This window comes from Lutjanus erythropterus, chromosome 2, assembly GCF_056507025.1.
Source record: "Lutjanus erythropterus isolate fLutEry1 chromosome 2, fLutEry1.hap2, whole genome shotgun sequence".
Lineage (NCBI taxonomy): Eukaryota > Metazoa > Chordata > Actinopteri > Lutjaniformes > Lutjanidae > Lutjanus > Lutjanus erythropterus.
This window is the reverse complement of record NC_139318.1, coordinates 31,105,899-31,323,896: the sequence shown is the minus strand read 5'-3', so window position 1 is coordinate 31,323,896 and position 217,998 is coordinate 31,105,899. Positions and strand designations below refer to the sequence as shown.

Genomic DNA, 217,998 nt, shown 5'->3' with positions numbered 1-217,998 from the left:
ATGTCTTCAAAGAGTGAAACACTGGGACAACATACCAGCGATGTTTAAAGTAATTTCCTGGGGAACACTGTAATTTCACTTGGTAGGTTGCAGCAACATCACATTACAAAAATTTTATTGCAACTACATTCCTGCAAAAACTTGTGTTAGTAGTGTGACAGTCACAGCTGTTCCTGTTGGAGTGACTCTGTACACTGACTCTCATAATGGTTTGCACTGTGTTCATTGTGAAAAGCAACACTGACTTAAGCGTGTAGACACACAGCACATTTTCATTGTTTTCTTCAAAATGTAAAAAGGAACAGTCTCAGGGGACTTTTAGCTCTCAAGCAAGGCATGCTGGGAAGTCTGCTATGATGATCACGTTTCTTTAGAAACTTTAATGTTGGTTGAACTCTGTACAGTACATTCATTAAACTTATCATTTCAAGTCAAAAGACTTCAAGTTAGAATATCTCATGTTTATAAGTTTAATTAACTTGAAAAATAAAACTTCTATATTTAAGTTAATTTAAATTCACTAAATTCCTGCACGATTTTTTTACAGTGTAAACACGACCAGTGAGGAGAGGAGAGGAGGGAGGGAGGCAGTGTTGGTGTCCTCCTATCAGCGGAGAAATGCACTGTGACGAGCTCAGTCCGGTGAGACACATGGGACAACCGCAGGTAAATGGGTTTGAGTGAGGAGGAGGAGGGTGAGGAGGAAGAGCTGGGGGGGTCAGCTGGTATGTGAGGTGATCAAAATGATGTCATCCCTAAAGCATGCAGCATTTGACTGGACAGCGCCGTGTAAATCCCTTCAAACCCCGTTAATGCCCTCTGTATCGAGTCTAATTGGTGCATAATCTGTGAGCGCTACCCGTCTGCCACAGAGGGGACATGATGAAGGAAGGACGGCAGGTCGTTTTTTATTATTATCATCATCTCCAATCTCTACTGACCCATTTCTCTCAGAGAGGCAGAGAGAGTGGGACATCACGGCACAGCACAGGACCTAAATGGGACTTTCCCCAGGCGTGATTTGTTTCCCTCAGCGACTTCAATTAACCTGAATGAAATAAAATATCACGCCAAATTAAACAACTGTCATCTTTCAACACAAATCTCATTGTGTGTGTTTTGATCCTGATATATGCAGATCCTCTTCTTCGAGGGTTCCTGTTTAAATATAGTTATTATTCAAGGTGTCGTTTCCAAGGCACTACCATCATACAAGAATGAATAAAGTTTTTTATTATGGTGTCATGTACAAAACTCATTCACACAAAGGCCTGCAGGACAACACAAAGTCATATAAACTTGGTGTGTATACAGGGGTGTAAACACAGACAGTACAGGTCTATAAATGTGGTTGCAGAGGCGGCCCATGGAGAGCGTGAGCCCTTCAACAATGTGTTGGGCTGAAATGGGCCTTTATGAATGATTCAGATTACCACCTCAGAAATATGTCTGTGTTCAACTCACATTAAATTAAGAATGCTGCCATTTGCATCTCCATCATGTTTAAGTTTTTTGTTGTTTTTGCCAAAATAGTTAGTAGTGTTAAAGAAATGTATGTGTATTCTGCATGAACTCTGTAACTGTCTGAGAGACATGTTACCAAAAAAATTGAGTTGCTGTTTATTTTACATTTTTTTAAGAAAACATAATTTCATTAATGTTTCTATTCAAAATCGTTAAAATGGATTTAAAATGTATTGTTCTTTATGTACGTTTATTTTGTTAAGAGTAATGGTTGCGTAATAGAGGTCAGAGGTCGCGCCCATGGCATTATGGGTTGGGGAATGCCTTATGGCTGCAGAGCAGAGCGCCAACATGGCTGCAGAGCAGAGACAGGAAAGCTGAGGGAAGAGTACACGCGGCCCAAAAAATTACATTCTGCATGGTCCAAGAGGCGCACACGGTATTTATTGTTACATTTATTTGTTTTGTATGTTTTTAACGTGTGTGACCTTTAATGAACAACCTTTCTGTTGTTGTGCTAGCTTGTGGGGACCTGTTTATAATGTGATTTTGAGACTTTCAGAGACTTTCAATTATAATTATTTGTTTTTCAAATGCTGTTTTTATGTATTTTATTTTCTAGTTTTCACGGTGTCTGCGGAAGATGGAGATTAAAACTTAAAAAGACATCTGTATGATTCGTGGCCATTATTCCTTGGACCGGTGTAGTTACAAACTCTAAAAACTATAAATAATATAAACCATTAAAAACTATTAAATAACAGTTTTCTTTGATATTTTTGTCACATACAGACCAATATCAAGTCTCTATTTATCCATGTGATGACTCTCAGAGTGCTATCCATGGTTCTGGTAGCTTTGTCTTTATTCCCAATACACTTGCCTAAGTAACTTATTCGACTATAAAATCCAGCATATTGTTGGTCAAATATGCTGCATGTGCACCTGTTGTGTGTGTGTGTGTGTGTTTGTGCTTCATAACTAACAAGCTTGCACTGGAGAATTCAGAATAAATACTAATTAAATACACAAAGTTTCAATCTTTTCAAGGCTTTTAAAGCAGCCAGAAAGAACTTTCCTATTGTGTTGATTTTGGAGGCTCCTGCGGACAAATGTTTTGTGTTTCCAGGAACAACTTTCTTCTGAAACCAAACCCACAAATCCTATCACTCCGCAGAGGGAGGTGTGCATCTACTCATGGTCGAGAGGCTTGTTCTTGTCACAGTGTGGGATGTAAACATTAATGTCACGCCTCTTGGCTGAGTTGTAACCTCTCCTCCATGAGTAGATGCACACTTCCTTATGTGCGGCAATAAAGTGGGCAGGTGTTGTTCAGAAGACAGAAAATAGTTCCTGCATCACACTGGGAATAACAAGGTCTGCGGATTATTTTGAGCAATCACATCATGATTTCTGGAAAGAGATGTTGTTTAGGGTTTTTTAGCACCACAAGGTCAGTTCCATTATTTTTAAGAGAAGGCAGACATCTCTACGGCCAATATCTCTAAAACTCAGAAATTTACACCCAAACAATCTAGACGGATAGGTAAGAGGTAAAATATGCATTTTTAAATTTTATAATGAACTGTCCCTTTAAGATGAAGTTTGCACACTTAACACAACAAAAAATTGAGCACCCACTTAAGTTTTTTTTTTATATTTCAAGATTTTGTTGAACCGTTAAACATAAAATGAACACTAAATCATCATGGTAAGCCTTAGATATGTACAACATGAAAGAAAATGGGACTCATTTCCTCACTCACTCCCAAATCACATCAGGGAAGTCCTGCATTAAAAAATGATGTCAGTCAGTGCATCTCTGCAGGCTGGGGGGGGGTGGGGGGTTGTAAACACTGGAGAATCTTCCAAGAGTCAAACTATTTGGCTGACACAGAGGAAGATATGAGTTTGTGGAACAGCTCGGGATCCCATGTCTGAGCTGTGTATTTACTTGACAGCCTAAATGGTACGTGACCCTTTTTGAGTGCTAAATCCAAATCCAGCCCTTATCTCCCAGATTAAGCTCGTGTTGGGCTTAAACCCTAAACGATGACCTCATCCGTGCCGATTATAGACGGCGGGGGAAACCCCAACTAGTGCGCAGAGCGACCACGTGAGACTGACAAACCTGCACAAGGTTTCAAAGCCTCCCCCTCCTCTTCTTCTTCTCTGCAGAGCTTTATGAAATTCTGACGAAAATGAGATCATTGCTTTGGCTGTTTGATACCTCTTGATTGCTTGTGTTTACATTTCTTTTGAGTCATTCTCTGCCTTCTGCTTCCTCAAGAAGCCTTGCCAATTGAAAATAAGAATTATTTTCTTTTGTCTTTTTATTGTGTTTCTCTCTGTGGTGGAGTGACAGAAAAGCACCATAACAAGAGGTTTTTTATTATTCTAAATTTTCTGAGGCACCAAGAGGGAGAGAGGTAGAAAAATAACATTGGACCCATTTTATGCATGTAATTAAATGTTTAATTACATTTTGCAATATATTCTAATAACCATTTGAGCTGTTGCATTTCCAAAATTGTTTTTGACAGACATGAATGCTCAAGTTTTAATTTTCTGATCTAATGGAACATTAACTTTGAGCATCCAAATTAATATTCAGGAAACCTTAGCCAAAAAAAGGTTTATGAATGTTTAATTTTGGTTTTAATACCACATGAAATAGATGTAGTGGGCAAAAATCAGCAGCTTTAATCATTCTCGCTGTTTTATGCCATCCATGGCTGTAATTCCTCTCCCTCTTAAGGCAGTCTGAATGAAGCAGTACATCCTCTGTTCTATTTCTATCTTTTTCTTTAAAACTTTCTTCATGATTTATTTATTAGTGTCTGTATAGTTGCAGGATGGCGGCTCCTCGTCAGGGATGTTCAGTCCTCTAAGGGTCTGTGCAGCTGCCTCTGATGTCCACCAACACAGCTTCTACTTCTGTTGTGGTTACTCCAGCAGAAACAAGCACAGAATGAACACCGCGGGGTATCACTCCTTATCAGAAAAAAAACTCCAAATCTACAAAGCGACAGCTTTCTTGAAAAATAGATGCGGTGGGACTCCCATTGATTTTTACAGATTGCACAGTAGATTCAGAATGAGCTCCTGTCGTGTTACATACCCACTGCACACCTTGTACTTCAAAGGTCCAGTGTGTAAGATTTACAGAGAGTTATTGTTAGTTTGTGGCAGAAATGGAAAATTATATTCATAATAAGATTGGGCCAAGCATTGTCTATCGCTGATGGCTGACAGTCATCGACCAGAGTTTCCTTGAGGAAGGTGTTTCGTTATGTTTCTGACTTGTGGGAGAGGGAAAAAACAAGCTGTTGCTGATCATTGCACTATTGTTACATCCTGATGCCCTGTTAATTATTTTCTTATTAAACCTGCCGGGTTAGGTGAACCCAAGATGCTCAGTTACATTGGTGGCAACAGTGTTTCTTTTTTGCGGGTCACTTGTAATGTCCCTTTCAATCATGCCACTTTTGTTTTCATAGTTTAGCTTCATCAGTATAGCTAGGCAGCTAGCGTTGAGTTAATCCGCCTGCTCACTTCACTGGAAGGTTACCAGAGCTGAGTGAGATAGTTGGAGGTTGCCATCAGAGTGACAGTGAGAAACGGCGGCAGCTACTGTGTTGAACTGGTGAGCGAGTCGGCTTCTCTGCTATGGGACAGCTGCACCCCCACCCTCCCAACAAACAACAATCGAATTGTCCATTGGTGAAGTTTCACTGTGCACATTGTCATATGGCAATTTGGCAGCCATTGCCCAATCCTAAATCACAAGTATGCTTTCATTACAGTATAAGAATATAAGAACTGTTGTTTTGTTACTTTAGAATGACCTACAGAAACACATATTAATGTTAGCTAGTATACTAACTAATATCACAGCAACTGCCTTTTTTTGTAATTACTGGTCATATATTGTACAGTTGTTAAAATGTTCTGTTTATCATTGGTTTTAGATGGATGACGTTGATAAATAAGCCTGTTGGAAAGCTTTAATTGCACTTACAGTGACGTTAACATGAGAGAAACTAGCACGACCAATAACAGCAAAATGTAGTGAAGACTCAGTATGAGCTCAAAGAAAAAGAGCGCACGTAAATTATTGGAAGGGGAGAGTGAGATGAGGTGTTTGCAATCTGCAAGCTCACTGCTAGGTGCCACTAGATCTTACACACTGCTCCATCAAGAGAAAATAAATAAAATGTGCACAATTAGAACAACAAGGCTTTAAACTGACTACTAAAGGAAGGAGTGCTCAACACTCTCTGGTATCCAGCACAGTCTGATGTAAAATGCTGCATTGTTTGGCAACATGCCTCGTAATCTGTAGGAGGGAATTAACACAAGCCTGCAGTGAAGGATGTCGAGAGGAATGTCATGTGTGTGTATGTAATGTGTGTACACATGCCTTTGACTATGAGTGGACAGTGTGTTGCGGAAGGCCTGGTGCCAAGTGGACACAGATTGTCCGAATCCGGTTAAGGGGGAAGGGAGTAGAGTAGAGGTGTGTGTGTGTGTGTGTGTGTGTGTGTGTGTGTGTGTGTGTGTGTGTGTGTGTGTGTGTGTGTGTTTGTGTGCGTGTGTGGGGGGCAGGCTGTAGGGAATGAGGGGGAGGGCAGCTCCTGGCTCTTTTGAGAGCCTATTTATGGATCCTCGTCAAGAGCCCCTTGTGTTACTCATTGTCACTTTCACTCACACACTGCTGAATAGGTGGCCAATCATCAGATCCACTCAACTCTGTTCCTGAAGGGAACGTGAACAAAAGAAGCAAAGATAATTGGCACTCTGATTCAACATCATATTGACTGAAAACCAACAACAGTAGAGACATTCTTTTAGACTGAAAAGATGAAAGATGATCGGTCAGTGTGTGTTTGTATGTCTGTGTTGATACACGTGATGGAGAGATCCCTTCCTGTCTGTCAGAGGAAGATGATATTGGACAGCATTGTAATCAATTATGTTGCCACTACTGTTTTGCCCGCTGATGGGATTCATTAAGATTGGCGCCAACCAGCATTGGTGGTGCATGTGAGGGGGTTGGTGGGTGGGGGATTCTCCATTTCAACAAGATGATCTCACCTCCTGTGTGCAGCTCAGGAAGAAGAGTTTTCATTCATAAAGTTCATCCATTCACACATGCGTGTGTTCAGGCGCGTGCACACACATACACACACACGACCAACATCATCCCCCAGCGGGACGCTGAGGAAACAGTTGAGCCAGTGAGGCAATATTCAGGTGAGATCACTGCCGGACGCCAAGGTTCCTCTTTCCATTTAAAAACTCTATAAAAGATGAGTGTTTGATGCCTTTCATCATTCAACCTTGCCCGCATTACAGCACCACATACTCAAGAGCGGAAAGAAGACGTCATTATAGAAAACTGACCGAAAACTTGTTGGATAAAAGGTAAGCAAATTTGCACATCTTTAGTCATACACTGTATGTGCAGACTGACAATATCAACATTAACTGGTTTTCTGGCCATTTTGGGGCAGCATAAACAAGCTGTGAACACAAAACTAATTTGTTTTTAGCTATTAAGTTGATAATGGTAAATGTGTTAACAAACAGTTATTAGTTAGTTATAATTTAGGCCACCTGATTAATTAAGTCAAATATTCACTCTCTTTTTTAGCTTTGTTTTTGTCTTCACAAACTTCTGAGGGAAATATCTGACTCTTTTAGCAGCTAAATGCTCTACTGTGTTTACCAGCTACTTGCTAAAGGCCATTTCACACTGGACAAAAAACTCCCTAACAACCACTAACTGGCTTTCTTCATTAATGGGAAACGGCGGTGCAATCGGCATGAACTCCCAGATCAAATGACTGTTCAGTGCTGATTTCCGGCGCGATGGCATGAAGCCTTGTTGCCTCTGTTTGTAACTTTTTTGGCTCTTTGTTATCTCAGCCACAAATTTAATCTTTCTCAGTTCAAACAGCACACTGATACAGGTCTAAATTAGTCGCATGTGGGTTTCAAAGAGAGTGAATTAAAGATGCAAAAAAGTAACACTGTCACAGGCCTTCATGCTCATTAGCTTTGGATATTGTTTGGATTTTAACTACTCTGATTCTGCTTATCCATTTCGGTTCTTAATAGATCTTTGGATGTTCTCCTGCATTCCATTCTTCACAGTAGAATTGTGTGAAATGCTAATTACCAAAGATGAATGATACCTGCGGAAACACTGAGCTAAGCTAATGTAAGCCAGACAACTATGATCTCTTTCTGGGTCCTTAACATTTTGGGGTTTACTGAGACTACTTAACTGTAATTATAGAGCTCTTGTAGAGCATTTTGTACCACAGCCATTGCTAAATTGAGCTAACTGTTACATGACTCATAATTTGTGCTATTCACCCACTAGTCAAGCAACCTAGCAATGGCTGAGTAGGTTAATTGAGAATAATGCTAGACTCACGATGTAACGAGACAAATGCATTAGGAGATAAAAAGACATGCATGCATTCAACTCGCAAGATGGACAGCCACGTTATTGTACTGTACAGTGGGTGTTTGCAGCACAGTTTAATTGAAACTAGCCAACTAATAATTTGTTATCCATGCCCAACCCTAATGCTCATGCTGCTTTCTATTGTTTACATTTGAGACTTTGACCATGACATGTCAGGAAAAAAAACAACAAAAAACAGAAAGGCAACTCCTCTACAGACAAAGGAAAGAAGTTATCTGTCTGTATAACAGTATAATGGTTACAGTGGTATAAACTCATTGTACACTACCTGCCCAGGTAATGTACAATGAGTTTATGGAACTTTTTCGCAGCAGCTGAAAATGACATTGTCAAGGGCAGTGAGGATAAACCAAAACTGGTAAATTTGTGGGCCAGACAACCAAAACAATGAGCTGAAAGTAGTTATAAATCTCTGTAGAGCTGCAGGGAACTACAGGGATGGATTGTAGAGTTTATCACTATGAGCAAAAACTTTTCTCATACAAGTAATCATGTGATCCATCATTAATGTGAAAATATTGACTATTGCCTTTTTAAACTTTATATACCATTCTCTCCTTGACAAGAAGGGTCTCTAACAACCGCATTGACTCATTCTGGCGTGTTTTAAAATATGCAAATCCGACATTTAGATCAAGCACTGCTTTGATCTTCCAGAGAGATTAGAGATGCGTCTGATTTCCCTTTGAAACCTCCAAGAGGCGAGAAGCCAGCCAGGCAGCCTGCTGTGGAGAGCCTCTGGCAGCGCTCCGGTCAGGAGAGGGTTAATAACAATAAAGGGGAGGTTGGAGAAGCCTTCCTGAAAGTCACATGGTCTGTGCCGGGAAGGAGGAGGAGGGAGGGAGAGGAGGGAGGGGGGGGGGGGCGGAGTCTGGAGCGTGTTGCCGTAGAAACAGAATCCTCAGTTGGCCGGTGTGAAGTCAGAGGCGTAATATTAGGCGGTGACTGCAGTTAGATGCTGCTGGTGGTGTGAGGTGGGTGGATGGAGCGAGGGAGGAGGAGGAGGAGAAGGGTGGGTGACTCACAGTGGAGGACGCACTCTGCATTCTAATGGCTGGACACACATGTGGACACAGACACACATACAGTAGTCTCTCTCTACACCTTCACTGCCTGCATCACCTAAATCTGTCGATCCACTGTCCCTTTATCGTGTTAGAATCTCCCATTTCTCTCCACTTTATCTACAGCATGTCTCAGCACCATCCTGCACCACTGTGCTTCACAACATATAATTAATTCATTATGTCAATGGAAGATCCATTAGTGTATGTCGTGGTAGCTTCACTTGCACGCGTTGACAAAGGGCATCTATTAGAGGGAACCAAATGCTTAGACAGGGTAGTAAACTATAGCCATGTAATTGGTGACGGTATAATTGCAGAGCACACGCAGCAATTAAAGCGATAATATGTGTAAACCATGCTCAAGATTATCATTGGATTAACTACACTTCCCAAATGCCCCTGAGTGTGGAGGCTCACCAGCTGTTACAGGGGAAGTGTTGATAATTATGCGAGACGAATTTTTAGGGCTGTTGTTTTGAGGGTGTTTTTCTTTTAGCTGCAGGGGGATCGGTTTGTATCTCATTAGATATGTTCATGTTAATGGACTTTTTCTCTCAGGGTGCGGGACAAGAGAGGCATAAGCAGCAACACTAAACAGATATTTTCTCAAATGCACAAATTTGAGTCCTTACATTAAAAAAAATATGAGGTTTGCCTCAGGGTTGATGAAGACAGTTCATTACAACAGCCAACACAGTGAAGGGTGAGAATAAGACATCTAAGATGTGTAAAAATCTCAGTATTTTTGTGGATTCTCTCAAAGCAGTAGTTCAGATTACCTGAAGTGAGGTTGTTGACTTATCAATAGTCAGTTTATTACCAGTGTATTAGATGCTGGTCAACATGCCCCCAAGTTTGGAGAAGCAGAGAGGAGTACAAGCACTAAAACTAAGCAATATACTGCTGAGGACAGGATCAGCAACAAAAGGGAGTCAGAAAGCCTTTTTGACAGTAAACCACTGTCGTCAAATATTCTCCAAACCAACTCCACTGGCGAAATCAGTAATTTTACCTCGCAGGACACGGGAGTCTCTTGTCTACTGCTGCCATTAGTTATCTCATTTAGTTTCTTTCTTTTCTATCATTTTTTAAAAATGAATTTATTTATTTCTTTACTTTTATTTTGAAAGGTAATCTCATTTTCAAGAGAGACCAGATCTAAACAACAGCAGCAGTACAACTTAGAGTTACAGACAGGACACTCAATACAGAGACAAATAAACCACAAAACATAGACCGATATTATATACAACCACAAATCCCAAAAATCTGAACTATCCCTTTAATGCATGTAATGAATACACAATATTTTCTCTAATACCCTGATTCAACATACAGCTCCAATGAAAATGGAACAGAGGCTGGAATAATTCTGTTCATTTCATGGTCATGAATTATTAATGTCATAATGTAAAGGTCAAAGCATACAAATGCATCATCATATGTCTGTCTATATTTGTTTTTACATTCAGGGGAGACTTGGTTATGTCAACTGATCAAACGTTAATAACAATAAAGAGATACAATTTCTCTAATTTGTGTAATCAATATCCAATGAAGGCACTACTTGATTACATGTAATATAAAGCATTATACATTATTTCAATACATAATATTCCTTTTGTGTATACAAATGTTTCCACACAAAACTATTAGTCCTATTTTTGTTTTCCATTTCACTATCTGACATCCACATCCAAGACAACACACTCTGCCGTTCAAAGCAGCCACTGCAGTGTTATAACCCAGGGGAATGTGACGTACACTTGCCCTGTAGCAAATAATTGACTTTTTGATTGAGCGTGGCCTTGCCGCTTCCTTTTAAGGAGAGCTGGGGCAGGTTCACTTCCCATCACTGCTGCGTGTAAAACTGGAAGCAGCAAGGAACATCACAGGTGCTGTGACGTTTTCTCGGTCGCCACCCACAACTGGATCTCATGGTTCAGAGGGAGCCAATGGAGGGACCGGCTGTCTATCTCATACAGGGCTGGCTGGTCAGTGGTGTAGGAGGCTGAACATTATCATGGGGCTTGTTTATTTCAGTTTGCCTGTGACCATGACTCATTGGATTTTTGGGAAGAAAGGGGGCAGCTACAGTGCCCCTCAAGGAATAAACAAAGAAACCGGATATCTCCTGATTCTTCTTGTTTCAGATTTTCTCTCTAACTGTCCATCGGTTTAAACCAGAGGTGCTACTAGTGGCAACTCACCATCCCTCATCATACGAGTGGACATGAATTATGACCAGTTCAATCACCACTCAGATTATTTGAAGATTATTTCTACAACCACAACACTTAAGATATAATAGAAATGACTATATTTCACAAGGAAATAAAAACAAAAACTAGAGAAAAGTCTGAAAAAAATGACAGAATTTTGTATAACAGAACAGAAAAGTACTTGCCAAAACTATTTGTAAATTAGGTGTCTTCTGAAGAATATTGTACCCTTGTTTAAGTAATTTATGTTGTACCTCATTCCTAGTAGGCGTCATTGTTCTGTTGTGATTTCATTGTATATTTTGTTTATACTTCATACCATGCAATCATGGTCTTGAGTAGAGCTGATAGAAAATTAGTTTTCAACTCTTCTGATAATCAATTAATTCCAATCACTTTTCAAGCAAAAAATGTCAAACATTTGTTGGTTCCAGCTCCAAAAAGGAATAGTTTGGATTATTCGTGGTGGGGTTACGTGAAGCAAGTTTGGAGAAGCAGAAAGAGGCATCAGCATGGAAGCGAATCAATGGACTGCTGTGGACAGGATCAGCAACAAAACTTATTTTAGCTACGTAAAAAATTGTCCACCTAAAAAAAATCGACTTAAGTGAGGAAGAGTATTTTCATCCATCTACTTTGCCATCAGACAGAGTTTCGTGACAGGAAACCACCATTTTATGAGCCAAATGTTGCTCTCTCCAAGAATCACAAAACAAACACAACAACACAAACAAACAAAAAAATTGATGCAGCGGTAGTTCAGCTTACCTTGTTTGGCAAAGTAAAATTACAGATTGGATTTGGAGTATGGTTGGTTTGGAGGGAGCAATCCTTGGCTTATAAAAGAGTATTTGTCTTAAAAGGCTGTCTGATTGTATAGGTGGTGAAAATATTCCAAATATAGTGTACACTTAAACTAATATTTATTTTTTTAGGTGGACATTTGTTAAGTGTCTAAAATACAGATTGTTGCTGAACCTTTCCAGAGCAATCCATTACTAATCTTCTATGCTGCTGCCCCTCTCTGCTTCTTCAAACTGAGGAGTGTGCTGACCAGCATCTACTGTAAATAAGTACATTACACAACCCCACATCAAATAATCTGAACTATCCCTTTAAGCTATTTAGTTTGTACCTCATTCTTGCAGGATACTGTTGTTCTGTTGTGATTCTATTGTATATTTTGTTTGTTCTTTATACCATGCAATCATGGTCTTAAGTCAGTAAATCTGAATCTTTTGTTCTTCCGTCTTTGCACGTGTCTGTTCTATTATGCAGCTGTTCATGTCCACTAACGTTCTGTCAACACACTTAATAACTTGTTAAGGATGAGATGATCTTTTTTTCATTTGCATAATATATTCTGAATAATAAGAGGTATTATAAATTTGTATTCTGGAGGAATACCAGCCACCAATTATACAGAGTTATGCTAATTACCCACTTGACTGGATCACACATTGCCTGTATTAAGAAGTAAAGAGGCCAATTATCATTTGTTACAAAACTGTGATGGAAGTGAGGGTGCATTTAGAATAAGAGGATATGAATGACAAGTGAGTAAGAAGCAGTCAGTATAAAAGAATCATCCACTGTTTGCACACAATGTTTGATACTGGTTTGATTATATTTTATATACTGTACACACTTATTATTCTGACTTCTACTGAACATACTGATTTTTTGAAAATATTCTTTATCACCTTGTCTACACCAAGTGTCTTGTTCTTCTTTCTTTTCTTTTCTTCTTTTCTTTCTTTCTTTTTTAAAATGAAGTTGAGTTTCTAGTATATTTTTATATATGTAAATAAAATAACTGACAGCACCAGGTAGAGAGACATAGCAAACTAAGATTTTCATTGCACTGACAACTTCGTTATGTCTGCATTTGATAATAACAAGCTTTAAATCTTTTGAATTGTGCAACAGCTTCACCAACAGGCGAGTTCAGCCTGTTGTTTCAGTGCGGTCGCTGTCCATGGTGCTGATCAATGCTGTGAGGCCCTAAAGGCAAATGCACAACTACAAAATGTGTTCATTTAACCTGCGACTATGAATGAGAATAAGATGTTTAAAATGGTGGGAAGTAAAGTTCGACTTGAATTGTTGTAATAGCTTGTTTTTTTTATTGTAAAACTTAATTATTCTAAAATTAATTGAAAACAAACTTTTTTTCACCTAAATAAATATTTTTAGAACTAGGGCTGCAAAAGCTCTCAGCTATTGAATTAATTGCCAGTTATTTTGTTTTTTAAGAAAAAAAACCCAAATTCTTTGATTTCAGTTTCTCAAATGTGAATATTGACTGGTTTCTTCAGTACTCTGACAGAATATGTTTGAGTTGTGGACAAAACCAGATATTCGACCATGTCACCTTGAGCTTTGGGAAACAATGATCAATATTTAATTTTCTAAATATTTATGGTGCAAACAACAAATTTAGTCAGCAGTGAAGTGACTGACAGGTTAGTCCATAATGAAAAAAACCCCAGACCTATTTAGAACCAATTTTGCAATAAAATGACATCATCTTGATAGAGTTATCTCATGACTGAAACACTAATTTATAGATGCTGTGTTTTTTAGCAAGTGAAACTGTAAATAAAACAACTTTTCTCTCTTTATCGGCAAATTTGGCAAAATGCTAAAGACAACTTTTCCAGGACACTGAGGCCCTCTGACATATTTTTTTAAACTTCAAATTTTTAAAATCACATAAAGTTGAAGCAAATCAGAGGCAACATGTTGAGTTTTTATTACAACATGTGGATGGATACCACGGGCGTGTTTGTCCAGAGAAACCGAACACCCTGCCCTCTCAGGAACACATCCCTTCAAATCAATCTTTATCGATTTAATTAGGCTAAAATAAAGAGTTGTCAACGTGCCTGGTCGAGGTGGTGATATGTGACCGAGCAGCTCAGCAGAATGATTGACCTACAGCGCCACCTGGCGGTCGTACATGCAACCTGCATGCTGTAGAACCAAAGGTTCTCCGTCTCTGTTGGGCTACTGATTTATCTTGAGGGTTTGAAAGACTCCATTGTCCCTAAATTGCATTTGCAGAAATTTTTGCATTTATCTGTGTGTTAATGCGAAAGCACAATGTCAGACTACTGAATTCACACTGAACAGGACTGGCAGCATCTTAGGGATGAATCATGCCCTGCAGGAAACAGATTCTGCAATCATTTTTAATCATAATTCTTATGTAAAAACCTACCTTCTGCAGGCTCTGTGTTGTTGAATGCGGTGACACCCCTGACTATTTGGTTTCCACCGGTGTCTCGGTTTGTAAATGAAGAAAGAAAAGATTTCCGCATGAGAAACCCCTGAAAAAGCGGTGGTGCCTCCGTCCGGCCTGACTACTTACAGGGGTCCCATCTGGCTAATTAACTTGTCAATACATCTTGAAGGTGATACCGCGAGAATGTGAGTTGGGGGTGAGATCTGAGTCTGACAGCGTTGTAGCTAATATTTGCCTGTATAATTGCACTGGTTTATATGTTAAATAAAGACAAAGAATAATGAGAAAGCTAGTTAAGGATAGACACAGGAAACTCTAAATCCTGCACTGAACTAACCTCATCCCAGACAGGCTTGAGGAATAACATTTACTTTTACAGTTATGCATTACATGTAATGGGATTCAGTAATTAACTTCAGTCAAGCCAGCCACCACTTCGAAAAATACGGTAAATCTAGCCCCACTTGTTTTGTGGTGCGCACATGTACTAGGCATTATGGTGAGGGAACATTAAGGGCCGATTTCAAAATAAAAGTAACCTTTTGGGCACTCAGTGTGTTTATGAACCAATGAATAAAAACTAATAAAAGTATTTCCAGTGTTTCCATCTACATTCAGATTGATATGAAAAGGAAACTGCCTGTTTTCACAGACCAATTTTGATGCAGAATGATAGTACACCTCAGGGTCACTCACACAATATCAAGGAAGTCTGATGTAGACTTTCAAAATTAAAGCCCTGAGAAAAGTCCAATATTTACAATGATTTACCTCTCAATTCAGATTGATATGAAAAGGAAAGTACCTGTTTCCACAGACAAATTTCAGTGCCGATTGATAGTACACCACCTCACAGTGTCACTCACACAATATCAGGGAAGTCTGATATAGATTTTCAAAATTAAAGCCCTCCAAAATGTTTTTTTTTTTCCTGTTTTTGTTGTCAAATTGGACTGATATTCTAGTTTTAGTCTCAATTCAGCAATTTTTACTCCCAGTTTTAGCCACATAAGCATCTGCCCCTGTACTGCGAGATCATGTTCTTGCTTTACAGTGTTTTATTTCATTATTAGGTGTTTACTTTTTTGTAATACGCATGAAATAATGGAACTCTAGATGACTGGTATTTGTTTAGAAATCAGCATTAAATACTGATTACATTAAACACTGTGCTCTCTCAATATCAGCATCAGCATCGGCCATTTAAAAATCCATATTGTTTGACCACTTGTTTGTAGGATACAATTTCTCACTAAACTCAAAATGAATTCCTGTTGGGTTTGGGTGACCAAGATACGTTTTGGATTATATGTATCTAATTTCTCGGTATAACCCCTCTGGTGGGCTCAATATAAATCCTTTGGAACATCAGTGGGTTCTCGGTAGAACCCCTTGCCTGCGTTCTAGATAAAACCTTTGGAATATAAAAGGTTTATGGTAGAACCCTCTGAATGGTTTCATGTTCCATGTAAAACCTCTCAAGGGCTTTTGGTGGAAACCTTTTCAATGTAGAACCCTTTAATAAAATTTATTTCTAGAAGTGTAACACAGAAAACAGATAGAAAACAGTACAAAGCATCATTTAAAAGCTGCTTTATTCTCCTCCTCCTCCATCAGACAGTAGGTTGTCTGTACAGTTACATGACAGATACATTATGTCTCTGTCAGCATATCCCCTTCTGCAGTTTGTAGGAGTAACAATATACTGTTTTTGTCCTCAGTGACCCCGTCTGTTGCAGTCCCTTGTTGCTCGTCCCTGCATCCTCCTCCTCCTCCACACCCTTCCTCACTCCATCCCCATTCTCCTTTGGCTGAAGCTGGCTGGCTGGCACCATTATCAGTTCCTTCTGTCAGCATGCCTGCAAAAAACAGCTGATGTCATAGTCATTACTGGCTCTATAAAAGCCGGGGTGATGCAGATTCACAGTGCAGTCGGCTCAGCTGCGTTCACTGACGTGGAGTGGCCTGTCTCCGCAGTCATGACTTCCACCAGCTTTGACCCTTACTTCCTTTCTAACTATGAGAGGAGAGTGGTTGTGCATAATGCAAAATATGGAGCAAGTGCAGGAATAGGATCCAGGTCTGCCCACTTTAGTCACTCTCCCACTATAACTTCCTATGTATCCTCACACAGAAGTTACCCAATGCACACCCGAGCTGTCTCCAGTTACTCCTCCTCCATGCTCACTGCTGTGGCCACTGCCGAGCTCTGCCTCAACCAGGCTGCCCAGGTCAGCGCTGAGTTCAAAACCATCAGGACGCAGGAGAAGGCCTGCGAGCATGAGATCCGTCAGCTACATGCAGCTATGCATGAGGCCTGCCATGAGAAGCAGGCAGCCAAGGACCACTGGGATGAGCTGGAAGATGTGCTGAGGAACATGCAGAAGCATTATGAGGATGAAGTGCTGGGATGAGCAGAGGCAGAAGGCCGGATGATGGATGCCAGGAAGGAAGCAGATGATGCATTTACTCCCAGGATGTGTATGCTGCTCCATCCTTTGGGAGAACTCAGTCCTCCCTTCAGTCTGCAGCTCCATACCTGCTGAGCTCCCGCCTGTACACGTCAACACTCACCACAGAGAAGACAATTATTGGCAATATCTGACTCTGGAGCAATGGAAAAAAAATTGAAAATAGAGTACTGGTACATTTCTCTTTATAAGATCGTGTTGCATGAATTGAATTTTTATGGTTTATGGTTTATGTGGACAAATTTTGTTCTGCATTCCTCAAACCTGCCCCATCTTTGGTGAAAGTGCTTTTTTGCAGCCTCATTTTGGTGTGAGCTGAAGAGCCACCTTAAACTAGATCATTTTAATTTACCATTTGCATAAAGGACTACTACTAAGCACGCAGATTTTACGTGCAGGGCAAGGAATCAAGCCTTAAGCTAGTAGACACGCACCATGACATCCAGCCAGTCCTCCTCAAACAGGTCTTACTGGGATGAATCCAAGGCCAGCAGTAACAAGCAGGGTGCTTGTTACTTGTAAGTGCTATCCAGGGAATTCTGAGTCAGCTGCATCACTGTCAGGACCAGCACTGGAATGATGGGGTGGACAAGCCTAAATTCAGGAAATCAAGACAGAATAAACCGATTATAATAACAGAATAAACAGATTCAACAATGTTTTGGTCCATATTGACATGATAGTTGCTGCAGATTTGTCAGCTGCACCTCCACGATGCAAATCTCCCATTACACCACGTCCCAAAGGTTCTCTACTGGATTGACTAGGGAGGCCACTGGAGTTCAGTGAACTCACTCTCATGTTCAAGAAACCAGTTTGAGATGATCTGAGCTTTGTGACCTGCTGTGTTATCCTGATGGAAGTAGCCATCAGAAGACACTGCGGTCATAAAGGGATGGACATGGTCAGCAACAACACTCAGGTAGGCTGTGGTGTTTAAACGATGCTCAGTTGGTACTAAGAGGCTCAAAGTGTGCCAAGAATATTCCCCCACGCCATTACACCACCAGCAGCAGCCTGAACTGTTGATACAAGGCAGGATAGATCTGTGCTTTCGTGTTGTTTACACCAAATTCTCACCCTACCATCTGAACGTCGCAGCAGAAATTGAGACTCATCAGACTAGGCAACGTTTTTCTAGTCTTCTACTGTCCAATATTGGTGAGCCTGTGTGAATTGTAGCCTCAGTTTTCTGTTCTTAGCTGACAGGAATGGCACCCGGTGCGGTCTTCTGCTGCATCTGCTTCAAGGTTGGACGTGATGTGTGTTCAGAGATGGTCTGTGGAAGCACTATACATATAAACAACATCAAAATAGCTGACATAACAAAGTAATTTAGTGGATTTAAACAATAATACAAAATACAATGCAACAAATAAATGAAAAAGTAAGTAAAGGAAGAATAAGGCCTTTAAGGAATCTGGAAGATAAATGAAGATGTAATATAACAAGCAGACACAACACAGGCATACAAGAGTCCCAGGATCTGCACTGAGAGACCACGAACATAAGACACTTAAATAAATAAATAAATAAATAAATAACCAACAACACACAGAACAATCCAATTCAACCCCTGTGCAATATCTGATCAATAACTACATGCAATATTCAGCAAACACATACACACTTACCTCACTTACACACTCAGACCCACACATAAGTGCAATATAAGCTTAGTTGTATAGTATATTTTATTTAACAAATACACATCCTATCTAACATTGTGTTTTACTTTTTTTACTTTTTAAAAATTATTTTTTGATTTCTAGTTCTGTGTTTTATTACTTACTTGTGTTTCTGTTAATAACTGTTATTTTTATATAGGCACAATAGAGCATATAGAAGCCAAACTTTTTCACATGATTATACTTGTAAAACCAGTGTAATACTAAACATATTGAATCTTGAATCTAACACCTGCATTTAATCTATTACTGCGTGTTAAAATGGCTGCTGTGAAAAGGGTCTATTCTGAATTTTCAAACCTGTGAAAATTGTGTCAAGACATACAATTAATTAATATATAATCCCATTTTCTTTATGCAGTTGAACGGGAAATGTTTAGGTCTGAAACTGGACATTTCAACCATTGATCCACTAATTCTGACTAACACTTTCAACCATTTATCATTTATTTCTAATTACTTGACAATCCACTACATTAAGCTTTGTCACCATCTATATCAGTGTACTGTTTAAACAGTGTACTGTCTTACACATGGCATTTGTAATGTGTAACCTACATGCTGAACAGATGACCACCAGAGGGCAAACTTTTATTTTATAATTGTTTAAAACATTTCTCTTTACCACCTCTGAGTGTCACTCACACGGTATCTGGGAAATCTGATGCACTTTCAAAATTAAAGCCCTGACAAATGTCCAATATTCTCAGTATTACCATCTCAATTCAGATTGATATTAAAAGGAAACTACCTGTTTCCACAGACCAGTTATGATTGAGAATGATATAGACTTTCAAAATTAAAGCCCTCTAAAGTGTCAAGTATTTTTTAGTATTTCCACCTAAATTCAGATTGATATTAAAAAGAAACTACCTGTTTCCACTTATAAATTTCAATGCAGAATGATAGTACACCACCTCAGACTGTCACTCATGCAATGTCAGGGAAGTCTGATGTAGACTTTCAAAATTAAAGCCCTGAGAAAAGTCCAATATTTTCAATCATTTACCTCTAAATTCAGATTGATATTAAAAGGAAAGTACCTGTTTCCACGGACACATTTCAATGCAGATTGATATTACACCACCTCAGAGTGTCACTCACACAATATCAGGAAAGTTATTTTCTTTAACCTTTTATCTGGTATGACCAGATATCAGTGGCATGTCACTGCTGCTTATGCTGACCACTTGTTTCTTATCTTATAAGCCCTCAAACACCCAAATGTTCAAAACACAGCTGTTTCATTGCCTTCAGCGCCCTCTGCTGTCACAAAAGTTTAGTTTTTTTTTTTTTTTTTTTAAATACATTATGATCTGTGAAATCTTTTTCATGGGTAACAATTCCCGCACCAGTTCTTTTCCGTTCTGTTAGTATTAGCACGATGACTGGTTTAAAAAATAATAATAAAATAATAATCACTTATCCGTTCCCCGGGTTTCTCCGGTTCACTTAAACAGATGCACCATATCCGGTCCGGTTGCTAAATCTGTCCGCCACCGGCGCGTCTCGTGTGAAGTCGCGGTTGGATGTTGTGTGTACGTACGGCTGCACTTAATTTAACAAAAATCACGTCTCAAATAAACGTAGTCAAAAAACCAAGCGTTTTAAGGCTGTTAAATTCTCAATCTAACCGCTGCTCTTCACTCTCTGTGGGCTTTACTGTCTTAGAAGCACGATACATGTCAAGTGAAGCTAAGAGACTGTGCACTGAAAGCATGAGCGTTAAAAAGATTGGAACTCATAACGGAACCTTTCACTGCGATGAAGTTCTGGCCTGTTTCTTCCTCCGCCAGCTACCTGAGTACAAGGTAGGTTCAAATATTATCTGTGGCTTCACCACGTTGCTATATGGGTTTATTATGGCGGGATGATGTGGTACCTGTAATGTTCCATTAACTGCTGTTGTTAAAGTACAGTCTGTGTTGCTAACACCGCGGTTTAAAGGTGTTTCTTCAGGTTGCATAAGCTGATGTTTTTTTAAGAGAAGTTTTTAATTTTATTCTTCTGTAATGGCTCTTATGTCATCTTATAACACTCCAAATGGGGGTGCTGCTGTGCAGATAAATGGAACAGCATAGGTGACACATACATCTTTTATAACTCTAGTACTGTACTCATAAATTTTACATTTTAGGACAAATGCCATGGCAGAAAGTAAGTCCAATAAGCAACACCTTATAACCAATATTAATGTTTATCTACATTCCCCTTAAGGGGCATGTAGGGCCGTTTTAATATGACTTATTTTCTGAACAGTTAGACATCAAAGTGGGACTCATTTGAACAGTAGTTAAGAAATTAAACCATTTAGCGTGATTATGATATTTCCAGTATTTATCTCTCTAATGACACATTCTCTGTTCTGAATGTAAACAAAACTGTTGCCCCAACACCAAACTCAAGACGGGATGGATGGATGATAAAATCCTCTGTCATGGGATCTAGAATTTCACATAATGATATAAATAAACTCTCTTGATATTTTACAATGAATTGAGACATATAAGTTGGGAAAATGGAGCAAATTAAACGCCTGACAAATGAAGACACTTTAAAGGAATAGCAAGCACAGTAACTGTAGAAGAATCACTGACTGTGGACAAATTTATGTTATATTGCAATTAGGGATGGGTATCAAGAACTGGTTCCAAACCAGTACCAGTTCATGCACCAGTCAATACAGAAATATCAATAAGCTCCTGGACAAACGATACTGCTATCAGTATTTAGGAAGTGTTACATAAACAGCTGATAGGACAAAGCATTTAAAAGTGTGGGCTCAAATGTTATAATTGAGGAAAGACTTCAAAGGCCAACTATTCTGCACTAGATTTTCACAAAAACAATCCATAGACTCATAAAAATAATCTTTATCAGCCATCACCCACAGCCCATCAGAAGAGTGTGGTAGTGTCTACCCTACTTTTCTGCCCATACGGTATTGTTATCACATATTTTGTTGTGCCTGGGACGCTTTGCCAACTCAAAACATTGGTGTGTGACATCCTGGGAATGAGACTCAACAATCAACTATATTTCTGGTGCTTTGACAAACACCAACAAATCCTGACGAATCCTCCTTTTTCTGGCTTTAACTTATTTCTGCAAAAGTAATAATAAAATAACTGTTGAATCTTTTCACATCTATTTATGCCATGTTTTTATTTTGTACACCAAATTATGGCGAGTAGTATCAGTACCAATAATTATCAGCAAGTAGTATCAGTCTCAATATCTGTATCAATAAAATCCTAAGGATACCCACCCCTCTGCAATATATATCATCCTACTGGCCAACCCTGCACAACTAGATAACTCATGTCAAGCAGTGAACAACTACTATAGTTTTCCTATAAATTGTAATAATTTTGAGAAGCTGACATGATGCTTATTGCTCATCAAAAAAACACTTCATTACATTTGTGCATTTACACGCAGTGTGTGTCGTCAAAAACTATGAATTGTGATCTTTAGAACTCAAAACTTGCTGCAGTGCTGCCTCCAGTGAGTGCAATTAGTGCCACACTTACGTTATAATTAATAGTCTTGGTAGAATTGGTTTAAACGCACTTGGCTCTCGGATTGAAGGAGGTCTATACATATAATCAAAATATCACGTCTTTCCTGAAGATCTGTGTGATGCTTGATGACAGATGATTACAGCTCTACAAAACTTTCTATTGAATGCACAGGATGCCGAGATTATTCGGACCAGAGACCCGACACAGCTGGCAGAGTGTGACATTGTTGTAGACGTGGGAGGAGAGTTTGACCCAAAGAGGCATCGATACGACCATCATCAGAGGTACAACTTCGGCAGCAAGCAGCTATGGAGAGATTGAGTTTATTAAGTTTTTGATCTGTATAGATGGTTGGAAATGAGACTGGGGAATATAATACTTATTGTGTATCACCTGTCATGGTAATCATATTGTGGGTGTATTGTAATACGGCCACTCATCACAAAGTGTTTTTATAATCAATACTAAATGCATACAACAAAGAAATGACTGAGCTGCATTTCTCACAGAGTACATCTGCTGAATGTGACAGTTTGACTTTAAATTACCATGTAGTCCAGTCCAATAAACTTGTTGGTTACTTTATTCTTTACATAAACTGATATTTTAACATACCATATTACTGTATTTATTTCTCATATTACTCGACATTCACATTAATGAAAAAGAAATGCACATCATGTCTTTTTAGTGACGGACAGTGCAATAAAATAGCACAATAGACTTTATCCATGTTGAACATGTCACAGCTGCAAAGCCACAGGGGTAACTAATATTATTAATGGTGGCTCAGCCCCTTTAGATACGCCAGTAAGCTGTGTCATTGAGCCAGCAACCATAATTAATCTAATGAATTGCACCTGGACTTCTCCTGCTGTAACCTGTCACAGTGTCTGTTGTGGAAAAAGACCACTTGTCTTATTTTCCATTAGAGATGTTACTGGCCACACTTACCTTAGTACAGAAATAAATGCATCAGCTGGAAATGATACAATAAGTCTTTTAATAGGTTAGTCAATCAATAGAAGTTTTCACAAATTTCTTACATTTTATATACAAAGATTTTCAAGCTTTTGTGCCTCCAAATATTAGAAACTTATGACCTGGAACTTCTTTTTGTAAGGTGTCTTTAAAAACCTATTGACAGTATAACAGCAAAAAGAAAACACCCTCTGAATGTATTTGTTTACTTAAAAAATAATACATGTATTTTATAAATTATATTTTAGAATAATACACATGAGAATGATAACACTTTGGTTTTATTTGATCATTCCTTTAAACCAGTTTTCCTTTATCTTGCCTCCAGTTTGCAGAGGCCTCCACTTTGAAAATCATGGTCACAGACAAACAGTCAAGAAAATAATCATCTGACTAATTGATGTCATGGGAAAAAGTTAGTTTCAACCCTGTGAAAATGTCACCTTGGGCTATGGGAATTTTTAAAAGCATTTTAGACCAATCAGTTAGTGGATCAATAGAGGAAATGACATCAAATGAATGAATATAATCTTAAGTTTCAACCCTGTAATTTACATGTATGAAGGTGCAGAAATATTAATCAATTTGAGATTAACTAGTAGAATCTATTAATCCATAAAAGTTTGTTGTGAGGCCTGTGTTCATTCTAAACGAGTGGTTCTCAAACTTTTTCTGGCAGGCCCCATTTCAGAAGCCAGGAAGAATTTCACTCTATATTTTCCCTCTGGTCCCAAATCCACACCCACCCCACACTTTAAGTAAAGATCTCACTGTTCTAACATAAAGAGGTATTGATACACAGGTTAGCCTTTAAGACCTGGATTTAAGTTCACGTCTTCTACTTTCTGCCCATCATGGCTTCTTAACTAACTAATTAAGACCAGCTGGAATTCAGACCTGTTGCTCTTTTTTTGTTGTCCAGACAACAAAGTCTAAAAAAAAATATTTTCAATATCTGGGATCTGAGAAAGCACATTTTTTTCTGGCTTCTGTTCTGACATCATTAAAGTACCCTAATTGCATGAATCATGAAGGATCAGACTCTGTGTTTTCTGCTAAATTTCCTGCCAAAGTTCCTTCCAAATGATTGCATTCACTCCAAGTCTCATCACAAGTAATCATCCTATTCCAGATGTCTTGTCAGCTTAATGTCCTGATGATAATCAGCGATAGCTTTTATGACCATGGTGATAAAGATATGCCAGGGCTCTCTTCCTGGCAGGTGGTTAGTGATAATTAGCGCTCCTTCAATTGAACGCCCCCCTGCTGCTGGTTCACGAGGCACAGAGGCTGCCACGACACTGTCAGGGGCCACAGGAGAATGTGGCTGTCACTCTCACGCGCGGATGGGGGCAAGATGGTTGTGATGGCAGGGATGGATGTAAGTGGGCTGGGGTGGAGAAGGAGCTGACAAGGACAATTAGTCCTCATCTCCATAGCACTTTTTTTTCAAAAGTGTGACAGTGCACAGATGAAGTTGACAGCAGTACCAATACATTACAGATGGAATTAGGGATTTTTTTTCAGCCAGTACGTTAACTGATAATTACCTGCTTCTCATGGCCAATACAGGTAAAACAATATAAAATAATTTCATGTTTGTGTATTTCAAAAAGAAGTTCATATAATAGTTTATGTAGTTTATGCACAGCTGAGCAAATATGGATTTCATAGCTCTGACTGAACCAAATCTAACTGACATCACTGTTACAACAAAAACACAGATTCTGATTGATATGTCAAGTTCTGACTCTTCAAATGTTCAGTTACTTTTTCTAGTAAAGTTCTTCAAAAAACCTCACAGATATCATTCAGTTTAAAGGCTTTGACATAATCTGTCAAATCAGCCTGAATGTTAAATACAAAAATAAGCCTTTTATAGAACCAAAAGCCTGTGGCTGCTTAGTCTGCAGATAAAAGTTTTATCTGCAGACTAACTTGCCTTCTTCTCTGTGTTAATTGGTGGGTCGCAAATCACGTTAAAAGTTTATACTGCCACTGTCAGAGCGTATACAAGGGGTGTAACCAGACATCGATCTGTAGTTCAGCGATCCAACATGATTGATGCAAATTGAAAATATCGATCTATGTTGTCATCTTTAAGATACACCTTTATGTTGAAATTCCCATGGCGTGTCTTTTCTTGTTTTTCATCCAAACTTCAGAGGTGGAGCTGCACAATTAATCGAAATATTATGAAAAATTCCATATGGTCAAGTGCCACACCCAAATGGTAAAAGCTGCAAGTTTTTGAGAAAGGTATAATGTGTGACAAAACAGGATTATAATGAGGTACTATAGAGCTGCACAGATGCACTGACCTACAAATCTTGTTCTCCAGATGTAAGAAAACATGTTTGTTTGGTACAGTCCCCAACAAATGACACATCATCATGATTTTTTTTTTCAGTGAAAATGATAATGCAAGTGTTCATTCAAGCTTGTCACCATGTCTATATCTAAATAAACACATTACCATTTCTTTACCATATTGTGCAGCCCTACTTAGAAGCAATATGGACTGTATGATTACATTTTATTTCCACATAAACTGAAGCCTAATGACAAAAATGACATTAATGGATCAGTTTTTTACTTTAAGACAACCTCTAATGTGAGACACTGCTGCAGATATGGACAACCTTTATCTCTGAAGTTTCTTAAGCGGGGAAGGAAATGGCTGTAAGAGGCATGAGAAATGCGCTCTAAACATGGACTGAAGGTTAATAAAGCACAACAGATTAGATCTGGCAGGGATTACGTTTGTGGTTGTTCATGCTAGAAGTGCACTTGCTGCCTCCGCTTAGCAAAGAAACAAAAGTTAGCAAATATATCTTTGCAGCAGTGAAGCAGTGATGAGTGTGGTCTGCATTTCACAGAGAAATCTTAGTAGAAAAGCCGGTTTCATGCAGCTTTGTATTGTGACGTAGTGACGTAGATCCTGTGATGCAAAATGTTAAATTCCATCCCTGATCCTACAGCACTGAATGCCAAGTATTGAACTGTAGGAAGTAGAAAGGAAGGAGTTAAACCAGCAATGACCCAGAGACCATTACAGTTTCTATAAGACAATTTAGTCTCCTCTACAAGACTGAAGGTCACAGTGAGACCTAAATAAATTAAAAAGGAACATTTCACATCTGCTTCTGAAAGGAGGATGTAAGTAACCAGATTGGATTTTCTCAATCCAGTTTGAAGACTTTCTTTAGCAATTCAATATATTTGTTAGATTGAACATTTTCCTCTAAAAGCACAGAAAAAAATGTAGTTTAGCGATGGTTCGATCAAGAACTGTTGAATGGTTGAATGATTCAACTCTAGTAAAAAATGTCAACACAAAGCCCACACAGTACTCTAATAGTGTCTCCACAAACCAAATTTCCCATCATTTTACGGGACAATGGGCCTGAGAATGATGGGAAATTACTGGCCAGTATATTCTTTTGTTAAAGTGCTTCAAAGTGTTTCTTGAGTCTGTGAGTTTCTTGTGATGACTTGAGTACGGGAAAGATTCATGAAGGATAATTTTGCACACACAATAAACTGTATGCAATAAAGCCATTCTTTCTAATTATATACTGAAGAGTGATCAGCAAAAGTAAGTGGTGCAGCTGGTGCAGTATGGGAATCAGTGCATTATATGTTACGTACAACCCTGATTCCAAAAGAGCTGGGATGCTGTGTAAAACACAAATAAAAAAAATCCTTTTCAACTTCTGTGCAGCTGAAAATAGTACAAAGACATTTACAAATGTCACATGCTGTCATCCAGACAAAGACAGAGACATCCCTGCACATTATGAAGCCCAAAATATGAAAATTGGTACCCTGGACTGTTGAGCACCTGAAGTTGTATATCAAGCAAGAATGGAAAAGAATTTTATTTTGAAAACTTAAGCAGTTCGTTTCCTCAGGTCCCAATATTCTTAATTCTTAAAAGGTGATTTAACACGGTGATAAACATGCTCCTGTTTTTTTGGACCGCGTTGCAGACATCCAGTTCAGTCTGAATGACTATCTTGTATCTTTTATCTTTTATTTAAGTTTTATGCAGCGTCCCAACTTTTGAGGTTGTATGTTAATGCTCTGTGACACCTCCTTCTTGCTAAAGTATTTTCCTGGTTTTATATTCTACATTACTTACTTACCTTAATTTAGTTCTGTGAGGTAAATGCTAGTTTGCCAGCAGATGTATCCATCTTTAATTTCACACAAACAGTTTGATGACTTCTCTTTCGGTAAGCATATCTTTTTCAGCCGTTCTCGATTCGACTCAGTCATTTTCCTCTCACTCATTCACTCCCATCTCCCGATAATCAGCATAGAAATGCCTCAGCTTGGCCAATTAGTCCTTTTAATGGCTGTGATTACCCCCTGCTTCCCTAGCATGTCACTCATTCATTTGACGGTCTGTTTTCCGCTGTGCTGCAGCCCAAGCATCCTAATTAAGCCTGAATTAAATGACCAGCAGTGGCTGGGTGCTGGAGCCCACCCATATCAGCACGTGGCTAAGGAGAGACCTCCGGTGGCTTTTATTTATGTGCTCATGCTTACAAACGCGCCGGAGCAGGCTTTCTCTCTGTGGTCAATGCAAACTGGCTCTCTGAAGCTGAAGAGAATATTTATGGATACAAGTCCCTTTTATTGATATCTGATACTCAGCCAGTAATGCACAGCATACATCTGGATGCAGCAGACGTTTTATTGAAGAGGACAGTTATTGGAAAAAATGTGAATAGTCTTCTTATGAGCAGAGCACTAATGTTTAATCTCCCTGGCCTTTGATTTAGTATTGAGAGTTGATGGATATCATCTGCATGTAGATCATGAATTGATTTTAAGCTATGATATAAGCTGATTTCCATTTCCTTGATACATTATATGGCTTTTGTTGCAGTACAAGAATACTGTTCTCACACATGTCAGGAAACAAGTCGATTACTTTGGCTCATAATTGAATCATGAACACCAGCGCAGGGCCGTTTTAGATTGAAAAATAGATAATTATATGTAGCATATGTAGCAAGAATATGGCTGTATGCAGAATGTATACAGGTATAAGGAACCCTAAATTTTGTATTTATAAAGTAGGCCTACTTTATTAATAAAAAAACAAACTGTATTTATACTGTGGCTCAGCAAAGTGTCAGCTGAACAATACATGTGACCATGCTGCTTTGAAAAAGCACTGCAGTGAGGAGGCTGTTTGTTTTGTTTTCATACCATCATCAAAATCTTTTGGACTAATTTGGCAATCATTTGACAGCAGACCTATTGTACCGCATATGCTATTTTTAGACCAACCGAGGAACAAGCATTGAAATGTTTGAAAGATAGGCAAGTGTTTGGTCTAGAAAAAGTGAAAAAATAGGGAAGAAAATCCATCAGTGTCCTGAAGCCTAACATGCCATTTTGAAAATACTTGTTTTGTCTGACTGACAGTCCAAAACTCAGAAATATTCAGTTTACAGTAATATAGATCAGATCCTCACAATTACAAGGCTGGAACTCAGGAATTATTGCATTTTTTAAATTTTAATCAATTTTAAGAGACAGTTTTTATATGGATATTTTTTTCACCCAGAGTGTTTCTGTTGCAGTCAGCTAACAGAATTCCCTCCCTCTTTTCAGGACCTTTACAGAGACCTTCCACAGCCTGTGTCCAGACAAGCCGTGGGCGACCAAGCTCAGCTCGGCCGGCCTGGTCTACCTGCACTTCGGACGTCAGCTGCTGGCCAAGCTGACGCAGCTGAAGGAGGACGACAAGCAGCTGGAGGTGCTCTATGACAAGGTGAGAGGGGAAAGACGACGGATTTGTAGCAGGCAGTGGATCAGCAACCATTGTGTTTTACTGACAACACAAACACCCCGTTGGAAACGGATGTTTTTCCATTACCTCCCTTGTATCAAAGACATCGTCTCGGCCAGTGAACTGAACCCAAAATCAATCATCAATTTTGATTTAAACTAATTTTGTGAAACCAAAACTTTAGAAATTAAGAGAGAAGGGGATCATAGAACGACAACGACTAAGAGTGGAGGACTTTTATACATATTTATAGTTGAGGGATTATTTTAAATGGAGTGTGGGACAAAATTCAGGACAATGTCAGTGCTATACCTGACTGTAAAGCTTCCTTTACTATATGCATATTAAAGCTAAATGGAAGCGGGAACTAAACATTAAATTACAGTGGAAGACTGGCTCAACATGTGCGAAACACACCACGCCACTGCAAGTTCAAGGACATGGAGGGAGTTCAGATGGAAAACCTGCTACTTCATTGCACTAAAAATAAAGAGCAAACAAACTGAGTCAGAACAATCAAGACAGCTGACATGTGGGAATGAGTGAACCACACATACATTTTTATCATAAATTACACTCATTTTGGTAAAATGGGTGTGATATAATTAAAGGTGTTCTGGTAAATGCAAAGTGATGTACATTGAATATATATAGGATTGTGCCATTAATAATGATTGGTATTTAGGCGATATATTATAGATCACAAGAAAGAAGGCAATAACAAGAAATTGATTTAATACTGACCCCCCTACTATAGAACAACGGTTAGAAAGTAAGAGATTTATACCATGGAAAACATGACCTGCTCAGAGTGAGTAATCAGAGAAAAATACAGTGTACCTGTTCCTTTCACAGTGCTGCTTACATCCGAGAAATGTTTTTGTTAGTAAATTGAAGAAATGGATGATTTATGGCACAATGGAAAATGTTTATTGACCAGTTGAAATATAAAATGGACACCTGGACGCTTGTTTCTCATTTATTCTCTAGTTTTTGTTCTGTTTTTCTAAATGTTTGGCTGTTAAAAAATCTTAAGATAATATCCACAGTACTTACAGTTGTACATCCAAACAAAAAAACAATACATCATAAAGTTTTAAAAAAAAGCCACTGTCAATTTCATCGTGAAGTTGGAAGACTGAGAACAGAAAATTGTTACGATGTGAAGAGGAAAGCTAGCCTTCCAGTTCCCTCTGTAAAATGAATTATAGTGGAATTAAAGGACACTTATCTCCATGTTGGTTGTTTTAAAAACAGAAACCATGCACTCGCTGTCAAATACCGAATGTTTATTGTTCAGTTTGTGGCATTTTGCCTCAATTAGACAGTTGGCAGTAGAGTGTGATCAGAAATAAAAGGAGAGAGACGGGGATGTGGCAAAGTGTCTCTGCCAGATTCAAAGCGGGGACACTGCAGTTATATTTAAAGTATTACAGACAGCAGGGCCAGCAGGAGTCCTTGGCACACAAAGCAGTTTTGATGTCCAGGCACATTAAGGCAGCCAAATCTGAGGTCACCATAAATATTAGCACTATTAACTCATATTATCATTGGCCTTTTGATGTGTCAGTGCGTTAAAGCCCCGAGTAATCCTTTTACTCACGGCTGCGGCTTTATTTATTTTCGGATGTTGCATGTGTCTCGTCTGCCAGACGGTTCAGGCAAACTGAAGCTCTATTTTTGCCCCAAAACTTAGTTCCACTTGTAAGCCACTTGTAAAATGCCAACCCTTGGTGATTGACCTTCCAATGTACTGTGTTGACTTTTCAGCACTAAATACGTCTCTGCTTCTCTGCTCCTCTTCCACTTCTTCTTGAAGGTTTGCTAGTGAACTGTAAAATAGCAGCGATTCGTCTTTTCCTTTCGGTTTAATGACCTCGCCGTGCACTTAAGTCTTGACTAACTGCCCATACACTGTGACCAAATGGACTTCAATCAGGATAATGTAATCCCAGTGCATTTCTCCCTCCTGAAAGTCTTGTCTTATCCTCTCTAGCTTGAAAAAGGGAGGGTTTACTGGCAATTATTCCCTTTCAATATAAGCATAAACAGAAAACGGCTGATTCCCGTGTGTCATTACGGGTCCATAACCTCTCCTGTCACATGTCGCTTTCAATTCCCCACAGCTGTACGAGAACTTCGTGGAGGAGGTGGATGCTGTAGACAATGGCATTTCACAGTATGACGGGGAGGCCCGCTACACCGTCTCCACCACGCTGAGCGCACGTGTCAGCCACCTGAATCCGTGCTGGAACAGCAAGAGTCAGGACACTGAGGTGAGGGATGCACGAGTATGAATGTATTCCCACAATCAGCAGCACAGATGCAGGTCTGATACAGCACGTTTATTATGTGTGTGGGTCTGAACCTGTGGTATAAGATATTAAAATGCAACATATTTTTTTATGTCTTGTAGTTATATTTTAAAGAACAAATGATTTCACAAGGAGTAAACCTCACAACCTCATTACTGGAACAGTTGAAGTTCCAGTTGAATGCAGCAGTTTTTTGCCAAACAGTCAGTTTTGGTCACCCACATAATATAAGCTTGTAAGAACTAGTTTTTCATCAGTTGACTTTGTTAATGAAGTGGTTGAAGAGGGTTGTTTTAATTGTTTGTATGTTTATGACAGATCGGCATTTGATCCAAAATGTTGTTCTAGTAGACTATCAGACTTGAAATCCTAAAAGTCTTAGATATTTTAATTCCCAAAATGTAAAAATCAGTTCATCACCTACCTTGACTTTCACAATACACATGTCATTGATGAGCTGAACCTGAGCTTCTCTCACCATCCACCTGCCATCTGGTGGTAGGTTTCCACACCGGTAGTTCGCTATGTCAGAATAGGAAGTAGAAGGCAAAATGATTGGTTGGTCGTGGTTATTCCAAGACAGAGTAGTTAGCTCATATAGATCTTCACCACCTGTTAACTTTTAATTTCTCAAAATGTCAGGGCCTTCCCTGTTGACCAAGTCCTTCTCTGTAAGTTTTAGCAGCTTCGACACGTTTTACTTCTCAGTGGTTTAGACATCCTGAAGTCTGCTTAGACTGAATATTGAGCGTGTAATCCATTCTGTTGTTTACATCCCAGTATCTCCATAATGGCTGCGCCTCCAGGCTATTGACCAAACTGTGACAACACTCCATGGATTACTACCATGACGCGTGAACACTCGGGGTATTATGGTGTGTACTTTATTTCATATATTGAGGGGAAAGCTGAAGATGTACCCATTGATCGTCTGGTGACTGGAATTGGATGGTTGGTCAAATTTACTGTAGATGGTTGACGTCATGTGCACAGCAAAAATGCAGAGTCTACACAGACGGTTTTTCTGCTGTGGCACTGCTTCCCCCCAGCCGTGTCTTCTTACATTTAGTTTGTGGAGAGAAGGAAAGAATCATAATCAGCGGTCAGTGATTTTTGTTTAAGCTCATTAACAGACATAAAGAAGAAGAGAGAGCACAATGGAAAAATACTGCCTTTCACCCCATTTTTTCATGTCTTTGACATATTGTACATATATAGACATTGAAACTGTAGAGAAAGGTCTCCCGTTGCTGGTGTGATATTGATACGATGATCAACAGATCATTTTCACTGTCTATTTTTGCTGAGAACTGAGCACGTCATGCAGAAAGAACAGGCAAGATGCCGCTCTGAATAGATGAAGGATCGCTGCAGCCACACGTAAGCGGCACTGCCAATAACAGGATGAAGAGAAGAGTTGTGGAAAGAAGAGAGGGAGAAACAGAGGAGAGGACATGAGTGGAGAGGACAAGAAAGTGTGAGGGAAGACAGGAGGAGAGGAGACGGGAGAGGAAAGGTTTGAAAAGGCAAAGGTGAGTAAGAGAGAGAACAGGAAAGGAGGACAAGACCTGGCAGTAACCTGGAGCACTTTTGGAGAAAATGTTAAGTTATTTAATGATCAATATTTTATCATGAACATGCAGTTTATTTTTTCATTAAAGAAAAGTTACAACAATGTTTTTTAATGCTGTCAATTATAGTTCTTAGAAAGAAAATCAGAATTGGCCAAAAATAATTGCAATCAGAACATTTCTGGGGAAAATACACAAGACACGCTACATAACAGTGCCATACAAACAGGTTTTAAAGTGACATTAATGGTCTTTCATAGCAACAAAATTATTCCCAGCACATAAACAGTCATCATGTCTTTTCTGTTTTTCTCTACTCAGATCAGAATAGGATTTTTCTTTAGCTTTTACTTGATAGGACAGCTTTCAACAGACAGGAAAAGGGTGAGAGAGACGGGGGAGGGCGTGCAGCAAAGGGACACATGCTGGAATCAGACCCATCGCTGCTGCTGAGGACTCTCAGCTTCTGCACATGAGGCGTGTGCTCTGCTAACTGAGCTTCCAGGGCACCCAGATCACAATATAAATTTAACATCCATGGGGGGCGATTTTGAAAATGTTGATGAATTTGTGGAGCTGCAAGACAACTCTAAAGTACATTTACTCAAGTACTGTACCTATGTGCAAGTTTTAGATGCCTGTACTTTACTTGAGTATTTTCATTGAATGCCTATATACTTCTACTCCACTACATTTTTGAAGCCAATATTGTACTTTTTACTTCACTTTTTCCTTTATTTGATACCTTTAGTTACTAGTTACTTTGCACATTTTGAGTATGTAAATACAAAATGATGCATCACTAATTATAATCCAGTAATATACCACATATTATTCTGAATTGAGCCATTATGCACAATGAGTACTTTTGTTTTTGGTACTTTTAAGTATTCTTTTACTTAAGATGAAGACAATTTTGAATGTAGGACTTTTACTTGTAACAGAGTATTTTTACACTGTGGTACTGTTGCTTTTATTTTGGTAAAAGATATGAGTACTTCTGGTTAATATGCATATATTTCCCCAAGTGTCTATGAAATGTCACAAAAAATGAAAAATGCCTGTTGCAATTTCCTAAAGCCTAAGCTGACATCTTCACGTTGCCTTCAAGTCCAAAGATATTGAGTTACTGTAAAAGATGGAGAGGAGCAACAAAATCCTTGAATTAAATTAAATTGGAAAGGTTGGACTGACAATAACAAAAACATGAACTTTAAAGACAAAAACCTTAAATGCATCAGTACAAACCAATCCCAAATTTAATATCCATATCAAAATGCAGCAATAAAACAATTAGAGCTACATGATCAATTATTAAATTAATCACCAACTATTTTGATAATCGAAATATCATTTTGAGTATTTTTTTTTTTTACAAGAAAAAAAGTCAAAGTCTCTGATTCTAGCTTCTTAAGTGTAATTTTTTTCTTGTTTCTGATGATGTTGTTTCTAAAAATGATTTTAGAAATGGACTTTGGGAATTTTTTATTAATGTTATAGACCGAACAACTAATCGAGCAACTGAGGAAAAAAATTGATAGATTAATCAACGATGAAAATAATTGCTTGTCCAAAAAAGCAATATCTAGTTGACGACTCTTTAATTTGTCACCTTGCACCATGGATGGGTCCTGCTTCTCCACTGTGGTTTCCTCATATAAAAAAGGTTTTTTGGTTGTTGTAAACACAACAGATGCATTCAGAAATTGCCTAGTGTGACTTTTCCATCTCTCATTAGTAGGAAGGGAATAACTACCTGCAGGGAATCAGACCTGTTTTCTCCACGCTCTCATGAGATACCTGCAGCCAGGCACTGCATATATGTTGACAATGCCGATAATTTTCTTTTCCATCGTTGGTCTCAGTGGAGGAGCTGCTGTCCTACTTGTTTTTTTTTTTTTTTCCCCACATTTCAGTTCACATGATTGTAATTCTTGTCGCTGCACTTTCCTTCCATTTGCTCTCTAACTCACATTGCGAGGTGAGACAGCTCAGGGAGATCAGGAAGTGTGAAAGATTTGTATTGAAAAATGTTTGGCAGACATCTTGATGGTAGACTGACCCGCTGAACTCTCAACTGTGGCTGTTTGTGATAATTGAAAAACCTAATGGATTTTCAGCTCCCCCATCCACAAGAGTTAAAATTCAGGAACGTCGCAGCCCCCTCCTCACTCACATGTATGCAGATCAGACTTTTGCATGACAAACCGGGGGTGCAAGTGTTTGTGATAGCATGTCTCTGTGCCTATAATTGTGTCTCATGCTCTCTTGAGTTTTCTGCTCATGAGACAATGACAGAGTGAGGTCAGACTGGGGTTTGTGCAGCGCATGACAAGAAGCTGATGAAGCACAGCTGCGAGGATTAGTGTGGTGTTGTACGAGCCTGTATCACCAACATTTCATGCACCACAGAGGTTCACTTGTAATGTATTTGATATCAAACTGTACTGGGATTCAGAGGTGGTGTGCTGACATGAATGATCTTGAGTGAGTTTGGTTTTAATTAAAAATGACATCTAAAGTATAGTCAGTTGTCAAAGAACTAAATGTCTTGATATGATTCAGCGTTACTCTCAGATTCTCACACTGTATGCGCATTTACACGTGTTTTTACCAGGACGGTTTCAGAAAGGCAATGAAGATGGTTGGGGAGGAGTTCCTGGACCGTCTGAACTTCTACCGGTCCGCCTGGCTGCCGGCTCGTGTCGTGGTGGAGGAAGCTATTAAGGCGAGACATCAGGTACAAAACTAACCAATCACATTTTTGTTCCATAGTCCTCTGTATAATCATTGTAACTTGTTTTAACAACATAAACATTGGCACTTTATTCCTGAAAAAAGAAATTTCTTGCAGAAATCCTTAATTACACAGAAAGAGGAAGTTGTTGCTGAAGGTCTCCACTCTTTGTGTTTTTTTTATCTTGCACATTATTAACACACAATTTTCTGGTTCTTCCTCTTGGTTCCAGGTGGATCCCAGTGGGGAGGTGTTGCTGTTCTCCCAGGGCGGTTGTCCCTGGAAGGAGCATCTGTTTGCCCTGGAGAAGGAGCTGCAGGTGAAGACGCCCATCAAGTTCGTCCTTTACCCCGACCAGAATGGACACTGGAGGGTCCAGTGCGTCCCCGCCGGGCTCAACACCTTCCAGAACAGGTGCGACTTCGCCCAAAGTCTATTTTTAGTCAGATTTGTATGAAAGGTTATCTAAATGCCTTTTCTGCTTCATGAGGTACAGCTTGTGATCTCATGTGTGGAGGGAGCACCTTGCATGAGTTACCTCAGCAGAAATGAAACATGCTGAACTCACTCAGGGATGTTGTGACTCTGACTCACACACACAAAACTCTCCCAGGCTGGTTTTTTTTTTTAAATGCTGGTGGAAAACACAGTGACAGGCACAGATCTGGAGTCTCCCAGACGTGTTGAATTGAGTTGTGCTCTGGTGACGGAGACGAATCATGGCGTAAAATTTAACTTTCATGCTCATCGGACCATTTGACAACTACTCTAAGTTTGACGTGTCATCCGGCGAGAGGCAGACTCCTGCTTGGATAGAAATACTTGTTTGCAGGATGAGGATGATCATTTAGTGAAGGCGCACGCTGCTCTCTGAGGAGTTGAAAGGATGTAAACACTCCCAACACTTCAACAGAGACACCTGAGCCCTTTCCTTCTCCAGGCTCGGCCCTCTTACTCACTCAGGTGTTTCTTTTTTGTTTTCCTCGTGTTAATTACACCCTCTGCTCCAAAAACTGCAAGCTGGCAGATTCACAGTATATGCTGGTTTAGCAGTTTGACAGATGTTTTTATTTCCAGCTGTCTATTTAAACATATCCGAGGATTTCTATGAGAGTGAATTTTAATGATTGGTCTATTGAATGCACACCATTGTTAACTCACAAACCTCTTGTAAAATTAATATGATTTAGTCCACTCAGAAGCTGCAAATCCGCATCACTGAGTGTTTACGGTCACAAAAGGTCAGATATCAGTGTGCATCTTGACTCTTTTTTTCTGACCACTTAAGACCAAATCAGCAGCGTTTGTGCAGTTATGGAGTCTGACCGGCAAAAAGTTTTCTTATTGTAACAAGAATAATGCTTTGTTCGGACTGCAGGCAAATCAGGTTTGTTTATCAAATCAGATTTTTAAGACAAGACTGTGCTGTAATCTGCAAGTGATGAGATCAGATTTGTGTGTCCATTTGTCACCAACCTATCTGTATGGGTTGCTGTGCTGATGACATCAGTAACTCTGTCAGTGGTGACGCAGTTTTTCCACCCTGGAAGCATGAGAAATGGAGACAGCCTGTTTAGAAGCCTACCCCCAACGTGCAGACTTTGCAAAATTCATATGGATATGCCGAAATAATGGATTTGCGCTGGCAGTCGGAACAAGGCCTAAAAGTCTACAGCCGTCTAGCGGCTCTGTGAGGCTCTCAGATGCTTTGAGCTAAATGTTATCATGAGTATGTTAACGTGCTCGCGATGACAATGCTCACATGCTGATATTTTTTCAACATCTTAGCATGCTAACATTTGCTAATTAGCACAAAACAGAGCACATGGGAATAGCATTATTTTTGCAGATATTTCTAAAAATAATGAACTTTATTTCTATGGCAGCTTTCATACAAGAAATACCCAAAGTGCTTTACAACAAAGAAATCACAAGCTACAAGTGCTTCAAATAAAAGTAGACATAAAATGAACATAAAGCAGGAATAGAATGCCATAAGCTAATGTAAAATAAACCAGTGTTAGAAAGAACTTTTGATGAGCTCAATAAAAAGTTAATTGATCACCAGAATTATTACAATTTACTCTGAGGAGAACATTTAAGCAGTTTCACTAAAGACAGAGCAAATGTCAGCCTCATGGTGGCACTAAATGAAAAGTCAGAACATCACCAAAGTCAGTAGGACTTGTCCTCGGATGACCACGAATGTTTCTATAAACAACAATGACAGTGCGTCTAATATTTTGATGAGATATTTCAGTCTAGACCAAAAACTGGGGTTGTAATGTCAGTCACAAACAGACTTGACATTACCATCCCTATAGCAACTCTACCACTGCAAAAAAGCCTGTCTCCATGTTTATTTTGGGTGCTCTGTTTTGTACTTGACAGCTGCGGCTCATTCAGAACGCTGCTGGTTCTCAGATCACTGCACTGCCCACCTGTGTGTTGACATACAGTCCTTTAGATACTATAACTTGTTTTCGTAAACACTAAATAAGTTATGGACAAAATAGATGTTATCTGCTTCTGTATCACAATTCTTCACAAGTCTCAGTTTGTCTTAGGCTGATCTGCTTATAAAAAATGGCGGCTCAGCATTGAGTTTCTTTGCATCAGATATGTGAAACAAACTTCCTGAATATCTGAGTTCTGTACCAACTCTATATGTTAGTAAATTAATGCTATAAATTTTTGTGTTTAACAAAAGTTTGGGGTTATTTATTTTAGAAACTGTCCTACTTTTATTCTTCATATTTTCCTTCATTTTACTATATGCTAATGTATTTTTTCCTTCTCAACGTTTTAGTGCGTTTTATGTCTTCTATATTGTAAGTCTTAATGGATAGTGTTTGTGCTATACATATAAATGTCCAGCCCCTCCTTGCCTTGTGAACCATTATGCACGCTGCTGTTGTTGTGAAGCTTTTCTGCATCTTTTAACAATAATGAGGTCCCTCAAACCCTCAGGCCCCGCACTTAAGCACAAGATGCCTCATCCATGCTCATTAAATCACGTTGGTATTCTTGTCTTGTCACTCCGTACATAAATGACAGTGACGACAAGACAAAGAGCCTCTGTGTGAATGTGCGTGTGAATTTGTCAGATGATTAACACCTCTCAAGTTTGTGTTTGTTACCCCTGGAGGGAAATTGTTTACCTGAGGAGCCTCTCGGTCTCCGACCCACAATGCTGCTCTAATAACGTCATCAGCATCCCCACCGGAGTCCTGGAGTCAGTGTGTTGTTTAACTGCTGCCCAAAATCCCAGCGTACAGCACACATGATCAATGTAAGCGTAAGGAAACGGGCTCCAGGTTTATCAAAACACGTTTTCAGTTTAATTTTTCACCGGCCACTAACTGAACATTAGCCCACTCTACATTCGGTAGAGAAAATCTGTCCAGCAGCTGTGTTACGTCCTTGATTTAGTTCTCGTGCTGAAGGGTTTGGTACCTCGTGCTTGTCTGATATTGATCCCCGACTCTTCAGCATGTGCACTTAAGCACCGGCAACTGAAGTGGAAGATTATTAGCAGTAATTAGTGCTTTTCAGAGCTGTAGAGACAAACGGCAACACCTAGAGATACACACACACACACACACACACACAAACACACAGATATATATAGATATATGTATATATCGCAAATCATATTGCAGTTGCTGTCTCAGTCAAAATAATCACAATTAAAGTGACGGCCCACATTTTCCATCATGCCTCGATTGCAATTGTAATTTTTCTGCTGGTACATATGTATAACCAATAGTGATGTTGCCATTACATTTTTTGACACCAGCTGTTTTTTGCTACTGTGTACAAAGTTCTTGTTCCCTCTCCTGAATGTAATTGAAGGGCTGCCATTGTCCTGTTTCTCATTTCACACTGCCTATCACTGTTTAAAGAAACGCGGTGTGCATTTTACTCACCCATTAAAAACAGCTCTTGATGAAGGTTGGAAAACGATGTTGGAGGAATCCACTGCTAATAGTTATTAGTGTTGTCTGTGGATGAACTAATGAAGTTGGTCAGACTCAGTTGTGTGTGTGTGTGTGTTCATGTCCTAGTGGTGCGAATCACACAATGAACCAAAACTATTTAATTTTACCTCCACAGACGTCACACTGTCCTCTCACTCCAGTTACTCATATACATGATTAAACAAGAAGAATCTGAAACTCTTGCACATACTATGTACAGCAGTAGGTCAGGGTCAGTCAGCTCTGTAGCAAATGATAAATTGGCATTTACACAAAATAAAATTAAATACCACCTTATTGTCTGACATTTTCACTCTTTTCACTTATTTCCCCTGGAGCGCAAATCATGCAGCTTTCAATTATATTTTTTCCTGGGTGAGTAATTATTACTATGGCATCTATTTTATCTATTTATCCAAACCCCCCATCTGGATAATTTGAGGGAGCAATTTTCCGTCATGTTGAATGCGGATTCATCCCTAGGGAAAGTTTAATAGAAAATTCAATGGTTCATATAAAAGAAAGCTTCTTTAATAAGTGTCACAGAGAAATAATTTGTTTACAGCAGTGACAAGCTGTGACATTTTCTATATGATTTCCACTCAGAGATTTCAAGGCGTTTTCTGTTTGTAGGGATGACTGATCCATTATGTAAGCCTGACTCTTTTTTTTTTATTCCTTGAAATTAGCCTGACCTGACCTTATCATATTAAATTTTTACTCAGTATTATACTTTGTGTACTGACCTCAGTGACAAATGCATTTCCTATGACAGCTTCAAAATAAAAGCCACGCCATGTTTTGCCAGTTGAATGCTTTTTGAGACCCAGCAAAAGTAGGAAATGTTTGATTTGCATTAGCAATTACACACAACACTGGGAGAGTGACATTGACAGCGATATCAATTTGATAAAATTAACAGTAATGCTCCCCTCTTCTCTGCTCTTTCTCCCTCAACCCAGCCAGTTGAGGCAGATGGCTTGTTGAGCAGGGCTCAACACTAACCATGGCCTGTGGTCACAAAAAGCTACCTGTGGCCACCAAGTTTTATCCCCATACTGTGAGCCTTCACTAATACATTACACCTCCACAAGCATCCCAATTCCTTTTTGCCTTTTTCAGTAGCAAACAGTTCTCATTGATGGCTACCTACAGATATGTCGGGGCTACTGAAGTGTGGGTTTATGAAGTCTGCTCCAACAACTAACACAGTCCTTACAAAAGAACCACAAACACAAAAGTCGGACTATGAATAAACAAAATGGCAACAAAAATCGAGGAGTGAATGGAAGCAGGAGTTTAAGAGTGTTGTCACATCTAGCTTGTTTGGTCTGGACGTTTGGACTTTTAAATTTGATCCTGACCAAAATTACAGGTGTGAAAACTTCCCCAGACCTCGGTCCAGACTAAACAGCCAGACCACAACAAAATGAGCTGCGTGAGCAGATGGGGACAGGAGGAGACCAGACGTTTAATTGAAGTCCAGTCTGACAATTTTATGAAGAGTCAACTGTTAAAAAAAAACAAACTCAGACACTTTTCAGTTGTTATTTCACTGTGGTACTACTGGTTGTAGTGTCATGATAATAATATAAAATGATATAATAATAATATGACAACAACAATGTAAATCTGTTCATTCATCTCGCTCCATAAACAGCTGCTGATTCAGGCTACCTGCTGAATTGTAAACATGCTGACATCACATGTACACTCAGCTACAAACCAGTCATGTCAAATACAGACCAAATGCAAACAGTGTCTCAAAAAATGAACCTTGGTTCAGACTTTGGTCTGAACTATTTGGTGTGAAGGCACCCCAAGTGTCAAGTATATGACACATCTAAGGATGTAGTGCACTGCAGTGTGTGCTGACAGTTTCCTCAACTAGCTGAGAAGTCAAACTTTTTTTTTTTTTTTTTTATAGGAAACAATACCTTCAATAAACACTGCCTCACAATTCATGGAAAAAATGGACGACACGAGTGTCACAGTTAAGGAGGGCTGTGTTAAATTGTGTTAAATTACCTTTTCTGTGTTTTCTTCATGGGTTCACAGTTTTGGCCACAAAATTCTCTGTTAATCACACTGTAAAAAGAATGTTTAAGGATTATGCTTTAGACCTGCTCTATATTAAAAGCGCCCCGAGAAAACGTCTGCATTACATTCATGTTTCTTATCGTTTTCTGTGGCGGACTACGCCACCAAATTTGAAAACTGCTGTGTAGAAAGGTAAATACAAGAATGGCTTTTGCTGAAAAAAAAAAAAAATCCATGTACCAAAAAATGTTAGGATTATAACTCTTACATGGTCATCCTGGTTTTCCACATGGTACTGCTGTCACTGCTGCTTTGTACACGTGGTTATGCATCTATTGAGTATCTTTGTGTGGGAAATCAAGTCCCCCCTTTGTTGCTCCTCCTTTAATTGTTTGAAAGTATTTTTTTTATAGAATTTACTTTGACCTATAGGTTTTTTTAAGAACTGATAGTGATACCAACTGGCAAACAGGGACACTGATAACCGATATTTGGAACCAATATAGATATGCAGTAAACCAGAAAATCTCAGTGTCAAGATGTTGAATAATAGTTTTCTACTATTTTATACTTCCACTGCACTAGATTTTGGAGGCAACTGTTGTACCGTTTAACTCTGCAAGGCTACATTTCTTTGCTAATTTTAATTACTTTCTAAATCAACTATTATGAAAAATCATGATTTATTATTATTACAGAATAATCTACCCTGCAGTACATAAAGTAGCCAGGGCACAAAATTAGCACCAGCCAAATGCTGGTAAAATGACCAAGTGGTGAGTAGTTTCACTCACCAGTCAAAAAAAATAAATAAATCAGTGGTAATCTAATGAGTGGCTATTAAAATTTAAACATACACTAGCCTTTTGGCTGGTGGACAAATAAATAGTCAATTTTACACCCTGAAAATAGCCTGATTAACAATCAGATATTGCTGTAAACTGGACACTGAGCAAGACTACAGAGTGAACAGAGCTCTTGTACAGACAGAGAAAGGCAGTCAACTTGTTTTATTGACAATCAGTTTTTTAATAAAATATTGATTCTGATAATTGTAAAAATGTTGAATATTGGAGCTGGTTATAGGTCGACCCCTAGAATTTTTTCTTATTTCAAATCCAGGCTCTAAAGGTCGAAGTTGTCATATATTGTAGAGATTGTAAAGTCAGTCTGAAATAAGCTTGTGATTTTGTTTGATACAAATCAAATTGGCTTTACAAATGTGACACAGTCTCATACCGGTGTTGAGACCTTACAATCATTGCAGATGGTTTGTAAGCCACTAGTCCATCTGAGCACCGTGCTCTTTAAATGTCTTGTTACCTCTGACAGTATGTGCCCTCATGCTTTTATCCTGGGTTTGACTTGTCTCATTATTGATACGCTGTGGGTTGCCCAAAGACCTAGGAAGAGGGTGGAATAGTTTTATGATTCAATCCTGATGTGACCAGTGGCTGCTCTGTTTTCACCTCTTTCGGTTTCCCATTAGTGTTTCTTTCCTGCCCCTCCGTCTCTCTCTATGTCTCATTCTCTCTCTTATGTACAGTATTTCTGGCACTGTCCTATAATCATCCTCTTCCATTTCATCACCTTTTTCCCTATCTGTCTTGCTGTCTTCCCATTAATCCTATTTCTCCCCCCCTTCACCCCCCCTCCCCTATCTCGTTGTCTCACCTTTCACACCTTCTGCTGCCCCTCCCTCGCCTCATCCCTCCGCAAGACTTTTTTTTCCACTCCGCTGCAGAATCTCATCAGGCGGCCGCGCTTTCAACTAAAAAGCCGGGCACCTGCTTGTGGTGGCGAAGCACTTCAAAGATTTAATTTAATGCAAACATGGCGGTTGGTGTGGAGCTACATGAGAACAATGGCTCGTATGGTGGATAAAAAACATAGCTCCAGATGGCTCTTTCTCTGGGTGGCCTGCTTCCTCCCAGTGGGCATGTGCCGGCTCCACGAAAGGGGTGTTGTTATCACCTGTGTCCCTGCCACTGCACCTGGGGGGGAAAAGGTCTATTTTTATCAGCATCACACGGCCAAGGAAATGTGAGCCGGGAGAAGGAAGAGAGGAGTGGAAGCAGTCCTTCCTCAGAGATGTACTGTATAGGATAATACTGTAGTCTGACAGCAATATGAGCCGAACCAGAACATACAGCTCTATTTCTAGAAACACACACTGGCTGCTGTCACAGCTATCTGCTGTGCCTTTGTATCAGAGCTGCAAGTAATTATTATTTCATTTATTTATTTTTTAATTATTATTTGGCCAATGAAATATCAGAAAATAGTGAAAATGGCTCAGCACAGTTTCAAATTCAAACTGTCCAAGACCTAAAGATATTTAATTAACTATCACAAGGGAAGGAAAAGCAGCAAATCTTCACTTCATGAGACGCTGGACCCTGCGAATGTTTGACTTAAAAAAAAAAAAAAGAACGTAGTTAAGAACACAAATATAATGAGAACGATTCAGGTCCATAGATAATTAACATAGCCAGACAATTGTGCAGACACACAAACACATACAGTCAGAGAGATGCAGAGAGACAAGCTAAAAATATAGTGAAGTGCACGTGTGTGTAAAGAGGACGGACATAGATAATACATGGCTAACCAGAGTACACAGCGGAATAACAGCAATGGGCCTCATTCAAACGATTTAAACCCACTTGCACACTTTTCATGAAGATTCTGGCAGCATTCACCGGTGTTTTCTTATTTGAAATTTGTTCTTAGGTACGAACAGAATCTACACACACTCACTAACACACTTACACATTTGAGTGCTGACGTGTTTGTGCGAAATAATTGGTTATTGGGTTATATTCTTCAATACAGTCATGTAAAATTAATTACCTTGCTATTTAAATTACAATAATATTTTCATCTAGTGTTTTTAATAATTATTTTCAGTATTTTACAAAGCAGTATAGTCCTGTAAAATTAATATTATTTTTCATATTTACAGTGTGATTAAATATCACTTACAATTAATCTTAAGAAAGAGACACATCACTAAATAAATCAAACAGGTGTCAGCGCATATCTTTTTTTATTTGTATTAATTTCTTTAATTGTCTTGGTGATTGTGGCCCGTGTTGAGGCTACCTGTGACAGCGTTCACCAGTGGTGGAACAAATATTCAAATCCTTTCCTTCAGTAAGAGTACTTCTGTAATACCACACTGATACTCCACTATAAGTAAAAGTACTTATCAAAAGTAGTAGTATTTTTTATGTTTTTGGATTAATATTATTTCTGCATGAACTACTTTATATTAGGTTCAAATTCAAATTTGAAATCACCAAATTTATACATAGCTTTCACTGGACAGGAAGCGTTTGGAAAATTGTAATCTAAGCTTTTTAGATACCACTGATGCTACTAAATAAAACAGCTCCTTTACTATTTACTCCTTGTAGCAGAACTTTCATTTTAGAACTACAGAAGTCTGTCTTACGTTTGAAGTCTGGAGATCCACCCACTTTAGATATTCGTTTTGGAATGTTTGACTTCTCTTTTCGACTTTTCTTTTCAATTCTGTGTGTGGTTTCAGTGTTTGCACATGGCCCTGTAGTCTCATGCCCTTACATGGGGATTGGTGGAGCGTTTGCCTACACTAATTAAGAATAACTGGCACTTATGAGGATGGTAAAATTGAATATTATAAGAACACAGGTGGAAACCATTCTGCAGAACACGTTCATGAATCTTACAGTTTTCTTTGGACCATCTCAAGAACAAATTTGAGAATTTTTTTGGAAGATATTGGTGATTGAGGCCAAATGACAGTATTTCTAATGATGATAGTGCTGTAGTAGATTAAAATAAATAAAAGAAATCCAAATAAGTCTTTTGAATGTAAACCATAAGAATTAGCTTAAGAAACGGTCTTCATCAGTCAAGCTTTGTAGGAATCCCGGGTCTTAGAGAAAATGTTAGATTTACCTGAGGGTGAACATCTGATTTTCTCTAACCCAGTGTCTGAATGGTGGAGTGTTGGGCAAGTTCCAGTTTAAAAGAACAACTCATCTTGTACAAAGTGCAGCCAGGTCCCCCACCCCACACTGAAATCCAGACAGAAGCAGATTTACTGGTAAAACCCCAAACGACGCACAGAGAGCGTTGAATATTTGTGTGGTGTATGTCAGAGAGAGATATTAAAATATCCTGTTCCAGAATTTTGCCACCAAAGGACTAAAATTGGTGATATAAAGTGTCAAGTTCAACCCTAAACCTAATACAGGTAGGATCAAAATTGTGTGCAATATGACTTATCTTGGCTCTGGAACCCGATAGAGTATTTTGAAATATATTAAATGATGTCTGGCATTAAAGCAGGATGAGAATATCTGACCCAGCGCCGCATCGCAGGCATGATGATCTAATTAGTTGCCCCTCCCAATTGCAACATCACAGGGGTCCAAAAAGGTTGCTGTTGTATGGGGTATGTATTATTGGGTAGTATTGGGAGTATTAATTAAAATCAAAATTTTGACTTGGAGCTATCAAAAGTGATTTTTAGCTGGAGGGTGATATTAACCTTGTACAACCTCGATTTTGAAAAAGTTGTGATGCTGCATAAAACAAATAAGCAAATAAAAACAGAATTCAATGAATTGCAAATCCTTTTGCATCACCAAAAAAAGTTAGAATAGGAGGATGTTTACCACTGTGATATATCACATTATGTTTTATTTTTTTAACAACACTCCCTTGTTGTATTTTTTGCTTCTTAATGCACCACACATTTTCAATGGGAGACAGGTCTGGACTGCCGGATGAAAAAGATGTTGTCTGGGTGGCATCATATGTTGCTACAAAACCCACCAGTACACTCCAATACCATCACAGATGCTGGCTTTTGAACGTTCTGCTGGTAGGATGTCACAACATCATCTCAGATGAACTCAGACCCAGAGAAATCTGCAGTTTTCTGGATATTGTGGAAATATTGTTTTTGCTTTGCATGGTAGAGTCTTAACTTGCATTTGTAGACGCAGCAATGAACTGTGTTTCCCGACAACAGTTTTCAGAAGTCTTCTCAAGCCCATGTAGTATCCTTTATACATTCATGTCAATTTTCCATGCAGTGCTGCCTGAGAGGTCAAAGGTCACAGACATTCAGAGTTGGTTTTCAGCCTTGCCCGTTATGTGCAGATATTTCTCTGGGTTCTCTGAATCTTTGAATGATATTTATGGATGATTAATGGTGAAACCCTTAAATTCCTTGCTCTTGTGTGTGGAGAAATGTTATTCTTAGTTTTTCACAAAGTGGTAAACCTCACCTCAACAGGTGTTTTTTGATCATTCCACAACTTTCCCAGTTTTTTGTTGCCCATGTCTCGACTTGTTTGAAACATCAAATTCATGAGTGTACATTTACAAAACAGTAAAGTTTATCGGTTTAAACATTAAATGTCTTGTTTTGTATTCAATTGTATATAGGTCAAAAAGGACTTGCAAATCATTGCATTTTGTTTTGATTTTATTTTGATTTTTATGTTTTACACAACATCTCAACTATTTTGGAATCAGTCTTGAAGCTGTGCAGATGAGGCGAACAGATTATTATACAGCTGTGATTGCGAGCCCAGAGTATGCCAGGCAGAAAATGCACTCATCATGTAAAGAGGAGAGGAATAAAACATTATGGTGCATTGGCCCAAGCAGGGAGAGGTTTTTAAGCCTGTGTGCCCGGTGGAACTGAAAAGTTATAGTGAGGAGCTGATGAAACTGAAATAACTCCATGTAATTTCCCTTCAAAAGGAGCAAAATTATGGAGGGTCTTTTCCTTCCGTTCCCTTCTGGTGATATCAATCGGCTAAATTACTGGTGTGGTCCATGTTGAAAGTGAAAAAATGTCAAATATATGAAATCTCTAGCGCAGAAATGGATAAATTATGAGTCGTCAAGCTACAGAGGGACTCAACACCTCTGCATATATACAAGCGTCCCTTGTCGTCATGTTGGAGAGGAAGACTGAGCAGCAGGTCGAAGCCCTGTGCAGTATGGTTGATATTTTACAATTTAATGACCCGTTATCTCCGGTATATCTAATTTTTTTTGCTAATGAAGCACATGCTCCCAGTCTCTTTCTCGTTATGGTATAGTAAAGGTCTTGGGGGCGTGCGAGAAGTTAATTTGCTAATTGTGGGCTTATTTTTAGACAGGTCATCTCAACAATCAGAGCTTCCTGGCCTGTCATAACAACAATTCATCCCCCTCCTACTCCTTCCCTCATTACCAGCCCTGTTGACCTTTCTTATTGAGCTTGTTTCCCAGCCATACTGTGGAGCTATCGATTGCTTGATTCATTTAACAGGGATTATGGGGTTTGCCATGCTTTCCTCCCCATGTTGTCCTATGACAGACTTAATAAGGATTAGATTGTGTAGACTTGAGATAATAGCATGGAGAGCAGACTTGGTGAAGAATTACGAGTTTCAGTGCACATGTTCTTGTAAAGCTCCTCATTCTCTAACTATATTACATTTTTTGAGGATGTTTTACAGAATGGCATTAAATATTCAAAGGGAAGCAGATTGCCTGGGAAATAAACCCTTCAACATGGAGAACAAGAGAAAACACTTAACTCATTTCAGACTGTGGCTGTGTTTGACAACCGTCCCACTTTATTTCTGACAAGTTAGACTGTACAGCTTCATAATTCATCAAGCATGTGACAGAGAGGAAGAGGAGCCCGAGGTTAGTGTGACATTTTTTTTTATGAAGAATGATGCTTTTAGCAGAATTAGCCAGTTTTTAAGGTACTTATAGTCTGTCTCAGAAGCAGAGGACGGGCGCAAGGTGAGCGATGAAGTGATAATCAGAAATCAGAATGAAACGCCGCTAAATATATCAATACTTTGAGAAGAAGAGTCGTCTGAAATAATGGAGATAATAACCCCTTCAAGGCAGGAATGTCACATATGCACACACACTACATAGAGCTTGTAATGTGTTTTGAATGACATGCCAGCGTGTAGACAGAGGTGTACCCTACATGCAGCAGGTGGTAAATGAGCTGCTCTACATTTTTATGAATTTTCAGCCCCCGAATGTTGCACCCAGACGCGCTTTGTCGAGGTCAGCTCATAAACCCTCGCAGAGACAGTTTTTTCCTCTACATTGTAAGATTGCTTGTTGACTCCGAAACCATCACATAGCCTTCCAGCCACTGTGCCAGTCTCTGATTTTCCACATTACTGGAGAAGAATAAAGCTGACGTTTATTGGTCTATTTGCGGCGGCTGATTGTAGTGGTCCTGTGTGTGAGGGTTACTGCCATTTACCTCCTCATGCCAGGAGTGTTTCCAGACATGAAATCTGAAAAGACCAGAATATTCATGAGTTTCCCAGCAAATACATACTAAAATCAATAAATAAAACATTATGTTCACATCTTAAAATGTATTTTAAAATGTTGTTTTTGATGCATTAGCTATTAGTGCTGCAACTAATCCTTTTCATTATTGATTAGTTTGCTGTTTATTTTCCAAATCAGTTAATATAAAAAAATGCCTTATGGCTCATAAATAGACAGTAACTCATTCAGCAAACATTTGGCATTAATTTGAACTCTGATAAATGTGAAACAGACAAGCAAATGAAGATGTTCAGGACCAGAATGGAAATTAAAAAGGAGAACCTGCTGACTGTAGTGTTGTTGCCAGAGAAGCCGGCATTTCAACTTGTTGCATGTTTCCTTCATCTCTGATGGCATATCATGGTCATGTTATGATTTAGTACGGTTCATATATCACAGATTTTTTCCCTTGAAATAGTTAAACTTGCTGTGAATGTAAAGGTAAGTTGCTGTAAGTGGAAACACTGCAAAGATTGCAAAAATTACAGGAGGTAGATCAGTAGTTACAAACTACTAGGTGGAAACATATGTAAACAAAACTGCTGTAAATATAAACCAAAAAAACAGTCATTGCAGTATGTTCAAGGGGAGTAGAGTGGTGTTTAAAATCCTACAGATATTCAGTTTACTATCATATAAGACAACTAAAAGAGATCTTCACATTTGAGAAGCTGCAAACAGCTAATTCTTCTGTCAGTTGTCTCATTTTTGCAGCTTTATTCAGCTGTAATCTGCTCTTTCATTGATATTTTGTCAGCGCTAGTCATCAGTCCAGAGCTGGTTTTAAGTCTACGGTTTTGGTGCAGATATGTTCAGCACAGTGCGTTTCTGCAAAAGCAATGTATCAACAGGAAATGAGCGGCTGACCACACAGTGTCCATCTGTAAGCCAGCTTGCCCTTCTGTCTTCCTGTCCCAGGCTGTCCCTGCTAGAGGAGTGGCGCGGTGTTCGGGACGATGCCCTGTCGGAGCTCAGTGGGATTAAGGACTGCATCTTCGTCCACGCTGGAGGCTTTATTGGCGGGAACAAGAACCAGGAAGGAGCCCTGGAGATGGCCCGGAGGACCCTGCAGGCTGCCGCCCGGTCCTCTGCAAATGGAAGCAGCTGAAGGGCCGCAGAGGAGAGGACAGCCAAAAGCACAGTTTATTCTCGGGGGTCAGTCTTTAGAGAGGATAGCATGGATTAAAATGTTGGTTTGCTAGCTTGCAGCTTGTTTATCCCAGCCAGGGCTAATGTTGTTTTGTTCTGCTCTGCCAGGATGGGAGCGTTATGGAAATGGCAGCCAAATAACCTTGGACCAGTTCCCTACATACCGATATTCACCACAGACTCACTCTGAATAGTAATGTTCACTCATGTTATTATTCTTTCTACCTGCTCCTCTAAATGTAGGAGTCTGATTTGTTGTTCATTTGCAAAAAAAGACTTGTTAACATTTCCATATTTGGTTAAATCTGACAATAAAATGATCGTTTTTCCAGTTCTCCTCCTATCTCTTTTTCCTCACTGTGAAGGGAATAGGACAGTGTCACTGAGCGACACCTTCAAAGCCTGCGAATACCACGGTCTTACCTTTCAAGGGTCGATTTATACAGACACCTGGACAGTGGTTCAGCCTTTCATTTCCAGCATGCTGACATTAAATGTAGCACTACAAAGCGAGGCAGAGGCTACTTCCGCCTGCCTCAGAGATCAAAGCGTCAATAATGAGGCCTGATTAATTCCGAGAAATTAAATTTTCAAACGCCACAAAGAGTTGCTCCTTATGGCAGCCGGTGTCGTGACAAGGTTACCGGCAGTGGGACGAGCCGCACAGTCAATTTCCCTGTAATAAAGTCTGGGGGATGTGCCTTGAATTTTCTCATTAATGCTCCAGATTTTCTTCCCCTGTATGTCTACCTGATACTCCTCCCTTATTGCATTCTCCACGAGGCTGCCCTTCTGCTGCCCGTTACGTAACAAATTGCTCTACAGTCTCATTGCTGTGCATTTAATTTTCATCAGTGCCACTGTCATTGTGCTACGGAAGCCCATTTCTGCCAGTGTGATGGGAAAAAAGGTCCTGCAAGTCATTATAATGAGAAACTGTCTCAAAATAATGACCTAATATCTCAAAATTATGACTTAATATCTCAAAATAATGATGTAATTACTCAAAATAATAACTTAATATTTCAAAATGAGATATTTTTTTGGAAATTTTCTTTTTGACATACTAAGTCGTTATTTTCAGAAGGTTTCTCAACATTTTAGATACCTTTTGAGAAGTCTTAAATTTATATTTGATACTAACTCGCTATTTTGAGATACTAAGTCATTACTTGAGAAAAATTTCTAATTTTTCGATACACTAAATCATATTTTGTGAAAGTTTGTCATTATTTTGAAATACTAACTCATTACGTTGAGACACTAACTTGTTATTTTGATATTATGTTGAGAAAGTTTCTTATTATTTTGAGATGCTTACTCACTATTTTAATATATGAAGTCTATTTTTATATGATAACTCATTATTTTGTGAAGGTTTCTCATTATTTTGATACATTAAATCATAACTTTTAGAAAGTTTCTCATTATTTTGAGAGACTTCCTCATTATAATGACCCACAGGATCTTTTTATTTCTTCATCACATTTGTGGAAAATGGGCTTCCATGTTGTATAAATGTCACACCAGTGAATGAATACTTAATGTGTTGTTACTTGCAGTTGTTAATGCTTCTTTTCATTTTTCCTCATTTGTTGTGTTCAGCGGTACGGGCTGTTCATCCATCAGTGACGAGGCCCTTTTACCGTCTTTCTTTGTCTCTCTTAATTGAAACAGAGATGCCTTTTAGAAGCTCTTGGTGGATCCTCCTCAGAAGTACAAACATTTGATAACTTTATGATACATAGTTGTAATGATACAGCTCTTAGTGTATCATTATTATCATCTAATCTATATTTAGTCTCAAGTTACAACTGCTGAGATATTGTTTCCCGTTTAGCTGAGAGTGCACCGGCTATTTTTAATAGCCTCCTCTTGCAACTTATTTTCCACACTACCTTTATCTCAAACACCCACACACACACACACACACACACACACACACACACACACATTTTAGTGTTATTACTCTGCTCTCTATTGTGCTGGACTTGAGCCAAGGTCTCAATCCAATCTATACACATTTGTGACAGCCTTTTACAGTCACATGGTTCATATTGTAATCTCTGCCAACCTGTGCTCTGTTGTTTTGGGAGCCACAGAAGATGACCCTATTTCCCCCTCGCTGAAAGAAGCAGGAGACGGCAAAAGGTGTATTCACCACAGCTGCGTAATTGCAGACACTTTGAGCGAAACATCAAACTGAAAGGGAGGGAAAAAACTGACTTGTAGCCTTAATATGTATCGATCAGACTTTCCAGGCACCACTTCTCCCTTGCACGCACAATTTCAGCCTTATTCATGATCAAGTGCACTTGTCTGATTGCTGTGCACAGGAAACAACAAGCTCTGACTGTATTTTAAAATCCAAAGCATCCTCTTTTCTGACTTCTTGTCTGTTTCTGTGTTTTTTTAGCCTATGTTCTGTTTTTTTCTCCTGCAGAAGCTGAAAAAACTCGTCAGCACTAAGTCCTGTCCTGTCACCCAAATTACCTACAAAGCAACATTTTTTTAATACTTTGTTTTGTCAGCAGGGATGAATTTTCCGTGCACGTTGTGGTTTCTAACGACACAGCAACAGACCAAGCCTTTGTGCTGGTCCTGGGTTCGTAAGCATTTTCAGACGGCTCCAGCCCTGGCAAGTCCCAGTTGGCCACGCTGTGGAAAAATGGCTACTGAGAGCCTCAGCAGAACACCTGCCCCCAGCCTGACCTGTTGTTAGTGGATTCAATCCCAAGAGAATGACAGGCTAGTTACAAGAAATGCTCTGCTGCTTTTATATCTCTCTCGCACACTCCATCAGGCGGGGTCGACATGCAGCCGGGACATGTATTTTGTGGGTTTTGTCCTCCTTTTTTCTTTTCACGACATAGATAATAGACAAAATCATGACCATGCGTACGCTCTCTGTCTTTAGAGGAGTAGATTTCTGCCACTGGCTGTAAGATGTTTTCCTCTGTCTCTATCAGTTTACAAATTCATGTATGGTTCAGTAAGTTTTTCCCCTCGGAGGACACCTACCAAACCAAACAGATGATGCCAAACTGCCTCCCTTCACTGATGCCAGGTTTTCCAGTAGAGTTCACATTGTCAACATCGAAACTTTCTCAAAATAATGACTTCATATCTCAAAATAATGAGAAGCTTTCTATAAATAATTGCTTGGTGTCTCAATATAATGACTTAATATTTCATTATAATGCCTTAGTATTTCAAAATAATGAGAAACTTTACCAAAAATTGACTTTGTATCTCAAAATAACGAGAAGCTGTTTACAAATAATTACTTGGTGTCTTAATATCATGCCTTAGTATCCCAGAATAAATAGAAACTTTCTAAAAAATAATGACTTACTACCACAAAATAAGGAGAAACTTTATTAAAATAATCACTTAGTTTCTCAATAATGAGAAATTTTATCAAAATAGCATCTTAGTGAGAAAAATGGGAAAATGAGAACGGTGAGATGATGATGATAATGTTTTTTTTGTCCCTCTTAGAGGAGTAGATTTCTGCCACTGGCTGTCAGATGTTTTCCTCTGTTTCTATCATTTTACAAATTTATGTATGGTTCAGTCAGTTTTCCCCCTCGGAGGACGACAACCAAATCCAACAGATGATGCCAAACTGCTTCACTTCACCTGATGGCAGGTTTTCCAGTAGAGTTCACATTGTCAGCATTGTCATCAACAAACTGCTCGTAGGCATGTACATCTTTCAGAGCAGCTTCCTCTGAGTACATCCCAGATAGACAACTCATTTTTTTTTTCTCACTTTGTATTTTTCCTGCTGCAAATTGAGCTTCTCAACCATCATGATGCCATTCAGTCTCGGCTCTGGGACCTAAGAAACAGACAATGTGTAATACTTTATTTGGAGTTGGAATTTTTCTTTCAGCGATCATGTTTTTTCTCATTATGTGCCCCCTTTTGTCCCATTTTGTATCTGAAAAAAACACAAAACTCAGCTTTTCTGTGGCTGCCACGGAGACAATCACCCGTCAAGGGCAAAACATTCACAAAAATGCAGCTGTAAAGCGGGACAAAAATGCATTGCATTTGCAGCATTCTGTATTATATTTGTGTCAGGAGTGGAATGTCAGAGTTTTTTTAGCAGGTTGATAGGAGCAGGACAGGCCGAGGTGGCAGAGGAGGGATACGAGGTGCCATCGTGGCTGTCAAACCCGTCCTTTTCCCCCCTGAGGGCTCGTCTGTAGATCGGCAGATATTCTGGCTGCTTTGGTGGAAAAGCAAAGAGAGCAGGGCACTCATCCTACGAGTGAACCTCCATGAATAACATTTCCACCTACAGGATGTGTCATTTGTGTCCCTGTGTCTGCTTGTGTTTGTATACGCTATATTATTTATATGGAAATTTATGACCCTGGTAAGTGTGCGAGTCTTAAGGTTGCCTTGTGTCCAACCTCTTGTCTGTTTAACGTATGTATTTATTTGTATGCATGTAGAGACATTATTTACTGTTTGTCCGCATTCAAAAAAATCTTTTTAGAGACTTTAGAGCTGCAACTATTAGTCGATTAATCGATCAAAAGAAAATTAGTTGCCAGCTATTTTGATAATCGATTAATTATTTCAGTTATTTTTCAAGCAAAAATATCAAATATTTCCTGCTTTACAGCTTTGGCTTCTTAATTGTTGAGATTTGTTGCTTTTCTTTGACTTGTGTCTGTCTATTCACTTCTCTTTTTATAAGCACTCTCTTTGATACCATGACACTTTATGGAACGGCTGACCAATTAATCAAGAAGATAACTGTCAAATTAATTAATACTGAAAATAATTAGTTGCAACCCAACAATGTAATGTAACAATAAAAATGAAGCAAGGCAGGCAGTTCTCACAGTTGAAAGGAGAGATAATATTTTGGCTTCTTTGCTTGATAAAAGATTAATGGATGACCAAAAATCTTGTCAAGTGTCAACTAATTGTTTCAGCATGTGTGCGAATGCATCACAGTGAGGTTGAGCTGCAACTATTAGTCATGTAATTGATCAGTCAATCAAAAGAGAATTAGTTGCCAACTGCTTGATTTATCATTTCAGTTATTCTTCGAGCAAAAATGGGAAACATTTGCTGATACCAGCTTCTTAAATGTAAGGATTTGCTGCTTTTCTTTGTCATTTATAAAAATTAATGAAGAGACTTTGAGAGTGTTGGTTGTACAAAAACAGCAGTTTTAAGACGTCACTTTGGGCTCTGGGAAATTGCAATGAGAATTTTTCATGATAATTATTTTTGTTAGCAGTTAGTTTCACAAATAAATAATGAAATAATTGTTTTTATTTTATTTAATATTTTATTTGTGAATTTATTTCCTTTTTCGAAACACAGAGAACAAACTGGAACAAGTAGATTGCCAGCTCAAAGAAATAGTACATATATACATGTAAATTAATATGAAATGTCCATAAGTGGACTTGGAGTCAGAAATCTTAGTGCCTATGCCAAACACAGTCGAAGAAGGTTCAGAATACCAGAAAAAATGAAACCTGGCTGATCGAAGCACGATGCAATACAGTACAATACAATTAATTTCCTGGTTGACACCTCTCCCTCCTAGTGTGTTCAATAAAGGGTCCCCAGATCTTGATTCTGTATTTTTAATACCTCCTCCACCTATAGGTTCACAGAATAGTATAGCTCCAAGAGAAAAAAGTGACAGATGATTGGAACTAATGGTATGTTCACACTACCGGCGCCAAAGCACCAGGCGACAAGTCATTTTCAATGGAAGCCAGCGACATGGAGCTAAAAACTGATGCGTGTTGCCTTTGAGGCACTATAAATCAAAGCAGAGCTGGCCTCAACTTTTTTCAGTGCTCAAATGATGTGACATGTCAACCATGCACCTTGAATGGCATTTTTTTGTAAACTGGCCTAAAGGTGCCTAGTTGAGAATTTTTTTTGAGAAAAGAGTGGTTGTACCATGTTCCTGTATTAGATTCTTGGTGTCAGTATTATAAGAAAAAGTGGGTTTATTTGTCTTTGTATGTTGTCTGGTTCAGGAGTAATGAAAATCTGCAAGATGGCCCCATCATCATTATCATTAGAGTCAAAAAAAAAGTTACAAAAAAATGCCATTCGGATGCATGGGAACCCATTTCTCATACCAGACTACACCTTTTCTTCTTACCAGGATCAATGAAGAAAAAAAAAAGATCAATGTTCACTGTACACATGTTCACTAATGTCAATGAGCGCTTAAGCAACCCTTCACTGGAGATTTGGCAACAATGTAGCTGATGAAGCTTGACTGTTTAGTGGCTATGTTGCTGATGTTGTAAACAAATGGCAAGAGCAAAAGCTGCAAATACACATCTGTCAGATATTCAGCACCATGGACAGAGCAATGGATTTATCAATACACAGCACAGTTAGACTACTGATATTTCAGAGCCATGGTCGGGGCCACACATTCTAACTTGCACAAACCTCAGTCAGATAAAAGATCAATGAGTCAGGCAGACTGGACCAACACATTCAGCTAAACAACCCCTCTGCTAGTAGGGGATGGACTGGATGGGCATTTTGCTAACAAGGTGGACAGCATCCCTGCTCACATCGCCTACTGGTTGCAGCCCTGCGGTGTATGTATGCATGCTGTAGGCTGAGGTCTCTTTCCACTTGACCTCCTGTACGAAGCCTGGAAAAACAGACATGAGTGATTGAGGGAGGCGCATCTTCCCTTTAATGTTATTGTGTCTCGGCTCCATCAGTCAGTGGTCCTGTTTGTCTTCCTTTGTCAGCCGCAAACGGAAAGTAATATTTTTCTAAGCAGTCTGACACCCATTGCAAGCACACAGCTTTGCAGGTGACTTTTCATATTTGATGAATAAAATCTGCGGTTATTTACAGCGTTTTTATATATATATATATATATATATATATATATATATATATATATATATATATATATATATATATATATATATATATTCTAAAAATGTCTGCTCTTCACCTGTGTACCTACCTGCCTGGGATTCAATCAAATCGAGCAGGAAGGGACGACTGTAAGAATCTAATTACACCTATAATTAAGTTAATATCTCATATAGAGGCAACCAGTTTTTTCTCAGAAACCCGACACTGATGCCATCTACAGTGGGGACAAGAAGAAGGACTCAGGAAGGCACACCTCCCTGCGCGCACACACACACACACACACTCACACACACACGCACAGAGAGAGAGAGAGGGAGGCAGGGAGAGAGAATTTGCCCCACATCTTTGTTGCTATAACTACCCTCTGTTACACGGCAGGCGGAGATGATGAAGCCGTCTGCAGGCGACAAACCTCTCCTGATCCATTACTGATGGTGCTCCTCACAGAGTTTCCTCCTCAAATTTATTTCCACTGAAGAAGAAGATGATGATGATGATGGTGTTCAGTCTGCTGTCTGGCAAAATCCGAAGACAAACTGCAAACGGATTTTAGAAAATATCCTCCTGGATCTCAAACTTCGCAAGGAACAATTTCACAGGTAAGTCCGCGGATAAAAACTACTAGATTCTTATTTGAATGTGTCTAAGGGACTAATTAGTTACCAGATTTATCTTTTTTATATGCATAAACTTTCTTTAAACCTGTCACAAACTTATTTTTTATGACTCAAAAGTTGCAAAAACGATGCACAAAACAGCCACGTTTGTTTGCTTGTATTGAGCTAAAAATCTGCCTGTGTTTTCTTACCTCTGGATCGTTCAGTTGACCTGTTTCACCCAGATTAATATGATTTAAAGTCTAAATGCAATTTTCTCAGGAAATGTTCTGACTTCAGTGCAGGTTAATCAGATAAAAATCAAGGTATATGATACTGGAGATGAGTTCAGACTCAGAAAGCAGGCGGGCTCATTTAAGTTCTGTCCTTTACTTTAAGAAACAGGGAGGAATATTAAACGTATCTAATTGGAAAAACTGCAGCAGTCATCAGCTGTGACCACAGAGCCATCTGGATTTGCTTTGGGAGTGTCTTTCTCCATCCCTGTTTTTCAACCTTTCCTAATTCCCATTCATAATTATGCAGCAGATGATTATTTTTGTTAATTGGGGATTTGCATGCATCTATTCAGTATGTTAATATCAGGACTATTAATGGGCGGTAAACTGAATCCTCATCTCTGCTCATGAAGCATCACAGGACCACTTTTGATTGATTTTTTGATTATATCTATGGATTATCAGGCACAGGGACAACAAATTCAAAGGATAACATACTAAAGTAAAGACATTTATTTTCATTATTTTATGTCAGGAAACAAAACAAAACAAAAAAAAAAACAAGTGAAGCATACTGAAGCATATGGTATTCACTTGAGAAAAAAAAATATAATTAATTCATAAAAACAACAGAATTTTTGTTTTATGTGTAGAATTATCTTATTAGATCAGAAAAATAGAACTGAAATTTTTCATTACACAAAACATTATCTCCTCAGAATGGAGGTGAATGCAATACGTTACTGGAGAAGCACAAGACACTGAACATAAAACTAAAACAACACGTCTTTGATGGCCATCACAGTCATATCACTGTCAGTCACCTTTAGGCTCCTCAGCCAAATCTAGGCCACTGTCTGTGGTGTTTGCTGAGAATAGAGACACATGACAGTTTTGATTCTGTTATAAAGACGGGCAGAAAGCAGAAAGTGCTTGACATTTAAGAGGATGGTGTTCTAATCAAATTCAAGGAGTGTATGTTGTGATTTCTGTCTGGGAACAAGTGCATCATCATGTCCAAAAAATGCTCTGAAAAACTGCTGATTAGATTGTTGGAACAAACTGAAACAACACCATTAACAGACCCGAACAGACAGAAAGTCAGGCTGATGAGACTCTAAAACAACTTTTAACATTACACACGTAATATAATTTCCAGTGTTTTTGCCCGTGGGAAGCAGAGTCCAGCCAGATTTCTCCTCTTTATTTAACTTTTGCCTCCTGACTGCAGGAGTGCTGAGCACATGCTAACACCCAGACAACTGGCTTGTTTTTTCCAGCTCTGTCACTTATTGACACTGTGGGACACAGGCAGGATTGATGCTCTTGCCGTTAATAGTCCAGCAGGCAATACTTGGGCTATCGATCCCACCTCCATCCCTACAATGCATCCCCCCTCTCAGCTTCCTCCACCCATGGATTATGATTAAGGGGCGATGGCTCACGGGAAAATAAATAGAAGGATAAACGAGATGAACATGTATTGATGAGTGTAATGTGATGCTTTTCTTCTGGTCCTGAATTTGAGCCACCGCAGGAAGGACACAGCCGGGTAAAAAGGAGGGAGGACTTCAGATAATCATGTGTAATGATTGATGTGCTTTTAATGCAGAAATACAAGAGTTGTTTAAACCTTTATTAGCTCACTTAAGGGTACAGTGTGTAAGATTCACATTTGAGCCAATACTTTCAATAAAAATTTTAAAGTCTTAAATAAGTGCAACAGTAAATGATTGTAAAGGTCCAGTGTATTTACAGGGAGCTCTTGGCAGAAAACTGCAGAAAAGGGATACTTAATTCACGAGTACGTTTTCATTAGTGTATAGAATGTATACTGTTGTGCTTTTATTACCTTAGAATGAGCAATTCACAACCACCATGTTACACCTTCATGTTTCCACAGTAGCCCAGGTTGGACAAACCAAACACTGGCTCTAAATGTGGCCTGTCACGTTTTTTACTTTTTTTTTTTTTTTTTTGGCTACTGTAGGTTCTCCAACATTCTTGGAAATAAAATTGCTAAAAAGAACCATAAAGGGTTCTTCAGCTTGTCTCTAACGGAGAACTCATTCTGGCTCCTGGTAGAAAATTTTCCACTTTGGAGCCCTCTAGAGAGTTCTACTTAGAACCCAACTTTAAGGCTTATACTTTGAACCATCTGTGACCATCTTCAGAGAACCCTTCCATGGTGTGATGTACCCACCTGAAACACTCTCTGGGGGTTCTGTCCAGAACCTTTCCATTTGTGGGTGCTAACTGGAACCCACTCAGGGGATTCCACCAAGTGTTCTATCTAGAACCTACCCAAGGAGTTGTACAGAGAACCCTTTTTGTATTATGGTACAAAGAATCATTGTCAAACCCTTGACAAAATCTTTCTTCCAAAAAGGGTTCTTTCGATGAAAATGGTTCTCACTGGAATCCTTAGTCTTACAAGATTCACAAGCAGTTCTTCAGAAGCAAGTGGTTCTGGGTAATGCTCCAGCCCTTCAGGAAGAACCCTTATGGAACCCTTATTTTCAAGAATGTTCATGCTTGACAGGAAGGCGAGACCATAGACATATGTACGTAGATGCAGAATGGAGCACTGCAATGCATCGTCATTGTCGCCGCCATATCGGTCCAGTCAAGACTAGTAGGGGAGCTGTGGTTTTTCTGGATGATAATAGATAAAAAGCAAATAAACATTACATTTCTCAGCTGATTTTAAAGCTATAATATGTAAAATTTTTGTATTAAAATGTCTAGACATATGTTATACATTTTGTTAAGTTGTGTAATGACATTATTCCAAATGATTCCAACAATGGCCAAATCTAGTGAAATCAATAATTTATTCAAGGTGTTTCCTTGCTAGCTGCTAGTTGCATGAAAAAAAAGAGAGTGAGGAAGGAAGTCAGCAAACGTGACTAAACGTAACATGAATAAAACCCGATTGACTGATGCCACTCACCTTCAGATGTCATCAAACTATTTCTTTTGTCATTGTTTTAATGTGAGAGAGACCCACAGAGGCAGAATTTAACATATGGTATATTTAATAAGTCATGTTATGTCATGTCAAAGGTTTATGATCTACTTTACTAAAGTTGTTTTTTCCTAACTTACTGCACATAGATCATGAACCCTTGAATTTAAAATTAACTCACTGAAATTGGTTGAGAAATGTAACATTATAGGGATTTTATACGGAAAAACCGCAGCTCCCCCATTTATTTGTGTTTTTAATCACAGGCCAGTCTTGATATATGTCTATGGGAGAGATGAGGTGTTTGCAATCTCAAAGCTCACCTGTAGATGCCACACTTGTCCTAACTATTGTTACTGCTGTCAATGCCAAGGGATGTTTTTCTTGCACAGAAATGGTTGTCCTCTTACTTGTTTTAGCTTTTTTTTTTTTTTTTTTTTGCAGCAGTGTGTCTCTGTCTAGCATTTATCAGATAAACCGACTTAATCTCATTTTATTGTCGATCTCTTTACCCACTGACCCTTTTCCTCCTCCTCCTAAACATCATAATCTCCCCTGTCAGTGTTCATTTTGATTGCATGTGCTTGTAAAAAAAGAGGGACAGACAGAGACAGAGGGAGACTCATCTTTCCCAGACTGACCCCCTTTTTTTTCCCTCAATCTGCCAGATCCTTTGGCTGCGACCGTGTGTGGTATCAGATTGGGACCTGGTGTGTGTCAGGAGGCTATGGTGAGGCGATGTGCACAGGCTGGTGTGAGGAGAGATGTACCAGCAGCAGAAGTGGAGGAAGACAGAGAGGAAAAGGAGTGGATCTTCCTTCATGGCTGTGTGTCTCCATCTTGATCTCAGCCCTGTGGGGCCAAGCGTCCCCTCAGTGCCCAGACAGCTGCCACTGCGCCTGGGACACGGCCACGGTACTATGCTCAGATGCCGGGTTGCGGGAGATCCCAGAAGGGATCCCACCGGAAACTGTGTCCCTCCACCTGGAACGCAACTATATCCGGAACATCCCAGAGAGTGCCTTCAGTGACCTGGTCCACCTGCGGGACCTGTACCTGTCCCACAACCGCATCGACTCGCTTGCCTCGGGGGCCCTGCGCCATCTGGGCCCTGAGGTGCGCCTGCTGGACCTCTCACACAACCAGCTGAGACAGGCCAGCAGAGACGAGTTCGGCTCCACTCGTGCAAAGACACGCCTCTACCACAACCCCTGGCACTGTGACTGCGCCCTGCAGGAGCTGATGGAGACTCTGAACCTAGAGCCTGAGACGGTGAACGGGATCATATGTGAGAGCTCCGTGCGGGGGGTGGGTGAGGGGAGCAGGTGGGAGGACCCGGGGTCGCAGGGCGAGCACGCAGGTCAGCCGCTGGTCAAACTGCTGGATTCTGGGGTGAATTTCTGCAGCCTGCAGAGAAAAACCACAGATGTGGCCATGCTGGTGACCATGTTTGTGTGGTTCTTCATGGTCATTGTGTACGTGGTGTACTATGTGAGGCAGAACCAAGCTGAGGCCCGGAGGCATCTGGAGTACCTGAAGAGTTTGCCCAGCCCACGCAAGACCCCCACAGAGACAGACACTCTGAGCACCGGTTTTTGAACTCTGTAATTAAAATGGAATAATAATATAATCCCAATTTTATGGAGAGCGACTGATAAACTTCAAAACACTGACTGTGGAAGATGCTGATAAAGAGGAAACAAACTTTTTACAGCTGTGTTTTATGGACAAAACATTTCTTTATATTTGTTACTACTGAGCCCCCCTCCTCATGTTTTTCTTGATATTTGTTTCCTTTTGCACTTTTCTCTATTTAAAGGTGAAATATGTAACACCTTAGCATTTAAAAATGGGCACTGTAGTCCAAAGTCCTTCCCCCGACCCCTTCCTCTCCAGACTCATAGCTCAGGCAGGTTACCTGCTGGTTGCAGGGACACTGACCTCCACTGGACTCCAGAAAGTAAATAGAACTGTCTCTGGTGTCCAAAGCTGTCCATGTATGCATCCATTTGGAAGCATAATCAAGCCCTGAACCTACACAAGCGCATTATACTTTAACAAGTGACAATGAGTTCTATACCAGGGCTTCTCAAACTTTTTCATGCCAAGGACCCCATAATAAAATTAGCATATGGTCAGGGCTCCCCTTTACCTTTAACAAGATTTCTTTAAAAACCCAAAGTTGACTGTTTTTTCAGTCTCTGTGGGATGCTTAATTTTTCAAGTGACACTGAAGTTTAGATGGTTTTAAACACTCATTTGGAGAGCTCATAGCTTTATGTAGGGTGCAAAGCATCATACTCTGAAAGCCCACCTGAATGAAAAACGTATGATTGCAACCAAGGGCTTATTTTAGCACCCTGTGTCTAACAGAGAGGAAAAGGTATATTACAAACATAGTATTCACTGTATCTCAGTGTCCTGTGTGTTTTTCTGGGAGGAATGATCAAAAAACGAGATCAAAACTTTCATTTCCTTTCATTTACAGCTTGTCTTGACAAATTAACAGCTGTGACTTCAGCATAACGTTACTGAGTGTCAGGATCAGGATCATAGTTGTCACATTCATCTTGCTGATGTCTCACGTCTGTATCCAATTTTGTCTTCTTAAAGGTTTAGTTTTTCTATTCAGCAGCTTCTCAAAACTTAATTCTGGTTTCTTTACCCTGTTAGTAGTACATCCCACCACACAGCATCTTTTAGGCATTTTTCCGTTATTTGCTGGCAGACAGAAAATGACAAGAGTCACCTTCACACATTTGCAGTACAAAGTCAATGGAGAGCAATAAATTGTTTTCCATTTCGGTATGGGCGTGACTTAAATGTGCTCTGTCTCTATGGTTATTTTAAGATTTAGTACAGTAAATATGCTACATATTTCTCCTTTGATGAAAAGGGAAGTGCACTGAGAGAAGAGGGTGGAAACCAAAAAGCAAAATTGGCACCAGAAGATGAAAGGATGGAATAAGAAAAGAAAAAAAAATTCTTTGAACTTTACAACCTTCTGTCTCCCTCTGCAATCCTTCTTTCTTTTCTTTTTCTTCTCCCACCACGCCTCATGCTGTGGTCTTTTATCTCTCATTAAGCTTTCTAATTAGGAGTCTTTGACCAACTGACCCTTAATGAAGACTTGAAAGGCACTAATCAGCTGGAGTGTGTTTATAAGGTCAAAAAGGAGAACGTGCAAACTCAAATGTGTGTCCTCATCTAATTGCTTTTCATTTAGTGTGTTTGTGCGTGTGCATGTGGTGTTTTTGTGAACTGTTAGGCCCATTCTTTACTTTGATAACACTGATTTTGCACGGATGCTATTTAAGCCTTTCCCAATACACGGTCACTAAGCCACTTGTTTCGGTGCCAGTGGAGAAGTGCTGATCTAAATTTACTCTCAGGAAGCCATTAGAGCTGGAGGTGAACTATTTTGTCTCCAAGCTGCAGCAATCAGCTCTAAAATATCTGGACAGCTTAGTGTGCATAGGGCTGTCACTGATTGGAGCAGAGAAATTTCAGAATCCATATTTAGAAGTGGATCACTGTTATGAATTAGATTAGTATAACCATTTATTCTGCGGGAAGCTGTTAGTTTAGCTTTAATTAATCTCTCGAGTCTAGCTTTTCAGTGCTCTCTGTGCTGATTGCTGTGTACAAATTGTTCTTTCTCCCATTTTCCACATAGGCTGTACTATAATCAATTTTTTTCAAGCCACTGTAAAATTAAGGAAATAATTGATAATAAATGGAGTAGTTTTATCAGTTAGTGCATTTAATGCCTGCAATGTTAAGATTAATGGCATTCCTGCTGTGTATACTGTAGGTGTACTGAATATCCAGCTCAGCGTGCTGCGGAAATGCAACAAAACCTGAGTGGATTAACAGCCACGTTTTTAATGTCATTGAGTTCATTGTAATCATATTTACTGTGGCAGTAGCTATGGAGCAGTTTTCTCTGAGGGGAGGGTGTATCGTGTGTTAAAGTGTAAGTGTTTCTCATTTTTTACTGTTACAAACTGTTAATAGTCAGCAACATTTAATGTATGTTTAGGTCAGTGGTTCCCAACCTAAGGGTCAGGACCCCTACAAGAGTTTACAAATTCAATCCAAGGGGTTATGAGATTATAGGATATTAAAGGTTTACTATGCAGGTTTTTCCTAAAGAAAAAAAAAGAAAGAAAAACAAATCAGTGTATAGACTCATATAAAAAATAATCCCTCTCAATCATCTTTTATGACCCACTAGAAGTGTGTGGATGTGTCTGTATCTGCAGAGACTCCAACGTCTGCCTATATTGCCTATTTTGTCATTATTTCGCTGTTTTGGGGATGTTTCTAGGTGTCAGAATTTGGGCACTGGCTGTCTATGTATCATGCGTGACAGTGTGTCCTGTTTCTACCATATACTATTTTACACATATATAAAAAAAACACGATAGGAACTCTTCACCACCTCCTTCTTCAACTTTTTCTTTGTTTTTTTGTTTTTTGCACAAATCACCAAACAAAATTGAAATGACCCCACATTCATCCATCTCTCCACTGCCTTTTCTTTAAATCTGAGGTGTTTCTCCCCCTAGTAATATACTATATAACCACAGTGGAAGCAGGGCACAGTGAAATGTTCATGTGTGACTTTTCTTTTTGTCTTTTTTATTTCTTTGTGGATGAATTGAAGCCATTGCCCTGCATATTTCAACATGGGGGAGAACAAAACATTATATAAATAAAAAGCAGCCTCAGCCTGTTACTTGGTTTTGTCTTTTATTTCCAATTTAATTTAATTCTGCCTATATTTTGTTATTTTGACATTATTTTTGCTGTTTTTGGGATGTTTTTAGGGGTCAAAATTTGGGTGCTGGCTGCGTAGGCTCCAATAACAGCACAAGAGCAGAGCATACTGAGGACACACACACACACACATAGGAAGAGCAGACTGAGGAGGTCTGAGGTGTGTTTCCAAACAGCAACCAACAAATCCTGCATAGTATACCTTTAAAGCAGACAAAATGTATTTACGCTACACAAAATTAGCTTATCTTTTTCAGACATTTTCTTTAATGTTTTTGGTTTTCACCAATTTTTGGGTAACATTAGGTATTTCTAGCCTTTACAAATTAATCAAACAAAATTATGAAAATCAATTTTGGCTATGTAATGTAACAGATTATAGGGAGGTCAGAAGAAGCTATTGCTTTGTTTTAACCCTGTATGGTACACATTATGATGCCAGTGAGGGAAAAAATGTTTGGAGTGTTTTTATGTCTCAAAATAGACTAAATAAACATAATCTGAAGAAATGTTCCTTTTCCAATTTGAACATTGTTTATTTCATAAACATATGCAAAAATATTCAATAACATCAAGAAGTCACAATTCATTTTAAATTTTAAATTAAAAAGAATTATGAAAAGAATTTAAATATGTATGTATGTATGTATGTATGTATGTATGTATGTATGGTCATATATATGTATGTATGTATGTATGTATGTATGTATGGTCATATGTATGTATGTATGTATGGTCATATGTATGTATGTATGGTCATATGTATGTATGCATGGTCATATGTATGTATGTATTCTCATATGTATGTATGCATGGTCATATGTATGTATGTATGTATGGTCATATGTATGTATGTATGTATATATGCTCATATGTATGTATGGTCATATGTATGTATGTATGTATGCATGTATGCTCATATGTATGTATGTATGCATGTATGGTCATATGTATGTATGCATGGTCATATGTATGTATGTATTCTCATATGTATGTATGCATGGTCATATGTATGTATGTATGTATGGTCATATGTATGTATGTATGTATATATGCTCATATGTATGTATGGTCATATGTATGTATGTATGTATGCATGTATGCTCATATGTATGTATGTATGTATGTATGTATGTATGTATGTATGCATGGTCATATGTATGACCATATGTATGTATGTATGTGTGTATGTATGTATGGTTATATGAATGTATGCATGGTCATATGTATGTATGGTCATATGTATGTATGTATGTATGTATGTATGTATGGTCATAAGTATGTATATATGTATGTATGTATGTATGTATGTATATATGTATGGTCATATGTATGTATGTATGCATGGTCATATGTATGTATGGTCATATGTATGTATGGTCATATGTATGTATGTTTGTATGCATGGTCATATGTTTGGCCATATGTATGAATGTATACTCATATGTATGTATGCTCATATGTATGTACGTATGTATGTATGTATGTATGTATGTATGCTCATATGTATGTATGTATGTATGCTCATATGTATGTATGTATGTATGCTCATATGTATGTATGTTTGTATGTATGTATGTATGCTCATATGTATGTATGTATGTATGTATACATGCATGTATGGTCATATGTATGTATGTATGTATGCTCATATGTATGTATGCTCATATGTATGTATGTATGAATGCTCATATCTATGTATGTATGTATGTATGGTCACATGTATCTATGTATGCATGGTCATATGTATGTATGTATGCTCATATGTATGTATGTATGTATGTATGTATGTATGTATGTATGGTCACATGTATCTATGTATGCATGGTCATATGTATGTATGCATGTATGCTCATATGTATGTATGTATGTATGTATGTATGTATGTATGCATGGTCATATGTATGACCATATGTATGTATGTATGTATGTATGTATGTATGTATGTATGTATGTATGTATGTATGGTCATATGTATGCATGTATGGTCATAAGTATGTATGTATGTATGGTCATATGTATGTATGTATGCATGGTCATATGTATGTATGGTCATATGTATGTATGTATGCATGTATGCTCATGTGTATGTATGTATGTATGTATGTATGTATGTATGTATGTATGCTCATATGTATGTATGTATGTATGTATGTATGTGTATGTATGTATGTACGGTCATATGTATGTATGTATGTATGTATGTATGTATGTATGTATGTATGTATGGTCATATCCCTCTATGGTACACATTATGATGCCAGTGAGGGAAATGTGTTTTTATGTCTCAAAATAGACTAAATAAACATAATCTGAAGAAATTTTATTTTATTTTTATTTTTGGAAGTTTTTGGGTTTGTTGCCTGTAGGCAACATTGTACCATAATGGTGCATAAGTGAAAAAGAACGTTCCTTTTCCAATTTGAACATTGTTTATTTCATAAACATATGCAAAAATATTCAATAACATCAAGAAGTCACAATTCATTTTAAATTTTAAATTAAAAAGAATTATAAAAAGAATTTATATATATATGTATGTATGTATGTATGTATGGTCACATGTATCTATGTATGCATGGTCATATGTATGTATGCATGTATGCTCATATGTATGTATGTATGTATGTATGTATGTATGTATGTATGCATGGTCATATGTATGTATGTATGTATGTATGTATGTATGTATGTATGGTCATATGTATGCATGTATGGTCATAAATATGTATGTATGTATGGTCATATGTATGTATGTATGCATGGTCATATGTATGTATGTATGTATGTATGTATGCTCATGTGTATGTATGTATGTATGTATGTATGTATGTATGTATGCTCATATGTATGTATGTATGTATGTATGTGTATGTATGTATGTACGGTCCTATGTATGTATGTATGTATGTATGTATGTATGGTCATATCCCTCTATGGTACACATTATGATGCCAGTGAGGGAAATGTGTTTTTATGTCTCAAAATAGACTAAATAAACATAATCTGAAGAAATTTTATTTTTATTTTTTTTTTTGGAAGTTTTTGGGGTTCGTTGCCTGTAGGCAACATTGTACCATAATGGTGCATAAGTGAAAAAGAACGTTCCTTTTCCAATTTGAACATTGTTTATTTCATAAACATATGCAAAAATATTCAATAACATCAAGAAGTCACAATTCATTTTAAATTTTAAATTAAAAAGAATTATAAAAAGAATTTATATACATATGTATGTATGTATGTATGTATGGTCACATGTATCTATGTATGCATGGTCATATGTATGTATGCATGTATGCTCATATGTATGTATGTATGTATGTATGTATGTATGCATGGTCATATGTATGTATGTATGTATGTATGTATGTATGTATGTATGTATGTATGGTCATATGTATGCATGTATGGTCATAAATATGTATGTATGTATGGTCATATGTATGTATGTATGCATGGTCATATGTATGTATGTATGTATGTATGCTCATGTGTATGTATGTATGTATGTATGTATGTATGTATGTATGTATGTATGCTCATATGTATGTATGTATGTATGTATGTGTATGTATGTATGTACGGTCATATGTATGTATGTATGTATGTATGTATGTATGTATGTATGTATGTATGTATGTATGGTCATATCCCTCTATGGTACACATTATGATGCCAGTGAGGGAAATGTGTTTTTATGTCTCAAAGTAGACTAAATAAACATAATCTGAAGAAATTTTATTTTTATTTTTTTTTTTGGAAGTTTTTGGGGTTCGTTGCCTGTAGGCAACATTGTACCATAATGGTGCATAAGTGAAAAAGAACGTTCCTTTTCCAATTTGAACATTGTTTATTTCATAAACATATGCAAAAATATTCAATAACATCAAGAAGTCACAATTCATTTTAAATTTTAAATTAAAAGAATTATAAAAAGAATTTATATATATATGTATGTATGTATGTATGTATGTATGGTCATATGAATGTATGTATGCTCATATGTATGTATGCATGGTCATATGTATGTATGTATGGTCATATGTATGTACGCATGGTCATATGTATGTATGTATTCTCATATGTATGTATGTATGTATGGTCATATGTATGTATGTATATATGCTCATATGTATGTATGCTCATATGTATGTATGTATGTATGGTCACATGTATGTATGTATGCATGGTCATATGTATTTATGCATGTATGCTCATATGTATGTATGTATGTATGTATGTATGCATGGTCATATGTATGACCATATGTATGTATGTATGTGTGTATGTATGTATGGTCATATGAATGTATGCATGGTCATATGTATGTATGGTCATATGTATGTATGTATGTATGTATGTATGGTCATATGTATACATGTATGGTCATAAGTATGTATGTATGTATGTATGTATGTATGTATGTACGTATGTATGTATGTATGGTCATATGTATGTATGGTCATATGTATGTATGTATGTATGTATGTATGTATGTATGTATGCTCATATGTATGTATGTATGTATGTATGTATGTATGTATGTATGGTCATATGTATGTATGTATGTATGTATGTATGTATGTATGTATGTATGCTCATATGTATGTATGTATGCATGGTCACATGTATGTATGCATGTATGGTCATATGTATGTATGTATGTATGTATGTATGTATGGTCAAATGTATGTATGTATGTATGTATGGTCATATGTATGTATGTATGCTCATATGTATGTATGCATGGTCATATGTATGTATGTATGCTCATATGTATGTATGCATGGTCATATGTATGTATGTATTCTCATATGCATGTACGTATGTATGTATGTATGGTCATATGTATGTATGTATGTATTTATGCTCATATGTATGTATGCTCATATGTATGTATGTATGTATGTATGGTCACATGTATGTATGTATGCATGGTCATATGTATGTATGTATGTATGCATGTACGCTCATATGTATGTATGTATGTATGTATGTATGCATGGTCATATGTATGACCATATGTATGTATGTATGTGTATATGTATGTATGGTCATATGAATGTATGCATGGTCATATGTATGTATGGTCATATGTATGCATGTATGATCATAAGTATGTATGTATGTATGCATGTATGTATGGTCATATGTATGTATGTATGCATGGTCATATGTATATATGGTCATATGTATGTATGTATGTATGGTCATATGTATGTATGTTTGTATGCATGGTCATATGTTTGGCCATATGTATGAATGTATGCTCATATGTATGTATGCTCATTTCAATCAGGAGAGACTAAGAGTAAAAGAGAAATGGTTTATTGGCACATGCATGATATATGAAACATGAACAGTCTTTGGTGGTTAGACCCCAATAAGGCGAAACAATATGTATATATAAATGGGGGTGATGAAGCTGTAGTGAAGAGAACCCCCCCGGGGTCTAGACACTGGTGGTGGTGGTGATGATGAGGTGCAAAGCAGAGACTGGTGAGGTGAAGTGGCTCTGGACTCCTGCTGCCTGGACCTGAAGGCTGGAGGAGAGGGCGTCAGGGAGGATCGAGGTGAACATCTTCTGCTACCTGGGTCCAGTGACTGGAGGAGAGAGGGGTGGAGGGGGGTCGCGCGATTGACTGAATGATAACTGATGGAGCAAAGACAGAGGTGATTTAAAGATTTGGCAGCAGCAAATTGACTGGCTATCGCGACCGTGGCAAAATCTGAATGGATGGTAAAGACAAAGGTGAACGCCCACAAACAGCTGATTACAGGGAATAGGAGGAGAGAGGCTGAGTAAAGGAAAGTTGTGAATGAAGGCAGCGTAATAGAAGGTCTTCCTGATTGAACTTACGCTGAGCTACATATGTATGTACGTATGTATGTATGTATGCTCATATGTATGTATGTATGTATGCTCATATGTATGTATGTATGTATTTATGCTCATATGTATGTATGTATGTATGTATGCTCATATGTATGTATGTATGTATGTATGTATGTATGCATGTATGGTCATATGTATGTATGTATGTATGCTCGTATGTATGTATGTATGTATGTATGTGTATGTATGTATGTACGGTCATATGTATGCATGTATGTATGTATGTATGTATGGTCATATCCCTCTATGGTACACATTATGATGCCAGTGAGGGAAATGTGTTTTTATGTCTCAAAATAGACTAAATAAACATAATCTGAAGAAATTTTATTTTTATTTTTATTTTTGGAAGTTTTTGGGGTTCGTTGCCTGTAGGCAACATTGTACCATAATGGTGCATAAGTGAAAAAGAACGTTCCTTTTCCAATTTGAACATTGTTAATTTCATAAACATATGCAAAAATATTCAATAACATCAAGAAGTCACAATTCATTTTAAATTTTAAATTAAAAAGAATTATAAAAAGAATTTATATATATATATATATGTATGTATGTATGTATGTATGTATGTATGTATGTATGGTCATATGTATGTATGTATGGTCATATGTATGTATGCATGGTCATATTTATGTATGTATGCTCATATGTATGTATGCATGGTCATATGTATGTATGTATTCTCATATGTATGTATGTATGTATGTATGTATGTATGGTCATATGTATGTATGTATATATGCTCATATGTATGTAGAAATTTTATTTTTATTTTTATTTTTGGAAGTTTTTGGGGTTCGTTGCCTGTAGGCAACATTGTACCATAATGGTGCATAAGTGAAAAAGAACATTCCTTTTCCAATTTGAACATTGTTTATTTCATAAACATATGCAAAAATATTCAATAACATCAAGAAGTCACAATTCATTTAAAATTTTAAATTAAAAAGAATTATAAAAAGAATTTATATATATGTATGTATGTATGTATGTATGTATGTATGTATGTATGTATGGTCATATATATGTATGTATGTATGTATGTATGTATGGTCATATGTATGTATGTATGTATGTATGTATGTATGGTCATATGTATGTATGTATGGTCATATGTATGTATGCATGGTCATATGTATGTATGTATGCTCATATGTATGTATGCATGGTCATATGTATGTATGTATTCTCATATGTATGTACGTATGTATATATGGTCATATGTATGTATGTATATATGCTCAAATGTATGTATGCTCATATGTATGTATGTATGTATGCATGTATGCTCATATGTATGTATGTATGTATGTATGTATGTATGGTCATATGTATGGTCATATGAACGTATGCATGGTCATATGTATGTATGGTCATATGTATGTATGTATGTATGTATGTATGTATGTATGTATGTATGGTCATATGTATGACCATATGTATGTATGTATGTGTGTATGTATGTATGGTCATATGAATGTATGCATGGTCATATGTATGTATGTATGTATGTATGTATGTATGTATGGTCATATTTATGCATGTATGGTCATAAGTATGTATGTATGTATGTATGTATGGTCATATGTATGTATGTATGCATGTATGGTCATATCCCTCTATGGTACACATTATGATGCCAGTGAGGGAAATGTGTTTTTATGTCTCAAAATAGACTAAATAAACATAATATGAAGAAATTTTATTTTTATTTTTATTTTTGGAAGTTTTTGGGGTTCGTTGCCTGTAGGCAACATTGTACCATAATGGTGCGTAAGTGAAAAAGAACCTTCCTTTTCCAATTTGAACATTGTTAATTTCATAAACATATGCAAAAATATTCAATAACATCAAGAAGTCACAATTCATTTTAAATTTTAAATTAAAAAGAATTATAAAAATAATTTATATATATATGTATGTATGTATGTATGGTCATATATATGTATGTATGTATGTATGTATGGTCATATGTATGTATGTATGTATGTATGGCCATATGTATGTATGTATGCTCATATGTATGTATGCATGGTCATATGTATGTATGTATGCTCATATGTATGTATATATGCTCATATGTATGTATGTTCATATGTATGTATGTATGTATGTATGTATGGTCACATTTATGTATGTATGCATGGTCATATGTATGTATGTATGTATGTATGCATGTATGCTCATATGTATGTATGTATGCATGTATGTATGCATGGTCATATGTATGACCATATGTATGTATGTGTGTATGTATGTATGGTCATATGAATGTATGCATGTATGTATGTATGTATGTATGGTCATATGTATGTATGTATGTATGTATGTATGTATGTATGTATGTATGTATGTATGCATGTATGGTCATAAGTATGTATGTATGTATGTATGTATGTATGTATGTATGTATGTGTGAATGGTCATATGTATGTATGTATGTATGTATGGTCATATCCCTCTATGGTACACATTATGATGCCAGTGAGGGAAATGTGTTTTTATGTCTCAAAATAGACTAAATAAACATAATCTGAAGAAATTTTATTTTTATTTTTATTTTTGGAAGTTTTTGGGGTTCGTTGCCTGTAGGCAACATTGTACCATAATGGTGCGTAAGTGAAAAAGAACCTTCCTTTTCCAATTTGAACATTGTTTCTTTCATAAACATATGCAAAAATATTCAATAACATCAAGAAGTCACAATTCATTTTAAAATTTAAATTAAAAAGAATTATAAAAAGAATGTATATATATATATATATATATGTATGTATGTATGTATGTATGTATGGTCATATGTATGTATGTATGTATGGTCATATGTATGTATGTATGTATGTATAGTCATATGTATGTATGTATTCTCATATGTATGTATGTATGTATTTGTATATGTATGTATGTATGTATGTATGGTCATATGTATGTATGCCTATATGCTCATATGTATGTATGCTCATATGTATGTATGTATGAATGTATGTATGTATGGTTACATGTATCTATGTATGCATGGTCATATGTATGTATGTATGTATGCATGTATGCTGATATGTATGTATGTATGTATACGTGGTCATATGTATGACCATATGTATGTATGTGTGTGTATGTATGTATGGTCATATGAATGTATGCATGGTCATATGTATGAATGGTCCTATGTATGTATGTATGTATGTATGTATGTATGGTCATATGTATGCATGTATGGTCATAAGTATGTATATATGTATGTATGTATGTATGTATGTATGTATGGTCATATGTATGTATGTATGCATGGTCATATGTATGTATGGTCATATGTATGTATGTATATATGCTCATATGTATGTATGTATGTATGTATATATGTATGTATGTATGCTCATATGTATGTATGTATGCATGGTCACATGTATGTATGTATGTATGCATGTATGGTCATATGTATGTATGTATGTATGGTCATATCCCTCTATGGTACACATTATGATGCCAGTGAGGGAAATGTGTTTTTATGTCTCAAAATAGACTAAATAAACATAATCTGAAGAAATTTTATTTTTATTTTTATTTTTGGAAGTTTTTGGGGTTTGTTGCCTGTAGGCAACATTGTATCATAATGGTGCGTAAGTGAAAAAGAACGTTACTTTTCCAATTTGAACATTGTTTATTTCATAAACAAATGCAAAAATATTCAATAACATCAAGAAGTCACTATTCATTTTAAATTTTAAATTAAAAAGAATTATTAAAATAATTTATATATATATATATATGTATGTATGTATGTATGTATGTATGTATGGTCATATATATGTATGTATGTATGTATGGTCATATGTATGTATGTATGTATGTATGGTCATATGTATGTATGTATGCTCATATGTATGTATGTATGGTCATATGTATGCATGTATGGTCATAAGTATGTATGTATGTATGTATGTATGTATGTATGGTCATATGTATGTATGTATGCATGGTCATATGTATGTATGGTCATATGTATGTATGTATGTATGTATGTATGCTCATATGTATGTATGTATGTATGTATGTATATATGTATGTATGTATGCTCATATGTATGTATGTATGCATGGTCACATGGTTGTATGTATGCATGGTCATATGTATGTATGCTCATATGTATGTATGTATGTATGTATGTATGTATGCTCATATGTATGTATGTATGTTTGTATATATGTATGTATGTATGCTCATATGTATGTATGTATGTATGTATGTATGTATGCTCATATGTATGTATGTATGTATGTATATATGTATGTATGTATGCTCATATGTATGTATGCATGTATGGTCATATGTATGTATGTATGTATGGTCATATCCCTCTATGGTACACATTATGATGCCAGTGAGGGAAATGTGTTTTTATGTCTCAAAATAGACTAAGTAAACATAATCTGAAGAAATTTTATTTTTATTTTTATTTTTGGAAGTTTTTGGGGTTCGTTGCCTGTAGGCAACATTGTACCATAATGGTGCGTAAGTGAAAAAGAACGTTACTTTTCCAATTTGAACATTGTTTATTTCATAAACATATGCAAAAATATTCAATAACATCAAGAAGTCACAATTCATTTTAAATTTTAAATTAAAAAGAATTATTAAAATAATTTATATATATATATATATATATATATATATATATATATATATATATATATATATATATATATATATATATATATATGTACGTATAACACTATTAAATTAGTAAATAAGTTGCATGAAACTATCAAAACCTAAAGTTTACTCACCTATTAGTGTGAAGGCATTTTTTTCCAGGTGGAAAAGGGACAAAAAATAACTTTTTGAGAGTCTTTTTTTTGCAGCAAGATAGCAGAGCTGTCTCCTTAGAAAAAGCCCACCAAGAAGGGTTTCAAAATCGCTTCCTGGAGGTCATGTGACAACTTAAAGCATTGTTAATGGTTCCCTATGGTTTTACCTCTTTTTTAAAGTATCGCATCATTTAAAGGGATGCATTGTGGAGATGTGACAGGGCAAAAATGGGTTTGTTGCCTGAGGGCAACATGGTACCATAGAGGGTTAAGGGGTCACAACTAAACAGTTTGGGAACCACTGATTTAACAGGATGTTTTTAGCCATTGTAGCAGTGTGCCGCTATGGAAATGTTGGTCTGTCAGTCTGCTGGTCAACAACTACTGGATGGATTATGATGTAATTCAGTGCATACATTAATGTTCCCCTGAATGTATTGTGACTTGTCAGTTTGGTGATCCTGTAATTTGTATTCATCCATTATTTTGGACTGAAACTAAAGAAGCTACTTGCAAAACTAATGACATTCCCATTAGCCTCATATGTGCTTTGTATTTAGTGCTAATTAGCATGCTAATACACTAAACTAAATTGGTTAATGGTCATGTTACACCTGGCAAACTTCACCATGCTAGCACCTGTCATTATGAGCATGTTAGCATGCTGACGTCATCATTTAACTCCAAGCACCACCGTGCCTGAGTATAGCCTTACAGAGCTGCTAGCATAGCTAGCATAGCTGTAGACTCTGTGATAGAATACAATGTATAGCTACAACCCTCTAAGTGTTCAAAAATGTAATAAAACCTGACTATACCCCTCTTTATCTGACACTTGGGCTGGAAAAGTGATAAGAGCCGAGGAAAACCTAGAATAGGACAACTGTCTGTGTACTGTAATGTGCTAAATGTGGTTTGTGCGCTAACTTGTAATTTTCAGACTGGTTTTTGTTGTTCAGGAGGAAGACATACTGTGAATTAGAACTACTGTAGACTCAGTTCGACTTTGAGTGGAACCATATTTATATTAGTATGATAACTGGTCCATGTAAAAACCTGGTCATGGTTGGTAGACCACAGGCTAAAATAATAATAAGATGGTTATTAAGTGTGACTTTTAAAAGAAAACTGTCTGTGGATAAACTTGTAAAGCACCAGTAGTGTAAATTTACAAACTCAGAATATTTCCTGAATGTTACCTGTCTGTCAAATCATCTATTAATGTTTATGTCCCAGAGTTCAGCTTCCCAATCTATCTCCACCTTTAAAACAATCTGTAACCCCCATCTGGCCTATCATTAAGGTACAATGATAATTCAAAACTCAAGAACCAAGCATGTCCTCCTTGTGTAGTTTTTTTTCTGAAGGTATTTTTTTTATTTATTGCTGATGTATTTCTGTCCCAGTTATTTGTTTTCTCTCCCGCTTGTATGCCAATAATTATTCAAACAAGAATGAAGTCAGAGATTGGAAACCATTACATCAAGTAATATATGACCTACCAAAAAGTGATTTTAGGAAATAAAACAACAACAAATATATAAAAAATAAAAGAAACATTGCTCTACTTTGTTCATAGAAATGCTTCTACCATTTATTGCTACTGTAGGTTGAAAAAGGCAAGAAGATGAAGAGAAGTAATAGAAGTACAATTCACAGAATGAGCTGATCATGCTTGGCAGTGTCTCCTATTTCTACTCTACCATGCGTTAAAACTAAAGGAAATAATTGAAAAACTATTTTACATATATATATATATATAAAGAACATGATAGGAACTCTTCACCACCTCCTTCTTCAACTTTTTCTTTGTTTTTTTTTTTTTTTTTTGCACAAATCACCAAACAAAATTGAAATGACCCCACATTCATCCATCTCTCCACTGCCTTTTCTTCAAATCTGAGGTGTTTCTCCCCCTGGAAATATACTATATAACCACAAAAACACACAGTGGAAGCAGGGCATAGTGAAATGTTCAGGTGTGACTTTTCTTTTTGTAAGGAATTTCCTCTGGGGACGAGTTGAAACCATTGCCCCGGATATTTCAACATGGGGGAGAACAAAACAGGATATAAATAAAAAGCAACTTCAGCCTGTTACTTGGTTTTGTCTTTTATTTCCAATTTACATTAATTAAAACGTAACAAAAACAAGTCATGATCATAATAATATAATAATGCTATTATTATTAATAATAATACTATTATTAATAATAAAAAATATACACAACCTCACACAAATGAGCCCTCTGCGCTGGCTGTAGAGAACTGGAGCAACAAAGTCAAACACACCCTGAATCTCTTCAACTGTGTGTGAGTGAGTGTGTGTAAGTGAGTGTGCAGGCCGAGGCAGAGGGCACGTCCTGTGTGAGGGGACTGATGGGAGGAAGTAGAGAGGGATGGGGGGTCAAGGGTCACAGCAAATGGGAGGGCAGCAGACTGGGCTTTCATGACCAAACATACTGGTCATTTACGGTAGATATTCACCTAAAATATGGGACAGAATTGGGGGGAAAAGGCCTTAGTTTGATTTGTGAAGTGTTTTTAGTGTGAGGTAGCTTTAAAATATCAAAATAAAACTAAAAAGAAAATTAAATTTAGCATCAATGCCGAATTGATTGTAAAAACTCATCGTGGGCACTTTATTTTACATTATTGGGGTTGAAGCAGGAGGGTGGGGTGAGGCAGGGATGTCAATGTCCCAGGGCGAAATGCTCTCTCTGAGAATCTGTATATATATGTATACACACATATACATATATATACATATATACAAGTCACTACATATGAGTATCTGGTTGTTTTAAAAAATACAGACTGTTTTACAACAATAGCACCATTGACTTTTATTATAATACACAGTAACGTTTCGATACACACTGTGGTGGTAGAAATAGGAACACCTGCACTTTCTACGTCGCTAGATTTTTGGTTTCAAAGAGATATGTATCATTTAGTGGATATGGTACAGGAGTGATGGGGTGATTAGAAAAGAGGAGGAAGTATAAGGGTTTTTAAATATGTGTAAGTGGGCTTTTTATTACTTAGCAACAAACTCAGTCCTACCACACCCGGGACCAAAACCTAAACAATAAATAAATAACACCGACACATTTTTTTCTCTCTCTAGTTCCCTGGTATGTTCCTGTACTCTCCTCATACTTCCTCCATCTTGTTCATGGAGTGGGGTTAGATGGGGGGATGGGGGTGGGACCGCTTTTGGGGAACGCCGAGTGTCCATAGGGGGGCGGGGTGGGCGAGTTGACTTGGGAGGCGATGCTGGATGAATCACAGATGACAGTTGCTGGTGCCATTCAGTGCAGATATCCTACGGAGTTCGACTTGGAAAAAGCACTTTTTTACTTAGAAAAAAAGTCCCATTTTAAAAAAAGTGTCTTGATTTTTCTTTTTCACTCTTTTCTCTCCTCCTTTATCTGAAGTGTGCTCCTCTTCTTTCATTTTATTTTTCTCAAATTTCCACTTCTTTCTTTCTCTTCTTTTTTTTCGATCCCTCGTTCTTTACAAGAAGCAGACTGCCCCGACTTCCACTCCGAACTCCTGGTCTGCTCCACCAATATCCATGGGGGCAATGTCCACGATGGGCAGACGAGAGGTCTTCTGCGATCTGTACTCGATCACTGTCTTGCCCCACTGTCCCGTGTGTTTCTGTGCAGAGGGGAAAAGACACAACGGCTGTTAAATGACCTATGACTTTCTCTGAGATAGCAGAGAAAGAGATCGGCTTGGTGAGTGAACACCAGAGAGAAAAAGATGAAAACAGAAAAGTGAATCATGTACCAATCTTAATATCCTTTTGAGTTAAATTATATTATGTTCTTATATACTCCTGTTTTGGTACATGCATGTATATTTACATGACATATTAAACGACAAACGATGTAATAGATGTAAAGGAGGGACACTGGAAATTGAAAAGCCCCGCCCCTTTTTGCCTCATGCTTCAATAACAGTTGACGAACTCAGTTCTTTCCTGTTTCCTGTGTTTAGATACGCTATATGCTAGGCTCAAATATGTTGAAAAGAAAAACTAATTTTGAAGACGGTTAAAAGATCTTGCTTTGGGATCTTAAATTAACTAATGTTATTAAACGCTAGCTAACAAGTGACGCAGACAGGCTAGCTAGAGTTTTGCTAACATTAGCTGTCAGATGTAACTAGCTGGCTAACAATTAATGTGGATTAGTGGGCTAGTTGGCTAGTGTTTTGCTAACATTACAGCAACGTAACATTCTTTTTTATTTGGTGTAAAGCGACACATTTTTACAACTGGGGAATCCGAGAATTTTGTTAGGTCTACAGCAATGATCAATACAATAATAAAAGAAAATATTGTGCATACTGTACACTGTACAGTTGAATGTGTCCAGTCTTACCGTGCAGCCGTCCTCCATCACGCTGTAAGTGAAGCGGCTGTTGCCCTCGGCTCTGATCTCCACGTCGTTGGAGCCCTGCAGCAGCAAGGCCTTCTTCAGGTTGCCCGTTGAGGCGTCCATGTAGGCCACGCTGTTCTTACAGTGGTAGGTGATGTTCTGAGAAGCCTCGGTGGACAGCAGTCTCAGGAAAGTCATCTGGATGGCAGCGGTGTTGGGCGCCAGGCTGTCATCACCATAGTTGAACTGCATGGCCCACAGGTAAGACAGAGGAAGTGAGAATCACAGTTAATATCGCTGATATTATGGCTGTTGCATGTTATTTGATTATTGGGCTCGTTACGGGTCATCATTTTGGTTTCAACACGTTTTTGGAAGATACTACTATTTCTTAAAAGTCCATATGTGTATAATTTTAATGATTAAGATTTTATTATGATTGCAGAGGTTTTTGTTTGTTTGAGACAGTTTTAGAAAGGTGGGATGAGCAGTGAGTGCCTCTCATTTTTCTGTATATCTTTGGAAACTACCAGTAAAAGTCGCCACCCAAAGTGCCTGGAACTTTTAGTCCCAGGAATTACTTCTGAAGGAACTAAAAGCCTGTTGTTGTCTGTGTTTCCACCGCTTTCTAAACACCTGCAAAGATTTGGCAATTAATCAGATGATGTATGAAAAAGAGATGGCTGTTTTTATGCATCATTTTTCCTCACAACTATACAACGATGATGATTCCTTTTAAATTGGTGGACAGTCATTGATTCCCACTGGATTTCGCCCTCAGCATGAAACACACAGCTATGGGAGCTTTAAAACGTCCAGATGGGTTTTATCCAATTTTAACCCACATTTCCTGAAAATCTTATCTATAATTTACAGTAAAATCGAATCTACAGTTTACAGTAAGGAAGATCTTTTCGCTTTTGCTACACTACCAATTGTCCTTCTGGGAATGAGCCCAGGTTATCAAATACTGATGTTTGTGTTTTAAAAAGTTACTAACCGTAGCTTACTTACTCTTTTTATATTTGTGCTGAAAACTGTATTTTATGTATCAGACTTTCCACCAGATTTTTATTTTATTTATTATTAATAATCCAGATTTGTAGTTTAAATAGTCAGTTTTAATAGTCAAAGACCATCCGTTATCTCGATCCACTTTACATATGCACGGCCACAGGGGCTAGAACCAATCCCAGCGCACACTGAGTTAGAGGCCAGTAAAGAAAATCAATAACACAATAAGCCCTAGATTTGAGCCATAAGTGCTAATGTTCAAGAGTCAGTCTGTGTATAGTACAGCAGTAATAGTAGAAGTATGTTTTGGCTCAACTGATCGCTCAAAAAGGTGAAAACCGGGGTGCCACTTACGTGGAATCCTCCATTCATTGTCTCTCCGAACCAGATATGTTTGCGGTCCTTGCTCTTGCTGGACCACCAGTTCTTGCGAGGGATGCTGGAAGGTTTGGGGTGGACGCAGGACTCTCCTGTCTCCATGTTGCAGAAGACCTTGATTGCATCGATGGTGCAGCCCTGATTGGGATCAATCCAGTACTCTCCTGCAGGAAAAAAAAAACACATCAGCTTCAGAGTGAGACTTTTTTCTCTCCTTTTTTCATCTTATACTCACTCTGTGGCTGCATGAAAAGCTGATACTCACTGGAAATGTATAATGTATAATGTTATGAAACACTGTGCAATTCTTATATCTTAAAAACACACTCAGACTACACAAATGATATTTAACCTAAACCTCAAGCTGCCAATGGGACTTAAACTTGTCTACTTCATCATCTCACCCCAATTTGCCCAATTCCTGCCTGTGTCACTCACCGCTCTTCCAGTCGGGATGGCAGAGCTTCAGGTCTCTGCAGGTGCGAGCCGGGTTCTTCTTGGATCCCTCGGGGCTGCGGATGTTCTCGATCTGGTTGTTGAGAGACTTGAGTGTGGCGTCTACCTCGGCATCATGCTGACGCAGGTTTCCAGAAGCCTGGTCGGCCCTCATGTACCTGAGAGGATCAGGGCCCTTCTCAGTCTGACCCAGACCGGCGAAGGCGGACATGTCGATGCCGGGGCCGGGGGGACCGGGAGGACCGGGGGGTCCGGGGTTTCCGGGGGGACCCTGAGAAGAAAAGATGGAATGGTTATATTTGGTGCCACACAATATTTAGACATTGATTTTTCTGTCTAGTCATAGATGCACAAATGGTGGATTATTCTTTTCTCTCCCTCCTCGTCTCCCACAATAGGTGCAGGATATGCTGCCATCTGCTCTGCAATCTGTTCGCTTGTCTGATTTCAATTTTCTTCGCTCTTAGTTTCAACAATGCACGTGTTGCAAACAAGCTCAAGTGATGCCAGCTGGAGTCCATCTGATTTAGTTGTTTTAAAACCTTTTCTTAAATTTCAACTTAAGTGAAGTCTTTGTTTCCCAACTGTTTTTGTGTCCATTTAAAGTCACTGCTGTATTTATTTAATAACTGTATCTACTTGTATCTAGTCTTTCTATCATAATTGCCAAGTTTAGAATCAAAGAATGATTCACAAAAGCATAATGAATGATCTTAAACACATAATGAACATCTGAGCACTGCTGTCGAAATGTTGTAGCTTGCAAGAACATGACAACAAAGATATTGTTGTGATTCTTGAGATTTGAGAGTTTGAATGTAAACTGACTAATTATTTTCAGCCTTTGTAAATGTAGTGCCAGTGTGCACAAGGAGCTGATGGCTGCTGGGGTCTCGTTCAATACTGGACCAGCTTCAAAAATTGAAGTATACAGAATGACTTGCACCTGGTGCTCATGATGTTATCATGTAGTGTGAATTTTGCGTAGTCAGGGTTGTGGTATTCCAAGGACCCTTCCTGAATACATAATTGGTCATGTGCATGTAACATATGTGCAACATATTGCGCATACTGTCACATTATTTGAGTCACGTTTGGTGAATCAAATTTATTTTTAGCCTGTTCTAATTTTCAGACGAAGATCATCCTAACAGACAGTTGTCATGGGTACTCACAGATGGACCAGTCTCTCCACTGCGACCACGAGGTCCAGGGGGTCCGATGGGTCCTGGCAGACCATTTCCGCCATCCTTTCCAGCGGGGCCAACGGGTCCAGGTGGTCCCTACGTGCACAGACGGAAGAAAACACTTGATGTTCAGCACCAAAAACACTACATGTGAAGAAACTGATTTTAATAGTCTTTGAATTCAAAATTCTACTAATTCTATTAGAACAAAGTGTTTTTGGAGCATTAACACTCACTCTTTGTCCAGCAGGTCCAGCAGGTCCAGTAGCACCCTGGTCTCCAGCTTGACCCTAAACAGATGAAGATTATATTCATACATCAGGGTTTCTGCAGAATTCATCAAGTTAAAAAGACTTTTAAGACCTTTTTAATAACACACAGAATGCAATTTAATAGCTGTTTCAGTGTCATACTGTCCAAGCTATGAAAGTTTGACAGCAAATCAGCTGGGAATATATGGACTGTAATTATTAATTATTCATTTTTAAATCATTTTTTCAGTACCTCCCGACAAAAACAATAATTTCTAATGATTTAATTAATTAATTGAATGTCACCAAGATCTGGTGGCATAACATATGTTACATATTGGAGAGGAAGTGAATATCATTTTTTCAGTACCTCCCGACAAAAACAATAATTTCTAATGATTTAATTAATTAATTGAATGTCACCGAGATCTGGTGGCATAACACATGTTACATATTGGAGAGGAAGTGAATATCAGAGGGATGACAGGCTGACATGTATAAGCAAGTTAAATTTAAGACTTTTTAATGCCACCTTTTAACTAAATTTATGGACAATTTTGCAAAAAAAATGAAAACATGAAATGTTAAAATATAGCCGTATAATTCTGAGTAAATCCATAAGGCAAGACAGGAAAAAAGACATCAGCTGGTTGAGTTAAAAAAAAAAAATGTTCAAATATGTTATTAGCAAAAACTTAACAGCATTCAATTAAAAAAATTAAATAAAGTAAAATAATAATAATAAAAAATAAGACCCTCCCAAACAGAATTAAGGCATTTTAAGACTTTCTACAGATCTGTAGCCATGCTGGATGATGATAAGAAATTCATTTCACGAGTGTAACTCGAAGGTCTGGACGCACACAGATATAGGTTCAGTCTGGACTCTTACCGGAGGTCCGGGCAGACCCTGCAGACCAGTGAATCCTCTGTGTCCCTTCTGTCCTCTCTCACCGGACTCTCCAGCCTCACCCTTGTCTCCGCGGGGTCCTTGAGGTCCCTAAGAACATGTAGACAACAGCCCAATTAGGTAAACTCACTAGAATTTTACTAATATTTGTCTTTCTGTTTGAAGCTATATTGCATTGAATATAGAAATCACAAAATCACAAAATTTAAATATAATTCAAAACTGAGCGTGAGTGTGAGTGTGTGTTTCTGAGAGACACATACAGGCATTCCTCTGGCTCCAGCAGGTCCTGGAGGTCCAGCAGGTCCTTGTGCACCCTGAGGGAGAAAAACAAAAGAAGGTGGTGACGTTGCAGTAGAAACATTAATTACTGGAGCACAAATCCTATCTATTGTCATATTATCTGTTAAGGGGAGACACTAAAGGATTTCAACCAATATATGTCAACATAAATCCTCCCCAATTAATTATTTTACATTTAGACAGTTTTTTCTTATATTACAAGTTTTCTGGAATTTGATGTTTAAATATGCTAATGATGTATTATCTAAATAAATATGAACCAATTTGCATGTAACTAATAAATAGATATCACGAGGAAACCTCACCAGCTGATTACATCCATTAATACATTTTTAAATATGCAAATGATGCATTATCTAATGCTAACTTTTGTTGAATTCAAGAGAAATCTACTAGTCTTCAAATAGACAAAGTGTATGAAATTAACATTGAAATTGAAATTTGAAATTAATATAAAATTAATTAAGTAAATGTTTGTTGACTGTAACATTTCCTTTTTATACTGGCTGTTAACATGATGTATATCTTGCAAACATCTACCTCTGTCACTTAAGCAGTAACTTTAACTTCAGAGCAGAGTGCATCTTTCCAAAAAGGCATTCTGATAGTAACCCTTAAGGTCAAATATATCTTCTGGAATCAGACAATTTTGCTATAATGTGAATGTAAAGACCAAATAATGTTAAAATAGTGGAAAATCTCTCCTGAAATACACTGAATAAACTTTATGTAAATGAGAAAAGCAAACATTTTTCACTTCAACCACCGGTCAGTCAGTCAGGGATAAAACACTTCAGACATCCTCCTCTGTACTTGCTCATGATAATTTCCAGCGGGTGAAAAATACACTTTTTATAAATGACGCCTGCTCTTCTTTAAGGGCGAGACACATACTTCACCTCTGAAAACATCCTGTGTTGGATAGAAACAACTTCTCTGTTTCACTTGTGTTGCAGTTAATACTCACAGACTCTCCTCTGTCTCCCTGTTTGCCGGTGGGACCAACTGGGCCAGAAGCACCAGGAGCGCCTGGAGCACCAGGAGCACCAGCAGGACCGGTGTTACCACGATCACCCTGTGGAGCACAACAGGAGAACAGTCAGAAAAAATACAAGATAAGCTACAATATTATAATTGCTGTCAATCTTTAATCTGCTCTGTATTTAGAAATGATGAGATAATTAAATGCCATACAATTGATCAATCAATGTTTTAGAAAATGGCATACAGAACTTTTCAGCAGGCACAAGGATATGACATCTCTATGAGCTACATGGTGCTCATTCTGTGCAACTGTAATTTTACTGAGAAAAATGTATGAATAAGGGACAGATATCGGGTCAAAATATTGTTAATAGCAGGCATAAATGCCATCACGAGGAAATGGGATAAAGTGCACCTGCCTACCAACGAGCCATGGATAGAGACAGCAGAGGAAATCAATATAATGGAAAAACTGACAAGTCGTTTAAGACTGCGAGGAACACAGCTGGAAGAAAAATGGGAGTAATGGACATTAATCAGGACCCAAAACAGAGACGAAGACTATAAATAAGGCAACTGATTGAAGTTGATGAAACTGAGAGAATGGACTTCGAAAAATGTACTTCCCAAACAAAGTGTTCATTTTTTTTTATATTACTTTTATTTTAGGTTTGTTTGTTTAGCATGGAGTAACGGGGGCATCATAAAAAAGAATAAATCTGTACAAGAATAAGAAGATAAATGTGGAATGGAATGTGGACATAAAAATGCAGAAATATACAAGACTAATTATAAGCATTTTCATTTATATATTTCTGTGTATATTTTTTAAATGTGTACTTATTTAACTTTTGCTCATAACTTTGTGTATTGTTTCCTGTATATTTTATATCTGTTTTTTATTTATTAAGTTTTATGTATTGTTATTTATTTATCTTTTCCCTTTTTCCTTATTTTTTCCCTGTTACTTTAGCTTGAGTGCAGGAATTGACCACTCAGCCAGCTGACTGACGGCCGGGCCCTTCAATTTTATTGACTTTTATTTTATTTCCACACTGAAAAAAATACTCAATTATTTATTTATTGCCCTTCTTTTCTGTTTTCTCATGCTTTTGCAGAATGTTGAAATCATCAATCAGAACTAAAGTGGAAAAACAAGAAATGTTGAGATAAGACACCAAAGGGCCCCTATTGTGGAAAATGTTAATTTCCTCTGTATAATGAACATGAAACTTCACTTGGGCATTTAATTAAAAAATGTCACTGCAATACAAAGTAACAGATTTTACAGGCGGGTTCTGATAAACTCAGTGTTGGGGTCTTGATTAGACTTGCCATACACTAATAACTAATATTCATCCCATTTTTGATTAATTAGAAATAATATATTGAATTTAAACCCTCCATACAGTTGGCTAATGTGATTTTAATTAGAGGTGTTGTCAGCCTATCACGGTACAGGGGGTTAAATTTATTCATGTCACCAATGCAATTCACATTTTAATGAATGAATTTGCAACATATCAAGAAGAATAAGAGCAGTAGCATGTTTGAAGGGGTTCTTGACCGAGTGCATCTTATCTTGTGATTGTGTTTTGCTCACCTTGATTCCAGTAGCACCATCTCTTCCAGGAGGTCCATCAGATCCAGGGTTGCCCTGTCAAGTGACAGCACAATATTAGGTGTCAACAGCTTCCACCTCCACTAAGCCAGATGTCCTATTGAATACTGATCAGCTGCATAATGAACCCTGCTCCAACAAAGCGCATTAACAATACAGTGTAAACACAATGCTAATGTATACGTGACGCACACAGCAGTGCATTTTAATCAACTTGGCCTCCAGACCGAGATTCTGCCGTTTCAGTCACGGACTAATGCAATGTGGCAGATGCGGATCCAGACACACACACACATGCTGTGTGTTGCCCACTCTCTGACCTCTCTGCCAGGCTCTCCTGCAGGTCCAGTGAGTCCAGGTGGTCCGACAGGTCCAGGGGGTCCACGGTCTCCACTGCCACCAGGACCTCCCTGCTTTCCAGGCTCACCCTGAGAGGAGAGGAGAGAAAAGGAGTCATTACTACACTGAACATAAATTTGTTACGTTAAAGGGCATCATGATTTACGCACAAACTACAATTCAACCACTGGTACATTCACGCACTCTTCTGTAATTACACTCTTATTTTATTGTATTTGTACTCTCTATATTAGCTTTCTCTGCTCAGTGTCAAACTCTTTCTATGTCCACACAATAAACTGGCCAATAAAGCTGATCTGTCTCACATCCCAGTGAATCACTGGTTTTGGAAATACCACCTGAACAGTCAGGGTTAGATCACCTGACACACTGGCTGATATATCAGCCTGATAATGGACTCTAAGTCAAATGAAATGTGCAGATAAGTTGTCAGATAGAAAAGAGGACAAGCTTTTAATAAACGATTATGATTTGCTGCATTCTGTAAAATCAATATATATATAATAAAACAATGACTACTGTCTAAAAGGACAGCTTGAAAATGTGTTGGTCTACATCCATTTCAGAGCTTTTTTTCCCCACAATGACAACAATGACATTTACGTCAAAACACATCATTGTTGCACAGCCAGTCCGCATCTTAAAATGTCAGCTTTTGCTTGAAAACAGCTTGAAAACAGCCACTCAGATATTGATTCAGACCAGTCAGATCAATCAGCAAAGTTTTAGATGGCAACATAATTGCCTCCTCCCTAGTCATCCAAACCTTGTTAACAACTACTCGGCTATACTTCAGCTATCACCAGGCACTGCAGATGTAAAATGTTGCATCTTTTTGCCACTGCCTGGCCTATTAATCTCCTCAGATTTATTTAGAAACTGGCTATGGTGAATGCTTTTGGCAAAGTTTCCAGAACATTGATGAAAAGAGCAGCAGCTGCACACTGACTGACTCTAAACCACACAACTATTTAAATGAAGACCATTTTGATCCTAGTTGGATGTTCATCTGGGATTTTTTTAATGGACACTCCATCTGTGTATAGCAACGGGCCAGGGATCTGCAACCTACGGCTCCAGAGTCGCATGCAGCTCTTTTCCTCTTCTCTATTTTCTTTTAACATTTTACTTTACCTTTTGAGAAACTGATCTATGATTATATAAAATGCATGCACAGGCTGCAAAATATGCCTGTGCAATTTGAATTTATTGTTGGGTTTGAACAAAAGGACACTGATGAAAAGAGCAGCAGCTGCACACTGACACAAGTCCCATAATTTTGATATCCCACATCTATATATACAAATGATCGGGAAATGACATTAATCACAGTAACATTTACACAGAGTACCTTTTAACTGATTTAATATACTGGTATATTTTAAGTGGAGTAAAATGTCTTTAAAATAACAGTAATTTTATTTGAGTATTATATTCTAGTACTCTTTCCATGCCTGCATATAATGCTGTATAAAATGCAGCATACTTGGCCCATTAATCTCCTCAGTTTTATATTTAGAAACTGGTTTTGGCTGCCATGTTTTTCTCAGTTAGAAAAGTGGAAGCAAAGATCAATCACAGCCCTGGGAATATGTTAATTATCTTTTATTCGCTGACTTGAATGTTAATTTACTTACAACCAAGCTAAATGACATTGAGTTACCTGAAACTGATTAGAAACTGCTTTATCTTCATACTTTTTGAAAAACATTTTTTTAATGTCTTTGAATGAAAATGATCAAATTTAAGGATAAAACCACTGATAAGGAACGGCTCAGTCCAGATTCTCAGTAGTACTGATTCAAACTCTGAGCAGCTGCTGCCTTCAAAGGGACCAAACTTGGAGAAAACCACAGACGGTCAGATGAATCGTATCTGCAGTTCAAACTTCACTCGTGATATTAAAGGCATATTCTCTGCTTGAAACATTCCTGGGTGACTTTGGCATCACCGCGTCTTTCTTGGCCTTCATTTCATCTGTACTGGTGAATAATTAATGGTAAGGACATGCCCACTGAGACGCCGTAAGAAGGGGACATGGCTCATGTCACATATCAAATGGTGTGAGATGTAAGCAGGGGGGCCTTCTTGTCACACGCCGTACTGAACATCAAATGGAGTCAGTTCACCGGGGGAAAAGTCTTTGACTGTGATCCAATTAGGCCACAGCAGAATGACAGTCCAGAGGATGCCTGTGGGTCGTCTACAGGACTTTCTCTTGTACCCAGAGATGAAACATTAGGCTTCATGCTCTTAGAGTCATGAATGTGTATTTAGATAACAGCCTCTTTTGATAATCTGAGGTTAAAAGACATAACTCTGTAGTGACCGTTCAATGTTTAGTGATTCTCTGTCCAACCAACAAGCATGCATTAAGAGTCACAGGCCTATTTTGAAGCATTTGCACACATGCTGAAACAATTAGCTGATAGACACTTAACTGACAACAGTTTTGATCACTGATTAAACTCATCAATTCATCAAGCAAAAACCACAGCCAATATATTCTCTATCCCCTCAACTGTGAGAACTGATTATTTTGAGTATCAAGTAATCTGCCAATTATTTTTTGATTAGAAGTGCCAAAGAGGCTGAGAGTGCAATGCACGGCAGCTTATGAAAAGACAAACAGACACTCATATGTCTTCTTCTCTAAGTTGACTAAGCGATTAACTGATTGTCAAAATAACTGCGAGTTAAAATTCTGCTGATCAGTTCGATGGATAAAGGCTGTTGGGCCAATATTCTATTGATTAATCAATGAACTGTTTCAGAGCTATTATTGTGTTTTGAATATGTTATAAATTATTTCATTATTTAATCTAATCTCTGATATTTATAGACTAAATAATTAATTAATAGAAGAAAAAAAACAGATTCATCAGTAACGAAAATAACTGTTCTTTGCAGCCGTAATTTGTACAGTGAATTTTAAATTATTTGAAAAAAATGAGCAGCATGTTACTTACAGAGGGTCCAGGCAGACCAGGGAAACCTCTCTCACCACGTTGTCCAGGCAGACCGACGATACCGCGCTGACCAGCCAAACCCTGAGGACCTGAAGGACCAGGAGGACCCTGAGAGGAGAAGACAGAGGTCAAATCACAACAGTCTAAAAATGTGGCATTATTTATTATAAGCGGCAACAGACAACTTTTAAACTCTCCCTCTTGCGTTTCCAACAACACCTGCACACTTCACAAGATTGCTTTCAATTTCCAACAATCAACACTGCTTAGGAAATAAGAGAAGACAGAAGCATGTTCACTTAAAACATATTTTCAAAACTATTGTAATGATGTGCATTATATGTATTTTGGCTTTCTTGCTACCGTCGCTGCCTCTCTTTATTCACTCTCTAGCTTGCTAGACCTCCGCTGCTTGCTAGACCTCCGCTGCGCTTTCAAATAAATTAACAAAAAACCAAACAAAGCTTCTTAGTATCACTATTTTGCAGCACAAACTGCAAGCCAGACACAGATGTTGAATCTGGGTAAAATAAATAAACCAGGCGAGGACACAACTAAGTGATTATCATCAACACCTGTTTTCAGCAATATGACAGGCATACTGTGGATCAGTCTGATGATCAGCTTATGTGATTGGTCACCAAAGTTTTGACATGGTGTTGCGTTAACTTTTTGTTGCATGCTGCTGAGTTTTTTATAGCAACCCCTATGGTCTCGTCTATCGCAGCTTGAACACACTGCCCCCGTTCAAATGAGTGAGATGGCCGGCGTTATCGCTGCAACACCTGATTCGGTCTGAATGCAGCCTTCAAGCCACAAGCTTGTGCTTCTTTTGTGTTCTATTCTTTAATTTCTGTTTCTTCATTTGATTTATATCTTATGTCATTTTCTCCAGCTGGGATTTTACAACTCCCATCTGCTGCAACACAGATCAACATCGATCTCTCCATCATCTCTCTGGTCTACTTCATCCACCACAGTCCACTCCACCACGTGTCCTCCAGCGTGGCGATGAAAGCTCCTTTAACCCATGCTCACAAAAAAACACCTGCCTCTAAGTGACACCTGAGACACGCCATCCACGCTTTGATGAGTTGATACATGGTTCATGATTTAATATATGTAATCTATAGGTGGGAAGGGTCTCGACACCGCAGTTATCTTCATGTTTGAGCATGCAATCATCTGTGATGTGTCATTATCTTGACAGGTCATGTGTATAATGTGTGTGTGTGTGTGTGTGTGTGTGTGTGTGTGTAGTGCTGAGTACAGAGAAGGTAAAAGCCCGGGGTCCTGTCATTAGCCTGTCACTGAGCCTGCACTGCCCTGTGCTGTCATGTGTCCTGCTCTGCTATTACAGTCAGTGATGGACACTGACAGCTCTGTGTATTAATGGAGAATGTGCTCGGCGGCTGTCCATTACCGATGAAATTGGCTCCTTGGGCTGACAGAGCTATGTAAAAGTTGACAGAAATGTAGAAAACAAACACATTTAATAATTTCCTTCTCTCTATAACGGGCACCTGTGTTCACCTTGATGCTGCTCAAGGAGATGTGCAGTCTCGGGAGAATGACAGAGTGGCTAAACATGTGGGTGCTGGAGGGACTGGAGTGGTATTTCAAGCGTCACGAGGTCAATAATATTATGCAAAAGCTCAGAAGAGTCTTGAGTGTTGAATTCCGACAGGCGGTAGACAGACACCTTGTGGACGGCACAGAAAAAAACGGCAAGGCAGCATGACGATACAGTATGTTGCTATGGTGAAGTTGCATTGTTTATAAAGGATGGAATAAAATATACTGCATAAAATTATTTCATATCCATTATTTTATATAAATATTCTTGTAATTAGTAGTAAATTAGTACTTGCACAAAGATAGTCATTGCTAGTTTCATTTTCACGTTAGTGCTAGTTAAATGTCTTCCATCAGAGCTGTCTAAAAAGAGTTATTTCCTCAGTTTCCTCTGGAAAATTTTGTCTGTCCCGTGTTTTATTCAGTAATTTACTTTAATGATTACAGAAGCTGCTTTCATGAAGCTTAAACATCTATGCTGCTGTGCCTCACGAGTAAATGCGCACAGTGTCACTCTCAATGGGGGGATGCTTCACCCTATTTCACCCACCTGCAACCTATTAGATGGATTAACTGTAGTGATGCAGTTCTAACTGCAGTGTCTGCATCACTACAAGTGAGTCAACCTGTCTCCAACCTGCCAAATCCGCCATTTGAATTGCAATGTGCTGCACATGCAGGTGCACCTGACTTTTAAGAGGGAATGGGAGATGACACTAATTGGTTTAATTCATATTTAGCAAAACACAAATAGGTAATAAATAGGATAAATAGAAGCCCCTTGCGCCCTACTTTGTGCCCAAATCATGTAGTGTTTAATTAGCAAAAGTGGAGTTGGACACACTCTAAATACACTGGTGCCATGCATGTCAGAACATGCACTATGGATTATTTAAATAGAGCCCAGAGTATTTTAACTTTGGACGGCAAAGACATCTATTGTTAACTTTGCTGTGTTTTCTCTGCCAGCCTCATTTAATTTTATTGTCCCACTCTTGTCCACTGACATTCAGTTTGCCGTCTGCCTGAACCCAAGTGAATGCAGTACAAAGTATGACAAACTCACAGGGGGGCCATCCTCTCCAGCATCTCCCTTCTCTCCAGAAGCCCCAGCAGGACCACGGAGTCCAGCATCACCCTGTCTGCCTGGGGGGCCACCGTCTCCCCTCACACCCTTGGGTCCATCTTTACCAGGAGGGCCGGCGGGACCAGCAGGTCCAGGGTTACCCTACAGGTGGATGAAATAACAGAAAATGAAATTGCAATACATTTTAATTCTACAGTGTAGAAGCACCCACAAACATGCACACATCATGTTTACAGAGCCTGTGGGATTACAGTTTCTATTACTGCAATGAGCCCCTGGGCTTCTGTGCATCTTTAAATAACTTTTAATAACACATATCTCATATTCACAGTCTCACAGGATCAGACTTGTTTTTCACAATGTGTTGCACTTTGTTTTAGCAAGTGTGTAAAAATATCCTAAACAAACTACAACAACTCCCACTCTGTCAGACACCCTGGTTTGGTCTAGAGTGGGTGCTGAAACAGAGAAAATGTTCTACAGGTGCAAATTAAAACGGATTCATAGGTGACATTAAATCAGGTGGCATTTAGAAAACATTATTGTATCTGTTCTGCTACAACTGGTGCTTACTTGTAAAAGATAAAGCCCATTTTCCTTCTTCTTTCCAATAACCAATTTCACATTTGGTGACTGAAGTTTGAATTTAGTTTATTTATTCTAGAAATATGGTAGACTGCAAAAATAGCAGTTAAACAGTTCAAAAACATATAACAAAATCAGTGTCCTATACCTAATTATTTTAATATGTGGGTATGGACTCGACCACGGGTGTGTTTGTGAGCTTACATTGGGGCCAGGAGGTCCAACTCGGCCAGCAGCACCAGGGAAACCAGTGGCACCCTGAAAGTGAAAGACAAAGTTAGACAAAGACAAAAATAATCTAACTAAATGCTAGTTTCTACATGTGGTACTATTGGACAAAAAAAAAAGTCACTTACAGGAGGTCCCTGAGCACCACGAGCGCCTTTAGGCCCAGAAACACCAGTAGGACCCTGCAACAGAAGACATACTGTACATCACTGTCTGACATTTATTTAATGATTCATAAATGGTAATACAAACTCATCTAAAACATGTTCAGTTACTTTGAAATGTTCGAATCTGTTTGGTTCAGTAGCCTCAGCTAGTTTTTATTCTGCCTGGTCCAGCGTAATCAGTGACAAGGACAGCTATCATTCTGACGCCACCACAAATGTTGAAAAGTTTGAAAAAAAGTGGAATTTTCCACTGATTTCTGCTCATGAAAACAACTGTCAATCAGTGTTTGTTGTATAATGTTTTTGATTATTAGAGAAAACCTCACAAGGCTGTAAACATCTAAGGGTTTGGTAGAAGCCCTTATTATTTAGGGCTTAGGCAGAGCCAGAACAAAAACACTGTTTGCTACAGTGACCATGTAAAAACAGTCAAGAGCGAGGCACTCACTGCAGGTCCAGGGGCACCAGAGGGTCCTTGGGGTCCAGGGGCACCAGCATCACCCTTCTGTCCAGACTCTCCCTGCTCTCCCTTGATTCCAGGCTGACCATCAGCACCCTGAGAGAAAAAGATAGAAACAGTTGAATGAATTAAACATGACAGCCATTAAAACAAAAGATGTAAATCTGTGAGTGAGCAGTTTGTTTAAATCAAGGACGATGCTTCTTGATTCTCTGAAATAAATTTGAGGGCACTTCACTGAGTTTTTACATATAAAGATCAGTTAACTAGTTACGGTTGGTACTACTCAGCCTGTGAAAACATTAACGTTATGTGTGAGCATTTACTGGGCAGACAGAATATAATGCAAAACTGCTTGTGAGTTGCATCATGGAATATGCAGGATGCAGCGATTCTGGGGCCTGATCTAAATTAAGGACTAAAAGCAAGGATATCCTATCCTCTTTTTATGTGTCTCTTGTGAATGTCCCAACTTTGGAAGTGCAATACCTAATTGCTAGGAGCAGCCCTTCAAGTGGAGAATGCATATCAAGAAAAATATTCAAATCCTAATCAAACAGCACCTAATTAGAAGCCAAGACACATTACAGCCTCTAAACCTTAAGGACCAGTGCGTAGGATTAAGTGGCATTTAGTGGTGAGCTTGATTCTCACTCTCCCTTTCCAACCTACAGTGGCCACAAAACCCACAAAAAACACAAAAGGCCCTATGTAGAGCCAGTTGGTTTGTCTGTTTTGGTTTACTGTAGAAACATGGCGACCTCAATGGAAGAAGACCCACACCCTCTGTAGATATAAATGGCTTATTCTAAGGTAACGAAAATGTGTATTATGGTCCATTTCTGCCAATAGATCATCCTCAGTCCTATAATATTTATGGGCATCTACTGTGTCAATCTACAAGCTAACCACTAGATGCCACTAAATCTTACACACTGGTCCTTTAACCTGCACTGAAGATTTGAACTATCACATATAAACAAATAATGAGGGTTAAGATTAATAGACATGCCGTGGCTATGGCCAGAATGAGAAATATAATGCTGTGTTTTTTCTCTACGAACATGAAAGCATGTAAATCTATTCTAAATAAAAAAAACAGTTTGAGCTTGAAAATAAGCATAACATAGCCTCTTTAAATCCTGCAGCAGATGATGGGTTTTCTTCCACTTTCTTTCACACAAAACATGATTGAGATTGCGCCTGCTTAAACAGCAACTAAAAGTGTAGAGGTGTGAACTCGGATTTCAAAACATTTAATAAGAGCCGCTGATGTTTTATGTATCATCCATGTCTATTTTCAGTCTGTGGTGATAAGCTGTGATGTTACAGTCTGCGAGCTGTGAACCAAAAATGATTTAGACACCTTGTAGTGTTATTCATCCTGACATAAATTCAATAATTAATCATAGTGCAACCTAGAGGAAAAAAGTATGATAAATTGTGGTGTCACGAAATTATTGACGAAAATCCTTTTGGAAGGATGCAGCTTATTAAAAACATTTACTTGATGTCTGCCTGGAGTTTTTGGGAGGAACTAAACGGATGAGTGATAGAAAAACTTCTGATTGTCTACACACAAATTTCTTTCCGAGGAGGCAAGACATACGTCAGGATAAAAAATGATTCGCAGAGGCCTAAAAAAAGTAAAGACAATAATATATCCAAGTGTTTCCAAATAGCAGTAATAGAAAGGTTTGAAAGAAGAAAAGCTGTATCAGGTTGGTGTCTGTCATCTCTCAGCTCATGACTCTTTTTGATGAAAGAAAGAAAAAAAAAAAACTCTATTAAAGCCGAAGTCTTATTTTACAGGTCACAAAAGGTGGTTATGTACCTGTTTTTTGTAATTCAGAGGATAAAATCACCACAATTTGACCAAAACTTGATTATTATCAAGGTGTTGAAATTATCTCTTATTTATCTTCTGTGCTTTAATCCAATGATTAAATATTAGATCTTTTTTATTTTCAATACTGGAGAAATTAACTAATATAACTTTGTCTGTGGCTCGATTTTAACTGTTTTTTAGCCATACTTAAATTTATATTACTGGACGATAATTATTGATGAAATAATGTTCTGCTGAAGCTAATAAGATGGCTAATCATTACTGCTTTATATATTTTATCTGCTGGGGTGCCTTGTGAGTCCCTTTCCATGAAGATATCATTTCCATGAAAAAGTTTAAGCTTGATCTATAACATTACATCATCATTTATTTTTTGGTTATATTTGGTAATATTAATCTGAATCTGCAAGTAACTTAAAATATCAAATTAATGCAATCGAGTCTATTTGCCTATGGACTGGAAGTGTGAAGTAGCAGGAAATGGGAGTAGTACACTACTTAAGTAAACTTGAGTAACTTTCTAGCATTGCGAAAGGCAAATAGGTTAATGGATTTAATTTAATTTTTGGCTAATTTACCTCTGAAATTATCACATTATCACTAACTTTCTTAAATGTGCTACAAGGAGTTTTTGACTGGTTATGAAACGGTCTCAATTTAATACTGATGTCTGAAACTGCAGAAGATTGCCTATTTCTATATAGTTGTTCTTAGATTTAAGAGTGTTTATTACATGGCTTTGTTAAATACTTGATTCTGATTGGTCAATTGCAGTATTCTAAGGACTGTTCCAGTTCCATCATAGACTCTGGAGAAGCAATAAAATCATTTTAAAATCAACAAAATCTTTTTTAAAATCAATATTTTGTGTGAATTAATTGATTTATTTTGGTAAGTAACTATGTAATAAGAGGGATAATGGACAGTGTGCAGGTCATTATTGTGAAATAACAACAGGGTGCAACAGGGTCTTGCATCATCTCATCTGGGTTTATTTTACAATAATGACCTGCTGACTGTACATTATCCCTTACAGGGCATGCAGACCAGAAGAGATTATATTTGCAGTGTCCAAGGCAAAGTTACAATGCCAACGGCATGATTTTTCTTTAGATAACTTTATTTTTATATTTTGTGGTTATGGTTATCCACTTTTGTCCAGAGTGGACATAGCTGTGGAGTGAACATAAACACAATATGAAAGTCTCTTGCAGCCACTCGCAAGTCTAGACCTCGAACATGACTCCAGGGCCATAGACTACATGTCCTGACATTTAATCTCTGACCCTGAAGTCATGTTCTTCAGACTTCTGAGGAGCTGAGAGCTTCTCAGTGTTGTTATTGTTACTTACAGGGGGTCCAGCGAATCCAGCAGGCCCAGGAGGTCCAGTCTCACCCCTGTCACCCTGAAAGAAGAAGGAAGAGAGAGAACAAACACTCAGAGATGAGTTCAGGCTGAACTAGCAGATTGAAAGTGAGAGAAATTAGTGATCTGATAAAAACTGAGGAGCTTCCAAACTCCAACTTCAACACAGACAGGTACTATTTCATACCATATATCACCTTCAATCTTTCAAAATTGTTGGCTCAAAAGCAAAAAATACTATTGAATAATGTGTGACAGGGTACTGTGAGTGCACTCAATTCATTTTTTTTTTTTACATAGAAAATGATACTGGTTAAAGTGTGACACTTACAGGAGCACCGCGGGTACCAGGAGCTCCAGAAGGACCAGCGGGACCAGATTCACCCTGTAAGAAAACAGAGTCACATCACCGACACACACTGAGCTCAGGGGCAGAAATCTGATATCAACTTTGGAGATGACAATTACATGACATGATGACAGTTCTCGAGGAGGGACACCAAAAGTAGAGCTGTAACTCTGATAAGTTAACTAACATAAAGAGTGAACTTGTAATTCGGTGCAGTGAAAATGAAAACTAGTAACGTTTATCAGTGTTTTATTGGTGGGAGGCATTGTGAGGCAAAACACAGGGGACAGAAGCTTTTGAAACTTGAGAATGAGCTAGTATGTACCTGTAGTCAACATAAGTGCTTTGATTTCATTATTGATATTATTGAAATTACATAGTTGCATTCACAGTGTCATACTGGTGGGGACAAATAATATTTTTCCCAAGATAGGGGGTTGTTTCCCCCTGTTACCCCAGGAAATTCTGCCCATGAAAGAGCTATGAACAGTCGTAGATTCAGACAGATGTGCAGATAAATACAACTGGACATGCTCTAATTATCAAAACAAAAAAAAAAAACCCAAACCCCCCCCACAAACTCAACAACAATAAACGAATAAACAATGAAACCTATAGAAGTAAATATATTAATACCTTTCCAATAACTATATACATGATAATTAAATGATATTAACAATGATGGAAACACTCACCTTCTCGCCGTTGGGACCACCGGGACCAGGAGGACCAATGGGACCAGTGAGACCCTGCAACACGAGACAGCAAAGGAGTGTTAAGAAAAGTCTGAATGGGCAAAAGAGTACTGGGCCAGATACATAAAAAAATATTGATTTTTTAAAATTTTATCTTTTGAGAACTAGTTATTAATAGTTATTGATTAGCTATAGATGAATGTTTATCCCTAAAACAAACATTTCTTTATTAATTCTCACCAATTCTATTCTATATTCTATATGAATTCTCTTAATTTATTTAATTAAATCACAGCTGATTCTATTTAACTTATCTATTTATTACTTATTTTATTTTATAAATGATTCCTATATATATATCATTATTCTTTATTTCATTCTTTAGTTGTCTTTAATATTGTAATTGTGCTATGGCAGCACATACAAATGTCATGTCAGTTAAGCCTACTGGGTTTGAAAAACTGAATAAAGTCAAGAGTTGACAAAGTTGAAATATCATTTTGACTTTATTTTCAACATTTCTACTTTATTCTCAAAATGCAAAATTAAAATACGTTTTCATTTTTTCCTTCTTATGACTGGCTTTAACTTTTCTAAGATTTAAAGGACTGAGAATCTGTGATTTAATGCATGTGTGGAACTTCTGCCATATTCAACACTGACTATTAGCATTCATGTAGAACAAAATGGATGTCATTCACTCACTCGTGCACCGTCTTTGCCAGAAGCACCTTCAGGTCCTTTCTCTCCGATGTCACCCTATAGGGATTTTTAAAAATACATGTCAGTCACCTGACAGGTGTGTAGGCATAAAACTAGAGACAATTCTGCGTATTGAATGTATAAATATTCAACACTTTGTTCTCATCATGGCTTACTCTGTCTCCTTTGGGTCCAGGAATGCCAGCAGATCCTCTCTCTCCAGGCATACCCTGCAGGCCAGGGGGTCCCTGAGCTCCAGAGGTACCAGCAGGTCCGATGGCTCCCTGTCATGGAGCAGAAACAAATGAAGAGGTTGTTATGCAGAGACAGCAACAGACACAGACACAGCAGGTACTTCAGGGTCATCGCATACTGAACAACTGTGTGTAAACACCAGCTGCAGGTATGTGAAGCAGTTCTGATCCACAGCCAGCCAGGACTTTTGTGAGCATGTTCTCTTGTCATATTTTGGACTGCTTTTGCAAAACTTTGTGTTTATTTTTACTGCACAAGTGTCAGAAACACAATAGCGGTGCTGTCACAGAGCAAGAAGGCGTCTACTAATTAAACAAAAGAGACAGATGCTCGTGTTTTCCTTGGCCTGCTCTGTTCAAGGGTAAAAACAGATCATGGGCTGGACTGAATGTCATTGTTTTACATTTGAAGCATCTATTGAGGTTTTTGAATGAAGCTTTGAATGCCTGTCATATTTTATAACATCAGCACCCTAAAAAAAATCCTCGAACAAAATCCTAAATTTGAATAAAGTGATTCATTAGATTTAAATGAGTCAGTTTTTTTTTAAATAATTGCACAGATGTAGTTTGATGACACTGTGAAGTAGCATGGGATCATGGGAGTTGTTTACATTGCCGATGAAACATGATGATTACTTGATGTGACTGACAAATCATGTTCATGGATGAATTCTATTGAAGATTTATTCATGTGACATTTAGTCGCGTTTACTAATGTATATCATCTGGTGTTTCCTGTGTTTCCCAGGGAGTTATGGCAAATAGTAGCAAGTAGGAAATGCTAGTTATTTATCTTCTGGGTTTGAACATTGTTGGAAACATTTGGGTCAATGGAAGAACAAAACACAACAAAATATGTCAGATAGGTATTTTTTATTTTTTTTTAATGTGGAACTGTTCCCTATATATTATACCTTTACATCAACTTTCTTTAACGAAAACAGTTTTGTCAGCATAAATGTAGTTTAGCAGAATATTTTGTTAGATAAAAACATGTTGTGAATTTTGGAAATGATTACATCTATCTTTTATTTTTTTTTAATAAATTTTGACTTTTTGACTTTACAAGGCTCTGGAAGTTTTGGAAATGTTTGGAATCCCGGTCTCAAGTGTGTCTTTTTTGGGGGGTCCCAAAGGGACCTTAAAAAAAAAATACATACCCTTAGAGAAACATATAAATATTCATTTTCTGTGGTATTGTTTCCACAACATGGGACCAAGCAGGGCTAAACGTTGCAGTCCCGTTGTGTTTTCCATCTAATACATCACAGTTATAGGTCATCTGCAGGTATATTTTCACAAACAAATATTTAAGGGGAAATTAGAACCACCTAATTCGGTGTGTTCGAACTTCTATTAGTCAATGCCAGTAGCACTTACAGTGATTCTGACTGCTGGGAAAAAGTGTTACCTTTGAAAAGAGATCAGGACCACGCATGTACCCTAAATGGTACATCTTCATACATCATACAGCTTCAGTTTTCTTTGGTTATGCCTTGGATAGGTGCTTTATGCTAATTCTGCCTAATTCCACAGAAGTGGTAAAAGAACAGAATGAACAGACATGTAAAAAGAAAGAAAAAAAGCTGCATAGCGTTCAAATGTTGAATCAGGATTTGCAACATGGCAACAGGAGCAACATGGCAAAATGTAGCGTTAGGTGACGAAAACACTCATGGAGCTCGCCTTCTGGCTACTCAGAGGCAGAGGCTAGAAATCCAAGCTGAAACAGCTCAGCTTTCTCAGTCAACATAGCATGTACTGAGGAACTTATTCACCATCATCATTCGCAGGACATCCACAAGAACAGTGCCCCTTTAAATATTATTCCCCTGACATAGGTCGCTCACTTGCTGGATTAAAATGAACTTTTGCCAACTTTATTGACCAAAGTGGAGAAAAACAGTCAATCTGTGTTAGACATAAAAAAAATATCAAATATCCCACGTCTTCCTTTTGACTGTGGGTCTTTAATTCTGTATTTTAAGCAGAAATGGGAGTTTTATCGTGCCAAAATTTCTCTTCCACATATCAAAGCTGAGATAATGGAGGGAAGTGCAGACTTTGATTTTCTTTAAGTGGCTCCACCAGGCCCACTCCTGGTCAAAAGTTGTCAGGCTTATCAGCAATGCTTTCTACTGCAGCCTCAGACGGGGAGATCAGACGCACAAACACCGTCTGCTGCTGCCTATCTGCAGTCATTAAGCTGTAACCACGGGGCTCACGCAGCCTCCACGTCGGCTCTGAATACATTAAGACTGTGTTCTTACTGAAGGGGGCAGATGTAGAATTTATTCCTTCCGACAAATCATTCTGCATCTTGCTCAGAATCGAGCTTCACCCTCAACAAACTGTCTGTTCATCCCTCCTCCATCACCACCACCGCCGCTGCCACCATCACACTCATGTCAGCTCTCTAATCCTCATCCTCTCTATCCTCTCTCCTGTCTGACCTTAAGGGTAAAAAAAACCAAAAAAAAAACAGTTATGAACTGGGATTAAAATCTGACCAGATAACAAACCAAAAGTGAGAATTGAAGCTGCTTTCAGCTCTTCCACCACTCACAGTGCAGCGGTGACAAATGACTGCAGGTGGCTGGATTTTGTTGATGGCTGATAAGCAAGTGACTGTCTGCCTACTGTATCCTGACTGGAAAATACACTCAACTACCAGTTTAGTTTAGGAAAACAGAAAAGATCTGATACGTGTTTAAAATACTGACATTTCACAAATTCATTACACGTAGTATGTGAGTACAGTGCAGATCATTGTTATGGTAATAATGCAGTTTTATTTCCCATAGAGATTTATAAGGAAGATGAACAACCATGCCTGAAATAAAGACTGTATCCACCTCTTTATAAAAAATTAACACATTTTAAAATAAATAATCAGAAAAAAATGAATTCTGTTTTTGTTGGTCTCATTTATATGTAAACTATATATCATATTGTGCTATAATGTTTAGATCCAGATGTGTGTGGATACTATATATGCTTGTATGTCACAACGTGTCTCCACCTCCTCCTAATGTGCAAATATATCCCTGATACAAGCGCTACCTTTTTGCTCTAGTGACGTCATTTGGAGGCAGAACCTGTGCAGTACAGATACTGGTTGGAGCCGCACTTTCGAGTTCCTGCCCACACAACCGGCTCAGCTGTCAATCATGGTGAGTAACCTCTGTTTCATATCATCAAATAACTAATTAAAACTAAACTTATCAGAAGAATGAACACTTGAACAAACATCAGCGTGACAAGAATGACAGAAAATGACAGAAACTTTTGGAAACAACTTTGTTGGTCCATGTGGTCGCTGCTTACACGGAGGGTGTGGAGTTTATGACCTATACTGCAGCCAGCCACCAGGGGGCAACTGAGATGGTTTTGCTTCACGTTTAGGGAGTTATCATGTCTTCCATCTTTATATATGTCAATGAGCTCAACATAAGAGTGGTTCTTGCTTAATTTGAATATTTCTTGTGTTCTGAAAAAGCAACACCGTCCAATAATTCACAAGAAAAAAAAGGAAACATTAGAGGTATATTTGAAAAAATATGCATAACTTTATGTAGCAAGAATATTTTTTTCTGATTTCCACTTCTATTAATCATCTTGTGGCTCCTCACATTAATCCTGGGGACCCTTGTGGGGATCGTGGAACCAGAGAAATGCAGCCTTAAGCTACCAAGGCATCCCACAATTAAAAACTTTTATAAAATATGACCTTAACCTTCAGCGGAATGAGAAATGCCATACAGATTGCCATTAGACTGCTGTCTACTTTTTAAATTGATCATAAGATGATATGATAGACAGTATGCCAGGATCTGAGTGGCTTACCACCTCCAGAAACATTTATGGGAGAAAACACTGAATGTAGTCAACAGAGCTCAGCTCACAAACACATTATTATTTATTCACATGCTCACATCATCTGTTGCTGCTGCTGTATGTGATAAGAATGATTCAGAAAAACTGGCCGTAGTACCATATTTGCCAGTGGTGCGAGTCCGTCTCAGGGAATAGTAATTTTTTTAAATTTTCCAATCTGTCTCTTCTTGGTTTTGGATTAGATATTGGACTCACCTTGGGTCCGTCAGTTCCAGGAGTTCCAGGAAGACCTCGGGGTCCCTGCAGACCCTGAGGACCAGCAGCTCCTCTCTCTCCGGGGAAACCACGCTCTCCCTGCACGGCGACACAGGGACAATCAGCGGCGAGTCTGATAATCAGTAAGTCACATGAGTACTGAAGGTCACTACAGACAGTCAACTCACTCTGGGTCCAGTAGCACCAGCAGCTCCAGCCTCTCCAGGAACACCCTGAACGGAGAAAAGGAGGAGTTAAAAGAAAAGAACTACTATCACTGCTACTTCTTTATTTTGCTTTTCCATTCATGGTGATGAAGAAATGACCTGAATGGTAAGATGAGTGTGGATATAAATAACGACTATTTAATAGCAAGATGTTTGTAGTGTTCGAAACATCATGAGTTCACTGTTTAACCTCTTCAACTCCACGGGGACGTCCATGCCTGCTGCCGACATTACTGTCTGTCAGAGGCTGTTGCAGGCTCAATTTTAAAGTGAGAGTGAAGACATTAGAGTCAATTGGCTTCACTGTAGTGAGACAATGTTTTCAAACTTGACCTCGCTGTATAAAATTACCTACTGTGATCTCTAATCATAATCACAGCTTCATGAAACTCACCAGCCTTAAACTAAAGACCTGGGGCATTCAGAAGGTATATGGCTTTCCTGTGGAGTTTCCAAGGAATTCCCAGAACATAAGTGTGCCTTGCCAGCCAAGCTATATTTCAACCAAAGAAGTGCACTCACCTGGTCTCCAGGCTTGCCTCCCTCACCAGGGGGGCCAGGAGGTCCGGGCAAACCCTGAGCACAGGAGAAAAACAACACTGAGTCAAAACCGAAAAAACAAAAACCACATCAAATTCATGTACGTCATTAAATCAGCACGTTGTTTAGACTGTTTTTTTAGCAAGAAAAAATAGTGACATACATAACAGTCATATTACAGGAATTTCCAATCAGGTGCATCTTTAGAGATAAGAGAGATAAACTGTTTGACTGACAACGTTTTTTTGTAAGTCTTACGTTCCAACAACAGCAATAAAATAACTGTAAAACTTACACCCCATTTAAGTGTATCTCAATATGTTATCTGGATGACAAATGATCAGATTAATGCATTCTCATTGTCCTCACTGAGATCAGATCTCTCCCTGAGGTTGTGTCAAATTTACCAGGGACTCCTTAAATAAGGAGAAACTTTATAAACTTTGTGAAATCCTTTCTCAGACAAATTCTTCAATATTTGTCCCCTCTTGTAAATTCTCCAAAATGTTATTCCTTTCTTTGTTTAAAAAATTGTGTGTTGCAATACCAGTGTGTAGGCTACTCTGTCAATGTAAATAAAGATAAACTGCCTTATTAACAGCAAATTAGCTGCCCAGATGAATGCAGCACGCTCCATCGGACTCAGTTATTTCTTGCTGTACATCAGTCATTCCCAGCGACTGGTTTGTGACCCACAGGTGGGTCCCAGGAAATTTTATTTGGGTCGCCAAATAAATAAAAGGCCATGGAAGAAATTCTGCAAATTTAAGATTTACTTCTGCAGCACACCTTTCATAAAGAATTTAAGATATGTATAGTGTTTTACTGAAAAGAAGAAAAAACAAGTCTGTTAATTCTGCCTAAACGCACTTAGTTTGTCTCATTTATGAAGTAGGCTAAAATGTCCTACATTGTTTTCCTGATGAGAGGAAATAAAAACAATGAGACGACATGTTAACTCGGCCTAAATCAATTTATTTCTCCTTCATAAATTATTTAATGTGTATGTTTTCAAAAACATGCGTCAAGATATAGTGTGATGGGGAAATGGCAGTACAAATTGTAAGGAAAGTTCATTCATGCACAAATTAACTATTCCCAAGATGTGATTTATTTATAAGGTACATGGTGAACTGGGTCACAATGGTTTGATTTTAAAAAAGACACTGCTGTATATCATTAATTTCCCACCTGTATTGCTTTTATTTTTCAAACACAGAATAGACATATAATCTCTCAAAATTTTATTTTAGCTAAAAAGAAATGTCTGTATTAGTGTAATATGGTGTACAGATGTGAGCACAGTGTATAGATTGCATTTACGCCTCCCTAAGATCTGAACAGAGTGAAAGCCAGACTAACTCCAGATGTGGTCGGACAAATCTGATCATGTTCCTGTCATACACATTTACACCTTGCTAATCCAGATAATGTACACAGATACAGATTGCATTTTAACATCAGGTGTAAATAGAGACAAGAGAGACTCACCTGGAAACCTGAGGGACCAGGCTGTCCTTGCTCTCCTCTCTCTCCAGCGGGGCCCTAAACAGATAATTCATCATCAAAATCACAACTTCTATCATGAACTAAATGTCATGACTTTGGGAATAAACATTTAGCAAAATTTCTATCCATTTATGTGTCTTTAACATAAGTAAACAACATAGGGATAGTTTCAGGTTAAACAGCGCACTCAAACACAAACTTCAAAACAATCTAAGGGTCTATGAGTCTGTGATGCCGTCTTACAACGTCCAGACATTTATGTCAAGGACTTATTTTTTCACACACAGTGCTATCATTGAGGCAGTCTGGGAAATGGAGATACTGAAGGTTGCTTCTGAGTGCAGACTGAAAAAAAGGGGAAGATAATATCAGTGTTTAAGCTATATGGAGTGGGCCGGGGGAGACAGATACGTACGGCGGGGCCGGGGGGTCCTGCAGGGCCGGTTTCTCCGTCTTTACCAGGCAGACCCTGAGGAGAAGAAGAAAGAGAGGGGGGAAGCAGATAGCAACAGTTAAGCCAAAGGTGATGCTATTAACGAGATAGACATCTGATAGCTATAATTGAGCTTTTCAACTACAGAAATAACAGCAGATCAATGGAGAGTCACAGAAGACAGAGATTACAACAACAGCTACCTGCTGAATAAAGGGTTGGTAGCACTTTATAATAACCATCATTAATAAATGGTACATCAACTGTTAATTAACCTTTAGTTAATAGTTATTTTACTGTTAACAAACAATGAAATTATAATAAATTATGTTTACTAATAAATTAGTAATGCTATCATAGCTGATAAGAGATGATCACTAATTAAATTAGAAAATTAACAGTTTACTGTGTACTCTTATTATAACTAGGGATGCACGATATGGATTTTTTTCAGTAAAGTTCATCAAAAACTTGGCAAACATGCCATGACTTTTATAGAGCACTTTGCCAAAAAATTCAAATTAAGTGTTTTGATATCATTTGTCAAATCAGATACTATTATAGACAGATATAGATAGATATTAGTTGATAATTTATCACCCATGATATATATTATCCATCACTAATTATAACAATTTATATATACTATGTTGTGTTTTTGTTGATGATTATCAAAGATGAACCAGATATTTAAAACACTTTGTTAATGGTTAATAATTAGTTTATAAATCATCTATAAACACTATTTGGCTGACTATTATAAATATGTAACTGATGATTATAATACCTTATGAAAGCAGCCTTGACACATTATTTTATGGTGTGTTACATTATTTTCAACCCACATCTGATCTTTTCCTAAACCTACCCAAGTAGTTTTTGTGCCTTTATTTTGAAAGTTTACTTGGACCAAGCATTTCATTTTTACTAATGACTGCGGAGCTCTGCACGTGCAAAAACAGACGTTAGAGGGGTACCGACAGCTTCACAGTTTGAAGTGTGAGGCCACTGATCAACCTGCTGTATTTGACGAGTTGGGAATGAGAGGATGTTGTCTACAAACATCTGGATGGTTATTGTAAAGTTGCAACTGATGTTTGGAAAACTTTGTAAATGGTTAATAAATACAATGTAGTGGAAGACCAATGTAAAATTGCAATTAATTTTTTTGAAACTTTACAATTGCATGATGAATGGTTTATAAAGGATATATAAACATGATTCTATGTTTATTAACAGTAAAATAACTTAATTAAAGCTTAATTTCCCTTTAAATTTACCACTTATTAATGAAGATTACTGAGGTGTTACCAAAGGATTAAATATAATCTGTTATATTATAATATTCATGAGCACCGTCCACACTACTTCAACAGCTACTTGTATTTTTCTAGTGTTTTCTTCCTATTATATATCCCAAAACAGCCATTTCTAATGTTACATATCCTGATTTATATAAATATGCAGATTTCAAAATCTATGTATCAATAAGATCCATCAAGTCAATTAAAGGATGGTTGACTTTAAAATGTCCTAAAATGGAAACATGGTGATATCAGCTAAACAATTTCTGTATTTTTAAAATCAAAATACCTGCATGATCCAGTTGAATGACTCCAGTGTTAATTCTGATAGCAAATTTGAATTTAGTTTTACTCATATTTAGAAACTTAGTTGACTAAAAACTAACTAACTAATTAACTAACAAGTTTAGTTGAAGTGTAATGTACAATTCATATGTGTAACAATAAGAACAGTGACTCCAGTAGGTTATTTGATGCAGAAAAGGGTGAAGTAACTCACTCTCAGACCAGGAGCTCCACCCAGTCCTTTCTCACCAGACTTGCCAGGCTCACCCTAATCACAACAAAAACAAAATGCAGCGGTTAGTCACAGGACCGTGGCTGATTGGCTCAGTCCTGCATCTATTTCAGGAGGAGAGAGGGAGCATGAGGTGGTGAAAAATCAAATGGCATGAAATTGCTCAGCAGTATTTCAGTTGTTGTTGAACGTGTATAGTTTCTATTCTTGATTCAGGGACTTATTTTTAGAAAGAACAAAAAAAAACAAAAAAAACAAAAACAAAAAAACAAAGACAACAGAAGAAGATCTACTGGCCCAAAATATATTATAATGAAACACTGGCCCTACATAAATAAGTCTTTTAGCATGATTATGCATTATGCATGATTAATTGTTTTTGTTTTGTTTTTTGTTTTGATTTTTTTTTAATAGAATTACTCACAGTGGCTCCCTTGGGTCCGGGGAAACCCATGACACCAGGCTGTCCACGGGCCCCCTGTGGGCCGGGGGGTCCTGGGCGACCGTCCTCACCAGGAGCTCCCTGGTCAAGAAAAATCAAACAAGGATCCAGTTAGATAACAATAAGCAAAGCTAAAAAAAAAAAACTTATTCTGTGGTTATGGAAGACTCTGGCGGAAAGAGCCGAGTGAGATCTTCCATCTGGAGAAGCTCATATTCAAGATTGTAAGAAAGAGGAGAGCATTTGATAAAGAATGGGGGCAATTTTATTCATTCACTTTTACTTTCACTTTCAATTGTTTCGTCTCTCATCATTAAATGTACTGTATTTTGAGTATAATGTTTTTCTGTTATATTTGCACCTATATTGTATGATACTTTATTTTGTCAGGCAACTTGTCAGTCTGGTTTTGAAAGGCGTAATAGAAATAAAGATTATTATTATTACTATTATTGTTACGGAGTCTGAGGGAGGGCGAAGGTGTGGGATGAATGATTGACATAATTCATCCTGTAAAAGTGGTCGCTGTATATATGTTTAATTATTTGTTTATGCTTTTTTCTTTCCTTGCTTTTCTGTCTTTTCATGTACACATTGATGTGTATTAAATCTACCTAATAATTATAATTGTATTTTCTTTTTTCTTGTCATAACTATGTACTATTTATCTTGATATAAAGAAAGAAATAGATAGAAATTTTTCACATTATAACAAGATAAATACTATATTTGTAAAACAAGGGAAGTCTCTTGTTTTCAAATGATGAGTTTATGTGTCATATTTATGTGAAAATATCTTGTTATATCTTGGTATAATAAATGTCTCATGCTATAACATGTTACTGATCTGTTTTTCTTTTTGTGGCAGTAATACATTTCCATAATGCCACTATTACGTTGCTCTTGAAAGAGAATTGAAAAAATATATGTACCGTGGAGGATTGTATCCATCATTAACCTGCAATGAAAATCTTTTCAATAAAAGATAATCTAATTATAGAACTGGATTTACAAGTTCAGTATGTGTTCTGTCAATATGAAATGTTCTTTACTCAGAGCTTTCTGCACTTTATTGGTTTTATTGTTTATTGCTTGTTGCTTCAGGTTCCCAGATGGCACAGTGCCAGTCACGTGTTTGTGTTCTCTGGTGTTCGTACATGAGAAGCATTTCTAAGACTGATGCACAATTTCATGTGTTGGCTGGATGACTCAGAGAAGAGCCTCATAGAGGCTTTAACCAGCAGGAAGAGCTGCTCTCGTTACTCATCCAGGCTCAAAAAACACGAGCAAAAAGCCTGTGAATCAATTTTTTTTAAACTGAATGATGGCTTATTGCTGTTTTATCTTGTATGTCTTAATTTTATTTTATTTTTCATTGATACAGATGCTGTTGTGAGTTTGAAATAATATTTGAACTGAAATGAATATAAACAAGAGTGAAAAGCAGTCGTGAAACTGAGACCACAGTGAATGTTATTGACTTCAGTTTTTTTCGTAAAGGTAAAATGTGTGATAAAATAGCATTATAATGAAGTACTGTACTGCTGCAGAGATGCCTTGGCTGCCTACAAATCTTGTCCTCCAGATGTAATAAAACATGTTTGTGTCACATCATCATGATCTTAACAGCATTTTTTCAATGTAAATGAAAACTGTGATGCAAAAATGATAATTTCCTCTAACTGTGAATCTTATTTTCCCATATTGTACAGTCCAAATACCCATCCCCACAGAGAAAACAGGTCTGATAGTGAGGAATAAACTGTTTCAACAATGGAAAATGTTACATCACGCTTAGATTTAGATTGGAAACATGTAATGGGAAGGAGCGATTACTCTGAGACTCTGGTCAGAATTAGGTTTGGAGGTTTGGAGTGGGATCTAGTAGAGAAATGAGCACCATGCCCCAAGGATATGCAAGAGTTACTTAATTTGTTGAAATTTTCATTGCTCCTAAGTAAATAAATCCCTCTGGGGTAAACTAGGAAAGCCAGGCAGCAAAGAAGTAACAGATGAAATGTGCATCAATCATTATCAGTCTGACCGTATGCCAGTCCTTCAGTTAGTCAGTCAACACATCAAATAGCTATTTCATTTGTCAATAAACCATAATGTTTTAAGAAACACAGTCCCTGAACACCAAACATGACAACATAATGCTCATATAACTCACATAAAAACTTTAAAATCATTGGGCAGCACTTTTATTATAAAAGTGTTTCAAGTTTACCAAAAAATGTGGGGTTGCACTATATGATATATGAACGCCAACAGCTAAACAGTCTGCAAGAGGAGCGAATCTGTTAAAAATAGATCAGTTTCAGTCAACAGTTTTGGTAAAAAAAAAAAAAAAACACTTTTATGGGACTTTCCACTTAGTTAAGAAGTGGATTAGACCAAAAACAGCAAATTAAAAGTTATTACGAACAATCAGAGCCAGTCTGGCAAACTCAGGCCCAAGTGAAGCTGAAAAAATGCCAGAACTGCGTGTGAGACTTTGTCAGTCTAAAAAAAAAAAAAAGACAGCAGAGCCTGTTTGAAACACAAACACCACTGTGGGGATGAGAGCGGTGGATAATGGGTGGATAAATATCCCGCAATTCAATTTGATGAAACCACTTATGAGTCATTACGTGATGAGAGCACATTTGGTAAAATGACACGTCTCTCCTTGCTTGCTCCACATGTGATATTAAAAAAAAAACACAGCAACACACAGTCACTCACGCTGGGTAAGATACATAAGGTACTGCGTGATTATTTTTACTGATATACAGAGACAGAAACACAAAAAAATGCTGCATTACAACAGGAAAAAGTACACTTACAGAAGGTCCAACTTTGCCTTGAGGACCAGCGTCACCAGGGCGTCCAGTCAGGCCCTGTTAGACGGAAAAAAAGACGAAATCCAGATGAGTCATCTACATGCAGACGTGCGCTTAAGACAGGTGGGAACATATGGCACTGTGGGAAACTGAATTTACACCTCTGATTGGCCCCGTGTGTAACAAGCAACAATTCAACACCTCCTGATGGAAATGCCAAAAATATGAATGAGAGCTCACTTCAGCTGCTGATGTGAATGGACTCACTACAGGTGTTTTTTAATACTTCCTCTGTAGTGATCGTTCAGAAATATTAACTAACACTTGTGTTGCTTTTGGGAAATGAAATTTATCCAGACGGAAGTAAAACACTTTCCAGGGAAAACCATGTATCTGTAAATTGGTGACAGAATTTGAGGGATTAAAGGGTAACTCCACTGATTTTACACATAACGTTAAGTTTATTCCTCATGGAAGGTGAACTACACACTTTGTAACAACCGTTTTATCATGTTTTCTGTGGCTCTGGAGGAGCTTTGTCAAGTCTCAGGGTTATCTCTGCTCAAGTTTAGAGATTTCAGTATCTAAGTCTGTTTACAAGTCTTGGGGAATACTGCTGTATGTATGGGGAAAATAAAACGTTCTGTGGCTCCAGAAGCAGCTTGTAAAGTCTGATAAGTTGACTCGTGTCATTTACGTCAACATCAGTTGGAGCTGAAAAAAGACTACAAATTTTAAAATAATAAAAAAAATAAATCTAGCCCGCTCATCCGAATCTTCAACCATTTAAATAGGGGAGAACACCTCTCACTGCAATTTCTGTCTTTTCTGTTGGTTGTATATTAAACCAAACCAAACTAAATTAAACCAAACCAAACCAAACCAAACTAAACTAAACTAAACTAAACATGATTTGCCGCAATATAAATACATTTGACTTGACTAAACTGGTGGAAGCCATTGTTGCAAACTGGAACCTGAAAGATGAAGATGTTCATCAAGCAGGTCAAATTTACTGGAGAAATGCAGTTGTTAAGTGCTCCTTTATGAGATGAGACAATTTTCTGACTTACTGAGCTAAATTAAGCATTTAAAAACTAATTGGAGTACCAAAAAATGCATTATCACAACTTATGAAACAGATGGGGCTGTTTTTTCTTGAAACAGCCTCAAACTCATGAAAAACTGACTGTTTGGAGATACATGTTTTTCACAGGACAGCATTAATGTCATCAGCTGAGAATTAAGTAAGTAATCAAGTTAGGACTGTCCCAGACACTGAGCTAGATAATAATTTTGTAAATACTACCACAAATTTGTTATCTTTAATTGGAGAGTGAAATCCTCCGATTCAAAGGATGACATCTGACATACTGTATGTACTGTATCGACACTGACCCACAGAATAATTACACAATGAGGTAACAGAGCCAAATTTTGTGTTCAAAATGTAAAGATACATTGGCATCCATCTAAAATGATTGATGACTCTGTCCTTATTTCTGCACATTTAACAGCAGATTTCTGCAGGTCACCAACATCCAGATCTGGGGTATCATAGAAAAGGGAAGTTCTTACTCTGGCACCAGGCAGACCAGACTCTCCAGGACGGCCGGGGTCACCGTTGGCACCCTTGGGACCGCTGGCACCAGCGGGTCCACGCTCACCAGGGGCTCCCTGTGTTAGGAGAGGGGATAAAACAGGTTGGTCACTCGGTCGATCACTAAAGAGCCGACGCTTCAATTCTAAAGCTCAGAGGAAATAAGTTTCCCTTTTAACAGTGTGAAGGAAATTCATTGACCCGCTGGAGATGAGAAGATTAAACTCTGACAGATTCATTTTAGGATAAATGAAATTGTGCAGGGGAGATAATGTTAAATGAGATGCTCTGGCTTTGAGACATGTAGGTCACTAGTGCTTGACGGGTTTCTGAGCAGTGCTGCCATCTAGTGGCCGAGTCATGGAGTTACACGTATCACTGCTTCCTGTACATGAGCCTCGGATTAAGTGATGTCTTCACTGGAAATATAAACGATCACGTCCTTCATTAACTTGACAGTAAAGAGTGAGTTTAGTGTGAACCTTCACTGATTACTCGCCTCGTCGAACGCATTATTTCAAAACTGTACACCGCTTTGTGCAATTTAACTTGATTTAAGAATTATTAGGAGTTAATGAGGTGAAAAATCATCCTTCAGAGACAACTGAGTCAATAAAATGCTCAGTGAAATCTTTTGCCAAAATTAAATTAATCATTAAGGGCTTTATCCACATTTTGTTTGTTCTTAACCACAATGTGGTCAGATGTGACTAATGCGTTTTAGTATTTGAGAAATATACTTGAAGCTGTAGTACATTTTAATCATGCTGAAGACCAACATGTACAGTATGCTGCAAAACAGAAGACAAGAATCATGATTTGAGACCGTGGACATTTGTATTGCAGTTTTGGTCTCGCCTTGAGAATCATTACAACCTTAAAAATGTGTTTTATAAACATCTACAATTTTGTATATATTTAAGTCTTTCATTGTCAAAGAATGCTGTAGTTTACACAGCTGTAAGTGACACAAATAATCATTTCTAGATTTCTAGCTCTTTGAGAAATGCTTGCATAAAAGTGAAATATGTCTTAAAATCCTTAATGGACACTATTTCACAAGGTTTTGTTAATTTATTGTCACACCAGGTAATTCATCTATATATATTTGCATGCAGAATACAAATATATACCAGATATGAATGTCTCTTACATTTTATGTTATTATCACTGCTGCTTGCACTTTAATATCAAGATAAAGCACCTCCACTGAAATATATTTTCCAGTAGGTTGTAATGATGCATTAAAGCAGCTTGAAGTGGGTCCTCAGAGTGCTGATATCTTCACTGCTAAATTACAGTGAAATTGAAAGCTGTCAGGGTAAGCGGCATAACCCATGCAAGAAAATCTGTTTACAAACCAAATACTCTTCGTAGGACAAGGCCAAGAAGACCTTAAGAAACTGTAATACATCTTATCAATCCAATCAATCAATCGATCGATCAATCAAAGAAGGAACTACATCTAAATCACATTATAGAACCGTGTTGTAAATGATAAATCAATCTTCTTGTATCTTTGTATCAGTATAAACTTTTTTATATGATCTTCATGAGATAAAACAGCATCTGCATTAAACCTAACAAATAAGATAAGACCACCCAACACTAGATTCAATAATCCAGATAAGACAACTGAAAAGATTTGGTTTCAAAATAATATAATCAGCAACAAGTGTTTTTTTTTATGTCACATTATGTGCTGTCATGTCACATATGGCTGTTGATGTTCTTTGATATTCTTTTATCCTCCGCAAAAGGCACTTAAGGTTACACAGATCATAAAGATATTTTATTCTTAAGATGGTAAGTGAGGAGTCAGAATAAAGGTGGAAAAATTTTAATTTTACGTACATTTTTCCCAGTTTGTGTTAAATTGGTGAGTCGGTCACATGTACAGATTCAACTTCAGCCGACAAAAGAAAAGTCCCACAATATTCTGCTGAGGCACTCATCCATATAAGGTGCCATGGCAATGCTCCGATGGCCCATTATTCCAAAACCCTAATAGTCCGAAAGCCTGTTATCCTGAAAACAAAAGCCCACTGCTCTGACGTCCTGTGTGCTCAGGCCTAAATTTACATAACTAAGACACCTACTTTAAACAAAACCATGATCTTTTCCTAAACCTAACCAAGCAGTTTTGCTGCCTGCACCTAACCAAAGTGAAACTGAAACTATTAGTTACAATGACAACAAAGCTCAGCTGACTACTGTTGCCATGACGACAAAGGTCGCCTGACAAAGTCACCTGATATTTGCATGCCCGAATACAGATAAATATAAATTAAGAATACAGATAAAAAACAAATAAAGATATTAAGGGCAAAAACTCCAGAGTCAGAGTGTATTTTCAGAAAAAACGGGTCTTTAGAGTAGTGGGCTTTTGTTTAAGGGACAACAGGTTGTCAGACAAATGGGTTTTCAGTTCAATGGGACATTTTTCAGACTATCAGAGTTTCAGAATAATGGACCATGAAAACAATGGGCATTCCCCCCATAGGGCCTTAAAGTTGTGTGCAGGTGGATTTATTTTGTGCCAGAGCGAGAACCTGTACAGGCCAGGTTGAAGCCCACAGAGTGCTGACTGTCTGCTCTCTAAAAAGTGTGACAGCAGAATAACGTCAATTCTCAAATTCTGCAGAGACAGACAATGTTAGGCAGGTTTGTGAGTTCTGATGACACTACAGTAAAATACAGTGCTGGAATAGTGAGAGCCAAATCTCTTCCATGGCTGATTTAAAGGTTACTGAGTCAAATTGAGTTAAATTGAATTAGAATTTGTGGTGAGGTCATTTGTAAGCCGACAGCATGTGACTATATTGTGATTATGCGATTTAGAAATGTTATTTTCTCTGTGCAGCAGTCAAAAACACATAGAAACCAAATGGGAATACTGGATTCATTGGTAACAGCAGTTTCCAAATGCAATATGCAGCAGATGGAATATGTTAATTGTCAGTTTCACAGATTTACAGCCGTGACTACTTCTTTATCTCTTCCTTCCTCTGCCAGATCTGTGTCCTCCATGTTCATTTTCTCTTTCAGGGCAGGTTTTCTGGTCCTACAGCAATAATGAAGCCATTTCTCAGGAGCAAATGTAACTGTTGACTGGTGATACTCACCTTGGGACCAGCCAGACCATCTTGACCAGGGAAACCACGATTACCAGGGGCTCCCTACACAGAAAACACATTACCAGAGTCATGATTATTATTATAACAATGTCTAAGTCACTGAGTCTCATAGCGGTCCTTAAGCAGGTTCACAGGTGTGCCAAACAAAATTAGGAACAGTTTAATTGGATTAAAATTTAATTGGATTGAAATTATCCTCATTAAAACTGTAGAAACACTCTAATTAAATGTACAGTATACACACAGATGCAATTATCACTGATTTAACAGCAATAAAAACTGTCACGTACATATTTTGTGGGACAAACCCTTACCAAATGTGTATATTAAAGCTACTACATGGATTTTTTTAACTGGTTATGAAGCAGATTCAATTTTCCACTGATGCCTCTATGTATGTAGTCAAGTGTTGCCAAACAACAAACATTTCCTTAGATGCTACTCACTCTCTCTCCAGGAGGTCCGAGTGGTCCAGCAGCACCAGGCTCACCCCGGGGTCCTCTCTTTCCTTCTTCTCCCTGTGGGCCAGGAGGTCCCTGAAGACCAGCTGGTCCCTGAAGAACACATCCATAACACACCAGGTTAATACAGGAAGAAAGAAAGACGTAAAAACTATATATAAAATAAATATAAACTGATGCAAAAATGCAAAAATTAATGTGATGAAACCTGTTCCAGCACCAGGAAAGAAAACTCAATACTTCTCGCTCCGCATGAGAAACCTTCAGAAGTACTGCGTTCTCTGAGATAATTTCTATCTAGTATCTAAAATCTGCTGACTTCAAATGTAATTAATAAGTGATTGTCATCCACACTCATTATTTGGCTGGATACTGTGTTTACAGCAGATATCGATGTTTGGATTTACCTGAACAGGTGAACAATCAGGGAATACAGGGACAAGTAAAAGAAAATAAAGCAAAACTCACAATTTCTCCTTTGGGTCCAGCCTCTCCCTTGAATCCTGGAATACCTGGGTCTCCCTAAAGAGACAGCAGACAGAAAGCAGCAGTTGTTATCATCTTTTCCCGTGCCATTTTATTATTTTGAACATGAAATGAATGATTTATTAAAGTGCCAGTGTGTAGGATTTAGTGGCATATAGGCAGGTGGAGATGGGAAAAAAAAAGCACGACAATAACTCTAATGTACACTAAAGAAAACATACTAATGAATATTATATTCAGTTTCTGGCACTTGTTGCCAATAGATCCCAGTAAATCTTACACACTGGACCTTTAATGAATGATTTAGTGAGTACATACAGATGTTCCTTTGGGCCCGAGAGGTCCAGTTGCTCCCTGAGGCCCGGGAGGTCCACGGGGTCCAGGGAAACCAGGAGCACCAGCAATACCAGGAGCACCCTACGGAGAGACATGCCATCAGTCAGTGGGTTGAACACTCAAACACCCATCTGAACGGATGTTGTCCACAGTAAGTTACCAATGAATTCTCCTTTGCTCAGTGTAAATAAGAAAATTCTGGTCTATCGTCGGTAAACTGGTGTAAAATCTGCACTGCAACTACACTCCAACTGTAATGTTTAACTTAAGCTATAAATGTTGTGAAGAAACATCCCATCTCAAGTTTTCAAGATTAAAGAAGAGCATCTGTGCTGTTTATGGAGTCCACTTTTTCATATTTTAGGGGTTGGCCAGAATGTGTAGCTTTTGGATCTGACATATATTGCAACTTCATTCCTGATGCAGTAATATTCTTTCTATTCAAGTATTTTAATGAAGTATACTAGATCAGTTTTAAAACTGACTTGAATGATAAAATACACAGCATTTTAGTGGAAGGCAGTTTGAAATACAGACAAATAGTAGTTTTATACTTACAGCTGATCCTTTGGATCCAGGGATACCATCAGTTCCAGGGTTTCCCTGAAGAGAAAAACAGATGAAGCAAGTGAGTGCACTGCAGTAATCATAACTGACACTGATTATATTACTGTTTTGAAAGTGATTGGTCTAATCTACTCGTTCTGTCATTAACAGCCTCTCTACAGCTCAGCTGTCTCAGTGCATTAAACAAACCTCTGTGGGGTTGGAAATTTTGAGAACAGTTATTACAAACAAAAATAGTGTTTTTCTTTTAAGTAATACTTTTCTATAGTTAAAATACTACATTTTTCCTTTTGTACACGTGTTTATAGCATCACTTACAGAAGCACCAGAAGGTCCAGGTGATCCAGGAGTGCCAGACTCTCCACGGGGTCCCTGAGCACCCTCAGGTCCACGGGCACCAGTAGGACCAGCTTCTCCCTAGTTAGCAACACAGAAGAAAGAAGAGAGGCAACATTAACTCTAAAATGTATGTAAAAAATCACAAGATGTTTAAGTAAATATCATAATTAGCGATCATATAGATTAAAGGGTGATGTAACTATTCTGTCACAAGGTGGATTATGGACACCTTCAGGAAAACAATCTAGCTGATGTTAAAAAAAGTGGATTAATCATTGTTGGATGTGTTACAGACACACCTGAAGGTGGCATTGAAAATAACTGAGCTGGATGGTTACTGAGAGCTAATCGAAGAGTTCCAGTAAAGGGTGATGCTGATGGAAGACCACACATGGGCAACGCAGGCTTTTAAATTAATGAATGACAGAGAGTTGTTGACGGTCATAGAGGAGTGATGGAGAAAGGTGTGAAATACAGTCTGCTATGTTGGATTTTGAATCAGAAATCCAGCCTGACAAAGTATTCTTGGAGCATGTCAGTTACCCAGACACGCTATTTTGTTCCCAAAAGACATCGTTGGAAATTTGGACACACATCACTTGTGTGTAGACATGTTTTGGTCTATGTGGTAAATGTGGAGATGAGTTGTGCAGCGATGTGCGGCAGCCCAAGTGTAATCAGTGTTCGGGGGAGTCAAGGAGCATGGCAGACAGAATGTCCAAAGAGACAGAAAGAGATAGAAGTCAAAGAGGAAACAGCAAGGAAAGAGAAGATTCAAGAAGTGAAAAGGAGAACAAATCAGGTAAGAAGCATGATGAATATCGTTTATGTTTTTAGCGTTTTTGGCCATGGTGATTCACTGTTTGTCTGAGAGAATAGAAAAAGTTGTTGATGCTGTGAGAAAGTTTTTGGATATCGTGGGAGCAGCATTGAGAGAGGCGTTCAGGCCCTCTCAGCCTCTCAGAGCACACATTGAGTGGGCTTGTTTTATTAGAGAACAGGATGTCAGGTGAGGAACAACTTTTTTTTTCTTTTTAATTTAGATTAGATAGGAAAATTGAGCTTTATTTTCAATCCAGTAAAATGTGGTAATGCAAGCATGTTGGATGCGTACCGCCTCTAAAATCCAACAAAGAAGAAACCAGCCTAGTCCGACAAGACCATTATCAGTTTGGCTGAGGGGAAATAATCGTGCTTCCTGCTGTGACCATGACTTCATTCACCACTCTTAGATGTGCTATCTGCCTAAAATGCCACAAGGAGGAGGGTAAAGTTAAGGTAAGGTAAGGTTAGGTTAGGGTAAGGAGGGACATGCTAGTTTTGTGACATATTTCCTCCTTGATGCTGTTACTTAGACATCACGACACATCACACAGCAGCTTGAGAGGAAACTACGTTTTTTTCACACATAAGATAATAAATTGTCACATTAACATTTTTACAAACATAACAGATATTTTTCTACACTAATTACATCTCATTATGCTGTTCTGTAGTTTATAATGCTGCTGCTGCACTCATTGCCAACCCTAAAGGTGTTATGAACAGCCTCCAGGACCGATAGAGTTCAGTTTGACGACAGGGAATACAGTACTGAGGTGAATTACAGCAGCTCCGACCAGTACTCTGATTACAGTGACGATGAAGACACTATGTGTTTAGGTGGGGACAGGAAAGGAGCGAGAGGGAAGGCGTGAGACATCGGTCGGTGCCCACCTCCAGAGGCCTGAGTGGAGGTTATGGCAGGGTCAACCCCAGGGCGCCAGGAGCCAAACCCAGCAAGAAATCCACCTCAGTGCTGCTGGACTGAGGGCAGACTGGACACTATAGTTACTCGCTCTCGCCTTTTGAGGCATAAAGTGGTATTATGAAGTGGATGGGTCGGGGCTAGCTGGTTAGCATGCTAGTGTCAGTAGATATCTCTGTAACACAATACATAGACGTCTTTGACATAATGACAAAACTGTCATTTCTTCGCATTCTGTTGATAATTTTAGTGACTTTTTAAAGGGTTTAAATTAAATTTCCTACATACTGTACCTTTAAGCTTATAATTATTATCATCTGATGCATTTCATAATCAGAGATTACTTGGTATTTGATCATTTTATCATGTTAATTGCATATTATCTGGATTAACTTGAGAAAAAACACAAACACACCATTGCACATAAAAACATTCTTTAGGCACACCGCAGAAATTAGAGAGGAATGTTCATAAAATAGTAGCATTTAAAAGAACAAAATAATCTTGGCTGTTGTTACAAAATGTGGTATCCAAAGCCAGGTGCATAATGTTTTGCAGACCATCTGGCTCTGCATAAAAATAGGACTTGGGGAGGAATGATGGACACTAGCCAGAGATTTTACCACACTGGCGGTATGCAGCTTTTTCAGACTGTTGGTGAATGGAATTCCTTTGCTATTTCTGCAGCTCTGTAGACTTTGCAGACTCACTAGTATGACATAATAGAGTTCGTAAGTGTTTGTGAAAATGGTGATGTAGTGAATCTTTCTTTTCCCGAAGGCGACTGTCAAAGCCAATCTTTTACAGGCTCTGAAACTAAGGTGAAAACTGGGACAGAAGGAGGAACAGCTGTTAGATTTTTAAAGGTATGGAAAAAAAATTCTCAACATTTTATGGCCGATAGTTTGGCTGTTACTAAAAAACACAATGCCGAGACTCGATTAGAGCTGGGTAAAAGATCTTTTTAGTTCGGGAGCACGGTTTATTCAGCTGAGGTTCAGATAATTGTGTTGTTTCGGTCTCGCTAGCTTTTTATTGTGTTAGTCTTGGGACCTTTTTAACTGCAAAGCTTTGCTCATAAGGCTCAGAGAGGAAAAGAATAAAACGAGGCTGCACTTCATGAGCTCTCAAGCAGGCACAAAAACGTAATATGAGATTTTTAACATTCCCCACCATGGGACTCTTCCTAGAATATTATAATGGGGCACAAAAACACATAGACGCACAGGTTCACAGACTCTCCTGCACACAAACATAAAGTGTTTGTAGATGTAAGTTGATATGATACATAAACACACAGACGCACATTTTCACATCTTGAGCCGGGTTTGTCTTGATTACTTCAAGGGAAACTCCTGGATTTCGTAAACAGATACTCCACTTGTAATTCCTAAAAGATTTCCAAAGCTATCAAGGGGGCTCGAAGAAGAAAGTAAAAACCACCAGCGCTGGGCCCTCAAGCACAGAGCTGAGCCCGTCTGCCATGCAGGAGGAATAAATCAGACACACAGCAGAGAGAGACGCGAAGAAAAAGACAGTAAGGGAGTGCAAGAGGGAGAATAACACTTTTAAAACCCCCTCCTCCCTAATTTTCCACACAGATGGAGGCTTAAAGCACTTTTCAATGCAGAGCAGCCTTCTCCGATTTCACTAAAGCATTTCAACTGGTCCCCACAAAATCCTCCCTGAGCTGTGTGCCGCCATTTTCTTACATATTAACTTTTTTATTAGATTCAAGAAAGTCCTATTCTTGCAACAAAGAATACACAAAACCAACATTTTTTGCACCTGTTATACCCACAACTTTACTTCCTGTTAGAGAAAAAGTCCAAAGAAAGATGGGCGGAAGTTAAATTATGCTGTTAGTTTTCCTCACAGAAAGGAAGAGACAGACAGAAGACGAAGTCATTTGCTCATATTCAGAGAACAAAAACAACAAAGTTGAAAATGAAAGGGAAGTTTTGGGTACTATTTAAGTAACTTACCTTAGCACCAGGAGAGCCAGGGAAGCCTGGAGCTCCAGAAGGACCAACAGGGCCCTACAGAGAAGAAAAGACAGCTGTTAATCATCCAGGTGTACAGATCATACAGCAGACAGGATTGTATGTGGAGATGGATTTCATCTAAGGTATTTTTCTGACTCAAACCAAATGACGAAAATAAAATTAAAATGATAAAAACGAATTAAATGAGACTAAAAATGATACTTACAGGGGGACCAGCAGGACCGGGCAAGCCATCGTTTCCACGTGCGCCCTGAATAAACAAAACATTATCAGCACATGGCATCCAAACCTTTGGTCCTCATGCTTCTATTAATAACTGGACATAACGATATTTACACAAAGTATTCAAATCAGGAAACAGTGTAGTTATTAGCAAGTGCCAATTAAATAATTTTTAGTGTTACTGGGCAAAAGTTCCTTAATAACATTTAAGCACAAAATTAAAGTGGTTTGAGAGAAAATTAGATTTCTTCTCCTCCTCTTTGCTCCATTTTCAAGCTTAAGAAGATGTAGCCTGTGACGGGAGACTCTGGCCAATCACAGGTCGGTAAGATAGTTGATTGCTGAGTCTCATTCTGAAAACCACCACTATTTGACAACCTGGTAATGAAACTCAGCTATCTTTCTTCAGAATTGCTTGTTCCCCCTTTAACAAGTGCTTCTTTTTGGTTCATTAAAGTGACACCTTTGAATGACAGTATTCTCTAAGAATATGCTCCCTAACGCTGTATTAGACACTAATAAAGCATCTTGAAGCATCTAATCCATCTGCTGTGAATCAGAAGTTAAGTTTTCAGACAGAAAGATGAAACTCACAGCAGCTCCACTGGGTCCAGAACGGCCTCTCTCACCAGGCAGACCACGAGGTCCCTGTGCAGGTGAGGGAGAGGAGAACACCGTTATACATGAGACTGAATTTGTAAATCCTTTTTTTCTTTTTTTGGTTTCATGCATTGTGTTGTGTTACACACCATTGGTCCGGGAGCACCATTCTCTCCGGGAGCACCAGCCTCACCCTACAGCGAGGAGAAGACATGTAGCTGTTAGTTCAGCAAGACAAACCTTACAATGAAAAAGATACCCTGGCAAATAACTACTCCTCCTGATGGAGTCTGTATACAGTCTATGTTCACTAATCGACTATCACTGAATAGTCATCAAACACCAATTGTTACTGAAATCACAATAAGGCCAAGTGCAATATCCAAACTGCAGAAGCTGCAATCTTTTATTAAAGGAAAAATATTTGACATAACAGCTACATAATGAAGCGCTGCACTGCTGCAGAGATGCCCTGGCCTGCATATCTTGTTCTTCAGACTTAAGACAGCCTGTTTGTTTTGGTACAGACTCCAACAAATGTCACATCATCAGGCTTTTAATAATTTTTTCAGTGAAAGTTTTCATGCAAAAATGATCATTTGCACAAATCATGAATTGCATTGCGATTGTAATACATGTCAAAATAATTGCAATATGATTTATTTTCTCTCATATCGTGCAGGTCTAAATGACAGCAACACGTATCTCAGCTGTTCATCTGGCTGAGGCCCTGTGAAAAAACATTTGGGTACTGCGCTTAAGTCTTATAATAGTAGGAGGGAAAACCCTGCAGTTTACTCTTTGGCTAAAACGTTGGTAGCCTTCTTATGTGAACAAACACACATTTACACACAACCGGCAATATCATATGATGAATGGACATGACCTCGATCATTTTTTCTGACCTTGACAAGCCAATAACATAATTATTGTGACAGGCCTAGTCCTTTTCCTACTCCTCCTTAAACACGGAGATATATATATGAACGGTGAAGTGGGGCCTTAATTAACTGGAAAACAAGCTACACACAAAATAAAATCCTACCTTGGCGCCAACAGCTCCAGTCTCTCCCTTTGCACCATCAAGACCTGGATAACCCTATAAAGAAAGAGCAGAGAGATGGTCCACGGTTAGGAAAACAATTACAAGAACACAACCAATAACCTAATTCTACCGAAAATCAGCCAACACACTCACTCTGTGTCCCTTGATGCCGGGCAGGCCAGGAGTTCCTGGGAATCCACGAGCTCCCTGTGAAGCAACAGGAGAGATAATGCAGGAGATTAAAATACAGCAGAGGGAGAGAAGATGAAGCTAAAATTGTAAAATAATATTCCCAGCCAGCGGGACGGATTACACGAGTCTCACCAAACATTAGGAGGTTTAAAACAAATTTGAAGCAGTTATTTCCATTACGTTGTAATCATCTATTGAAATGAAAAGCTAAGTCCAGTTTTGGCTCCAACATTTTGGCTTCAGATGATAAATGACTCCACCTGAAACTAATGAAGTAATTACCATGAAAGTTATTTACAGAGTTGAACTCTAAACGCTGAATCGATGCAGTCATCCATCATTACCGTCAATTATGAGAGCTGCTCTATTGTTTAATCAATGTCAAGTAAAATGAAAAATACACTTCAGCTGATTGTGTAATTTTGAAGTGACAGCACAACTATTACTGTATGTGAAGTACGTTATATAAAAGTTCAGACGAAGATCGTGCGAATCACATTACTTATAGCCAAAGAAGTTATATTAACAAACTTCTCAGATATTATTACCAGTTTGGTTGCTAACATCCACAGCAATAAACAACATGTAACTGAAAATCTAACTAGAAAGACTTCCCTTTAACAAACCGCTCAGTTAAACAGAATGAATGCATCAACAGAAATCTCACCTGAGGTCCAGCAGGTCCACGCTCACCAGATTTACCAGGTTTGCCAGCCTCACCCTACAATAGAAGCAGGGAGGAAGAGTTGTGTCAATATTTTATTACAAATATGTAAACTTTCCTGTAAGCACTCCTTTCAAAATGTAAAATACTTTATTGTTTATTTACAGTAGTTGATGTGAGAGTGAGCACTCCTAGTGGACACAGTGTGACATGACATGTCTGCTGCCATCATGTGGCCACAAGTAGGAATTACATTTTCATGTCTGATCCCAGTGTCAGATAAATGAGCCAAAAGCTATTTCACAGATTAAAACGAGAAATCAAAGTAACTCACATGATGTTAATGATCCATTTGTTAGTGCATCACAAGTGCTGTGTGTGTTCACAATAACCACTTATAAGAGACAGTGCATGACAGTACTCATACAGTATCTGTATCATCTGCAAATGGATTTCATCTGCACATGATATTTAACTGGTTTTTAAGTTTGTTTGGTTTTTTTTCTTAAACTTTTGTACATATTGTGTTAGTTGTATTACTCCAGGATGCCTAATAACATCATGCAAAAGGAGCACCAATGAAAACAAGCCTTTAGCGAACATGGCTGCAGTCTGACAACATATAATTCAATGAATATGCTAAAAGCCGAATGGCATACATATTATGTCTCATATTGTAGTATTGTCATAGTTGTTAGGTGCTATGAAAACTGGCTTTTATCACCATATACATTTGCTCATATACAGTATTTAATTAAACCATATTAGTATATTTAAAAAAAAATACAGGACATCATTTAGTGAAACTGTCATAAAGCGTTGAACCCTTTTGTTTTCATTTACGGGTCCATAATAATAATAATAACAATAATGTATAATTATACAGTCATCATTAGCATCTGATGATGGCTTAGAGCTGAAACTACTTATTGGTGAGTGCCAGTATTCTGTATGCCTTTGATCCCACTTTGACCATGCATCCAACACTTTAATCAAGATCTGGAGTTGTGCATGCTGCAATTTTTTATCAGCTGATAATAATAATAATAACTGTGTGATACTTTATAGCACAGTATTGTGACACTGTGATGTTTTCCAAGAAACAAACAGCGACCCATAAAATCAATTTCTAATGGATTAAACTGAAATTTCTAATAATATCCTTAGTAGAAATTTATAAAAATAAAGGTAAAAATTTACTTCTCTGTCTGGTGGTTTTAAGTCAAATGTTCTGCAGAGGTGTTTTTATTTTACACAACACACAGAATAGGTGATATGAGGCCAGCAGCTATCAGCCTTGTCAGAGTTCCTACTTGTTGGAAATGTATTTACAGTTTTATGAAGTTATGAAAGACACACTTACATCATCTCCAGGTTTTCCAGATGGTCCAGGGGGGCCACGGGGACCCATGGGGCCCTATAAGTGAGGAGAAAACAAGTAAAGGTGTGAGATGGTTTCTATTCATGACCAACAGAGGGCGATGTTAAACGCTTTAGGCTGCAGCTTTGATTATCATTTCAAGTATAGATAAGTTAGTGTTACATTAATCTGTATCCAAAGTCCTTAGTACACATTCATACGCTTCCATCTTTTTTTCTTTCTGTCTGCCAGTTTCTTTCTCATGGTTCTCGCTGCATGTGTTTGTTGGTTCTGTCACTAGTTTCAATCTAAAATATCCCTTTCACTCTTTTTCTTTGTGTTAATGTGTCTTGACTAAATGGAGAAAAGACACAAAAAACTTATTATGAGAAGTGCTAATGTTAAATAAAACACTGACCTCCAACTAGGGTTGCAAAGTTTGTGCATGTTTTCCCCCTCTTTTTTATTTTCTCATTTTCATCTTTCTCTTTTTCTCTTTCCCCATTTTTTCCTTATTCAACAAGTAGCTCCTCCAGATGAAACAGTGTCAAATGTGGTATAATTACTGCCATAACTGATTAATAATTAATCTGTAAAATTTTTGATGGCGATTAATCGATTAATAATTAATCATTAACTACCTGCAACAATGTAAGGGATGTTATATTAAGAATACCAACATTTTGTCTCTATCTTATCAGCTAATTAAAGGAATTTTGTTGGTAATTTTATGCTCTGATGGAAAACACCGTCTTTGACTTTGTGATTTCAAAAGCTAAAATGATCTCCGGTTTTGGCCAACACTGTGACCCTGCTACATCTGTCAAGTTATTTTCTGGAAGGAGACTTGATTTTAATTGCACATAATGATGTACTGGAACAGTTTTAAAAGAGAGGGCACCTCCAAGGCTGCATATCTGACCTCCACAGGAGCAGATTAACACAGCAGAGGGGAGACCCGGCACCGTCTACCTGCTGAGGAAGCAGGATGGATGGGGGAGAGCGGGTTTAGCCTGATTTCTGGAAGCTTCCTCAGAGGTAAGTCAGGGAGGAACGTACGGTCAAGGCTAGAGACGGGGTAAAGCTGGGACAGCAAGGAGGGAGAAACTAACTTTAATTTTAACTAAAACTTTAAGTAAAACTTTGTCTGGTCTGGAGAAATATAACTTAGCAGGAGACACACAACAAACAGCGGAAGCTGTCAGTAACTGTGTTTCCATCCAAATTCATCCAGGGTTTTTACACATTCTCCAAACTCAAATTAAGCACTTTTCAAGCATTTTCAAAGTGCATTTCAAGCTTTTCCAGCACCTTAAAGCTATGGAAAATTATGCATTTATATAATCATTGTACACAGACTGAAAGTGATTATTTTCATCTTACTCACATAAGATCAGATGTTGCTGTGCTTAAAACAACTAAGATGATGTTTTGTGATAGTACTCTATAGAAGGATGACAAATTAACGCTACTACAAGGAGTTTTTAAGTGGTTATGAAAAAGCCTCAGTTTAATACTGATGCCTCCATATGACATACATAAGCAAACAAGACCATCAGAACTGTGAGTGAATCGGCTAAAGAAAATGTGAATGATTGCTTGTTTCCATCCACTACAGTTATGCAATTATTAGGAGCTGTTTCATCTAGATGAGCAGCAGGTGGCGCCAGTTCTCTATTTCAAAAACAATTACACCATTACAGAGGAAGAGGGCGCAACAAAATAACACAGTACAAAGACTGCACTTCACACGGTGAAAAACAATGTAGAAAACATGATGTAAATATGACATTTATGTTTGTTTCTTGTATTAATGTGGGCAAAGTTAAATCCTTGTGGAGCAGTCATGTATGTATTATGGAGCCATGGGAGTGAAGAGGAGACAGAAACAGGTGTTTCCATGTCCCATTAAGTGCATTAAACACAAGTTCTGGTGCTGGGGGTCTCTCTCACATTTAAACAATAACAAATGCAGTTTGATGACTTTGTGAAGTAGTGCAGGAAATCTTCACTTTCAAACCTTTAAACAGCTGAAGGAAATCTGTCTGTCTTGACATGAAAGTTTTATTTCCGTCCTCACTGTCTGACCTGTCACACATATCCTGTGTTTTCCCAGAAGCTAGAGCAACTAGTTAGCAGAGGCCAGCAGGAAATGAACCTTCAACTTGAATAAATTAGGAATTCCTTTCTGCTTAAATACTTTTGGAAACATCTGGGATAATATAAGTACAAGAAAATTATGAGAAACCTGCAAATCTGCCCCCAACAACCTAAAACAGACATGGTTCTGTACCCTGGGTTTAAGACACTGTATGCATTGACTGAAGAGGTTGTAAATGTTGAAACTGAAGGAGCTGGCCGGTCAAATAGACAAAGATACAGAAGTTACTACAGCGGTGAGCAGTGAAAGGTGAGAATGTGTTAGAAAACTTTATGGGGGTACAGTTACAGCGAGGCAGCAGAGGCTGAAGTTTCCATAGAGTTGACAAAGAAAAGAAGATAAAGAAAAGGAGAAGAGCTTCATAGACTACAGAGCGAGTATTTAGGTCTCTGTGGGGGACTTACAGATTGTCCGGGCTCTCCAGCCTCTCCTGGGTTGCCTTGGAAACCTTGTGGACCCTGTGATGTACATAAAAGAGAGAAGCGATTAGCGGTGAGAGTGCCTGACAGGAGGTTAAATTTAATAATAATAATAAAAAACAGTTACAGTGAACAGGAAATGTACTGCCAATTATTTAAATGACCATTTTCAGTATTTTTTAAAGCAAAAATGCAAAACAATTGACTGGTTAAGCTACTTCAATTAGATGTTTTTGCTGGTTTTAATCACCATCTATGATAGTAAAGGGAATACCTTTGAGTTTTGTACTGCTGGCCTTTTTTTTTTACTATTTCCAACTTTTAATATCCGAATACTACACATTATTCCAGCCATATCAACAAACATGAAAACATTTCAGCATAGTGAAATGTTTCAGAGCACTGGACTGAAATGTTGACAAGTTCATTGAGAAGTCTGAATAAATTGATGAAACTGAGATTAGTCAACTCTGTCCTGAAGATCTGTGTGTGTGTGTGTGTGTTACCTTTTTATTCATGGGTACTTAACATTGGAAATGTGTGACTTTTTGTACAAACAGAAATATAAACAAAACACAGGGAGGGTGCAGGGAGGGTGCAATTTTTTTTAAAACTATTTTCTGATATTTTATGGAGCAAACAATCAATAAATCAATTAATAATCAATAATTCTGAACAGCTGAAAATAAATCATTAGTTGTAGCCATACATCTTATTTAGAAAGGCAACCGTCATTATGTGGCAACAGTTATACACATATTATGAATTGGTTATGTAGTAAATCTAAATCTATTTAGTTTATAATGAAGAGTTAATTGAATACATACAACCAGCCAAATTTTGGACACATACCTGCAGTAGTACTGAGTAAAACTACATAGATTATAGCACACCGTATCTCTGGTCTGTCTACATATAATCTGCAGCTACTTATTAGTATTTTATTGTTTGTTTTTAACTTTCTTGTCTTTACATAGTTAAATTGTGCTTGTTTTAGTGTAATCATTTCAGTATTTTTATATGCACTTAGATATATTTTGCACTTTTATCAGTTTTAAATTCAAGAGTTTGTTCTTTTATTGCCATTTTATCCACCTTATATCAGATCATCTCTTATTTTTGCATCTTGTTTGCTTATATCTTCTTAGTTTCAGTTTCATTTATACATATAAACTCTTTTCTAATACTACACTTACACTTTCATCTGTTCATGTACAGCTCAGTGCTACTTCATTATGTACTCTAATTCATGGGTTCCCAAACTTTTTCCTATCAAAGACCCCCATAAGAGACGGACATTAGACTACAGACCCCCAGTTTGAAAGGATTTTGTCTTTAGGAGTTTTTTTTTAGTTTTGAAGATCAAGTCTTTGCAGATGCGTCTCTGATTTGAATTATTGTTCTGTAAATCCTAAATCTTAACACTTTGTGCTTAAGCTTGAAAAGTGTGATATTAAAAAGGAACACAATATAATTATGATAATTATGACTCAAAATGACACTACTTCCCTAAAAGTGTCATCTTGCTTGAGGAAGTCCATCCTGTTTGTTTGAATTCTATCTAAAAGCAGTCAAAGGTGTCCAAGGGGAAAATCCATCTCTCCTAATGTGGGTTCAGGCTGAGTAAAACCATCAAGTTGAGGCACGTCAGCTGGCATCGCCTACAACTTAATAGCTTTACTCAGGAGGCTTGGAGGGCTCAAAGGGCTACAGGGGGAGCTTGGTTGCGGGCAGGCGCATAAAAAGGCGGGGTGTTGTTCATGAGGGTGTCAGCCCATAGGCTCTGTGAAGACGGTAAACTGACAGGTGTTCTGCAGTTTTTTGGGGCTGTGGCATCGGAAAAAGCCCCGGAGGCTGCAGCTGTGAGACCAAAGTATTCTCTTTTTGACGCAGCAGACGCTCGCAGTTAAATCAGGTCTGTGTGTAAACACCTATCTATGTCGGCCTGTGATATGTCCACCTCATTTTTGGGGTCATAATTGTTATTAGCCCTTTAACAGGCATTGTAACTGCACAGTTGACCTTTTCGTGACCAAATTACTATAATAAAAACTTATTATTTAATGGAATGTCTGATGCAGATTATAACCACTGGGTGGAAATGTTGTAAAAATATATCGTTGTCAGAGAACTGAGAAAATAACAGAAGTTAACTGATGTGAAGCTAATCTTCAGTTATGACTTCAAGTGAAACTTAAAGTTGATGCAAGTAAAAAATTGATTAGATTTCATGTTTGACTGTATTTTTGCTGAATGGCAGAAACGTGACACTAATATTTATCTATTCATTTATCTATTTATCTATAAAAACATGTGTATGACTGCCTGGCTGAGTTGCAGAATCAGAACAAGGATCAGAAATACTCTATTAATTATGTTACAGCTGCTCACATTCAAAAATAGAAGTACATAAAAGCATACAGAAATGCTAAAAAAAAATTGAAACAGTAAGTATGTAAAAATATGTTTAAAAATAGGTGCATTATACTACTATATACAACAGTATATAGAAGAAATTTGTTGCCTGTAAAAAAGTGTTTGACTGCCTGGTTGAGTTACCCGTTTAGAGTAAACTGCACCCTAGAGTTTTTTATTTCTATTACACTGACTATCGCACCTGTTACAATGCATTTATTAAGTGATTTTGTAATAAATTCATTGAATATTGTTTCCTTTGAAATCACAGTAATTACATCATGCACATCTATTGTTTCTGTAAAGTCACTATTGTTTTGTTTTGTGCCAATAAACAGTAAAAGAAAATAGTAACAATAATATAACATGAAGAATGTTGAAAATTGTTGTTTTTATATGAAAAAAAATGGACTGGCTTGAACGCCAAGAAAAAAACGTGGAGCCACAATTTTACCAATAAATATGTTTTTGTAAATGTATTTCTTGGTGTGTTTGTTAAAGATTTAAATATCCCCAGGTGAAGTAGATAATATATCTACATATTTCATCAACCAACAATTATGAGATTTAGCCTCGAGCATCCTGTCTGTGATCGAACACAGGATCTCGTCTACAGGTGCACCCGGTGTTGTGTGATGTCTGGGGCCCATAGGATGTACTTACAGGTGATCCAGTGGGGCCAGGTGGTCCTCTGGGACCCATAGGGCCCTGAGGGGAAGAGACAAGAGACACAACATCAGGCAAAGGACAAATAATCACATCATTCACCAATATACCACAACATGTACCATTTAAACTACACAAACACTTAAAGCAGACTGTAAAACATGATTATTCTTCAACATTTCGCAGTTCTGAGTGTAGATTTCACGGGGAAAGCACGCGTTTTTGTCCACTTGAATTATGTCAGAAGCTTTAAAAAGAAAATATCACCTGCTTTGCCTTGAAGCTACACAAAACTCAACAGCTCCACTTGTCAAATCCATAAATCGTTTGAAATTCCTCAGTGGCATTTAGACTTTCTCTATCCTTCTCTGTTCACTGTCAGCCCCCCCCTTTTTTTCTTCTTCTTCTTCTTCCCACCCGCTGTGTGCTTCTCCACTGCAAAGGTCACCAGAGGCAGTGCTGTACTCCCAAGAGTTTGAACTCTGCATGACTTTTTGCACCTTGACATGGAATGAAAAACAACACGAACTGTTTGGTTTTAAGGGAAACGTTTCATCCTTTAAGTGTTTCAGTCGTCAGGACAGGAGGTGACATTTCTTTCTTCGACTGAATTCTCCCTGACTGAACCTTTAATCTGCACTGTGAGAGCTTCTGGTTGGAGTCACACGCCAAAGTAATTTCTACTTCGTCTTCATGCATCGCTGCTCGAGAGGAGAAAATCACATTCTGCAGAGGTGATGAGCCAAATCCCCGCTGCTTTTTCTCCACTGTCTGCTTTTCTATCTCACACACACACATGCACCAAGAAAATCAGCTGTGCAAGGAGCGATGCAACTGTAATAAGAGTCGGTGTCAGTGAAGTTCTTCAGTTCTTGATTCACATTACTTGTGACAGCTTTCCTCATGGATAAAAACATATTCCTTTCAGTAAACCTGCTTTTATAAACCCACATTTTAGCATCGTGGTTGTGCTTTAAAAAAAATCAGGGATGGCAGCCAAAGAAAACGTCACAGCACGACACAGTGGTCCTCAGAAGCGAATGAAAGTCCCCTTTCAGTGGGAGTGGGAAGCCTCCACCACAGCGGGGAGAGGCGCATCAATGGGGCTCTATATCTGTAGGACTTTTCAATGTGCGTTTGAGGGACGTGCATATGTGCTTATTTGAGTAAGAGAGCTGTGTTTGCGAGTGTTGGGTACATAGGTGTATGGATATAAGGAGGTGTATGAGGGGTTATAAGCGTTTCTTCTGATTTGACATCAGTCCGCAGTTCTTTGACTGCTCTCTCCCCCAGCAGGCTGCTAAACGCCAAAGTAAACGTGGGTTGGCTTCAAAAAGGAACCAGTATTGTGGCGAGCTCTCAGACAGACATGTGGAAGGACAGTCAGTAGGAGTGAAGCCACACAGACGGCTGCTAACTGTGGGGATCTGATCGACTCCAACCACCCGACAACCCCCTCCTCCTGGTGTCTCAAACCTCCGCTGGGCTGCCAAGCTGCTGCTCCGCAGCCCTCTAAACCAAAATAGCTCCCAGAGTGCTCCTCACTCCATCTCAGGCTGGTTGCCATGCCAGCAGCAGTGGTTTTTCATGGGATTGAAATATAATAATGATCAATGGCTGTTTCCTCACTTTATAAAAATTACCCCTCTTTACTCCATGTGAGGTGTTTATTTTCCATCAGGACCCAGAACTTTGGAGTTTCTCTTCTTGAACACAGGAGGGATTTACTTGTTATCTCACAAAACCAAAGTAGGCAAACTATATGGGTGATGCTAAATATCGCTGGGATTATGGACCCATTTGCCAAGATGGGAAGTAATTCTTCCTACTCTGGCTTTTAAGTCTCATACTGGGTTGCACCAACAAAGATTAATTCAATCTAAGATTAGATCAGAGTTCAGTAAAACTAGGTTTAAAATGAGTAAACCAGATTTGAAATCAGCTAAACCTCTGTTGCACTATATAATAATGAAAACCAAAAAGGGGATGCTTGCTTACTCAAATTAAAATAAATAAATATTAAAAATTTAATTTGAATGCTGTCAGAACTTAAGTAATATATAAAATATTGTATCACTTGATAGTTAGCTAACATGTTAACAAAATGTTAGTTACATTGTTTGATAGCTACCTAAAAAAGTTAAGAAAACATCAGCTAGTATGAGTTAAGAAAACATCAGCTAGTATGAGCTACACTGTTTTCTAGATAGCTAAAAAAAAAGTTAACAAATTGGAGGCCAGCCTACATTTTTGTTAGCTGGCTAAAAAGTTAGTGAGCCTAACTACTCATGATGACTCAGCAGAGAACCACTAATTTAACTTTTTATGAGGAACTTGTTATGATTTTCTCAATCCATCTCAAAAAGGCAGACATATACAAGTTAAACCTCCACAAGTCTAAGTTTAAAGTTAACACTGAATCACTGTTTAAATTGGAGTACTGCAACAGAAATATCTCAATCTGGGTTGAGAGACAAAAGTAAACTGAGGTTTAAATTTAATATTTCTTCATTTTAAACTGGTTTAAAAGTTTGGTACAATATAATTTAAAATCAAACCAGATTTAATCTGGTTTAAAAATTAATCCTTATTGGTGTAACCCAGCTTTAATGTGGAAACAACATGGACACTACAAAGGGAAGGGTAGGGTTGCTGTATGTCTGAGTTGGCTGAGACTTGCGTTCCACTGAAGATTCACGTCACTATCCAAGTATGCTGGAACGCTTTGAGGTGACTTTGTCCCAGACTTGTTGCTGCACCAGAACATTCCCTAAAACCACTAAAATGTTGCTTTACCTGACTCAAGTGTTAGTGCCAGTACACAACTTTTTTTTAAACTAATCCAGGTCACTCTACATGGACAGACACTAACTGTTACCACATAACGCCATATTACAAATAACATGTGAGTAAAAAATTGATGCAATACATGAATTAATAAAAAGTTATCAGTTCAGCATTTACTTTCGTCTGCCATGTTTCTGCATATGTGATGTCAACAACTCTGCAAGTCATGTGCCAAAATTTTTTGCCAACTTGAGGGGGCGTTCGTGTGAATTTTCCAAGTCGGGAACTCATTTTTCCAATTATTCCAACACAACATGCCTGCAGGAATAGTCTTGAATAAGTAATCTTCCTTGTTTCCTCCAATCTTTGATTATTTTTAAATCCCACATGGTTGTCTCCTCTCCTGATGAACAGTGATGATGAAGATGAAGATGATGATGATGATGTGTCCATTTTGGAGTTTTCATATTTGATAACCATGTGATGATTTTCTGGTCCCTGTAAGGAAGTTGTTTGTGCCGCTCCAGGAAGTTTAAAGTGCAGGATCAGCCACGCACAAAAAAAAAAAAACAGCACGAGAGCTGGAGGGGATTCAGTTTTGTTCAAAGACACTTGAGATGGGGCGATCTGATAATTTCTTCTTTTCCTGACCCATCCATGACTGTAGCATCCACAAAGATTCATAAGCAGCCGACTGTAAAATAAAAACACGGAAGTGGCAGCGGGTCTCGTCATCGCTCGCTCACCATTGGTCCTTGCATCACACCCATCTGTGCGCCGCCAGCCTTCTCATCGAAACCACCGGCCATCTGAGCAGCAAAGTTCTGGAGGAGGCAAAAGAAAAGAAAGGACCATCATTTGAAAAGTCACATCATCAAAGCTGCACATTTCGCTGTCTCCAAATGTGTCCAGTCAGCAGGTCTATCCAGTGCAACGCCTCTGGCTCACAAAACCCAGATCAAGCTGTCAAACTAGGCAGTGCTGATCAAACACGGATCAAGATGATCTTACTATATTGCCTATTTCTCACCTAGAATGTTTTCAGGAACATATTTTAGTGCACTTTTTAGGTGTAATACAAAAAAAACACAACCAGGTAAACACCATGTAGTGCTCTACTTTGAGACAGACCAAACACTGCTACATCACATGTTTCATTGCTCTGATTGGTTGTGAGTCTATCCAATTGCATCCAGAGATGTTTTGGTCTGTGCATGCTGTTAATGCCCCTTTGAAATCAAAACTGCACCGAGATTACTGCTGAATTGAAAAGGAACAATATCACATTGACTGCAGGATAAAGAATCTGGTTTGAGTAGACTAAAAAGGAAGTTGAAAGGCCAATGAAAATGTATAAGAAATGCTTCCAATTTCACCAATTTTAAAAGTGAGCTTTCGCTATGTTTTTGGTGTAAAATTAAAGTGTGTATCTTGGAGGCCAGATGTGCTGTCAGTAATTTGCTTGTTTGGAGGATGTTGTGTCATCTTGGCAGGAGAGAGGATCAGCTTTTAATAGATTGTCAGCAGCAGAGCTTATTATGTGAATCCTGATGCAGACAGAGGAGAGACAGAGGGCATGTGAACACTTTTCATCTCTCTCGCCTTCACAAAGACTCCTCTTGTCTGCCCCCCCCAAAAAAGCTCTTGCCCTTCCCCTCCCCAAGTCTAACATAGTACCTCCTGCCCTTCCACCTCCCCTCTCCCCTCAGCCCACCTCCTCCCTCCTTTTCTCCTGCAAAGAATGAGAGGCATTCGATCTATTCTCTCTCTCTGCATCTACTCGCTGTTGTCTTTCTGCCTCCTCCCAACGCCGGCGATTTCCCACATCTTTTGTGCTCTGGGATTCTTTCCTTGCTCCATTTTCTCCCTGTTTATTCCACCCAGTCAAAGTGAAGCCATTCTGGGCCTGGCATCAGTGTTCAACCTGTCAGCCACTCTGTCTGCAGTGAATGCTAACTAACCAGCTTCTCGTCATGGGATACTTACTCCACCAAGGCCAGGGGGTCCATTAGGTCCTGGAGGTCCAGGGGGGCCGGGATTTCCGGGGGTGCCAGGCTCACCATCTCTGCCGCGGGGACCAGGGCTTCCCTGAAATAGATACATAATAGTAAAATTAATAAAATATTCTATTAAATCCATTAAAAGGACAAGAATATGACCCACAGTTAGGTCATAGAGATTACTTGTTGCAATGACTCATACCAAGTTGTCAAATTTATTCTCAAAGTTTTTGCCTATCAAAAATTTTTTTTTGCCTCACCACTGTTGCCGTGGTGCTTGCTCATGGTGGGAACTGTTGGGTGTATGTCTAATGTTTTTATAAATAAATAAAGAAATAAATTTTCAAATGACACATTCTTTTAACAATAACTCAATTCTGTATATTATTTGGTCCATAAAATAGTAAATAGTAAAAAAAAAAAGAATCCCAAAGATTGAAGCCCATTGCAGTTTTCCAAAGGCCAAGATGACATATTGAAATGTCATGTTTTGTGTGAACAACAGGCTGCTGTTGATCAACTTATCAACTAATCCACAAATTACTTTTGCTTCACTCAAAACATGCAGCCTATATTTACATTTCTTCTATCTGCAACTAAGGCAGCCAGTTTGATATGAATGCAAATGCACTGCACAGACTCAAAATCTTACAAAGTAAATTTTTAAAATATCTCATTACACTTAATATATGACACAATCACCTAACAAGTGACATTTAAACTTATTTTGTAATTACATATCCTTGAGTTAAAAATCATCCTGTTTTTTGTTGTGATCTTATAATTAAATTAACTTTAAGCACATCAAGTCAAATATCCTAGACTTTCTAAGCACGTACGAGCTCATTAAAGTGTTAAATAATAATCGTTGCAAGTCACCATTGATTAACTCCAGGCCGTTGTGCCAATATCTGAGCTTGGCTGTACTTTGGATAAATCATTACACGGCAGCTGGCAGACGATGCGCCACTGGACTACATTTGTCAGATACTGTTGACAGAAGCCTAATGCTCAGCTGAACCCTCTCCAAACTGCACCGACGCTCTACATGAGTGGACTCAACCACAGCTGACCAGCGAAGGACTGAAGTTCGTCTGTCTCAACTGAACCAAACCGGACATTTAAACACAGAGCTGTAATACTTACCCCATGTCCAAGTATTTAATTCAAAACAAAAGACAGACTTTTTTTTCTTTGCACTTGTAGAGCTGATGATTTATCAGAGCACATCAGACTACCTGGCATACCTCTGTGCATGTAGTGACAAACTACCCTGTGAGGGGATCCTGAAACTGAACCAAAGAATGTGCTGCACACCTAACAGGCTGCTTAACCTCTGCTCGCCAAAATCCACCTCGTGCTTCAATCTGCATAAACAAGGCAACTACACGACATAAACTCCTGCCTGCAGCCATTATCACATCCAAGTGTTGTTACATTAATGCAGCGATCAAAGCCGGAGCGAGTGCGGCGACGCGTGATTTCCCACACTGCCTGACTGAGGCCTCGCTGAGAGCAGCAGAGGTTTTACGTTATGATCCTCCGACAGTCCCACATCTGTTAAACAACCCAGACCACACAGCCTAATGGAAATGACACATGACTAGTTAGACTGAGCTGCTCAATGAAAGGCGACCATTCTGCAAACCTGTGAGCTACAGCAGATCCACCCTCCCACCCCCGCCGCCCCCACAGACCTAAAGCTATCAGGTTCAATAGGACACACTGTACTTCTTAAAGGAGCGGAGTGTGGGGCTAGTTTTTGGTGTGAAATGACAAGACAGAGGAGTCATTTTTAAACTATGTTTTCATACTGACCTTCTCTCCCTTGTCTCCTCTTGCTCCGCGGGGTCCTTGTTCTCCTGGTGGGCCCTGGTGAACAGGAGACAGTGAAGGAGTCAGTGACTTCAGGTGTTTTCTCAGGAGAAACAGCTGCAGCTTGTGAACTCTGCTACTGTTATGTCAGATCAGTTTCCATTTCTAGTCACTGCAACTGGCACTTAAAGACCTATATGATTAGTCTTATTTCTAAATGCTCTTGTCTGGCTTCTATTTTGTATTCTTTTCTTTTTTTTTTTAGTTAAATACACCTCTATTATTTATTTATGTTACGTTCTACACTCATCTGTGCTTCTTCATCTGTATTCTTGTCAGTACAGTCAGATTTGTCAATGAACACTTCTAGTTGTGGCCTGTTAGCTATAAATCATGTCTCAAATGTCTTTTTATAATGTCTTTCATTCTTTCGTTGTGTACTGTGAATGTACTGTCTATATTGTTTGTTGTCTGTATGAGTGGGTTTGGTGGCAGATTTGTTTCTCCACTGCGGCTAAATAAAACTGTGTCATCTAATCATAGAAAATAACGCTGTGTAATCTAATCCAACTTGTCTTGCCTTGTCTTATCTTATCTTATCTTATCTTATCTTATCTTATCTTATCTTATCTTATCTTATCTTATCTTATCTTGTCTTGTCTTGTCTTGTCTTGTCTTATCTTAATCGTGTCTATTGTATTATTGTATTATTGTCGATTTGATCGTATTGTATCGTACCGTATCATACCGTATTGTATCGTATCATAATTGTATGTCATTGTAATCTTAATTTATTGTATTGTAAATTACTGTATTCTATCACAATCCTATCTAATCTTACTTTATCATATTGAAATCTTATCTAATCTCATTTGTATTTTATCGCAATCTTATCTAATTGTTTTGAATGATAAAGTATTATGATCTTATCATTCCTTATCTTAAGGAATCGAATCTTATCGTAATCTTTCCATATCGTAATCTTAACAAACCGTATCGTAACCATATCTAGTCGTATCGTATCAGACCATATCGTATCGTATCCTATCCTATCTTATCTTATATTAGGTGCAGTCTCTTTTTATCTTAAATTTTCTGTACACAAAGATTGAAAAACTTTTCAAACAGCAGAAATTAAGGAAAAGTGTTTAAATGCAGAAATTGGTTCATACCATTGGGCCAGCTGGTCCTCTTGGTCCTACAACCTGAGCAAGTAAAGGAAAGAAAAAAGAGTAAAGAAAAGATGTCAGTTATCTTTTATGAAATATCTTTTGAGTCATGTATATGTACTGTATGATCGCAGGTTGGAGTTCACAAACTAACCCACTGCTAAAACTTGCATTCACCAGATGTATTTGCACACGTGACGTTATGGTCTCCTTGCACTCAGAGGGTGGAAACATTATCTTCCTCCCATCAGAGCAGGCTTGTTAATTGCTAATCTCTTCGGGCACAGCATTATAAGAAACATACAATAAACAATGCCTTCTTATTTCCTGCCGTGAACTTGTATTCCCTCAGTGGGGTAAAGCATTTCCAGGTGCAGCTCTGCAGCAGCAGCAGCAGGGAGTTTACTCTCCCTCTTTCTCCTTCTTCACGGGCCTATAAGGATCTTTATGGAGGATTGTATGGAGGCCTTATTGTGCTTGGCTGTCCTCCTGACGAGTGGGCTAACAGACCTGCTTCCTCTCTCTCTGACTCACTCATTTCTTTCTTTCTTTGACTGGTGGTTTTAATACTAAATTATTCTAGTTAGTTCTATTATTACTAACAACTATTCTTACCCATGTCTACAGCCAAGGATAATCTGCTAAAAACAGGGGTGGAATGTAAATAAGTACATTTACTCAAGAAAAGTACTTCACTGGGAATTTAAAGTTCTTGTACTTAATGTGAATACTTTCACTTCATGCTACTTGATACTTCTACTCCTGTACATTTATTTGACAGCTTTTGGTCAGCTACTTTGCGGATTTTTTCGATTTTACATACAGAACATATGATGATCTTATACGATGTGATGCACCGGTATAGATTAAACTGTCCAACAGTATTTAAAATGCTTAGAATTAACAACAAAATGCTAATTACACATGAATGCATCAGTAATAATAACCCAGTAACATAATATCTAATTTATGAACACTCCATTTTTGTGATTAGTACTTTTACCACCGATACTTAAAGGACATTTTACTAACAATAGTATAATAGTACCCATCGACCAAGCATGATATCGTGAATCATGATAATTTTATGTCAGTGACACAGGTCCAAATGAGCACACAGGATACTAACAGACAATACCCTACCCAGCCACAGCCTTTCACCCTGCTGCCATCTGGCAAGAGATACAGAGGTATCCACTACCGTACCACCAGACTACAGAGTAGCTTCTTCCCTCAGGCTAATTCTGCTTAATTCATCCCTACCACAACGTAAAATAGTTAGTTTTTTGTTTTTTTTCTATAAGTAGCAAACCTGTTTATACAATCCTGTTGTATAAAGATAAATACACTGATCTCTTGTAATACTTTCATACTTTCACTTTTCAGTGCAGTTTTTATATTGCAGTATTTCTACTTTTTACTTAAGTAAAGCATCTGATTGCTTCGTCCACCGCTGGCTACCAATAAGGGGTTGTAAGTTGGGATGTTAGACTCTAAAATGGTTTATAAAGGAAAAGAATGGTAAATTGTGTTTTTAGTGTTGTGGGGTGTTGACTTACATCAGTAATGTCTCCGGGTTCGCCTTTCTGACCCTGATGTTGAAAAGATAAAGCACGAAAAAACACCAATTAGGTTTGGAACAACAAGATTTTCATACATTTTTACAGTTATCTGCCTTCTCTCACACATATTGTGTCACCATGCCCCTAAGAAACAATAAGAGAAGCACAACCGATGGAAAATTAGCAATTTGGAGGAAAATGGTCAGCAGCAAAATGTTGAGATTAAGTTTCCCAGACAGTATGATTAAACATAAATATAACACGCAGTGTCAAAGAGGAAATAATAATCATCCATCTGGCGAAGCTCTTTCATGTCAAAGTCTCATCTAAATCCATAAACTACAGGTCCTGCAGCACTGATATTAAATTGATAAAGGTTTAATTGCAGGTGCTGGAGAGCTTCATGTCACACACACACATGCAGCATTCTGATCACACACACACACATACACCATCTTAACATGCTCCAGTGTCTCACCTTAGCTCCAGGTACTCCTGTTATGTGGTCAAGTGGGTTGGAGGGGAGAAATAGACCACAGTTAGTGAATGGCTTACATACAAACAGTCCATGAGGGTTACACAGCATTTCCCAGAAAGTCTGCATGTCCTGAAAGGCCAATTGTACATTCCTAATTTAAACTATACTATGAAGACCACCACCAAATCGTGTTTGTGGCACCCAAAGAGCCCATCAGGATTGAAAAAGTGTTGGTTGAATCACCATCTTAAAAGCTCAAAGTAGAAGCAAAGCAGCTGCAGATAACAGGTGATAACAGAAAGCAAAAGGAATAGCCTGCGTAAAGTCCATCTTTTCAGATAATAACATCTGATGGAGGCCATTTTAATATTTCAAAGCATTACAATAACCTTTGTTTAGTAGCTATGTTGATAAATGATGAGTTTTAGGTAGGGCTGGGTATCGATGAGGAATTACTGTCTAGATACCAAATAGGTACAAGGCAGTACAAAGCCTGTGCCTGCCTAAAGTAGTCTAAAATTTGCCAAAGTTAGATTTAAATCAGGAACTATCCAATCTAAAAGTAAGTAAACAAGATTATGAATCTTCAGTGCCAACTTTAAGTATCCAACAGTCTTCAGTAGTTGGTAATCTGGGCACATTTCACTGAGGTTCGACAGCCAGCCCTACTGTATTTGTATGAGGTTGCTAACATAAAATGATGCTGCACATGTTGCATATTTCTTATCAAGCGCTTAATTTAGCCTTAAATGGAAGATAAGTCTATTGTAAAGCATTTTAATCCACAAGCATGCATGGCAAACAGCAGTGACACCTCTGATTTCACTCATGCTCCTCAGCTGACTTTACTGACGTTTCCAAAGCTGACTAACCAGCTCCTTGTTTATCGGGAGGCGATGGCAGTTTCAAATGTGGTGAATAGCTCCTTCAGAAAGCCTCAGATCTGCAGAAATCCACAGAGAGGATATAGAGTCGAAATGCGAGGCCCTGTCTGCTTGACTGAGGTATTTCCTTAATGGCTCCCACATGTTTTCATGATACTCTGGGAAGGAGAGAGTATTCAAACAAGATGGGGCCAAGGTGAGCCAGCTATGGAAAAATGACGTTGAGGTAGCATTTCACTGAAATCTGCTCAGATGTGTCACTGTTGTCCTTTATTTCTCATCATTTGTTTACTTTGGGGACAGAAAACCGTATTCAAATCAAAGGCTGACATATAAGAAAGGACTGATTTAACAAATTAAAGTAAAAGAGGTGGCCAACCTTTGATTAATACCAAACTGTCATTTTCTCCCCAAAATAAACATGATCTCGTAGTAGAGTAATTTATTTATGAAAGGTGTGAGATAAATAAATTACGACCAATGGGTGGAGCCTGGTCAGCAGCACAGATGGGGCAACACTCTCCGAATGGGATTTCAGGTTTGGAGCAGTCTTTTAGCTCCTCGCAGACAATTTCATCACACAGGACGGTTCCAGTGTCACACACACAGATGCGACAAGGCTCTGGTTTCCATACGTCCTTGTCGCTATAGCGCTGTCCATCTTGTATACAGCTAAAAACATCCTCCTCTGTGTGTCAGGTCATAGCAAGGGACATACAGGTAGAGGCCCAGGCAGGTAGAGGAAAGGTTGGGAGGAAAAAGGAGATTATGCATCAGGTATGAAAATGACAACAACTACTGTCTTTACTGTAAGTCACGATTGTGTTCAAAAGCTTTTTCATGTCACCCCCCCCCCCCCAAGTAGATGCAAATTAGACCACAAATCCCCACATTGGAGGGGATTTTGTCTCAAGGAACCCTTTCTGACTACATTTTCTTCATATTTAGGTTTGAAAATAAAGTCTTCAAAGATTACAATCAATCAACCATATTTCTTCCCTTGCTGTCCCACCTTCCAAAAAATGTGATAAAAGTTAAAATATTCTACACCTCCTTTTGCTTGGGACCCCTAGAACCCACTCAAGTACAATAAATAAAAGATAATCCCTAAACATAACATTTTCGTTAATAAGAATTTAATGTGGCAATTTATTGAGCTGGTTAGGATCAACTGTCTTGCTCAGGGGCACTTCAGCGGGGCACATGGCAACAAAGGGAGAAAAATGTGTTCACATATCTCAGGGCTTCAATTAATGGAAATTTTAATGATCAATTATTCTGCCAATTGTGTTCTTGATTAATCAATTAATCATTTTGACTGGAAAATGCTAGAAAATAGAGAGAAATGCCCATTAAACTAAACTTTTGCTGGTTCAAATCCAGCTGATGCACCTTTGTTGCATGTCACCCCTGTCTCTTTCTCAACATTCAGGGTGCAAGATAACTTTTTTGTCCACTTGCCAAATTGCTAGTGAATGTGAATGTAGTGACTGTGGTTTTTGGCCGGCGAGTGAAGCAAATCTCGCAGCCACTTGCATATTTTACCAGCATTTAGCTGATGACTGATGATAATTTTGTTCCATGTACACACCATATCAAATAAAGGCTAAAATGTCTGAAAAGTATCATCAAAAAAATCTTGTTCCATTACTCTATTTAGCAACCAAACACTGAGTCCAGTTATTAAATTAATTCAAAAACATGCAACCTGTCCAGTAGCCACAGGGTGGCAGTGTAACACCACAGCACCACAGTGAAGCTGCAGTAACACCTGCAGGAAACCTCCAATAACTTCACAGGAGCTGGAGACCATGTGCCTAAATTCCTCGACAAGTTAAATATAGGGCGAGTTTACATTGCGGGAGACTCCCTAATTTACTGCACAGGAGACAGACTTTGCATTCAGTCTGTGAAAAATGTTTGCATTTTTTTTCTCAGACCACAGCTGAACGTGATGGAGGAGGGGTTATGTTTCAATACAGGTACTGTACTTGGTCTAAATTACACCACTCAAGCAAAAGTAACAATGAACTTAGTAATTAACCGTATTCCTGTTCATTTTCCAGTCTGGCAGCTGAGTAAAAAGTCAACAGAAGGGAAAAAAGGTTGCTCAAAGAAACACTCTGATTAGAGCCACTGAACCTGGACCGAGGGGTGAAAGTGGCACCGAAAGAAAGGCCTCAGGGTCCACACTGCCGAGAGAGTGTGAGGGGAAAGGGCGCAAGTACAGTAGCTATATTTACCTTTGAGCGCTGCTTAAGTCTAGGTAACCTAACGGACCCCGGCAGCAATGAATGAGGTCTTTCTGGAAGGGGACAGAGTGGGCAATTCACAAACTATCGCCTTGTATAAACATGGGGCACATTTTTAAACCCCCATCTGGAAGCCATAGCTGTGTCAGATGCCAACTCAAACACATCAGAGAAAAGAAAATGGTCCGCTTTCGTGCTCATACCTTGCATTTTTTTTTACATTTAGTTTTACAGGCCTGGATGTACACCTGTCCTTTCACTGGTTCAGATATGAAAGTTTCTCCTGATATGAGATACTCTGGGACAAGGGCTCCTCTGTGATAGAAAGCTGGCTTTTCGTCACTGAGGATAATTTGCAAGTCTCCTCTCCCATATGTTGGCAGCCATACTGTTTTCCAGAGGAGTAAAATGAACAATGAAAATCGTAAAGTGAACCCAGGTGGAGGACAGTCGAGTCAACTCTTTAGCAACTTTTAGACCTTAGCCCCTCTTCTACCTCTTTCTAATTAGATTTATGGCCTCTGCATGAGTGGTCAGTCACTGGCCTCAAAACTGAGAGTTAAAGCAGTGACCCCTCTGAGTGACTCGGGGCCACTGAGCCTGCTGTGCTGAGGTCACAATCAGACCTCTTTGCCACTTCAGCGTCTCCCAGAAAAATGCTGAAAGAAGGGCTTGCATTATATCCAGGGGCCTATTTCTCTCAAAAGGTAACCTGAGACTTGCAATTGCTTTGGCCTGCATATTCCCCCCTTTTTTCTCTTTCTTCATGGAAAATACACCTTTTCCTTGCCTTAAAAGCTTGGTTTAAAAGCTTGACTTTTTGTATACTGAGAAGACTCTCTGAATTCCAATAATAAATTCCTCCGTCTTATATTTTTCCAATCACCTCTCTCTTGCACCTTGGCTCTGTGTCTCTCTCTGGGCTGACTGTCACAGCGTATGGGTAATCTTTTAAGCAGATGGAAACCCTGAAATCATATGGAACATTATTTCTGGCCCCAATCTGCTGGCGTACCTTCACTCTCAAATGTCTCTTGTGGATACTAAAATCAATAGTGATGATGAATAATCCCATTCCAGTTTTATTCAGAGACAGTAGAAAGTCTGCAGGTATGAAGGATAATATGAGGACCATTTGATTCGCAATGGAGTGAATATTAAAATAATCACTTAAAAAAACCCTTTTTGTGGAAATTTTGGGTATTAGCGCACCTTTCCGCCTCAACAAGCCAGGATTCGCCTGGATGCCCTCTGACAGCAATGGAATGTGAACACTTTTCACCAAAGGCCCTTGAGCCTGACCACCTTTCACTTTTTTTGCCCATCCCCTCCCCCCTCTCCCCCACTATATTAAGTGAATCTGCAGTTTAAAGGAGAGCCTGTCAAGGCCCCTAAAGCACCCACAGGTGTCCTGCAGCTTAACTTGGGAAAGGAGGGGGGAGGCAGGGTAAAGTATTGGGCTTCCAATAAAGGGGATCAAAATCTGAACCTGAATGTATGATTCTTCTAAACTATATCTGGCCAGGATTTCTGCAGGCTTCAACAAGTTAGATCTAAGACTTTTTGAGACCTTTATGCAATTTAAGACCTATTTCACCCTATTTCATTGCATTAGTGGTTAATGGGTTAACGTTGGGTTAATGCGCCTTCGTAGAAGTAATGTTAAATTCATAATTCAACCAAATTTTAAGACCTGTCAAAGTCGTATTTGCCTGCAGAAACCCTTTACCACAACGTAAACTTCATACGAATTAATAAACTAGAAATAAAATGAATTTAAATAACCAGTAACTCCTCAGGGGCAAGAAAACAAACAGTTCCTGCTCTTGTGCGCCTAATTTTGCGTAAACTTGCCACATCTCTCCATCCATTGCACATCTTTTACGCGCGTTCACAACTCTGATATGTCAAGTTTTATCACACCTTCCAGGTACAGTAAGACGAGCACTCTAGGAAGACTGAAAGTCCCCCACTATCACCAATCACATTACTTTTTACGCAACAGAGAATCCAAACAATCCTTAAGTTTCTGTGCGTAAAAGGTGCAAATCACTCCAAGCACTAAATCAAGCTCTAAACTCTTCAAAGTTCGGGCTCTTTGCGTAAAGATGAGTTTATTTCAGAGGAACACCTGCTCTCTTTATGCACCTAATGATAACTTTATCTTTTCTTCATTAGAGCTCTTTGAGAGGAATAAAACTGTCACTTACGGTCGTCCTCCTGACATCTCACCACGGCTAATAGACAGACTTGGGTTGCTACAAGTAGCAGTACAGTCCTGGAATCCATAAAGCTCAACATGTCTAAATATTAGACATGCAGGGCCCTCACGGGAGAAAGAAGGGTGCGAAGGGAGCGGAGGCTTCTCTCAGGATTTGGTGTGTGTGTCCCGGGTTTACAAAAGCCGAACCATTCGAAATTCACCCTTCCCAAAAAAACCGATGGAGGGAATCCAGCGGCAGGACCCGGACCTGCAGCAGAAACTCAGCACCGACCGCTTCAGGCCAGACGCTGTAGTTTTATGTCCCCGTTGCCTTCAATGAATCTTCGTATATTCCCAAATATCAGTCCGGCCCCTTACCCCCCGTCAGGCTGAAATCTGAGCCCCGTTTCCCTCCCATTCTGTCTCCCTGGTTCCATTATTCCAGTCCCAGACCACTCCTTTCCACACGTGCTGCTACTGAACCCAAAAAAACTTTTTCTCCCCCGTCTAAGTTTGGTGCCCTCCCCCTCCATCCTCCCACCGTGTTCATCGAAAGCAGCACAGCGATGTCACGATCACTTCATTACGCTAATTGAAGGAACTTCTTCATTTTGTCATGTCTGAAATGTCCTGTTGCAAAGGTGAGCGTTATATTCTAACAAGTTCTGTGAGTTCACCCGAAAAATACCAAAGTGGTGCCCGTGAATATAATATATTGTTCTTAGGTTGTGAAAATACAATAAAATACAATAATGATAACGCTGAGAATCATAAGAGCACTAGGATGGGTACAAGGATAAGTCCTGAGGAAAAACATACAAAACGCATCCTGAACTCAAATCAAACCCTTTAAATCCATCCAGTATCCAGCATTCCTATAATGTTAAAATATTGAGGGGAGACTGGGGACAGTTGCAACACTTTGTTTCAGTTACTCAGAGACTATGTTAACTAAGCCAACCAAGCCTTTATATTTCATCGCTGTCAGCAGGAACTTCACATCTCCATATTTCAATGGTTTTTTCATGAATCAACATTATTGGTCAGGGTATTAAAAAGAGCCCCCAACAATGCAGTGTTAATTTAAAACAAACAAACAAACAAACAAAACAGGCTTTTTTCATTTCCTGTTTGGACATACAAAGTTTCCACCTGACAGTGATATTGAACTAACATCTGACTGCTGATTACACACACCATTTAAAGATGATTACATATAACATATCGTTCACAATATTTATTTGAATGAAAAAATCATGTATTGCAACTGACCCCAATGATGGGGACAGTTGCAACATAATCAGGGGATGGTTGCAACATGGTAAAAATACCTTAAATTTCACAAAGCACCAATGGCAGGCACTTTTCAGAAAACATTCAGCTGAGAACGCAGGAAGGTACTTTGGAGGTGCACTGATATTTCAGCTGAAACGCTGTGGTTGCTATGATACAGAATATAATTTATGTTTTGCAAGTACCGAATTTCCTACATATTTTTTGTTATCAACAAATAATGAATGTAAAATTGTTGGCACAAGGTAGAGTAGCGCACTTGCTCTGGTCCTTCCTCTGGATGAAGGGAAGGCTGAAGCACGTGGTGAAAGAGGACGGATCATCAAGTCCGTGTGGGTTCAAGAGAGTTTGTTGGCAAGGAAACATCGCTGTGAGTACCATCGTTTGGTTCAAGATCTGAAGCTGGACAGTGCCCGGTTCAAGGATTATGTACAGGGCACAGTTGTGCTAGTCTTTTTGTCCTGCCCCTCCTCCACTGTGATTAGACAGCTTGATAAAAAATGACAGTGACAAGCCCAGCGTTATATCCAAAGTGGAACATTTTTCAGCTCTCAGCGACCACAAAAAATGTCAAATGGTCAGCACAGAATAGACGGTCAGCGCCTTGTCATGCTGCGGCATTTGTAGCACAGAGTAAATACATGGTTCTCCCATTGGAAATGATTCATAAAATACTCTGGAAAAAACTTTTGTGGGCACAGCCCTGAAATAAGCATAGTATTCTAAAAATATGCATTATTTTTGCAATACTGTTATACTATTATTTATTTGTACAATGCTGTTACAGATTTGTTTCATTATTTAGTAATATTGTTGAATTTTGTCTGTTTATTACAATAATCCAAAATGTGTTTCGAAATAGCCCAGTGTGAATACAGACTGAAGGTATTATTGATTAATGCATAAATGATATATTTATTACCATGTGTGTCAAGCTGTAAAATAACCGTTTTCATTGGCTTTAAAGCTGAGGATGCCCAGAGTGATTTATGCCAAAGAAGGCAGGGCCAGCTGTCTCACCTGGTTTGTCCCTTGTGTTGTTTCTCCCCTGGATGTAATAATAAACTGACCTGTGTGTACGAAGCTCAGACTCGAGTGGAGGGCATAAACTTGGTCTAATGGTGGGTACAGTGACATTCCTGAGAGGACTGTGGGAAAACAAAGAATGACCCTGGCTGAGTTTGAGGACCTGCAGCATGCAGACTGTCACACCGTGCTGAGCAGATTCATTTTTTTTTCCTACAGGGTGAGATGAACATATGGACAGCTGCAGTAATGTTAAGAGGACAGCTGAACTGGGTACCTAGCGGGGCAACGATAATCAGTTTTCTCTTAGTATCATCTCTGTTTCCAGACAGAAAACTTTGCATGTGATTGTCTGTTTTTTTTCCCGTTCCTATGGCAACCGGGTTCTGTTACGGTTCTGGTGTCAGACCGGATATGCCAATTAGAATTGAAAGTTACTCAAACTGTCTGCAGTTTGCTTACTTGCCCACTTTCAAACAGACAAATGATCCAACAGTGATGTTTAAGTTGCTTATTGTGCCTACGTCCTACATTTCTGTATCTCAGTGGATGGTAATGGGCGACAAAGAATATGTAAAAAATGGATTAAAAAAAATAAATGGACATAGACAATAGACATAAGATGATTAATGAACTATTGTCTGGCTTCAGTTGAAATTCATGTCTCCATTGCATGATGTGCTCCAGTCACCGAGGTCAAACGAGCACGAAAAGAGTTTATTATCAGTTTATTATTGTTGGGTGTGTTTATTAATCCAGTGTGATACACTCTTTGGAATAATAGACAGTGAGCACCAATGTTTCATTGCTACTGTGTAAAATTAGAGGGAGGGATTTTTATTAGAAGAACTTTCTTTGATTAAATTCACAGTTTTGCGGTAAATTCACATCCTGCCATGTGTATTTGAAAGGACTACGTCTGTAGACCAGCAGAATACAGTTCATAGCTTTGACAGGCAAGTAAGCTTTAAATGACAAAACGTTCTATTTGGAATTGACAGTGGTTATTAAATCAATGTGTATTTGCATCACAAACAGTAGTACGTAGTGTTATAACATTTCATGAAGCTGGTGAAGCAAAACTAAATATTCTATAGGCTGCTCGTTGCTGGTCCAAATACTGGCTGAATAACTTTGGCTCTAACTGGCATGTGCAGCAGCCTATCACAAAATAGGTCACCTTTGGAGTGGGTTTGCATACTCACCACAAAACATGACGTGCTTCGAGAGTGTTTAATGCACAGTGGTCAGACCTGCTGCAGTTTCAGAGGAACTAATTTAGACTAGGAGATCCTAACATGCTTTGACCGTAGTTAACTGTTTTACGTTGTAAAGTGGGGTTGTAACTTCAGGCACTTCATTCACAATATAATGTTAATATTTCAGCCTTAACCAAGGCAGTGCTATCCCTAACCCTGTGTGAATTAAGTGATGAACCTCCAGAAAAATTATGATCTGAACCTGCAGCTACCCTTGAATTTGGAGTTTCAATTCATTGTTTAGCTGTCAGGCTGCAAGTTAACAAGTTTTAGTTCACTCTCACTGCTGACAGAGCGTCGTTCTCTGTGGCAGGCAGCTGTTTTCTGTGGAAAAGCTGTAAAAAACCCACTGAACACTACCTGCTCAGCACCAAATGGCAGACAGACAGTTAGCAACTAGCTAGTGGTCCATTAGCAGCAAAAAAGCCAGATATTTCCCTCAGGAGTGTTTTAGACCAAAACAGAGCTAAAAGAGAGTGTCTGCTGATTTATATTCATCACTAGAAACACCACATCAAATAAGGATGATAATATTGCTCCTCAACTGGTGTGTGTGTGTGTGTGTGTGTGTGTGTGTGTGTGTGTGTGTGTGTGTGTGTGTGTGTGTGTGTGTAAACAAGCAGCTCTTTGCTAACAGGTTCTCAAGGCAATTGAGGTGATGGGACGTCAGTGTTCTGTGCAGTTATTGCAGCTTCAAGTACACTACTTGAGTAAATTCATGGTACTTGCCGGTACTGATCATTTTACCTTGCAAGGCAGCTTGATTCAGGAGATCACAAGGTCTCGTGATCATGCAAGAATCTATCTGGCCAGGCTCAGGGCTTGTAGCGAGGCACGTGCACAAATAGACCCCAGGTGGTGCTCAAACACCTGCACCTTTGGCTCCTGACTAAGCAAATGCCGTTTTTGCAAGCCTCTTTTTTTTTTTTTTTTTTTTTTTACAATTTCTTTTTCGAATTTTATATTTTCATGATAAAATTTAATAATAATTCTCAATTAAAAGCGTGTTAAAATGCCTGGCAACTGCATCTGAATCCTAATTCTGCAAGACAGCACAAACTCCTACCCCTCCCTCTTGGAGGTCACCATATGCAAATCCAGCGCCCAGCAGAGTATTAAACATCTGCACGATTGTTGGTATTGAAATAAACAAATATGTAAATAAGTAAAAGATGTGGTACTATGTGTAACTACTTTTTGCAAATAATCATGAGCGGAAATGTCTGTGCATATCCCTGCTTGTGGCAGAAGCGCAGTGTTTTGGACCGATCAGCATCCTATGTGGAACTACTCACAGACAACAGTGAGAGAAGCAATAAAAAACAATACTGGTGGCTCCTACAGAGGTTAGTGTAGATGTTGGTATAACATCAGTTTGCAGAGCTGGAGAGTATTTCTTCATTCAAAGAAGAGCAAAGAGCAGCACTGAAGGTTTTTCTCGATGGAAACGATGTTTTCCTTTTTCTCCCAACCAGCTTCTGCAAGTTTGATTTACCAGCTGGCTCCGCTGCGAGCACTCTCCTACTATGTCATAGGGTTAGCTGATCTGATTGGTTGAACTTAGCCAGTGATAGACGGTGACAGACAGACGGTTCATCCAATCACCTGACAACTTTTGAAAGTCCCTGCCCTTTTCCAAACAGTTTCCAAGGACAACTTCTCAATGCGGTTCTGTGTAACAAACCATCTGGCACATCGGGTTACTGCTCATTTTTCTCCTTTTTAAAACAGCGTGTCCTCTAAATTTAAAATGTGATGACCGCAGCAGCAGCAGAAGCAACACCCTTCTCTATATTCTCTTTAATATGATAATCTCCAGGACCACTCCTGTTCACAGAAGGAGCACATGGCCAAACCAAACAGCCTTGATCTTCCCATCAGACCTCTGCACAGAGCCCATAGTTTGTGCAGGAATGACACTCCCATCCCTGTTCTAACCCCGGCTGTCACATGTAGCTGAGGTCACAAATCACAGCGGCTAACTGAGTGCTCACCGAGATGCCACTTGTACTCTGTAGCTACAGCTCTGGCTATATATAAATGGCCAGGGACAGTTTGGTTGCATCCTTTACGCAGGGTCCTCACCCTTCTGCAGGTTGTGACCTGTGAGCTTTGACCTTTGACCTCCCCGACACTTTATTGGAAACAGGAGCAGCTGGTGCGTCCTGAGTGTGCAGCATTAGAGCTATTCTCTACCGCTCGGCCGTCTAAGGAGAGCTGTGGTTGTCCAGCGGGTCACAGTATCGTACTACAGTACATGTTAGTTTGTTTGTGAGGGTCATTTATTGAGTCCAGGTTCAAGTGGACTTAGGATCGATTACTGATCAGTAGAATACCGTGGTGTAAACACCTGCAAACATGATACTCACTATAACATATGCAGACTAGGCTGTAACTAACCATTATTTCCACTGTTGGTTAATCTGTTGACCATTTTCTTGACTAATTGATTAGATTTTTGGTCTATAAAATGATGAAAAATGTCTGTCAAACAGTGTTTCCCAAAATCCTCAAATGTCTAGTTCTGTCCAGAACCCAAAGATATTTAGTTTACTGTCATAGAGGAGTAAAAAAAAACAGAAAATGTTTACGAAGCTGGGATTAACAAAAGACTCAAAACTGATTATTCAACTATTAAAATAATTGGAGATGTATTTAACAGTTGACAAATAACTGATTAATCATGGCAGATCTAATGCAGACATCTGCAAGTTTCAACTTAATATCATAAGTGGTGGAATTCAACCTAAAGTTTCTACAAAGAACTTTAATATTGTGTTGGTTTTGAAGCCCAATCAGTATCAGGCAGTTAAAAACTTGTTGTAGTACATTTAAATGAACTAGTTCAACTCTATGGGTGCTCTGTGGTCAAAAGTGAACCTGAGTCATGTTAAATTTTGGTATTTTACTTTCCATTTACTTATAAAAACCTTGTAAATGTGTTTATTTAACATAATTGTCCCGGAAACATTCGTTTTTCATGTACTCTCTACTCCACAGGCTTACATGAAAATTGTGCAACTTGTAATTTTGCACAGTTTCAGATGTTTTCTGCGCGTAAAGTGTATGTCTGACTATGTATAGCAATGTTCCAAGCAAATTATAATTGTTTTCCTTTTGTGATCTTGTGGCTCGCCCATAAAGCCTGCACAAACCCAGGGATCAAAGACTCTGGATCACCTAACCAATAATTATCTATTCATAGTCTGGAGACCTAAAATCAGCCGTTTCTTATGTTCTTATTGCTGCTAGTAACTGGCAGTCTGGCTGCAACATTGCTTTGTGGACTGAAAATTTGTCAAGAGTTGTGAAACCAATAAAATGGTGTTTCATTTGCTGCTGCAGGGTAAATGAAGATATTGTGAGGTGTGTGTTAAGCAGAGGTGTTGTACTGTGAGTGTGTATAATCTCTTTCAGCAAGTAGCCCACAAATGCCTTTGAAGAAAGACTCTTTGAAGAGGAAATGACACCCTGTGTCTGCGCAGAGTTTCGATATTTTGTGCCTCTCATCTCCGTGTCTGTGAGAGTGCAAGAATGGTTTCAGTATTAAGGTTCGCTGTCACTGAGTCAAGACAAGACTTTGCTTTGTTTCAAACCTGCAAACCTCTGGAAAAGAGATGGGCTGCAGCGTCCCGTGGCTGGATTATGATTACTGCTTCAAAGCCTCTCTGTGCTGAGCTGACAGACGTGTCCCCCTCCAACAGGGTGAGGGGTGAAGGGTGACTGAGTCCCCGATGCTTCAGAGAGGATGAGATAATAAACACTGGCACTTGAGATATCAAATGTGTGTCATGCAGACACCCGAAGCCAAGAGATCAGGAATTACTCCTCCCAACATGAGGACGGGGAAAATCATCAGCAACTTACCCGTATGTTTTAAAGGGATATTTTGCGTTTTTCAGGTGGGATTATATATTGTATGAGGTATTTTGTCGGTGTATTACCTACAGTAGACATAGTTTGGCATGTCCCAGTTTGGAGAAACAGCTGGAATACTGTTGTTGGAAGCTAAGTGATGTCAGCTGCAAAAGGGTCAGCAGCAAAATGTGCCACTTAAAAAAAAAAAAAAAAAAAAAAACTCACCTAAAAAGAAATCAGCATTCTGTGACTTTGGTGTTTTTAAAGGGTTAGTTTGGATTCACTTAAGTCACACAGTAACGCAAATAAACCAACAGATTGAGGCAGCTGTACACCAGCAGCTCGGGTGTGTTCTGAGGTAAAATTACTGTTTTTGTCAGTCGAGTCTGGTGGCTTTGGAGAGAGCGATATTTGGCTTACAGCATGGGGGTTTCCTGACAGAAAATGCTCAGGGGACAAGACAATGCAGTGAAAATATTCTAAATATAGTGCTCACATAAATGTAATTTTTTTTTTTAGGTGGGTCTTTTTAAGGACTAACATTGATGATGGTTCGTGCACAAAGTCAAAGCTGATGAACACTTTCCCAGATGATGAACATTTTATGAAAATGTCAGCCATATTATCATCACAATCATGTTGCTGCTGTTTATATTCAACCTGACAAGAAAAATACTTTACATAATAATTTCCTGGTTGTATATGTGCATATGTATATATGTGAATAACTATTTTATTTTTATATAAATATTTTATCCTATCCCATTCTTCTTCCATTACTTTGATTCCTTCCATGATTCTTTTATTTTCAGGTGGCTCAAATTAGTCTTGATGCTGACCCTGTCCACACCAGTACATTGCTTAGTGTCCTACACCAGCACTTGTGCCGCTTCTCCAAACTTGACAAGCATCCACTGCAGTTAATACACTGACTATGGATAAGTTCCTCATTTAACCCCGCTTTAAAAAACCTGAACTATGCCTTTAAATTTAAAAACTTAGGAAGTTAAAACAAAAAACACTGAACGTCTTTCAATAATTTGCAGTTGCTGGTGAGTGAAGAGGTTTTTTGACAATTTATGATGTGGTGACAAATTACAGCTGCAGGAAGTTCAATCCGGTGCGGCTCTTACGATTCACACTGAAGACCTGCGCTTTAAAGAGGCAGCAAATTATGGGAAGAGGCTGTGAATATAGGTCTGAAGCTGTTTAGGAATGAAGTCTGTCTGGAAAGATAATCAGAGAGTATGGGAAAAAAAAGAAGTGGGGTGGGGGGGGCAGACAGAGAAGGCAGTTGCAGAAAAAGTATGAGGCAGAGAGTGAGAGGTAAGGTGGGTGGGAAAGATGGAATGCAGGAGTGAGGGAGGGGACAGATGAAAGAGGAGGAGAGGGTGGGACACTGAGTGGGAGGGAGATTGATGATGAAGAGAGAGAGAGAGAGAGAGAGAGAGAGAGAGAGAGAGAGAGAGAGAGAGAGAGAGAGAGAGAGAGAGATGAGGGCATGTGAGATTGTCACTGAAATAACAAAAGCCATGACATCACCAGCTGGGCTGGATGTGAAAGAGCGCACTGTCAGACTACCTATAGCCACAATAACATTACTTCCAATAGCCTGGTTTCTACTATAGGGCCAAATGAGGATAGCCAGAATTTACAGCCGACACACCTCTCACACAGTGTTTAGTTCTCTCACAAGCACAAGCCTCTCATCTATGAGTAGATGCACACTTCCAACTGCACAGTGATTTGGTCGGCAGATATTAAAAAGAAAATAGTTCAAACATGAAACTGCTCACAACAAGGTCTGTGGGTCATTTTGAGTAACCGATTCATGTTTTCTGGAAATAGACACTGCTATTGAGTTTTGCAGAGTTGTTACTTTTTTGTGCTTTGACAAACTAAAGCCAAGCCATCTAGTTCCATTAAATTTGAAAGAGGCAGAAATCTCTAGAGCCCATATTCCAAAACTCTGCAACTCACAACGCGAAAACAATCTAGATGGATAAACAGCACTACAAGTAAGAGGAAAATTATGTATTTTTGATTTTGGGGTGAACTGTCACTTTAATATGGTAGTTTAATTGATAACCAAAGTACTTGTTTCAGCTGCTGTGCTCTAGTGTGTATTTACAGGAGCTGGATGGTGCATCTGGGTTTGACTCAAATTAAACTGCAGTGCTCTTGTTCATCATAATGAAGGATGTCACACTGCGCGGCCGTGTGGCTCACTGATGTGTTTTTATTAGTTTTGAACAACAATGGAGCTCTGTGGCGCAGTGAAATAAGCTGTATTACTGCCTTGCAGTAAACAATCCCGTTATGAGGATCAGTTCATACATGTTTTGGTCTTTTTATGGGATTTGTGGTTAATAAGAAAAATGTCACAACACTTACTCACTCTGCGCTTTAACTGATTTTGGACTTTAACTGACCTCTGGTGACCTTTTGGTTTTTATACCACTAATTACATCATGTCTAAATCAGCCAGCAGGCCTTAATTAGTGGCAGTAAAATCTGCAGTCTTGTCATATGAACTTAGATGTTTGTTGATGGAGCATGAAAAAGGCTGGGAACTAGCAGTCTGACGGTTTTCCAGCTTGGCTAAATAAACTATATCCACTAAACAAACTGCGGTTTATTGATTTCACCATGAGAGTTATGTACTTAAAAGCAAATGGGTTAATTATGTTTGTAAGCAGCAGCGCTTGGCCTCTGTGTTCTTAGTGTTTTTCCTGTTTTGCACAGGATGTTCAACGGATAGTTCAGATTTTTTACAGTGGAGTTTTATGAGGTTCTTATCAATAGTCAGTTTAGTACCTACAGCAGATGGTGGTTGACGTGTCCCCAGTTTGGAGAAGCGGCAGAAGTACTGGGGAAGGAAGCTAAGCAATGTACTGCTGGTGACAGGGTCAACAGCAAAATGTATTTTAACCACCTAAAAAAAGGCTCACCTAAAAAATCAATATCAGTTTATTTGGTTTATATAACTTAATTGTCCTAAAGGCTGTCTGATGGCCGAGGTAAAGGGGTGAAAATATTCACGTGAGCTGATATTGATGTTTTAGATGCCGTCCATAACAGTACATTGCTTAGCTTTTATGCTGGTGCGCTTGCTGCTTCTCTAAACTGGGGGCGTGTCAACCACCATCTAATGCAGATAACATACTGACAACCCCACTTCAAAAATTCCAAACTGTCCCTTGACCCTGTCACGTCCCCATACTTCTTCTACATTACCCCTGCACTGGTCATGTGCATATCGCATCTTGCGGACATGTAGCGTTTATTTCTGAGGATGTGCAGCCACCATCTGTACCTGAATCTGCAGTTACAGGGGCAGTAAGTGATTCTGGAGAAAGACAGTTGATTGTTGAGTCTCACTCCCAAGTCGTCAAATGCCTGTGTTTTGGGACGGTGGTTTGTACCCAAAACGCTGTTATCTGACAACCTGGAAATGAGACTCAGTAATAAACTATCTTACCAACTTGCAATTGGCCAAAGAGTACCGTCACATTTTTTTTAAAGCCTGAAAACTGAACCAAGAGGAGGAGCAGAAGTCTCGTTTTCTCTCAGACCACTTGAACTACATTATGCTGAAAGGTGATTATGCAATTATTTCCCAGTAATGTAGAAAATAAACCGTCCACCACAGCTTTAAAAGCAACTCCGACTGAAAGTGTGGCAGTGTTGACCACTGGAGTGATGAGCGGCAGGAAGTTACACTTTCATTGCTGTTTCATCGTATTATTTCTGTGTGTGCGTGTCTAATTGAGCATGAATGCAGACGTGCGTGTGTGTTTGTGTGACCACCTCTGTGTACCGATGATTCAGACTGAGAGACACCCCTCTGTCTGGCTCAGAACACATCAGTCAACAACACAGCCCAATTTATGTTTGCATAAGTCAATGAGCGTCTCGCACAAAGCCCTCAGTATTTGAATTAGCAGCAGTTGGCACCAAAGTGTGAGCCCGACTTTAAAAAATAATGAAGAAATGAGAAGAATGGAGAGAGAAAGCCCTCCGTGTAAGCTCTGATAAGACACGACGGTGAGAAGAGATATATTTACAAAAAAGAAGGGACAGATTTCAGGTACTGACCACATGATTAGCGTGGATGAGTTAGAAAGTCAGAAAATGAGAGGAAAATAGAGGAAAGCAGTAGAATGTGGCAGCTTCTGTGGAAATCTCTTCAAGGAGTCGGGGGTGGGGAGCTCTCTGAAATAGTCCAAATCTCTGGAAGAGCTTGGTTTCAGCGGTCCGGGCATGTGTTTTTGAGAGAGAGGGGAGGGAGAGGGAGAGGAGCGATGATGATGAGAGAGAAGGGTGGGTGGGGGGAAGAAGTGGAAACTTCAGGAGCATTTGTGAATGCTGACGTACACATTATTGAACTGCTTGACATATTTCTAAAAGAGAGTATTTTTTTGAAGTTTTAAAGAGTCGGATATCCTGTCAGATAATGACTCCATGAGAAATGATGAGCGTTCAGATAAAGACAAGCACCTGTAGTGTTTCTTTTGTCTGGATTTAGACAACAAAGGCTTGACAGATGTTGGAAACACCTCAGGTATGAGCAAAAATACAGTTTCAACAGAGAGAGAAACATGAAGCTTTGATAAATATTTTTTTCTCTGAGTGTATTTCTCTTCAGTTCCAGTTCATTTTTCTTTCCCTTTGCTCTCTTTCTCCCTTTCTCTGAATGTGTCTGGTTTGTCTATCAGTGTGATCAGTGTTCCCACCTCTCTAACGGGCCCAGCTTTGGGATTTGGGAAGGTTTTTCTTTCTGCGGGGCTGTCAGGTTTCCTGCGAGCTGTTTTCAATACTTCAAACACATCCAAAAAGTCCACTATTTTTCATCGGCAAGCTCTCTGAACATTGTATCCTGTCGCAACAGTGATGCCACGGGCCAAAGATAACTGACGTGCTAAAGAAATTAAAAACTAGGTTAAATTCTTGTATTTTAATGAGAATTTTACACTTAAGTGATCCCTAATGGTTTATTTTCTATACTGCACTGAAAATAATGAAGGCTTAAGTAAAGGAATGCGCTGTCATAAAGTTCAACTGTTTTTTCAATTGCTACAACTTTCTTTTGAGGTGTGCTATATGTAGAAACCATTGTGCTTAATGTCATGCCTGCCAAGTTATAGTTAAAAATGGGGGTGCAAGAGTAGTACCAGGCAAGAGGAGGTATGGCAGGACATTTTTTTTCTGAGAAAAGGCATCATATGTCAACAGTCTTCTTGTTGATTTGGTATCAATATAATCCACAAAGGTCTGAACTGTGTTTCTGTGCAAATTTTACATTTTGTCGCCCAAATTCATAACCAGCCTCTGATGGTTAGTGAGTGAAGACAGCGGCAATGAGGGACAAACGGTTTAAGAATCAATATTTCTCACTGATATAGGTGCTGATTGGTGGATCAGATAAACCCTGAATTAAACACGACTCATAACACTGTTAATTCGCCGTCTACCGTGTGTGTGATTGCAGTTGAGGAGTTTTGTCGGCTGCTGAAAACAACAAAGTTGATCAAAAGTATATGACATGATCAAAAAGTGGGGATGCAAAAGCACATTTTCACCCCTAAATCTGATTGTGCAGCTGCTCCATCTGCTTCATTATTCAGGCACCTATGCTTAATGGTATTAAAGTTACGTGCTGAAAGACTACTCGACAGTTAAAGTGTCCATGAAGACCCAGGGCCTCACACGTGCACCAACCTCTCACATCTGCTCTCCACGGCCTCTTGAGATTTCCAACAGCATCAATCTGACGAGCTGGCATTCGGCTGAACTGTAAACTATCTGCTGCCAACCACCTCTCTCCTCCTGTTTGTCTTTTGTCCTGGATCAAAAACAGTTTATCAAAAGTTTTAAAAGTAATTGTCTAAAAGTCTGTGCACATCTGCATATTTTCAGTTTGTGCGTTAAAAAACCTTGAGTAGAAACGACAGAAATTCAATAAAAAGTTAAAATATAACTGTTTTTCCACTTGGCTGAGGTGGAAAAGTTTGTGTATCAATAAAAAAGCAAAATGGAAACAGACATAGTGAATAAATCATGATGTACATGAAATGTGACTTCAGTCATCACCGACACTGAAATTAGCAGCAGATGCAAACCTCAGATTTATGTGGAGCAATGAGGAGAGAGTAACTTTCCCAAAATTACCACAGAAAAAAAGCCATGTTTCCACCATGTCTTTCATATCTTATTAATTAATTGTCTGAAGTCGTCAAAACTCTTTAAAGCACATCATCTTGTTGTGCCCTCTTCTTCTGCTGTTTATTGGATCCCGACTGGTGAACTGGCACCAACATCTGTTTGTCTTAATGTGCCCAACTCTTAATATTTGCATAACAATGATGGATAAAGGAAAAGTATGTTAACTTGCATTTTCTTTTGCCAATCATCTGGAAATCTGGGCTGCATTTGGATGGAAACTTGCTCTGAGATATGAAAGTAGAGCTGGTTTAGAGAGTCAAAATGTAAACACCTTATGGACTAGGACTTAAACTATGAATTAATATAGTCACAGTTATAAACACTGCAAACGCTGGTCATGTTAGGTCAAATTCTAAGACTGTAAATAAATCATAAAGGAATTTAATGGAATCTACTAATCCTTTCTCGTTAATTTAATGAAAATATGCAAGTTTTATTTGTTACATAAACTTCAATTTCTAGAATTTATTTTCAGAAAACTTTAGAACAGTCAACTCATTAAATATTACATATACATATTACATATTATTATTAGACTTCCCAGCATGCATTGTTCAAGAGTTAAAACTCTACTGAGACCCTTCCTTTTTAAAGTTTGAATAAAACTTGCTGTGTGTCTCTAACAAACTTTAAGGTAAGTCATGGTTGTTTGTTTTCACAGTAATGAAAACACTGTAAACCGTGATGAAGATCAGTATTAAATTCAGTCACTGCCCCTCTACACTTAAAATCTAATACATTCACTGGGAGCAGTTTCACAAATTGTCTTTGTGCCAAAGCTGGAACAAAGTAGCTCCAACAGAAGCAGCTGCAGCTCGTGGTTCTTTGTGTGAAATGAAGAACTGATTCTTCAAACTGAGAAAAGGTGAAAGGAAATCAAATTTGTTTGTAACGTTTATCAGTGTGCCTGAATAGTTGTTGTTCAACTTAACATCTTAAGCCTACTGAACATGTTTTCTCAAGCACAAAAGTTCACTTGACCAGAAAAGTTCATTTGTTTCGAATCATTACAAAAGTCTTAGCAAATTAAAATTTAAGGTGGTCTGCACACTAACTTTTTAAGCTAAAACAAAAACATTTTTATGGGTCATACTGGTGACCAAATCTCAGGTGTGACTGTAAAAAATAGATGAATAAGAAAGCATGCAACCCTCAACTAACATAATCCTCCTGTGAACTATTGTTTGCAAAGTGTTCTTTCAAAGTGTTGACTTCATTCACCCCTTGTAGAGTAACCACCTTCAAGGAACTAAACCTGAAAAAAGTTACAAATTACCCTAATGTATAAAACTTTGTTGAAACTTCCAGTGTTCCTGGAAATGTCTCCTCTCACTGGAGATCTTAGGACAGGCTCACTGACTGTACCATGATCATACTGTATTTGTAGAGGCTAATCAATGACAGCTGTGGTAAGATGTGTAACTCCCATTATAAAAAGCCAAACAAACAATCAGAGCACAGACAGCGAGGAGGAGCGAGCGACAAACTGCCTTGTGAACTATGTCGATCCATCTGGGAGTGATTCACTTGCTCTGATTTAAAGAGATGCTGGCAGAGTATTTATCGTCCTCATGGATGTTTTTTTCTTTGGGGAACTAATTTTTTTCACCCGTCAGTGAGACAGACCTGAGTGACTGCCAACAAATACTGCGACTCTGTCGTTGAAAGATTTAAGAAAAGATGCAAACTTCCCTTAAATTCTGTCCAAACAACACAGGTTTTGTTACCGTACAGCACCAAGAATCAAACGCAATCGTGCTTGTTGTTCTCTGAGAAACCCACTAACTGAATGAATGAATTCCACAAGTGTTGCCTTACTACCAGTGAGAATTTAATTATAAAATGATATTAAAGTAATGTAAATAATAAAAAAGAGCCTTACTATGCATTCACCCTGACAGTCCAACAAGAAACACAGTTAAGGACATCAGAAACACGTCCTGGCTGATATGCATCTCATAATTGATGGTTGTGACACAGTCAAAACACTGGAGGCCATATTTGTGAAGGGGTACTGTATTGTGGGGTCTCTGCGCGCTGTACGTATGGAGCTCATTTCCTGCAGTGGATCAGTTGAGGTTAGCACATGAATGGGCCTATTTATGGGAGCTGAGTGGCCCTGTGGATGAAACCAGGTGGTGAAATCTTGAAGGTGGCGAGAAGAGAGATTTGAGAAGAAGCAATTTGTGTTGTTCATTGTGAGGACCATTGATTTTAAAGGGTAATGTAACACTCTGGGAGTGGATTTTGATTATCATGTCAAGAGAAAATAAAGAATGTAAAACCCCTGTTTGTAGGAGCTGAACACAGCAAAGCACAGTGAATATCACATATAATAGATTCCATAAAGGAAATGCTGCAGATAGTGAAAAACAAAACAAAACTGAGAGATCATAACTGCTTTAACACAGTCAAATAAAAAAAGAATAATTTTCCAGGCTCTAAATCTGTGCCCCTGTTTTAGTTATTATGTTATGGTGTATGCCAAATACAGGTTAAAAAACATTTTTCGGTGTTTTTATATCAAATTAATCCCGCTTCTCTTCTGGAAAAACATTTTTCATGTCGAGATCAGGGGCATACACAGAAAATTATCCAAGCAAATGCGACTTGAGGTGAATAGTTAACGCCTGACACTGATGGAATGGACCGATTGCTTGGCTCCCGGAAATGCTGCTTGCAGTGTTGTTGAGACTCACTTCATTGGGTCCTCAGCAATACAGCCACCAAGTGTGACGTTAATCAGATCAATGGTTCTCGAGATACGTGAAGGACTAGTTATAGCAATATTGAAGTCATTGCACGTCTAAATTTCAAAAATTTCGACACTGCACGTCCTTGAGTTCCCGGCAATACACCCGCTAAATGTGAAGGAGATTGGATGAGATACGCAAAGGACATGCACACACAGACAGACAGAGATTCTTTTGAAACCGATTCGGGCACTTGGCTCTTAGCTGCTTGCAAAACGATATTATGGATTAGAGGGGTGTGTGTTTGGATCTAAATAGCAAAACTTTGTTTACATTTCCAAAAGAGTGTGGTTGTGCTTAATTTATTACTTTCTCCCTCTCCCTCGGTCTGTTGATCTAACAATATGGATAAGGCGTTGTGGGTGGAGGCCAACAGCTCTGTGTCATGCTACATTTGATATTTTGATCAATCCAATCAAATCTGAAGCATCTGATTTAAATCCCTCATGTAATTATAAAACACCACATTCGTTTCACTCTGGAATATAACAAACGGTAAAAAGTTATAACGTCTAGCTGAAATGAAAAAGGCATTTTCGATCACATCCCATGTCATATTGTGCACCTATTTTTTTTTTTTCTCTCTCGTGCTCATGTAGACTTGGACCAACAAATTTCAACCAGTCATGAACTGACATCTGCCTCTCAATCAATCTTCAACTTCTAGCAGCACAAAGCTAAGATTAATTTGTTAGCTAGCTAGTAACAGCCCGCTTTTCAATGTTCAAATCAAATTCCTCCCAGTGTTATCTCCTGCCTGTTTTATTCAGAACCAGGATAAACATGATATGGAAGCTAGATACCCTCAACATGCCTCCTTATCTGGACTTTAACTTGAATTGCAGAGAGGGAAGTAGTTCTGTGTGGAACCTGCAAATGGAGACCTTTGAAGAAAAGCTCAGATCTGGCCTACTTTCACATGTCAGCACACCTGGCCAAATGGAAAAAGTTGTTGGACACAGCAACTCTCCATTCTGTTGTTATAAAAGGGCGGTTTCATCATGGGGCCCTTGTTGTTGTTGTTGTCTGAAGTTCAGTGTCCAGAGAGAAACAGAAAAGACAGCAGCTGGAGTCTTGTGCTGAACTCAGCACTGCGATCGAACTCCCTCCCTTTTTTCTCGTCCACATTCTTGCCCTCAGGAACCCCCGGAGAAACCAGGTCTGATCCGTGTCCTCCTTTTCAGAGCAACAGCTGCATGAGCAGACCTGGGCAGGCTGGTCTCCCCTGACCGATGGTGGACCTCCACACCTCTGACAGGTTCGGTGATAAACTTTTGACAGGGTCACTCAAAGAAGCTCAGGATCAAGGCAACGCATAAACTGTCAGTAAAGGGAAGCAAACACTGGAATGGCGTACCATTTGCAATAAAGGAGTGTCCTATGTATCCCACTCAGCTGATGGCTTAAGGCAAACCAGCACTATGATTGCTTTTTGGCTGACATGTTGTACAAGCGCAACACTTTTGTTTTTGCTCCCATCCCAATAATGCTGTTTAATCAGCATCTCTATATGCCACACATGTCAGGTGGATCACTAACAGATTTTAACGAATTCATGAGCAAACTTCTGTGTGCGTAGAAGAAGTCTTTTATTTAGCTACACTCATGACAAATGGGAGCAAAATCAAAAGTGCTGCATTTAAATTTTGGTTGAGTGTATTTTGTCTTTACCTTTGCACTGCATAGACCCTTTTTAGACTGACATGATGATTATGTCACGGTGTTAGCTGGAGTCAAAACAAAAGAAAAACAGGCAAAGACAGAGTAGAAGGCCACATAACAAAGTGTCATCTTTGTGTGTTGTTGGGAGTCAGAATCAAAATCAAAAAACCCAGAAAACAACTGTGATTAAATACAATGTCACAAAAGCAGGGGAATGTGTGTAAGCCACGACAAAAAAACACAAAAAATGAAATGAACTCACAAAATATCAAGGAAGGAAATAGTCTCACACATATTTTCCTCATTGAACAGAAAAATACAACCGAATTCAAGTTTCTCTCTTACAGAATTAAGACAAGCTTTAACTGCCTTGTTATTGCTGTAAAATGCTTAAATCACCTTGTTAGACATGAAAATAGTCTGGTTCTACAGGCTGGCTTCCTCTCACTCGACCTTCACCCAGCTCAGCTCACTGCACCAACCTCCAGCCAACAGCAACGTCCTGAGCCTGAGCAGCGCCTGTCATTCTGCAGAAAATTAAATTAACAAAATAAAATCACCTCCCACAACAAACAACCAGCAGCGGACTCAGACAATTGCCCAACCCTATACTATTTGTAAAAAGATGGTCCATCCATTGATTGAGCGTGTACGAGTCGGCCAGTCTGGTCCCGCTGGATGGTGAGTGACTGCACATGTTCTGAAAAACTCAATATTCAGTTTTTCTTCAGCTATTGTTAAAAAAAAAAACAAGCCAACACAACTTGCTAGCTAGTGTTTAGTGAATTTTTCTGCCTCCATCTAAGCTCCTCCAACAGCAAAAACATCATAATGTTTACCAACATGAAAGGGGTCTATATTTGTGTCTGTATATTGTCACTAGAAATAGTCAAATCAAACTAAAAAAAAAGCAGACAGTGGAGCCGTCTGATGGAAGATGTCTCCATGTCCTCACAGCGTACCTCCTATTGATTCTCCTTCTGCATCATATTTCACCCCCAGACGACAAATCTGCTGTGGCTCTTTCTGAAACTATTAATTATGGTGATGAAAAAGAAAAATATCAAAGTGAGTCCACCACCTCTCCAACCATAAAATTACCCATCAAATGACAGGAAGTCACAGCGGGCCGGGCTTTAACTCACCACACCTACATTTGGTAATAATTATAAGGCCGTCAGTCAGATTAATTGGAATCAAGTTGCAGGGAACATACAAGCATGCACACCGATTCAGATAGTCCTCCCACCATGTGTCTGCATCTGTCTCTGTCTCTGTCTCACACACACTCACTGAGATGCAAGCTCATGTATACATTTCTTCTGTATACATGTAAATACTTCTTTTCAGTGTTCACCAAACTTTATTTGAACAGGGAGACCTATAAAAAGCTGCATGGTCACTGGTACACCAGCCAATGAATGGGACAAGTATTCTTGTATATTTTGATAATAGGGTCATGCGGCAGAGCCTACAGTAGGCCGGGTAATCCACCAATCACAGAGTCTCCTTTTTAGTGGAGTAATAGTGGGGTTAAAGCATGCCAGCCCTTCAGATGACAGACATTTGACCAAAAACATGCCATTAAGTCAAACAGCGGCTGTTTTTAATCCTTCCAAGTTACATTTCAGGGGGTGTGTACTCAGTCGATGCCAGTCATTCAGTGCCCTGTTAAATGGGACGGTGGTGGTGGATCTGGCTGGTGGTGCAGTCATGTACATGCTAATTTTACATGAAAAACTAAGTTTTGGCAAGAAGAAGAATTCCAAAATAATTGAGTGAAGAAGAAGCTAAAATAGTTTGACATTTTGGGTGCACACTTACTCACTTTAGAGTTAGATGAGAGGACTGCAACACTCACATGCTTGTATGATAAATACAGAGTTACCACTGGCAATAGCCAGTTAGCTTAGCTTAGCACAAAGATTTAAAATGCAGGAAACAGTGAGCCTGGCCCGGGCCAAAGGTTAAAAAAAGCAACGTATCTCACAAGACCTATCACGCTCGCAAATTACCAGATTATCAAACATATACATAAACTAAAAGTTTTGGTTTTGGCATCAGCATAATGAGCAGAAAAAGCAAAGGTTAACTTCAAAAAGTATTTAATTTACTACTTTTCTATACAATATAGCAAGGATGCTGCTGAAACAAAGCTCAGACATACTGACTGACATTTGCGTGTGAATGCGTAGTTTTTTCATTTTATTATCACTGGAGAGAGCAAGATTTGTAGAATTATTTTTAGATTTATGCTAAGCTACGTTAACCAGCTACTGGCTATAACTTCATATGTATCATACAGACATGAAAGTGACATCAATCATCTAACTCTAACTTTGTATTTCCCCAAACTACCTACTAACTATTCTGTAAAATGTGGCATATTAAAAAACTTTCTGTAAATAAAAGAATAGGTTTCTAGCATAATATCACATTATATATTATATAGCATTATATATTCTTTGTCACAGTATATATTTATAAGGAATATTGATTATTTTAACCATCAGCTGTGTTGTGGAGTACAATAAAGTTGCATAATCACAGGGTAAATAGTGTCTGCTGCTGTGTGTGGAATGTTCCACATATAACTGCACTGTGCAGCTCCTGGCCAAACACTGAATGACGGGTTGACATACATCCAAGAGGAAAGAGAGGGAGAGAAAAAGGACAGAAGTGGGACGAAAGAAAGACAGAAAGGTGGGGGGGAGGGGGGGATAAATAGTAGAAATTTCTCCTCCCTGTTTAAGGTGTTGTGGAAATTAGATGAACTCCTGGCACGGTTTCATTCTCAACAGCTTTGATAGGGAGTTTGTCCAAAAGAAACAGACCCCCATTTCCAGAAAAAGAGGACAGTTCTCCTCTGGAAAACAAAGACACATTGAGCAGTGCGCCTGTGTGCTGGAAAGATGAACTGATTCCCGGTGCCTCAAGCTGGACTGTGTTAGAGAGAGAAAAAAGGTAACCTCGAGTGTTAATGAAAAACATAAGGTTTTGTGGGTTCTCTCTGTCCTTTGTGGGACATCTTCACTGTCACTGCACAGAATTGGCTGAAAGGGGTTTTGGGATAAGTAAACAAAGGTTTATTCCCCGGGGACTTTTTTTTCCTTTCAGTCTTTGTCTCTGCTTGTTTTTTCTATTTGTTTATCTTCTTCTTTCTGTTTTTTGCACACTTTCTATACACCCACCCACACTGACTGGGCAGCAGAGCTTCACGTCTCTCCAAGTCTGAGCTGTCATGCCCCTTCGTGGAGCTGTGAAGGATCTCACCACCTCAGCTCATCCTGGCTTCCATCTGGAATCACTCTTTGAAAACCCTCCGGCTCAGGCCTCGCTGTTGTCAGCACAGCTGTTGTGCCTCTGCAGGTCTGAAGAGAAACGTCGAAATGACAAAGAAAAATTAGAAAAGAGCAGAAAAAAATGGCAATAACTTCCTCAAGCGACAGCAGTTTGCAAATAAGTCCTGGCCTGACCCCAAACAACTCTTCAAGTAAACTGACTTTCAGTTCAAAAGGTTGGGGGTTAAGTGGTAAGGGGTTGACTGTTTATATTTTCCAGTATTTTCCGTCAACCTCTGGACAATACTCACCTGTTAAGAAACTGGATTCCTTGTGATTTTGTCTTTATATACTAGATTGAAAAATGTTGTGCCAATATTTGGTAGCTTTTTTTTCCAGCACAACGACACCTATATGACCTGACAACTCTTTTTTCACTTTGACACGCTGTATCAGCATATTGGACTCAAACAACACACACACCAAACAACAAACAAACAAACAAACACAAAAACAAAGCAAACAAACATAAAACACAATCACACTTCTATGATCATATCTTAATTTTTCCTTGGTCTATCAACATCAAACAAGAATGGAGTTTCAAGCCTGCATTTTCATGAGAAGTTGATGGCAATGACGTCATTTTTATACTGTGACGTCATGAAGCGCTCAATAGCATGACTGAAGACTTTCGAGGGTTTTGGTTACATACCTGTGTAGACAAGTTGATGTCCAAGAGCCAGAATTTTTCTATGCAGACTCTGTGTGGGATTGACTTTGAATAATAACCATAGTATTAGTAATAGTCCAGCTATTTTTTTTAAACTTTCTTACAAGATTAATTAATGCTATGTTTATTAGCCTGTATCTGTGTTTACAGATTCATACAAAACATGGAAAATCCATAGTTAACATGAAAGTGCTGTTAGAGCTCCAGCACTTCACTGAGGAGTGATGGTTCAAGTTTGTAATTGCAGAAGCTTAATTACAGAATTCAGTCCTGATTGGCAATAAATGTTAACCAGCTTTAACTGTTTTTGACGCTATTCTGCAGTTGCACGATTATTGGTAACAGCAAATGTGGTTTAAACGGGTCACAGTATACTGGAGAAGCAAAACAAAGTATTGGGGTTTTAGTAAAGAAATCGGGCAATATTTGGCCTTTTCCCATCATTCTTCTGGCAACCATGATGTGATTTTACGCTGTACATGGGAAGACTCTATGAACAGTGAAAGTGGCAGGGGTTGATTCATGTGCAGCCTGTTGCCTGCAGCTCCTCATCTAACAGCTCACTGCGGCTGCTCCTTCATTACTCTCTGCAATATTTCAAACTGATCTGCTGTCAACAAATACCAAAATGACTGTCCCATTTTGTAGACACAATTTTGATGAAGGATAGCAGTAAGTGCTAAGTTCACTGACAAACACACTGCATTTCCTGTGACTATTTCAAAATAAAAGTCAAGTGTTTTGCCACTTGAATGCCTATAACATAAAGCTGCAGCAGTGGGATTATGTTCGGTTTGCATTAACAGTAAATTACCTTGTTTGAAATACTGAAAGAAGTATATCTTTTATGTTAGTTTTTGAGGGTTTTAGATTTAGTTCGGTTTCAATTAGAGTTTTATTCTGTTCTTCCCATCGGGATTCATAAAGTACTGTATTCATCAGTCAATCTCACTTGATTGCGACCTCTAGGACTGAAAATGCTGTCATCATCTTGCTGTGGTTCGCTATTTCAAGCCGGTTCTCCCACAGAGGGTGTTCACAGGACAGTCTCGCAGTAAATCTTGTGGTGGAAGTCTTTTGGACGCTGTTGCCTGTTGCAGTTCTGACATTTGCAACTCTCCCGCCCCAGCTGAATCAATAGAAGCCGGCACTGTCACAATGGTGCACTACTGACCCCCACCCACTCACACGCATCCATGTGCACGTTCACACACACATACACACACACACACACACACGCACACACAACATACGCTTAGTCATACAGGAAGGCAGTGGCACAACAGACAAAGACACACTCACACATACAAGACACCAGACCTTTCCCAAATATGTACATTCCTCACACCAGAATGAGATCCTCGACTCTTTCCTCGGCTTCATGCCCTCTCGGACAGGGACTCTTGTTACGTGAGTCCAACTGTGCAGTTTTCTTATTCACTCCATGTTTCTGCGGGGAAGTGCTGACATCATGTTGTTGACATTAAACCCTTTGGATGGATGCTTGAGTCCAAAACCTTCCCATTTTAGTGATACCTAGCACCAAAAACTGGATTTCTAACTTTTTTTTTTTCTTTTTAAAAATCTTCTTCTTCTTCTTCTTAAATTGTATGTCTCAAAAGGATTTTTCCGTCAGGTATTTAAGTAGATATATTTAAGATTTTATAAACACGCAAGAGGATAGTGAACATCAAACCAGAGGTGAAAACTTTTTGAATCTGTCCAGCTGTGGTGTCAGTCTCAGTCTGTGCTGCTCTGTCCTTTTTCCAACACAGATCGTAGAATACGAAAAAAAGTTTCCCATCTCTTTCAATATAACACATATTTTGAAAGGGATAATTAAAATATTTGCCGGATTCCCAGACCTTAAACCAATAATGATCCTCATTTAGGCTGTTGTATTACTCGTTGTATCACGTTGTCCTTGGTTACTAATTGCCCGCAGTGACAAGAGACCAACAGTCATCACTCACACCCCGACAGAGGAGGGGGCTGTAAAAATAGTCTCACCACGGGGTCGGATGTTAAACTCCCTGCAGTGACACTGACAAAAATGTAAATATAAATGCAGAGACAGATACTTGTACATAGAAAAGGTCATGGTCCAACATATATGCACACAGTTTCTGCTGCTAAAGGGTTTATATGTTTTATTATGTGTCAAGTAGAGCAAACTAACATAAAGACATTCAACTCTGGCATCAGTCGCAGGGTTATTGTTACTTTGTCCTTCTGCCATTCAAGAGTTTTAAAATGAAATCATCCCTAATTTATGGAAACATTAGTCTTTCCTGCCCGGTGCAAGAGGCAGTAAGCCATAAAAATATTTCATGCATTTTCTCTTCATCCAGACAGTATATCCAGATATAGACTGTATGTTCAATCCAGATGTAAGTGTGATCTATTTAATATATACTGCATGCAACTTGGAACTGTTATTTGCTTACACAGATCAAATTAAGGTGGTATAATTTGATATTGAAAACAATGGTTAAAATTACTGTAATTAAAACATAACTGATGTTTTCACAAAAATTTCATGTCTTCCAAATAAATAACATAGTAATAATAACAGTATATTAATGCAGATTCAGCTTCTCAGGGCTGCAGGACGCCCTCATTCACAACTCAACAAATTTGGTGCACAAAAATGACTACGTTTAGGCAACAAAACTGGCTACGTTTAGAAAAAAGATCCTGTCTAGGATTAAAATAAGTACCTTAGCTAAGTTACATTACACGTGAAATTATGTATGTTAAGTAACAAAAAGAAATCAATGGTGGGACACAAACCCTGGTCTCCTGGGTGAAAGTCCAGTGTTTTTTGCCCCGTTGATCCACCCCACCTCCTTTCTATGTGGACTCTCTCGCTTTTTACACCGCGTCACCTGACTTCTACATCAATACATAATGCTAGTTGGTTCTCTACAGCGTACGTAACCATAGTTATGCTTCATAGTTTGAAGCACAGGGGCATTGACCAAACTGCACAAAACTGTACAGCCCTTTAGTGTGTAACATATTGCACATATTTTCTATATATCTTGTAATAATTTTCAATATCTTGTCAATTTTCAATTTTCTATTTGTGTTTCTTGACTTGAATTACTTGGTCTTTATCTTTCTTCATATTTTTCCACTTGCTACGTCTGTTGTCGTGCACCAAAATCGACAAGGCAAATTCCTAGATCTGTGTAAACCTACTTGGCAATAATCCTGATTCTTCTGTTTTATTTGACGTGTTGGGAGTAAGACTGGGCTGTCCAAGGACAAAGCTGCCATGTGTGGTCATAGAAGCAACCACCATGGTTGAGTGACAGAGCCAAGGCAGAAGCACATTACAGTAATGTGTAGTTCATCTGATGGTCGCTCTAAGAAAAGCCTGATGAAGTCATCGGACAGCTTCTCTCTTTAGCATCTCAACAGCTTATTTCACTTCTTCTAACATGTTTTGGTGGCTGTTTTGTTCCACAAAGAAAGTTCAAGAGGAGTCATTTTTGCAGCCTGTTTCCTTGATTTATACCTGTGTTAGTATTATGGTTACCACTTATTAATCTCACCCCAGTTTCACCCAATTTTCTTCCTCTTTAATGAGCAGCAAATCAAAAATCCAAGCTTTAGATCCTCCTCCTACAAACCTCTTGGTAAAGTCACGTTTTTCTAAAGTTTATGGCCTTGCTCTTCTATTCAGTTAGCCAGCTACAGAGAAATGAAATGTTTTATTTCTGATTTATGTTACATTAAAGAAAACTCACCCCTTGGTACGCAGAATTAATGGCGCAATTATTGCAATAAGTGTCTGAGCACAAGAACACCCAGATCAAAACAGATATCAGTAAAGTGTGTAAAAACTTAAATGACAATATTTCAAACTTGGATTAAAAACTAAACTAATTACCAGTACCTTTTAGGTGCTTTTCTATTAAGTACACAAGACCCTAAATCACATAGTTAGAAGGCTATAGAGGATTTGGATTTCTAATGGATTTAACTTCAGGGCCAAAGAAAAAGAATGTTAGAAACATGAAGCTTAAGAGAAGTGGTAATTAACAGCTGATGATTGTTTTGGACAAGAAGATACTCGGACATGAGCCTAAAACAAGATACCAAGCAAGTTTAGAAAGCTTTCAAAACTAAACTTAAATAAAGAAATTATTATAATGTCCTTGTATTTGTTTGGATATTTGGTAATGCTGCTAATTCATCTTCCAGTAGAAACCAATACATCTCTCCCTCTATCTCAATCTACAGTGAGCGTTACACCGCAGATGTAAATGATCATAACACCCTTCTGTAACAGCACACACTAATCTGACTGTTTTGAAAAGTGATACTCGTGTGTCTCTCTCTCTCTCTCTGCCGTATCCTTCCAGTCCTCAGGTCACGGTGAGTGCTCTGGCCGACTCTCTAATCTGGCTGAAAGCGGGCCACATGGCTCTCTATCTCGTGAGGAGATCCCTCTGTGTGGCTGCTCATTCTTTTCAGCCGGCATCTAAGCCCCTCAGGAATGCTGAACTCTCAGACTCGGACTGAGTGTGCAGAGTGTGCATGTGTGTGTGCGCAGTTAGACGCTGTGCCTCGGCTTGTGTGTGTGCCAGTGGCATTTGTCTGTGTGTATGAGATGTTCATGGGCCATTCATTATGATTTCATACAGTAGATTGAAGATTACAGCCCTTTGTCACCGAATTGGAGACTGAGATAGCACAGTAATACAGGCCTAACTCTATTCTCTTCTTTTAATCTACACAGAAACAAGCAGCTAACATATAAAGCTTTTTTTCACAGCAAGAAAACAACATTGTTGTTCAGACTGCTGGCCCTTCTGGACCCTCAGAGTCTTACAGAATTATGTTTCTGACTCACACGTGATAATCTCTCAAATGGGTCCAATTGAACTCATTAACCTGCGGCTGGTGAAATGGGTCAATTCTTGCACCACAAAAAGTTTGCACAGACTTCCCCTTGTAGTCACCATGGAGGGATTTCAATGTGCCTGATATTCTGTAAATAAAATAATAAAAGGAGAAGAAATTAATGATTCAACAAAAAATCCGCTTTATATTGTACATTTGATTATAATTTACCTTTGTGATTCCATTCTTCTTTAGCAGTTTTATAAAATATATTCCATGTTATTTATCACTAAACCACAGTTCAAAATTGAATAGTTCTAGCCATGCAAACTTAATAAAATATAGTTCTGTTCCCATTTATTGTCCATGAGGGACATTTGATTTACAGTAGTGGGTAAAAAAACAAACACAACATACAAGAGGACATGGGACATTAATCATTTACAGCAAAAAGACAAAATAATAAAGATGTATTTGTTTGTTAAAAGTATCAAACCATTGTTATGGTAGCCGTAATAAATGTCAACTTCTTCATACTATGATCACTACAATCTTCGTCTTTGTGTTTGAATATGGAGGATCCAGACAGGATATGTGACAGCAGTAATCATGAAATTTAGTGAAGCTGCTCATCAGTTATTTTTGCACTTCGTCTCGTAAAAAGTGACTTTCAGAAGCACCCAGATGTTTTTCAGTCCAAGTTTACGAGGTGTCAGGTTAGGATTGGGTGTGCTGTTTTGAGGGGACACAGATTATTAGTGAGAGAGAGTGAACTACATTAGTTGCACTGTACTTAAAGGATCAGTGTGTAGAGTTTAGTGGCAACTTGCGGTGACCTTGCAGGTTGCAAACACTTCACCCCATGCTCACTCTCACTAGAAGAACCTACAGTGGCTGCGCAAGTCAGGCAGTCAAGTATTTACAGTTCCTTCTGACCAAAAGATCACTTTAAGCAGATTTATACGTTCCATAAATGAAATGTAGCATCATTAATCAAAAAAATTCATGGTAAATCTGCTCTTCACCATCAGTTTGACAACTGTTCACGTCAGTCTGTACAAAGTGACTTTAAGAGGTCTACAAATGTCGTTTAGACCCAATTAAACTATGTCAGAAGTAGCGATTATATGTTTTATTTGAAAGGTGTAAATGACAGTAGAGCCTCTGATATTTTCACATAAAAGTTACTGAATGAAAACCTTGTTGATTAGTTCCACTTCAGTGTTGTTCTTTACAATACAGCCTTTAACTGGATCAACCTCCTTCACATGGTTATTTTCACTTCTGTGCTGTTTAAAGAACCACCAACCCAGGACAGGGTGGAGGTCTCCACTCTGGGACCTCAGGTATTTTATACAGGAGAACATGGCCCCTCAAATTATACCTGCCCTTCATCCCCTCCTTCCTTCCATCCCTCCTCCTCCTCAGGGTCTGCTTGCTCTCTTGCTTTGAAACCTCAGAGTCTCATCAATAGCCTTTTTGAGCCGCCCTGTTTAGCTATAAACAGTTGGTTTAGAAAAGCAGGCTGAAGCCTGTTGATGGTGGCTGATGTCCAAAAGCAGTGGAAGTGTGAGCGGAAGAAGAGGGAACGAATGGTGGAATCGGAGATGGAGGAGAGTGATGGAACGAGGGAGGAAACAGAGACCAAAGGTGTGTGTGTGTGTCTGTGTGTGTGTGTGTGTGTGTGAAAAGGCTGTACAGTAGTTTATGGTCTCCTAAGGTGAGTCCAGCGGCAGCACATGGTGAGAGGTTGGACTGCGTGCTCCCTCCCTAACCCACTGACACAATGGGACTCTGTGTGGCAGACCTGAGGAATGCTGAGAGATGGCAGCGCTTTGGAGACGAGAGGGGAAGAGGGGGTTTTGGGGAGAGAGGGAGGAAGGGAGGGAGACAGGGAGGAGGGAAGTTTGGGTAATGGATAGAGAATATAGAGACATGACAATGAAGAAGAGGAACATAATGTGCCACTGCATTAACCCTCTGTGTGTTTATGTTTATTTTATTTGATTTAAGAAGAGACAAAGCACGTTAATTATCATGAGCACTTGGGTCATAGTGTAAATGTACCAGATTTAGCCACTTTTCTCTTTCTTCTAAAATATAACTGTTTCTCTTTGTTTTTAATCTCTAAACTGTCATATTTTGTATTTTAAGACATTTTTTATGTGTGAATGAACTGTTTGTGTTTGCAAATCTGGCATAACTCAAATGGAGGAACAAATACAGTATTCAATGAACTGAAGAATAAGAGGAGAGATACAGGATGATGACAATATATTTACGGCCTCCTTCAACCTCTAAACCCCTCTGATGCCAACTAAAATCCACAAAACTTTATTTCAAATTCTAGTGGTGACGCCTATACTGTATTTCTAAAATATCTGAATGAAATTTAGGGGAATTTTGGGCGCCCCTATAGCTCAGTCAGTAGGGTGTGCGCACCATGTATTGAGGCTGTTAGTCCTCTGCAGCGGCTGCCGGTTCGAATCCTGCCTGTGGCTCATTTGCTGCGTGTCATCCCCTCTATCTTCACCCCCCTTTCCTGTCATACCTTCAGCTTTCACTATCAATAAAGGCAAAAAGCCCAAAAAATATCTTTATAAAAAAAAAAAAAAAAAAGAAATTTAGGGGAATTTTGTATAAAATGACACACAAAACACTAACAATATTTCCATTAAATGGAATGGAGGAGTCATAGTTTGATAAAATAATTCATATCTTCGTCCACTGACCAGCCTATTCTGCAGCTTTCAACTGCAGCTCACAATTTTCATCAGCAAACTGAACCAAATCTTTGGAAAAACCAAGTCAGTGCATCTTGAGATAAATTATTTTGTCCAAAATTCGAGAATACATTTTCATTACTGGCATTTTTAATACTTGACTCGGTGTAAACATCATATTGAAAAGCTGGAACAACATAATACAGAATATACAGTATATATATATACTAGTGAATACAATACTGTTGTTAAAGCTACTAAAAGGGAAATTAAACTGGATGTTAAAGTCTTTAATGGCAGCTGTTTCTGTGAGCTTTTCCATAGGACCATCCAGGACTTTTCATGGCCATGACTGATGATAGCTGCTACTCTTCTATTTACTGGAATAAATAAAATAAGCAAATATTCAAACTGTTCCGCCATATTTTTCTCATTTGATATATTCTTTGCCTTATTTTCAATTTAGTATTGAGATTATTTAAACCATAAGATACATAGGCTGAACTGTTTACAATGTTAAAACATAAATAACCATCAACATGAGGAACAGATGGAGATTGGTTTGGGTTAAGGCAGGAAGCATATTAAGGCAGACCTGCAGCCTGAGGTCCAAAGTAAAGAAGAAATAGGATAGAAAGAGAGACAGAAAGTGGAGAGTGTGGTATGAGATCCTGGATAGATAAGAAGACGAGGGCTGGAGAGGAGCAGGGGGGTTGAGAAAAGAAGTGAAGATAGGGAAAGTCAGGGATGAGGTTGGTCAAACGGGGTGGTGAAGCAGAGGGTCAGAAATCAGAGGTATGGGGGGTGAAAAGAGACAGAAAGAAGAGGAAAAGAGCTAACAAGAAACATAACTAAGTACACTTACTTACTGTTTGTAAGTAGAGTTTTAGGCACTTGCACATTACTATATTTGGACATTACTCCAGTGCATTTATTTGGAAGCTAATGGTTAGATGGATGGATAGATTCATTTACCCAACTTTATATAAAAGAGATAGTATTCTGTCCATTTAAAGCTACATTATCAAAAAGCTTTGGTTCAATATGTAATGCATCATCATTTAAAACTAGCTGGGTTTCCATCCACCTGTTTTATGCACATTTTCAATGACATGCATTACAAAAAACAAATGGAAAAACCACATATTCAAAGAAGTCACAAATACTGCAAAAGTGTTTTAACGCTGGGCTGCAGTGGAAAAGTTGGCATATTGTTAAAAGCAAAATGCAACAATGGAAACAGACTTAGTGAATAAATCATGATGTACATTATGTGACTTAAACATCCACTGAAGCTTTGGCTCCACTGAAGAGACTATCAACAGACTTTGCATGGATGGATCACACAAACACAGGACTTTCACCCAGGAGATGGAGGTTCATGTCACATGTGAAAGTGTTATTACAAGTTATAAGGTACATAACATTACATGCATCACATGGCTTCTGTCCTGCGAGTTGCTTTAGTGACTTATGTCATGTAACATAGTTCTTATAACTACATCTAGGCTTCACTATGAGATGCCGAGGGGTGGCAACAAAATGTCCGTATGTGACGAGTCGGATGAGAACAGGTTTCTTCTACTGCAATGTTTTAATGGCACCCATCTGGAAAATAAGTACCGCCAGCGATTTATCTTGATGAACCAACTCTGAATAATCACATAATAGAAGTGGATGAAAACTAAGCTTGAGTGAATACACCATTATCTGTATCTGTACCTGTTCAACCAACTAAATTATCTGTATCCGTACTCAGAATGGGCAGGTCTTAAACCAGACAGGGGCAGGACTAACCGGAAGTGGTTAATTTACAGAGGAAGAGACAGGATAGGATGGAGAAATAGAGGAGTGAAGGTAGAAATCACAGTAAGAAACTGAGGGTGGATGTGGAACTAGATGTAGGAGTTAACTGTAGCGTGTGATGTCTGGGGTGACATTAGAGAAGGAGGAGCTCGATTACTACAGGGTGATAAGTCAGAGAAGAAATATAAAAGTGGGGCAATTAATGGGTGAGTTAAGGATGAGGAAAAAAAGAGGAAAAAGAAGATCAGGTAAGTGATGGTGGAGAGAGAGAGACACACATACAGAGAGAGAGAGAGAGAGAGAGAGAGAGAGAGGGAGAGGTGATGGCAGATTTGTTTACAGACTCCCCCACACTGAGCAGGCTCCAGGGGTCTAAAAGGAGACTAGGACTCTGCTGCTGGCTGACCCGCTCAGGGCAGTTTGAAGGTGTTTTCTGATGCTTCAGATAGAGAAACGTTTTGACTGACTGAGTCCACTCTGACTGTGGGGCAAGTTTAGGTCTTTGAAAAATAACCACCGGCCAAAAATGTGACTTAAATCTCAAGTCAGGGACAGGCCAGAAAAAAAACTATAGCTACAGTAAATATAATTCAAGTCATTTTTGGGTTTAGATGTTATCTAGTTTACACAAGGATATACTGGGCTACTTAATAAACACATGAAGTTAGTCACATCACTGTCATACATATCAAATGTCATTAAGGTCAGCACTGGTTTGTTTGAAATGATTTCCATTTCTGTGTAATCCAGATTCCCAATTAAGCATTGGACCATGCAGAAAAATCATATGAGAGTAAAATAATTAAGATCCAGGAAGGTTAAGGATATAGATGCTTACCGTTTTGCAGAAGTAATAAAAGAAGATGGAATCCTTCACTCCATAGATGAATCTAATATTAACCCGATTTATAATAACACTCATTCCTGTTTTCTTAATTCTTAATTTTCATTAGATGACTGCTTGGTCCTGACTGGATTTATTGTCCAGCTCACATTTGACATCAGTTCAGATTAGAGACTTCAGTTTCTCCACATGTTCACCCGACAACAAAACGCTGCTGCACTACTGCAAGAGCTCTACTTTTTTGCATGTGACACATGCGTAAGTGGACTGATGGTTTCATTTATTGATCAAATGTAAAGTAATTGGAGCAGGGCAAACTCGAGACTGAAACCAGTGAAAGTATGAGTGAATTTGATTTCAGGCTGTGGCGTTTGTCACATTTGGATTTGTGTCATAGAGCATTTTCTTCTCTGCATATCTCAGAAGACAGACAAGCAGGAACAGGCCACAATATGTTTTCAATCATGTAATGATGAGTCTTGCTTTCATTAAAATAGATCCAATAAGCTTGATATGAGGGTGGTGGAGGTTGTCACTCCTGTAACCACACTTATGTTGCTTCTCAGAAAACCTCTTAATAAACTAATTAAAAACAGTTATTCTCATGGCATTTTTTTGCTCTACTAACACAGCTTTGTTTTCAGGGAACAAAAGGACTGTAGCACACTGATTAATTTACAGCCTTTACTTGCGCAAACAGACTAATGCGTCAACACTACTGTGCCTCTTTATCAGAGTCAGAGCTTTGTTTCTATTTGGTCTGTATTTATTAAACTCTATCTGATAAAGGATAGACAGATACAAGAAAAGAATAGGTAGACATTCTTGCAAGTGACCATCAAGCAATAATTTACATGTTATTAAATCAAAAGTGAAAAGTTTGCTTACTGTAAGGAGTTCTGTGGCTCTATGCGGCTGGCCTAAAACAACAGAAAGCCAAACTAAATGAGTAGAGCATGTAGAAACCATCAGGCATCTAGCAAGCTTAAGAGCAGGTGTATTTTTTAAGAGCTCATTGGATGAAATCAGAGCAATATGGAGGGTGATTATTGGACTTTAATCAGGTAATCAGAAAAAAGACGCTCTTGTGATGCTCTTGTTGATCTATGTCCTTCTACTCCTAGTGGTTGAAAATCATGCCATGCAGCTGTAAGAACTTAAAGCTCTGCCTCTCTCTCTCTCTCTGCTGCCTGAATCACTCTGCAAAGCCCCTCTGAAGAAACTCACAAGTTTGAACGGCAGCTGAAAGATACAGGTGCCCCGTCTCCATGGTGTGGAGTCACCAAGACCCCAGCCCCTCTTGCCATGACTCATTTTCTCAGTGATGCTCCTCTGGTGCTTGGTGGTCTTAGGGCAGAGTGCCCCAGACTTTAGGCGACAGCAGGATGAGAGACTAGAACACCACATTTGCACTCACAACTACCCCCTCAAAAGTTATTCCCCACTGTTTGTCATCATACCTCTTTGCCTCTAGTTGATACACATGGAACATGATGAGCCAAAAGTTCTGTGTTTTGCACTGTACACCGAAGTAGGCAAAGGAGTTTGAAATTTATCACAAGTTGCAGGATTTCTGGCAATGAATTGTGCTTCCACAAACTGAAGGGACATGTGCATGTATTTGCATTTGTAGAACAGCCAATTGAACGCTCTCTCTTAATAAAATGATTGGCCAAAGTCTCCCGGCTAGATTTAAGGGTGAAAATGGAACCAAGATGGTGTGCAGATGTCTATCTTTCTCTCAAACCACTTGAATTACAATATTCTGTCCAGTTATTTTGGAATTTCTGCCCCATGATGCAAAAATAAAAAAACTGCCGACCACAGCCTTAAAGGTGCTCTGTGGACTTTTCTTGGAAACAAGCAAACTTATGTTCAGTGTTTCTCCCAGAAAAACTTTGTGTGCGTCCTTGAGGTGTAACAGCTGTGCTGAACGTCCTTCCACATCAAAAATTTGCAAAGTTGATTTTTTAAAATGTAAATTTTGCATTGTGTACATCCATGTTTGCTAGCTGGTAGTCTACGAGTTACTGCCACCAACAGCCAATCACCACAACAGCATGAAACCTGCAAATGTGATGCTTGCACATATGCACCAGATCAGAAAACGAGATTACTTTTCTAATCAAATGTTAAATTTAAAGAATGCACAATACTAACAAAACAGGGTCTGACTTGTGAAGACACTGCTCCCTAATGCTAGTAGTGCTCAAAAACTGCAGAGGGTATGTGCACATAGAATATACCACTTTCTCATTTACTTTTGCCCATCTTATGATGTGTCTCATTCTCTCGCTTACAGACTGATTTAGTCCATATTTCTAACAGTAAGTATGTGTTACTCCTGCTACAAGAAAGGGTTAAGAGCCACCTTCATGGAGCTCTGCAGGTATCTGTAATCCAGTCCACCTCCAGCTGAGGGGAGAAACAGTTTGGGCCATGATCAGGGCTGCTGGGGAAGGCAGGAAGCAGGTCACTGGGCCAACAGAGAGGGACGACCTGCATGGGCGGACAAAAGCACAGTGTTCTGGACGGGTCAGAGTTAATATGCTGTACATATGGTGGCGATAACTCTTAAATAGATAAAAGGAAAAGCAAACAAATCTGAGCATATTTGTCTTGTGGTGGGAGTTATTTCGTGATGTGTATCCATGAATATGAATCTTTTACACAGAGAGGTGTGTGTGAGGGGTTGGAAATAGTGAGACTATATTTTGGTATACTCTAGGGAATGATTATACTGTGTGTGTGTGTGTGTGTGCGTGTGTGTGCGTGTGTGTGAGAGTGCAATTCATAGCCTCTTAAGGGTGACCAGGGAACATGCATGCAGTTATAAACAGGAGCAATATTCAGTGTACTGTACAGTGTAACATTGCAAAGCCTCAGATTAAAAGGCCCCCTTGTGGAAGAAATGCATGTCAGCGTTTCCAGCAAAAGAGCAGCAATCCTCTAAGCTGATTATAGTGCGCCATTAAACAAAATGAATCAGGAATTAAACATTCTTGCCAAACAACTCAGAGGTATCTAGAATGGCAGTGCTGGCATTATTATCTGTTTTTAATGGGCTTATTCCAGAATAATGGACTTGGTCACACAAAGAAGGATTTAGGTCTTGATAGAGAGATCTGCTGTTTATAGTTCCTTCATTTTTGCTCTGGTGAACTGAGGTAATGTTTCTAATGGACAGAACCATTATATGAAAGTACAGCTGTGGTCAACATAAGAATAATGCAGGCTAACACATGTCATTTTCATCCGTACCAACACATTTATTTTTTTAATCAGTCTTTTGCACAGCGAGAGAAACACTTAATGTAGCTGTCAATCTATGTCATTCCCCACGATTTGATCCAACCACTTCTGTTTAGCACCTTACTGTGTGTGTTTCAGAGCTCCAGCGTGGACCCCCCTCAGTGGATTAACTGGGCAGGCCGGCAAGCTCTAATCGGCCAGTGGCAGAGGTCCAGTAAATAACTTCAGAAATGAGTTGAATGGCTGCTCTGTTCACCTGTGGCCAGTCAGGTGGGGTCGTTTTCCTGGAACTCACATGAAAACAGGTCGGAGAGATCAGAGAGAAGAGCATCGAGTGATTAGAGAGGACAGCAGGGGAGTTTTGACACCAGAGTTAAAGAAATCAAGAGGCTGGTCCATCAAATAGGCAGAAGAAATAAACCACACCAGATATGTTCACTGTCATTTACACAAAACCGTGTTACTTAAAAATATTACCAAATACTCAAAAGACATTGCTGAATAAGCCAATCTGTGTATTTAAACAAGTAAGTGGTCTGAAGTTAATTTATATAATGCCTTTCTAGATTTAATGAAATAAAGTGTTTCTCAATAAAAACAAAACTCATTTAACAAGTCAGTTGTGTGAGCTGATAGTTTAGACTAATCTCTCTTGCAGAAAGTATGCTGTTATAATAAACCTGCCGTTGGCCGACTATTTCAGACAACTTCTCCTCCCCTTCTGATATCTGCATGTTAACATTTTCAAAGTCTCCGTCACTAAGTGAAACAACAACCTCCATGCCAGCAACCTAGCGCCACCCAAAACGATTGTGATTGGTTTAAAGAAATACAAACAAGTCATAGCGTTGTTTTCCCTAATTCCAGAGTGATGATGACTTTTCTCCAGCACTCACACAGCGCTAAAACAAAGTGTGGGGATAGGTCTTACAATGTGAGATAGATTTAGAAAGATACTCATAGTCTAGAACAATCTATTAAAGATTTTTGGTGATGCCCGATTCATACAATTATTGAATACTTAGCAAATATGTGCAGCTTTGTTGCCACTGTGCTGCTAACTTCTTCCAAGATCTAAATTACTTAGGCTGTATTGAGAAAAGAACAGACCCTTTTTTCCCTTTTTCATTGATGGAGAAAATGCCAAAACGGGCACTGCTTCCTGGAAATGTTGCTTTTCACACTTGCTTCACAGACTGCCTACTTCACTAAGTGAAGCCGAGTCAATCACAGTTTGACTTTGGTTGATTGCAGCACTGATTCCGCAGCTGGGAGTCTGGTCAAGTGGTTGATTTTGTGCAGAACAAATTAGTTCTATTTTTCTGTCAGGTAGAATTATGAGTGGCTGAGTAACAGATTAATGAAGATATCTGGTGTTGTTGACATGTATGGTTATTAGGGGTGGGAATCTTTGGGCACCTGCCGATTCGATTACGATTACGATTCAGGGGCTACGATTCGATTATAAAACGATTATTGATGCATCTTTATGTATATTGATGCACTTTTTCACAAACACATTTCTTTTTGTCTCACTGAATAAGCATTCGTCACTTGCAATTTTTAAAAACAGCGCATTTGTAATAAGAATTCATTTCGATTATATTTTATTAAACTATTGGAAATATGTGCAAACTGGAAAGTACCAACAGTAGCCACTAGTAGCCGCAGCAACAGCAGCCTGCCGTCTCCCCGACTCCTCCGTCGGGTGGAATCGAGTTACGGCTTCTCATGTTTGTTGTGTTGCCAAAGTATTTTATTTTAGCTCGACACAACTTACATATAACGTGGCTCTTGTCCAGTTCGCTTCCGCCGTCGACGTTGTAGAAGCCGAAGTGTTTCCACACGGCTGCTTTTAAATTAGAAGGAGCTGTTCGGACCTCATGGTGAGGTGGCTGCCGGTCGGCCATGTTTGTTTTCCGCTGTGCGCGTGTCGCTCCAGGTGCGCGTCCCAAAGTGTCCCGGCGATGACGCGTACCGCGCTTCTTAGTTCCACATTATTTAGAAGCTTCTGTATCACTTTAATTAACAGATTTAAATAATCGAAATTTGGACGTTTGTGAATCGATTCAGATTCGTCCACGTCCGAATCGCGATGCATCTAAGAATCGGAAATTTCCCCCACCCCTAATGGTTATATCCATTAAAGATGGATATCTGAGCTTTTCCACATTTCCCAAAGGCTTTTTTCACTGAAATGTCATTATCATGTGTCCTCAGATGGAGGAGGAGGTGGGATTGTGAATGTTTGAGCGAAGGGATGACATACATATCCTCTCCATGTTTTGGTTCCAAACAATGAGCGAAAGTAAAGAAGCTGATGAAGTTTGTTAGGGTGCCAGTTGTGATGATTCTACCCCCCAGACTGGAAACTCGATCCAGCTGCAGGTTTATTGTGAGAGTAGAAAGTCAAAATCCCGCTCTCTGTTTTCTTTGAGCGGTCCAGGATTTTTGGGGATGTAAAAAGTCCCTCTGTTTATGATGTTTCCACAGGTAAACTCAGCTCTGGAGCAGAGGTATTTTCTGACACTGCACAAACCCTGATGGCTGGGATGAAATGCTGGTATGCCCTAGATGCTCTGTTTGCTCCTCCAAACAGATGAGTTCAGTACAGCAAATGTTTGACGAGAGCCTCAGCTCCAGCCAGGGAAATAAACCATCCTTGGCTGCAGACATAATACTGCTTTCTCTCACATAAATGTACAACATTTTCATGAGATTCGCTCCATTAGCAAGACCACTACACCCTGTTTATTTTACTTGACATTTGAATTAACAGGCAGCCCTATAAGTCTGTTAAAGCAAAGGCCTGAAACAGAAATACTGCATTTGCTAAGTAGCAATATGTACAGCTGCCAAAATTATTGTGACATCAAGAATATACTATATCTTCTGTTTGGAAATTACTCAACTGACATTAATTCTCATTTCTAGCTTACAACCATAGTTTTTTGTCAGCTGGAATTATAACTATCTGTAGTATATTTTATCATATAAAAATCAGCTAGCTGGCTCACTGAGCTAACATTAGCTCCATGCAGGGCTGTGATGGTATGGATGTTTTCTCACCGCGGTGAAAGAGCAACATTTTCCCGTGGAATGGCGGTTTACTGCGACTGCCCAACTAGTTCTGTTTTATCGGACTAATTAAGTAAGCGTAGCATAGCTTCGTTAAGGAACAGGGCAGTGATGGTTCTGCTAGCGGAGCAGATGAAAACATTAGCAATAATGGTGTGTACCATTTCAGCTGGAAAGCTGGAATTTCCAAGTTCCCAGTTTCCCATTTTCAACTGGAACACCACCTGAAGTTGGAGTCAAATATGAAACCTAGTGAAGTAAAGCTGTTTATTGGCACTTGTGTCTCATTAAATCAATTGTGCACACAGTACTATCTATGGACACATTGTTATACTGATTGTATGTGCAAAATACTGTGGAATACCTCTGACCTCTGAGCTAAATGGAATGCACCATTAGTTGTCAATCTGACAGTAAATGTACAGTTCAGGTTACAGTGTGTTAGTTCATAAACACTAAAGCTTCTCAAGGCCAAAAAAGGTCTGATCTGTTTTTTCTCAACTGCTGGAAAAATGAAGGGGGTTAACCTCTGCAAGGCTGACAAAAGCAGCACATTTGTGGCTACAGTGTCATCTATGGTGTGTGATCATATCCCTTTCTGAAGCTTCATAATCTATCCTTGAACTGCAGTGTCTTTTTGGAGACTCTGTAAAAATACATCCATAATAATACATCCACCACATGTCTTCTGTTATTATTTATCCTTTCTTTTAGCATGGTGTTAGTCGTCCATCGTCAGTCCCAGGGTGGGATGGGTTGGGTCTGTCATCCAATTAGAGGCTGTTCCTGACTTGTCAACCAATCAGAGACTGTGTTCCTGACTTGTTTGTGACAGCACTGATCTCAAACACATTGCACAGTGAAATAACATGAAACTGACCCTACAAAATAATTTTTTTTGTGGCGATGAGGGTAATGAACTCAACCCCAAGGTAAAGCATCACATGACCGTGGTGTTGCGGTGGTTATCGTCACACCCCCAGTTCTATGAATTTTTGAAAATTCCATCCCCAGCTGACTCATTTTTTAAAAAAGCAACAAATAAAGGGGCTTTAAATATGCATTTGATGGCTACATGGTGTGCTAAAAGACTGGGGCTAGCTTCAGCATCCTCAGCAGTTGATAATCATGATGAAGACATGTAACTACAGAAACAACACTGTTCTCATGTTGTGGTGCAGAGCTACATGTAATGATGATGCTAATGATATGCTAACTCTTTGACTTAAAAGTAATGCTGGGTTGTACGCTAGTTAGTTTGACAAGCTAATGTTTGCAGCTTACCATTTTATACATTTCTTACACATTTTGCTTGTGATTTTGGTTTGGAAAGGCTAAAAAGGTACCATCCTCTGTACAGTCCCATACATGCTGCTTCAACATAACATTTTCCACATTTTTCTTGCTTGATTCTGTCTCATACTCATTTTGTTTCAGTGTCTGTACTACTTTTATCTCATACACTGTTTAAGTATTATATTCAGGTCCCTGACTTCACACTTTGGTCTTATTATTTAAGGTGTGGTGAAACAGTCCACACAGGAAATCTACACAGATTACAGACACAGTTGCACTTAAACAAAGTGTGCAATATGCAGCTTGAGGAGCAACATCTTAATTATACAATCAATGTGACTGCCAGGCAGTCACAAAAATACATCAATTAGTTTTGTGGTCTGCTCAGAATGAGAACAGTATTATTTCTCCGAGTGAGTCTCGGCCTGGCAGAGGGCTGTTACACCAATTAGACTTTGGCTCTCTGTGCTCCTCTGTACTCTCCACGTCTGGACAATTATTTTCTGCTGTCTAGATTGCTGGGTTTCATAATGAAACAAATTTAAAGGGAGCTCAGCCCAAAAAGTTTGACAATAGAAGCACTGATCGAGAAGCTCTAGTCACGTGTTAAGGTCAGCAATCAGCTCTCTTATTCTTTAATTTTAGAAGAACACTTAAAGGGATAGTTCAGATATTTTGAAGTAGGGTTGTGTGAGGTACTTGTCCACTGTCAGTAGATTACCTACTCCCATGTTCTGTAAGGTAAAAGTAACATTTTTGCCAAAAGAGTCTTTGGATTTGGATTTATTTTCATTGTCGATTAAGCTGTCAATTATTTTCTCTATTAATGTTTAGTTATTTGGTCTATAGTGTCAGTGTCCACAAATGTCCTGTTCAGCCCACAACTCAAAGATATTCAGTTTACTATCATAACTGAGTAAAGAAACCAAAAAATATTTACATTTAGGAAGCAGGAATCAGAGAATTTTGACTTTTTTCCCCAAAATATGACTCAAACTGATGAATCGAAGGTCAAAATAGTCAGTGATTAATGGATCAATTGATTGATTGTTGTAGCTCTAGTTGATAAAACTATTTTTCTTCTGTTTAGTCTGGTAGTTCTGGATTTCAAAATAAAGGATTTGAAGGTAAACTACAGGGAAAATGAAATGAAACAATTAAAAATCCACAACAAACATCAGGAGGGGTTCTGAGGAGACTGGAGGGATGTGTATCAGAGAAGTGGTGGGACACACAAACCCACAAACACACAAAAATAAAAATTGCTTTCCAGTGATATTAGTAGGAAACTGATGTTTTTAAGCGGGACGTTTTTTAGTTGGCTAAAATATGTTGTCTTGCTGACCCCGTCCACAGCAGTATGTCACTCAGCTTCCTCTTGCTTCTCGTATGCACTCAGGAAATCCAAAGTATCCATTTGATGAACAGGCTAAATTCACAGCGTTTTCACAGTGACATTTTTACCTGTGTTTCTGAATATTTAATCTTTGTACTCAGCTTATAAACCTTTCTATATCTTCCCCAAACGGGTTTGGCTTAGCCAGTGTTTAATATAAATTCTTCGTTATGAAAACAACTCTTCAACCTCGTGCACATTTTTCTGCCGCTCTCTACAGAGAGCCCTCTATACGTCCCGCTCGTGGATTCCTTTGGTCATGGAGGTTGAACTACGCAGTGCCCAGGTAGGTAAAAGTCTGGATTGTGAAGTGTTCACCTCATACAGACAGTGAAAGCTTTTCAAGCAGCGGAGAACAGGCCTGTGTCAATACTGGGCAAGACAAGGTCCTGATTTATCCAAGGGTCTGACGCACTAGAATTAGTCTGAAATGCCCGCTTTTCCAAGAATGACTTACAGTGAAAGAGAAGCCAGTGACTGAACAAAATTTCCTGAGGTGTTATACGCGAGCAGGAATGAGAGGGTTACAGCTCAGAGCGCAGGTATAATAAATAGTAAGCGTCTATGTTTCTCACGGGGCTCCCTTTATGATAACTGCAACATCAATCAGGCCCAAGTATGCAGAGCAATGACTCTCTGTTTTTATTTTCCAGTGCCGGGGAGAGTCGCTTTGAACAGTTCCCAGAGGAAATGGCGAGGCAGAGATCCCTGCCTGTGCTGTATACTGTAGTGAGTGACTCTTTGTGCTGCCACCACGGCATAACAATACAACATTCATCCACAAATCTCTCCACACATTCACTGGAATGATTAAATGAATTTGCTTGTTTAATTCCAAACCTTGTTTTCTGTTTTCATCCCCCCAGTTCTTGGCTCGTCATTTTAATTATCAGCCTGCCAAAGAATAACCCCAGATTGGCTGGACTTTGAAGCGCTGAAAGATTTAGGAGAAATTCAATTATAAGCAAGAGCCAGAAATCACTCGGTTTACCCTCCAGTGTTTCCCTCCAAACTGTTGTGTGATTGAAGGCCAGTGTTTTGGGGCCCATCTGTAGATTGTTTGAGAGTGGCATGGATCAAGTTTCCTGGCAGACATTGACAATTCATCCCATGTGCGAACTCTCACAGTCCAGAACAGTAGCAACTGGTCCTGTTTCTCTAATATCGTACAAATAGTCCAGTTGTAGTAAATACCTGTAAAGTGTTACTGCAACAGAAAAGCAGCATATGTCCAAGTAGTTAAGCTCTTGGGTAAAAGAGCTGAAATGCCAAAATAAAGTTAATTTTGATGCAGATTAAAGGGATAGTTTTTTTTTTTTTTTTTAAATGGGGTTGTATGAGGTACTTATGCATAGTCAGTGTACAACCTACAATAGATGGTGGTCGACCCCAGTTTCAGGTTCATCAATATCAGTTTAGGTGTATTTAAGTCAAGTACTTAGAATAAATTCACCATTTTACTTTACTGTCAGACAGCCTTTTCTGAGGGGAAACTGCCTCTACATAAACCAAATATCTCTCTCTTACTCAACCAGACTCCTTTTACAAAATCAGCCACTTTGCCACACCGAACTCAAGAGTTGCTGGTTTACCGCTGCCTCGATCTGTTAGTTAGTTTGTATTATTGTGTGACTTTGGTGAATCGGAACGAACTTAAAAGCACTTAAGTCACATAATAACACAAATTAACAGATAAAGGCAGTGACAAATGAACAACTCCTGTCTGACAGCAATGTAAAGTGATGAAAATATCCTAAATAAAAAGTACATTCAAACTGATATTGATGTTTTTGGATGGCTAAGATAGGTTTTGCTGCCGACCCTGTCAACAGCAGTCAGCCGCCATCTACTGCAGGTAAGACACCATCGATAAGTATCTCCCACCCCACTTCAGATACACTGAACTATCCCTTTAAGAACCAAGATATTTTTTGTTCTATGTTCTCGTCCAACTCCGTCCCTTTGCATGGAACTTAAAGCCCTCAGTTAAATGATAACTATCTCACCCTCATTTTCTTTGATTTCTAGTTTCATCCTTTTGTGATCTCTTCTTTTATAAATGAAACAATATGTTAAATCCTTTTTCATTTGACACATGCTTTTCAAGGTACATTTGCGAGAAGAACTATTAGTGCAGCTGGAAACTATTGTAGTGTTCTTACTTTTAGACTCTTTTCAGAGGCGATTAAGGTAGAGATGAAATGAAAAATGTCTTTTTAACCCTTTCAGATCACTCCACGGGTCATATTGTTCACCTATATATTAAAAAAAAACAAAAAACAGTTTCCTTGTATTCTAATGTTAAAATCCAAACTGCTTTCTTCCTTTGAAACAAAATATGATATGTGCTTATGTAGGCTGGACCCAACCAAAAATAATATCATGACATCCATTAGATCCTCTCAACGTTATGTCATTTGATCTGGAAATATATGTATAACAGTATGACAGCTTTCAAAATGCTGTTTCTTACAGACTCAAACTGCAGGCTCAGAAAATCATAATACATTTTGGACAAATTTGTTAGTTAGTGTTTTATTAATAGTAGGTGGATAAGTGCTAACTTTGTATGCGGTATTAAATGGGAAAATGAAGACCATATGTTGCAGGTATATAATATAACAGACAGAAATGAACAGAGTTGATATAGTATAGAAGAAGTATGCACATATGTTTTGATCCAGGCTTAGGCTTTCACATTTTTTGTCTCCTGTTTGATTTAGATGGTAAACTGGCAGGTTATACGGTATATTTTTGCTCCTTAGAATAGAAAGGTCATGGAGGATACTGCTGAATTCTGTTTTTCACATAATGTACCAAAGAAAATTGTAGAATCACATGACGCCCACCCTGCATGTATTCTAAAGGGTGAGGGAGTAATTAAACCTTTACATTGCCGACTGCAGTTGTAATCAGCACACGGAAACGTACATGTACGCAAACATTTGAATAGAGAGGAAAAAACAGCGCCTACTCTCACGTGCAAGAGATCTCTGAACAGCGAGGCAAGTAAAGCTTCGAGGATATTCACTTTATCTGTTTTTCTGAAACATTTTTCTGTTAAGAAGGGTGGTGTTGCTAAGAAGTAGCCCAGTTTATTGCCTCATTATTATGGAGAAATATTATAAAGTCTACCTGTGCAATACTGACTTGAAATTATTTATGCAGTAACTCACCTGTGCAATACATACAGTGTTGTTATATCTATTTCTTCTTATATTTTTCTATATATTGTTGTTTTTATATTAATATATTGCTGTTATATTACAGAGGAAGGCACATTTTTTAATACATCTTTTAATTTTGTTATATTATTGTTATATTATCTCTGCTATATATTGTAGTAGAATGTACATATTTTAAATTCGTATTATTTTCTATTTTCTTATTTCCCCCACATCAATTAAGTGTTTCTGATTCTTATTCTGATGTTAGTCTCAGAATTGGTGATAAATATGTGTTTTGTAATCCACAAACAAAAACAAGATTTCCAAATGTGATAGAAGATAATTTGTCAGTAATTTATGGTGTTACAAATGCCTCCAATCCACAAACAAATACCAACTTACAATTCACACATGTGTAAATCCCGCTTTTATTTGTAGACCATGAAACACGTATTTGTCACCAATGTTGAGCCTGATTTCTGTCCATACCCGCCCTCTGCTGTATTGTTCTTCTGAGAAACTTGAGAATGCCTTAATCATGTCTGTTTGAGTTTGTGTGACGCTGTGTGGCCTGTGATTAGAAGCCTTTACAATGTCTTTACATATGATGTGTTTTATTTAGAGAAAACTTTCACCCAACACCCACAATGTCTTGGACCATCTCCAAAAATTAATCAAGCGTCCTGTGAAAGGAATACCGACATGCTCTACAGCGCAACAGAAGCTCAGCCAAAACAAAACACTCTTGTTTCTCTTTGGAGGAAAAATAAAAGACATGGAGCTTGAGAGAGGAAACAAATTCTCCTTTATCTGCCGCCGCTCTGCATAAACTGAGCACGCTCTCCGTGTTGATTTTGGATGCACAGCAGAAAAGTTCTTACACAGGAAACCAGACATATCCCATGATGCTGAAACGGGGACACAGTCTACAGAGAGCGAATATAATCATATTTTCTCCTACCCAATATTACAATATCAGTCAGTCCACAAATCCGTGGTTCATATTTCTTATGATGCAAACAGCAGAATTTAGGACTGCTTTAAGTACTTTCACAGTGTTGTATTTGTTTTTATTAGCCACACTGCCAGCATGGCTCCGTGCATGGCAATGCCAGTCAGTCTGTTTTGGTCTGTCCGCTGTCCAGATTGAAATCTCTCCACAACCATTGGATGGATTGTCTTGAAATTTATTTTCATGCCCCCCCCACAGGATTAATTGCAATAACTTTAGTGATCCCCTAACATTTCATCTAGACCCTGAATCTTCAACAGGGGATCTGTGACCCCGAGGAGCCCTTAGAGTTACTTGAGTTTTTTTTTAATTAACATGTATGAAAATACACATTAAGATGAATCCAACATATCATTAGATAAATCAGCCTATTCATAAAAAACACCCAAACATTTAATTTACACAACAATGACAAAAGACCACCCATGAGTCCTCATACAATCATGTGAACTTGATAACCTACTAAATCAAAATCATTGTGTAGCACCTATCCATAACAGTAAACTAGTAAACTACATATCATTGAAACATACCGACCAATAAGATGTCAGATACCCTTGTGAGCCACACTGGATACGTACTTCATGATCAAGAGACTCTGAAATTCCCTCCACCTCAGAAAACCACCAGTGTGTGCAGCAGGTGGGGCTAACGGAGCTAGCATTAGCCATGGGTAAGCATAAACAAGAGAAGACCTAAATATAATATGTAGTAGGAGATCTCTGTTTCATGTCTCTATCAGCAAATGGGGTCCGTGGTCTGAAAAACATGGAATATTTGTGATCTAGAGCTGTAAGCAAAACATAAAAGACCTTGAAACGCTGTTTACAGCCAATCCACCTCAACTGTAATGTGTTTGTGTTTAATGCTAATTAGCAAAAGTTAGCATGCTAACTAAGATGGTGAACATGGTAAACATTATACCTGCTAAACGTGAGCATGTTAGTGTTATCAGTGTGAGCCTGTTTGTATGTTGATGCTTGATAGCATTTAGTCCAAACACTGCTGTGCTAATGAGGACTGATGGTGTTTCACTATAGTTTCAGTGAGCTGTCCTCTTCACATCAACATACAGACTACTATCTTTTTACATTCATTAGCATGCTAATATGAGCATCTACAGTAGATTTTATTCTTTCATTTGCTTTGCACCGAATCCGTTGATGACTTTGAAACCTTGGAGCGTTTTCCCCTTGGTTTGCTTTCCAAATCCAAGTGAACAAAAATACAGCACTGCAAACCATGTCAAAATGTTCACTCCTGTCTGGGGTGGGAGTGTGAGAATGCAGGATACATTTCAAGGAACCGTCTTGGCCTACTGCTTCACAGATCAAGGTTGGATCAAGTTCGGGCCAAGACGACCTCTGCTTAAGGGTTTCAGTGGGATTGTTATGGTCTACACATGAGTGCGAATACTGTGTTCACACCTGAACTTGTGATAGAGCAGTGTTGTTTCAACTGAACATCACAACTATATTATGTCTCATGTCCACTGCATGGTACCGCTCAGCTCAACACACTTTTGGTACCAGACACTTCTCTTGATTTTGTTTTCCTCCACACAAAGTACCCCCTTAATGCAGCTGGAAGTCTTAGCTGATTGTCATAGTGATGCCACATGACACTGCTGGTGCATCATCTTCAATGGCTCTGGTTTCCCATGTCTTTCTAGTAACGATTCTCTCTGACCAATGAGCAGTCTGCAATGTTTTCACCCTACCTACCTACGGGACGAACGTGAAGTTTACTGTGAATACTTTTTACACTATCAGTGGTTGGAGGGAGACAAACAGAGCCCTGGTTTCTATTCATCATTCACATTTGCATCATGTTTACTTCTAAACTACGCTGCTTCTTGAGTTTTGGTGAAGATGACTGAATGTGAGCAGCTGCAGATAAATACAATCTGACCGGCACAACTGAGACTTAAAAGCTGAAATCTTTAAGGCATCAAGCTGCAATCGTAGCCCTCTGATTCAGAATCACATTGAAACCTGAGGTACCCAGAGCCTAATGAGGTGATAACAGAAAAAGAGTTGAGTCGACTCAAGCCAAGCCATAACATGCAATGGAAGTCAGGCGTCTGACTACATTAATTTTAGCTAGATGAACATATTAAACTGGCAACTGAGTGTGATTCTGTATTCACACAGTATTCAAGTGCATTCCTCATACTGCAGGCTTTATCATCAAGCTCTCATCTTCTGACTGAAGTTTCATAACTAAACTAAGAGTTACAGCAGTAACAAATTCAAGATGCTGTAAAACGGTAAAAGTATTGACAGACATCATCCCAAGAAAATCAAAACTCAAAGTGTAGAGCAGGGTCAGCAAATCAAGAGGATTTGTCTGCTTTCACTTTATGGTGTATCAGCAAATCTCCCACTCTGGGAAAACTCATAGAGTAGCTCGATAAAGTCCAGTGGACTCAAAGTAAACTTAACCCTGTATAAATTTCTCTTGCCTCCTTTTGAGGGGCTTGGGAGAATAAAGCACAATAAACAGAAGCCCCCCTCTAAAGGTCCACAACAAAAGCAAATAGCCCCAGCCTGGCTATAGCTTTATTAGTGGTCAGCTGGTTCCCATTAGAAAGGCTTTGTGAACTGCTATCTCCTCTCAAGAATCCCAAACAAACTGACCCTCGTCTCTGTTTGTCTCTCTCTAACCTCTCTCTGCATCCGTCGTGCTTCTTCAAGAAATATCCCTGGATACCAGCAGCCCTCCCACAAACAGAGGTCGGCCTGAGTGACCTCTCTGACCGCTGATGTCGATACAAAGCCACTTAGGTGTAGCTGGTGCTGAATGATTTGTTGGACATATGTTTATTTTTTTTTTGTCCTGTTGCATCAGAGCAATGGCTGCTTGAAATCAGTCTTTTTCTTTACTCCAAGCTAAGTCCTCAAATATTCCTTTTTTTTCAGAGGAACTGAATCATCTTTAGTGAAGGAACAGTTAAACATTTTGGGAAACAAGTTAAGCTGGCATATTTTCTGGAAGTTTGGTGAGAAGATTGATGCCACTGTCAAGTGTACAGGGTAAATATGAAGCCATAAAGCCAGCAGCTGGTTAGCTTAGCTTAACATAAAACCTGCAAACAGAGGATTATGGCTAGCCTGACAAAATGAGAAAAATCTCCCAACCGGCTTCTCTAACACTTAACTGATAAACAGGCTAGTATATCACATTTGGTTGATCAGTATAAATACCAAAGCATCAAAACAACAAATGGTTTTACGCAAAGTTATGAGGTTATTTCAGATTTCTATAACTTTCCAAAGTCTCCACTGGTTACCTGACATTGATATGAGGAGTCCTGAGTTAGTAATATGTTGTGATGGTAAATAATAAATAAAACACAGCTCCATTGCCCTGCTAGCAGGTCTGTGGGACTTGATAATGTTAACTAACATGCTCATAATGAAGATGCTAACATAATGATGTTAAGCAGGAATAATGTTGCCCATGTTTTGTATAAAGTAATAAGAGGGAGAATGAACACAATATATACTAGTATACAATATAGACAATAATAAGTAGATATAGTTGTAGTATATTGAGTTGATATAATATAGAAAAAGAACAGTAATATTCACATATGCTTTTTGCAGACCTGGTAGGTTATATCGTATATTCTTCCACTCTATAATAGAAATTGGCTGAATTCTGTGTTTTTCACATAGGAGCTGTGAAAAACAGAAAATGCTAAATTGCAGGGTGGGAAATTAGCACCAGCCTCCAGCCAAGAGCTGGTTACATATGACTGTGACTGATTGGTTTCTGACACAAAATAATGAGTTGCTGTTCAGTGGCTGATGAATCTGAACATTTCACTGTCAGTGGCTGGCAGATGTTCACATTTTAAAAAGTTAATTTCCCACCCTGGCCTTTTGTAAAGTAATTAGGTCATTGTATGGAGACATTTTTAGGGTGGAGGGTTTGATTAAACATTACTGTACATGAGTGACTTGTAATCAGCAGAGGGAAATGAATATGTTTGCAAACAGTTAAATGGGGAGGAACAAACAGCTCCTATGCTCACATGCAAGAAATCTCAAGGCTTTTCACTCACTTAAAAAAAGTGGAATACATTTCCATACACTCACCTTTCATCAGTTTCTCTCAAACATTTTTCTGTTGTGAAAGGTGGTGTTGCAAAGAAAGAATATTCCCTTTACGTCTGCTCCCTCAAAGCCAAATGAAACAGTATGCAGTGCAATTTATTTTCAGTTCCTGCTGTCAAAACAGTCACAGGTCAGTTAAGTTAAATCTGTTTAGATTTAATATTATTAACCCAATTTGTTGTCTCACCATCAGTAATTAGTTAATTTATATTCATACACTATGATGTCATCGTCAAAACTTCATCATTAGTTATTTGATTATAAACCAAAGCAGACAATATGGAATTTGTTGTGATGATGGTAAAAATGTAAACGCATGAATGTCCATACAAAATCTGGCAATCCATCAAATAGTTGTTCAGATATTTGGTCTTGACCAAAGTGATAAAGTGGCTAAAAAGTAGTCAAGGCACATTTAATTAATACCAAAGCTTTTTACATACGTTTGGGATCATTTTAGAGATTGTTTATATGCTCTGCATTCACATTTAATCCTTGTGAAAATGTGATTAGATATTACTTTGAGCTGTGTGAAATCAAGTGGGAGTTTCCTGGTAAAGAATGTGCTGAAGTTGAAATATGGCAGATGAAAACAGAGACTCTTTCCTTCTCCTCTTTAAATAAAGTTGGTCAAACCCTGCAGCACTGAGCATCCTTTGTTGAGCCTCGGCTCCGGGGTCTTACTCATGCTCTCAGACGGCCCCATCTGGATCAAAGCTCCACCAGTCCTGCCCTGTATACTTCTGACTTCCTGTGATCAAAAAAAGACAGACGGACAGAAAGAGGTGGGTAGAAAGAAGGAGAAATAGATCTAAATCTTTAAACCAGTAATGTATTAAAAGAACAAATTGAAGAGAGGGACATAGTGGTAGTAGGTTTTGGGTGTATGCAGTGGTGGTGGTCATGAGGGGGGTGGGACTCTTAGACCTGACCAAACCAACATGAAGACCAACCAACAAAGCTACCATTCATGTTCCTTCCCCAGGAATGGAAAACGTTTCCCCCCTGACGCTGAAAACAGAGCAAGGGGCAAATCTGCAAAGACAACAGACAGGGAGAGGTCCCCGCCGCTGTGGATTAGGATCTGCTCCCTGTGAGCCACGTTCACATCTCCACACAGGAGAAAGGAACCAGGCATCTGCACCACAGAGAGCAGAGCAGGGAGGAAATGAAAGGCCCAAACTTATTCCTCCGTGGGTAGAGGGATCATATGGCCTTGGAGGCCAGGGGGACCTGCTCTGGATCCTGGGCCTGCTGCTGGGTATAACTGAATAACTGCTTTACTTCACCAACCTTTAAATTTAGTTTATTTAATCCTTAAGACTTAAGTAGTTTCTGATTATTGACTATTTATCATTTGCAAGCAGTAAACATTTCATATACGGTGTATAACACACTACAGGTGGCCAGGTAGCTCAGTTGGTAGAGCGTTTGCCCCATGTCCTGAGGCTGTGAGTCCTCTGCAGTGGCCGGAGGTTTGAATCCTGCCTATGGCCCTTTGCTGCATGTCATTCCCCCACTTTCTCTCCCCCTTTCCTGTCATATCTTGAGCTGTCCTATAATTAAAGCCATAAAAAAGCCTACAAAATATTTAAAAAAACACACTATAATGTAGTGGTGAGCAGATGTAAGTGTTAAGTGTTTATTATTGTACCGTACTTCCTGTGAACACCCATAAATCAAGGGGAGAGGGGGTGTCAGAAAAGGGGGAGGGTTATGTATTTTTTTTCTTTTTACGTAAGGAAGGGTAGTCACATTTTGTTTGTGTGTAAAAGAATCAGTTAACCTACAATAATGAACATTGACTATATGTATGTATATATATATAGCATATATATATATATATAGCATATACATATATACATATATACATATATATACATACATATACATACATATACATATATATACATACACACACACACACACACACACACATACATATATATATATATATATATATATATATATATATATATATATATATATATATATATATATATATATATATATACATACATATATATATATATATATATATATATATATATATATATATATATATATATATATATATATACACATATACATATATACATATACATATATACATATATACATATATATATACATATATATATATACATATACATACATACATACATACATACATACATACATACATACATACATACATACATACATATATACATACATATACATATATATACATATACATATAGAGGGTGGTCTATTTTTTGTTTTGGTTCAAGGAAGAACTCAGAAGAACTCAGTGGTGTGTAAAAGATATAATTCAATTTACTGCCAATAATCAACACAGATATTAAAAGTGCAATAAATGCTTCTGGAGACAAATGGGTCATTGTTGAGTCTCATTCCCAGGTGGTCAAATGCTGACACTTTGGGTCAAGACACCAACCCAGAGTTGACAACTGGGAAAGAGACTGATCAATCAATTATCTTGACCTGTGATTGGCTTAAGTCTCCTGTTGCATGCTAGATTTTCTAAAATCAAGAGGATAAGCAGGAGTTGAATTTTCTGTCAGACCACTTGAATTACATGATTCTCAAAGTTTATTATGGAATTTTTGCCAAAAACTTGCCTACACCAGCTTTAAAGCTGGACAAGTGAGAGTCAGAAATCTGATCTCATTCATATCTATGCAACAAACTTCCAGAAAACTTCAACTCCAACCAGTAAACTTGCCTTGTCTTGCCTATAATATCACCTCATCTAATTCATGTTTTGGTATAATTTAATTGTATTTGAGGTGGGGCAAAAATATTGCCCTCAAGTATATCAACATCCACAGATACAGTTTGTAGCGTGTGCCTGGTTCACTCATTTAGTAGCTTTTTTTCCAAAACAGAGTGGCTGTATTTTCATCATTTTATAATGATTGTTATTCTAGAATTATCACTCTGGTTCCCTCCTTAAAGAGACAATGTTTTTTTTTTTAATTGGATTTTTGATTAGTGCAGAAAATAAACTCTGTGACAAACAACAGTTTATGATACTTACACATTTTGTTCAGCAAGATAACTGTCACAAATAAACACCACTTTAATAGTTTTTGAAGTGAATGCAATCTGCAAAAAGTGAAATAAAAAAATAAATCAACTGTTAGGCTATAAACGAACTACACGACAGTCGCATAACTTCATACACAACCAGCAAGTGACTACATTTCATGTCCCTGATGACCTCTGTAGTCTCATTTAGCAACTGTCATTTTAAAGACATAAAAGCTTCCAAGTTCACAAGTTCAATATTTAATGACATATTTTATATTCTTAAACACAACTTGGTGTGTTAACCACTGATCTTATGTCAGACATCTAACCATAAACCCACTGAAAAAACCCATTTACCTCAAAATAAGGGAACTGGAAATACTACAATGTTAACTCATTTTAGGGTTTTAGAACTTATTCCTGCAGCATTCGATGTACGTCCTTCACCACAACTGGAGGATACTGATTCCACTTCCCTGCCTCATTAGTGCATACAGTATAAAGAAAGATGAACACCAGCAAGAACGAAGGACGAGCCAAGTCTGATCACCAGACTGATTGCAGGATGTTTAAAATTTACATATTATTTCCTATCAAAGCACAATCCCTCTCTTCATCTTATGAATGAGTTTGCAGAAAGCCTGTTTAACTTGGAAGCCACTCTGCTTCTGAAAAGATATAAAAATGCAGATGAAGGGATGATCAAAAGGTTGAAACAGTTTTGGGTGGCCCCTGAGCTTCCGATTGCCCCATATTGTGTTTTGGAAACACTTTATTTTGTTTAGGGATCTGAGTCTGCTGAGGGCACTCGTACTAGAGTTGGGACATCCTGTTTCCTGAGGGGAAGATGTTTCTCTCTTCCCTCGTCTGTCCTGGGGTGCTGCCTACAGCGCTGGAGAAACTTGAAGGCCATGGCTGTTGATGTTTTCATAAAAAAAAAAAAAAGTGTGTGTTGTAATTGGATGTGAGATCAAAGTGCCCAGAGGAACTAATTAGGTCAATATATCTCAGAGTCGCTGTCAGTGTGTGAAATCCTGGGGTTATAAAGATGATGAGATAATTCATTTGAACTTTCTTTCCTTCGCTATGACAGTACTGTACTTTATATCAGGCCTTGGCAACATATCGATATCATGATATGAGATTGGTAAAACACCAAGTGACACCTTGACAGGAAACGACCCTCCCACTCATTAGTGTTATACAGCAAGTTACACCTGACTGACCTTGTTGAAGACCTGTTAGTCAATTTATTTGTAACTCTTTTTGCCATGTAAAATAAAGGTATTTTAATTGCATAAAGACCGTGTGCCTTGGAGTGCTTCTGGACGAGACTTGCATTTTGCAATGAGCCCTTCACATGAAGAATAACCACAGAATACCTGAGGTGACCAACAGAAAGACCCAGCAACACTTCCACACTATTGTCTTCATACTTTGGAAGAACCACTGCAAAAAGGTTTTTAGGCGTATATCTATATTATGTATATTCTGTCATTTATAAAACATAATGGCTGATATGTCAGTATTAGAATTATTTTACTCCCTGATATCAGTATTGGCATCGGACCCAAAAATCTCTTATCGGTTGGGCCCTAGTCTTCACACAGTCCACTAGCTGTCTGTTCTGTGAGTAATCTGAGAAAAAACAACAACAACTGTTGTTTCTTCAAACCCCTGGCTCTGTGAAAAGGCAACAAAAAGCATCTCTAACTGAGCCACACGTCACTATTCTAGTCGATCAGCAACAGGTCACGTTGGTGCTTATGCACAGGACAAGGGGAAGGGGAGAGGGAGGGGAGACGGGAGAGAGCGAGAGGGACAGTAAATCTTCTGAAGGAGCACTGAAGGGAGGGGTGTATTAGTTTAGTTGGTGAGTTCAAATATGAAAATAAAGTAAAGAAAGGCATACCCCACCTTTAAAAAGAAATAAAATGGATATGTATAATGTGAAACGGTTTGCTTGTAGCGATGAATCCACAGAGAATTATCACACAAAACCAAGTTTGTTTTGGTTTTATAGCCTGCAACTTTACTGTTTCCTTCCACTGCTCTCAACAACGTCGTTTCCAGCTGCAGCAGGCATTAAACCCAATGTTACACTACCTGTCCAGACAGATAGAGTTAGCGACAAGCTGGTGGATATAATGGAGCCTGTAGCAGCTGAAGAGACAGAGTTCCCTCAGGAGTTGGTGAAGACCAGAACAGAACTATAAAGAGAGTGAATATCTGACTCACTTATCACGACACAAACACAACTGCAAATACATAATAATGTTATTCTGTCTTCTGGATGTGTAAATAAGCCACTGTTTGCTATCATGACCATTATAACAACCAACTGTAAACCCTCAGTGACGTCACCCACTGTTTTGTGATCACCATCTTGGTTTTTTGAAGGCAGAAATGACCATATTTGGATGAAACATTTGAGTTAGGGACGAAATGCATTGCTATATTATGTTTGGATCTGACTGAGAATCCAACTGTACTCTAAATAGGACCATAATTTACTAAATGAACATCGTGCTGAATTAAAAAAGACTCAAAACTAGCAATCAAGACCATATACTCATCAGGAAACTGTTAACTGAGGTAACATATCAAGTGAGAAAAAGGCTAATTTTCTCATAAACTTACATACAGTCGGACTTCTTTTTGCAAACAGTGGTGTTGGTTCCTGCTGGCCATTAGAAGGAATGCAGGGTTTAAGGTACTTCCACATTGGTTTCACTTTTCTGACAGGGAAGTTCAGTCTATGATAAAAATCTTAAAGGAGAATAAAAAGTCAACATTTTGATTAGAGTTGTTGCGCTGCCCCAAGTGGTCAGAAAATATAGGCAGGTTTTACTTTGTAAGTACAATGACATTAGTACTGATGGGGATACAGCCAAAATAAGATATAACATGTGAAAAAACTCCTTTAAACAACAAAAAGTTCAGGACTCATCATAGTATTAACTGCTTAAAACAAAGAAAAGCTTACGGGAGCACGCTGACCAACACAAGAATCAACCAGATTGTATTATCTTGACAGAAAGGAGGACAATGTATGGCAGTTATAAATATACAAAGCAGTGTGTACTCTTAAGCTTTGTCTTCAGCACAGTGATGTGACCTGCTGAACCAATTTAGCGCCAGTTCTTTAGAGTCCGTTGCAGCTTTGAACTGCACTGAAACCTCCTCTAAAACACTCTGTCTCTGTCCTCTGTGCAGGTATTTTCTGTGCTCAGTGTCTCCTCAGGCATCCTTTTTCTTCACTTTTAGACTCTAAAGAGCAGGTTAGGGTGAAAGGAATGTGGTAATTTGAGTTGGTGGTGGCGGTGATGGAGGGGGAAAGTGCAGCTGGGCTGGGTCTCAGGAATTACCTGAGGAATGACAGAACATAGTTGTACACTCCTGTGCTGACAGAGGTCATTCTACAGACTGTTAGAGGAGCAACAGTCCATGTTTTAGTGCTTTTAGGGAAACCTCTGAATGAATTTCCACAATGGGAAAATATCTGCTTCAGGTTAAGTATATATATACTGTACAAAAGAAAGATATTATCCAAAAATTTTTTACCAAATATACCAGAATTTATGTATATATATTACTAATTTGTTTTTCATGGGGTCTTTTAAAGGAAACTATATAAATACGTTCACTTTCACCTTCATCATGATCTTTGAGTCCCTAAACATAGCACTAAAAACATGAGCTCTGCTGTAGTTTCTGTAAGCAGATATTATAGGAAAGCGATTGAAATAGATTAAATTAGATGAGATAAAATTAGTAATATACTGTATAAATGTGATTTCTAGCATACTAGGCTGGAAAATCTATGATGACTACTGTATAATGCAGTGGTTCCCAAACTTTTTCTGGTACCCCCCCCCCCCCCCCCCCTTCAGAAGCCAAAAAAATGTTTAGTATAAATTTTGTTCATTTCAGAAGTTTTCCTCCTGAATAAAACATGTCTCCTACTTCATTGTTAAGTCCATTCTCAGTGTATGTGCCCTGGCAGCTTCAAGTTTCTAAATCAGAGCTGCATAAGTTGCAAACTGGACCAGGATTGACTTCAAGACTAGTTGTGATGTCACAAATCATGCCTGTAGGCCCGCCCCTTTAAATCAGATTGAGCTCAGAGAAACTTTCCACTTTCAGCAGATTAATGTGAAAACATGCTTCTAGTGACAAACTGCACATAAATCACTCTGCACAGTGAAGCTCAAACATCCAGGAACAAGAAGAAAAACATTTTTGATTGAAGGGGAACTTTAAACATTGAAATCCTGACTCGTGCTTCAAGTCAGAGATAACTTTTTTTTTATTATTTACCAAGATTCATGACCTGTCTGTAACCTTAACCAACCATAAAACCATGAGTTATGCTGTAGCTGCTACAAGCAGATATCAGAGGACAATAAATGAAACCAGTATATTTTGGCAGATATATTCAGTATTTAGAATTTGCTGTTCATCAAAAACATTTTCCATTTATGTTGATTAAAAGAAATATGTCTTTAAATTTCTTTCACAAGATATCTACTGCTCCAAATTATCAGTATACCGTATAAATGTGATTTCTAGCAGACGAGGCTGGGAAATCTGTGAGAGGAAATTTCATACTGTACCTGTAATTGTCCTGTAATTAAAAAAAGAAGAAGTGATTTTTAAACATTTAAAGCTTACCTGAGCCCTAGACTTTTACTTGAAGGAAGCATGAAAAGAACCTGAGGGTAGGTATGCACAATAATATCAGCAGTCCAACTTGAGGAACACGATATTTTTTTGTACCAGACTGAAAAGTGACCCCCCCCCCCTCTGCAGAAAACATACACTTATCTCACAAAGAAGTTCTTTAAATGTCACAGCTTTCATTTTCAGCTAATTATACATTGCATGGAGCGGTTCCTATTTGGATAATTGCCCGCTTAATGTTCATCACTGGGCGTTACAGGAGAGGAGTAGATCTCCCGGTCTGACAGACACAATTACCTCGTCGGTCATCACCTCCCTTCCGCAGCAGCCTCATCAGCTGCCATCCTCGTGTGATGACAGCTTAATACACACCTGGCCTGACCTTCAGCTCACTAGCTGCCCCGTCGAATGTCAGGGGAGTGAGTTGCCATGGAAACAGATGGATACCGATGTCCGCTGTTCATAATACACAGGCAGAAACCAAATACTTTATGTTATCATTGTGTGAGATTAAAGGAGGTATTTCCAGCTGGATTATGGACGACGTCTTCACTCATCTGTGCTATGTGAGTTGAAATACTTGGATAATCTTCTTTGAAAGGTTATTTAACATTATTTACAGTGTCACAATCTAACAGGTGACGTGGGCACACACTGCAGGCCAGTAAGTGGCAGTAAATCACAGGGGGAGTTGAGGGATGATGACGCTATAAGTGTGCTGAGGTCAGTGTTTGGTGCAATTAGGACGGAGACAGTAAAACAGAGGGGAAAGAAGCAGGTGAGGGGAGGGAGGAGAGGGAGAAGAAAAAACAGAAATAGAAGAAAGAGACTTGTCGGGGGGAGCGGAGCGGAGTTTTCAGCCAGCCGCTGAGCTCTCATTCATGGGCGGTTGGACGTGAACACTGGGCACTCTGTGTCTGTGGAGGTGATGTCTACTGAGAGATGCTATCTTTACCTCATTGATACAATGGCCTCATAGACAGCAGACAGTGGGCCAGAGCCACAGGTCTCCACTCTGAGCCACACAGTGCTCAGCCACCACCACCGCCAGGAAGAGTGCGCCACCTACAGGCACTGACAGGAAGTCAAGATATGGAGGGAAAGAAGTTTTCAGTATGTGCCACAATGAAAAGTCTTCACTTCACTGTGGCAGAAACTGTTGGGCTGCTTCCTCTGTCCCTTGCTAAAAATTACAAAAATTAGTCTTTGGTTTAGCAGGGGAGTGAGTGGAAAAGATTAAAGCCTAAGATGTCAAACATCTGGTAGAATACATGGAATATGAAAAGATCACAAAATTTACTCACAAAAGAGTGGCAGGAGAGTTGAAAGAAAGAAAAAGTCAGTAAAAGTCATGACATTTCACAGCCATGAACAAGGACCTAGAAACATACACTACCATCCTTAAACAGGCTGTTTTACTGCCATTTAGCTTAACGCCATCTTCTGCACAGTTAGTCTCAGCTTTTAGTTCATTCATTTTTTAAAAGAAGGGAGCCTCACTGCTGCAGCAGCTCTTTGTAGGTTTGGATGCATGGCTGCTAGAGCTATTTCCTTTTGGCATACCTTAACTCTCTTCTCATGACGAGACACTCTGGCAGTCAGGAGGGAAGATGAGAAGAGAGAGACGAGGGCAGAATGGAACATTTGGCTTTTTCCAAAATGCACAGATGACGGGTGTCATAAACCATATTAGAAGGTACAAACATCCATAATACATTGCAAGTGAGTCGCTACATTCCCTGTTTAGAGGATTTTGTCGAGAAGGAAACCCCACATCAGTGAAGGAATTTCTCTTCACCTCCTCTTTTTCACTATTCCCTCCTCCTCCTCCCTGTCACCTAGTTTTTTTCCTTTTCCCACCCTTTCACTCTTTGCATTCCACTTTTTTCCTCTCTCACCCTCCCACTGGCATCTCTCAGTCTCTTTATTTTCATCTTGTCAGCTCCTCCCACTCCGATCATTTTCTTTCAGACCAGCTGCCAGATATCAGCTGATGTTGAGTGACTCCTAAATTACTTTAAGGAGCGTGCAGTCTTTCACTTTTTATTGGTGTAAATCAAAGGCCTACAAATATATGTCCTACATATAAGGCAATTCATTAGCAAAGGAAAAAAGTTATTAAAAACACACTCTCACGCTCTCCAAAGTCAAGTTTGTGGTCAATAGTCAGAGAAGATGATATTTTACTGATAATAACACTCCCACAGAGACATTGCCAGAGAAACCACAACCCACAAACATTATGCAACTCTGTCGGCCTCATTTACGGACACATACACAAATCATAAATCATGACCAATGCACTTTCTGCTCCAAGTATCTGCCACAAAGCCTTTCTTTTTCTGCTCTAGCACTCTCTGAGTCAGACTGCTGGTCACTGCAGTGGTAAGAGAAAAAAGAAAAATGTGCAAATGAAACCACCTGTTATTTAATCTGTGTTACCAGCTGAGCGGCTGGCAGACAGCTGACCGGCCGTATGTGAGCAATTTGCATTCTTTTCACTGGGGGTTTGACAATTATCGGCCACCTTGTTAATATAATAAAAGAGAACGCATCAGCCTCAAAGACACTTCACAATAACAGTGTGGTTAAAGGCTTTGCATGACTAGCAGTTACGAAATTGGACCTTTTTTAAACTGTAAATGAAAACTTTTTAAGCACAGCGCTGTTCCCTTTCCTCTGGATTTATTCTTGAGCTATTGCACACTCCTGTGTTTGGGCAACCACAACATTATCTTGGTCACTAAACTGAGACAAAGTAGGTGGAAAATAAAAAGAGGTGGGGATTGTTCTGAGTGGGAGAAATGGGTCCATTAATATAGCTCCAATTTGCTTTTGAGAAGTGCAATGTGCAGTGAAGGGGACACACCCCGGCTAAATGAGCCCTGACAGGCTCTCAGAGATGCCAGAGCAAAGCACTGGTACAGAAGAAAAAAAAAAAGAAAAACAGCTATGAGGGGAAACGGAAAACTAACCTTGAGAAATTCTTTACCCGGAGCTGTGGAGAGATTTAGATGGATTTATAAACATGTGTGTGCTTTTGTAAGTGAACTGTATACTTTCACTGTAAAAAACTAAAAGTTGTATGCATTCAAGTTAATAAAACTTCAAATTTCTACTACAACTGTATTACAACCGTGTTAACATTAATTAGAGTTCTGAATAATGCAGATTGTTCTCCGAATGAGTAAGTAAGTTTATGAGTCGTAACAAATAATTCAGAATCTTTTAGAAGGACTGGATATTTATAGCTGTTAAATTGAGCAATATGATAATTGAGTTTGGTAGGCAGTCATTGACCTCAAACTCCAGTGTGTATATTTTCAGAGCAGTGGGCTTTTATTTTCAGGCTGAAAGGAAACACCTCACCTCAACCATAGACTGTAATATTAAATAAGATTTTTGGATGCACACTTGTTACATATTGCTCCTTTCAGATAATCATGGTTGGTTGTTATCATAATAATGAAAACAGTGTGATCCATAATGAAGGATAGTATTGAATTCAGTATCTAGCCCCTTACATTTAAAATCTAATAAATTCACTGGGAGCAGTTTCACATATTGTCTTTGTGCCAATGCTGGAACAAAGTAGCTCCACCAGAAGCAGCTGCAGCTGTAAGTTCTCTGTGTGAAATGAAGAACTGACTCTTCAAACTGATAAAGTGTAAAAAAAAAAATATTTGTTTGTGATGTTTGTCAGTGTGACTGAAGAGTTTTTGATTCAACTTATCTTATGCTTAGTAAACATGTTTTCTCAAGAAATTAAAGTAAACTTAATTAATGAAGTTTATTTGACATAAAAAGTTTATTTGCTTTAAATCATTACTAAATTTTCTTCAACTTGTCTTTTCAAATTCAGTCGATTTAAAAATGCACAGGAGGAATATGTAGCAGCTGCACATGCAAAATTGAGTAAAACAGTCCACAACGTGAGTTGGAGCCATAGATGGTATATTAAATAGATTTAAATCCTACTTAATAGGGGTGTGTATCTCACTGACTGAGACAGATTCGATGTGTATCTTGATACCTGATCAACGATTCGATATATCTTAGGAATTTTTAAATGGCCAACGATTCATTTCGATACGATTCAGCAGGGTCACGATACGATACGATATGATGCAATACAAGACAAGACAATGCAATGTGTGAATCTTTGCATTTTGATTCAATTAATGCTACATTTGTAGAGTGCTGTTAGTTGCAAAAAGAAATCCTGATAGTTTTACTAAATATAGTAACAGGAGAGACAGTGGTGTTAACATCTTATTATGAGTCTCGTGTAAATGAGATACTGTAGCCTAAATGACAATCTATGAACAAACTTTTAAACTGTTTAAAATATTTTAGCAGTAAGATGATGTGCTGCTCTGTTTCATATGAAGAGTGCTGTGGTTTTGATTAGTGTGGGGGAACAGTGATGCTGTGTTACCTGCTCTCACAGTGACATGACGTCTCTGTGGGTCAGACTCGTGGCTCTGTTCTCTGCTGTCTGGCATGTTTCGCATAAATGATTTGCAGCAGTGTTTCTCATCTTTCTTCTAAAACCCAAAACTTATTCCAACCTCGCGTGTTATGAAAGTTTGGTGGTGCAACGCGGTATAATGTCACTTCTGTCGCTGTTTTCAGCACGGTCTGTTTTGAGTAAATGAAGAGGAGACTCAGGAGAGGGAGGAGGGAGCGCTTGTTTTGTGTGAGCCTGGCAGCAGGCGTCCTGCGAGAACAATGCAGGCAGAGGCAGGAGGAGGGAGAAAACGGAGGAAAGTTACAGCGGCACTTCATTGATGCCAAAAATGAAACGTATGCGCGTCCTAATGAGATGTATCAATACACAAGTGCTGCATCGATTTGTTTCCGAAGCATGTTCAGCTTTTAACCGATTCAGGCCGTCTGAACCGATGCACTCGTATCTTACACATGAGGATGAGTGCAAGATTGTAAATGACAATAACAAGCGAGAATGAGTCCTACACTGTAAGCTGAGCAGCTGTTTACAACTGTCGATTGTCTGTCAATGTAAAGCTAAACCTGTTATCCTGAAAACAAAAGTCTGAAGATACACACTCTGGAGTTTGAGTTAAGTGACTGCCTGTCCTGCTGCCTGCCAGACTCCATTAACATGTTGCTCAAATTAAGTGTCTTAAACATCTGCTCCTTCTTCTACGAGATTATTAATGGTTTATTATGACTCATAAACAGATACCTACTCAGTTGGCATTTATTTGAATGTGAAACGGGCAAACAATTCAGTTATTCCAGCCTGGAATAGGAATTTCAAAGTGGTACACTGCAGCTGCAGTGCTGTTGTCAGAGAAGTGAGTATTTGAACTTAACATGTCTCCTTTATCTCTGATGACACATCGCGGTCATTCTACGTTTTTAAATATATTACGGATTTCTCCTTTAGAGCAACCCTACACTAACATTTTAAAGTTAAAACAATTAGTTTTATACTTTTTACAGTGTTGTTTGGGTCTGGCTGCCTCCTAGGTGGCAAGTGAAATGTTTTATTTATCAAGATAAGGCTTAAATGTGGTCTTCTTTTGTTGTATTTGATCACGCTCCATTATTCAGAGGGCCTCACGTGACCAGCAAATACAGCTATCATGTGACAGTTTTGCTCTATTTTGGAAAATCTTGCAAATAGTTGATGGCTCTACCATGTGTAGGAACCACTGAGCAACTCCACACATTTCACAGCTTCCTCTATGAATGCAGTCCAGCTGCAAGCTTTGTTAAAATCCTCATTTATCATTATTTTCACGTATAAATGAATATCCTTTTCCACTATCGCCTCTAATGCCTCTCTTTCTCTCTTTGTTTTGACCGGATTTTACAGGTCAGTTTCCCAGACAGAATCTGAAACAAACAGTCGGTAGCTGAGCCCCCAGCCAGGTGATGGGATTACTGTCTAACTCCATCCTTCAAAAGACACCACCACCTCCCCCCTTCCCTTTATGTCAGTGCCCTGACCTGCATTTCCACCTCTAAGTTCTCTCTGTCTGTGTGCCCAGTTCTCTTTGCCTCTCTTTCAGCTGTGTGTGTGTGTGTGTGTGTGTGTGTGTGTGTGTGTGAAGTCTTGCCAGGTTATTGGATTTACAAGTCTGTGAATGTCACTCTGCCATGCATTTACTGGAGCTGCCCACTGGCACACCCTGTAGTGTGTGTGTGTACATAACTGCATGCACATATGCCACGTTTCTCATCATAATTTATTGGGTCCCTGCACCCTCCCTCAGTTCACCGTGCAATTGTCAGACAAAGCAGGAGGGCAGTGCTGATGTCCTGCAGTTACACTCCTCCTGAGTTTGAGGAAATGCTGCCTCAGGTCACAAAGGTCATTTGGTGACTTCTTCTCTTTTTGCTTCCCTCTTTCAGCTGCAGGGTCTTTCCTCCCTCTCCTCTGTAAACATGTCTCTCCTATCTATGTTTCTCAGTTTGAACTGCTCTCACCGCTCTGTCATCCCACCTTCTCTGGCATTAGTGAGCTTCTGCATACCGCTGTCAGTTTCACATGAGAACCTGAGGGGAGAAAACTACTGACTCGACATGGATAATACCTTCTGATGGACACTGACAACATACAGGAAACTACAGTAAAGAATAATTAGGATCATTTTAAAGGTAATTGCTGATCACTGGTGGATAAAAAGTACAATTATTCAAGCATAAAGGAACATCACAAGCTGCACAGAAGTACAATCCCCAGGCATGTGCACTATACTTGAGTATTGTCATGTCACGCTTCATTATTTCTACTAAATTTCTTTTTACTTCTCTAAGTCTCCCTTACACCTAGGGCTGAACAATTAATCACAATATTATCAAAATTGCAATATGACTTAGTGCAAGAGAAGTATGCACATTCTTTACTCAAGTTTAAGTATTGATCATTATGTATAAAAAGACTGGTAAAAGTAAAAGTACTGATTCAATTTCTTTACTCAAGTAAAAGTGAAAAGTACAGGTTCTGAAATGTACTCAGTCTAAAAATGAAAGGTAATGCTCTGAAGGACATTTCTACTGGCTGTTTCTGTGCAAAGCTAACTGAACCTCACCTCTTCTCCACTGATGAATACACCGAGGAATCATCTCTTCTGTTTGTGACTGGCGGCATGCAGTGTTGCAAAATAAAAATAATCAATCATTTTCCACACATTTTAAGTGTGATAAATATAAGAAGCAGACAGTACAGACATATGTGTTAAAATGTAGGGAGTAAAAGTAAAACATCAAGTATCATACCTGGTCAGGCCTGTCCTCTGGCTGAGTGCAATATTCAAATCACTGAAGCTTAATTATCCATATTTTCAGGACCAGCGTGCAGCATTTAAGTGGTATCTAGTGATAAGGTTGTAGATCGCAACCAACTGAACACCCCTTGCCTCAATCTCTGCTTCAAAGTGAGTAGGAGAAACTACGTTGGCTGCGAAATTCGTACAAAACCGCTAAGTGCACCCTCTAGAGCCATGGTTAGTACTTTCTGGGCTACTGAGGAAACATGCTGGTGCAGCATGTCAGACTCCATAGAAGAGACAGATATAAACACTCACTCTAAAGTCACAAAAACACAATCAAATCTTATTTTCAGGTGATTATACACTAATGAGAACATACTTATGAATATTAGATTCCATGCCTGCCGTATTCTGCCAGTTAATCTCTGTAAATTTTGCACACTGCACCTTTAAAGTTTGTCTGTGTGTTAAACTAGTACACTAATACAAAGCACTATTGTGGTTCAGTGATGTAGGTGCTGTAGACTAAATCATTTAACTCCTTCCAGCTGAAAAGAACACAGACTTCAGTCCTCTCGGGGAGGTGAAGCAGAAATCCAGCCCACATGAAAAAAAAAAAAAAAAAAAAGTGATTTGTGATTTACAAACCAAGCACATAAAGTGAGTCTGATTCTGGAGAGATAATCATCAGTCATGTTTATCTGAACACGTATGCATGTGTTCTCACTCATCACATACACTCCACGCTGCCTTTAAGCAGTAAAAGTGTTAAGATTTCAATGTTGTTGCTGCCTGCCAATGACTAAACTCTTTTCATCAGGGCTGTATATTATCCTCAGAGTCTTGTTTTCCTTTCTGTCTCTGTACCATGTCCTAACGTGCCAAGGAAGAATGCTGTCTCTTTTAACTCCCCTATATGTTTAACCATTTAGATGTGTAATTACATGCTGTGCAGGATGTCATAGCCAGGGGCTGAATTTACTCCAATTTTTGCAAAAGAGAACTCCTTTGATAACTTAAAAGACGAAAGGCTGAGAAAGTTACAGGCCCGGTATGAGATTTGTTTGTATAACAAACAATGTGGGCGGTGGCCATGTGTCAAACTGTCATACAGTGTATATTTCATACAGTAACATTCATGATGACAGCAGTTTGTGTTCTGCCATCAGCGGTCGGATTCGTTTGAATGTTTTGTTGCTAATCAAAGCCCCTGTTGACTCACTTCAAGAGCAGTTTGACTGAAAATGGAACCTGCGAGCTTGTGGTTACGACATCGGAAATAGTGTATTAAGGTGTGAGAGCACTGTTGCTAGGCAAACTGACGCCAAAGCTGTCCTGTCTAGAAGCCAGAGAGACTAACAATTTCATATTTTAATAATGAAATTTCATTTTAAGGTGGGGAGCACGTAATGTAGGTATTGTGAAAGGATAATGAAAATATAAGGCCGATGGGAATATCAACATTTTCTTCAGACATAAAATTATGAAAAAATCAAAACTATACAGCTGAAATGACAATATATTAACTTACCATCTACCAAAAAATGAAATTTCATCATCTGACAACATCAGGTCACAACTCATGAACTCTGATTTCCATTTCAGAGGTCCACAAGAGAGGGGCTTCATATGAACTTTTCTCGAGAACATGATGAACACGATCACATTTGTGACTGTTGGTATGTGTTATTAGCAGAATCAGGTTTTTCTTTTTCTATCAGTTTGCTGCTTACCAGTTAGTCAGTTAACCATTGCATACTTTACCTGTACTAACTAGTTAACTAGGGCTATTATTTTGTTTGTGGTACAACAGCTTAATGCTCCCACGCCAACATGCTATTTAGTTAGCTTAAACATTACGTGAGATGTTTTATTATGTCTGAATCCTTAGTATGAAATCAATCAAACACAAAGTGCATGCTATTTCCTGGGAAATATTACAGTATGCAGGTACTGGAAACTACACCTGCAATTATATCTCACAATGCAATGCAGTAGTGACAACAACAGCATTAATATAACAACGGCAGAGAGTGTTCAATGCAACGCTGGCTTCAATGTAAATGTAAGTAAGGATTCACTTTGCCAGGCGTAAAATTTTTTTAGTTAATTATTGGCACGGGCTACCATGAGACGAGGCTGTCAGGACGTCACAAACTACTGTTCATTTACACGATAGAACCGTAGTACACATTTTATGTAGAAAGTGCATCGTATGTTATTTCTGATGCAGCACAAGTTACTGTATTTGCTAACTTGTTTGGTAATGTGCGAGTGTCTCACAGGTGGGACAACTGTAAGACACACTTGCAAATAATAATTTAGATAAGAATAGATTCTGTATGCTTTCAAAATAAAGATCACCTGATTATCTCACAAATTCCATCTTTTTGATAGCAATGCTAAACTTTCAATAACTTATTTCTTTTTTTTGGGGGGGTGGGGGCTGGAAACACAATGGAGACACAGTATGGTGAACTTATTAGCAAACAACTGCTTATTTACACATAAGTGAAATATATACCTTTTTAGCTGTTAAATCCTCCACTATATTCACCAGCTAGTTCGTAGCTCTATCTCTCTGCTGTTTGATGTTGGTCAGGCAGGATACAGTGGATCTGAAAGCTGAAAAGAGCTCGGCTAACATTATGTTAGTGTGCGGAGACTGAACCAAACCATAACAGTGAGCTGAAGAGCAGAGGTGAAACTGCACTGTAAAAATATAGGCCTAACTATAATAATATTGATTATAGCCACTTGTAACAAAATAAATCAAGTTATCCTGAAGTTTGTCAAATAGGCCTACTTAAAAATACATTTGCAGAGATAGTTCTGCTGATATATTTACAGAAGGGTAACACTCACACTGCAGCACCCTATATTATACATATACTGTATTTATTAGACAGGCCCATGTGTTTTGCCATCTACTTTCCAACATCTGGGCTGCAGCCGGAGCTGGGAGCGCTTCCTAAAATCCTTCCTCTGTCATTATGTCCTCCTGCAGCCCTGCTCCCAGACTGCAAGGCAGGAATACCTTGCTGTCTTCATTGTATCAGGACATTGTATCAAACTAGTTTTAATTGTGCGTGTACTTTTGTTAGTTAGCCTTTCACCTATGTATTAATTTCCTATGAAATTTCTGGTAGGAACATCCAGCAATTATCCACTATAAAAATCTCCCTGATAGTTGATGGATCATTTCTTTATCAGTCATGCAGTGGTTACATCTTGATTATGTGCAGAGCTCTTCTATCAGTCCTTCCATCATTTTGCAGGATTTTGTTGGGATTGTTGCAGCCTAAAATTCCTGATTTCACGGCAGCTTTTCTAAAAACTTGCAGATGCCTTTTGCAACATTTTAGGCAACTGCAATGAAATTACAGGAGAAAATAAAAATTAGGAAAGCTGCACATTTTTTTTGCATAATTCATCTGTAGATCGCTCCTGTATGACTCAGCCATAGTTTCTACTTTTCAAACCTACACCAACAGTAATCCTGCACTGCCGTTTTAAAATTGGTTTTAATAAATATTTTAATTAGCATGTCCTACAGTGTCCAGGGATGGCTGATAGAAATGGATTTGGTAACACATTAGCTGTATTGAGCTTTTGCAAGCATAAACCCACACACCTGTCCCTTCAGCCATAGCTTATATTTCAGACTCAAGCCATCAACCAAAAGGAACCTGGGCCAAACCAATAGTCCATTCAGCACAATCCTGAAGTCCATTCTTACTCTCAAATATGTATTTGTGACCATAGACCTGTCTCAGCTGCAGCCTCTGCCTCTGTTGCGCATCTGGAACAAGTTCCTGGTTTCACAAATTATGCGCTGGAAAGCCAAACATCTCCATGCATCTCTCTGTTTCATAATGAGCCAGGTAAGAATCTTTAACTTGGTTCATGGAGGGTATGAGGTTTATACACTTTGTACCCCCGACTACTAAGCCCCATCCCCTGCCACTCCCCCGCCTCCTCCTCCCACATCCTCCTGTCTGCTTTCCCAGACAGCCTTGTTAACATGTCTACCGCTCTCTGAGCCTCTGCCAGTAGGGAAATAATAAACAGATTATTTCTTCAAGTCCACTTAACATCAATCATCGCTTTGCTTAGTGCTGCGCTCGCTGTGGTTGACTGCAGTGACTCTCATTAAGAAAATTACTCTCTCTAAGCTCCACAGTACTGCACTCTTCAATTCACACTTTACTGAACCTGTTACTAAATTCCAAGAGGAGTTATAGAGGTCTCACAGAAAAAAAACGGAAAACAACACTTGGCTGCTGAATAACTCAGGGTCTTTCTAGTTTACATGACAAACTCTTTAGTCTCAGTAATTATACTGAAGGTGAGAAAAGCTTGATGTGGAAGTAATGTGAAGATCCAGCTGTTTTCCAGGTAAATAGAGGCTTTTATAACACAAAAAACCCCACAAAGCCTGATTTCAGCTGATTTGTAAGAGACACAGTCTAATTATGTTACTTCTTACGAGCCAAATCACACTTCGAGACAAAGTCTGAACTCTGGCACGATTTACAAGCCTTTTAAATCCATTTGTGTGCCGGGGAAGCAAGCCAGACCACAATACAGACTACACATTGAAAACAAGTCTTATGATCCCCTGAAGTAACAACAAAGAGTGCTCAATCTTTTGAGAATGTGAACCTTGAATCTAGAACAACATAGTGTGTGGCTCCAGCCTAGGGTTGAATGCAGCTCATCCAAGTAAACATCATGTTGGTATTGAGTGGTCAGGATGAGTTATTACACATTTATTGGCCAAATCTTCCCTGGAAAGATGAAAATGGTTTATTGTAGACCTGCAAGATAACTTTATATATGAATGTACTATTATTATTACAACATAAATTATATATATTATTAAAGTATATATTTAAAGCAAAAAGAATCCTGCACACTGTCCTCTGCACTTACAATTAAAGATTTGACAATTAAACATTTTTATTAAATCTTTGATTTTAATTGCAGAAGACAGTGGTATAAGAGTCTTTTTTTCTTTTTTATTGTCAATTCATGGACTTCTCCTTCCCCACCGTCAACCTACGAGTGTGCAAACATTTTTTCGTCTTTGATATTTTAGATTCCTCAGAGTAAACCACATTTTACTTTGATGACAGCTTTGCACACTGTTGGTATTATCTGAACCGTTTCCTATTAAAAAAAAAAAAAAGTATTGAGAGATGCGTCCAAACTTTTGACTGGTACTGTACATAATGTATAGTCTTCATGTCTGTCTGACCCTGTCCCATCCTGTCCTCTCATTCAGGTTTGTCATTTATTATCAGTCTGAGTGTGGGCTGAGGTTTTCACACACACTTGTTGCATAATTGATCCTCCAGCCATCTGAACACAGCTTCAGTTAGTCAATAGTGCCATCTTGTGGTGAAAAGGGACATTTTGTTTTTTATATATAGGTTTGAAAATTCATCCCTGTTCCTGTTTTTTC

The 217,998-nt window shown here is 38.6% G+C and overlaps 3 protein-coding genes and 1 pseudogene across 5 annotated transcripts; 3 read left to right on the top strand and 1 right to left on the bottom strand.

The window, feature by feature from the left end:
- The first annotated feature begins 16,478 nt into the window (after window positions 1-16,478).
- Window positions 16,479-17,045, top strand: LOC146331937 (neurofilament light polypeptide-like; annotated as a pseudogene).
- A 3,054-nt stretch (window positions 17,046-20,099) lies between these two features.
- On the top strand, window positions 20,100-50,460 carry myg1 (myg1 exonuclease). 2 transcript variants are annotated; one of them, XM_084737039.1, is made up of 8 exons: window positions 20,100-20,196; window positions 20,330-20,469; window positions 22,354-22,466; window positions 28,795-28,954; window positions 31,099-31,248; window positions 35,476-35,598; window positions 35,828-36,009; window positions 49,899-50,460. In XM_084737039.1, the coding sequence occupies exons 2-8, from the start codon at window positions 20,341-20,343 to the stop codon at window positions 50,086-50,088; spliced, it is 1,047 nt and encodes a 348-aa protein (XP_084593165.1). In that variant the 5' UTR covers window positions 20,100-20,196; window positions 20,330-20,340; the 3' UTR covers window positions 50,089-50,460. The 2 variants fall into 2 exon arrangements, with proteins under 2 accessions (XP_084593165.1, XP_084593159.1); XM_084737033.1 differs by having other exon boundaries at window positions 20,142-20,469.
- A 6,899-nt stretch (window positions 50,461-57,359) lies between these two features.
- LOC146331935 (leucine-rich repeat-containing protein 3-like) lies at window positions 57,360-62,875 on the top strand. The gene is made up of 2 exons (XM_084745370.1): window positions 57,360-57,631; window positions 61,504-62,875. The coding sequence occupies exon 2, from the start codon at window positions 61,574-61,576 to the stop codon at window positions 62,432-62,434; it is 861 nt and encodes a 286-aa protein (XP_084601496.1). The 5' UTR covers window positions 57,360-57,631; window positions 61,504-61,573; the 3' UTR covers window positions 62,435-62,875.
- A 15,014-nt stretch (window positions 62,876-77,889) lies between these two features.
- col2a1b (collagen, type II, alpha 1b) lies at window positions 77,890-148,266 on the bottom strand. 2 transcript variants are annotated; one of them, XM_084737016.1, is made up of 54 exons: window positions 147,937-148,266; window positions 143,953-144,162; window positions 142,591-142,607; window positions 142,110-142,142; window positions 140,554-140,586; window positions 139,385-139,438; window positions 137,553-137,654; window positions 136,313-136,390; window positions 132,777-132,821; window positions 129,684-129,737; window positions 127,122-127,175; window positions 125,762-125,815; window positions 125,056-125,109; window positions 124,903-124,956; window positions 124,007-124,051; window positions 123,852-123,905; window positions 123,241-123,285; window positions 123,015-123,068; window positions 119,262-119,360; window positions 118,935-118,979; window positions 118,359-118,457; window positions 118,023-118,076; window positions 117,540-117,647; window positions 117,082-117,135; window positions 113,935-114,033; window positions 112,360-112,413; window positions 109,514-109,612; window positions 109,072-109,125; window positions 107,251-107,304; window positions 106,818-106,871; window positions 105,309-105,362; window positions 104,748-104,792; window positions 104,560-104,658; window positions 100,387-100,494; window positions 100,214-100,267; window positions 99,509-99,562; window positions 98,796-98,849; window positions 98,451-98,504; window positions 95,238-95,345; window positions 94,751-94,804; window positions 94,599-94,652; window positions 93,789-93,950; window positions 91,148-91,255; window positions 88,139-88,246; window positions 87,801-87,854; window positions 86,181-86,288; window positions 85,174-85,227; window positions 84,893-85,000; window positions 83,986-84,039; window positions 83,738-83,845; window positions 82,545-82,833; window positions 82,083-82,270; window positions 80,718-80,960; window positions 77,890-79,989 (listed from the first exon to the last, which is right to left on the bottom strand). In XM_084737016.1, exons 1-54 carry the CDS (start codon window positions 148,025-148,027, stop codon window positions 79,843-79,845), a joined length of 4,473 nt encoding a protein of 1,490 aa, XP_084593142.1. In that variant the 5' UTR covers window positions 148,028-148,266; the 3' UTR covers window positions 77,890-79,842. The 2 variants fall into 2 exon arrangements, with proteins under 2 accessions (XP_084593142.1, XP_084593150.1); XM_084737024.1 differs by lacking the exon at window positions 143,953-144,162.
- Window positions 148,267-217,998: the final 69,732 nt, after the last annotated feature.

Excerpts from the sequence above, each read along its gene's own strand:
- LOC146331935 (XM_084745370.1), top strand. The coding sequence starts at position 61,574 with ATGTGCACAGGCTGGTGTGAGGAGAGATGTACCAGCAGCAGAAGTGGA.
- col2a1b (XM_084737016.1), bottom strand. The coding sequence starts at position 148,027 with ATGTTGAGCTTTATGGATTCCAGGACTGTACTGCTACTTGTAGCAACC. Across the intron at positions 124,052-124,902 it reads CTGGAGCTGTTGGCGCCAAG|GGTGAGGCTGGTGCTCCCGG; the intron begins GTAGGATTTTAT and ends TCCTCGCTGTAG. Across the intron at positions 98,505-98,795 it reads CTGGTACCCGCGGTGCTCCT|GGTGACAGGGGTGAGACTGG; the intron begins GTAAGTGTCACA and ends TTCTTCTTTCAG.
- myg1 (XM_084737033.1), top strand. The coding sequence starts at position 20,188 with ATGTTGTGTGTACGTACGGCTGCACTTAATTTAACAAAAATCACGTCT. Across the intron at positions 31,249-35,475 it reads GCAAGAGTCAGGACACTGAG|GACGGTTTCAGAAAGGCAAT; the intron begins GTGAGGGATGCA and ends TGTTTTTACCAG. Across the intron at positions 35,599-35,827 it reads CTATTAAGGCGAGACATCAG|GTGGATCCCAGTGGGGAGGT; the intron begins GTACAAAACTAA and ends TCTTGGTTCCAG.